The following is a 239304-nucleotide window of genomic DNA, read 5'->3' on the forward strand; positions in this document are numbered from 1 at the left end:
CCCAGGGAACCAGTGCCATGCTAGCTGGAAAGCCAACCGCAATTATACGAACGTTTCTTTAAATCGAAATGGAAATTATTCACCACCAACTGCCCGTCCGCTCGGTCCGTTTCGGGGTTGTTGTTGTTTTTTTTGTGGTTTGTCTATGAAGCTGCACTTGACGTTACGAACGGCGGCAGGTTGATGTGTGCTGGAGTAAAATCACACAGGCTCGGCGCAGCGCTTGAACGACGACCGCCGAAAACTGGATGAAGGTCGCAGAGACGGAGACGCGCCAGCTGCTGCGCTCTTCTTCTTCTTCTTCTGGCTGTTCATACGCCAGCTGCTGCGCGCTTCTTCTTCTTCTGGCTGTTCATACGCCAGCTGCGCTCTTCTTCTTCTGGCTGTTCATGCTCACTCACACGCGTTACTCCGGCGGCCGCGGGCCGAACCTCTCCCGGCCCTAACGGAAAACCCCTCAAGTCACATCCGACGCTCCAGCTGCTGCGCACGGAGAGCCTCCTGTCCCCGCGTCCTCCTCGCCTCCTCCTCCTCTTCTGCGCCAGCTGTTCCCGTCTCCGTCTGCCAGCTATTCATATTTTTCTTTTCTTTTCATCCCTTCATCATTCCTCCGCTTCTCCGTCCCCCCCCCCTCTCCCTCTCTCTCGTCAGAACAGAAAGGCGCGCGGAGGATGCGCAGCGCGCGGTCGACAAGCCGCACGTGGAGCAAGCTCGCGCTGCCGGGCGATGTTCAACCGGTACTGTCCACCCCAGCGCGCGATGTGTCGGCTTCTCCGTCAGACTGAGGACTTACATGGACGACCCGCGACCAATCAGAGAGAGAGAGAGCGGGAGCGGGAGATGGGGGGGGGGGCTGAGAGAGAGTGAGGGAGAGAGGGGGGAGAAAGAAGGGGGAGGGAGGGAAAGAGAGGGAGGGAGAGTTAGGGGACGGGGGGGGGGGAGAGGGCGATAGTAAGAGAGGCAGGGAGAGAGTGGGAAAGAGAGGGAGGGGGGAGAGGCAGCGAGAGAGGGAAGGGAGGGAGAGATGGAGAGGGGGGGCAAGAAATCATGGTGCATACAGCTAAGAAAAAAAACTTAACTCATCAATTCTGAATGTCCTTTATTTTAGTAGCACAACCTACACTATACTTTTAAACACTGGTTTCCATCATTCAGCTCCTTTGTTTAATAATAATAATAATAATAATAAACATACTCTTGTGCTGGTTAGACCTATATTTAACGAACCGACTAAATGGTTATTTTCTTCTCATTCTTTCACATTTACAGACTAGATCTATCAGGTTTTAACATAAACCCGTAGCTGCTAGACAGTAACCGATGAAATTGCCATTCGTGATTTGAATATTTCTGCATTGGTTTTGGTCTTATCGATAGAAAGCATCGAAAAGGAAACGTCTTTGTAAAATCCTCTGGATTGTGGCTTTGAGTGGAGTTTTTGGTAATTTGACAAATATCAGGCAAGGGAAGGCAAGTTTGTTATACTGCACATTTCATACACACTGCTTTATGTAAAGGCATAAAGAGACATAAAATAAGGCAAAATAAAGAAACTAAACAACAAGGAGAATATAAAAAATAAGATTTTAGAATAAATCAAAAGACAAGCAGAATCATATAATATCATTATATAATATCGACATCCTTTTTTTTCATTTTTACTTGTATTCACAGGTCCTCACTGGCCAGTTTGAGTTTCACCCCATTTTGAACTCCTTGGCGGGCAAACAACAGGTGGTTGTGGGTTGAAATGACCGGAAATTGTAATCAAACTGCACGCTGTTGTCATAAAATGACCTTCATAGCCAATGAGACCCACTCCTGGCAACGCGCGAAATCAAGAAGGCACAAGAAATACGGCTGCATACACGTGCAGAGGAACTGGAGGAATCGGCCGTCTCAGTATCAGGCCAATTCGTGTAATAGTCACGAAATTTAATCTATGGATTCGTGTACATTGACGCGATTTTTCCTCTTTTTTGTGACCCTCAGCATGCCTTTTAAACTAATGTGCTTCAGTTGGAAGAATCTTTCGTGCCTGTCGGGACTCGGGAGTGCTCTATTATTTTCTCTCATTTGTTATTCACTTTTTCAAACCATAGCCGCTACATTACGCAACAATTAATCACAAAATTGTATACTTGTTTTATTTCTTTATTTGAATTTTAGAAAATCGTTCTCATTGTTATATTATGGTTTTAGTGATCACATTTGGGGTTTTTTATGTCTTAATTGACATTTATATTTTTACATACAATTGCGTCCCATCTTTCTCTAATTTATACTGTTTTTATCTCTGACTGTATTCTGCTCGACACCACTATTGTAAATGAGGAGTTTTCGTCAGTGGTTCCTTTGAGTCAAAATAAAGCAATTATACTCTCCCGGATGGTTAACGAGACTGCAGAGTTGTGTTATGGCCATCACTTTTTGGATGTGCTGTTTCATACATTACTTAGGCATTGGGGACAGCTTTAAATGTTAAAAAAAAGGGAATAGGGGAGTAATTACTTTGAAGTATTTTCGTCACTAACTAAAAGGACATCTGGATTATAGGGGAGGTCTTGATCCGGAGAGTAGGCTATCATAGTGTCACAAATCTTGGATGTCTTCATCACTGGGGTATTGTATGGCCTACTTCTTTCTCCTAATGCTGACATATTTATAAGCACACAGCGGCAGTTTATTACATCCCTGGGGGAGCTGAACTAACATGCGGAGGCCAGAATTACATAAAAAGATCCTTATTGGCTCTCTGAAAGGTTGCATCACTCCCACCGACGTTGACCACTACTCAAAAACTCTTCTACACCAGCCAAGCCGTCCCAGATGAACTGATACTCTCGTGACATTTTTCACCCTGGTCATCTAGATGCAGTATAATGAGTAGTCTGGCTGAAGTAGATTATTGATATATTTAGCAAAGATACATTTGTTATAATTTGTTAATGTTGTTTGTAATAATTTGTTATACTGTGTGACAGAGGAGGATGCAGAGGACAGGAAGAAATGGAAACGGATGATCCGCTGTGGCGACCCCTAATGGGAGCAGCCGAAAGTAGTAGCAGTAGTAGAAGGAGACATGTGTTATAACCCTAACGCTACTCTGGAAACCGGAAGAACTACAAGTATGCCGGCTGATTTGTACACTGCATAACAAGTTCTATGGTGCATCTCTGAAGGGAATTGTAGTTTTTAAAATGCTACTGTTGGGTGAAGGAGAAGGAAAGTGGGAAGGCATGTCCAGAGGCAATGGCAGAGGAGGAAGGGTAGGAGTGTGGAGGTGAGAGTCAGAACTTTGAATTTTGGCACTATGACTGGTAAAGGGAGAGAGCTGGCTGGTATAGTGGAAAGAAGAAAGGTGTGTGTGTGGAAGGGGAGTAAGGCCAGTAACATGCAGTGGTGGTTAGAGTAAACAAAAACAGTACTCAAGTAAAAGTATTGTTACTTTGCAATTATATTTACTCACGTAAGAGTACTTGTAAAAATAACTACTTGAGTAAGAGTAAAAAAGTACCGCATAAAAAACTACTTGAGTCGTGAGTAACTTCATTAGATGCGATTTATGACTTCAATTACATTCAAACGGGGCCTCAACAAGTAATAACAAATGTAGTTTATTGTAAACGTTATTTGTCATATCCAGACGTAGACAAATGACAAAATAAGTGCTCTGAAGCACTGTTTCTCTTAAACAACAAGAAAAAAAATTGTGTCACTGAATCCTCAAAGAAGAGGCTTGGATGCAATCTGCATCATGTGTGTGTGGGTGTGGGTGTGTGTGTGTGTGTGTGTGTACACATGCATTCAGCATACAAAACATAAAAACTTAACTCTCTTTTCACGTATTTTCCTAAAAGATACATGTTATGAAACTAATAACATTACCTCAACCGGTAATAACAAATGTGAAGTGCACATACGGTATATTCAATTCAACTCAATTTAATTCAATTTAATTTATTGTCATTAAAAACAATGTGCAGGCACATGTTAAAAATGAAATAAGGGCTGAGGCTTCGCCAAACAGTGCAAGACAGACACAGACAAACGCAGTATAAGATATACACACATGAAGACCAAAAGCTAAAAATAAGTTAAAAAAGAGCACGAGTACAAAATATTTTATTTAAAAATATCCACAGACCTTCAGTGGGTGGCCTGGTTCAGGTGGGCAACAGCTTTGGGAAAGAAGCTGTTTTTGAACCTGGTAGTGCGGGCCCTGAGGCTCCTGTAGTGCCTCCCAGAGCACAGGGGGGAGAACAGTCCATGGTTGGGGTGGGTGGGATCTCTGCTGATGCTGAGACCCCTTCGAAGGCAGCGTTTGTGATAAATGTCTTTTATGGCTGGGAGCTGGTTACCGGTGATATGCTGGGCTGCCTTGATGACACGTTGCAGAGCTTTCTGGTCTACTGAGGTGCAGTTGCCGTACCACACTGAGATGCAGCTGGTCAGGATGCTCTCTATGGTGCAGTGGTAGAAGTTGGTGAGAATTCTGGGGGATAGACGGGCGCTCCTCAGCCTCCTCAGGAAATGCAGGTGTTGTTGTGCCTTTTTCACAAGGGCCTGGGTGTTTGATGTCCAGGAAAGTTCCTCACTGATGTGGACTCCAAGGAATTTAAAGCTGGAGACACGCTCCACTTCCACCCCATTGATGTGTATGGGGGAGTGGCTGCAGCTTCTAGACCTCCTGAAGTACACAATCAGCTCCTTCATCTTCTGCACATTGAGAACAAGATTGTTGGTGGTGCACCATAATGTAAGGTGTTGAACCTCGTCCCTGTAGGCCGTCTCGTCATTGTTGGTGATATGGCCAATGACTGTGGTGTCATCCGCAAACTTAACTATTACATTTGAAGGGTGAGTTGGCAGGCAGTCACGGGTAAAGAGGGATAAAAGGAGGGGGCTCAGAACACAGCCTTTAGGGGCACCTGTGCTGAGGGTCAGGGTGGAGGTGTGGTCACCTAACCTAACAGACAGAGGTCTGCTGGTCAGAAAGTCCAGGGACCAGTTACACAGGGAGGGACTGAGGCCAAGGGAGAGGAGTTTGGTGGTTAGTTTGGCGGGGATGATAGTGTTGAAGGCAGAGCTATAATCTATGAACAGCATCCGGATGTATGTGTTGTTAAGTTCAAAGTGGGTCAGAGTAAAGTGCAGGGCAGTGGCAATGGCATCCTCCGTAGACCTTTTGGGATGGTAGGCAACCTGATGTGGGTCGAATGTGGGGGAGGGGGCACAGTGTTTTTGATGTGAGCCAGGTCCAGTCTCTCAAAGCACTTCATGCCAATGGGGGTGAGTGCTACGGGTCAGCAGTCATTCAGACATGTGGGTGTTGATTTCTTGGGGACAGAAATGATAGAGGTGGTCTTAAAGCATGCCGGGACTATGGACTGGGACAGTGAGAGGTTAAATATAGTCGTGAAGACCTCAGCCAGCTGGTCGGAGCATTCCCAGAGAACCCGACCCGGTATGCCATCCGGTCCGGTGGCCTTCCATGTGTTCACTCTGCGCAGTGATTCTCTGACCTCTGCGATCGATAAAGTGAGTATAATGTTGTTTTAAGTGCCATATACAGAAACAGATAAATGAAAATACACATGTAAACTATATCACTCATTCAAGGAGAGGCTTGGATGAAGTCATTCAAAAAAATAAAACATACTCCACTGAGTAAAAGAAATTATATCTTTAAATGCACTTTTGCCACTATGGCATTATATTTGTGCCTCATTCCTGAGCGAGCAATGGGAGATTTTTAAAGAGCAATGGGAAATTTTGAGCACACAAAAATATATCTAGCAAGTAAAAATCTGTTCTGTGCTCAATAAATGTATTTGCAGGGATTTTAGATTTCCAGCCAGTGGACATGACAGAAACAATTAGTGAAAACTAACACCATATGCCACACGAAATCATTCACTAGCTTATCAGTAATAGGCAATTTTCTCCATTTTTTCACTTGTTTTCAAAACATCAATCTTTTGAAAACAATAGCACAGTAACAACACTGTTTAATCTCTTAGCACATAAAACTCAGTGAACCCTCGAACAGCAGGAGAGGCTTGGTCAGTCTGTGTTTTTGTGTATATTTGTCCATTTGGCAATGTCTTGTCTGTGTGGGTCTACACAACATTGAGTGTGTCTTCGTGTTTGAGAAGGTTAATGATCATCCTGTCTTGAACAATCACTCGGTAAGGTGACTGTTGAGCTTCAACAGTAGTTGGCTCTCCAGATTCTTAGACTCAAGTCGTGATCTTTTGGCAGTGAAGAGAACACCCGCATGACTAAAAAGTCTCTCACACGCTGCAGATGCTGGGAGACTTGTGTTGATTTTGAGTGACAACTTCTTTAGTTGAGGAAGGGAATGTAAAAGATCCATACCTCCTGTGACTGGACATGCAAGGTACCTCTCAAGCTCGCCAACCTCTGGGCTTCCTGTCTTCATGGATGCGAAGAAGCCATCCTCATCAGATGGGCTGTTGTTTAAGGGACCATCGTCCTCCATGCTGATGGTGAGGTAACCTTTGATGTACTCAAGCCCTGTGGAAAAATAAACATTTTAAATAGTTTTATTGTTGACATCCTTCTGTAACTCACTACTGACAATACAAGCCATTAAGTCTAACCTATACATAGATTAGTAGTCTAAATGAGATCAAAATGATCCCCTCTTGAATTAATGAAGATACATTGCCGGCTTTTAAGATGCTCTCCTCTGTTGTCCAGCATGTCCTGAACTTTGGCAGGAGAATGGTGGCAGCAATAAGCTCTGGGTCCTTCATGACATCCTCAAAACGCTTCTGGATGCCATGTTGTAGGGCTGCAAGGAGTGGTCCACATACTTTGCAGGTTGGAAGCAGCATCCTCAACTTGTCCTGCATCTGGTAGAGAGTTGGCAGTAGGAAGCCCATGTGGACAGATGATTCCCCTTGGAGAACATTCAGGGCCTTAGTAACTGGCCTCATGTTATGGCCCCAGTGCCGTCTGTTGTGTATATGTGCAATTACCCTCTTGTATACAAACCTAGGGTTTGTTTTTAAGGGAGGGGGTGTTACGGCCCTAGTGCCTGTGTGTAATTTTCCCACTCCAGGTAATGCCCGCCTCCTGTGGAGCTGCTGGTTGAGCCCAGGTGATTCCGATCCCTCATCAGCTGGGTATATAACTTGGAGGGAGACACCCAGCAGTACCAGTAGGCCAATGTTGGCAGCCAGAGAGAGAGAGAGAGAGAGAGAGAGAGAGAGAGAGAGAGAGAGAGAGAGAGAGAGAGAGAGAGAGAGAGAGAGAGAGAGAGAGAGAGAGAGAGAGAGAGAGAGAGAGAGAGAGAGAGAGAGAGAGAGAGAGAGAGAGAGAGAGAGAGAGAGAGAGAGAGAGAGAGAGCTCTTGTGTTTGTAGTCAATACTCCTTGAGGAGGAGGATGAAACCTGTACTAACTCCTTGAGAAGAAGGGTGAAACATGTGCTGTTGTTTTTGTTTCCTTTTTCAGTCTGATCTGAGTTTGCTTGTTACCTAATCCTGGTTATTTAAGAGCCAGCGCCTTCAGTTGCCCTTTTTGTTGTACATATTGGCTTAGTTTTGTTATGAATGTTTGTTTTTACACCTGCTTCCGCCTACTTTTTCTTTGTTACGTCCCCCTCATCCCCTGGACCTTTAACGGGGAACGTAACACCTCATGACTACAGCATATTCCATCAAAAAGCCAGTTTCAGCTGCATTTAACCTTCAAAACACAGTTAATAGGAATACCAGTGATATTAGTAAAATTGTCATACAAATATGTAAATTTTTGAAGTAAACAGGGACAGACTTGAGTTTTTTCACTTGATTACTCTTTTAAAAGCACAGTATGTAAATTCATGTATCTTATATTCATTTAACCACCATCTACAGGCCCAGTCTAGAAAGGATATCGCCCTTCAGTTAAATAGCACTTAGTACAGGCTACCATTAGAGGTGCTAATCGTATTAGGCCATGCTGGAACAACCATAATTCAAGCATATTTTAGACTACATATTGATGATAGCAAGTATAATTTTTCATAGCATAAACAATTATCTACGGTGCGTGCAAAGTTAGTGCCAGTGTCTGTGCCTCTCGCGAGCAGGGACTGATTTGCATCAGAGCACTTGAACTGACGGGGATGGCACACTTACGTTGTTGTGGGACAATGTTCTGTAATTCATTGGGTCGCTCCCACAACACATCAAGTGTGCCACCGTACGCAGGCCTACCAGTGTCTCAGGTTTAAATTATAGCAAAGAGCTCTAGTTTATTTTATTTCACTGAGTGCACTCATTTTTAGGAATTACTGGTTGATATTTTAAAGTAATATAAATAATATTCAAGGGGTCAATGTTTAAAGCATTTAAAAGTTAAGAGCATTAACATGAGTTTTTTTTTTTCCTTTGGAAGTGATTTGAGTTGAACTTACTATAGACCAATTCAGTGTCTTGTATAGGTAAACATCTCTCTAATTTCAAGAGTCATGGGATTATTATTTTACTGTATTACGGTACATTTTGTAAATCACAATACATGTTATTTTTGAGTAACCAAATTCTTTTGTGTTTGAATTCTATGAGTCAGGTGGTTTGTCTAAAACATACACCTTGTTGGGTTTTAGATGATATATTCCTGTCACACTTTTATATCCTGGGAGACAATTAGACACACAGTAGTGTTCCTAGTATTTCCACGTGGAGGCACCACGCTAAGCATCATTGAGCGTAACACTCTGTCCTCTCAGATTGGAAGGGGGTTACATTTAGGAGATGGCATGCACACTTACGATGCCTTGGGAGTTGATACTCAAGGCCAGTGTCGTCATTCAAAATAGCAGAGATACTCCACCTCTTCTGAAGGACCATCATCTTCTGGATCATTCTCATCCTGGTCATCAGTTGCTTCTTCCTTGCTTTCGCCATAAACTCTTGAGTGTTTGGTACTCTGAGTGTATTTCCTCTAATGCTGCAGCAAGGACATCGAATGTGTGGGAGCCTCTCATGCTTCTGCAAGCCAGCATGGCAGAGCACCTTGCTAAAGAGGTCTTGTCTATCCAGTGACATGTGACTCCCAAGTAACTTCATAGTCTGGCAGTCCTACAATTGGTGGTTGTAGCGACATGGCTCACAGAACGCAACTTCTTTAAAATCAAGCTCTGTTTGGCTTTGGCAGCTTGTTTGTGAATGTTCTCATTCATCCAGGTCATAGTTATCCAAAGGAATTGAATCAAGTGAAACTGGACTTGGTTATATATCCGTGAAGACGTTTTGCCTCGATTCTTTGGCAGCTTCTTGTATTTTCGGGAACACCATTTTTCTTGACATTAATGTGCAGTGTGGCTGTAATGTTTGTACCATGCTTTTGAATGAAGGTGATTCGACCACAGAGAACGGCTGGTTGCTTTCAAATATAAAGAAAAAGAACTTTATATATATAAAGAACAAAGAACAAAGGTTGCCTGCCCTACCTGTGGGACAGTGATGGAAAAGGCACTTATTTTTGCATTCTTTGTTTTCTGCTGTTTTCTATGCAGTCTGTATACAACTTTAGCTTGTTGGGGTGAATTTGCTGTTGGAAAAGAAAAAAACAACACATCCATGTATCAATAATATGAAATCATTTCAAATTCTGCATTAAAAGTAGAATCAACACAAAAAAGCCTCACATTAAATAACAGAACCTTCCTACCCTGTGCTTGAATAAACTTCTGAAATAACTATGAAATAACATGCAGTAAATTTCTCCATAACTTTGCATTAAGGTTTAATAGGGTGTGTGTATGTGTTGAGTGAATCACTCAGTTCCTGTAAACGATCCATAACATTACTGTTGCGTTAACTGGGGATTCATTTCAATATAGCTACTGTACCATTTCCTCCCCAGCTAAACATAAACAATTCATCAGAGCACACACATGCACAGACACATACTGTAAGGCCTAATGAATGCCTTACCCCGTGGACGCTCTGGCCGTGACTGGTTACAGCGAGTCTGGGATACGAACCTCCCAGCCACATGACGTGCGGACTGCAAGAACGGCGGTTTATTCCGCTCGGCCACCAGAGCGGCCCAAATTGTATTTTGATACTTTGGCAACATTTTTCTTGAAACTCCCATGCCAATAAAGCCCTTTGAATTGAATGCAGTCAGTGGTACAACATTATTATTTTTTGAGAGTTCAAATATTCAGACGTTGTTAGTAAGTTCCTTATTGGGATTCCCAATAATAGTGTCCGGTGAGGCAACATTTCCTAACCTACTGCAAGTGAATGTCTGCAAATGTTACGCCCCTGTAAGGGGGATATGAAAGGAATGAACACAGAGACGATGTTGCTGCTTCCAGGTCCCAAAGTTGTAACGAAGAAATCCAAACATATACATTTTACATGTTCACCAAAACCCTCAATAAACATTGTATTGCCCCTTTCAGAAACTACACAATTAGAAAAAATATAGTATCGTCCCTGTAAGAAACTGCATGTAATGAATGAAAAATGTTATTATTTTGAAGGTCCTGTCACGTGTTTAACTTGACCTACTCACGGGTGTACGTGCAGTGCGTGTGCCGTATACAGGAAGTTAGACGCTCATGTTATGAAGGTTGTATGTCGAACGAACGCTAGTAAAAGCTACACAGTTAAGAACCTACGAAGTCGGCTCATTCTTGAATTATTCTTATGTCAGTAAGATAAGGCGTCAACGGACATTACATGGTGTCAGAATAGTCTGTGTATCTGAACACGAGCGGTCATGCCGAAGTTTAATCCGCCGAGTGAATTCAAGTTTGACTGCCCCGTTGAATGGCCGGAGTGGAAACAACGGTTTTGGCGCCTCAGGCTCGCGACAAAGCTGGATAAAGACGACGGGGAGATTCAAGTGAGTTCGCTGATTTATGCAATGGGAGGCGAGGTTGAAAAGGTATTCAGCTCGTTTGACTTCGCGGCGGAGGATGATAAAGTGGACTATGATATCGTACTGGAAAAGTTCGACGACTACTTTATTCCCCGCCGTAACATCATACATGAGAGGGCGTGCTTCTATCAACGTAGCCAGCAGCCAGGAGAGACAGCGGAGATGTACATCCGGACATTGTACGAGCTGTCTGAACACTGTGAGTTTGGGGACAAGAGGGATGAACATATCAGAGATCGTCTGGTAGTGGGCATAAAAGATAAGGTGCTCTCCCGTCAGTTCCAGCTCACAGCGGACCTTACTCTGGTGAAAGTCATTGAACAAGTGCGCCAGGCGGAGGCAATAACAAAGCAGCTCAGCCTCCAAGCTAACCAACCAGAGGCCCAGCTGGCTAACGTCAATGTTGTCCGACGGCGGGACGGACGCCAAAAGAAAAAGGGCGGACAGCGTCATGGTGGCAGCAGTCCTGCAACCAACAAAGTAGATGAATGCGGGAGGTGCGGCAAGACGCAGCACACCGATGAGCGGAAGTGTCCTGCAGTGAACAGTAAGTGCAACAAGTGTCATAAAAAGGGACATTGGGAGCGTGTATGTCACTCTAAAGTGGTGAGAGAAGTCACTGAAGAGGTTAAACAGCTGTACTTTCTGGGAGAAGTTGGCAAAGAGAGCAGTCAAGAGGATTGGACTGTTAGTTTAACAATAAGTGATGTACCAATAACCTTTAAAATTGACACGGGGGCTGACGCTACTGTTATCAACCAAGGGACATTTAAAAAGCTGAAGCCAAACATAAAACTGGGACCTCCTGACACATGCTTCATAAGCCCAGGTGGAAACATCAGCTGCATAGGACAGTTTCAAGCCACAACCAAATACAAGGAGAAACAATACTCCTTTCCAGTGTATGTGATCAAGGGGAGAGGCAGCTGTCTGCTGAGTCGTCCAGAGGCAGTGGAGATGGGTCTAGTGAAGCGGATGGATGAAGTCAGTTGTGTTTTCGGTTCAAGTGGACAGCTGAAAACAGACCCAGTGAAAATAGCTCTGGTGGAGGGTGCCCAGCCATACGCGGTGCATACAGCCAGACGGATACCGCTGCCACTTGTACCACTGGTTAAGAGAGAACTGCAGCGCATGGAAAATGAGGGCATTATTGAAAAAGTGACTCAGCCCACAGAATGGTGCGCCGCTATGGTGCCGGTGCTGAAACGAACAAGAAAGAGGTTCGCTGCTGCGCTGACCTCAGGAGGCTGAATCGAGCGGTGAAACGTGAGAAATACATGCTGCCCACTATGGAGGAAATAATGCCAAGGCTCGCAGGGTCAAAGTTCTTCACAACGTTGGATGCAGCAAGTGGGTTTTACCAGATCCCCTTGCATGAAGACAGCAGGGGGCTCACCACTTTCATCACCCCATTTGGGAGGTATGCTTTCTGCCGCCTTCCATTTGGTATAACGAGTGCTCCAGAGATTTTCCAGAGAAAGATGGCGGAAACTCTGACCGGGCTAGAGGGCACAGAGGTGTACATGGATGACATCCTTATACATGGAGAGACTGAGGAAATCCATGACCGGCGCCTAGCAGAGGCGCTGGGGGTCATTGAAACAGCAGGTCTCAAACTGAACCAAGTGAAATGCAAGTTCAAACAGAAACAAGTCCGCTTCCTTGGTCACATCATCGACGAGGCAGGCATCAGACCTGACCCGGACAAAGTGGCCGGAATAGAGAACTTTCCTCAGCCCCAGAACGTGACGGAACTCAAGAGGTTCCTCGGGATGGTGAACTATTTGGCAAAATACGTCCCAGAGCTGTCCACTGTAGGTCAGCCGCTTTATGGACTGCTTAAAGCAACGACAGAGTGGCTGTGGGGACCTGCACAGAACACAGCATTCCAAGACCTTAAAGCAGCACTCGCCACCGCCCCGGTACTCACCTTTTATGACATCACTAAGGCTACGGTGGTGTCAGCAGATGCCAGCAGCTAGGGGCTGGGGGGCGTTCTGCTCCAGCAGCACGGGGAACACTGGAAGCCCGTGGCCTACTGCTCCCGACGGCTGAGTGATGCAGAGACAAGGTACGCACAGATCGAGAAAGAGTGCTTAGCCAGCGTCTGGGCATGTGAAAGGTTCGAGAAGTACTTGTTTGGGCTTGACAATTTCAGACTTGTCACCGATCATAAACCACTAGTGCCTCTCATGAACAGCAAAGACTTGGATAATGTGCCCATTAGGTGCCAGAGACTGTTAATGAGGCTGATGCGTTTTAATGCAGTGGCTGAATACGCACCAGCCAAAACTTTAGCTGTGGCTGACGCACTCTCCAGAGGCCCAGAGCAGCGCTACGGAGATGGTGCTTCTCATGATGATGTTGCGGCACACATTGATGCCATCGTGTGCCAGGTGCCTGCCACACCTCAAAGGATGCAGGAGATAAAACAGAGCACGGATGGGGATCTGCAGCTCCAGACAGTGTTGGGCTTCATCAGACACGGCTGGCCTGAGTATGTCGATAAAGTGCCGGAGACAGTCAGAGACTTTTATCAGGTGAGAGGGGAGTTATCTGCGGTAGATGGTTTAGTCATCAGAGGCAGTCGTATCGTCATTCCCACAGAGATGAGGGAGGTGATCTTAGAGAGAATACAGGACGGGCACCAGGGGATAGTTAAGTGCAGAGAGAGAGCTAGCCAATCAGTGTGGTGGCCCAAAATGATGGAGCACATTACAACAAAGATACAGCAATGTCAATTCTGCAGAGAACACAAGAACACACAGAGAAAAGAGCCTTTAATGTCAAGTGAGCTCCCATCCAGACCATGGCAGAAAGTTGGCATAGACCTGTGTGAGTACAAAAAGCAAAACTACTTTATAGTGTCTGGCTATTATTCCAGGTTTTTGGAGATCCTAAATCTACCAACAACTACTAGCAGTCAGGTTGTAGCTAGGCTGAAGGCTACATTTGCACGTTTTGGTATCCCTGAAATTGTAGTTAGCGATAATGGGCCACAGCTAGTTTCAGAAGAGATGAGGAGGTTCAGTGAGGATTATGATTTCATCCATGTGACTTCAAGCCCACACTACCCCCAGAGTAATGGACAGGCAGAGAGGGCTGTTCAGATAGCCAAAAGCATATTAAGGCAGGAAGACCCTCTCCTCGCCCTGTTGACATACAGAGCTACACCCTCTTCTTCCACTGGAGCCAGTCCAGCGGAATTGCTCATGGGTAGGAGAATCAGAACCACCTTACCCACATTGCAGCATAACCTGAAACTGGCCTGGCCTAAAGAGGAACTGATCAAAACCACTGACGCCGCAGCCAAATCGAGGCAGGCTTTCTACTACAACCGCAGGAACGGCGTGCGGTCACTGCGCCCACTGAACTCGGGTGACGCAGTACTCACCAAACTTGATGGACAGAAAACATGGACAATGCCAGCAGTTGTTCATAGTCAGAGCTCCACTCCCAGATCCTACATAGTGGAGACAGCTCAAGGTGAACATTACAGAAGGAACAGGCGCCACCTGTTGGCCACACCCAAAACACTCACCTTTGTCAGCAGGGATCCTGACCATGTCACTCCAGGGGAGAATGGTAACACGGATGAGTCCCGAGCAGCAGAAATGCCAACTTCCACACCATATGTTACTCGCTCTGGCAGGGTGAGCAAGCCAGCAATCCAGCTGGATTTGTGAGGCGTATGGACTTGTGTACTGTGGGGGATTTTTTATTTTTTTTGTGAAAAGGGGGGTGATATACAGGTTAGAAAATCATCTTAGAGGGGGAGATGTAATGAATGAAAGACGTTATTATTTTGAAGGTCCTGTCATGTGTTTAACTTGACCTACTCACGGGTGTACGTGCAGTGCGTGTGACGTATACAGGAAGTTAGACGCGCATGTTATGAAGGTTACATGTTGGATGAACGCTAGTAAAAGCTACACAGTTAAGAACCTACGAAGTCGGCTCATTCTTGAATTATTCTTATGTCAGTAAGACAAGGCGTCTACGGACATTACATTGTCTCTTTATGAAACTTCAAAATAAGAAAAATCCCAAGATGAATCAATATCAATGCCTTTCGTCACCGTAAACCAAACAAAGAAAACACATTGGAAATACACCAGAAAATATCTGCATTGTACCACCTTTAAACTGAATAACTGTCAGGAAAATACCGGCATTGCACCTTTAAATAGACTAAACAAAATGTCAGGGAAATGCCTGCATTGCACTTTTAAACAAAATTAGCAAAACACTTTTACAGTTCCTTTAAACAGAATTAGAAAATACCTTTACAGCCCCTTTAACCAGACTGCATAATAGGTGCGCGTTACCCTGTAGTGTCTATACGACTGCTATGCATTTAAACCCCAACACAGCTGAGTCACTGGTGTAACCGGTTATTTTCTTACCCGGTGCGGGATTCGATACGGGGTATACTGCACCACAAGGCGACATCACTAACCGCTCGGCTAAAGGGTCAGGCCCGTTAGCTAGGGGCTAACGTGTCTTATTAGTAGTTTACACTGGTAATAAATAAAGTATAACTTTAACGTAAACAGATATAGCAGTTTTACATCTCCAAATTCAACTAACAATGATATACTTCTTAAACTGGAACACACTGGCCTCACTATTTGAACCGTGCAATATAAAATGAAACATGCTGCATCACGAAATGGCGGCCATTACGTTTCCGCCGCGCTCTCGCCTACGTGACGCCAGCTAGCAAGCATGCTATACGGTCCAGCAACATTTCCGTGGCTAGCCAAACTAGAATCACTTGCTAAAATTACTAGACACCGATATTCTACTCTCCGCGTGTTCCCTATAGCATAGAAGACACGTCAAGGAATGAACACAGGGACGACGCTGCTGCTCCAAGTCCCAAAGTTGTGACGAACGAGCCGCAAGCAACACGTACGCGTTTCCCTTGCAGGCCGAGCTAGGCATGAGCAATCGAAAACACATCAGTAGATTAAAGGCTGCTAGCTGAACTTGGGGAAATAAAGAAACACTGCAAAACGGCACTGCTATGTTGTGAAAAAGACAGGACAGGCGAAGCTCTAGTCGGAGTGTACTCCACCTAATCAACAACACAACTGACTAACAACGTTCAATCACCTGACTCGGGTCAAAACGTTTAAACGCATCGGAACACAGTTTCAATCGTAGCACGAACTGTTACGTCTGGCAGTGACGTCTTGAGTTGATGCCGTTGGAGGACAGTAGGGGGAGCTAGAGGACAAGATAGGATGTAAGCGGCTGTAAGAGGGGAGAAGGAGTATGACGTGGGTTGTTCAAGTAAAGAAGCGCACGCTAACAGACGTGTGTCTTCGGGTGGTCCCTTCGCAACACAACACAGACGTAACAGTTACTTCAACCACATTTTCCCAAAACATTTGAGAGAGCAAATTAGACGATGTTTTAACCTTTTACCTGGACAGCAAGAGCAATTGATTACTCTGGTCTACAAAAATATAGTTTTTTTTCTTGCATGGACTTTGGAAACTGTTTTTGGCTAATTTCGGGCTGCTGAATCCAAATCTGAGCTCAGATTTGCTCTATCCCATCAAGTTTTGTGCTATCTGTATGCTCCTTATTCAGGAGTTTACAAAAGTTGACCATCTAGTCTGGCAATCTTGGTGGGGATAAAAATGACCCCTATTCATTTCCTAAGTAATTTCATGCTAGGCTGAGTGTTTATTTATTCATTGTAATCATCTATCGATCTTCTAATACAAGTGTTTTTTTTAACTTCGAGTGTAAATTTGCTGTTTTCTCAAAAATACTGATTTTTCATAGTTCAAAAACCTGATGTGATAAGCAAAAACTAATGCCAGATTTGGATTCAGCACCCAAAAGTTAGCTAGGATCCGTTGAAAAACCCCATGCAAGAGAAATTGTGTTGACCAGTGTTACACACCTCTATACCAAAGCAATGGACCGCAGATAATCCAAGCAGATCAGAGAGCACTTCTAACTTATCTTTTTGTAAAGCAATGAATTAAAACATTTTTAAAGTAACATTTTTAACTTGTCTTTTAGCAACGAATTATAGCAATTTTAACTTATTCTGTGCACATCTGGTGGATGTTTTTAAACACTATCTTTTCCCATGCAGTGCATTTAGTAGAATGCAGTGTGAATGCTGTTGTATACGATGGATTCTCAACCCTGAAGCATGTGCTGCTAATTTAAGAGGGTTTGGATCATTAATTCCAGTAGAACGGCCCTCCCTCATTAGTTAACGTTAACTTAATTAGGCTAATAACTCGTAGTACTATCACGAGTCGCTTCCCTTACCGTCACACGTTTTCTCAGTCTTCTCCGGAAGCAGGCGGAGGTGTTTCACCTTCGGCCATCTTGGAAGGGGTCGTGGAGGGGAGGGGGTGGGGCCACACGCCGGTCACTCTGCGGTGTGTGATTGGCTGGCGGTGTGTGATTGGTTACCGTATCTTATCTCTCAATGTCGAAAATCGCTGGCTGAGGTGTGAGCTCCGCTGAATAGAAGAATTATTTAACTACTAATAAGACACGTTAGCCCCTAGCTAACGGGTCTGACCCTTTAGCCGAGCGGTTAGTGATGTCGCCTTGTGGTGCAGTACACCCCGAATCGAATCCCGCACCGGGCAAGAAAATAACCGGTTACAAATGTATCAGTAAAAGTAGCGAGACGAATGTAGCCCAATGTAACGAAGTAAATGTACACATATTTTATCACAAATGTACTCGAGTAAGAGTAAAAAGTATTCTGCAAAACAACTACTCTTCGAGGTACAATTTATTTTAAAAAGTACTCAAGCACATGTAATGGAGTAAATGTACCGCGCTACTACCCACCACTGCATTGGAGATGGGTTCAAACTCTTCTACCATGGTGCGAATCGGAGGAGAAATGGATTCGGGGTAATTCTGAAGGAAGAGTATATCAAGAGTGTGCTGGAGGTGAAGAGAGTGTCGGACAGAGTGATTTTTTTTTAGATTTATTTATTTAACCAGGAGGATCCCGTTGAGATTACAAACCTCTTTTTCAAGGGAGACCTGGCCAAGATAGGCAGCAGCAATTAGAAAGCACAGTTACAAAATCACACAGCTGCAAAATTACACATTTGAAAACACAAACAAGAGACAAAAACAATTAGAAAAATAGTAAATTACAAGCAAATTATAAAAAACAAGTACATGTTGGGAAATCAGCTTCAAGTACTCTCAATTAAAGGTGCAGAATGAACAAAAGCCTCTTTACCCAATTCAGTGCGGGCATATGGAACAGAAAGCAACACACAGTCAAGAGAACGAAAGGAGTAAGGGCCAGCACTTCTCAGTGCAAATAAGTCACAAATGTAGGAAGGCAGTAGACCGAGGATTGCCTTATATATAAAAGTATACCAATGACTGAGCCTTTGGGTGGCCAGAGCAGGCCGTCCCACCCGAGCACACAACTCACAGTGATGTGGCAATGATTTGCAATTAGTAATAAATCTCAAAGAAGAATGGTGGGCAGTGTCTAACGTGCGGAGACACTGAGCAGAAGCATTCACATACAAAACATCTCCATAATCCAGCACAGGTAAAAAGGTGGCAGCAACAAGTCGCTTTTTTTACATTTAAAGAAAAACACAACTTATTTCGAAAATAAAAACCCAGTTTCAGCCTTAGCTTTGATGAGTATCAAGCTGGAGGTTGAAGGTGTATTGATGAATGTTATCAGCGCATATAGCAAATTAGCAGCTAGGGGGTTGGCTGCCCTTGTTAAACAAATAAAAAGGTTTGTTTTGAGTGTTTTACAGTTGCTGTTGAAGTAGCTGTTCTCAGTTCAGGGATACTATTCCATAGTTTAGGACCATATACACTTAACGCTGCTTCACCGTAAGTCTTCCATTTATGCTCTTGTAATATTTAGAGGAAGAATGGCCATAAATCTGAAGACTTGACCAGGAGCACATTTATGCAACATGTCATTAAAGTAGTCTGGCGCATGTCCATTTAAAGATTTTTGAATAAGTAAAGGAATCATAAAATCTATTCTAGCACTGTTTGGCAGCATGTGAGGTGATTTCAGAATACAAGTAAGGAGACACTTTTTTCTTTGTTCTTGTTCTAATCTAACCACAGTGGTCTGGACAGGCTTCTTGGGCAATCCTGACAGTAACGCATTTCAATACTCGAGCCTACTAGTAAAAAATGCACGCAACGTTTTCTCAATATCAGGCAGGGAGATGAAAGAAAAGAGAAAGAAAAGCGCCACTTTATTTTTTTGTCATTGTACAGTTTTGTATTTGTTTTGTTTTTTGTTATAATGAAATTTGTCTTCTGCATTTAACCCATCCTATTGTGTAGGAGCAGTGGGCAGCTGCAGCAGCCGGGGACCAACTCCCCTTCTTCTTTCCATTGCCTTGCTCAGGGGCTCAGACAGGAGTATTAACCCTAACATGCATGTCTTTCTGATGGTGGGAGGAAACCGGGGGAACCGGAGGAAACCCACGCAGACACGGGGAGAACATGCAAACTCCACACAGAAAGAACCTGGGATGGCCTGGGGTTCGAACCCACGATTTTTTTGCTGTGAGGCAACAGTGCTAACCGCTGGGCCAGTGTGCCACCAGCTTAACCTTTTGGGATATTTTTCAGTCGATGGCCCCTAATGGCAGTGTTTACAAACTGAACAATAAGGGATCTTACTCTTTGAGATGAGAAGCCATCTATAGAAGCAAAATAGTCCCAAATTGTATTATAGGATTAAAACCACTTTAGCACAATACCCGAGAGGCCAGCCTACTTGTCTAGTCGACCGAGCAGTATAATGTGGTCGACAGTGTCAAAAGCAGCACTTGGATTAAAAAGTAGAAAGATGGATAGTTTGCTGGTGTCACGGTTGACTCTGATGTTATTTAACAATTTCAGGCCATTTCAGGGCCGTGCTTGGCCAGGATGAAACGTCTCAAGTATGCGGTTTATGTTTAAAGCCCTTGAAAACTTGTTTTCAGATATCAGAAACGTCTATATGATATCAAAGATGTGCGACTTCAAAAGTATTAATCAAACCTTTTTTTTAAAATAAAAAGAGCATTAACTCCCCCCTTTTCTCCCCAATTATACCGGGCCAATCACCCCGCTCTCCGAGCCGTCCCGGTCGCTGCTCCATGCCCTCTGCCGATATGGGGGGGGGGGCCGCAGACTACCACATGCCTCCTCCGATACACCTGGAGTCACCAGCCGCTTCTTTTCACCTCACAGCGAGGAGTTTCGCCAGGGGGTCGTAGCGCGTGGGATGATCACGCTACCCCCCCCCCTAACAGACGCCCCGACCGACCAGAGGAGGCGCTAGTGCACCGACCAGCACACATACCCACATCCGGCTTCCCACCCGCAGACACGGCCAATTGTGTCTGTAGGGACGCCCGACCAAGCCGGAAGTAACACGGGGATTCGAACCGACGATCCCCGTGTTGGTAGGCAACGGAATAGACCGCTACGCTACCCAGACACCCCTAAAAGCATTAACTTTTAAATTTTCACAAATCTCATGTGATGTAGCTGATAAGGACTGTGTGGGTGTGATCCGATCTCACCATCACTGAGAGTTTTGTCTCCCCTGCAGCTACGCAGTAACAGCTGGTGTTCTGCCAGAAACGGCAGCACCACGCACGATCAGCATGGTTTAGCCATACATCTGCGAACCGTCAGATTTTGATTTTCCTGAGAATGAACCAGAGGTCCCCAGAAAACTGACATTGCTCTGCTAAACCTTCACCCAAACAGTGAGTTGGGCTGCCATCACACTGGACGTCCTTTTAACGTCAGGCATGTTTTAACAGCCTTGTTTTTTTTTCCTACCCGCATTCCGGGAACTTTGCCTCTGATTGGCTAGTACTCGTTGCCTCCGTTGATTAGGTTGGTTAAGGTTAGGGTTAGGGATAGGGTTAGCCAATCAGAGATAGAGTAGGGGCGGGTCTTCCCGGAATCCAGGTGGGAAAAATAACAACGCGTTTTACGGCCAGGCGTGCCGTCAAGTTGGACGTTTTTTCAGCAGCCCGAAGCGTCTCATCACCGCTAGCCAATCAGAGACAGAGTAGGGGCGGGTCTTCCCGGAATCCCGGTGGGGGAAATAACAACGCGTTTTACGGCCAGGCGTGCCGTCAAGTTGGACGTTTTTTCAGCAGCGCGAAGCGTCTCGCCACCGCTAGCCAATCAGAGACAGAGTAGGGGCGGGTCTTCTCGGAATCCGGGTGGGAAAAATAACAACGCGTTTTACGGCCAGGCGTGCCGTCAAGTTGGACGTTTTTTCAGCAGCGCGAAGCGTCTCGCCACTGCTATGCTAGGTTGCCGGAGAATCAGCCGTCAATCACTTGCCTGCCGGCGTTAGCAATAAGTGAATTAGCCATGTAAGTCTGTCTTATCATTACTTCTTAAACAGCTACAACTGCTTTAACCAGATATCTCTTTTAACTGCCAATACCATTTATTCCCCTGAACAAAGACAGGCTGACAGCTCTTGGCTCTCTCTCCTCCATGCAGCCCTGTTGTAAGGAGTTTAACTGAGGGAGCCCCGCTGCTTTGTGCCTCCGATCTGACAGCGGACAAACGGCGGCGGTGGTGTCGGCTGCTTTTCTATTCGCGGCTTTTTTCAACATTTTTCTTCTTCTTTAAACAGGGCTCCTGTAACCAAGGTTACAGTACATAACCTTTGTTGACTGAATGAAGAACGGCCTCTCCGATATCTACTAACTCTGAAACATCAAATCTGAGATTGGTCCGTTTCCATTAAAAATGACAATCCATATTTTGTTGTATTAAAAAATGTCATTTTTGATCTCCCCCCTCCCACTGGCATTTTAGCAGCAACAGCCACTGCATTTATTGGCTCTCTGTCATTGCTCCTCAAAATGTTCTTTGCTTTGGCGGCGGTGGATTCATCGTTCCTGCCAAGTATTCAAATGTAACGGCGCCTGTACAGGACATACAGGACATACAGGACGTACAGGACGTACAGGACATACAGGACGTACAGGACGGACAGGACATACAGCACATACAGGACGTACAGGACATACAGGACGTACAGGACGTACAGGATGTACAGGACATACAGGACGTACAGGACATACAGGACGTACAGGACATACAGGACATACAGGACGTACAGGACATACAGGACATACAGGACGTACAGGACGGACAGGACATACAGCACATACAGGAAGTACAGGATACACAGGACGTACAGGACGTACAGGACATACAGGACGTACAGGACGTACAGGACATACAGGACGTACAGGATACACAGGACGTACAGGACATACAGGACGTACAGGACATACAGAACATACAGGACGTACAGGACGTACAGGACATACGGGACACACAGGACACACAGCAAATACAAGACGTACAGGACGGAGAGGACATACAGGACGTGCAGGACGTAAAGGACGTACAGGACGTGCAGGACGTACAGGACGTACAGGACATACAGGACGTACAGGACATACAGCACATACAGCACATACAGGACGTGCAGGACATACAGGACATACAGGACATGCATGACATACAGGACATACAGGACGTACAGGACGTACAGGATGTACAGGACATGCAGGATGTACAGGACGTACAGGACGGACAGGACATACAGGACATACAGGACGTACAGGACACACAGGACATACAGCACATACAGGACATGCATGACATACAGGACGTACAGGACGTACAGGACGGACACGACATACAGGACATACAGGACGTACAGGACACACAGGACGTACAGGACATACAGGACATGCATGACATACAGGATGTACAGGACATACAGGATGTACAGGACATGCAGGATGTACAGGACGTACAGGACATACAGGACGTACAGGACGTACAGGACATACAGGACACACAGGACGTACAGGACATACAGGACATACAGGACGTATAGGACACACAGGACGTACAGGACGTGCAGGACGTACAGGACATACAGGACACACAGGGCGTACAGGATATACAGGACGTACAGGACATACAGGACGTACAGGACATACAGGACATACAGGACATACAGGACGTATAGGACACACAGGACGTACAGGACGTGCAGGACGTACAGGACACACAGGGCGTACAGGATATACAGGACGTACAGGACATACAGGACGTACAGGACATACAGGACACACAGGACGTACAGGACATACAGGACATACAGGACGTATAGGACACACAGGACGTACAGGACGTGCAGGACGTACAGGACATACAGGACACACAGGGCGTACAGGATATACAGGACGTACAGGACATGCAGGATGTACAGGACATACAGGATATACAGGACATACAGGATATACAGGACGTACAGGACATGCAGGATGTACAGGACATACAGGACATACAGGACATGCAGGACATACAGGACATGCAGGACAGACGAACCCATAAAACACATCTTCAAATCAAATTACCCCGTGTTGCTGAAATGATCAAGTTATCAATGTGAATATAAATCAAATCCATATTGAACCCCGATCTACAGAAACACTGGTTTATGTTAGGCTCACTGAATATTATCTCAAATACACAATATCACACAATTGGCCTTTTGCAAAGTCCCGCCCCCCTTAGTTACTGTTGCTGTGCCCGTCAAGCATTTCAGAACTATCCAGGAAGTAGCCGGAAAACACCAAAACATGAAGGAAGAAATCAGCGCATTGTGTGGGTGAAAGTAACAGTAATAATACGTTAGCTGTATTAGCTAGCAATACTAGCTAGTAGCAAGCTTAGCTTGGAGCAGACAGGTATTTGTGTTGCTTTGGGATGGATTACGCTGGCCATGGGGTCTGCTATACTGCCAAATCTATTGCCGACATTGCGCTTCTTGCGTTCTGGGTTTCGGGAAGGGAAAGAAAATTACTCCCCTCCAAACTTTTCACATATCTAGTATCTGATTTGCAGATCCCATAGGCACACCGCTTCAGCATTTTGCTGTGTGTTGGACCAGCACCGTTCTGGGGCGGTACTTTGCGAAAGGTCAATTATTCTATGTATTGCACAAACTGAAAAAATACAATTAAAAATAATTAAATTCAAATGAATTGAAGGGAAAAGGGATAAAGTGGCTGTCTTTAATGACAGAATTATAGAATTAACATTTTAGCTGTGCAGCAAAGTCATCAGTAACATTAAAGCTGGACTTTCCTCATGTCCATATCATACATAAACACAAAGATGACTACATGCACTTCTGAAGAGTCACAGATAGGAATGTATAGACAGAGAGAGAGGGGGGGGGGGATTTAAGTCGGCCACATCCGAACTGGTTTCAGGACAGCCGTAAGACAAGGTTCCGCTCGAAGACACACGTCCACATCCAACCAGGTGCCTTCAGGCACAGTTTAGGTCAAGAGATGGAAAGCGTCTGTCTCACACATACACATACACAAACTGCAACACAACACAAACTACTAACTGCAGACTGTGTACAACTGAACTTTCATCATGCGACGTCTTGTCTTCGTGTGTGAGTAGAGAAGTGGACAGACACTTCCTCCGTGATGTGAAGGACACCGGACATCGTTGCCTTAGCTTGGTACCAAATCTAATGCTGTGTACAATGTTGACAGATGACAGGACGATGTGTTGTTGTCGTTGTTGTTTGCGTGTGTGTGTGTGTGTCTCAATAAGCATACAGGATGCAGAAACAAAAATTGACTGAGGGAGACCAAGACAGATGGGGTGAGTGAGTGAGAGACAGAGAGAAGAGGGTGGAAGTACGAACGACGCCGGTAGAAGACAATAACATCAGTGTGGGTGTGCGGGAGCCACAGACCAGGTTAGAGAAATGCCGCCGTCTCAGTCATAACCCCCCCTCCCCCCTCCCCCGGGCCCATCTCGGGGGCCATAACCATATATTACACCACGCCACCATTAGCCATGAACTTGGGCCGGGCAGTTACAGACGTGCTATAAATAAGCCGCTGTACCGCTGCAAGGGATGGTCAGGCTGTGAAGTGTCCTCACAAGCAGGGCTGGATAACATGGGGGGGGGGGGGGGGGGCAAACGTGTTTTGGCAGGAGGTGCGTGGTGTGGAGGCAGGCAGAATCAGAAGCGGCCTTAGCGGGCCGACGACATCCATCTGTGTCTAAATACCCTCTTTCGCCCTTTATGTGTGTGGCTGAGCAGGGATAGAAGGGCCGCCTGAGGACACCTGGACCACTCTGGACCGGTCTTGAGTTCTCGCAGAAGAAGGAAGCAAGACCTGTTTAACCGGCGACTATTGTCTCGTTGCCAACTTCCCATCCTGAAAGGGAAAATGCATCCCAGTGCCAAATCTGCACTGTTTGTGTGCTGTGCAATAGAAGACACACCTCACAGACACACACAGACACACACAGACACACACACACACACAGTGTACCAGAGCCCCTTTCTGTGTCCTTCAAACAGGCGGCCTGAAACTTCAGCAACATTTATAGCTATAACTGATAGTTTTAGACGATAGCTTGCAGGGAACCAAGTTAAAGCCATTGGACGCAGTGGTGGTGGTGGTGGCCGCCATTTTGATAAAGGCCGTCCCTGAGCGGCGCAGGATTTCGTTATTTAGAATTTCAAATGTTGGACATTTTTCCATTATTCACATGGGGGAACTGCTGGATATTTGAAACTCCTTGAGTTTTGATCACACACACACACACACACACACACACACACACACACACAGTAGAAAGGAATATCCATGTTACATTGCAGATAAATAAAAGCCATAAATGACACCAAATTATTTCCCAATGGCGAGGTCTTTTTTTTTTATTTTAAGGTAGGGCATATCCTTACTGGTCGCATCACAGCAAGAAGGTCCTGGGTTTGAGCCCCAGGGTAGTCTAACCTTGGGGGGGGGGGGTCGTCCCAGGTCATCCTCTGTGGCGGCCTGGGGGCCTGTCCCGGCCTGCCGCCCTCCCAGCCTGCCGCCCAATGACTGCTGGGATAGGCTCCAGCACCCCACGACCTTGAAAGCAGGATAAGCGGTCTGGATAATGGATGGATGGATGGATAATGGATGGATGGATAATGGATGGATGGAACATAGTGGCAGGGCTAAGCAGGATAAGCGGTCTGGATAATGGATGGATGGATGGATAATGGATGGATGGATGGGTGGAACATAGTGGCAGGGCTAAGCAGGATAAGCGGTCTGGATAATGGATGGATGGATGGATAATGGATGGGTGGAACATAGTGGCAGGGCTAAGCAGGATAAGCGGTCTGGATAATGGATGGATATCCTTACTGACACAGGGACTCAAACCCTGAACATGAGCTAACTTTGCTAGCTTACCCGAGCCTCTTATTCAGCGTGAATTAGAATAGCCGAGAGCTGTAGAATATCTCAACCTATATGTAAGCGAAAAATGCCGATGGGCTCCTTGTGCTGTGGAAAACAGCGCCCCCCAGTGAACACAAGCAGAAGGTAAGAGGTACTGAAAGAAAACACGCCACCAGAGTACAGCTCATACGCCTATCAAACGTACCACCGATGATTATCTTTAAAAAATAATCCTTTAACAAATACCATTACGTGGGCGTCCGGGTAGCGTAGCGGTCTATTCTGTTGCCTACCAACACGGGGATCGCCGGTTCGAATCCCCGCGTTACCCCCGCCTTGGTCGGGCGTCCCTACAGACACAAGTTGGCCGTGTTTGCGGGTGGGGAGCCGGATGTGGGTAAGTGTGCTGGTCGCTGCTCCGCCCCCTCTGCCGATCCGGGGAGGGCTGCAGACTACCACATGCCTCCCCTGATACACGTGGAGCAGCTTCTTTTCACCTGACAGTGAGGAGTTTCGCCAGGGGGACGTGGCGCGTGGGAGGATCACGCTACCCCCCCCCCCCAAAAAAAAACAAGCGCCCCGACCCACCAGAGGAGGCACTAGTGCAGCGACCAGGACACATACCCACAGCCGTCTCCCCACCCGCAGACACGGCCAATTGTGTCTGTAGGGACGCCCGACCAGCCGGAGGTAACACGGGGATTCGGACCGGCGAACCCCGTGGTGGTAGGCAACGGGGCAGACCGCCACACCACCAGGACATCCCGACACCGACCTTCGTAACTAACACAAACTATTGTGACTGTGTCATTTGTGACGTCTTCCGTATCTAGAAGGTCCTGAGTTGAGAGACCTCCCCAGAGGAGGGTCTGACAGGAAACGCTTCAGAGGTTCGTCATGGATCCATACTGAAGGTAAACTCTCACTCGGGCCAAATGAGAATCATTATTCCACATTATTGATTAACCGCAGTCATTGATTATGGGTGCCTATGAGTTATGACGTTTATTGCTGGTGTTCCTTTCTGAATCTAATCTTTATACAGATAATATGAAGTACATTTTTCTTGACATTACATAAAATACATTGTGTTTTATGGTCCCGCTGTCATACCCAAGTGGCCTTACGTTACGTGGGAGATTGATCCCAGGTGTGTGTTTGAGTATTTTAATCTTGCCTATAAATCATGCGCCCTAATATCCAATAAAAGCTCTTCATGACAATGGATCAAATGAATCAAAGTGTGGGGAATTTTTTTCCCCTATGTTTCTTCTACTGCTGATTTCAGCTCCATAATGAATACTCCGCCGGGCGAGCAGACAACCCTTTACACAAAAGTGGACAATCCATTAAATGTCTGCATTGGATAAATTGTAAGGCATTGTTTAGATTCACGAGTCTGATAAGTTCAAAAGCAAAAATCTCAGCAAATTTCAGTCGCGGTGTTTTTTCCGACCAGATCACCTACAAATTAAACGGTGCTGACCTTTCTTATTTAAATTAGCATTTCTCGTACGAAAATATATATTTTGGCACAGATATGGGTCTGAAGCCACGCTCGGTGTGCATTTCTATTGTGAGAATAAAATCAGACGTGTTGATCTATACAATTTAATTGTTTGCTTCGTTAAAGTAAAAACATCATCTCACACTTAATACAGTCACACAGCTTGACATCACATTTGGAATAATGGAAGAATGTGTTGGTAAGTATGCTGCCTCTCTATACCCAGATCTTTCTGTATTTGTCGGTATTTTGGTATTTTTCCAATCCAGAAGCTCCAATGACTCGGTAGCAACAAGTACCCACAATGACTCTGTGTTTGTCTCTATGTGTGTCTTCCTTTGTCTACATCACTGCCAGCCTTGATGCGTTCGTACGGTTTTACTCCTTGGCATACTCGTGGTGACCTTCTGTAAATGTTGGTGTGCATGCGCGTTCAGTCAGTCATCAGACTTGGTGCAGTCAAACGCTTTCCACCACTGGGAGAACTGCAGGACTTTCTTCCTCTGATCGTCGAAGTTCTCCCTGATCGGCTTCCTCCAGCGGCGAGGCTCCAAGTCCATCATGCCACCTATAATCTCCTGAAAAAGGAAGGCATGAAGAGAGATGGAGAGAAAAGGAGAAATCAATTCTACGCTGAGATAACAGATTTCAAAATAACCCTGTGAAATTAGCGGAGGTGATATTTATTTTTTAATTGCAGATGGAAATCTGAAGATCAGGAAGCAGCCTTTATGACCGCTGACTGATCTACCATGAAGTCCATCCATCCACCCATTATCTGAACCGCTTATCCTGCTCTCAGGGTTGCTGGAGCCTATTGCAGCAGTCATTGGGCGGCAGGCGGAGGGACACCCTGGACAGGCCGCCAGATCATCACAGGGCTCACACACACACACACACACACACACACACACACACACACACACACACACACACACACACACACACACACACACACACACACCTAGGGACAATTTAGTACGACCAAGTCACCTGACCTACATGTCTTTGGACTGTGGGAGGAAATCGGAGCCCCGGGAGGAAACCCACGCAGACATGGGGAGAACATGCAAACTCCACACAGAGGACGACCCGGGACGACCCACCAAGGTTGGACTACCCTGGGGCTCGAACTCAGGACCTTCTTCCTGTGAGGCGACCGCGCTAACCACTGCACCACCGTGCCACCCTAGCATGATGTTCTACAAGAATACTTAGAAGTTGCAAATCTACTAGGGTAGCAGTATTTTCATGGTCTGAATTAGGCAAAGCAAAAAATAAACATGTATTCTGCACATATATTGTAGGTATCGATTACTATTTACCAACCTAGTTCAACTCAGCACCTCTGAGACCTTGCTGATGTTGCTGCTGATCATACCACTGCTGTCACAAGGGTACAATTCTTCAGCTTTGAAACTGCCACATATTTAATATGCTGTTTACTGCCTTGACTAACTGCCTTGGCATGTGCGTGCAAGAATTAATCAAATACCTGTTTACCACTTCCACCAGGTGAACTAAAATTCTGATTGCTATTCAAGTTCCTTGGCGCAATTTATGCTGAAATCTTAAAGACCCTTTCCCGCCGCTGTCTTCTATATTAGATGCAAACACAAACCACTAATAACTTTTCTATCCAATACAAAAAACAAATTGCCTTGATCGAGCGGCTATTAAAGAAACTGAATCTAAATGATGCATCAAAAGAGCTGTAGGGTGGGTGAGTGATGGATCTCGCAAAGAGAAATCATCTGGGTGTCCGAGTGGCGTGGAGGTCTATTCTGTTGCCCACCAACACAGGGATCGATGGTTCGAATCCCCGTGTTACCTCCGGTTTGGTCGGGCATCCCTACAGACACAATTGGCTGGGTCTGTGGGTGGGAAGCCGGATGTAGGTATGTGTCCTGCTCACTGCACTAGCGCCTCCTCTAGTCGGTCGGGGCGCCTGTTCGGGGGGGGAGACTGGGGGGAATAGCATGATCCTCCCATGCGCTACGTCCCCCTGGTGAAACCCCTCACTGTCAGGTGAAAAGAAGCGGCTGGTGACTCCGCATGTATCGGAGGAGGCATGTGGTAGTCTGCAGCCCTCCCTGGATCGGCAGAGGGGGTGGAGCAGCAACCGGGACGGCTCGGAAGAGTGGGGTAATTGGCCGGATATAATTGAGGAGAAAAAAATCCCCCCCCAAAAAAAGAGAAATCATATCAGACAGGCTACTGATCACTGTACCATTGATTGTTATGGAGTATATTTACTTTATAAACTGAAGTGAATTATATGGAACTTTTTTCTTTCCCTTTCGCAGTAATATAACCTTTGAAAACTGACCGATGGTGTAGTTGAGATTATTTAAATTTAATGTTTTATTTCCCTGCCTTGCAATTAATTATAAATTTGTTTCTGCTGTAAAAAAAATAAAATAACAAGGGGTAATGTGTATTCTGAATGCACGTATGCTGTGTGGGGTTTGTCATCGACTCAGACTGGTTTAAACCTGGTCAAACGCTACACTAGCTAGCTAGCTATTACTGCCGTGCAAAATCATGTCATGAACAATGGAAAGAGGAAAAACTGATGTGAAGACATGGTCAGTTCACAGTGACAAAATATACTACTCGAATTACCTCAAACATTTCTTTTTTTAACAAAGAATGTAAATTAACAGGTCGCACAGACCTTGCCAAAGTAGTGGGGGAACTTGTGTTCATTCTCGATGACGTGAGCGAAACCCCCCTGAAGGCCGAAGTCCACAGCAAAGTAGGGCAAACCCCTAGGAATCTGAAACAGTGCAAATACAAAAAACCAAAAAAACATTATAACTCAAGATGCAATACATCACTTGGAAGTACGAGAGATTACAAGAAAAAATAAAAAATGGAAAGGAAGGAAAGAAAGAAGAAATAAAATGGATGAGGAAGTGCGGAACAGCAACAAAAGAAGTATAAAGAAATTAAATAAATAGGAGCAAAAGAGGGGAAAAGAGAAACTAACTGACTGACGTACAGCCTTACGGACGTCTTTCGCCGAGAGGTCGACAACCTTCTTGTTATTGGCCCACTCCTCGTCACACTCCATGATGGCTTTCTAAAAGAACACACTAGTGTTACTATACCCAGCAAGATGCACTATCACTGACTCACATACATGTAACACAACTCTGTCCTAACATGGCCGATCAAGAATGCCAGCTTTTGTAAGTATATCGAGCAAAGAACACACACACACACACACACACACACACACACACACACACACACACACACACACACACACACACACCTTAAAGTAAATGGGTGCCATGTCCCCGAGTTCTCTGGGGAGAGGAATGCATTCCAGGACCATGTGCTGTCGTCTGCGTGGGTTAATGTGCGTCTCCATGAATACACAGTCCAGATCCTGGGACTCAAATGTGCGCACCAAAGCCCGCCGAAACAACTGTGGGCAGAAAATCAGAAGTGAACTAAACTGAATGCAATCATTTTCGTTTGAAGCAAAAACTCTGGCCACATAAACAGAACTTCAATGCTGGAGGCAACAGTGATCATCACAAAAACAAAAAGCAAAAACGGGCATCTGGGTGGCGTGGCGATCTATTCCGTTGCCTACCAACATGGAGATCACCGGTTCGAATCCCCGTGTTACCTCCGGCTTGGTGGGGCGTCCCTACAGACACAATTGGCTGTGTCTGTAGGGACGCAGAGGGGGTGGAGCAGTGACCGAGATGGCTCAGAAGAGTGGGGTAATTGGCTGGATACATTGGGGAGAAAATAGGGGGTGGATCCCAAAAAAACCCCCCCCAAAAAAACCTACAACCATGGCCACTGTATAAGCGGTCCCCACTGAATATTCATGCAGTTTCCATGTTCTTACTTACAGTGCATCCGGAAAGTATTCACACCCCTTCACATTCCCCACATTTTGTTATGTTACAGTCTTATTCCAAAATGGATTAAATTCATTTTTTTTCTCATCAATCTACATACAATACCCCATAATGACAAAGCGAAAAAGGTTTTTTAGAAATTTTTGCAAATTTATTAAAAATAAAAAACTGAAATATTGCATGTACATAAGTATTCACACCCTTTACTCAGTACTTGGTTGAGGCACCCTTGGCAGCGATTACAGCCTCAAGTCTTCTTGGGTATGAAGCTACAAGCTTGGCACACCTATATTTGGGGTATTTCTCCCATTCTTCTCTGCAGATCCTCTCGAGCTCTGTAAGGTTAGATGGGGAGCGTCGCTGCACAGCTATTTTCAGGTCTTTCCAGAGATGTTCAATGGGGTTCAAGTCTGGGCTCTGGCTGGGCCACTCAAGAACATTCACAGACTTGTCCCGAAGCCACTCCTTCACTGTCTTGGCTGTGTGCTTAGGGTCATTGTTGTGTTGAAAGGTAAACCTTCGCCCCAGTCTGAGGTCCTGAGCACTCTGGAGCAGGTTTTCATCAAGGATCTCCCTGTACTTTGCTCCATTCATCTTTCCCTCGATCCTGACTAGTCTCCCAGTTCCTGCCGCTGAAGAACATCCCCACAACATGATGCTGCCACCACCATGCTTCACTGTAGGGATGGTATTAGCAAGGTGATGAGAGGTGCCTGGTTTCCTCCAGACGTGACGTTTGGCATTCAGGCCAAAGAGTTCAATCTTGGTTTCATCAGACCAGAGAATCTTGTTTCTCATGGTCTGAGAGTCCTTTAGGTGCTTTCTGGCAAACTCCAAGTGGGCTGTCATGTGCCTTTTACTGAGCAGAAGCTTCCGTCTGGCCACTCTACCATAAAGGCCTGATTGGTGGAGTGCTGCAGAGATGGTTGTCCTTCTGGAAGGTTCTCTCATCTCCACAGAGGAACACTGGAGCTCTGTCAGAGTGACCATCGGGTTCTTGGTCACCTCCCTGACCAAGGCCCTTCTCCCCCGATTGCTCAGTTTGGCTAGGCGGCCAGCTCTAGGAAGAGTCCTGGTGGATCCAAACTTCTTCCATTTATGAATGATGGAGACCACTGTGCTCTTCGGGACCTTCAAAGCTGTAGAAATTTTTTTGTACCCTTCCCCAGATCTGTGCCTCGATACAATCCTGTCTTGGAGGTCCACAGACAATTCCTTTGACTTGGTTTCTGCTCTGACATGCACTGTCAACAGTGGGACCTTATATAGACAGGTGTGTGCCTTTCCAAATCATGTCCAATCCATTGAATTTACTACAGGTGGACTCCAATCAAGATGTAGAAACATCTCAAGGATGATCAGTGGAAACAGGATGAACCTGAGCTCAATTTTGAGTGTCATAGCAAAGGGTGTGAATACTTATGTACATGCAATATTTCAGTTTTTTATTTTTAATAAATTTGCAAAAATTTCTACAAAACCTTTTTCGCTTTGTCATTATGGGGTATTGTGTGTAGATTGATGAGAAAAAAAAAGGAATTTAATCCATTTTGGAATAAGGCTGTAACATAACAAAATGTGGGGAAAGTGAAGGGGTGTGAATACTTTCCGGATGCACTGTATATCAACAGTAGGGATGGTGTGGCAGAGTGGGCACAGCCTCAGCTGTCCTGAACCAGCCTGACACGGGTTAAAACCGTGGCTGCGGGTACATCTGCACCACAGATATATTTAGTTGTTGGACGCCATAAAGCAGAAGTAGATAAAAGCGGCTGAAGGTGAAAGCGTCAGAACAATGAACGACCCGACCTGGATTTCTGACCAGATGTCCTCGTCCAATCCGGTGGCAGAGCAGTGATGCTGCAGCGGAGAGATGAGACAGTGGCCCTCCGTCATGGACACGCCTCCTGGCAGACTTAAGTACACCTGGACACACAAAGGAAGACACGTGCATGCACAAACGTGTACGCACAGATACACAGACAAAACGCAAAAGGCAAGTCACAGCTCTGATGGTGTTCAAGGAGAACTTTACAGCTTAGCAGCTGGAAGCACCTGAAGTGCAGCAGGTGTCCGGATACACAACACGCACGCACACACGCGCACACACACACATCCCTCTTTCTGCATCCTTCCATCAACCACTCCCTGCCGCCCTTTACCTTGCTCCCTATTGCCACTATGAGGTGTTTCTGGAGCTCTTGGCTGCTGAAGCAGTGCTGGCACTTCTCCATGGAGGCAGCCAGCCTCCTGTGTTCCCCCATGGCCCTGCTCCTCATCCTCTCCTCCTCCTTCCCCTCGCCTTCCCGCTGCCCTGCGCTCGACACAAACATGTCATCCAGTGTGTAGTTGTCGCCGTCTGTCTTCCCCATCATCTGGAGAGAGAGAGGGAGAGAGGGAGAGAGAGAGAGTGAGAGATGTGTGGTGAGAAAGAAGGAAGAAAGAAAGAGGAAGTGCACGGTTACATGCGAAACTGTGTTCCCTTGATCCAGTCCACTTAAATTAAAACAGCACTATATGGAACGACAGTCTCAAGTGTTAACATTTTCCACAAAGTACTAAGGCGGCCATTGCTAAAAAAAAAAAAGAGACAGATTTTGAACATTAAGGTATTACTTTATGAACTACTGCCACAAATAGATTAAATGGTTGTGACTCCAAAGTGGCCCGTGGCTTCATCGGTTATGGTTGATTATGTTGGAAATACACGTGGACACAAAAGAACGGTCAGTTGTGTTGCATATTTTGAGTGTCTGAATGTGTGTGATAGAAATGACTGTGTGTGTGTGTGTGTGTGTGTGTGTGTGCCCTGCGTGTGCCTACAGGCAATCGGGCCATCTGGAGTACCATGAGTTTGCCCATGAGGGGCTATCAACCTGTGGACCAGGAGTGGGCCAAGCTAGACTGATACAAAATATGACAAGCGTGCTGGCTCCATGGGAGCCAGTCACAGCCCGCTAGCCCATGACCACAACCACCCTGACATGAAGATGAGAAAAAACCAGAGGACGACATTTTTTTTTATGTGGATACCCCCCCCCTCCTATTTCTCTCAATTGTATCTGGCCAATTACCCCACTCCTGGTCACTGCTCCACCCCCTCTGCCGATCCGGGGAGGGCTGCAGACTACCACATGCCTCCTCCGATACATGTGGAGTCGCCAGCCGCTTCTTTTCACCTGAAAGTGAGGAGTTTCACCAGGGGGACATAGCGCGTGGGAGGATCACGCTATTCCCCCTGCCCCCCCCCAAACAGGCGCCCCGACCGACCAGAGGAGGCGCTAGTGCAGCGACCAGGACACATACCCACATCCGGCTTCCCACCCGCAGTCATGGCCAATTGTGTCTGTAGGGATGCCTGACCAAACCGGATGGTAACGCGGGGATTCGAACCGGCGATCCCCGTGTTGGTAGGCAACGGAATAGACCGCCACACCAACTGGACACCCAAAAGTATACCATTTGAAGCCAATGAGAGGATGAAGTCAGGCAAAAAAACGAGTGTCAGTACCAAAATAGCCAGCCGTTTCATTGGTAACACATTAGCTGAGTTGCTTTGAATTACAAAAACTGAATGCCAGTACCACTTAGCTCATTCTGTTGATCTCTGACCAGCCCCTGTACTGTTCTTGAGATGAGGACACAGAATATTTAATTGACATTTCCTATGAAAATCCCCTACCATTATGCCAAGACAGCAATACAAAATGAACTGTAACGATTCAATGAAAAAGATACATCGCTCTGATATTATGTATCTATTGGCCACACCTCTCATAATCCCTCCCAGTACTTTGATCTTTACATGCCCACATCGTCAGGAATTGGGTGGGGAGTGTTGAATCTTCGGATCAGCTGTGATGGACCTGTCTGGGGCTTAACATGGTCCTCACATGTCACTGCGCTCCCAAGAAGGCCCAGCAGCGGCATCTTCACTTCCTGTGGCGTCTGAAGAAGGCGAGTCTCCCCCCCCTCCCCCACCCATCCTCATCACATTCTACAGAGGCACCACAGAGAGCACTCTGACCAGCTGTATCACTGTCTGGCATGGGAACTGCAAGGCCACCGACCGCAAATCCCTACAGCGGATAGTGAAGACAGCGGGAAAGATCATAGGAACTGCTCTCCCATCCATCCAGGCCAGCTATGATGCACGGTGCACCCGGAATTATCGTGAAGGACCCCACCCATCCTTCCCACGTCCACTTCACCCTCCTACCCTCTGGCAAGAGGTACCGGAGCAAAAATGACTTTCTGACCGTCTTACTCGGTGTCCGTGTCAGGTGTGCTTGCGATGTTTAGGTCTGTGAAGTGATTCTTGTTTTTAATGCACTTGTTGTTTTTAATATTTACTGTGTGCTATTTGTTTTTTTTGTGGCACTGAGGTCCTTGTGAAACCTAATTTTGTTCCCTTGTATGTATGAGACATGCATATAAGGCAATGACAAATAAAAGCAGTCTAAGTGTTAAGTCCAAAAGTGAATAGATCTGTAAGTGTGCATGTGTGTGTGTGTGTGTGTGTGTGTGTGTGTGTGTGTGTGTGTGTAGTGTGATACAGAACACAGTATTAGTTCTGTGATGATTCTGTCTGAATCTTACCACCAAGGTAACCAGGCAACAGGTCTGAATCTGTGTTTGTGCTTGTATGTGTGTGTGTGTGTATGACAGAGTGCGAGTGAGAGACACACACATAGACAGGGAGAGAAAGAAATAGGAGTGTGTGTGTGTGTGTCTGAGTGAGGTGTGTCTCTGTGCATGTTTATGTAGGAGTGTTTGTATGCATGACAAAAAGTAGTGTGATTCAGTATACACTCACTGAGCACTTTATTAGGAACACTATACGACTAGTGGGTAGGGTCTCCCTTTGCTCTCAAAACAGCCTCAACTCTTCGAGGCACGGATTCCACAAGATTTTAGAAACATTCATTTGAGATTCTGGTCCATGTTCGACATGACTGCATCGCGCAATTTCTGCAGATTTGTCAGTGGCACATTCATGCTGTGACTCTCCCGTTCGACAATAGGTACCTGCAAAATGAAGATGTTTAGAGTGACATGGGCATTGCGCTTCTCTCAACATCTCATTCTTGACATAAAAGAGATGGGTTCTAGTGGCAAGGCATAATTCCAAGATGACTGGCATCTCCCCCTGTTGCAGGAGGCTGCCGGTGGTCCAGTCCGTTGGATGCCACCTCAAAGCTTGCTGTCCTAACTTGCTTTTCTCTCAGGGTGTGCTCCCCTAGCCTTTGTCTTCTTGGACTTACCCACAAGGCAGCAGGGCAGGGCAGTGGTTGGCTGATGACAGGGCGGGCCCAGTCTTAATACTTCTGGGGACCACTGCAGCACTGAGATCCCCTACCAGTTTAGCCTGGAGTCGCAAGACTGCCTGCCAGTTACTGTGCGCTGCCACGAGGAGACATGGTGGGAGTCTTGGTGAGGGACAGGCTGTGCCCTGGCCTCAGAAGACTTGTGTGCTCAGCTTCCTTTACCAGGACTGGGTTGGCCAGCGGCAGGGGCAAAGGGTGGAAGGTCACATGCATCTCTACATGCAAAGTCTCACTAGCATGCTGCGCTAGACGCACCACAACACCCTGTGAGTAAAGCTCACAACACACATGCCACATCTCAAAGGAGTTCCACTGGATTCAGATCCAGTGACTGTGAAGATCACTGAGGAACACTGAACTCCTTGTCATGTTCATGAAACCTGTTTGAGACAACTTCTGCTTTGTGACATGGTGCATCATCGTGCTGGAAGCAGCCATTAGGAGATGGGTAAATTATGGCCATGAAGGGATGCACATGGTCAGCAACAGTACTCAAATAGGCTGTGTCTTTCAGGCAATAATTGATTGGCATTAATGGGCCCAAGGTGTGCCAAAGAAACGTTCCCCACACCATTACACCATCACCACCAGCCTGGACTGTTGACATAACGCAGGTTGGGTCCATGGTATCTTGCTGTTGGCACCAAATTCTGACCCTCCCATCTGTGTGCCTCAGCACAAATCAAGATTCATCAGACCAGGTTGCATTTTTCCAGTCTTCAACTGTCCAGTTTTGGTGAGCCTGTGCCTGCTGCAGCCTCAGCTTTCTGTTTTTGGCTGACAGAAGTGGAACCTGACGCGATCTTCTGCTGTTATAGCCCATCCATCTCAAGGTCCGATGTGTTGTGCATTCTAAGATGCTTTACTGCTCACCACAATTGTACAAAGTGGTTATCTGAGTTACTATAGCCTGTCAGCTCAAACCAGTCTGGCCATTTTCTGTTGACCCTTCTCATCAATAAGGCATTTCCGTCCACAGAACTGCCTCTCACTGGATTTGTATTTTTGTTTTTCCAACCATTCTGAGTAAACTCTAGAGACTGTTGTGCTTTAAAATCCCAGGAGATCACCAGTTACAGAAATACTCGAACCAGCCTGTCTGGCACCAACAATCATGCCACAGTTGAAGATCCCACCCCCATTTTTGGGGTTTTTCCTGATGGTTAATGTGAGCATTACGAGAAGCTCCTGGCCCGTATCAGCTGATTTTGTGCATCACACTGCTGCCACACGATTGGCTGATGAAATAATTGCATATGCAAGTAGGTGTACAGGTGTTCCTAATAAAGTGATTAGTGAGTGTATGTGTGTCCACTCAACAAAAAGCTAATGGCCTGCCATGAGGGGTGGGATGATTCACACATCTCACGGTTCGATACATCTCACGATTCAGGGCTCATGATTTTGATTTAGTACAATACAGTGGATGCCTCGGGAAGCAAGAGACAAAACACCATCGCAGTTCTCTATTTTGCATTTATTTTAAGAATTAGGGCCCCAACTTTTTGGCATTATCAAGGCACGTATTCAAACGTAATGCAAGTGCAAAGGTTCTAACTACATTTTGTGCCATCTTCTCTTGTTGTGTAACACAATTGTTTAACTTTAAAACCTACTAGAACGACCAAGGCGGTCATTTTGACTGTTTCGGATTTTCAACGTTAAATAACTTTGTAAAAAAAAGATACAGACCTGCCGCTCTCTGAATGCTCCTAAAATTGCATATATCTGCATTAAAGTTAGTATTAGATCAATTGCACAAAAACATATTATGATAAGATCTACCTAAAATGACGATGGGCGGTCAAAATGACCGTGTGTAATTTGTGTGTCATTGTGCGCATCATGTCACTATTTATAACGTGTGTTGGCCATATCATTTCAGGCATATGAGTTTAAATTCTTGGGGTCAACTGTCTAAAGTAACAGGGAGTGCAGGAGAGAGGTGAAGAAGAGAGTGCAGGCAGGGTGGAGTGGGCGGAGAAGAGTGTCAGGAGTGATTTGTGACAGAAGGAGTTGAGGGGAGGTTTACAAGATGGTTGTGAGACCAGCTATGTTATATGGTTTGGAGACAGTGGCACTGACGAAAAGACAGGAGGCGGAGCTGGAGGTGGCAGAGGTGAAGATGCTAAGATTTTCACTGGGAATGACGAAGAAGGAAAGGATTAGGAATGAGTATATTAGAGGGACAGCTCAAGTTGGACGGTCTGGAGACAAAGCAAGAGAAGCAAGATTGAGATGGCTTGGACGTGTGGAGGAGAGATGCTGGGTATATTGGGAGAAGGATGCTGAATATGGAGCTGCCAGGGAAGAGGAAAAGAGGAAGGCCAAAGAGTTGGTTTATGGATGTGGTGAGGGAGGACATGCAGGTGGCTGGTGTGACAGAGGAAGATGCAGAAGACAGGAAGAAACGGAAACAGATGACCCGCTGTGGTAACCCCTAACAGGAGCAGCCGAAAGTAGTAGTAGTAGTTGGCCACATCATTTCCTTCACAACATTCAGTTCTTTTTTTACATTTCACATTTAATAGGCCTTGTTACGTTTGTTAGATTACTAATATGTGTTTTCCGTTTTGTTTTTGTGGTATTATTTCCAACACGTCTGGGTACAGCCGCCGTTTCAGATGCACCATGAGTACCACCGAGGCGTTGCAGTATTTATAGGGGGTTGACAGTGGCCATTTCAAATTGTTGGAAAAATAGTATTGTAATGATCACAGATGTGTAGACTTGCTAGCCCGCTGGCTAACAGGTTGGACCCTTTAGACGACTGCTTAACATAGTTGCCCATGGTGCAGGAGACCCGGGTTCGCGTCCCAGCTGTGGCGGATTCCTGGCTGCCCCCTGAATTCGCTACAGTATTATAGTTGTTAAAATGTTCATTTTGGCGTCAGTCGTTTCCTAACAGACATACTAACACATGCAATGCATTAACATCTCAACTGGGTATATATATCTCGTCAGAATATAGAGTTTAAAAACCGGCGGTCATTTAGACTGCCCATGGTCGTTGAGTGAAAATTGGTTGGAAAATTGGTTGGGAAGAATTGGTCGTAGGAGTGAAATCCCGCTCGTTTCTAGTGTTAATAACACATGATCTCACAAAATGGGGAGGATCTCGACCTGTGACGACCGTATCGAATGATCTGGAATTCGATCCAGCATCGTCCCACCCTTACCTGCCATGCATGCCAACACAAGCACACACACAAATTTTTGTGTCAGTCTTCATAGTCCATGCTGCTAATTTGACATCACATCCAAACTGAGGATGTAAAGCAGATTAGGGAACAATTCACATTTTGTTGAGAGCAAGAAACATTCATAGCATGGACAAACTGAATACGGTGTAGGCCAGTATTGCTGAGCTGACCCACAGAAACAGGTTACAGACCAAAACTGGTAAAAAGCAAGTGTGTGTGTGTGTGTTTATGTATTTTGTGTGACATGGCCTTTTACAAAAGCTGCTGTTATATCGGGTCTAAAAATCTGCTCTTAATTCCTGTAATACCATCTGTAATGCTCTGCTCCCTCTCTCTCTCCCCCTTCTACTCTCTGCCTACTAATGCAATTCTGTGTGCATGTCTGCACCATAAACCAAATCAGTGAAAACCATGCACACACACACACACACACACACACACACACACACACACACACACACACACACACACACACACACACACACACACCTGGTGAGGTTTTGCTCTTATAGCAATAACGAATGAGTCACACGTTTCTGGACTAAAACGACAAATCCCAGCGATTTACCATTTACACATCAGATGACCAGCTCTCTGTGATGCTCTCCTGTTAATCTGCCAGGCTCAACACCACATGTTATCTGCATGTGCATGTGCTGCACTGTCCGCGTCTGAGCCGACAGAGCGTCTGCTCAGTGTTGACGTGCCCAGCAGATGCAGCAAAAGTTAATTTAGCCGCAACACAACACAACACAACACACACACACACAAACACACACACACACACACACACACACACACACTGATTAGATTAAGACTGGAGCCAAACATTCCCTCATACCGCACAGGGGAAATATCATTACAACCAATGTATCTCGAATCAGTATGGATGATCTTGTCCATGCTGGGGGAAAGGGGGCTGGAAGGCGGGGGAGCCAAAGTGAGTGAGAGAGGAGAAATTGTTAAAAGAGGGATGTCTGTGAATGTTTTCATTCATCCGGGTCACGGTTATCCAAAGGAATTGAATCAAGTGCAACTGGACTTGGTATATATCCGTGAAGACGTTTCGCCTCTCATCCAAGAGGCTTCATCAGTTCGTGCCTTTCTGACTAGACCAAGCTAGTCTGACTGGCTGCTGATGAAACTCAGATATTTATCCTCTTTGGAGTCGTTATCAGAGCTATTGATGTCCATGGCTCTTTGTGTTGCGATGTTTAGCAACGCCTGTCGTTATCACAGGTATTGGTATGCGTGGCTCTTTGTGATCTGATGTTAAGCAGCGCCGGTCGTTGCGGGTGTTAGTTTCGACTTCGTTAGTGCTTCATTCAATGGTCATGAGTCGTTGGAGCCGTTAGTGACCGACTGTTGTTCTTGGAGGCTAGACTTCTCGAGTCTCCTGGGTAGAGATGAAAGGACGGCATTGTAAGTGGGAGATAGGTGGTGTGGCAGACCTCCTCCTCTGTTGAGGGATGGTTTTTCCAGTTTCGCATAGATGGCTTCCTTCACCCCTTCAAACCATCTATCTTCCCTGTCCAAAATGTGCTGTCCTCGAAGGAGTGTGTCTTCTTCTTTAGGTGTAGATAGACTGCTGAGTCTTGTCCTGAGGAGTTTGGCCTTCTGTGTTGGGCCATCCGTTTGTGTAGTGGTTGTTTGGTTTCTCCTATGTATAGGTCAGTGCAATCCTCATTGCATTGTACAGCATACCAGATTGCTTTTTTGGGTGTGTGGTACACGGTCTTTGGGATGAACCAGTCTTTGTCGGAGTGTGTTGCTGGGTTTGAAGTATACCGGGATGCTGTGTTTGTTAAAAATTCTCCTGAGTTTCTCGGAGACCCCAGAAACATACGGGATGACTATGTTATTCCTTCTGTTCCTTTTCTCCTCATCGCTCACCCGGTTGGTCTTTTTGGAACGTGCTGCAGTTTTCACAAAGGTCATCCCAAAGACCGTGTACCACACACCCGAAAAAGCAATCTGGTGTATGCTGAACAATGCAGTGAGGATTGCACTGACCTATACATAGGAGAAACCAAACAACCACTACACAAATGGATGGACCAACACAGAAGGCCAAACTCCTCAAGACAAGACTCAGTCAGACTAGCTTGGTCTAGTCAGAAAGGCACGAACTGATGAAGCCTCTTGGATGAGAGGCGAAATGTCTTCACGGATATATACCAAGTCCAATTGCACTTGATTCCATTCCTTTGGATTAAAAGAGGGATGAGAAACAAGAAGAAGAGGGGAATGGAGAGCAGGATGAAAGAGGAAATGTCTCAAGAAAGTACGAGGAGAGGGAATCATCCAGGTCAAGATACGGCTGAGCTGACCAGACGGGAGTTTGGTTAACGGGGGGTGAAACTGCAAGAAAAATGGAAATGGGGGGGGGGATGAAAAAGAGTCAAAAAGAGGAAGTTTAATGTGGAGAGCAATGGACACAGAGCGAATGGGGGAGAGAGCTGAGTGGGGCAGCTGAAACAGAGGGAAATAGAGAAACTCAAATGAATCCATAGAGTATAATCTGTCCATGATAATCTGTTTAAAGAGGCTATGATTAGGGAAGAGATTAAATCCCTGGTGCAAGTCTTAATATGTTTTTCAGGTTTTCAATTATTTTTCTATAACTTCTAGTTTAATGTAAAGAAGACCCAAAGAAATTTTTTTAAGAGTTACCATTGGATATGTGTGGTTGTTTAAAATGTATGTATTTATTCATTTTTTATTTTGATAAACTCTATTGATCCCTGAAGGGAAATTCTTCTCTGCATTTAACCCATCCTAGCTGTGTAGCTAGAGGCAGTGGGCAGCCACCGTGCAGCACCCGGGGACCGACCCCAGTTCGTCTTGCCATACCTCAGTCAGGGGCACAGACAGGAATTAACCCTAACAAGCACGTCTTTTTGATGGTAGGAGGAAACCGGAGTACTCAGAGAAAACCCACCGCAGACACGGGGAGAACATGCAAACTCCACACAGAGGACGACCTGGGATGACCCCCAAGGTTGGACAACCCCGGGGGTTCGAACCCGGGACCTTCTTCCTGTGAGGAAACAGCGCTAACCACTGCACCACCGTGCCGCCCATTTGCTTCAACACACATCTCTCTGACATGAAAGTCAGTCTCTATTTCAAATATTGTATATTAGCCTAGTGTATATATGCCTCTATGCTCAACAACTTTCGCAAGCTTGCAAAGGCTGCCAAACTGCACTTGCCTGATATACTGTTGTCAAGCTACCTAGCTAGCTTATATGAAAGTGAGCCGGTGGTAGCACATGTAAGTAAGCCAAGGGGATAAACTGTTGAATGCACACACATACGATGGAAATTCTAAAGCTCTGCCACTATGTTCCATCCATCCATCCATCCATCCATCCATCCATTATCTGAACCACTTATCCTGCTCTCAGGGTTGTGGGGATGCTGGAGCCTATCCCAGCTGTCATTGGGCGGCAGGTGGGGAGACCCTGGACAGGCCGCCAGGCCATCACAGGGCTGAGAGAGACAGAGACACACACACACACACTCATTCATACCTAGGGACAATTTAGTACGGCCGATTCACCTGAACTACATGTGTTTGGACTGTGGGAGGAAACTCGAGCTCCCGGAGAAAACCCACACAGACATGGGGAGAATATGCAAACTCCACACAGAGGATGACCCGGGACAGCCCACCAAGTTTTGACTGCCCCGAGACTCGAACCCAGGATGTTCTTGCTGTGAGGCAACCGCGCTAACCACTGCACCACCGTGCTGCCCCTGCCACAATGTTTTCTTATTAAATTGGTGACTCAACTTTTAATAGCCTCGCGAAGCCAGCCTAAATCTCGTTAACTCAGCTCAGTTCGCCACAAGCTTTTATTGGGTTTTTCCATCGACACTCTTTAGCCATGGCATGCCATGCAGTACCATGATGAATCGCACACAGACACACACGAGAGTCCCGTGCCAAAGCTGTTCAGGTCCTGACTGTGAGCAGGGCCAAAGTGTGACACCACCCGTTCTCAACTCCACTGTGTCGACGTCACAATGTGTCGTCATTCAAACAAAAGGAAGAGAGAAGGTGCATACATTTAGGATGCCGCTGTGTTTGGCATGCCGTTGTTTTGCTGTTAAATGCTGCGGATTTCATATTTGCTCATCTGCCTCCATTTTGTCATCCAGCTCTATGTCTCATTTATAGAAAGAAAAATACACAGTTAACAGAAACACAGCAGGCACCAGAAGCTCCATCGTTACAAGTAAATACTGTGGGTTTTACATCACCAGCTCAAACCTCCAATGTGGGCGTCCGGGTAGCGTAGCAGTCTATTCCGTTGCCTACCAACACGGGGATCATCGGTTTCGAATCCCCATGTTACCTCTGGCTTGGTTGGACACAATTGGCCGTGTCTGCGGGTGGGAAACTGGATGTGGGTATCTGTCCTGGTCATTGCACTAGCACCTCCTCTGGTCAGTCGAGGCACCTGTTTGGGGGGAACTGGGGGGGAATAGCGTGATCCTCCCACGCACTACGTCCCCTTGGCGAAACTCCTCACAGGTCAGGTGAAAAGAAGCGGCTGGTGACTCCACATGCATCGGAGGAAGCATGTGGTAGTCTGCAGCCCTCCTGGATCTGCAGAGGAGGTGGAGCAGCAACCGGGATGACTTGGAAGAGTGGGGTAAATGGCCAAGTACAATGGCATACAAAGGAATGGGTGCTGATTACAATTGCTCACAACACGGATAAATCGTGCTAAATGGAAAAACCTATTAGTCTTGGAAGGATCCATTGAGGATCAACTGGGCCTGGCCAAAATATGTCAGACCAATCGGTGAACTTCTCAGAGGGTTTAGATGATGACAACAATGAGCAGTGCTGTATTTTGTAAACAAACAACAACAACAACAGCAGCTGCGCTAGGAGACGTTAGCGCTAATGCTACTATAGAATTAGCTTTATCAAAGACTTGGACAAAGATGGCTAGAATCGTGTACAGATGTAATGACTACTTGCATCAACAGACCAGGTAGTGTTACTGTAGTAGTTTTAGCGGTGTTTACGAGCAGACCAGCGTATTTGGAAATGTTGCGCTGCAGTTCTATGTCATGGGGTTTTTGTGGCTCTGATTGACTAAAGGCCGATCCAATCATTTGCAAAGTAATTTTGGTCTATGCCTACTGATGATGCTCTCAATACAAACAATAGGCTACTGAGCCTTGCTAGACCAGAGTAAACAACACAACATTTGTGGAGTGGCTTTGTATGATTGAATCTTTTAACAGAGTTCATGCCGATTCATTCAGATTTCCATGACTTTTCCAAAAACTTTTTCCGAATGTATACTTTTCCATAAGTTTTCCAGGGCCCTGGAAATTGTATTTTCAAATGTACTGACTTTTCCAGGTTTTTCATAGCTGTATGAACCCTGCCGTGTTTAAAACAACAGGTAGGGAGCAGCCCAGTGGCTCACCTGGAAGAGCGTGTACCACATAAGGCTGAGTCCTTACTGCAGCAGCCTGGGTTCGAGTCTCGCCCGGGCCCTTTGCTGCATGTCATCCCCTCTCTCTCCCCTGCCTTTCCTGTCTCTCTCTCTCGATTATCACTATCAAATAAAGGCGGAAAATGCTAAAAAATAAAAAATCTTAAAACAACAGTAGAGCCTGTTGGATCAACTCACTACAGTACATTCTCTCCTGCACCCTTCAACCCCCATCACTGCCCATCTCAGTCTTCCCATTGGGCTAATGACGATACCCAAGGAGAGAGAGAGAGAGAGAGAGAGAGCGGGAGAGAGAGGGGGAGGGGGAGAGAGAGAGAGGACGGGAGGGGAAAAAGAGAGAAGAGGATGGAAGCAGAGACGGAGGGATGGCAGGTGTGAAGAAGGGAGGGAGAAGAGAAGCACAGATGGAGTGAGATGGGGACCGGAGAACAAGCTGATGGAGGTATTACAGAAATAAGGATGAGAGATGGAGGAGGGATGGAGGAAGAGGCATAGCACAACAAAGAAATGGGAAGGCGCTGCTGAAACAACGGGTTTTTATTTTTCCCCTCTTTCCATTTTGAATCTTAAATGTATAGCAGTGATGAGAGGTGGTATTTATAGACTCACTGCCTTGGTAACTGCGGATGTATTTTTAGTGACAATGGTTGTAGGCACTGTGGTAAATGCAACTTTCTTGCTTGTGTGTGTACATATATGGATATGTAGGGTGTGTAGGAATGAGCGCTGGTGATTATGTGTGTGTCCCTGAGGGAGTGAGAGGGTGAAAGAATGAATGAGCGCGAGCAGTGAAAAGGAACAGGAAGGGGGGGGGGGGGCTTGGACAGTGCTAAGAGGTTTGTCGCCTTCCTTTTAATTGCCATGCTAACTCTGCAGTTTGATAGAGTTTATTAATACTTTCTTCAAACACACATTTACCCTCCGTGCGTGCACGCACGCACACACGCATGCACGCACACACACACTACTAACGAGAGTTATGCCTCTAGGGAATGCTCTACCAGTGATTTCCATGTCTATCTTCATTTACTGAACACATCTACTCGTATCCCTACAGGGTTGCCCGGAGCAATGGATCAAAATTGGCAGTTGAGAATGGGAAGGTCACAGGTGGATTAAAGTGGTTTCCCAAATTTTCCGACAAATTTGTTTCCACAGCAGATGGCAATTTTGAGTTATAAAAGCCTCTCCTAAGAGTTGTCAAAGTGAGACAAGATGAGGAAGATAGAGAAAGCTACGACTACTATTACTAAATCAAAATGAGCTCTTCAATTAGAAGGAAAAGAAACAAGCAACTCAGAAAATTTCATTTTCAGGTGTGAGAAACCAATTTGACACAATCATGGTAGGTTTTCTTCTTGCCAGGTTGTGTTAATTCCTGCCTTTCTTACCCTAGCAGCCATTCTGGAGTATAGGGCGTTCTGGTCTTGTGCTGAGCTCATCTTTTCCCTCCTGACCATTTCCTGCAGACCCACGTTGTCATCATCCTGGAAGTACCGCACACGGTTCCCATCAACGTGAGTCTCAATCTGCAACACAAACAGAACAGAGAAGGTTGCAGTCAGGACCATAAGTCCGAGTAAAGGAAAAGTGATGTTGTGTTTTGAACAAATACCCTGACAAAGTGAATTAAAAAAAAAAAATAAAAAAAACAGCAATGACAGTGAGGGTGAGATGAGGGAAAAGTGGAGTGTTAGTGTGTGTCTGTGGCAGTGGTGGTGGAGAAATACAGACAATCAAATTGACAGCAGCACAGACAAAGTAGGAGAAAGAAAAAGAAAAAAGGAGACTGAGCCTCCTCTTATATTCATTAGAGCTCTAAACAGGATTGGAGAGCTCTGTTTACATTATATACATATACACTATCTGTACGTGTGTGTACGTGTGATGTGGTTGATGTAGCAATATCCGGTCACACTGCGTCTCTTCGGAGGTTGAGACAAAGCAGACATCCTGGTCTCACAAACAGATTACACAGCATCACACACACACACACACACACACACACATACACACACACACCACAATAGTTAGATGGATGCTCTAGTCTCGTACGATTGGTGTAACAAATTGAAAAATATATAAAACAAGGTTTAGGAATCTCAGTCTTCGAATTAACCTGCAGTGCAGAAAGTTTGTCTCCCCCTTCTGGCAGTGAGAGTAATTGCTTCTCTTCTTCCTGCGCTCTCCGACGAGGAAAAGCTACACCAGCGGTTATCCGTGTTTGTCCTCATCATCAATCGTTTTCTTTCTTTCTTTCTTTCTTTCTTTCTTTCTTTCTTTCTTTCTTTCTTTTTTATTACTTTAATCCATCCTCTGAGTTTGTTTTTTATCCGGGGCATCAAACACTTTTCTTGGACACTTCTTAGGTTTTTCCGCAATAGCTTCCAAACCCGGAAGCTTTCTGACAGAAGGCCCTGAAGGAAAGCCAATCAGAACGCTTCTGTCCCACAGAGGTTCAGCTCCGGCAAGGCAGTCCCTGCTGGCTGACGTTAAGCGCATCATTACTGGCGCTCCAGCACAGGAGTGTCGCACCAGACACCAGATTTAAATCTCTGGTGTACTGAGAAATACAGAGAGGTTTACCTGGCGGTGATGGGCTTAATCACCACTGTACGAACTCGTCTGGCAAGGCCTTGAATGTCATGGACATTCATTTATATGTAAATGTACAGCGCTTGAGCTTTAATTTGTCATTTTGTGATACGTAGCTATTCGCCCTCGCCTGCCAGGCTATTATTATGACAAATCTATCAGTGAATGAGTTTGAAAAAAAACACAGGGAAAGAGAGAGACTGCGAGAGGAAGAGCTGTTTGACAGTGTTGGCGTGTACAATGAGGCCAGTGTTTAAAGAGCGGTGGATGCTCTAGGAGGGAGGGTGGCAAGAAAAACTGATCTATGAGAAAAGAATGGGAGTTGTGGTGTAAAAAAAAAAATCCTGGAAATCTTCTGATAATCACACCCCTGCCCCCCCCCCACTCCCACCACTCCACCCATTGTTTCAATCTCCCCCCCCTGTATACCAGTTTCTTCTTCCTCCTTCCTCCACGTGGCTCCTGAGGTCCAGAGGGGGCATTAACAGGCCAGGCGCGGCCCGAATGGTCCGTTCTGAACAGAATAACTTCCTGCTCATCCTGCAAGCACCCCGGCACCTGAATCACCAAAACAAAGACAGGCGGATATCATTTTCAGTGGACAACATGCATTTCAGTTTTGACGACACGGAGATTTCAATGTGCTTTTTTCCTTTTTGGATTTTTTTCCCCAATTTTTCTGCCTAATTGTACTCGGCCAATTACTCCACCCCGAGCCTCGCAGTCGTTGCTCCACCCCCTCTGCCAATCCGGGGAGGGCTGCAGACTACCACATGCCTCCTCCGATACATGTGGAGTCGCCAGCCGCTTCTTTTCACCTGACAGTGAGAAGTTTCACCAGGGGATGTAGCGCGTGAGAGGATCATGCTATTCCCCACAGTTCCCCCTCCCCCCCGAACAGGAGCCCCGACCGACCAGAGGAGGCGCTAGTGGAGCGATCAGGACACTCACCCACATCCGGCTTCCCACCCGCAGACACGGCCGATTGTGTCTGTAGGGACGCCCGACCAAGCCGGAGGTAACACGGGGATTCGAACCGCCGATCCCTGTGTTGGTAGGTAACGGAATAGACCGCCACGCCACTCAGACGCCCCCTTCAGTGTGCTTTTTAATAAGAAGAACATGATGGGCTAAAACTGCAGTAAAATACCAGACGAGTTTAATTTACATTATGCTTGTGTTTGTGTTCGGTTTTCTTGTCCTTGTTTTACTTATATGAATTAAAATGTCTGACCCAGACAAAAGCCTCCTGTCCCTGGACTTGTTTAAGTCACTGGAATGCTGATGAAGAAATCTCTTTTTGGATCCATTTTATATTTGACTTTATTCAGCTCATGGACCATTCTCACAAACAGAATGTCAGTTTGCAAGAATGGATGACACAGACACCATTCATACATCCTGTTTAAAAAAGTCTCCGTCCTAATGAAAACACAAACGCACATTCTACTTAACACAACGAAAGCGCTGTCAAGCGCATGCCAAACCAACACGCGGTGGTGACATAAACCTAACCCTAAAGCCATGTTGGCCAATCAGAAGCCTGAAAAGCGGGCGGCGTGAATTCATGTTTGCAGCGGCCTCACCCAGCACTGGTGTGAGAAGATGACGGCACGAACTTGTGTTTGCATCGGCCTCGCCCAGTGCCGTCCATGCGGTGTCTATTTGTCCACGTCTGTGCCTAGGTTTGTTTTGTCTTCGTTTGATGGCGCTGGATCGGCAGGGAGAGATTAGTCTGCCGTGTCCTGTGGGCCCAGGGACCGCGGCCCTGATCAGAGCTGCGCCCAAGGAAGTAACACCAGGGGCAGTCTGACGGGGGATGCGGAAGCGGGGCAGGCTAAGCTAAGTGCTAGCCCATGCAGACCGGCAGTTCCGATAACACCGAAGGCGGTCTGGCGGCGGCCTCGCCTAGCGTTGACTGTGTTTTTGGTGTCGCCGTGTGGAGTGCGGGGAGGTGTGTCGAAGGTGTCTTGCTGGGAGAGCTGGCGCTGGATGATAACTGAATCAGAATGTCTAGCTTGAGATTTTTTTCCTGATGTAAAACTTGCCTCTACACGTTTTTAACCTTGGGACGAGGCATCAGTTCATTGGGAATGATGGGAATGAACCTCAGGAATCAGGAATCAGGAACAGGAATACCTTATTGGTCATTTAACCTTATGTACTTGTGCACATGAAGTGAAATGAAATGCCGTTTCCCCCAGCTCACAGCAGTGCAACATACAGACAAAAACACATTTAAGAACTACAAGAACACACATATTCAAACTACCACATATATCCAAACCAAACCGAATCCTGCGAACAGGCGCCCCGACCGACCACAGGAGGCGCTAGTGCAGTGACCAGGACAAATACCCACGATCAGGACAAAAACGCCAGCCAAGATGACTGTCGGAACCGCCGGTCTACACGGGCTAGCAGTTAGCTTAGCCTGCCCCAATTACACGTCCTGTCAGACCGCCCTCAGGCAGGGGCCGTGGTCCCTGTGGCAACCAGACAAAGCAGACCAAGCCCTCCCAGCCGATCCAGGCCCAGCTCTCCCAGCCAGACACCCTTGAAACACCTCTCCGCACTCCCCACAATGACATCAAAAACACCAGTCAACGCCAGGTGAGGCCGCCGCTGCCCTGGGAGTTATCGGAACTGCCGGTCTGCATGGGCTAGCAGTTAGCTTAGCCTGCCCCGCTTCTACGTCCTGTCAGACCGCCCTCGGTGTTACCTTCTTGGGTGCAGCTCCGGGCAAGGTCGCGGTCCCTGGGCCCACAGCGCAGCAGACCAAGCTCTCGCAGCCGATCCAGCACCAGCTCTCCCAGCCAACAAACGAAGACAAAAATTTAGACACAGACGTGGACAAAGACACTGCACCGAGGGTACTGGGTGAGGCCGCTGTAAATGTTAATTCGCGCCGCCGTCTTCCCACACCGGAAGTGGAAACTCAGCTGCATAAACCTCCAAATACACACACTGGACACACAAACCAGCTGCCTGCCGACAACAAAATTTGGCCATTTCCAAATCAAGATTTAAGGTGATAAAAGAGGGCACACACTGTGTTTTATAAAATCAACACCCATCTCCAGTGGTTCCCTTTTACTAGTAAATATTGTGTTCTTCTCTTGGAGTATTAATAGATATTTTACAATAAAAATATGTAAGAAAGTGTGAACTAAAAGTCAAAATGTGGCGTTCAATGAACACACGGCATTTTGTCAATGGAAAATACCCTACAGTCGCCTAAGTGTCCTCCAACCCAATGACAAAAGAAAAGAAACTGTCTGATTCAACACGTCTTGATGCATGCTCAATAATCCAGGTAAGAAAATCAAAGAAGGTGGAATCAGTTCATCTGGACACAACGTTTATTGACAGATACATTTCATCACTCAACTAAGTGACACCTTCAGTCTAAACTGACTGCAGATATCCCCAACCTTATAAACAATAGAGTACAATACAGACTTGCCTTCTCTGATGTCCTATCCAGGGAAACCACCTTGCCATTGGTTCAGATTTGTGGACGACACCTGGGTTAAAATTAAATCTCAGGATGTACCACATTTCACCGACCACATTAAGTCTGTGGACAACCACATCAAGTTCACCAGGGAGGATGTGAAAAATGACAGGTCAGCCTTCTTAGACTGTGAAACTGCAATTGGTGATGGGGGACATTTGATTGTTGATCTGTACCGCAAACCAACACATATGATCAGTACTTAAGGTTTGACTCTCATCATCCACTGCAGCACAAACTAGGAGTCATCAGGACGCTGTACCACCGAGCTGACAACATCCCCATTGACACATTGGCCGGGGAAGAGGAGAAATCCCACATTAAACAGGCTCTGGTTAAGTGTGGTTATCCTCACTGGGCGTTCGTCAAAGTCAGGAAGACGCCCAAACAGTGCACCAACCGATCGAAAAGAGGAGAAGGACAACAGCTGCCTGAGTGTAAACCAGTGGTGATTCTGTATGTGGTGGGTGTCGGAAAAGCTGAGACGCATATTTTCAAAACACTGCGTCTCAGCTGGTTTCAAACCCCTAAACACGCTGCGCCAGAAGTTGGTCCACCCCAAGGATCAGGTCCCCCGGCACAACAGAGCAATATAGTGTACGCTGTTAAGTACCAGGAGGATTGCTGTGACTTGTACATCGGGGAAAATAAACAGACGCTGGCCAAGAGAATGGCACAACACAGGAGCACTAAGACATCAGGCCAGGACTCCACAGTCTACACCACCTACAGGCCAGTGACCACTCTTTCAGGGATGAGGATGTGCACATCCTTGATACGGAGGAATGATGGTTTGAACAGGGAGTCAAAGAGGGTATCCATGTTAAGAGGGAACGACCAACCCTGAACTGGGGGGGGGGGGGCTAAGAGTACATCTGTCGCCATGATTGCAACTATTCCCAAATCCTCTGTGAATAGTACACATGGCTATCGAAACTCTAGTTAATATGGGCACACCCATATCAGATCATGAAACTGGTCATTGGTTTTGGTCGTTATATATCTGTCGCCATCTTACAATGCTGTGATTGCAACATTCCCTAATCCTCTGTGAATAGTACACATCACCAATGGTCATACCCATATTTGCATATGAAACTGGTCGTTGGTTTCGGTCGTTAGACACTGTATTGTACTGTGTTGTTTATAAGGGGTGGAGATACGTGCAGTCAGTTTAGGGCCCAGACACACAAAACCGATTAGCTGCGATGAAGACCGACTGTTGCGTCGCCTCACGTCACCTACCGTCTGGGCCAAAAAGTAGCACTTGAACACACCAAAAAGACTACAGCCGACGGCCAACCATCAGATACATTCTGCACTGATTCGCTAAGCCGAACAGCCAATCAGAGTGATCTCTCTCACTGACGGGCTCAACCGATTCAACATGCTGAATCGGCTGAAAAGCTAACGACAGGGGTCGGACTAGTGTTGACAGTAATCCAGGCTAGGCTGGCGTTTTGAGCAGATTTGCCGAAAAGCAAAGATCAAATTGACGCCAATTAGACTGGATTACAACCGGATTCCTTGAGAAGAAGAGGTGGAGAAATGAAAACAGGACGGCGTCGTCAAGACAGCATCTACAACTCTAGACTGGAGATCATTAAGGAGAGAGTACAGAAGATAAACAAGAACAGTGCATGGCCAAAACTATGGAGGTGGGGGGTTTACAAACAGCACGCAGCTTTGAATCAACTTGCCCTCAACTTGCCCAGGGTTCAGCTTTCCAGTTAGGGCACAACACAACAACAGGCGGGACATAATGAGCGACCCCACTGTATTATCAATAGCACTCACTCTCAACTACTCTACACAAGGACTGGAGGACCCTCAACTGGTAAATTAAACGCAGTAATAATAAAGAAATAATAATGACATTCAGGCAGCACAGTGGCCCAGTGGTTAGCGCAGTCGCCTCGCAGCAAGAAGGTCCTGGGTTCAAGCCCCAGGGTTGTCCAAGCTTGGGGGTGGTCCCGGGTCATCCTCTGTGGAGTTTGCATGTTCTCCCCGTGTCTGTGTGGGTTTCCTCTGGGTGCTCCGGTTTCCTCCCACGGGCCAAAGACATGTAGGTCAGGCGAATCGGTCGTACTAAATTGTCCCTAGGTGTGAATGTGTGTGTGTTGGCCCTGTGTTGGTCTGGCGGCCTGTAAAGGGTGTTCGCCCCGCCTGCCGCCCAATGACTGCTGAGATAGGCTCTAGCATCCCCGCGACCCTGAGAGCAGGCTAAGCGGTTTGGATAATGGATGGATGGATGGATGGATAATGAAATTCGCTTTGGAAATTTGTGGGAAGTTTCACCTCAACCCTCGGATTTGATTTGTACAGACCTGACCAGGACCAACTCTGGTCTGAACCATAGTGTGCATCCATCTCACCTGCTGCTTCAATGGTTGTGTTTATGAAGTTCAGTGCACTCTGCCCATGTCGGAAATGGGCCCGTGGCATGTGTGTGTGTGTGTGTTATTTGTGTAGAGCAGTCATAAAAGGCATTAACAGCGCCAGTCATCAGAGGTACACCAGCGTGTAGGTGTAAGTGCACACATAACTCTTTGTTGAGTACTACCAAGGCGGAGCATGGCACAAGTCATTTTCCCTCATCTTTCTCTTCCTCTTTCTGACACTCTTTTTCTCCCCATCACCATGGTCAGAGGTGGAGACCTACGCAAGGAGGTTTTTAGCATGCCACAGGGGGTGCACAGTCCTCAGTCGCACTGTCTTTGCCATGACAGGTTGATCTTGGTGGCAAGGGCTTATCCCCTGGACAACCAGTCACCCATCATGACTGCAGGAGGCTGCCGGAGACTCCAGACTGTCGAAGAACCGCCTAATGTGTGCCGCCAAACACGTTGCTTTTCTCTCGGGGTGTGCTCCCCCCGCCTTTGTCTCAATAGGCTTCCCACAAGGCAGCGGGGCAGTGGTTGGCCATAAACAGCCTCTGGGGACCATCTCCTACCAAGTTTGCCTGAGGCCGCGAGGCGCCCAGTTACCATGTGTGGCCACGAGGAGGCCTGGCAGGGGTCTACGTACTGGCGGGGGAAGTCTGACGCACCGGGCTGCTCCCTTGTTCACCACAAGGGCTAGCCAGCAGCAGCAAGCGGTAAGCGAGAGGTCAGAAAAGCAGGCGGTAAGCAAGCATGCATCTTTCCTCTAACTACTGCACTAGACGCATCACATCACCCTGTGCGAAGCACACACACTCACACACCCCATCGCTTCTCATCTCATCTCTTCTCCCCATCACTTAAACACACAGGCACAGACAAACAAACAGAAAAAGACACACTCTGAGTGACCCTCGGTAGTGCCGTACGACCGTCACACCAAGACATTTGTTTCTCATTATGTTCCTCAGCAAGGCCAGTCTGGAGTGGTACCTACGCAAACAGTCGAGTACAAGGTGGGTGGAAAGGAATTCCAACAAACAAATGCCTTTTTAAAGCAATAACACGACACAACAGGAGCCAAGTCACTCCGTTGTATATTTGGCTTCATTTGAAGATAAGTGTGTACATGTAAGAGCCTAATAAAAATGATGCTAAAAGCTCCGGTAACCTGCTGCCCGTCTGTTTTTGTGTGCAGGAGTTTGTGCGCACGCATGCCTAATACAGTGATTAAACAGGCCTGGCTGCGTCGATCAGGACCCCGACGAGGGGAAGGGAGCGAGGGGGAAGAGCCAGACGATAAATCTGATGCAGAAGGATCCTATGACTCTGTGGATTGGGCTTGGGAGAGTGTGTCCAAGTGTCAAATCAGAGGAATATGTGTATGTCCGCATCAATTAACGAGTGCGTATGTGTGTTTACATGTGTGTGATTTGAGAGGGCATTTAAACGTGTCTTATTTAGGACTGTTTATCTGGGCCCGTCAGTGTGCGGTATCTTAATGGGTGCATATCGATGTGTGTGTGTGTTTGTGTGTTTGATATAAATCTGTGAGAAGAAGAACCGTGTGCAGCTATCAAGACAGGGCAAAATAACTCGTGCAAGACAGGACGTGTTTAGAGAGGGAGGGAAGGAGATGGAAACGGAGGGAGAGATAGACTAAAAAACTACGTGGGAGAACGGGGGTATTGGAACAGAGGAAATATCTTTTTTGGGAGGGAAAAAAAAGGAAAACGTCCATCTATGTATCTAGTTAGCCATCATCCGGAGAGCTCTGCCTCTCTCTATCCTTCCTTCTCATAGTAATATTCATACTAACATCTTATATACTCGTACTGAGACATCTGAACTGGCAGACAATATCAAAAGTCATATTCCGGCAACGCTCCCCACTTTCCGCCTAATTAGTCGGGTCTGTTTTTTTAAATGATTGGGTTATTTTGCTGTTGATTTCGTTACAGAAACATGCACACTCCATAGCCAGTCATTCATTTTACCGCTCCAATCGAGGTCGAGAACAGTCCTACACATTTCCTCTCATCAATAATCTTTAATCAGCCGTGAGACTGTTGATCATGGACAGATTTAGGGGTTTTTTTGGGGGGAGGTTTGTGCCTTTGGTAAATCAGAGGCGATGGCATGTTCGCACAGCTGTTCATGTGGTAGCTGGACCAGCGTGTCTGGCACCGACCTTTACTCGGGGTCATTTGCTTGCCTGTTTTGATGCCCATTATACAATCAGTTATTCCAGCCACTCAGTCCGATTGGTCCAACATATGCTCCGGCCATGCTTGTCCTTCCTATCAAGTGTAGCTAGCCAGGCGTCACTGATGGCTATGCGAACTCTTGTGGTAAGCACAGTTAGCAAGAGTTGCCTTCCTTGTTTTCTTGGCTCATATTTTTTAATTTAAAGAAAACACCTCAGTGAGGCATTGGCAACTGACCTTAGCCCTATCTTGTATCAGCTATATTTACCTCGTACCCAAAGAAATGGTAATAAATAAATGACTTTTTTTTCAAGATTATTATTATTATTATATGATTGCAATATTATTATTATTAATTATTAATAAACCTAATTAATCAATTAAATAAATTAATACATAATAAATTAATAAATTAAGTTTATTAATAATAATAATTATTATTATTATATTAATGCAATATATTATTGCATTATTGCAACAGACTGTTGGGATAGGCTCCAGCATCCCCGCGACCCTGAGAGCAGGATAAGCGGTTTGGATAATGGATGGATGGACGTAACAGTCAGTAACGATATCAACGTCAGTCGTGCATCTGTGGAGGGATTTGTGTACTTTTTTAAACTGGGATGTCATTCCCATGTGGAGCATCCTCCTACCTGCTTTGACTTGGCTGCTTCTCTTTCTTTTTGTCGGGCGCTGTGGTTCTCCTTGGCTTTACGAGCACACTCCATCTGGGATTTCAGTTTCTCTATCAGCGCCTGAAACACACAAACACTCAAAGATTTTAATCCTATAAGCACAAGGAATGTTTACTTCTCACTTGCACACACAAAAGTCAGCAGTGACCGGTTCTGGGAATCTAAGTCAATAATCACGTTCAAGTGTATTTTTGTTATTTTGTTTTTCTTTCTTTTGTGAACATAGTGAGTGTTGGTGAGTACCCATCTTGTATACTTGAGTACGTGTGCATGTGCGTGCATATGCGCGCGTGATATCTACCAGACACTCGTCAGCTAAAAGCCACTAAGGCTGGACACTGTCAAGGGAGACACTATAGAGGACATAGAGAAAAACATCCCCCCTCACACCCTCACACACACAAGGCATGCACGTGTCAGCACACACACACACACACACACACCACTTAAGCCTGTCTGCAATGACAGATGTTGATGGCTTTCCTCTATAGAAGTGGTACCCAAACACCGGATCAGGAACCGGCACCGGGCACCAAAGCATTTATTACCGGGCCGCGAGGAATTGATATGATTCGGAAAAAAAACCAAAAAAAACCTGAATAATAAACATAACATGATAGGCTATTTGTGCGGTAATTACATTGAATATGGCATGGTGTGTCTGTGCTGCACCTTTCTTCATCATACCCTGTCACACCACAACTGCATGAGGATGCTGATGTTGAACTTGAGTGATGCAACACACGCGAGGTCATCAGTCGGTCATCAGTGGGTCATCACCCACTTACCTACTCGATGTGGGTCTTGCAACCAGCTAGCTACCATGAGTAAAACAAACAAACGCTGCTTGGAGGAGGTCGGGGAAGTAAAGGTCTAGCGATGATAACACAGAGACAGCAGAGGCCGACACTGCAAAACAATCAAGCTTCCTCCAAAGGGAAATAAGATGAGTTGTAGCTAAAATATGGCTTTTATTGCGACCAACGACTCGCATGTCATGACCACCTTGTTGCAGCCAAACAAGCACAGGGCTCCTGCTCATTCAGTGATAGTGGTGAGTTGCAATGTTTTTAATATGTTCACGTGAGGAAAATATGCAGTGTTTGATATCCAAATGTTGCTGTTGTAATGCTACTGACATATAAACCTATATTCTGGTTGTGATTAACCCCCCCCCCCCCCAGCCGATCCACAAGAATATTGTCAACATTAAACCGGTCCGTTGTGTAAAAAAGGTTGGGGACCCCTACTCTATAGGATATGACAGCCAAGTGCTTCTCTATTAAAGACCTTTTAACTCAGGAAAACATACTATATATATGTATATATATAAAACGCTGTGTCAATCTGATATTCAGTATTCCCTTTTGTGTGTGTGTGTGTGTGTGTGTGTGTGTGTGTGTGTGTGTGTGTGTGTGTGTGTGTGTGTATCAGTAAACACTATAAAAACAACCACCTCCCTAAACAGAAAACCACAGATACATCCTGATAAAACCAAGCTGGTTCAAATCAGAAGTAGAGAACCTATTTGCTTTAACTTATCATTATGAAGTGAATGTTGACTGCACAGATAAAGGGCTATAGAATAATGACACCAGGGCGCCCAGGTAGCGCAGTGGTCTATTCCGTTGCCTACCAACACGGGGTTTGGCGGTTCAAATCCTCGTGTCACCTCCGGCTTGGTCGGGTGTCTCTACAGACACAACTGGCCATGTCTGCGAGCGGGAAGCAGGATGTGAAGAGAAGGGTAATTGGCCAAGTACAATTGGGGAAGGGGGAAGGGGGTAAATAATGACACCATCGGCATTTAGATTTCTTCCCTATAAACTTCATTTTCACCTTGCGATTCTGTCTGCCACCGGGTACGATTTTCCCTGGCAAATCCATTTAAGGCGCAGGAAGTGTGTCAACACCCAGCGGCGAGCTATGCAATGGCGGATGGTGGAACAACTGCAGTAACTGAAGAAACTCTACCCGGCAAAAGAAAAAGAACCCAGTTGACGAAGGAGGCCAAAAAGGCGAAGAGGGACAGTTCTAGAAGACGAGATAAAACAAGAGCGAACCTGGGACAGGCATTCACTCGACTGAGAGAGCTCCAAGACTTGAGAAGGTTCCAAACCGACTCTCATTGGGCATTCTTTCTACTGGATCAGAAAGTAACACAACCTGCCTACTTATTAACAACACCGGATGTTTCACTCTGCCTTCATCATAGCATTGAGATCGGGGTTTCTAGTTCAAATTGGAATTCTTACAATGGCCAGGCTACTAATAAACAGAAAGCGGTCTGGTTGTCTTTGTGACAGCGGCACAAACAATAACACCACTTGGAAATGCTGGGGGGGGGGGTTGAAAAGTTATCTAATTCCACTTTAAATAACACCTGACTAAGTGATACACAGTTCAGCACATGAATCAACTGGTGACGCCACCGAGAGGGTTGTCTACGTCTAGACCAGAAAAAGGGAGGAGGACCTTGTGGACACCAACCGCACACTGGAGAATTTTGCAGGGATAGTAGTTCATATTTAACTTTCTTCTCACAACAACCCCCGTCCCAGATGTGACCAGTTGTGAGAAGAGGAAAACTTACCGTGTTACCCATGATCTCTGCCTTCACCAGCTTGGCTCCCAGCTTGTTCATCTCCTCATCTGTCAGCAGTGGAACCTCTTCTTCCTCCTCCTCTTCCTCCTCCTCACTTTCACTTTCACTCCTTGGTATAGAAGACAGGGAGAGAAGTGCGAGAGGCAGGAAAGAAGTGAGACGGTGGAGGTTCAAGCACCAAATGTCTCTCAGAAAAGCTCAGAAAATGTATGAACTTTTGGGCCTGAAAAATGTTAACTGAAAAATATTATCCATCCTGTGTTGAAATGTAAGCGTTTTCTCACATACACGAAATTCACACCATGAGAAATACACATTAACCCAGGCTTAAGATCTGTCCAATGCTTCCCAACCCCAACTTAGGGTCACCTGACTCACACACTTGACATCATCCAAAATACTAGGGAAGGGTACTGAAACCCGGTATTAAACAGGGACTGGTGCTAAATTATTAAAGACCATAGTATTGGGGGCATCCGGGTAGCACAGCAGTCTATTCCATTGCCTACCAATACAGGAATCGCCAGTTCGAAACCCCATGTTCAAGGGGTGCAACAAGGGGGGGTGCAGAGGGTACAATGCACACAGGCGCCACATCAGCGGGGGCGCCAAAAGACCATACGCAAAAAAGAAAATATTATAATTAAAAAATATAACATGTAACTATATATATTCTAATCCAAAATTCTCATGTAAGTAATAATATTTATAAATATTAAACTTTTAAGAAAAAAATTGGCCTATAACCAGATATTGTTTACTGTACACTGTAAACTGTAGGTATGTGTCCTGGTTGCTGCACTCAGCGCCTCCTCTGGTCGGTCGGGGCGCCTTTACGGAGGGGGGGGACTGGGGGGAATAGCGTGCTCCTGGTGATCCTTTGCCCATGGTGAAACTCCTCACTGTCAGGTGAAAAGAAGCAGCTGGCGACTCCACATGTATCGGAGGAGGCATGTGGTAGTCTGCAGCCCTCCCCTGGCTCAGCAGAGGGGGTGCGGCAGCGACTGGGACGGCTCAGAAGAGTGGGGTAAGTGGCCGGATACAACTGGGGAGAAACGGGGGGGAATTGAACTGATAAGAGTACCGTTAATGTACCGGATCTATAAGCAGTATCGGTAAGAGCAGTGGTACCGCTAAAACCTAAACGATACCCATCCCTACAAAATACACACTCACATACACACAAGTGAGAATCACCAGGCCAGTGACAGTCCAGAGACCAATTTAATAGTTATATTAAGTGTGGGATTTTTGTGTCCTTAACATGCCTCGGTGTTTGTTCTTTGCTATCCGTGCACTCTGGAGTTCACTGGCTCTCCAGCTGAACAGCAGGCTGGGAAGCACTGTTCTTGGCCATTAGGCCGCTCATAGCCTCATTTCCTTTGCTGCGAGACAGTAGACTCATTTCACGCTGCTGGAGTTGTTGGACGCCGGTTTACTGAAGCAACTTCGCCTAATGAGTCAAATCAGAGAACAACTACGCAGGCCGTACCGAGCCTTTGTACTTTCCCATATGGACTATTGTACTGAGATATGGTCTAACAGAGCACAACAAGGTAAACATTAACTTCAGACACGTGATCGCTTGACTTTCAGTTGAATTTCCCAGTCCCGAACGGATCCCAGGGAGAGGGGGATTAACATTTTCGGGTGTTTGCGGACTAAATTCTCCCTCCTATGAGACAGCGGGCACATTTTGTCATGTTGCTGAGCTTTTAGGCACCAGATGCACCATAACATCCAATTGAGAGAGAGGGAGAGAGAAGAAAGAGAGAGAGAGAAAAAACACAGAAAAGATGGATACACAGAGAGAAACTATTACAAGGCTGTAAAGAATAGTGAGGCAGAGAATTAAGGGGATATGGGTACGCAACTGGATAATGTCAGTGAGTAACATTGCGTGTTTTTTTTTTTTTTGCTTTTTTTTTTTGAAGAGCCGATAACCAGTGCTTTATCAAAACTGAACGAAAAAAAGGCAGAGTTGAAAAAATAAATTATGATTAAAGAACACTATGACGGGAGAATTGCCTTGGGAGTCATTTAAAATTTTGGATGGAGATATGGAAAACTCGGGCAAAGAACCAGGCCAAGGGTAGACCATGTATGTGTGTGTGTATCTCGAGTACTAAATATAGCTAGCTCCTCAGACACGAAGAATAATGAGTATAAATGAGTTAAAGGCACAACGCTGCGCTAATCAGGGGGCTGCGTGGGCTCTCGTATCTCAAACCAGATGAACACATCTGACCCCCTGAAACTAATCAAGTACGATGTGAAAAACACAGCCAAGTTTTACAGAGCAGACTGATGCGAGGGGGAAAATAATCTCTGATGGAGCATGTAGTATGAGCTTTCTACATGAGGTGACACGTGTTTGGTGGACACTTTTATCCACAGTGCCTTACAGAGATGCTCACATTTGCATGTTTTTATAATGGATGTGATGCCAAAGAAATTGAGCCCCCTCACACCGACAGTGCTGTAACGAAACAACCTTGACTACCAATCCCATCCATCCGTCCATTATCCAAGCCGCTTATCCAAACTGCGGTCACGGGGATGCTGGAGCCTATCCCAGCAGTCGACCCCCAAGGTTGGACTACCCCGGGGCTTGAACCCAGGACTTTCTTGCTGTGAGGCTACCATACTAACCACTGCACCACCGTGCCGCCCGCCCTTGACTAATTCTTATAAATTCTTTGGGGATTAGGTGGGGATAGATGAGACTATTGTGATGTGTTTAGACCATAAAATAAGAAAAATGGCACTTTAGAATAAGGCATACTTTATAAAGTGTTCATAAGTGGTTACTAATTACTGTATTAATGTTAATAACTCATTCATTGATCTATTATAAATCAATAATAAGCTGTTGAAATGCCTTGAGAAAATTACTTTTTGGTAGAGCTGCACGATACTGGAAAAAACTCACATTGCGATTTTTTTTTCTGCACTACATATTGCAATCTGAAGAAATACAGGAATTTTTACCAGATGACTTGTAAAGCTTTATTTGGAAAGAATTAATCAGTCTTGAATGATTGGGGTGATTTTGCATAGAATATAAAAATAATTTTTAGAAAAGCTGAATTGTAGAGATTTTGGTTTTTGTTGGAGAGTAGAGTGTAAATATGTGGCCATCCTACCTACCGTGCTAGCTGAAAATTTCTGTGCAGTGTGCACGCATGGCACACAGCAGGCAGAGAAGGATCAAGTGGACAAAAGCGCATCCTGCTATGGGTTGGAAATAAACGCTTCAAAATACGCACGGCCCAAAATTCATAACATGTAGTCTGCACTTCACCAAAAACAATGAATGAGAGAAGAAAAACCCCTCCTGGTCTTCTAACTAAAATGGAAGGACTCTCCGTCTGTCTTTCGATTTTCTCGGCAACCGTTCATCTGATCGCATTCCCACTTGGCAGGTGTACTGCTGAGGACCCAAGGAAGTGCAGTGTCAAGTTGTTGGGATGAGCGGTTGTCGAGAAAATAGAAATGCAGACATACATACAGACCTCCAGACGTTCATCCAGGGCCAACTGTACAAACAGCGCCACGCTGCCACTGCAACCCACCTTGTGGTCGGAGGGGGGATTACACCTGGATGAGCCCTGCACTAGTAAAGATAATTTGAAGTTTTAAAAATCCATACAACTGACATTGCTTTTTTTTTTGCAACTGCATCTTCCTTTTTGGTGGTTTTCTCCTGTTCCTCGCTCATCTTCAGGTTGTGGTCAATAACTAGTGGGGCCTACTTTGGTTATTTGATAAAGTGATAAAGAATGATTGTGGATGGTGGTTCACTGTGCATGCAGGGCCTGCATGTCACTCATTAGCAACAAACTCCATGTATCCATCCATCCATCCATCCTTCCATTATCTAAACCGCTTATCCTGCTTTCAAGGTTGCGGGGATGCTGGAGCCTATCCCAGCAGTCATTGGGCGGCAGGTGGGGAGACACCCTCGACAGGCCGCCAGACCAGCACACAGGGCCGACATACACACACACACACACACACACACACACATTCACACGTAGGGACAATTTAGTATGGCTGATCCACCTGACCTACATGTCTTTGGACTGTGGGAAGAAACCGGAGCCCCCCGGAGGAAACCCATGCAGACACAGGGAGAACATGCAAACTCCACACAGGACGACCCGGGACGATCCCCAAGGTTAGACTACTCCGGGGCTTGAACCCAGGACCTTCTTGCTGTGAGGTGACCGCGCTACCCACTGCGTCACCGTGCCGCCTTCCATGTATCCAATAACCCTTAAATCAGAATAAACTATAGTTAAATTCAGACACACTTGTACAAACCTCAATTCCAATGAAGTTGCGACGTTGTGTAAAACCTGAATTAAAAACAGAATACAGTGATTTGCAAATCCTTTTCCACCTACATTCAATTGAATACACTACAAAGATATTTAATGTTCAAACTGATAAACTTTATTGTTTTTTGTAAATATTCACTTATTTTGAATTTGATGCCCGCAACACGTTCCAAAGAAGCTGGGACAGGGGCAACAAAAGACTGGGAAAGTTGAGGAATGCTCAAAAAATACCTGTTTGGAACATTCCACAGGTGAACAGGTTAATTGGAAACAGGTGAGTGTCATGATTGGGTATAAAAAGAGCATCCCCGAAAGGCTCAGCTGTTCACAAGCAAGGATGGGGCGAGGGTCACCACTTTGTAAACAACTGCATGAGCAAATAGTCCAACAGTTTAAGAACAACGTTTCTCAACGTACAATTGCAAGGAATTTAGAGATTTCATCATCTACAGTCCATAATATCATCAAAAGATTCAGAGAATCCGGAAAAATCTCTGCACGTAAGCGGCAAGGCCGAAAACCAACATTGAATGCCCGTGACCTTCGATCCCTCAGGCGGCACTGCATTAAAAAACGACATCATTCTGTAAAGGATCTTACCACGTGGGCTCAGAACACTTCAGAAAACCATTGTCAGTTAACACAGTTCGTCGCTACATCTACAAGTGCAAGTCAAAACTCTACCATGCAAAGCGAAAGCCATATATCAACAACACCCAGAAACGCCGCCGGCTTCTCTGGGCCTGAGCTCATCTGAGATGGACTGACGCAAAGTGGAAAAGTGTGCTGTGGTCTGACGAGTCCACATTTCACATTGTTTTTGGAAATCATGTACGTCATGTCCTCCGGGCTAAAGAGGAAAGGGACCATCCAGATTGTTATCAGCCCAAAGTTCAAAAGCCAGCATCTGTGATGGTATGGGGGTGTGTTAGTGCCCATGGCATGGGTAACTTGCACATCTGTGAAGGCACCATTAATGCTGAAAGGCACATACAGGTTTTGGAGCAACATATGCTGCCATCCAAGCGACGTCTTTTTCAGGGACGTCCCTGCTTATTTCAGCAAGACAATGCCAAGCCACATTCTGCACGTGTTACACCAGCTCGGCTTTGTAGTAAAAGACTGCGGGTACTAGACTGGCTTGCCTGCAGTCCAGACCGGTCTCCCATTGAAAATGTGTGGCGCATTATGAAGCGCAAAATATGACAACGGAGACCCCGGACTGTTGAGCAACTGAAGTCGTACATCAAGCAAGAATGGGAAAGAATTCCACCTACAAAGCTTCAACAATTAGTGTCCTCAGTTCCCAAATGCTTATTGAGTGTTGTTAAAAGGAAAGGTGATGTAACACAGTGGTGAACATGCCCCTGTCCCAGCTTCTTTGGAACGTGTTGCCGGCATCAAATTCAAAATGAGTGAATATTTGCAAAAAAAACAATAAAGTTTATCAGTTTGCACATTAAATATCTTGTCTTTGTAGTGCATTCAACTGAATATAGGTCAAAAAGGATTTGCAAATCATTGTATTCTGTTTTTATTTACACTTAACACAACGTCCCAACTTCATTGGAATTGGGGTTTGTAGAATAGTGGGAATAATAGAAGAAGAATAATAATAAAGTAACAAGTAACCACTACTCAACCCTTTATAAAGTATGCCTTATTGTAAAGCGGTAACAACAAATATTTTTAAAAAAAAACCCATTTCATTCCAAATAATGATTTTTCTAATCTACTACTACCACTACTTTTGGCTGCTCCTGTTAGGGGTCACCACAGTGGATCATCCGTTTCCATCTCTTCCTGTCCTCTGCATCTTCCTCTGTCAAACCAGCCACCTGCATGTCCTCCCTCACCACATCCATAAACCTCCTCTTTGGCCTTCCTCTTTTCCTCTTCCCTGGCAGCTCCATATTCAGCATACTTCTCCCAATACACCCAGCATCTCTCCTCCACACATGTCCAAGCCATCTCAATCTTGTCTCTCTTGCTTTGTCTCCAAATCCTCCAACCTGAGCTGTCCCTCTAATATACCCGTTCCTAATCCTATCCTCCTCCGTCACTCCCAATGAAAAGCTTAGCATCTTCAACCCTTCCACCTCCAGCTCCACCTCCTGTCTTTTCATCAGTGCCACCGTCTCTAAACTATACAACATAGCTGGTCTCACAACCATCTTGTAAACCTTCCCTTTCACTCTTGCTGGTACCCATCCATCCATCCATCCATCCGTCCATCCGTCCATTATCTGAACCGCTTATCCTGCTCTCAGGGCTGCGGGGATGCTGGAGCCTATTCCAGCAGTCATTGGGCGGCAGGCAGGGAGGCACCCTGGACAGACGCCAGGCCATCACAGGGCTGTTATACACACACACACACACACACACACACACACACACACACACACACACACACACACACACACACACACACACACACACACACACACACACACACACACACACACACATACTCACTCATATCTAGGGACAATTTAGTATGGCCAACTCACCTGACCTACATGTCTTTGGACTGTGGGAGGAAACCGGTGCCCCCGGAGGAAACCCACACAGACACGGGTAGAACATGCAAACTCCACACAGAGGATGACCCTGGATGACCCACCAAGGTTGGACTACGCCGGGGCTCGAACTCATGACCTTCTTGCTGTGAGGCGACTGCGCTAACCACTGCGCCACCGTGCCACCCACCCCTTGCTGGTACCCTTCTTTTGCAAATCACTTCTGACACTCTTCTCCATCCACTCCACCCTGCCTGCACTCTTTTCTTCACCTCTCTTCTGCACTCCCAATTGCTTTGAATAGTTGACCCCAAGTATTTAAATTCATCCACCTTCGTCACCTCCACTCCTTGCATCCTCACCATTCCACTGTTCTCACTCGTTCCCACATATGTATTCTGTCTTGCTCCTACTCGCTTTCATTCTTCTTCTCTCCAGTGCATACCTCCACCTCTCTTCAACCTGCTCCCTAATCTCACTACAGATCACAATGTCATCCGTGAACTTCATAGTCCATGGAGACTAAAGAAATTTAGCATATCCAACACAATGATAGTAATTGCTGGTGTTGCAAGCTCCCCTTTTCTGTCTTTAATACACTCTTCCAGTGATTTTCATGGTCTCTTAATCAATGAATCCAAACCTTATATTGTGAAACAAACCCCTGACCTTGGTTTCTCTGATGCAACTGTAGCTCTGTCACCACTGTGGGCCTCTTGAGGATTTGTTGGAGTATTCCCAGCATCTTTTTCACTCTCCTCTTCCAGTTTTCGTGGAACATGGGATTCCTTAGGAGGAACACTACTCTTCTTCCAGGCTGGAACGCTGATCTTCTGATCGCCCTCATCATCAGAGCTGGGTTTCAGGAATCCTGCAGACAGCTTAGCTGGAGCTGCAGCTTGAGAGGAAAACAGATTGAAGGGGGAAAATTTCAGGGGAACTACCTGAAATTCAAATCCATTGCATCTTTATTGGATTAAATAAGTCTGTTCATTTTATTCGGGGTGATATCTGCTCAAGAGAGCAGCACTCTGCCTGGAATCCTTTTTTAAGTGTTGGTCATGTTCAAACATCAAGGAAACAGAGTAAAGATGACCTACAGCCCGCATGAATGGAACCTGTTACTTCAAATGACTAGTGTGTACTAAAATATTTGCACCATTTAAGCTGCAAAGTCTTGAAATTCTGCATAATGTGACTCAGTTGCCAGATGAAGACAGACCTCGAGGTCAACCCACCTCCACTACTGTCGTCGTCTTCTGAGGGCTTGAGGAAACGGCCTTTTAAGGATCCAGATAAGAGAGACAGACTTTGACCTCGGCCAGGTGGGAAGCTCTCCCTGTGGGGTTCCCATGAAGGTCTGCTTGGAGCTCGAGGCCTATCTCCATCTCGCTCCCTTTCTCCATCCCTATATCTCCCTCTGTCTCTATCCCTCTCTCTGTCACCGTCTCTATCCCTTTCTCTGTCTTTCTCTCTGTTTCTCTCTCTCTCTCTGTCTCTATCCCTTTCTCTGTCACCATCTCTATCCCTTTCTCTGTCTTTCTCTCTGTTTCTCTCTCTCTCTCTGTCTCTATCACCATCTCTATCTCTATCTCTGTCATCATCTCTATCCCTTTCTCTGTCTTTCTCTCTGTTTCGCTCTCTCTCTCTGTCTCTGTCCCTTTCTCTGTGCCATTCTCTATACCGATCTCCATCTCTGCTTCTCTCTTGCTCCCTGTCTTGATTTCTCTTATCTTCCCACTCCTCCTCTCTTCTATCACGGTGTCTCTCTTTGTCTTTAGGTGATGAGTCTCTTTCGCTCTCATTTGTCCTCGACCTTTCTCTCTCTGCCCCTTCTCCGTCCCTTATCCTCCATCTCTCCCTTTCCTCCCCCTTGCCTTTTCTCCACCCCCCACTCCCCTGTGCTTCTGTCCTCTGTCTACATGCCACTTTCTCAGCCTCTGCAAGTCGCTTCTGAAACTGCTCCATGGACTAAAAGAGGAGGAAAAACACATGAACATTTAACACACAATTCATGCACATAAAAACACACCATACAAACACCAAGTCTTAGATATTAAGATATTATTATCTTCTGCTTAAATATACACACATGCACATGCACAATGAAAGGCACACTGATGCACACACACACACACACACACACACACACAGACACACACACCACAGACACAGGTCTGACAGTAACATAGTTTATTACTGTCTAATAAAGACAAATGCTGACACTGCAGCAAGAGACCTAGAGAACACGGTACTGAGAGAAAGTGTGTGTATGTGTGTGTGTCTGTGTGTGTGTGTGTGTGACGACAAGGAGACAGATGAATAATTGAATACTGGAATGCAAACACATGTTCATCCAACACTGACTTAATTTTGGTGCACAACCTCTATTTCTTAGCATAGCAGACATCTGAGTAAGTAAGCATTTGTCTGAATTAAACAAATATAAAGAAATATTTACTGCTTGCAGAAAAACGTGCTTGAGTGCACAAATGTGAACCCATAATTTCTGCAAGCCTATTTGTGCTGACAGGGAAGTGGTCAGACACAGGGAGGAAGAATTAGTGGCTAAAGGGTGTACGGACATTTACCAATACGTAAAAGATGTACGCAGAAAAGTGTATAAATTAGTGTGTGTGCTTGTGTGTGTGTGTGTGTGTGTGTGTGTGTGTGTGTGTGTGTGTGTGTGTGTGTGTGTGTGTGTGTACCGGCATACATGTGTGAGTGCTGCATGTGTGTACCATCAGATCTCACCCCATATCTTTCAGCTACCACGTCACGGAGGTTGCGCTGCTCCTTCTCCGCCTGCTCCCTCATCCTCTGGTAGCTCTTCCGCAGCCAGCCCAGGCCACCGTCTTCTACGACTGTCACTGGATAGAGGGAGGGAAAGACAGGATTTGTTCATTCATTCATTCATTCATCATCAGCCGCTTCTCCGGGGTCGGGTCGCGGTGGCAGCAAGCTAAGCAGGGCACTCCAGACATCCTTCTCCCCAGCAAAGCCCTCTAGCGCCTCCTGGGGGATCCCAAGGCATTCCCAAGCCAGACTGGACATGCAGTCCCTCCAGCGAGTTCTGGGTCTACCCCGGGGTCTCCTCCCAGTTGGCCATGCCCGGAAAACCTCCAAAGGAAGGTGCCCAGGGGGCATCTTAATCAGATGCCCGAACCATCTCAACTGGCTCCTTTCGACATGAAGGAGCAGCAGCTCTACTCTGAGCTCCCTCCGGATGTCCGAGTTCCTCACCCTATCGCTAAGGCTGAGCCGAGACACCCTACGGAGGAAACTCATTTCAGCCACTTGTATCCGCGATCTCACCCTTTCAGTCACTACCCAAAGCTCATGACCATAGGTGAGGGTTGGAACGAAGACTGACTGATAAATTGAGAGCTTTGCCTTCCGGCTCAGCTCCCTCTTCACCACAACGGTCCGGTACAATGTCCACATTACTGCTGATGCTGCACCAATCTGCCTGTCAATCTCCCGCTCCATCATACCCTCACTCGTGAACAGGTCCCCGAGATCCTTGAAGTCCCTCACTTGAGGCAACAACTCCTCCCCAACCCGGAGGGTGCAATCCACCATTTTCCGGTAGAGAACCATAGCCTGAGACTTGGAGATGCTGACTCTCACCCCGGACATTTCACACTCAGCTGCAAACCGCCCCAGTGCGTGCCGGAGGTCGCGTTCTGATGAAGCCAACAAAACCACATAATCTGCGAAGAGCAGAGATGCAGTGCTGAGGTTCCCAAAATGGACACACTCTTCAACTTGGCTGTGCCTTGAGAGTCTGTCCATGAATATCACAAACAGAATCGGAGACAAGGGACAACCTTGGCGGAGTCCGACACTCACCGAAAACGTATTTGACTTTTTGCTGAGAATGTGGACACAGCCCTCACTTTGGTCATTCAAGGACCAGATGGCTTGTAGCAACTGCCCCGGTACCCCATACTCCCACAATACCCCCCACAGAATGCCCCAGGGTACATGGTCATAAACCTTCTCCAAGTCCACAAAACACATGTAGACTGGTTGGTCAAACTCCCATGCCTCCCTCAGCACTTCCACAAGGGTAAAGAGTGTCAGGATTTGTTCATCTGAATTAAAACATATTCGTACTTGACAAAAATTAGGGCACACTCAGATTCCCATTCAAGAAGACCTTTTTTTTTATTACTGAGGAAACAAATCAAATGCTGCCTGTTGAGGCTTTTGAAATGTTGGCCACACGTCAGTCTGCTTTAGTACAGTAAACAAGTATTTGAGATCCACTGAATACCCAAAGGGCGAGCCAGCGATTTCTTCAGGACAGATCAAACAAATAAAAAATAATGTGTATGCAGACGAACTCATGGAGCATTCATTCGATTGACCCCGAGTCGTCCAAGGCAGAAGGAGTGAGGAGAAAGCAGGGATGAATGACTTCAGGGAGACACATTAAGAGAGCAAGAGCCGGGTACCGGGCAGATGTAGAAAAGGACCATGAGTGATGAAACGAGGAGGAGGAATGGGGGGGGGGATGCAAAGGGAGGGTGAGAAAAAAGTAAAATCGTAACTTTTTTTTTTAGTTTTTAAAATCTGTAGGGAAATCAGTGTTCTTTCCCAAAGACAGAAAATGTCACATTTTCCCGGAGGAAGGACACACAATGGGGAAACTGGCCAAAACTAAAGTTCCCGCTGTGTGATCAGGGTCACCATTGTTGTCAGACAGGGCCGGTCTGAAACTCTGAAAACACTTGACAGGACAAGACAGGACACTACAAGACTGGACATGCAGGACACAACACGACACGACACGACATGACACGACATGACACAACACCACACCACACCGGACATGCACGACAGGACACACACAACCAGACACGCATGACCAGACACGCATGACCAGATATGCACGACAAGGCACGACACAACAGGACATGATAAAACAGGACACGACAAGACCGGACACGACACTGCACATGCATGACACGGCACCTGACACACACGACAGCCATACCGCCAGCAGCCATACCAACATGTACCTAGGCTCTGTCAAATGACAGAAGCCAAGTAGGTGTGGGCTTGGCTAGTACTTGGATGGGAGACCTCCTGGGAAAACCGAGTTGCTGTCGGAAGTGGTGTTGTTGGGCCAGTTGGGGGCAGTCTTCCCTCTGGTCCTAATAAAAATACACGTATCAAATCCCAATGCCCCAGTGCAGTGACGGGGACACTGTGCTGTAGGAGATGCTGTCTTTTGGATGAGACGTTAAACCGAGGTCCTGACTCACTGTGGTCATTAAAGATCCCATGGCACTTATCACAAAGAGTAGGGGGTTCCCCGGTGTCCTGGCAAAATTCCCAACCTTGCTCTGTCCATCTGGCCACCTAATTATCCCCCCGTGTAATTGGCTCAATGAGTCCTCCCTCTGCACCTCAAGCTGATGTGTGGTGAGCGTTCTGGCGCAAAATGGCTGCCGTGCACCACCCAGGTGGTGCTACACATTGGTGGTGGTTGAAGTGACTTTCCCCCTTCAATGTGAAGCACTTTGGGTGTCTAGAAAAGCACTATATAAATGTAATGATTTTTATTATTATTATTATTATCATAACACAACACAACACGCATAACCGGACACAACATGACATGACATGACACAACAGGACATGCATGACTGAACATGACACGCATGACCAGACACGTATGAGAGGACATGCATGACCAGACACGTACGACACGATACGACAAGACACCAGACACAACACGACATGCACGACTGGACACGCACAACTGACACGCACGACCAGACACAACACGACATGAGACGACACGACAAGACACCAGACATGACACGACATGCACAACCAGACACAATATGACACACATGACCGGACACGACAATGACACACGCGACCGGACACAACACGACACCGGAAACGCACAATCAGACACGCATGACCAGACAGGCACAACATGACACGCACGACCAGACAGGCACGACACGACACGACATGCATGACCGGGCATGCACGCCACGACACAACCGGACACGCACGACCAGACACGCGCGATACGAGACGAGACAACACCGGACACAACATGACACTGGAAACGCACAATCAGACACGCATGACCAGACAGGCACGACACGACATGACATGCATGACCGGGCATGCACGACCAGATACGTACGACACAAGACGAGACGACACTGGACACAACACGACACTGGACACGACACACACGACCAGATACGACATGACGCGACATGATGCGACAGCCACGACCGGACCGAGCTATTTTGGTACTATGACGTGCTCTAAAACCAGACTGGAAACTGTTAAAAGCAGTATCAGTGTTCATCAAAGAAATCAACTGAGAAGAAATGACTCTCTCCAGAGGCTTAGATAGAAAAGACAATTTGGAGATTGGTCTGAAGTTACTTAAGGACGGGATCTCAATTGGGTTTTTTCAGCAATGGGTGAACAATGGCATGCTTAAAACTGTCTTGAAAAGAACCAGAGGCCAGAGAATTATTAAGAATTTGCAGAATAACGGGGTCGATAGTTGACATTAAGACAATTATAAAGTCAGCTTACTATCACCTGAAGAACATATCAAGAATTAAAGAATTTATGTCTCAGCAGGATTTGGAAAAACTTTTCCACATATTACGTGTACATCTCCAGTCGACTCGACTACTGTAACCATGTCTTTACAGGTCTTTCTAAAAAAAAATCGATCAAACAGTTGCAGCTGATTCAGAACGCCGCCGCCTAAATTCTTACTAAGACCAAAAAAGTAGATCACATCACTCCAGTTCTCAGGTCACTACACTGGCTCCCTGTCTGTCAAAGAACTGATTTCAAAACTCTACTCTTGGTTTATAATGGTTTAGGGCCAAAATACATTTCTGATCTACTGTTATACTATGAACCATCAAGACTGCTCAGATCATCTGGGACGGGTCTGCTTTCTGTCCCCAGAGTCAAAACTAAACATGAAGAGGCAGCTTCCAGTTTTTATGCACCACATATCTGGAACAAACTCCCGGAAAACTGCAGGTCTGCTGCAACTCTCAGTTCTTTTAAATCAAGGCTGAGGACTTTTGCGTTTGCTGCTGCCTTTTATCAGATAAAACTTGAAGCTTTTGATTTTCATCTTACACTGCACTTTAACTTTTACTCTCTCTTTTTAATTTCTTTTAATTGCCTTATGTTTTATGTAAAGCACTTTGAATTGCCTTGATGCTGAAATGTGCTATACAAGTGAATTTACCTTGCCTTATATGTCTGAGCATGCAGCACAACTCTTGGTACAGGCTCTTGTAATATCACACACTGACTACTGCAACTCCTCACTGGCAGGCCTACCAGCATGTACATGCAAACCTCTGCAGATGATCCAGACTGCAGCAGCACTTCTGGTCTTCAACCAGCCCAAAAGAGCACATGTCACCCCACTGTTCACATCCCTCCACTGGCTCCCAGTCTCTCCCAGTCAAATTTAAAACCCTGACACTCGCTTAGAAACATCAACTAAAACAGCTCTCGCCTACTTGAACTCCTTCATTCGCCCCCTCCTGCTCACTACGCTCTGCCAATGAAAGGCACCTGGTGCTACCACCTAACAGGGCCCTAAGTCGCTAGCCAGACTCTTCTCTTCTGTAGTTCTGCGGTAGTGGAACGAGTTATCAAATTATGTTCAATTGGCAGAGTCCCTCTCAATCTTTAAGAAAATACTAAAGACCCAACTCTCTCATGAACACCTCTACACTTGATGAACTGAGAAAAAAATCTGCTTCTATGTATTCTATGCACTCTACGCATTGCCTCTGTGCATTGCCTGTTGGCACCTACGTCCTATCCAACTCAAACTTAGCTTTATGGCACTTACTCATGTTGTTCTCTCCTGCCTAGACCCTTGCTTGTGTTGTATCAGCTCTCAGATGTACGTCGTTTTGGATGAAAGTGTCTGCTAAATGACATTGTAAATTGTAAGTTGTACCATGCCCCCATCTTAACAACTGGGCAAAGGTTTGGTAATTAAGACAGCTATTGAATTCGTAAGGGCTACTTCGAAGCCACGATCCTAAAGCTAAAGAGAGAAAGTATCCAAAATGACGTTTGATTATGTGTAAATTTTCAAGATTATAGCTTAAAGGACAGAAAAAAAAACAGGAGAAAGGAATATAGGAATAATTAAGGTTGGGGTTGGGTTGTTGGTCGCCTCAAGCAAGTTCTGGCAAACCCTCCGACAACTCAGGAAGGGAAAGCAGGGCTTGACTCAGGCTGTGTTCAGCCGGTGAGGGGAACTGTTGACCCGGACTGGGGATGTTGTCAGGCGGTGGAAAGAAAACTTTGAGGAGCTCCTGAACCTGGGCTAACACGTCCTCAGTGGAGGAGGTAGAGTCTGAAGACTCAGGGGAAGCCCCACCCATATCCCTGGCAGAGGTCTCTGAGGTAGTAAAGAAGCTCCTTGGTGGCAAGGCGCCAGGTGTGGATGAGATTCGCCCTGAGTTGCTGAAGGCTCTGGACATTGTTGGGCTGTCTTGGCTGACAAGCCTCTTCAGTATCATGTGGAGGTCGGGGACAGTAACTGTAGAGTGGCAGACCGGGGTGGTGGTTCCCATATTTAAAAAAGGGGACCAGAGGGTGTGCTCCAATTATCAGGGCATCAAACTGCTGAGCCTCCCTGGGAAAGTCTACTCTAGGGTACTGGAAAGGAGGCTCCGACCGATTGCTGAACTTCGGATCCAGGAGGAACAATGCGGATTCCGTCCTGGCCACGGAACAACGGACCAACTCTTTACCCTTGTGGAACTGCTGAGGGAGGCATGGGAGTTTGACCAACTAGTCTACATGTGTTTTGTGGACTTGGAGAAGGCTTATGACCATGTACCCTGGGGCATTCTGTGGGGGTTATTGCGGGAGTATGGGTACCGGGGCAGTTGCTACAAGCCATCCGGTCCTTGAATGACTAAAGTGAGAGCTGTGTCCGCATTCTCGGCACAAAGTCACACTTTTTCGGTGGGCGTCAGACTCCGTCAAGGTTGTCCCTTGTCTCCGATTCCGTTTGCAATATTCATGGACAGGATCTCAAGGCGCAGCCAAGGTGAGGAGGGTGTCCATTTTGGGAAACTCAGAATTGCATCTCTGCTCTTTGCAGATGATGTGGTTTTGTTGGTTTCATCAGAACTCGACCTCCAGCACGCACTGGGGCGGTTTGCGGCTGAGTGTGAAATGGCCGGGATGAGAGTCAGCACCTTCAAGTCTGAGGCCATGGTTCTCTACCAGAAAATGGTGGATTGCTCCCTCCGCGTTGGGGATGAGTTGTTGCCTCAAGTTAAGAAATTCAAGTATCTCGGGGTCTTGTTCACGAGTGAGGGTAGGATGGAGTGTGAGATTGACAGGCAGATTGGTGCAGCATCAGCAGTAATGTAGACATTGTACCGGACTGTTGTGGTGAAGAAGGAGCTGAGCCGGAAGGCAAAGCTATCAATTTACCAGTCAATCTTCGTTCCAACCCTCACCTATGGTCATGAGCTTTGGGTAGTGACCGAAAGGGTGAGATCATGGATACAAGTGGCTGAAATGAATTTCCTCTGTTGGGTGTCTGGGCTCAGCTTTAGAGATAGGGTGAGGAGCTCGGACATCCGGAGGGAGCTCAGAGTACAGCCACTGCTCCTTCGCATCGAAAGGAGCCAGTTGAGGTGGTTTGGGCATCTGATTAGCATGCCTCCTGGGCGCCTTCCTTTGGAGGTTTTCCGGGCACAGCCAACTGGGAGGAGACCCCGGGGTAGACCTAGAACTCGTTGGAGGGACTACATGTCCGATCTGGCCTGGGAATGCATTGGGATCCCACAGGAGGAGCTGGAGGGCGTTGCGGGGGAGAGGGACGTTTGGAGTGCCCTACTTAGCTTGCTGCCACCGCGACCTGACCCCAGGGAAGCGGCTGATGATGAGATGAGATGAGATGAGGTAGAAATTAAAACTTTAAAGCAAGAGTGACTTGCTGGTTATGGTTAGGGGAAGGCTTTAAAGTTGGAACCGCAACCATTTCAAACAAAATGTTATTTTTAGCACTCCAGCTGTGTGCCATCATATGCATATTTTTTTTTATGACCAATCATTTTCATGGTTTGTTTTCTGCAGTGACCAGCACAAAGAAGCTGATGTAACTTTTGCTTAGTCATTCTAGGTTTTGTGCTTACTTCAGACACTGATGAGTTGGGGAAAAAAACTGTGAGTGCATGTACAGGGGTCATGGGACACAGTAAACATCCCCTGCTGAGACAGGATCGCCTTGCTCTCATCTTGGAGCCTCTTTCTCACACTAAACTCTCCAGAACCTTCTTCCATTAGTGAAGGCTAGAATTGAAGGTGGAAGGTCAAAATGCAACCAATATTTCAAACCTACCAATGTGAGAACACCCTCGCACAAATATATCACCTGACCCCGTAATACTAACGCAAGATGAGGTAAACCGCATTATTTTCAGCCACAGGGTTCGAAGCCGCAAAGCAGCAAAATGTGTGTCTCTGTGTGTGTTACTCTGATACGCTTTCATCAGCTTATCCTGCCATGCTGTTAAAAGGAGGCTTACAAGAGAAATGCAATACAAACTCCAGAGGGAGGGAAGTGTGCTTAACGTGTAGAGATAAGGGACAGATGGACACATATACCACACAAACACACACACACCTGCATTTGCTCGTCAGCTTAACAGAGCTTAGTCCCTCCATTTTGCTGTCTATCTCTCCGCCACTATCGTCTCAAATTCTGCTTTGCTAAACCTGGAACATCTAGCATACACTCTTTTCTGTCCTCTCTCCTATTTCAATCCTTCATCTCCAATCTACTGCTTGCTTCATTTTGCATGTCATGCACTTTTCCTCAGTCCCAAATTGTATTCTCTTTTTCCATTTCACCTGCACTGAGTGCATCTTCGAAGAATCACATGTGAAGTTGTGCACGGGCGCAACTGCACATTACATACAGGAATCCTTCGTCGACAAGTAAAACAACGCTCAACAACCTGGGTTGATCAATCTATTCTTACATACATTTTATGAGTTATGGTTTTGTAAAGCTTTGTGACACAACACGTATCCAATAAATGCTTAACTTTCACATGGGCAATTAGTCTGTAAGAGCAGCCGCTGGCTGCTATCCATATTGTTCATACGTTGATGTGTGGAACTGAAACTCATCCGATTCTCACTTTGACCTCAGCTTGACGGGTTTGCGACTGGTTAAGATAACAACCTACCAATTTGTGGAATGGGCCATTTATCAGTAAAACTCAAAACAGTCGGTATGTGGATGAGGTCACGAAAGGGGGTCTCCGATACTATGAATCTTCCGGTGGTGTCTCAAAACTTCAGAAAAACAACAAAGGAAAGAAGGATTACACTTGTCTTTTTTTCCTTTTTAAGGAAATGATAACTTTTATTGGTGTAAACCGATAAGCCACTCTGCCCGCTCAGAGTGCCTCTGAATGTCGGGGAGGGGGGGGATAAGAGTTCACCATGTGAGTAGCACACATGCACCCAGACAAACGAGACAGTACATGTATGCAGACATCTGGAGCCAGACTATCTCTCGCTCTCTCGCTCACTCTCTCTCTATCTCTCTCTCACACACACAGACACATACACGGGAGAGGGAAGATGGGGTAGAAAGGGAGGAATAATGAGAGGTTGAGGAGGCGTGGGGTGGGTTGGGTCCATGGGTTTTACCTCGGTAATGTCAGAAAGTGCTGCTGTTGCTGCTTTTCTTTTACAACATAATCCAAATGATTGATGAATGAAAGAGAAAGCGGTGTACTGTTACAGATATTATGCAATAGTTGTGTGATACATGTCATACACAATGTTATATTCAGGGCATCCGGGTAGCCTAACGGTCTGTTCCGTTGCCTACCAGCACGGGGATCGCCAGTTCAAATCCCCGAGTTGCCTCCGGCTTGGTCGGGCATCCCTACAGACACAATTGGCCGTGTCTGCGGGTGGGAAGCCAGGTGTAGGTATGTGTCCTGGTCGCTGCACTGGCGCCTCCTCTGGTCGGTCGGGGCGCCAGTTCGGGGGGGAGGGGGAACTGGGGGGAATAGCGTGATCCTCCCACGCGCTACATCCCCCTGGTGAAACTCCTCACTGTCAGGTGAAAAGAAGCGGCTGGCGACTCCACATGTATCGGAGGAGGCATGTGGTAGTCTGCAGCCATCCCTGGATCGGCAGAGGGGGTGGAGCAGCGACCGGGATGGCTCGGAAAATAGGGTAATTGGCTGGATACAATTGGGGGAGAAAAAAGGGGGGGAAATCCACAAAAAAAAAAAGTTATATTCCAGGATATTAGTGAATCAGGTGGGCTGATTATATATATATATATACTGCTCAAAAAAATAAAGGGAACACATAAGCAATGCAATGTAGCTCCAAGTCAATCACACTTTTGAGATATCAACCTGTCCAGTTAGGAAGCAACACTGATTTGTGAATCAATTTCACCTGTTGGTAAATTGTCTAATTTCCACCTGGTGGAAATTAGACAATTTATCAACAGGTGAAAGACAACCCCTATAAAAGGAATGGATTTGCAGGTGGTGGCCACAGACCATTTGCCTGTCCTCATCTTTTCTGGCCGATCTTTGGTTAGTTTTTCATTTTGCTAGTGCCCTCACCACTAGAGGTGGCATGAGGCGGTATCTGCAACCTACAGAAGTTGCTCAGGTAGTGCAGCTCATCCAGGATGGCACATCAATGCGTGCTGTGGCAAGAAGATTTGATGTGTCTCCCAGCACAGTGTCCAGAGCATGGAGGAGGTACCAGGAGACAGGCCAGTACACCAGGAGACGTGGAGGGGGCCGCAGGAGGCCAACAACCCCACAGCAGGACCGCTATCTGGTCCTTTGTGCAAGGAGGAACAGGAGGAGCACTGCCGGAGCCCTACAAAACGACCTTCAACAGGCCACTAATGTGCAGGTTTCTGCTCAAACAGTGAGAAACAGAATGCATGAGGATGGTATGAGGGCCCAACGTCCACAATTGGGGCCTGTGCTCACAGCCCAACACCGTGCAGCCCGATTGACCTTTGCCAGAGAACATCTTGGTTGGCAGATTCGCCATTGGCGCCCTGTGCTCTTCACAGATGAGAGCAGGTTCACACTGAACACATGTGACAGACGTGAGAGAGTCTGGAGACGCTGTGGAGAACGTTCTGCTAGCTGCAACATCCTCCAGCATGACCGGTTTGGTGGTGGGTCAGTGATGGTCTGGGGAGGCATATCCTTGGAGGGCCGCACAGACCTCTACGTGCTAGCCAGAGGTACCATGACTGCCATTAGGTACCGGGATGAGATCCTCAGACCCATTGTCAGACCATATGCTGGTGCAGTGGGCCCTGGGTTCCTGCTCATGCATGACAATGCTCGTCCTCATGTGGCCAGAGTGTGTCAGCAGTTCCTGCATGTCGAGGGCATTGATGCTATGGACTGGCCTGCACGTTCCCCAGACCTGAATCCAATCGAGCACTTCTGGGACATCATGTCTCGTACCATCCGCCAACGCGATGTCGCACCACAGACTGTCCAGGAGTTGACCGATGCCCTGATCCAGGTCTGGGAGGAGATCCCTCAGGAGACCATCCGTCGTCTCATCAGGAGCATGCCCAGACGTTGTAGGGAGTGCATACAGGCACGTGGAGGCCACACACACTACTGAGCCTCATTTTGAATCGTCTTGAAGAATTTCCACAGAAGTTGGATCAGCCTATGTTCTCATTTTCCACTTTGATTTTGAGTATGATTCTGAATCCAGACCTTAATGGGCTAATGATTTTGATTTCCATTGATCATTCTTAGGTTATTTTGCTCTAAACACGTTCCTCTGTCTAATAAATGAAGATTTTCAGCTGAAATATTTCATTCATCGAGGTCTATATTGTGTTTTCAGGTGTTCCCTTTATTTTTTTGAGCAGTGTATATATATATATATAATATTGGGAATATATTATATATATTGGGCAATATTGCAAAGGTTTTTACCGATATGGTACCAAGATATTACATGCAAGAAAATAAAGGGGCAATCCTCCTGGGTTGTAGTGAAGATCATCTCAATCAAGACCAAGACCAGTCTGAGAATAAAAGTGGTTGAGACCTGACGCAAGACCATTTTTACATCTACTAGTGCTGTCAAAATTAACACGTTAATTTTTGCGATTAATTTTAAATATCGTGTTTTAAAAAAAAATTAACACGGCTGCGTTTCGTTTACTTCCTGTGGCGGCTGTGCGAGGCTGCTTCACGGGCGTACCAGGGGATTCAGCTGTGTATGGTGCCAATACAATCTCATATCAATTCCTAACTCGTATAAGTGATCTGTGTCTGTGCCTGTAATTCGTAACTTGTGATGCAGAGTGAGAGCCGTCTTTTTCCTCTACTCTGCTCCTTGCTGGACTGTCACGGAGCGTAACCTTAGTCTCGGCTTTCTCACAGCAGGAGGCTTTATCTGTTCCCAGCCCTCTTCCCCCTCATGGAGATACCAGATATTCCACTATGCTGAACCACTGGGGCACATATGGGGTTCTGTGATGAACACCTGATGAACATCGTGAATTCGCGACACCTTGAATTCAGCTGTCACGTGAACATGCAACATGCTTTTTGTTGTTAATTATCATTTATATTAGGGCATACAAGAAATAACTGCCTTCTAAGCAGGTATCTACTTTTAAAGGCCTTGGTGGTTTTGAAATTCATCCGGCACTTGAACATACAGGCCTGGGTTGTGTTATCATTTCCGTTAGTGCATATCAGAAATATGCCTTTCAAGCTGACAGCTGATTTCGATGGCCTTGATGGTTTTATTAGAAATCCGCGGGGGGCGTACAGGTAGCGTAGCGGTCTATTCCGTTGCACCCCAACACGGGGATCGCCAGTTTGAATCCCTGTGTTACCTCCGGCTTGGTCGAGCGTCCCTACAGACACAATCGGCCGTGTCTGCGGGTGGGAAGCCGGATGTGGGTATGTGTCCTGGTTGCTGCACTAGCGCCTCCTCTGGTCGGTCTATTCGGAAGGGGGGAGAACTGGGGAGAATAGTGTGGTACTTCCATGTGCTACGTCCCCCTGGTGAAACTCCTCACTGTCAGGTGAAAAGAAGTGGCGGGCAACTCCACATGTATCGGAGGAGGCATGTGGTAGTCTGCAGCCCTCCCCGGATCGGTAGAGGGGGTGGAGCAGCGACTGGGACGGCTAGAAAATAGGGTAATTGGCCAAAGTATAATTAGGGAGAAAAAGGGGGGAGGGGGGTTCCAAAATAAATAAATCTGTAGTTCACAGGAAAGAATCCGTGTTCAAAGTTAAACGGATGCTGTTAAACAATAGTATTTGATTTTAAATACACTTCCTTTGTGCTGATTCTACATTAATTCCACGACCTTACTTTGAAATATGCATTATTACAAGCTTCTGTCTTAAGAAAAAAAGCAATTCATCGTGATTATCACAGCAAATTGTGCAATTAATTTTTTCAGTCGATTGCCAGCCCTAATTTCTACACATCTGACCTTCATAAGATGATAATTTCTTCTTTTTTTAAAAAATCAGTTTTATTGAATTACTGTGTATGTGGTGAACATAACTGACATCTTTTATCAAACACGCACAACCAAGAAAAGCTGGATGCAAGATCAGGGGATGCTGACCTTGAGACCTACAACACCTCTTCTACCTGTACTAGTCCCCCAAACATCTGCTGCAGAAGTTCAGTTCTCCGTTGGCCATGATTTACCCAGAACCTGGTTTAGGTTAGTCTGTGTAATCTGTGCACACTACCGCAGGTCAAAGGAGATTTAATGCTGGTGGGAGACGGAGGAGGAGGAGACTAGAGGAAGACTAAAAAAAGTAAGTGAAGCAAGATGAAGGCAAGATGGAGAGACAGACGTGTACAATGTTGGGAAAGAACAGGGGGGGTGTAGCCAGAGTGTGGGAATGTCGGGGAGAGGGTTGACCCTATGGTTTCCCGGTAGCAGATTAGTGTGGCTATATTTAAAGAATGGGATTAGCCAATTCTTGTCATTTGTATCCTGAGATTAACACATGATAAACTAAAGTGCACACACATGCACACATGTCTGAACTGAATACAACAGGATGAATTCGCAATTTAACAACTTGAGAATGTTTCCACTTTTTTTGGGGGGGGGGTCCCCCCCCTTTTTTCTCCCCAGCTGAAACCTGATCAATTACCCCACTCTTCCGAGCCGTTCCAGTCACTGCTGCAGACTACCACATGCCTCCTCCGATACACGTGGAGTCGCCAGCTGCTTCTTTTCAACTGACAGTGAGGAGTTTCACCAGGGGAGACATAGCGCATCCGGTTCCCCCTCCCCTCTGAACAGGCGCCCCGACCGACCAGAGGAGGCGCTAGTGCAGCGACCAGGACACATACTCACATCCGGCTTCCCACTCGCAGGCACAGCCAATTGTGTCTGTAGGGACGGCTGACCAAACCAGAGGCAACACGGGGATTCGAACCGGCCATCCCCCGTGTTGGTAGGCAACAGTAGACCGCCACGCCATCCACATGTTTCCACTTTGACATGCGATTTACAGTCCCATAGGTTCCATTAGTTTGTTCATATTCGTCTTTTGTCCATGAGACTACATGACCCCTGTTTGTTAAAAAGGACATTATAGTTTGACGGCACGAAAGATTAGTTTTTGTTATTTGTCACTGTCCACTGAGGGGACAAGGTCTTCCAACTCAACGCTCAAAACACCAATACCATTTCACTGATCTCTTAAGAAAATGCCCTTGTCATATGGTTATGCTAATTCTTGTGGGGACATTTTCTTTTCACTGACCTGGCGGATCGGTTTCAGTCTCAATGAATTTACTGTTCACTGTTCTGCCAACGAGATTATAGCGTATAGATTACTGCAAACTGTTGTCTTCTCTCACATGTCTTTTCTCTCTTGCTGAATGTCTTCTCCTTTCTCTTCTTCTGTGTGTGAATGGTGTGATGCGAGTCTCCCTTGTGTGCAGGTGCAGTCTGTTCTCCTCCCAGGTCTCCATGGTGATGTGATGCCACCTAGACACTGCTTGGCATCCCCCTCATCACATTTTCTTTTCATACAATTTTTGTTATCCTATTTTAATGTTATATCCTTCTCTCACTAAGCTATCCCCCCCCACCCCCCACATGCTGATGGTGGTCGCATGACTCGGGTCCTGGGCTGTTCAGGCGGCGTCTGGACACTGCTTGGCATCCTCCTCATCATATTCTTCATATATTTTATAATTCCATTATAATTCTGTTATCCTCTTTCAGTGTTGTATTGTGTAAATTGTGTACACACAACATCCATTGCACGTTGTCCGTCTTGGGAGAGAGAGATCCCCTCCTCTGTTGCTCTGCCTGAGGTTTCTTCCTATTTTTTCTCCCTGTTAAAGGTTTTCTTTTTAGGGAGTTGTTCTTTATCCGATGCGAGGGTCTAAGGACAAGATGTTGTGTTGCTGTAAAGCCCCCTGAGGCAAATTTGTAATTCATGATATCGGGCTACACAAATAAAATTGACTCGACTTGACAACCTCCATTTACATGGAGAGCAGAGTGCCAAGTCTGCTGCAGAACAGCGTCCCCGGAGCTATGGGGGGGGTTTAGTGTTTTGCTCAAGGACACCTGAACAGGGTGGATCCTGACTTCATGGGATCCATTTATCAAATTAATGCTCAATTTCAGTTTTGACATTTTAAAAAACCCTCCTGCAGTCATCTTGTGTTTAATCCTCACATCACATTTCAGAAATGTTAAGTGTCGAGGGAATGTTGTGTTCTTTAGGGTCTGTTATCTCTACCTCTTTTTACTGTAGTATCAGCTTTCTCCTCTGGGGGAAGACCACTCCCTCCATCCTTCCAGTATGGGTTCAGCTCCAGCTTATGCAGTCCAGCCTTAAGGGATCACATCACACACACACACACACACACACACACACACACACACACACACACACACACACACACACACACACACATACGTAGGTTTATATCAGCAAAACAGGGCTACAAATAATAATGATGAAGAACCCCCCCCCACACACACACACACACACACACAAATTATTGCCTGTCTCTGTTTCATCTACATTCCAATGGGACATTTTCAGCTGCCTAAACAAACAGATATGAGACACGAGACTTTCATGGCCTGTCCATGAAGCACAGAGTATATCCACACGTATACACATGAATTCACTCTCTCATACATATATTCACCCATTTATAAATACAAACCAAACACACACTTTTCCTATATTTGTTACACTATCCTTAACCTAATCCAAATTCCAGCTTTAGCCCTAAACCCAAGTCCTCACCCTAAAATAGACCTTGAACAAAGTAGAGGACGGGCCACAATGTCTTCACTTTGCAAAAATGTCCTTTACTCTTGTGATGAACTCAAATCGGTCCTCAAAGACACACACACACACACTACTGGTTCTGATCTATTACACCTGCCAGTGACAAAACGTGCACACATACTTATATCTCAAACAAACACACAAACATACACACATACACACACACACACACACACACACACACACACACACACACACACACACACACACACACACCTCTTCAATAGCCTGAGCCTTGGCTCTCTCCTCCTCTTTCAGTCGTTCTTTCTCTGCCCGTTTCTCTGTTGTGGATGTTGTTTTCATCGTCAGGAAGTCAAAGGTCATCCACTCATCTCTCTGGAGGACGGAAGGACAGAGAGACCGAGGGAGGGGTGCATGAATAAGTTGCAGACAGGTGGAGAGACTGAGGCAAAAAAAGGGCAAACATTTGGAAAGAAACATGGAATCTTCTCTATATGTATATCGTTACGAAGTGCTTCACAAAGAACACAGCAAAACTTCAATGACGGTATAATAAACTATACAAGAGCATATACAGAGAAAACATGATTAGTGCAACACCAAAAACGAGAAAGTAAAAGAGGAAACAGGAGAAACACAGCCCATGAAAAGCCGAGGTGAAAAGAGCAAAAGGTTTTTAAGACACTGTGTTCTAACAGCAGAGGGAAGACTTTTTAGAGGGAAGACTATTTCAGAGTTTGGGAGCCACAACAGCAAATTCTCAGTCCCCTGTAGGTTTCATTTTGCTCCAAGGTACAGTCTTAAATCCTTGATCAGAAGACCAGATTGACCCTGTAGAATCTGGAGGGAAAAGCATGCCACAGATGCGGTTAGGTGCATGACTGAGTAAAATACCTTGTAGGTGACAAAAAGAATCTTAAAATCAATTCTAAATTTAACTGGAAACAACCCCAAACCAAAATAATCCATAGATTAATACTGGTCAACAACCATAACACATTAAGTCATGACAAAAATGCTGGGTCTTTTCAGTCTACAGCTGGCATAGAAAGAAGAACGGCACAGGTCGATGTGAATTTGATGGCTTCACATATTAAGTGTCTCAGCTCTGAAAAATCTTGGCTTTGGGATGAACATAAGCAGGGATGTAAAAGGTGGCAAAGATTTCTGAACAGTTAGAACGTAATACTGGAAGGATGCATCTTTGCTCAGGAATCTCTTGCTGACAGCTGACCTAGTTGAACTCAGCCACATATCCACCATATCACCAATCACCATAGCTTAACACAAACACCCATTTATGTATACAGAAGGCCATCTGCTGCAAGTTCATAAAAGGTACACAAAGCTATTGCTTATGCGACTATAATCACAGCTCGGAGCCGGCTTAACATTCTGACTGGGGGTGGGACAGTCAGCCAGCAAGTTCAACAAATTGTTGACAGCCAATCATCTCACAACTATAACCTGTCCCTCAAAAATAAAGAGAGTCTTTTCTTGCAATCACATATTAACAAAAAGGGGTTAATAAGAGCCTGTCTGGTATACCAGCAATAAGGGATGTGCTGATATCGATATCGGATATTGGGTTGATACCAGACAAAAACTGATTATTGGTATCAAAGATTTTACCCAATGAAATCTGATACCACAAGCCACCATGTCTCCTAACATGCCAGAAATTAAAGGAATGGTGCAAAAAATGGATTCAATCTCAATTATTTTGGCCACTGACCCCAAACTTACAGTCTAAGTCTGCACCGTTCAACCAAAGTAATGAAACCGAACTCGGTATCGGCCCACACTTAAAGATTCATACTCGGAATAGTCATCGACAGTGAAAGAGGGATCTCAGTGCATCCCTACTGGCAATGTTTTGAACCCCTTCAACTCTGGACAACTAGGTAAGTAAGCCAAACACAACCAATGATCTTCCAAGACTGCTGTTATTAACAGATGATGCATTTGTTAACACCTTGTGGTACTAAACTTTTGACAACCCTTCCAATCAATTGTCAGTACGGATAAAAGCATGCTGATCCTTCTTGAAGAAAAACCCCACTACCGATTAGCAAAGTCTCCCACGGAATAGAGAAGCAACCTTTAGTGGCCTTGAGAGTAGATATCTGCATGTATATGTATTCTGCACACTTATAAACCTGTGTCACTCAAACCTGAGGACTGATCCAAAATTGTAGACAACCAACTGATCTTTTTTCCCCCCCCTTTTTCTCCCCAATTGTACTTGGCCAATTACCCCACTCTTCCAAGCCAGCCCGGTCGCTGCTCCACCCCCTCTACCAATCCGGGGAGGGCTGCAGACTACCACATGCCTCCCCCGATACATGTGGAGTCGCCAGCCGCTTCTTTTCACCTGACAGTGAGGAGTTTCTCCAGGGGGACGTAGCGCATGGGCGGATCACGTTATTCCCCCCAGTTCCCCCTCCCCCCCTGAGTAGGCGCCCCGACTGACCAACTGATTAAATGAAGTTTTATCATCTGCTTACCCACTGAATTAGTAGCCATAATGTGCATGCACATGGGCACGTGCACACACACACACACACACACACACACACACACACACACACACACACACACACACACACACACACACACACACACACACACACATTCTTGTATTACCTTCAGTGAAAATACAAAAGGACATTTTTTTTGCATTCACAAACTTTGTAATATGTTGTTAGTCAATACTAATTTTTTAAACTAATGAGGCTTGAAACTCGACAAAAAAAAACCTAATAGAAAACGTGTAAAGTAAGAAATATAAGAATATCTATTTTGTAAAATTAACACATCCTATAACATACCTGGACTTTCTGGTCTGGGTTAACGCTGCTCTCTGTGGGCTTGGCCTCATTAGAAATCTGCCATGGTTTAGGAGCTTCCATCTTGGGCCGAGACTCAACCCACTCCTCATCTGAGTCCTGAGGAAAAGAAAGAAAGCAAGAAAAGGGCTGAATGGTAATATGAAAAAGGAAGGGGAATCTGACAGTAAGACGATATCCAGCACCTCTGCTCTTGTTTCTGATATCCTGGGTTCTACCTTTGGATAACAAAGGAACTGTATTTTCCTCTGGTTTAAGTGCTACATCATTTCACACATACACATTTCTCCAAACATAAAAAAGCTACAATTAATTTTAACACTTTTGCTCATTTGACTTTATGACAACAGTTGAGAATACAAAATAATGCATTTTGGTATTGCTGTGTTTTTGAATGGCATCCCTGTACAATCCATGTTTCAATAAGACAACTTTTTGACCTCTGAGCTGTCACTGGGCCCATCTTCTGTCTCAGCTTTCTTCTTGTGCTTCTTTGCCTTCTTCTTCTCCTTCTTATGTTTTTTAGACTTCTTATCTTTCTTCTTTTTGCTCTTGACAGAGGCCTCCTGTGTGGTAGTAAGATAAACAAGCTTCATGCACAGAGTTGTTCATTATTATACAGTTTAATAAGTAAAGAATATCATGGCTCACAGCTAGCCAGTGCTTCAGCTATTTGTCTGTAGTTATTCTTCAACTAAGGAGGATGGTGCAATGATATGTTGATTTTTCTGTGCTTGATCTCAACAACCTCCTTACAACATGTGCATATGCATTGAAAACTATTTAAAATCAGACCTGTTCAATCTGCTGCAGACGTTGGTTGACCTCAGGGAGCATCCAAGTGTCCTCTCCCCTCTGTCTTTTCAGCTCCTTCCTCTTCTCCTCTTTCTCATACTGCTGCTTGGCCTGAGTGAGCAGAGGAAGAAGAGAAATAGGAAGAATAAGAAGAGTGACACATTGTGTGGGGAGTCAAAAAGAACAGTAGAAAAGGCTGAAAAATTATGCAACATGATAACACTCATGAAAATGTACACAAAGCTCGAATGTTTCATAGGTCCAGATAGGCAAGACAATACTTAAAAGTGTTTTTCTGATTTCAAATTACCACTGGCATTTATGAATCCATGAACTGATTACTGAGATAATTCTAAATTGTACCCAGACGTACCACATTTGCTTGGGATAACATTACCAACATCACAATCACTGGCAAGTTGACAGAAAACATGTTTATATGCCTTCCTGTTTGGTTTCTTTGTCTCACGGATTTACTGGTCTTCTCATCAACCAAAACACAGAACACTGGAAGCATCATCTTTACACATACACAAGTGTGCCGGTGTCTGCCTATGTCACCAGTATAAACACAGCTGCACAGCAAAGAGATAACACACAATTGAGGCAGTGTCTGTCTGTTTGTGGCCCACACCGAGACTTGCCTGACCTTTTTACTGGACACCAAGCACACACACAATTAGATGCGACTGTTGATGTGACCATTAAATGAGAACCGGGGACAAATTCAGGACTCTTATCGCCTTTAGCAGTGTTTGTCCTGCAGTTTCCTGCCTACTGTCTGACTAATGGTAAGTCGCCACAACCACATTATCTGACATTATCAGCTCAAGACCATGAGCCACAGAAAAACCAACAATGTTCATTACTGAGACAGCGTGAGACAAATTCTACCTAACTGCAGACATACAACTTCTCCATTTACATATTGACAAAGACGTCTGAATATCGCACTTGACGTCTTTCGATAAGATTAAAAAAAATCCTTGCTGCAAGAAAGGGGCGCCGCTAACTTGCCTCTACCTGATAGCTAGGTTAGCTTGATAGCTCATGGTCTTGTTCAAGCGTGACATTTTGAAATATACTTTTTTAAATCGTGGCCATCTGGTTAAATGACTGAGTGGTCCTATGACACACGTCCGTACCTTTTCCAAAACCTCCTGACGCGCTTTCCGCCTAAACGCCTTGTTTTCTTCGATGCTGTTGACACTTTCAAAACTGCCTCCGTACGCAGCCATGACACTGCCGTAAATGAGTTTCCCCTAAATGTCGTAATGCACTTACCGCGAACAATGCCTTTTGGTTATTGTAGTTCAACGTCTGCAAACGTTGGCGTTCGGATTTCAGTCGGTGGGCAGTCTTAACAGTCGAGACAGGAAAAAAAACATTACATGTTTTGAATCTCTTAATAATGTAATGTAATGTAATCCAATGTTAAAGCTTAAATACGAAGTTCCACTGTTCTAGATGCAGGTCTCTCCCAAGGGTGACCATATCAAGGACCACGAATACCACCACCCCCCCCCCCCCATTATACTGAGTTTAAATCCATGTTATCTATGGAAACACCTAAAATCCTGAAGTGTGAAAAAGTAAAGTCTGCTGTAATTGGTGACCCATCACAGTAAGGTTCTTATCAAAGGTCTCAAGCATGGGTGAAATTCTGATATGAATAACCTGGTTTAGCTTATCATCGGCCTGATATCTACTGCCATTATCTGTATCAGTATATCCATATATGGCTGCACTGTGGCCCAGTGGTTAGCACTGTTGCCTAACAGCAAGAAGGTCCTGAGTTCGGTTTAACCCCAGGCAGGCCGTCCCAGGTCCTTTCTGTATGGCGTTTGCATGTTCCAGTTTCCTCCCACCATCAAAAAGACAGGCATGTTAGGGTTAATACTCCTGTCTGTGCCCCTGAGCAAGGCAGTAATGGAAAGAAGAACTGGAGTTGGGCCCCGGGCGCTGCAGCTGCCCACTGCTCCTAAAGGCAGAGAACGAATTCATTGTAACAATACAATAACGAAATAAAGTGGCTTTCTTCTTTTTCATGAGGCTTATGTGAATGTGACAATCCACTGAGAATGGGCATTGATGTGTTTTGAGCTATATCTTTAGCATGCAAAGGGAAAAATATATATAATACAGTGTATGTAATAGAATGTACAAGCTAATCAGTGCTTTTGATTTTTGCTGCAAACATGCATGGTTCTGACATGCTGTGGAGAAGTAAACTGGCATAAACTTGTGAAATTACAAATTCCTTTCACGTCACATAAACTCTCTCTTTGTGTCTCTGATGGGATTGCCGTTTGTCTAGTCAAATACTGCATTAGTATCCAAATATGGGCATTGGATCAATATTAGCAGCGCAATCCATCAGGGGAAGTACCCATAAATATCAATGTTAGTGTAATAAAAAGGTCTCTTGACTATTGTGGGTTGGAGATTTTAAAATGCGTTAGCAGCCATCAGATCAATAGGCCCTGCTTGGGAAGGAGGCACCTCTTGAAATCTTTAATTATCTTTCTAAATGTCAAGTGGTTATATGCTTCCAGACAAAACAATAACAATAACGCACAACTGCACACACACCAGTAGTGGTGTATATATATATATATATATATATATATATATATATACACACACACAAACACACACACACACACACACACACACACACACACACACACACACACACACACACACACACACACACACAGACAAAGACTGCATCGCCACAATCAATAGCCACCTCTGATAAACCACCAAACAACCGCTGAATTCCTGCGTCAGTCCCAATGCTCTTGTCACACTTTGCTGGACCACCCAACTAAAGGGTGATTTACGGGGAGACACTGGCCAATTACCTGCCTGCCTCAGCAGAGTCATACCAAATAAAGATGCTCTGCTTCACTGCCAACAATAACCCATTATCCTAGGATTCATTCCCTCTTTACAACCGTCTGGGAAAACTTATGGATCTTGCTCGGTGTGTGTGTGTGTGTGTGTGTGAGTGAGTGAGTGAGTGAGTCAGGATGCAGTCTTCCTGGCAAGCCAAACTCTCATGCTGCAGAGCCATTGTGGCCAGGAATGCTAATACTTTGGCCAGTTGAAAGTAAATTCCAGTGATGTTGTTGACGCTCTACCTCCTTAATCACACTTTTATTCAGCATCAACTATGGATCTGCTAATGTACGTTTAGGATTGGCTGAAACATTCCCGTTGAGTTCAAGGGCAGTGACAGCTGTGAGCAATGGCGGGTTACCAAACATAAGTGACTTCACAACTACTGGTTCAAAAAATAACTGTCGTTGATTTAATAGACGGCGTTATGTGTTGTTCTATAGAAGAGCACAGCCACAGGACCTCTGATGGTGCATCCATCCATTATCCAAGCCGCCTATCCTGCTCTCAGGGTCGTGAGGATGCTGGAGCCTATCCCAGCAGTCATTGGGTGGCAGGCAGGGAGACACCCTGGACAGGCCGCAAGGCCATCACAGGGCTGACACACACACACACACACACACACACACACACACACACACACACACACACACACACACACACAGTCATACCTAGGGACAATTTAGTATGGCTAATACACCTGACCTACATGTCTTTGGACTGTGGGAGGAAACCCACACAGACACGGGGAGAACATGCAAACTCCACATAGAGGACGACCCGGGACGACCCCCCCCAGGTTGGACGACCTTCTTGCTGTTAATGAGAACTAAAGTTCACAAATTGTCCCCTCATATCCATCAATTCAGGGGCAGTGTCAGTGATAGATGGTTCAGCAGGTCCTGTGATGGCTTTTAGATGAGCCAACAAAAATCTTAAAACAGAGGTAAGAGCGATGGGTTCATGATCTTTTAGGTTATAGTCCTGCTGTTTTTTGCACCGCTGCAATAGTTGGAGCCTTTGAAGCAGGCAAGAACAGTACAGAAGTCCAGTTATTAGTTAAAAATTGTGTGGAAAAGGTGTCCAGGTAATGTAGCGGTGTATTCCGTTGCCTACCAACACGGGGATCGCCGGTTCGAATCCCTGCGTTACCTCTGGCTTGGTCAGGCATCTCTACAGACACAATTGGCCGTGTCTGTGGGAGGGAAGCCGGATGTGGATGTTTCCTGGTCACTGCACTAGCGCCTCCTCTGGTTGGTCGGGGCACCTGTTCAGGAGGGAGGTGGAACTGGGTGGAATAGCGTGATCCTCCCACACGCTACGTCCCCCTGGTGAAACTCCTCACTGTCAGGTGAAAAGAAGCGGCTGGCGACTCCACATGTATCGGAGGAGGCATGTGGTAGTCTGCAGCCCTCCCCGGATCGGCAGGGGGGGGGGGCAGCGACTGGGACGGCTCGGAAGAGTGGGGTGATTGGCCAAGTGAAAAAATTAGGCCAATTGATCACCAATTGATCAGCGCCGTGCTTCAGGGGTTGATACAGAAGTTTGGTACCGTTGACTTCCTGGTTTTCTGTCATTTGGAAAGTTCATTGCGTCCAACTTGCTGATCATTTCAAGGGGAACAGGGTAATGCAGCAGGGAAGGTAAATTCCATTAAAGAGCCTGTACTTGGCCTCATGGATCCAATCACTATTCCTGTCATGAGCCAGTGGGACCTGGAAGAGTGAGCTGACTCATCTCGCGGATGTTGGTGTAATATGAAGTTATAATAACAAACAGCTTTGCAAGAAGTAGCCCGAGTATAATAGGCCCATATCCTTTGTACCACTAGATTATCCACCCGATATTGTTGAGGAAAAATAGTGTTGGAAGTACAGATGAAAAAGTGTTGCTAATATAACATTGTTACTACAAGTTTCAATTGATAACAGGTTTGTACCTTTTCCCTTCATTTTTATGCTATTTTGCACTTTGAGCTATTCTGTTGTCTTCATGTGAGTGTGTGCTGAAACTGGTGTACTGGCCAGGTCTCTCTTGGAAAAGAGATTTTACTCTCAATGGGACTAACCTGGTTAAATAAAGGTAAATGAAATAACAACACTTTACATATTGTTAAGAGGAAATAGTAACTGGGTAGAGGGCTTGCTTATGTTTTACCCACATCGACATACAAACTACTAGATGTATTCAATGAAATCACAAAGAGGCTGGGCCTTGAGGGAAACACATTGATCTGTACTGATTCTGTTTTGGTGACATATATAAATAAATATATAAATATATATATATATATATATATATATATATATATATATATATAGGACAATGATACAAGACGATCCCGTTAAACTTTAACCACTATAGGTCTGTGATGCAAGACCTTTGGATTATTCCATAATTTTTACATTTTTCAGTAAAAACAAAAAAGAAAAGTAATCCATTTCACTGGATTCAACCCTCTTAACATAAATGCTTATGTGAAAATGCTGTTTAACGCATGTCTGCCTTAACCCGTTAAGCTCTAACTTGACCCGAGGAAGTAAAAGATCACAACATCATCAGGCAAAATCTTTTATTTGAAGAGCACTTGTTCACTTTTCTTCATAAACACTTTTCAGATGGCAGATGTTTTATTAAGTCTTGTCACTGAATACATATATCATATGTATAAATACATATATATTTAATATATTTTAATATGTTCTATATATTTTGATATGTTATACATTATATATATACATTATACATTATACATTATATATATATATATATAATACATTGTATATATATAATATATATTATATCAAAATATATTTTATTTTATATGTATATGTGTGGGGGCGTTACGGTGGCGCAGTGGTTAACGCGGTCGCCTCACAGCAAGAAGCTCCTGGGTTCGAGCCCCGGGGTAGTCCAACCTTGGGGATCGTGTGTGTGTGTGTGTGTGTGTGTATGTCGGCCCTGTGTGATGGCCTGGCAGCCTGTCCAGGGTGTCTCCCCACCTGCCAATGACTGCTGGGATAGGCTCCAGCATCCCCGCAACCCTGAGGGCAGGATAAACAGTTCGGATAACAGATGGATGGATGGATGGCTGGATCTATATGTGTAAATACATATATTTACACACACACACGCGCGCGCATGCACTTTCTCAACAGTCTGCTCTCCATATTTGGAGAAGAGTTAGTCTTCACTATATTTCATCACTTTATAAAATGCATTTGATGTAACATTGTGAGACAGTAAATGTATCCATAATTATTTCAACAATGCACAGCTAGAAGTCAAGTTCATTTGTATAACCCAAAAATCACATGTAGTCCATCCTGAAGGGCTTTTTTTTGTAATTGTCCAATATTATATACCAGTTTCATAGTATGTGTGTGCGTATTCATTACATGTCTCTCTGTCCTTCACCAGTATAACACACCAGTTGCCCTGGTCGTGGTAGCTGCTCTGCACTTTAACTCCAGGCACCTGATCACAAAGTTGCTCTAGCTCTCCCTGCTGGAAAACATGGTAATAGCGGTGGAACACCGACGCTGGGTTGGAGCCACCATCAGCGCCAGATTTGGGCTTAGATTCTTGAGGGCTGGAGGCTTGAACAGCATCACTACCTGAACTGGATTTAGATTTGTAAAGAGGGCCGGAAATGGGTGTAAGACTGGTGTCAGGAATTGAATCCAGACTTGTGCATGAACAAGAGACTTGGTTGGAGTCAAAATCAGTGAAAGAATTTGAACATGGTGTTGGTATGGAGTCTGGACGAGGACTTGTGTCTTGGTTAGAACCCAAACCAGGACTGAATTTTGTCTTGGAATCAGGACTGAGGCTATGAGTGGCAGAAACCTGGGCACTAGAAGAGGAATTGTCTGAAGTCATTTGAGATTCCCCTTTCATTTTCTCCTTCCCACTGTTTGCTGCTTTCCCAACTCCTGCTGCTTTCCCCTCTTTTAGATGCCAGGGAACTAAAAGATCTTGGGAGTTGAAGGGCGTGCGATTGGTGTGGACGCTTACTGTCCCACCCGGCACCCCGCTCCTTTCTAATGTGCTGTCCGTGAGCTGCTGGCTCCCAGAATGCTCTTTGCTGCAGTCTTTGAGGTACTTGGACTTCTTCTGCTTGTATTCTTGCTCAAGGGCCCATACATAGATGAGAGCCTGGCCTCCTGGCTTTAGAAGTCTCACCAGCTCCCTCACCGCAGCCAGGCGACGCTCCTATATAACGCATGCACAAGTACACACACGTGTACACACGGCATCTTAGAGTCATTACTAGCAAAATGAAGTGACACATTCTAACCATGATGTGAAATGACCCATGTCAGTGACTCTGTCTGAGTGTCTTTCAGCCCACTTGTGCCTCCCTATGGTTGTCAGTTTGTGTGACTGCCTCTGTGTACTCCCATCTGCCATCTGTGCATGAGTAAGTGGTACATGACTGTCACAGAAATGTAGGCACCCCAGTTTCTTTGTGCACTTGTGTGTGTGTGTGTGTGTGTGTGTGTGTGTGTGTGTGTGTGTGTGTGTGTGTGTGTGCAGTATACCTGTGTAGAAAAGTGGTGTATGACAGCTATAGATATGCAGGCGTCGCAGGTGGCTGTTCGCAGCGGGACATTGAGCGCGTCCGACACAAAGGCCTGGTAACCCCTCTCTGTGCAGATCTGGACTAAGGCACTGCTACGATCACAACCCACCTGTGAGACACAAGACAGACACACGGGCACACACACGTGCATAAATGTACATTTAAAGGCTAAGTTTACAGGCGTCTGGGTAGCGTGGCAGTCGATTCCGTTGCCTACCAACACGGGGCTCGCCGGTTCGAATCCCCGTGTTACCTCCGTCTTGGTCGGGCATCCCTACAGACACGATTGGCTGTGTCTGCGGGTGGGAAGCCAGATGTGGGTACGTGTCCCGGTCGCTGCACTAGCACCTCCTCTGGCCAACCACGGCACCTGTTCAGGGGGGGAGGGGGAACTGGGGGGAATAGCGTGATCCCCCCACGCGCTACGTCCCCCTGGTGAAACTCCTCACTGTCAGGTGAAAAGAAGCAGCTGGCAACTCCACGTGTATTGGAGGAGGCATGTGGTAGTCTGCAGCCCTCCCCGGATCGGCAGAAGGGGTGGAGCAGCGACGAGGTCGGCTCAGAAGAGTGGGGTAATTGGCCAGTTACAATTGGGGAGAAAAAGGGAAAAAAAATTTTTTTAAAAAGGCTAATTTTACGCAGACACTTGTTCTCATTCAATTGTTTCTCGTAACTTTTTCTAAAATGACTACAAAGCTGTCTCGCTTACTTATGTAACTCTCATGTAGCACAATGTAACACTGTCGAGTGACCTAACACACACTCTGGCTTTTTGGTGACTTCAGCCCATTAACTATGCAAGAACTGCATAAACAGAAGCCAGCAGTTTGATGTGGGCTGAGCGAAGGAGGCTGAAAAGGGGGGGGGATAATGCTATAGAGCGAATAGGAGGGAGATATAGACTGACGGATAATGCTATAGAGAGAATAGGAGGGAGATATAGACTGACAAATAATGCTATAGAGAGAATAGGAGGGAGATACAGACTGAAGGATAATGCTATAGAGGATAGGAGGGAGACACAGACTGAAGGCTAATGCTATAGAGGATAGGAGGGAGACACAGACTGAAGGCTAATGCTATAGAGGATAGGAGGGAGACACAGACTGAAGGATAGGGGGAAGGAAAACAGGGAGAGAGGGAGTGTGCACGGATAGAGGGAGATGAGACCGCTTGAAAGGGAGAGGGAGAGACAAAGAAAGATAATGGTGAGGGAGGGGAAGGGGTAGGGAGATGCGGGGAGGATGGAGAGAGAAAGAGGGAGCAGCGTCCGGAGGCTGGAAAGGGAGAACAGAGCACAGGGAGAACGGGGAGCAGTTGTAGTGACTTCAATACACTTTGTTCGCAGGGAGAAAATTTAATTAAGCTTCATGAGTCATGTGATCTCTTCTTCAAAGGGACTGGGGCTAGGGTGGGTGAAGTAAAGCATGCATGCACGCGCACACACATGCAAACACACACACACACACACACACACATGCACGCACACGCCTTCTCACTCGTGCTTCCAGGTACACACAAAAGGTCAAGAATTTGGATTTCAATCAAAAGCTGTGAAGGTTAACGGCATTATTCTGTGATGAGGAGGAGAGAGGAAGGCGAGGCAGGGTGAGCAGAGAAAAGGAGAGAAAAAGAGGAGGGAGAGTGAGAGAGAGAGAGAGAGAGAGAGAGAGAGAGAGAGAGAGAGAGAGAGAGAGAGAGAGAGAGGGCTGGCCTACTTTGAAACCGGAAAGACACAGAGTGCTTTACATCTCACAGCACGCGGGACAGTAATTCATCACTGCCGCTCAGGTGCAAGTCAAGATAAGCTGCTTAAGGGCATCCTCGTCAATTACCCCGCATGCACGAGTAAACAGGGTATTAGCAGTGTAACTGCACCAACGCAAACCATGAACACCAACAGTAATTGGTAGAGGCCGTGCACGCGCCTGCTCGATACCCAGGACGCCGTGGCTAAACTACAGCCGAAACATTTAAGCTTGTCACAGCTCTAATCAAAGCTTAGAGGTTACTGTGAACTTGAGTCAACTCAAAACGGGGTGGCGGATTACGAATAACAACCAGATATTTGTGCACATGTAATGACATCAAGTATGACTGGCGCAGGACTGAGTCCCGAGTCTTACAATATGGAGGCAGAAGCTCTTTGCTTATAGTCACGCTCAAGGCTGGCATAGAAAAGCAAAGTCTTGAGTACTTATACACTGTATTGGCTAACCTGTGACGGCACTCACCGCGATCACTTCCCGGTTGATGCCCAGGTATTTCCCGTTGCCACAGCCCACGTCGGCCAGCACACTTCCTGGTGTGAGTGAGGACAGGAAGTGGCATACCCGGGGCCAGGGAGAGTGGCGCGTGCTGCTGAAGTGAGAGGCAATGGTGTTGTAAACACGGTGCACGTAGAGCTCCTCCAGACGGGCTGCGTCGGCATGGCAACGGGGGAGCGAAGGTGGAGGTGGAGTGGGAGCTGACGGAGCTCCCTGACTATCGCAGGCAGAGGGGAAGGCTATGGGAGAGAAGAAAGCAGTGCTCAGTGGCAAAAGTGAAGCAAACGTTGGCTCATACACTCATATAGGCTGGCTGACATATCAGATATGCATGTTAATAGATTCAGCCACTAACACCTCCATGGTTTGCTCGATCTATCCGTCCCTCCCACTGCAAGAACTACAAACATGGTGGATCACCCATTGTCACTTGTGTGCTGTCAACTCAGCAGTAAACGGTTCCTACTCTTGTAAAAATGGCACCCTCAGACCAAAGCAAACATTAAAAACTACCTCAAATAATATGGGAACACTGGAGCATCCGGGTAGCATAGCGGTCTAGTCCGTTGCCTACCAACACAGGGATCGCCGGTTTGACTCCTTGTATTATCTCCGGCTTGGCCGGGCATCCCTACAGACACAATTGGCTGTGTCTGCGAATGGGAAGCTGGATGTGGGTATGTGTCCTGGTCACTGCACTAGCACCTCCTCTGGTCGGACAGGGCGCCTATTCAGGGGGAGGGAGAAACTGGGGGGAATAGCGTGATCCTCCCACGCGCTACGTCCCCCTGGCAAAACACCTCACTGTCAGGTGAAAGGAAGCGGCTGGCGACTCCACATGTATCGGAGGAGGCATGCGGTAGTCTGCAACCCTCCCCGGATCGGCAGAGGGGGTGGAGCAGCGACCGAGATGCCTCGGAAGAGTCGGGTAATTGGCCAGATACAATTGGGAGGAAAAGGGGGGGGGTATGGGAACATTGTCGCACTATAATATTGATTGTGAAATTGGCAGATCACCTAACAAACAGAAGCATCGTTGCATCATCATCATCACGTTTCAATGCTTTTTCCTGCTTGAGTAGGAATGCGTTTACTGCTGCACAAGTGTTCATCCTACCCAGTCAAAAATTTACACAGTGACCTATGGAGAGAGTCTCAGACCATAGTAAAAATGCCAGTTAGTATTATGTAATCTGACTCCATAGTCCAGATGGGTAAAATATCTATTTATTAATGGAGAATAATCCTAGATTTCAGTTTTAATACACACTTGTACTGGGTAGAAGCTTTAATACACACTCGTACTTGGTAGCAAAATCCTCCATTGAACATGCACTCCTGAGTACTGTGGGCCGCTGGATGGAGCAGGGCACAAAGGCATCAGAGGTAGAGGTTTAAATTCAATTAGGGCAACACAGTCTAAAAATATTTGCCCTCAAGGTAATAAGTGCATTTATATAAAAGTGGCATCAGGTAATAAATATCATGTCTCCTCCTTGTATTAACAATGCACAGAGACAGTCACACACGTAAAAAACACCAACACAAAAACCCGCAGTTTATAAACCTGCAGCATTCTTGCAGGAACCTCCATTAACTAAAAAAGCACAGCTCACCACAGCGGCAGGGCGAGCGCCTGATCTTGCGAAAGGTGAACGAGGTCCTGGTGCCCCTCTTGCTCAGGGTGAGGTTGCTATGGTTACTGATGTCAGAGGATGTGAGAGTCGGGGTTTGCGAGTTGCAGGCTGGCACCGTGTCAAACTTCCTCGGGGTAATACTGAGGAGAGAAAAGCAAATACACCGTGGAACCTCAAATGCAAACAAATGCGGGGGAAACGGAGAGGGGCTTTTAATCAATGGGCAGGGCAGATGTGACAACGCTGTGAGGAGACACTGAGAAAGATATGGATATACTCACACCCTAGATTCACCCAGAGAAAAAGATGCTTAGGGCCTATATGCCCGTAAAAAGAGAATGTTGGTTCTCTACTCTACTCAGCAAGAGAAACAACTTGCTAAACCCTAAAAGCTCTTAGATATGTTCTCTATAATATACACACAGGGTTGCTGTTCTTCCAAAGAAATCATTTTCCAGGGCTTTTCAAGGATATTTTCCATGACTTTTGCTTGGCTATACATGACAGCTGTTGCTCACAGAAGGTCATATTATTCAGTGTTGAGTGTCAGTGGAAGCCTCAACAATCTCTAAAAGCACCGTGTAACTTTTAACTGGTCACAGAACAAACCGCTTGAACCTCGGGCACTGATGTGCAACCTCAGCATCCAAACACATGGGTAGAAACATGCAATCTCAACAAAAGAAATGTGCTAAAAATATGCAAACTCAGCGGGCAAAAACTGGATTTTATAACCTAACTTGCCATTTTTCATGACCGATATTATTTCCAAGACATTTGGTCGATTTTATAATTTTTCCAGATGGTTTCCATGACTGGGAAAACTAGTCTATAAATTTCCAGGATTTTTGAGACACACAGGAACCCTGGCAGAGAAAAAACACATAGGGTAGTTGTATTTTACAAACGCTGTCCAACAAGAAAAAAAGTCGATAACAGAAATGCCTTTAGGTAGAATAAAGTATCAAGAAACGATGTTTCCATGCCTCTGATGTCTCTGAGGGCAGAGAAAATAATCATATTCTTGTTCCCTTTCAAGTGGCTGCATGCAACATACTCAATTTCTGACTCAGAGAAGGAAAAATATAGCCTAGACCAGTCCTCAGGGACCCCCAGTGAATCTGTATTCCGCAGGCGATGATGTTTGCGTATGACATCGTGATCTACATCGAGAGTAGGGTGCAGGTTGAGGAGAGCCTGGAGAGGTGGAGGTATGCAATGGAGAGAGGAAGAATGAAAGTCAGTAGGAGCAAGATGGAATACCTATGCGTGAATGAGAGGGAGGACAGCGGAATGGTGAGGATGCAAGGAGTAGAGGTGACAAAGGCATATGAGTTTAAATACTTGGGGTCAACTGTTCAAAGTAATGGGGAGTGTGGAAGAGAGGTGAAGAAGAGAGTGCAGGCAGGGTGGAGTGGGTGGAGAAGAGTGTCAGGAGTGATTTGCGACAGAAGGGTACCAGCAAGAGTTAAAGATGATTGTGAGACCAGCTATGTTATATGGTTTGGAGACAGTGGCGCTGACTAAAAGACAGGAGGTGGAGCTGGAGGTGGCAGAGTTGAAGATGCTAAGATTTCCATTGGGAGTGATGAAGAAGGACAGGATTAGGAATGATTATATTAGAGGGACCACTCAAGTTGGACGGTTTGAAGACAAAGCAAGAGAGGCAAGATTGAGACGGTTTGGACATGTGTGGAGGAGAGATGCTGGGTATATTGGGAGAAGGATGCTGAATATGGAGCTGCCAGGGAAGAGGAAAAGAGGAAGGCCAAAGAGGAGGTTTATGGATGTGGTGAGGGAAGACATGCAGGTGGCTGGTGTAACAAAGGAAGATGCAGACGACAGGAAGAGATGGAAACAGATGATCTGCTGTGGTGACCCCTAACGGGAGCGGCCGAAAGTAGTAGTAGATTTAAGCCATCTAATCAAGGAGTTTTTTTTTATTTAGTTTTTATTTCAATTTCAACAACTTATACAACTAAATTCACAATTTTTCCTGCTGTTTTTTTTTTCTTCAAATTTTTCAGCTGTACCTATATGGTTTACAGATAATTTAACAAAAGGGAATTAAAAAAAACAAAAGGAAAATAAAAAAATAAATAAATAAAAAACCTTTACTTCAGCTTGAAGTGTTAGTTATAATGGCAGTATAAATTAAAGACATTAATAATTTAAAAAAAAAAGGAAAGGAGGGGTCGGGGTCGGGTCAGGGAGAGGAGTTGTGTATGAATGTGTGTAGTGGTATGGGTGTGTGTATATGCATAAACAGATAAGGTGAATTGAGAAGATAGAGATGCATGTAAGATACAGAATGTACACAAGGGTCTAGAACACCTCACTGTCTCAATATAGTCGTGGCTGGGCTTCACCTTTTAATAAATATCTCTTTCTGAAGTCTCAAAGAGTACGTTATTTGTTCCATCTGATATATTTCCCATACTTTCTCAATCCCTAAATTGTATGTTGGGGGGTATCAAGGAGTTTTTAGACCTGTAACAACAGCTGAATGTATTTAAAGCTGCATTAAGGAATATTTTTGATATTAACGGTGACTCAAATGACTCCCTGTAATGTGAAAGGCTCGCTTGTGCTACTGGTTGCACTGAGAATTAACCCTCCGCTCTACAGTCTGGAAAACGACACCTCCCTCTCAGTCCTCTAAAACCATGGTTAGGCCGCTCACCACTCAGAATCTGACAACGCGGTCTAGGGTGCAAATCTTGGAGAGCAGAGGAAGCAAACAAGTTCTTAGCATGTTAGCACAAGACTCGTATTTACACATCCAAAAATAATACAGCAACACTGATAGTCACTTTTTTTGAGGGGGGCCCCCCCCCTTTTTCTCCCCAATTGTATCCTGCCAATTACCCCACTCTTCCGAGCTGTCCCGGTCACTGCTCCACCCCTTCTGCCAATCCGGGGAGGGTTGCAGACTATCACATGCCTCCGTCGACACATGTGGAGTCGCCAGCTGTTTCTTTTCACCTGACAGTGAGGAGTTTCGCCAGGGGGACGTGACGTGTGGGAGGATCATGCTATTTCCCCCAGTCCCCCCCCCCCGAACAGGCACCCCGGCTGTCCAGAGGAGGCGCTAGTGCAGCGACCAGGACACATACCCACATCCGGCTTCCCACCCGCAGACACGGCCAACTGTATCTGTAGGGGATGCCCGACCGAACCGGAGGTAACATAGGGATTTGAACCAGCGATCCCTGTGTTGGTAGGCAATGGAATAGACTGTTACGCTACCCATAGTGGTAGTCACTTTTGACTCCTTGTGAGCATTATCCCACTGAAAAAAATGGATTGCGAGCATGCTGTATGGTACACTTCGCCTCATCCAGCTTGAACCACCAGACAGAATGGTAAAGTGCAGTACTAGGGGTACCGGAGAACCCGAGTTGGGAAACACTGTCCGACAGCATCTCTCTTACCCATGCGTCCAGAGGAATCTGCTCTCTCCAGCCATCACCAGGAGGCTTCGCCCCGGTAACACCACGGCAGCCACACGACCGTCTGGGTGACGAAATTCCATCACCGTCTGTTGCAACGCATGCACACACACAAACATACACACACATACACACTTAATATAAGTGAAATGCATGCACATGAGCAAAGAAATCATTAAAATCTAGGATTTCCCTCACTGGTGTAGTAAGACCAGCAAACTGAACACCTGAAAGCACTATCCCACAAGCACAAGACACACAACACACAAGTCAAGTCAATTTTATTTGTATAGCCCAATATCACAAATTACAAATTTGCCTCAAGGGGCTTTACAGCAACACAGCATTCTGTCCTTAGACCCTCTCATCGGATAAGGAACAACTCCCTAAAAAAAAAAAACCTTTAACAGGGAGAAAAATTAAGAAGAAACCTCAGGGACAGCAACAGAGGAGGGATCTCTCTCCCAAGATGGACAACATGCAATGGATGTTGTGTTTGCACAATTTACACAATACAACATTGAAAAATGATAACAGAATTATAGTGGAATTATAAAATATAAGAAGAGTATGATGAGGAGGATGCCAAGCATTGTCCAGACCCCACCGGACCCCCACATGACCACCATCACCTTGCTAAGCCAGCTCCCTAATACACTAACACAGACTAAGATCTGTGTAAAAGACGCTTGCCCTGAACTGAGCTATGATGAAGGAAGCTGTGAGTGCCAGAGACGGACAGACGGGCAGACAGGCAGACAGACAGACATTGAAAGAATGTGTGTGTGAATGATGGTGGTTATTGAGGAGGCCGTGCCTCAGGCAAGTCGTCTGAAAATCTAAGCCCGGTGCTGACAGCTCTTTGCTCATGACTGCAGTTGAACAGTATTTATCTTTATTTATTTTTCAAATAGTAGATAATATCCTCTATAGTAGATATCCTCCATATCATCTATAGCAGTAGATACCCTCTATAGCTGGGGGTGATGTTATAAAGACTCTGGTGTTTTCCAATATTAATGAGTCACGTGTGCCTTATGGGCACTTTAAGCCAAAATTCATTTTAATTATTAAATTCAGTTAGCACAATTGAGCATCAGAATTTCAGCTCATTTACCTTTTCAATAAATGAACAGGCGTTTGTTTGGCTGACATAGTTGCTGAGGCATACATAATCATTGCAATAATTTAAGCTCACTGCAACACACAGTAAGAGGAGAACCTCAGCAGCACATGGGAGACGCGCAGCAGAGTCGACTACATCACCACACTACAACACAGATTAGGGATTCCTTTTGTTCACATGAAAAGAAAATTCAAGCAGGGAATGAGTAAAACCAAAGGTTTAACATCTAGTGGCCAAGTATGTAACATATTATGCAATAACTGTGAAATCGTTTTTAAAAAAAAAAATGGAAAAAAGTAATTTGCTCAACAGTTGAACGTAACATCAGCCAGAGGGGAAACCTTGCTGCGTCTGTCATCTCTCTGATAACCGGTGGAAGCGGCCGCCTCTCAACCTTGCTTGGGGCCCGACGCTCCCTTACAGAGCATAACAACATGAGCCCTATTGGGAAATTATGTCTAGCCATCTTAAAAAAATGCATCTCCCTGACTCCTGACAGCTGCAAAATTGGATTTTGTGAACTGGAACAGTATGTGAGGTTCGTGAGAGAGAGAGAGAGAGAGAGAGAGAGAGAGAGAGAGAGAGAGAGAGAGAGAGAGAGAGAGAGAGAGAGAGAGAATGTGTATACATAGCATGAAAAAATTATGAAGTCTTTCTCCCGAATCACAAGATAAATTGTACACACAGTGTAAAGGCTATTTTCCGGAGTGCCTGTCTGGAAAGTAGTAGCCAATCAATATAGCTGGCGGAATGTTGCCAAATCAATGATGGTGCTGCTACGTTACAATACCAGACACCCCCCCCCCCATCTCTCTCTCTCTCTCTTGCTCTCTCGTTGAAAGTTGAACATATTTTGGCCCGAGGAATTTTATTCTGCATTAAATTTCCACATTTTACCATCTTACTCGTATACTTTTGTTCAAAGGGATTTAAAAAGAGTCAGCAACTATATCACCATCAATCATATCATAGCCAAGAGTGTAGCCAAGAGTGTATTGTACCTAACATGTCATGTAACTGTGCAGTGAGTAGGTCACCGATAGTGATATGAGTAATAGAAAATCCAAAATTAACTGCACAACGAATAGAAAAATATTATCACAGTAGTGCTTAGACCATCTGTGGATTAAAGAAGACCTAGAAAAGTCAAAGTTTTAAGGCTTTTTGTGAATGAAATAAGCAAGTTTGGAGCCCAGATGGAAGATGGCAGTTCATTCCACCATTTTGGGGCGAGATGACATAGAAGTCCAGACCCACAGCAAAAAGCAGCATAGACAGGAGCCTTCCAGCAGTAGAACCAAGAGCTGCATACATGTTAATATGGGTGTGCAGGTAAGTTGATGCAGTTTCTTGGCCTGCCTGGAAAGCCAGCAGCAAGGTTTCGAACTTTATGAAGACAGCAACTAGAACTCAGTGAAAGGATGGATCGAGAGGCGAGACGTTTGCACATCTTGGCAAGCTGTTTGTTCTGGATTCTTTGCAGCTCTTGGACTACACACAGGCTGGTAAACCAGTAGGAAGCGCATTGCAATAGTCTAAACCAAGAGATGAGCAGAACCTGGACCGGTAGCTGTGTAGCATGCTCCGATATGTAAAGTTTGATCTTGTGGATGTTATGCAGGGCAAAGCAGAAGGGTCAACCACAAAGTGGTGAGAAAACGAGAGCCGGCTCTCGATCAACCCGGAGGATCCATTCCTTGCCGATCAAAAGTGTATGATTGTCCATGTGATACACCTGATCAATATGTCAATATGTCCCTGTGGATGGAGAATTTGGAAGAGATGACCATCTGCTCTGTTTTGGACGTCCTACTTCAGGACCTGCACTGCTGTCATACATGCAAATTCTGAATAACCCAAACAAGCTAAAATGGCAGACATATAAGGTAAACGCAGTGCCAAGGAAGAATTGGGACATCTTCTGCATCCAGGAGTGTGGTAAAGGTCGGTGAACCAGAATGCTGAAGCATAAAAGAACGGCCCTAACCCTAACAAATTCTGCTGAAATTCTTTAATTGAGCAAGCCAATAGTTTCACTGGCAGTCAAGGTTGCTGGTGTCATGGTCCTTTTCTCATGGTGAAGGACCCAGATGTAGCGGTCCTCAGTGTCAGTGGTACATACCATGGCTTACTGGGTATACTGTCAAATTCTGAAATGGTGTCGGAGAGAGCTTATGATAGATGAGTTAACATCATCTTCTCTGGCAACAGCTTTTTTTTTTTTGGACATTCCAGCTCTCTCAACAAGACAACATTGCACTGTGTCAAGACTTGAGACATCAGGCATTTTGTTGTGCTGAAAAACAACTGCACATTTTAGAGTGGCTTCTTATTGCCTCTCAACACACAAGCACACCTGTGAAACAATCATACTGCTGTTTAATCAGTATCTTAGTATGCGTCAGCCATCGGAAGGATGGATTATATTGGCAAAGGAGAAATGCCCTATGAATGGATGTAACAACTATGTGGTAGCATTGAGAGAAATAAGAATTTTATGCACATACAAAACTAGGATGATTTATTTTAGTACATAAATAGTGGGGCGTCCGGGTGGTGTAGCGGTCTAGTCCGCTGCCTACCAACACAGGGATCTTCGGTTTGAATCCCTGTGTTACCTCCGGCTTGGTCGGCGTCCCTACAGACACAATTGGCCATGTCTGTGGGTAGGAAGCCGGATGTGGGTATGTGTCCTGGTCGCTGCACTAATGCCTCCCCTGGTTGGTCAGGGGGGCCTGTTCGGGGGGGGAGGGGGAACTGGGGTGAATAGCGTGATCATCCCACACGCTACGTCCCCCTGGCGAAACTCCTCACTGTCAGGTGAAAAGAAGCGGCTGGCGACTCCACATGCATCAGAGGAGGTATGTGGTAGTCTGCAGCCCTCCCCGGATCGGCAGAGGGGGTGCAGCAGCGACTGGGGTGGCTCGGAAGAGCGGAGTAATTGGCCGGGTACAATTAGGGAGAAAAAGGGGGGGGGAAAAAACACCCCCTAAAAAAAAAAACATAGTGATCAACAACATGTGTCAAAAGGCATATTTTTGCTTTTTTGTTTCTCTGTTGTCAATGGTTATGACCATGGAGATCAGGGGCGTGTGTGTGTGTGTGTGTGTGTGTGTGTGTGTGTGTGCACGCACATGCTTGTCTGTGTGTGTTGGTGTGACAGTGTGTATCGCACATGAACACACATGCTCTGATCTTTCCTCTCCGTCATGCCATGGGATGGAGGAATCACCCTGGTTGCGTACGAGTAGGGGAAACGGCATTAATTTCACTGATCCAATGCCAACACACACACACACAGGAACAAAAACGTGTCAGTAACCTTTTACTATTTACACCCATTCACAACCATTGCCTTATGTCAATTAGGAGTGATGAGAAATAACAGCCTTCCTATTCCCACTTATTACATCGCTTCACCTTTCAGTATTTTATCTTCATCTTTTCTCATTAACAGAATACAATGAGTTTCATTGACTGTAGCTCTTCGGCACTGTAATTCTAATGGGGATTGATAAAGATGGAGGAGAGGAGACCCGAGATCGTATCGTCAAACATCTTCATACGTTCATGACTAACTGATTTGCGGCTTACCTTGGCTCCTAAGCTGAGGGAGAGTATAGTGTCCTCAAAGGCAGAGTGAGTGTCCACATGAGGAGGGATACCTGCAGACGATGGAAATGCACACATAGCCGATAAGACAACATTCAAAATCAGAACAAAATATCAGCCTGCCTTCAAATAAATATGGATGAAAGTACAGGAGAGTAAGCTTGCTTCCCTTTTTAGGTTTTGCTGGCTAACATGAACTGTATCGTCCAAACAAAAAGGTCCCTTGAGATATGTGAGAATGTGTATCGTTAAGAATCAAATTCTGAAAATGACCAATCTTCTACTGTCTGGTTTTTAAAATGATCAGTTAGGACCCCAGAGGAAGTGAGGAAATTATCGCTGCTTTGGACTGATCCAAACTCGACAGTTACGCGTGAGTAGACCTTGGCCATAAAGTGTGACTACAAATTCATAATTTTTCAAGGTGGTTTGAGAAAACCAACCCTAAGAATTCTTAAAGGCACAAATGAATCAGAAACTGCTCATCAGGGAAACACGAGAAGCCACTGCCACCTTGTGGAGAATTTAAGCACATCCTACTGGCTTACATTTAAGCCGCCAAATCCACCAAGTCACCTTTAAGAGAGGGTCCATTATCAAAACTGTATTGTTCCACGGGTTAATCCTGGACTAAGCGAAAATAAACGAGTAATCAGGCCCTTGTGGAAAATGCACGCGATTAGGTAATTGGGGATACTTGGTGTATATTTAATCAATACAGTTATTTTGGAAATAAACATGAACAAACTCACCCTGCCCTGACTGGTACTGGTTGACAGTCAGCTGGTCAGGCATGGTGCCCATGTGCCCGTCCCTCATGCAGCGCTGCAGTATAGGCACACACTCCTCAGGAATACCTGGACGGAATAACGCGGCACACAAGCATGCACAAATAACAGGTGCACATCAAAAAGCATGTACGTACACACACGCACACACACACGCACGCACACACACACACACGCATGCACGCACATGTCTGAAATCATTAGGAATGAAACTGAGTAAAGCAATACAACAAAACACAGCAGTTATCGTTTCCAGCCCATTTAGGAATTCCTCAGTGTAAAATTGTTTTCAAAATTATGTGCAACCTGAAGTTTATCCAAAATGAACAAATGAAGGCCAAAGGAAGCATTATGAGCACAACAGACACAGGAACTGCAAATGCTATCAAGCTCAGGTTCAAAATCTGAACGTACTCACATTTATAAATTCCCTTTTAAACACTATCACTGTGCTATGCATCACGTACAGGTGAAAACAGAATAGTAAGGAGAGGGCTCCCTTGATTTCAGTGAAAAATCAAATAAATCAATATTCTGCTATAGCAGTGAAAATCTTAGCATGCGATACGAGGGTGGGGGGGGGCTTTCTGTTGGGGATTTTCCTAAACAAGTGCAAGAATTTTACAATACACAAATAACTGAATCTTTTGTTTATAAATTATCTTCATTTCCAGATCCTTGTGTTTACATCTGAATCTTTGTTAGAAAATCCCAAGTATGGGGCATCTGGGTAGCGTAGCGGTCTATTCCGTTGCCTACCAACACGGGATTGGCGGTTCGAATCCCTGTGTTGCCTCTGGCTTGGTCGGGCATCTCTACAGACACAATTGGCCGTGTCTGTGGGTGGGAAGTCGGATGTGGGTATGTGTCCTGGTCGCTACACTAGCGCCTCCTCTGGTTGGTTCTGTTCAGGATGGAGGGGGAACTGGGGGTAACAGCGTGATCCTCCCACGTGCTACGTCCCCCTGGCGAAACTCCTCACTGTCAGGTGAAAAGAAGCAGCTGGCGACTGACTCCACACGTATTGGAGGAGGCATGTGGTAGTCTGCAGCCTTCCCCGGATCAGTAGAGGGGGTGGAGCAGCGACCGGGACGGCTCGGAAGAGTGGGATAATTGGCTGGATACAATTGGGGAGAAAAAGGGGGACCCCCCCCCCAAAAAAAAGAGAAAAAAGAAAACCCCAAGTAGCAGTTTGAGTGGGTGGGGAGGGAGAGGGAGAGAGAGAGAGAGAGAGAGAGAGAGAGAGAGAGAGAGAGAGAGAGAGAGAGAGAGAGAGAGAGAGAGAGAGAGAGAGAGAGAGAGAGAGAGAGAGAGAGACTTGACAAGCTGTAAAATACTCACCGGCAGATAATGGTTTGTCTTTGTCGACATTGTTGTTATCATAGCGAAATTCATAGCCGTAATGCTTCACTCTTCTGTGTTTCAAAGCTTTCTGAGCTAAAAGACAAACCAAGAAGAAAATGAAATGACTGACCAAAAACACAACAACTGATTGTTCCCATTTCTGAATCTCTGTTTCTCATCTCCTAATCCCAGTGTACACTAGAAGGTTGCAGAGAGAGCTATAATGACTCAGATTTCTAAGATGGGTTATTTCAGCTGGGTTTTTTTTAATTTAATATATATATACATTTAAATTAGCTAAATCTGCAAAAATAATATTTTTTTCATGTAGTTTGCCCATGTTTATATTTAAAAAGGTTTGAGGGTTCAATTAATGTTAAGACACAGACTTGGCTGACTCGGAAGCCACACTGACAATATTTTTTTTGGAATAAGCCAAATTACAAAAATATGCCTCCTCACCCAAACCTTTAGGGTCATGGGTTGCTCTTATTGGGAAATTAGATTATTAATGTTACTGCTGGAATCTGTGAATCATGCTTTGATGGGCTGCACCGACTAACACACAGAAAGAAGCCTCATGCAGGCAGAGCTCTCTGAAGCTGGAGTTACAGATAATTCATGAAGTCAATACTTTGTGAAACTAGAACTGTTGTTTATTTTCTACTGCATCACACTGGACTCTACATAAGGATTTATCTCATTCAATGGAATTCTACAAATGATCTGTGGAGGGTGGCAGTATGCCTTTGCAGAAGAGGAATCAGGAATCAGGAACACTTGTTTGTCATTTCAAGACAGACAAAACACATATCCAAACTACAGAAGAAGAACTAACTAAACTGAACTAAGAAGAGGAAGAAGAAGAAGACAAAGAATATAAGATGAAGAAGAAGAAGAAGACGGCTGCAACTGTCTCAGAAATATGTGGTTAAAAAGCGTTAGAAAATGCAAAATTGGAAACTTAAAAGAGCTGCAATACAGTCATCAGAGAGCTGCATGAGGCTCATGAGCCGCGGTCTGAGAGTACCACTGTGTTAAGATTAGGCTACAAAAGAGCTACTAAGAGTTGTGTTGAGATTTAAAATAAGTGTGGATATGAAAGGGAGTGCAGGCATGGTAAAGACGCAAAGAACATTGCATAATTAAAAAAAAAACATTTTGTACTGCCTCACCAGTGACGTCAACATTCATGGAGGACCAGTCAACAGCAGCCAGTAGCACAGCCTCTTCCTCCGGAGACACAAAGTCCTCCACCAACACTAAGCCCGCTGGCAGGGAAGCACCGACCTCTGATTCACAGGATACTGCAAGGACACACACACAAATAAGGTCTATTAGCTGCTACTGCATGGAGATGTACATGTACGCACAGACTTCACTGGTTACTACATTGTGATATTTCTTGTATGAATGCATAAACATGAATAAAAGAATACAATCTATTTTGCAGAGGAATAGACATCCTCTGTAAAGGAATATGCATAATCACACCTAATTAGACAAGTTACTCGAGACAAACTCGCCTCACTGGCACAAATTTATGGAGATGTATGCAAATGTGTGCCTGGGTGTCTCATAAATGTGTGGCAATACCACATACACATACAAACAAACATATTTATTTAAATTTAAATAAATTTAAATTTAAACGTATTAAATTTGTTATATTTAAATACAAATTTAAAACAATTATTAAGGGAGATACATATTTAGATACATATGCATACAAACCAAAACAGAAACTAGTATTGTAAAAAAATGAACATTGTGATTTGGCCCCGATACCAGCATCATGATTCTGACTCTAAAACAATAGGCCTCTTGCAAATACATGCTCTTGAGTTTTTTTATTTTTTTTTTATTTCTCATTTGTTCTTGCAAGAAATGGGAAATAGAAATAAATGTCAGATTCACAAAATGTTAACCAGCCAATTTTGTTATTACATATACTGAAAATGGCATGTTAAATGCCACTTCATCATCATCAGCAGTCACTCGGGGTCAAGTATGACTGTCCTCCTTCTAGGTCCTTGAGGGTCTTCAGGTGGGCATAGAGGCCGATCATGGAGCCGCATATTTTGGGGCACTGTGGGCAAGGGTGAGAAGAAGTGGTCGAGGATGTGGCTTGGGCCTTTCCGGTAGCATGCTCCTTTTTGAGTCTGCGTTTGTTTTCAGCAGCGCAGTGGAGGTCATGGTTGTAGCACCCAGCACCCTCATGGACAGCCAGCCTCAAGGCCTCCCTGTTTTCTGTTGCTTGTTCAGGTCTTGTTTGTGTTAAGGTCGATGCCAAACCTTTTGATGTGGACCTTGATGTTATCTTTATATATTGCTCTTTTTGTCCTCCTGGGGCACGGGGTCCTGTCACGAGCTGAGAGTAAAGGACTTGTTTTAGGAGGTGAGAGTCAGACATGCGGAGGACATGGCCGGTGCATCTCAGCTGATGTTGTGCGATGGTGGCAGTAATAATAGGCTATTGGCCTCCTCAAGGATGCTGAAGTTGGTGCGCTTATCCTTCCAGCTGATCTTAAAGATCTTCCTGAGGCATCGCCGTTGGCATGCCTCGAGTGCCTTCAGGTGCCTGCTATATGTGGTCCAAGTTTCTGACCCATACAGTAGGGTGGGCAGCACTACTGCTTTGTACACCAGAATTTTTGTTCTGGCAGGAAGGTCACGATTTTCAAAAACCCTTTCACTCAATCTTGACAAGGCCTGGCTGACACAACTGAGACGATGGTGTATTTCAATACAAATGTTGGCTTTGGAGGACAGAAGGCTGCCAAGATATGGGAACTGTTCCACGTTTTCAAGTCTGGTGTTGTGTACAAATATGGATGGGGGGCAGAGCAGGCATATTTCTGCGGGTTGGGGTTTGGAAGAGGATCTTGGTCTTTTTTATGTTAATGACCAGACAAGCTGCTTGTATGCCTTTGCAAGGGCATAACTCTCCCAACACTGGCGATTGTACAGAAAACGGCTTGTAACAGGTGTCTGAAATTCAGATTTGACCAGAAATGTAAAGCGCTTTGAGTGGCTGTTGCAGCTAGAAAGGCGCTATATAAAATGCAACTTGATTGATTGATTCAGTATACTCTGTAGTTCCTCAAAGGAATTGAATCAAGTGCCACTGGACTTGGTATATATCCGTGAAGACGTTTCGCCTCTCATCCAAGAGGCTTCATCAGTTCGTGCCTTTCTGACTAGACCAAGCTAGTCTGGCTGGCTGGTGATGACATCGTCAGCTGCAACACAAGCTGACAATGTGCCCAGCAGCACTCAGGCCCAACGGGAAGAACACAAACACCTGAGGGGAGCTTTAAAAACCTGCGGCTACCCCAGTTGGACCTTCGTGAAAACTGCAACACGTTCCAAAAAGACCAACCGGGTGAGCGATGAGGAGAAAAGGAACAGAAGGAATAGCACAGTCATCCCGTATGTTTCTGGGGTCTCCGAGAAACTCAGGAGAATTTTCAACAAACACAGCATCCCGGCATACTTCAAACCCAGCAACACACTCCGACAAAGACTGGTTCATCCCAAAGACCGTGTACCACACACCCAGAAAAGCAATCTGGTGTATGCCGTACAATGCAATGAGGATTGCACTGACCTATACATAGGAGAAACCAAACAACCACTACACAAACGGATGGCCCAACACAGAAGGCCAAACTCCTCAGGACAAGACTCAGCAGTTTATCTACACCTAAAGGAGAAGACACACTCCTTCGAGGACAGCAACATACACATTTTGGACAGGAAAGATAGATGGTTTGAAAGAGGGGTGAAGGAAGCCATCTATGCGAAACTGGAAAAACTATCCCTCAACAGAGGAGGAGGTCTGCCACACCACCTATCTCCCACTTACAATGCCATCCTTTCATCTCTACCCAGGAGACTCAAGAAGCTTAGCCTCCAAGAACAACAGTCGGTCACTAACGGCTCCAACGACTCATGACCACTGAATGGAGCACTAACGAAATCGAAACTAACACCCCCAAAGACCCATCGCTGCTTAACATCGGATCACAAAGAGCCACGCATATCAATACCTCTGATAACGACGGGCGTTGCTAAACGTCAGAACACAAAGAGCCATGGACATCGTTAGCTCTGATAACGACTCCAAAGAGGATAAATATCTGAGTTTCATCACCAGCCATTCAGACTAGCTTGGTCTAGTCAGAAAGGCACGAACTGATGAAGCCTCTTGGATGAGAGGCGAAACGTCTTCACGGACATATACCAAGTCCAGTTGCACTCAATTCAATTCCTTTGGATAACCATGACCTGGATGAATGAGAACATTCACAGACATCTGTAGTTCCTCTTTTACGAGGGACACTAAGGCACTGTCAACAGCTTACTGCAGCTCTATGATGGATATGGTGGTGGTTTTATCTTTAACCCTGAATCTGTTTATATTCAGGAGATTCCCATCAGTCCTGTACATGATTTTGACTCCCTGAGGCAGATTGGGACCCATGAGGTGGAGGATGGTGGCAGTGAAGACTGAGAACAGGGTTGGGGCAATGACACAGCCTTGTTTAACTCCTGTGTGGACCTTGAAGGACTGTCTTGTCTCCATAACTGCTGAGTACTCTAGCTGACATATCATCATGTAGTAGTTGTAGTACTCTGATATATTTGTCAGAGCAGCCTATGTTTGACAGAACTAGCCAGTAGGCCTGGTGGTTTATGGAATCAAAAGCTTTGGTTAAGTCTATGAAGGCCATGCACAATGGTCGATTCTGTTCCTGGGTTTTTTCTTGGAGTTGATAAGCAGTAAAAGTCATGTCCACGGTGTATCTGTTAGGACAAAAACCACTCTTGGATTCTGGCAGAATTTCCTCTCATATAGCTTGTTTGCAGTCACATGATTCTGATGACGTGCGAGATTCAGATGGAGGGCAGGAAGTGAAAAGCAGAATGGACGAGATGAAGCTAGTTTAGCCCGAACTGTGCTAGTTTAGACGATCTTATGAGAGAAAAGTATAAACAGAAAGTAAGATATGTTGGACGTGATCCTTATCTATGAAGAGTGATTTTTTTGACGAAGTTGTCACTGCACACACACACATTGTCTGACTCCGCTCCTCCCAGCCACAGATGACGGTTTGCAAGCCATTTTTGCGGTGTTTTCAGTTAATTTCTTGCATGAGAGCCAGGTTGGGAATTTTTGCCAGGACACCGGGGAACCCTCTACTCTTTGCGATAAGTGCCGTAGGATCTTTAATGACCACAGTAGGTCAGAACCTCGGTTTAACATCTCATCCGAGGGAGAGCATCTCCTACAGCACAATGTCCCCATCACCGCACTGGGATTTTTTTTTAAAATTAGGACCAGAGGGAAGACTGCCCCCTACTGGTCCACCAACACCACTTATGGCAGCAACTCAAGTTTTCCCAGGAGGTCTCTAAGTACTAGCCAAGCCCATACCTGCTTAGCTTCCGTCATTTGGCAGAGCCAGGGTACATGTTGGTATGGCTGCCAGCTGTAGCAATGAAGCCTCTGGTATCCCCAGCATCTGCAAGGTGCTTGATCTCATGGGCCTTCTTCGGCAGTACACCGTTCAGGTCAATTGCTGGATTGATTGTCCATGAGGGTTTGTATGTTCCAGGCTCCAAAATATATGAGTTTCTGTTTCTGGCCACATGGTGGTGATCCCTCTGGATGCGGTGGTCCAGACAGGAGGTATGAGGCAGACTATGTTTAGGGTACCTTTTCTAGCCCCCTCCCCAACTGGGGTGAGCAGAGCGGATCCTAAATAGGGCTGCTCAGTTGTAGATGCAGCAGCCGAGAAGCCCCTCTGCCTCAGTCCCAGGGCTTAGTGACTGATCCTACACCCACTACCTGTGTCCCAGGCTGTGGCTAGGGGCTACCAGATTTCACTGTCCTGTCCCCATCACCTCTTCCTGATCACCACAGGGCTTTGTCCCAGGATGTTTATGGGTTAATCCTTGCGTGAGGATGCCTGCAGATGACAGCTTTTTACATGGAGAGGCTGACGCACCTGCAGCCACCACACGGTCCTTGGCAGAGGGTGGCCAGAGTCCAATGGCATGGAAAACCAAGATGACAGGGGACCAATCATGTTGCAGCCTTCATCTGCCTTCACTGGCATTGTGACCTGAAGACATCTTCCGCCAGTTCTGCTGGTGAGGTCTTTGTTGGATCGCGCTTTGTGTGGAACCTCCCCCTTGACCTATCCACCTTGGATGCCCCTACCAGGAGCCAAGCTACGGACAGCATAACTTGTGGGATCATTAGTACACGGAAGCTTCTCCGTCATCACAAGGTGGCAATCCAGGAGAAGAAAATGCCACTTAAATGCCACTTATTCGTACATTAAACTTGTATGCCAGCACATATATCAGATTCATAAAATGTTCTTAACTGCCCAATTATGTTCTTGAATATATCGGAAATGTTAAATGCCCCTTATTCATACATTAAACATGTATGCCAGAACACCTTCACTGAGCATGGTAAATGCCTAAAAAAGACCATACAAAACAGCTGATTTTTAATGTTATGTGTGGAAAAAAAGAGGAATTTGAACAGTTGATAAGCTGCTACCTATACATTTAGACATGCTGCCGACATAAAGCTCTAACAGAGCACTACAACCTTCAAAACAGAGCATGCTATTAACCTAAGTCACGATTTTCTCGTGAAAAGTGAGATATCAAATTTGGAGGAATACAGAAATTATAAAGATTTTACAACTGGTGAATTTTATGAAAGTTCCAATGTCAATAAAAGCTTCATCCCTGTTAGGAGCCACTGTGATTTTATGTGTGTGTGTGTATATATACACACACACACACACACACACAAAACTCAGGCACTGACACAAACACAAAGACATAGACCCAACCTGTATTTGCTGGACAACCATAATAAATAAACAGAGACAGTAAGTGTCCGTTTACTCAATGCTTATGACAGGTACCTGAGTTGACATAGGTGAGGTATAGTGTGACACTGTTCTCACCACACTGCAGCTGAAGACCGTTCAGGCGAGCATGGGCTTTTTGTGCGACGTCCTCTGACCTGAAAGTAGATAACCATTGTATCTCATACGGGAAGTGTAGCAAGTGTGAAAATAACATCATAAAGAAGATCTACGTTTACACTCACAAAGAAAAGGAGAAAGCCTTACATTTTAACGAACACAATGACTTAAAAAAAAGAAGTCTGAGGTGGTGGCAAACCAAGTTAGATCATAATACCGCTCATCTGCACCTGTAGGTCACAAACGCATAGGGTTTGTGAGGGGGCATGGCGAGATTCTCCAACTCTCCCATTTCCTTCAGTGCTGCAAACAACCGCTCTCGACTGACCCCATTCCCCAACCCACCGTTGGCCACCACCAGACTCTAGAGAGGAGACAAGACGTTACAGGAAAGTCACTCAAAAGTATGGCAAACAGACAATAACACACAAACACTGAGACAGCTGTTATATCAAAATGCAATGACGGTAAAGACATGAATGCATTTTCCTCTTGATAAAGCTTAATTAATCGCTTGAGCTGTAGAGTGGCAACGGATTAGTTGAACTGGTTTTAACTCAAAAGTAAGCAGATGTCAGTCATTTCAAGCTAGCTTGCCATCGCGCCCAGCAGCTGCCGGCTCCTCTATACGGACGTCTTTTTTTATTGATTTATTTATTTTACCTTGGTAGGCTGCGATGCTGTGGGGATACCCTCGTGTTTTAGTAAGGTGTGGCTGACTTTTATTTGTTTTCGAAGACGTTTTTTAGCCTCTTTACTCATTTTGACAGCCTTCACGTCGTCAACGCAGGTATCCATGGTACGACAGTTTATCTAGTCCGGGTGAAACAAGACGTAAAGCGTCGCTCGTTCCGCAATGGCCCAGTCGAGTCAAGTCAAGCCAATTTTATTTGCATAGCCCCAGTATCACAAATTACAGAGTTGCCTCAGTGGGCTTTACAGCAACACAACACCATGTCCTTAGACCCTCGCATCGGATAAGGAACAAATCCCTAAAAAAAAAACTTTAACGGGGAGAAAAATGGGGAGAAACCTCAGGAAGAGCAACAGAGGAGGGAGGGAGGGATCTGGGATCTAAGTTTTGGCTTTTTTGTTTTAATTACATTGCCGCCAGTGGAGATGTCTGTCTCTCACTGTAAGACAAGAAATGTACCCTATTGTAAAAGCACACTAATATTTTAATAGCGTTAGATTTGACTCTCACAACTGCAACTTCGTCACCATTGGCGACCATAATAAAGTAAAGCTATAATAGTACAGTAGTCATATACCTGCCAGCTTCACCGCAGCCCCGCCATTTAAATTAGCAGCCTACGTTATTTTACAATCCAACCTCCAGTGTCACAAGTCTCTCCGATGTAGGCGTTTGCTTTTCGCCTGCCTCTCTGGTTTCCTTTCCTCACTTCTATCCTCGCTTTTCCCTCAGAGGGTTTTCCTGCTCACTCTCACATTCACTTTCTTTGTTTTAACCTTACTTCCTCGTCTCCCTTCCCCCCCTTTACACTTGCTTCCTTGCCCCCCCTCCCTCCCTCCCCTCTTAGAATCTGTTTCTTTCATTCCCACTGATTTCTTTCCTTCCTTCTTTCTTTCATTTTTTTCCTAGGATCCTTCCTTCCTTCCTTCTGACAGTTGCCCAATTGCAGGTTGTATTTATATTCTTTTCATTTGTTTTCCTACCCCTAGAAAAGCATGTACCAGTCACTGGGGACAATAACATGTTTATGGTTCACTTGTTCCATTATGGACTTCGCTATGGACAGACTGACACTATGGACAGTGTCAGTCTACTGACACTGTAAGGTCATGATAGTGGTTTAAGCCAGTTGATATAATTCCAAAGACTGTGCATATGTCTGAGTTTTGTAGCGTTTATGATCTACTTAAAGAAACTAGTAAACACAAGCCTTTAACAACCTAAACGTTTTTCAAGTATATATTCATGCAACAGGCTTCCCAGTTAATATGTGAGCTGAATTTTGTAGACATAATGAGGACAGAGATGAGGCACTGTGGGGTTTTGTCCTTGTGCTCTGCCAGCCTCTTTGCGCCACCTTCATATATGATATACAGACTATATTCAGAGTGCCTACTGCTTCATGTGGTAGTGCCTGGGTGGACACTTACCTTCTCTGCTGTGATTTGACCATTATCTGGAAACTGCCGTTCGATCCACCGACTTCATCAAATTCACCCTTTGCGACTTTGTTCAATACTTTAGCACTCCTGGTCACACGCATCAAAGGTCACCAAGCTGAGGAGAACTTCTGAACAGAAATCTGAATTTGAATTTACTTTTAGATTTACACGAATCACACCATTTGATTTGAAAGACCTTATTTAAATAGATGCACCATTTCATTATACACAATGTATTAAAGTTCTGTCGTAGCACAAATCTCACATTGTTTCTAAAAATACCAACGAGAAGAAGGACATCTTGCAAAAGTTACAATTTACTGTTTCTGACAGTTCTGTTGATTTCATATTAAAAAACCTAACGTTTGAATTATGTGTGTGTGTGTGTGTTCGTGTGTGTGTTCGTGTGTGTGTTGTAGTTGTCTTCTCTTCAAGGATGCTGCAACTGGTTGCCAACCAAAAGGTGGAGAAAGAAGAAATATTTGGGAGAAAGATGAATAGGCTACATTATATCACACATACACACACACACACACACACACACACAAAATAATAATAATAATAATGATAATAATAATGGCCGTTCATAAAGATGAGGGCAGTTGTAGACTCTCATGTAGCTACCCTTGTCTTTATTAACAAGCTTATTTATTCAATTAACTTTCATACTATTTAAATCTTTTTAAGATGTGCTCCTCTCATACAAGCCAAATATTGATCACTTATTGATCAGCTTTCAGACGTCATAACTGGCACTGCTCAGCAGGAAATGCTATTGAAAAATGTCCAACTTGCACCTTTTCCCACAGTCGTTCAACAGGAAGTAGTTGTCAACTTCACCTGATCTCTCTTGATGGAGACCCCATCATCGCCTCGGTGTGCTCTCTGTGGTTTAATCGGTGTAAACACAGCCTGCAGAAATTTAGAGCGAAGCTAAAGCTAATTTAAATCTCAATTTATGAGGAAAAATGAATATAATAGACCGCCCAATAGCCAACATTTGTGAATACATATCTTGTTCATCATGTGTGGCACCTAGCGACAACTTGTAAATCAGAGAGAAAATTCAGAATCTTTCAGTCATGGGCGTCCGGGTGGCATGGTGGGCTATTCCGTTGCCTACCAACACGGGGATCGCTGGTTCGAATCCCCGTGTTACCTCCGGCTTGGTCGGGCGTCCCCACAGACACAACTGGCCGTGTCTGCGGGTGGGAAGCCGGATGTGGGTTTGTGTCCTGGTTGCCGCACTAGCGCCTCCTCTGGTCGGTCGGGGCGCCTGTTCGGGGGGGGGGGGATAGCGTGATCCTCCACACACGCTACGTCCCCCTGGCGAAACTCCTCACTGTCAGGTGAAAAGAAGCAGCTGGCGACCCCACATGTATCGGAGGATACATGGTGGTCTGCAGCCCTCCCCGGCTCGGCAGAGGGGGTGGAGCAGCGACCGGGATGGTTCGGAAGAGCGGGGTAATTTGCCAACCCACCCCAAAAAAAAAAGAAAAAGAATCTTTCAGTCATAATTTTATAACTACAGTAGTTGGCTGTGCTTGACTTCGCTGCTCGCTCTCACATTGAAATCGGTTTCATTTGTCTGTCACAAGCTTAACTTTCAAAAGCAACTCACCAATGTTGAAACACACACCAAGGCCTTAAATGGCCTAAATTGGTTCTGTGTAGCAACTAAAACCATGTAGAAAGGTCAGCAACATAATCTGGGGGCACCATCATAGGTTGATCATCAGCTAATACCATCTTAAATTAGTCACCAGCAAATACCAGCCCGATGCACCACCTGCAGCTGTTCCGCCGGTTTTAAAACGCCAAAACAATGACCAGCAAGAACCAGCTAGAAGCAAGCTGGTCAGCTACGCTCAACGGTTAAAACCGAAACGAAACCATGCCCTAAGCCTGTCACCGCGGGATCGTTAAAGCAATGACCTTGTTTCTTCATTCATTTGTTCCCAAAGGCATCTAGTCCCAGTCCCAGTGTGAGAAAGGTAAAGAGCCCACAATTTAAGATATGCTATTTAACACCCGACATCTCCCTTACAGTGACATGTAGGGACACCATTCTGGTGGGAGCCTGCATGCAACCATAAGTTAATTTGAATTAGACACATCAACAGGCTGAAAGTGAAGGTGGTGGAAGGAATCTGGTCAATGGGAAGAGAGGAAATAGGAACGCAAAGAAGGCCTGCCTATTGGGTGGGAGCGGAAAAGGTAGACTGCCACTTCTCACACACACACACACACACACGCACCAACACACAGGTCCACGTACTCACACATACAAAGTTTTCTCCATGTGTGCTATTAATCTGGTCGGGAGAAAACCTTAATGTCTATAGGTCTTGTTGTAATGAATTCCGCCTGCTGTTTCGGTGATGTTGTGAACACACATCCCTTGAAGGAACCAATTATTTCTGCCCTAATGCTTGCATTCCTCCGCGTCTAAATTAATATCTCCAACCCCGTGGGTCTGAGTGCATGTTTGTGTGCATATGTGCACATGTAGGCTTGCATGTGCATGTTGAGTTTGTATGCACCTATCCAATAATTATGCACACGTGTGCATGCAATGCAAACGTATTCCCATGTGCATGCGTGCTGTTCATTTGTGAATAAGCGTGTATCTGTGCATGTCTGTGTTGTGCACGAGTACGTGCGTGTGTTGTATAATGAAATCCTCACCTGTCCTTAGCCATCTCAGTAATTACAAAGCCCAAGCTGGGTTGGCCAGTGGGGAACCCTGCGTTTTAGCAGCAGGCTTAGTTTGGCCCTCAAAACAACAGCTGCTCGGAAAGGAGGGTAAATGGCTGCCCTCTGTTCCCCAATAACAACAAGTACTTTTCCATTCGACTTTAATACATAGTCTTAAAACAATTCAATTCCTCTGTTATTGCTAAATTTCCCGTGACAGCAATCTGATTTGGATTTAGTATGAATTAGGGACATAACCACAAATGGTTAACGCTCCAATCCATTGAACTCATGAAAAAAAATATCTTCATCATCATATTCAGCTCCATCTTTCCCCTCTCTACCATTCCCCTACTGACGACATCATCACCACACTAAATTTTCAAATCTTTATTACCATTTTAAGGTTACTTGACATGCTAAGTCAAGTCAGACCATCCACTGAAGTCGTTTGACTGAGTTAGCTGGAATCAGCTGGTATCACTTAGTAGCTATTATTTTGCTAATTTTCACTGTCTAATTTTGCTAATCTCTTGGTCGTAAGCAAATGATTTGGGACTTGTCAGTACATTTTTGCTTTAAACTACCAAAATAGGCTTTATTTTACTTTGTTGGAAAGTGTTCATCTTGTTTGTATATCTCCTTAGATATTCGGGAGCAGTCAAATTTCCCCTAAAAAAAAAACACCCTGAGAATCAGGCATCACCACCAATATTCAGATTTTAATATCACTAATGGCAAACAGGCAAAATCACCACTTAAACAGTGTGATTCAGGACATGGTATTCACTGATATGAATTGAGCCTGATGTGCTGTAATTTTGTTGGAAGTCCAACAACCGGACAAGTTTGCCATTCACATCTTCAGAGTAAACATAACAGTGGTACCTGCTGTGACCATTGATGTTTAAATTTTGCTGGTTGGCCATTTATGACCTCCTGTAATGCGAGAGGGTATGTGCCCTAATGCATGTAAATGTTGTATCAAAGTAAAACATCCCAAAAAGCTTATGAATGAGGGATTGGGGGAGGCACTTCCCTTGTCATCGCTGAAGGGCAGCCTCTCCCCACACAACAGCCAAGCTTTGAAAAAGCAGAGTAATGGTGAGAACTTCAGTGGAACCACTTGTGTACCCTGAGGCATGCCATCACCGTTTGAAATGCAGGGCCAACGGCCAGGGTCCAAACTCTTTCTGCTGGCATCTTTGTTTTGTAATTAGCAGGAGACAGGGGGATTGAGGCAGGGGGATCAAGCGAGAGAGCCCTCATCAGAAACCAGATAGTACTTTTCAAAATAGCGGTTCTGATCTCTACCGCTCTCAGGGGACTTGGTGTGCAAGCTGATATCTGTCTGTTCTTGGAGAAAGATGAGAGTGGTGTGAAGCTGAGGCGACGAAACAGCCAGGTGAGTGAAGAAAGGTGTTGCGCAATATTGTATGGGATTTGTCCTTGTGGAGAGAGAGACCGACAGACAGACAGACGGACAAGGTGAGAAAATGGACAGCCAATGAAATGACCTGAATTTTAAATGGAATAATTTCTGACATTCATTGGTTGTGATAGAGAAGGAAGATTAATAGAAAGATATCCATCTCTTTCTCTGTCCACCTCTCTTTCTATAGATATTGTAAACTATTGTTTACATGCCCCCCTCCCCCCCACCATAAACACACAGTGCCCCAGAATGTGTGGAATGGCGTTTAGGGGTTTGTTTCTCTGCCAACACACACACACACACACACACACACACACACACACACACACACACACACACACAGCGCCACAGCTGTCAGCTTAGGCTCTCATCCATCTTGCACCGAGATGCCTGTACATCCAGTCATGCTATATTCAAACAACCCCACCGCCGGTCTCCACAGCAATAGGAATCCCTATGTCAAATATCTGAGAGCAATAGAAAATTCAGACCCGGCGGCAGGAGAGTCATAGTTATGATCCGTCCAATCCTCATGCAGTGACCTTGGAATTTTGCGATTCAACTATTCATTTTAGTGTCTGACATATACACACTGTCCTGCCGTGACCCCTGTATGTGTTGGTGTGTGTGTGTGTGTGTGTGTGTGGCAGGGGGGTTTAACACCAGATCAGGGATAACACTGTCCTAAGCAGCTGTCAAGTGTGAGGTGAGCTGAGAGGTTAGCTGGCTGTGAGCTGTCAAAATCCGTTTTGTTAACACCGCCACAACATATGGAAAAAGTGGAAAAGGAAACCTGTGAAGGCACACACCAAAGAGAGTCAACCACCCAAGATAACGAGTAGGGTTGGCAAGGGACAATCGCTACCGCCAATCCGTTGCACTGACCGACAGAAAGCAAAAGCAGCAAAGTCAATGTGCACAAAATATTTGTGGTTGGCTTGTTGACATGTCCTGGTTTATCAGTCATTGAGAACAAGTCGAGGTTTATTGTTTCTGTGTCCCCAGTAGCACAGGGACGCTGTTATGCTGTAGACAAAGAGACCTGGCAGTGTGTTCTGCACCCCACGGCAGCCTGCAGACCCTGTTTTAGCCTGGAGATCTGCCCTTTATGTGCTATATTCCACTGCAAGCTGCAAACTGCTTTTTCCATGTCAACATCAGGTGGCTAGGATGAACGCTTAACAACTATACTGTTGAACCACAGTGGGAAAATGACCGGTGCTGTGCCAGGGGGATTTTATCACACATTTTGTTTGCTTTGTTTGTTTTTGGTTTTTTTTTCATATCACTCCAAATTATAAGAAAGCCCATTACGAAAATAGTTAGGGAGGATGGTGTGAGAAAGAAGAAAGGAATGGGCGAACATGCCAAAAGTCTTGCCATGTGCTGGATTCAGACCCATGACACAGATATATGGTATTCTCCTCAGCCTGCTTGGCAAACAATACGTCCTAAAAATGGCACGGCAGGAAGCGGCTATGCTGTTATTCTCTTATGTCCCTGTACATAGTTGCAGCCCACATAGGTGATACTGTTACACGTTCCTATATCCATCAGATGATGTGGCTATTGTCTTTGCAGCAAAAGTAATCCGCCTTCAGAATCTCAAACAATGTTTTATAAATAGTGCCCGGAGTATGTGCGCCCCTGTGTGTCTTTGGACAAGATACACAGAAACAGAGTTGGTTGTTCAGTTGGCGTGTGACATCAGGCGCTTTGAATGTGAGAAATGGGCGTTCCACTGAGCCTTGGTACTTTAGGAGTGGGCCCTGCCCCTCTGGTCCACAGAAAGTTCCAGAAAGGCGCTGGAATAAGTTGCCAATCGTCACCACAGAGAGACCCCCAGAGACAAAAGAGAAGACTTGTTTCCACGACTCTTTCTGAAGAACGATTGCTCCCGCAGGTCAAGATAAAGACGAGCTTTCTGTAGCTTCCACCAAAGAAGAAGAAGCCCAGAAGAACATTCTTGTTCTCTTCTCATCCCTCCTTTCCTTCCTCGACACCCCATCTCTCCTCTTCCAGCTCATAGTAGGAGCCCACAACCAGAAGAGGCAAGGTAATAACCCGCTCATCATATACTTCTTTTTTTTTTTTTTTTTTTTTTGGAAAGAATATATCCGAAAGATCGACATTTCAAGACTGAGCAAAACTGAGTAAAACAATCAAGTATTCCCTAAAAATGTGTATCTGAAAGTGGTTCCACGGGTTTGAGGGTCACAGGTCTTAGCCGCTAAGTATTTGTTTTATCCCTCCTAATATTATTTGTGTGACGACGTAGATGTTTGTGCGTATATGGTTGCTCCTTTCTGGTGACTATGGCAGCTGTGGTGCCAACAGATGAGTCGGTTGGTTTTCATGTGGGTAACCTCTGATAACAGAAGCTACGCACATCTGATACCAATACACACACAGTTCAGATCTTGAGTTCAGATGCTCACACTGTCATTGCATCCGGCACAGCATTTCATCAAGGTATACATTGAATATATGAATACGCGTCATTCTATCTATCGCAGACACAGCCAATTGGTGGTCAACTAACATAAAACATGACTTGTCACCCTTTCTCTCCACCACTCTCCCCCAGTGCCTAGGAGAAGCCGCGACGTTTTACGAACGCCCAGCAAAGCCAGAGTCCCCTCCTCCGCTCCTCTCCTCCCTTCATCAGCAGTTCCTCCTCTCGAGACACCCCCCACCCCTCTCACATACACCTCCCACCCCCCCACCCCCATCTACGACACCAGGATGGACCGCTCGGTGCAGGAGCTCTTCCTCAACTTCATGATCGTCTTAATCACCGTCCTGCTGATGTGGCTGCTGGTGAAAACCTACCAGGACTGAACCATGGAGCAAAATAAATAAATAAAATCCGTGGCAGGAGGTTGAGACGGGAAATGGCAGGAGGAGGAGGAGGAGGAGGGGTGGAAAGATGGAGATGGGGTAGAGGGAAGGCAGGTTGATTCAGCGTGCCTTATCTAGCCTGGTTAGTGCCAGACTTTGCCATTGAACAATATCACAGACACTGCGTTGACATCTTTTCATTCGCACCGGAGGCTGTGTTCGTAAAACTGATGAGAATAGGAAGCAAGCATCCACATTAACTAGCATGGTCAAGGGCTGCAGTAGTATCTAATCAAACTAGGGTAGAAAAAAAAAGTCAAAACATGGCAGAAAGCTAATCCAGATTTGCCATAATGTTCCAGCCCCGCTTAAATCACCGGCAGACCGGATTTCGTATCCTGCAATACTTCATGGATACAGTGAAGGAATGTGGTGAACCTGGAGTGGGAAAATGAGAGTGGGTTTTTTTTTTTTTTAGCTGTGTCACCCTCTCCTGGGTCATGTTATGTTATGTAATCCAGTACAGCTCACCTCATTTCCTCATTCAACGAGGTTTGAATGAAACATGCCGTTTTAGTCTCGGTCTCCCTTCATTATGGAGCGTGTTGAATGCTCCCGCATACCAAGAGTGGATGCATCAACCACACTTGTTTTACTGACAGAGAAGAAAGTCAACATCAACCACTTAGCATTGCATTATGTTTACTTTTTGTTGCCATAAAACAGGTTTTCTTGCGTATCGTCTCTGGGTTTGTTTTGTTTTTTGTTTTTTTGTTTTTTTCTCAACAGTATCTTATCATACAGTCAGCTGTGGAACTATGGAGTTCATTGTTCCTCCCTCGAGTGTCTTAATCCTCACATGCAATTCAGCTGTGGTAACTAACACGAACCTGTCATTGATACTGCTGTGATCCATCCCAGCACTGAAGCCACCTTGCATACGTTTCTGAACATGCTAAATGATCTAACTACGCCGCCGTTCAAGATTACACACATTTCTGCATACGGACAGAAAGCTGTTGACAAACATTTTGGAAAACTTTTCACCCGGAAAACAGGAAAACTGCCAAACATTGACACGTGCTGTGGCGTCGTCATGTACAACATTAAGAGGAAGGGTGAGCGTGGGCGCACAACAGTCTCGAAGGGAGCGAAGGCAGGTCGTCTAAAATTAAAATCTACTCAGAGAATTGAAATGTAATACCCATGATATAAATCCAGTTGAGGTTTATGTGCATAAGGAGGTTTTCCTCGCGTCAGAAAACAGAAACACGCTAATCTGTGATGTCATCAAGTGACAGATTACAGAACTGTCCCGCAGACAAGAAGTCCTGAGACCAGCTTTTGTGAAACTGTGACAGTACATCGGGGCATAATTCTGGAGATGTGCTTGGATAATGTAGCTGAGATTTGATAATAACACTGAAATTAAACACCTACTTTGTGTGAAGTGTAGAAAACCTCCATTAAGAAGCAGATTCCTTCGTTCATTCAAAATAAGTGCAGCCTGAAGCATCTCTTGATGACATCATAGATTTGAATCTCAGCTGTTGGCTTCACAAATATGATCCACTTGCTGGATTTCCCATATGCACATACATACATACATACATACATATACATAAATATCATTTGGTAACTAAAATAGGATTTCTAAAAAAGTAAAGTCTTTTCACCCGACCCGGTTCCTCCATGGGAGGTTGATTGACAGGGCGAAAGATCCTGGAGCAGCGTCAGCTGCCTCAAATATAACAACAAAACAGTCATGTATTAAAATCGAAAATACAAAAAAGAAAAAGGAGAAAAAAAAGCAATGACTAGGCCAAGGTTGTTGCATGTTATGGCGTGTCGTGTGTGGAGAGGTGGTGTGTTTTTATGTATGTGTGACAGAAACTGCAGAAACTGTTTGAGCTCACTCCTCCGCCGGAAATACTCCCTCCTCTCAGCGTCGAGAACTCCCTTCGGAATAAGCCTGATCAGTTGATTAAGTTGCACAGCCATCTATCCTGCACAAAAGTATGAAACTCGGAGGGGGGGGGTTACTGGGGTTAAGAGAGAGATTTACTGAAAAAACTCTGGGCCTCATTCATCAGTCGTTCGTACGTACAAACAGATTTGTTCTTATGCTCCCATGGAATATTTTAGCCCTGACCTTTGTCTCAGAGGCAGTGTAGAACCTGGGTGACCCCTGAATTTAGACACCAATTGGCTAACACTGATGTCTTATCAAGCCTGGGTGATTGCTCGTTGCAAGAGGTAGACAATAGATGTTAGGGGGAAGGAATTACAAATACCCATCAGGCTTTGCTTATGACTGTCAGACAATCTTGAGAGCTAAAAACATCCCATGGGTTTTTAATAACATCATTTCTGTCCATTCATCCATTATCCAAGCTGCTTATCCCAGCAGGGGTCATGAGATGCTGGCGCCTATCGCAGCAGTCATTGGGCGGCAGGCGCTGAGACACCCTGGACAGGCCGCCAGTCCGTCACAGGGCCGACACATACACACATTCGCACCCAGGGACAATTTAGTATGGCCGATTCACCTGACCTACACGTCTTCGGACTGCGGGAGGAACCAGGAGGAACCCAGGACCTTCTTGCTGTGAGGCGACCACACTAACCACTACGCCACTGTGCCGCCAATAATATCATTTATACCTAATAATATAATCGCTTTTAAGAACGAATTTGTAGGTACGAACGATCGTTGAATGAGGCCCAATGTGTTTTGTAATGTGAGTGACACGTATTGTTGACATGTATTGTTAAACACATGTTCTTCCACTTGCATGCATGTGTGTTTGTGATAATCTTACATAGTCAAATTCACTCCCCTGACAGGGCAGTGTATAGATCTGAGTGCAGTGTGTGTGCGTGTGCGTGTGCGTGTCTGTGTGTAAAGATTTATCATGCCACATCCCCGCTCTCCCCCCATGGGTCTCTATATCTGTTGAAGCTGATGAGCTGACAGTGGAACTCGGTGAGGGCTTTGGGCATGGGCGCCACTTCCTCCCACTGACACCTCCCATTGTGGTACACCTACACAGACGACAAGGGGCAGAATGAGAGAATAAATAATAATAATAACAATAATAATAATAATAATGGATTACATTTATATAGCACTTTATTGTGATACCCAAAGCGCTTAATAAACATTAATAATAATAAAATAAATATAAACAAACAAATAAATACAAATGAAAATAACAAATGAAATAATAATAATAAACATTAATTAATAAACAAGCACTTAATAAACATCACATGTAAAAAAAAACATTAAAAGGTAAGAATTATAAATGATTAAAAAAATCCCTCGACAATTCCAGGTATAACTCCAAAAAAGAGGATGCCATAATGCAAGTTCCTAACTGATAATAACTGCATAAACACCATGAACTAGTATACTGCTGATGTGTAAGGTGCTGGCCTACAGCAGAGGAAAATAAAGCAGTATTCCATGAAGAAATTAAAATGTTACATATGGTCAAATTGGTTGGATGGCCTTTGAGTTTACATGACTGCAGGTATGATCATTTCATTTTGTCTGCAATGGAATAAATTTAATGCCCTGCGTAAATGGGGCTCATCGTAGCTTGGGGAGGTACTGATTGTTCGGATCAGGCGTCCTTAAACTGTTTGGGCCTGTTCCCATGAGTGTCTCAGAATAACTTGTATGAATCATACTGAGAGTTTGATTAGAACTGCAAATACTCCTACCCCAGAGTGGGGAGTTAGCTGTGAAACATACACTCTCAGCTAGGACTATGACCCTTCCTGAGAGAGACTGTGACAGCGATATCTTACAACACACCGAGCCGCGAAATCTTGATTGGAGTTTTGTCTGCACTGCACAACATATTTCATGGACTTTTAGGGATAATCATTGTTATCAAGCAAGGGACTTCCTGGGCTTGCGTGGGGTCTGTGTTCAAACATGAAACGTCTGTCGCTGAGCATCCTTGAGGCATGCGTAGACCGGGTCATTCGGAAGCTAACTGTATGGATAGTCAAATAGTTTGCATCCATTACAGTTTGAGAATTTATGCTGCAGCATCATTTGCAATTCACAAGCTGGAGGTAACATGGGGATTCGAACCGGTGAGCCCCATGTTGGTAGGCAACAGAGTAGACTGCTATGCTATACCCGGATACCCCTGTGTTTCATTTATAAGACCAACAGCATCCAAAAACCACACAATTTGTGTGAAAGTGGGTTGATTCTGTGTTATTTGAGTGGTGGGTAAATAGATGAACCTGCGCACTAGTGAAGACGATGTTAAGGCAATCGAAGTTTGAGTTATCATTCTGCTGATGGATGTTTAGGAAGTTTGAGCTAACATTCTGCTGATGGATGTTTAGGAAGTTTGAGTTATCATTCTGCTGATGGATGTTTAGGAAGTTTGAGTTATCATTCTGCTGATGGATGTTTAGGAAGTTTGAGTTATCATTCTGCTGATGGACGTTTAGGAAGTTTGAGTTATCATTCTGCTGATGGACGTTTAGGAAGTTTGAGTTATCATTCTGCTGATGGACGTTTAGAAAGTTTGAGTTATCATTCTGCTGATGGATGTTTAGGAAGTTTGAGTTATCATTCTGCTGATGGACGTTTAGGAAGTTTGAGTTATCATTCTGCTGATGGACGTTTAGGAAGTTTGAGTTATCATTCTGCTGATGGACGTTTAGGAAGTTTGAGTTATCATTCTGCTGATGGACGTTTAGAAAGTTTGAGTTATCATTCTGCTGATGGATGTTTAGGAAGTTTGAGTTATCATTCTGCTGATGGATGTTTAGGAAGTTTGAGTTATCATTCTGCTGATGGATGTTTAGGAAGGGCCTAAACCACAACTTTTGCATTGTTGTATTTTCTGGTTGTGGAGACGTGCAGAGTTGCAGCAACTTTTGTTTCTGCAGACATGGCACAAAATCTGTTTGCTGATGGAGAATTTGTGACCCAGATTAAGTCACCCACAAAAAGTGTGCTGTTAGAATCAAGTCACTGTCAGGCGTTCCCAATACACTGCTCTTGCCATGGCAAGTCTTTATCTCCACGCCATCTGCTGGGGACATTTTACAAGTTAGGACACATACGTATTGAGCTCTTCTAAATACTTGTGGCCTTTGGAAATCTTTCTAAGGAAAGCAATGCTGATATTATGCTTTTACTCTTATTTGTAAAAGTAGGACTGACTTTTCATCCTTTCAGGCAGTAAGGAGTGATTTTCTAATCTGAGATGCTTGATAGCCACTGTTCTCAAACCTTCTCAAACCTTAATCCATGCTCATGAGCAGGGCCGCCGCCCCCATAACGCGCATCACGCACTGTGCGTAGGGCACCAACTGCCGGAGGGGGCACCAGGATTATTTATTTATTTATAATTTTCATAACGATTAATTATTTAAATTTAAGACGAAGCACAATTATAATCGGTATCATAAGACCATTATAGGTAATACAAAGATATACATATTTCCCCAGAATAATAAAATGAATTATGGTGCCCCCCTCCTCCTTCTTCCTATGGTCTGTGCGATTGCACCTAACAAACTCAAGCCTGGCGCTAACTTAAATGTTAGCTCCACACTATGGCTTCAATAAGGCAACATGAGTCGGGAGCAGAGAGGTGAAAAAAGAAGAAGCAGCGGGACGACACTCGTGCATCACTTGCAGGTATGTTTTAGACATGTTAATTCTTAAAATACTGTAAAGTGCTTAAAAGTTAGCCTTGGAGTGCATAACATACATAGCCTAACGGTAGGAAACATCTTGCTGGTAGTTTGTGCACCACCACACGGCCGGGGGGGGCACCACAAAGCAATTACGCCTAGGGCACCCAAATGGCTAGCAGCGGCCCTGCTCATGAATACATCGGCCTTTGTGGCCATGTAAGGACCCATCAAAGTTGCATCTTGTACCCATGTGAGTGGCCTGTAAATGCAGAAATACCCCGGATTGTGGCTGAACACCCTGTCTATGAATCTGCCAAGTACATTTTCTTTTCTCACCTGAACCTCGTCTGTGATCTCGTCTGGGGAGAAGTCTCCCCCCAGGAGGTAGATTCTGTCTCTGATGCCCACGGCCCCAGCATTGAACCCTGCACACTCAAACGAGCCCTCGCCCTTCCACACATTTGTCTCTGGACAAAAACTGTATACCTAGGAGAGAAATGGGAGCCAAAGAACAGTATGAGCCCCCAGCACTGTTTAACAGCCACTGAACTAACTTGTGTTTGGAAACCATTTACTGTAATCCAGTTTTGAGGGGGTTGAATTAACTGATCCAAACTACCAAGTATCCATCCTTTTCTTCCCTCTTTCATCCCCTTCCCCTTCCCTACATCACATCTTAATCTCACAACTCTGCTATCCCTCTATTCCTCTTTTTATCAACCACAAAATCACATTTCATATATATAACATGTGATATTTTTAATCACTATTTTACTGATAGGCACTTTTAAACTTGGTTTTAAAAAGTGTTATATGAATTAAAAAAACATATCATTCATTCATCATCTCACTTTATGAGATGACAGGTCACAAAGGTGTAGCGTGTCGTTCATGGACACAGCCTTGACCAGCGTCGCATGAAAGAACTGGCCGAACTCTGCCACCAGACGGCTCCACTGGTCCTGTTTGGCGTCATAGCAGAAGAAGCAGTCAAGAGACGGGTTAAAGGAGTCTGTGATCTCCACCTCTGAACCCAGCGTGTAGATAACGCTGCCACAAGCACTGGCCTCAGGATAGTAGATGGCTGTAGGCAGGTGGCTGACTGAGCACCAGCTCTGAGACAGGGGATCATAATACTCCACCTACATTATATTGTATAGGATAGAATAGAATAGAAAAGAACAGAATACTCTTTATTAGCCATCTTGTACATACATACAAATGAAATTTACTCTCTGCATTTAACCCATCCTAGCTGTGTAGCCAGGAGCAGTGGGCAGCCACCGTGCAGCACCCGGGGACCAGCTCCAGTTATGTCTTCCCATTGCCTTGGTCAGGGGCACAAGCTGGAGTATTAACCCTAACATGCATGTCTTGTTTTTTTTTTATTCCCCCCCTTTCTCTCCCCAATTGTACCCATCCAATTACCCACCCTTCTAAGCCGTCCTGGTCACTGCTCCACCCCCTCTGCTGATCCAGGGAGGGACAGCAGACTACCACATGCCTCCTCGGACACATGTGGACTCGCCAGCTGCTTCGTTTCACCTGACAGTGGGGAGCTTCGCCAGGAGGACGAAGCGCATGGGAGGCTCACGCTATTCCTCCCCAGTTCCCCCTCCCCCCTGAACAGGCACCCCGACTGACCACATCCGGCTTCCCACCTGCAGACGCGGCCAATTGTGTCTGTAGGGATGCCCGACCAAGCCAGAGTTAACACGGGGATTCGAACCAGCGATCTCCGTGTTGGTAGGCAATGGAATAGACCGCTACGCTACCTGGACGCCCCACATGCATGTCTTTTTTGATGGTGGGAGGAAACCGGAGTGCTCGGAGGAAACCCACGCAGACATGGGGAGAACATGCAAACTCCAAACAGAAAGGACCTGGGACAGCCTGGGGTTTGAACCCAGGACCTTCTTGCCTTGAGGCAACAGTGCTAACCAATGGGCCACCGTGCTGCCTTAACTAAAGCTGAATTTGGCCAATTCTTGTACGATGTGTTCACATTTCAGTGTCGATATATACTGTATATTTGGCAGTCAGACAGATAGGCAGGCAAAAAGAAAAAAAAAGCAACAACCAGGATAATAGATGTCACCTCCAGCAGACTGAGAGCCTTCCCTATGGATCCCCTGGTCCTTCCACCAATGACATACACTCTGTCCAGGCAGGTCACAGCGGTGTGCATGGTACGGGGTTTCAACATGGCAGGTGCAGGGGTGCAGCTTTCTGTCACAGGACAGTAGCACCACACTTCATCTGTAGCATCGTGGAATGGCTCAGCCACATGGAGGCGGACTGCCCGGCAACAATTACCCCGGCAACCACCCGTCACAAATATCTTGGAACCATAAGACAGGGAAAAAGAGGACGCACATAAGGTGACTCAAGGGTCCCAGCAGCTTTGAAAACCAGGAACAAAAAGAAAAAGGTTTGTCTCTTGTCCAACAATCATGGTTTATGAAATCTACTCATTCGCTGTATAGTGACACCAAATATTGACGTGAAATGATGGGTCAAAAGGGGTTTGCTCTGATCCCCATCAGTACCAACAAATGGTTGAACATTTACAGACAAATACCTTTTCTGCTTTACTATACTATAATAATCTCTCTCTCTCTCTTGCTCTCTCGCTCTCTCAACCTACCTTCTCAGTGTAGCTAGTAAGGTGGGAGCCTGGTGGGTCTGGCATCATGGATAATCCTTGTCCCTGTCGCAGTTCTTTCCACTGGTCTGTTTCTAGACAGTAGCAGAATGAATGGCTGATCTCACTGTTCTCCTCTGTCTTATGGACGTAAATGTAGCTGTGGGTGGTGGCGGGCCTGGCATCACTAAGGAGGCCACAGAACTTAATCTGTCTGCTTCGGGCTTCGGACAGGAGGCTGACACAGGACTCGTCCTCACGGAGGAGAGTACTGGTATCCGACAGGGCCTAAAAGGGGTATTGTCAAACGCACACATGCAAGCACACACTGTTTTTCCTTGCTCCCCTACTCGGGTATTTGTTTTTCCCAGCAAAGCCACCCGCTGTAGTGTTTTACAATGTTACAATTTCATTTAGCAGATACTTTTATCCAAAGTGATATACATCTGAGAGTTAATACAAGGCAAGGCAAGTGTATTTGTATAGCACCTTATCATCACAGGAGACAACAATGCAAGTAAGTGCCAAAAAACTAGGTTCAAGTCCAATAGGACATATAGGTTTTAACAGGCAGTGTACAAAGGCAATGCATAGGGTACATAGAAGCGTTTTTTTGTGTGTGTTTTTTAATACCATCAGGTTTAATAAACATCCAGGTTTAGGAGGGCCTGGAGAGGCGGCGGTATGCACTGGAGAGAAGAGGAATGAAAGTCAGTAGGAGCGAGACAGAATACATATGTGTGAATGAGAGAGAGGACAGCAGAATGGTGAGGATGCAAGAAGTAGAGGTGACGAAGACATATGAGTTTAAATACTTGGGGTCAACTGAACAAAGTAACGGGGAGTGCAGAAGAGAGGTGAAGAAGAGAGTGCAGGCAGGGTGGAGTGGGTGGAGAAGAGTGTCAGGAGTAATTTGCAACAGAAGGGTACCAGCAAGAGTTAAAGGGAAGGTTTACAAGATGGTTGTGAGACCAGCTATGTTATATGGTTTGGAGACAGTGGCACTGACGAAAAGACAGGAGGCAGAACTGGAGGTGGCAGAGTTGAAGATGCTAAGATTTTTATTGGAAGTGATGAAGAAGGACAGGATTAGGAACTATCATATTAGAGGGACCACTCAAGTTGGACGGTTTGGAGACAAAGCAAGAGAGACAAGATTGAGATGGCTTGGACATGTGTGGAGGAGAGATGCTGGGTATATTGGGAGAAGGATGCTGAATATGGAGCTGCCAGGGAAGAGGAAAAGAGGAAGGCCAAAGAGGAGGTTTATGGATGTGGTGAGAGAGGACATGCAGGTGGCAGGTGTGACAGAGGAAGATGCAAAAGATAGGAAGAAATGGAAACGGATGATCTGCTGTGGCGACCCCTAACAGGAGCAGCCGGAAGTAGTAGTAGTAGATTAATCCCATCAGGTGTGGAAGTGTTCATGAAAGAGCTGGGTCTTTAGCTTCTTCTTAAAGATGGAGAGGGACTCAGCGGATCGAATGGAGTTTGGTAACTACAGAAGAGAAGAGTCTGGCTAGTGACTTAGGGCCCCGTTGTGGCGGAAGTGCCAGGCGCCTTTGACTGGCAGAGCATAGTGAGCGTAACTGAGTGGACCTGAATGAGGGAGTTCAGGTAGGCGGGAGCCGTTTTAGTTGTTGTTTTGTAAGCAAGCATCAAGGTTTTGAATTTGATGCTGGAAGCAACTGGGAGCCAGTGTACTGGTATAAACAGTGGAGTGACATGTGCTGTTTTGGGTTGGTTGAAGACCAGATGTGCCGCTGCATTCTGGATCATTTGCAGAGTAAGGAGTTGCAGTAGTCAATGTGTGATATTACAAGAGCCTGTACCAGGAGTTGTGCTGTATGGTCAGACAGATAGGGTCTAATTTTCCTGATGTTGTACAGGGCAAATATGCATGACCGGGCAGGGCAAATATGCACAATCGGGCAATCGCGGTCACCTGAACCTTAAAGGTTAGTTGGTCATCCTTCATAACACCCAGGTTTTTGAGCAGACTTTGTTGGCATGAGTTGGGTTGATCTGAGCTGGATATTGATCTGTTGTTGTATGGATGGCCTGGCTGGGATGACAAGGAGCTCAGTCTTCAATAGGTTAAGCTGAAGGTGGCATTCTTTTATCTATGCAGAGATATCAGCAAGGCATGACAATATCCATGCTGAGACTGTGAGGTCATCTGGCGAGAATGATAGGAAGAGCTGGGTATCATCAGCATAGTAATGGTATGAGAAACCATGGGAGTGGATGATTGCACCAAGTGAGGTGGTGTATATTGAGAAGAGAAGGGGACCGAGTACTGAACCTTGAGGTACCCCTGTGGATAAGCCATGTAGCTTAGACACTTCTCCCCTCCAAGATACTCTAACAGATCTCCCTGAGGGGTAGGACATGAACCAGTGGAGGGTAGATCTTCAGATACCAAGCTCAGTGACTGTGGAGAGGAGGATTCGGTGGTTAACCATGTCAAAGGCAGCCATCAGATCTAGCAACAATAAAGCTGAAGACTGACCAGCAGCTCTAGCTAAATGCAGTGATTCCATTACCGACAGGAGTGCAGTCTCAGTAGAGCAACCCTCTCAGAAAGGAATTTAGAGACTTCGTTAAAGACCTTGCACTCAAGTATTTTTGATAGAAATTTCTAACGTGTATTGTAACGTGTATGTAATGTGTGTTGTCTCATATCACATGTGCAGTCCAATAAACATGATGGGAGAGATCATGTTGCTGACTGGAGCCTCTGTTTCTACTGTTGATATAACTGTTATCATTATTGTTATTAGCTTATGTTCCCTGGATCCACTGATGCACCAGCATGTTGTATTAAATCTAACAAATCAGTAAATCAAACTGGTAACTTTGCACAGTGGTGTGCAAGTCTCTGTGTGTGTCTTCAAGTGCACTTGCACATGCACGTTTGTTCACCTGAAGTCCAGGTACTGGTACATGGTGCAGTCTGGTCAGAGAAAATAGTCCTGGCAACAGCTTCCGTCTCCCTGGGAGATCATGACATATCCATTTCAACAGAGACCTCACTACCACCTCCTCACTGGGCATGCTCAGAGCATCGGACCTTAAGCAGGCCTCCAACACCTCCACCTGTAGGAAGAAGATGTAGTGGTTCAAAAGGTTTTTTAGCATTTTTACTTTCAAATTTGACCTTGCACGGGGCAGCAACAAGATTACTTGTTCAATCAAAAGCAATAGTTTTGAACAAAATAAGCTTCGCAAAATGAGTCTTGACAAAGAGATTGAGGCTATGATTGCTGTTGTGCTGTCAGTGTCAGCCATTAAAAATGTAGTAAACCTTTAATTACAGTTTTGGAGCTGAAAAAATGTTGGTCTTTCTCTAGGATGGTAAAACAGATAGCATTGTTGATAAATCAAATCAAAATTTTGACCCAAATCACAAGGCTACTTTGAGGGGGAACGCCGATGATGTGCCTTTCTACTGGGGTGAACTGAAAATGATGATCACTTCCCTGATTTGCTGACACCATATGGGGGTATTAAAGGCACCGTTACCCAAAATTGCATAGCCAACATATTTGGGTTGTAGCTCATTAGGCTAATGAAACATGAGGTGAGAAGACACGCCAGTGTTATCCAACTAAACTCTCTGGGTAGACTTGTAAGAAACTGGGGTGAGGTCTTTACTACAACACTGACACACTTCAGTCTAACCCACACCTCCATCACTGTCCTCTACATCTACACCCCCTTTTTTAATCGTTTTTCTTAATGTTAGTGGTTGGACAAGTGTTTACTTCCTCTTTTAAAACCATAAACACTGCCATGGGCATGAGATGCTTCACATGATAAAAATGGCTTGGTCTAAAATTGTTGTAAATAAACATTGCTTTTCTTAATCATTCTGTATATCCATCCATCCATCCATTATCCAAGCTGCTTATCCGAATTGGGGTCGCAGGATGCTGGAGCCTATCCCAGCAGTCATTTGGCGACAGGCGGGGGTATATGTCCCAGAAGAACATCGTCTTTTCCATGTCTGTGAATGTTCTCATTCATCCAGGTCATGGTTATCCAAAGGAGTTGAATCAACTGCATCTGGACTGGGTATATATCCGTGAAGACGTTTCGCCTCTCATCCAAGAGGCTTCCTCAGTTCGTGCCTTTCTGACTAGACCAGGCGAAACGTCTTCACGGATATATACCAAGTCCAGTTGCACTTGATTCAACTCCTTTGGATTGTTTTTCCCATGATCCCATTCTGAACACATACCTTCATATCCAGGAAGTCCTTGGTCAAGGAGAGGTCATGGAAGTTCTGAACCACAAACTCATTGGCTTTTCGAAGCAGGGAAGCAGAGCCGTACCCTTCAGCAAGGGCCAAAAGAGTCAAACAGTTAGAAAGGTCAAGGGTTCCAATCAGGAAGTCACTGCAAGCTCTTGAGAGAACTGAGACCTGAGTGTAGAAACAGAGTAGACAGAAAACATCCACGTGAAGACAGCTTTTTCAGATTAGTGATGCATCAGAGTGATAGACGTGAACATCAGTCGAGAAAGTCATATTTGAGCCTCTCTTTCTGCAAATCCACAACAACCGTGTTTGCCCTGCATGTATAACTCTGGACTCAGTTCTAACCCAAGGACAACACTTCCACCAGATCAGTAATACCTCTTCAAGCCCACTAAGGCAAATTTGAAATTTGTGATAATGGGCTGTACAAATAAAAATGACCTGACTTGAAATGACTTGACTTCATACTAGTATGTAAAGTACGTAAATAAATTTTCACCCTTTACAGGACAAAAACAAGACAATAGCATCATGTTGACCCCCATCCATGATGCACTGATCAGCTCCCACCAGTAGATTAGTGGAGCACTATAAACCTTTTGCCCACTGCAATATGAGAAATGTGATGGCTGAGATAACTGATTTGTTTTGATATTTTATCCTCTATATTTGCCTATACGTGTTGTTAGTCATCCACCTTGTGGCGGATACACAGTACTACAGTGTGACAAACGGAGCGAGATGGATCACAAATTCATCAGGGTGGGGGACAGTTATTCTCACATGACATTCTCGTTGCTGCTGGTTGCAGTGGTTGTATTTGTACCTGCAGGAAGGATGCAAGTTGGAACAGCATGTCTATGTTGCTATCAGTGATGACTGCTTCACCAGAATAGGCAAAGTCAAGGAAGGAACCCACAGCCACTGAAGACTGGTTGCCCAAAGTTACTGAACCATCATCGCGCTCACGCATGTCCACCTCAAACATGACCCTAAACAAGGAACAATTACAGGTGATGTTAACAGTATAGAAGATGCATGAGGAAATTAATGTAAAGTAAGGGACAGAGACAGATGGACAGACAGAAAGACAGACAGACAGACAGGATTGATAGTGACAGATAAACAGGATATATATATATATATATAGATAGATAGATAGATAGATAGATAGATAGATAGATAGATAGATAGATAGATAGATAGATAGATAGATAGATAGATAGATAGATAGATAGATAGATAGATAGATAGATAGATAGATAGATAGATAGATAGATAGATAGATAGATAGATAGATAGATAGATAGATAGATAGATAGATAAAAAACAAGAAAGTCAAGCTAACATACAATACTTAGCTCGCATGAACACTGCCAACATCACTTATCATTAACATTAATGATAAATCACTCTGGAGGCAGTTTTAAGCACACTGGAATAAAATGCAAAGAACCTCAATCAATATGGTTGAATTATTTTCTCTGTGTATCTTTTCTTTCTTTCTTTCTTTATCTTGTTGTTGATGTATACATTTCTCCCCCTACTTTTCCTAGGTGTTTGGCACTTCCCCATCAGTTGCTGTGAGATATGCTCTGCTGCATTTATCTGATATTCTTAAAGTACACCACACAAGCACAGATATATTCTTATTCATTCTCTCTCTCTCTCTCTCTCTCTCTCTCTCTCTCTCTCTCTCTCTCTCTCTCTCTCTCTCTCTCTCTCTCTCTCTCTCACACACACACACACACACACACACACACACACACACACACACACACACACACACACACACACACACCCACGCACCATACAGACCTAAAGAAATCACTACATGCTGCTAGGACACAGCGGTGGCAGGGGAAGCTGTGCTGTTGGGTCTTAATGGTGAAGTCAAACAGCAGGCCTCGCTCCCTGAATGACCTGAGCACGCTCAGAATCTGCAAGCCATGGGATTCAGACACCCGCAGTAGAGTTTTGCGCTCCAGAACACTGTTGCATTGTGGAACAGTGCCAGGTTCTCCATTGGGAGGGCTGCTACAGTCATTGTGAGGGATATTGGGAAGGAAGGACAACTCGAGACGTTCATCCATCCTGTCAATGTCTGGCAGAGAGAGGGTGATCAGCAGGTTATGGGCAACAAATAACAAAAACCATTTCCTGTTGCATTCTCACACAATAATATCATTTGACCGTAATTATTTGGCTGTTACTGTGTAGCGTGTCCAAGATAAAGCAAGGGGGAGAGACAGACAGAAAGAGAGAGAGATGGGAAAGAGCTAAGAGACAAAAAATAGGAGTGCAGAAATGATTATTAATACCAGCTTCTGAATACCAATACGAGGCAAATACTCACTCATAGCAGTTCAATTCCTGGTTTAGGTCTAGTTAGGCAACTAATACAGTTGGGGCGGTAGCTTCGTTTCGCTCTTATCGCATAACCTCCAAGGACTTTGTGTCAAATCAAGCTGCTGCAATATATTTCACACGCAGCGTCCTCGCATTCTGAGCTGCAACGCAAACACAGATCGTCTGGAAAAAAGGGGGTAACGTTACTTACATTGTCAGCACCTTGGATAGCTCTCTCTTACTCATGCCGTTCTTACTTCCGGAAGAGAGGACTCGCACAAGGAAATGATTAAGACAAACTTGGTGTTTTTATATAAAAAAATTTTTTCTAAATAATGGATATTCTTATGCGATAACATTATTGTGCTGCATATATCGGTGTCGCTGCAAATTCAAATCGCTTTATTTAGCATTTAATTTGCGTTTGGGTGTTTATTTGCGCTAAACGGAGGCGCAATGCTTGCTGGGAATTGTAGTTTTTATGCCCCCAGACGCGACCGGAACGTCGCAGCTGGCGCCGGAGCCCGTTGTCGTTGCAAGTTGTTCCTGCAGATGTCGCTGTCGACCAGTTCCACAGTCGAGGAACTTGTAACTGGTTCGCAGTGTTTCTCAACCGGGGGTCCGCGGACCCCTAGTGGTCCGTGGTGTAATTGCAAGGGGTCCGTGAAAATAAAATACCTTTAAAAAAAAGATCCTATGACATTTGTAGAAATAGGATTATTTTACTCAAGAGATCTCGCTCCCGTTTGCATTGTTAAAAGTTACTGCATAAAAATTCTGTTGTTACATATATCTGAAAGTTACTGAATACATATTCTGTTTTGTTACATATATCTGAAAGTTACTGCATAAGAATTCTGTTTTGTTAACTATATCTAAGTTACAACTGAAAGCTCTTATTTTTGCCCCAAAGAGTGAATAAATGCTATAACGCAATTTAAAATGCAGTTTCTACTGTTTCTATCAAATTGCAACCCCCCTCCCCCAAGATCAGGTGGAGGGGTCCTCAGGGTAGATCAAAAATACGCAGGGGGTCCAGGACCCCAAAAAGGTTGAGAACCACTGCGTTACAGTAATGTGATTACAAAAAAATCGGGATCCGTTACAGCCGCTAAAATAAATAAGCCACAGTAATTATTGTTGTTGTTTTAGTTTATTGACGTTGTTGCACATATAATGCAACTTAATAAGGCATCAAATATGGAAAAACCGACTACCGTTTGAAATGTGGCTGTTTTAAGGATGCATTCTGGATACAGTGCTCATGCATGTAACTGCTTTGTGGGGATAGCTGGAACATGTCTGTGCTATACTTTCATTACTGCGCCCAGATTTAATGACGCGTCTGTTTGCGTATCTGCGAATTATCTATAGCGATTTTCACCAGGCAGTCTCTTCTAAAGTGGTTACATTTGTGAAACAGTGCTAATTGGCTAACGGAGTATAGCGTCTGCAGCGCTGTCTAAGTGTGCAGCATGTGCGCCCGAGTCATGGATTTCCGGATCTCAACCTGAGACGGTATAACACCGTTTTTCTCCCAGAGACGCCAGCCAAAAGCAGAGTTCTGGACGTGAGCCTGGTACCGCGTAACGATGCTTTGTCACTAGAGCGGACCAATGGCATCCACAGCATCCAGGGTGTATACACTGCAATAAGCACACGTCTTGAAAAATCCCTTTCCACCGGTCTGCTTTTGGCTTCAAAATTTAACAACAGAAATGTTATTTAAAAAAAAAGGTCAGCAATAAAAGCTAAATAATTGTTGTATGCAAACCGGTCTATTTTCATCTAACGTAAGGCTAGCTGCACTTACGAGCTAGATGAATTGGGCTGAAATGGTGCCTGCGATGCCAGTGTAAACTACTAATAAGACGCGTTAGCCCCTTGCTAACGGATCTGACCCTTTAGCCGAGCGGATAGTGATGTCGCCTTGGGGTGCAGTACACCCCGTATCGAATCCCGCACCGGGCAACAAAGTAACCGGTTACACCTGAGTAACACCAACCCACTTTGTGGTATCTTGTCGTGTGGAATCCGCACTGGTACATTTCTACCCATGTTGGACACAACGCGGGCTACTTGCAATGGCATTTGAACGTTCTGTGGTTTGCCAGAGCTTGGCTTCACCTCCATTGATAACAGCATCGGGGTGGTGGTGGAATTATTGATTGAGTGCCCCTTAGAAACTGTTAGTCCACCACACCACCGTTTAATAAAGAAGCAGGTTCGCATAAAACGTCGGCGAGTTGGCTCAGATCACCAGCACTTTTCTCGTGGCTCATCTTCACCATCGCGCCACCTCGGATCGGGCGTTAATGGAGTCGTCGGGCATTTCTATTTTTAAGGGCACACACTGGCCCCACACCGCCTCCGCTGCCATGCGAAATAGATGTCAGCCGCCCGTGTCGGCAGCCCCCTCCCCTCGTCTTTTCCTAGCATCCCCTGCATCCCTCCCCTCCCCTGCCCTCCCCTCCCGGCATTGCATCCCCATCCCCCACACGGCGGTTCGTCTGTGTGAAGTCTGTGTTCAGCGCCGCTGGCCCGGAGAAACGCCGTGCAGTCCGAAGAGAGAGAGAGAGCGAGAGAGAGAGGGGGGTTTGCGACGTTGCGCGACAGAAGGGACAACGGAGAGCGAGAGAGGACGCGTAGATTCGGCTATCTCTTCCTTCCACCGAGTGTCTTCGGTAAGTCTTGTTTCAAAACTGCATACGTATCGGTTCGCTGGTTGATCTTGTTTTCGCTCTCTCTCCCCCCTCCCCTGTCTTTTTTCTCTCCGTATCCTTTCAATTGTCCTCCGCGGTGGCTACGGCGGCTAGCTACCTCGTTAGCTAACCCGAGCTAGCTTCGATAGGGGGAGAATCGCACCGGAGCTTGTCGTCGCTCGGATTCGGGGGGAAAAAGAATAAAAAAAAGTATGTGTGCCGGCGCCCCCCGCTAGTTAGCAAGATAAGCTGCCATTATCCGTTTTAGCCCGGTCGTACCTACCGGGAGAGGGGAGGGAGGGAGGAGGGGGGAGGTTGTTTTATTGTCACCCGAAAATGTCTCCAGCTAGCTTGCTAATTAACCGTTTTGGGTAGCGTGTGCCGATGGATGCGGGGATGCTACAAGCGGGTTAGCGTCTCTCTCTCTCCCCCTCTCTCCCCCTCTCTCTCTCGCTGGCTAAACACAACGAGCTAAGCTACTGTCAGAATTACGTGACCCGCCGAGACCCCCCGATTCGGGGGGGGGGGGTGCTTTGGAAAACTCGATAGCTATCGGTGGCTAATGTGCAGCTATCTCGCCCGCTGGCATCCGCGGAGTTGCTGCTCGCAAATCGGTGGATTTTCAAAATGGTGTCGGGAAGCCTGCGTTTTGAGCGTGACCATTTTTTTTGTCCGACCGTGCGGGGCTGTTTCGGCGTTACTCGCCATCTCTGGAATGCGGCGCGGTGCCTGGCGAACGTCACCCGCCGACGGGTGCGTGCGGGTTATAAACGCAGCCTCGCGGACTTTTTTTACACGTCCAATTTTGGCTTGTCCGCGCGAGTCGTCACGGTAGCCGCGATCATGTCGCAGTAGCCGAGTTCGGTACGCGGGTGAGGACGCGCGCGTGGGGGGACTGGTCGCCGCGGAGACACGGCTCGAGAAAAGGTGTCACGCTGACGCGCACGTTGTCGAAGCGCCACGTTTAGTGCCAAAAAAATGGGTCGAGAGTATGATTGGCTTTTTTTTTTTTTGACCTCACTTTTCACCATTGTCTCCTCAGGGATTAATCACCTGCTTTAGTCGCTGGTCGCTAATCCTCGATTAATTCCGGACGCTGTTACGGTAAACGGGATTTCGGAGGCAGCGCATCGCTACAGCGCCTCATAACGCCATTATCCCATTGCAACACCGAGGCTGACACGCATACTCTGTGCAACGCATTTCATATCAGCCCAGGGCATTTGATTGTTTCCGGGTTTGCTGGTCGACTGTTGCTGTACATTTGCAAGTATTTCCCATATGAATCGGTAACTGTCTGTGTTTTCCTCCTTTTCTATCAGGTAATTTACTAATCACTTTGGGTAAAAATCTGGCCTGTAAATGGGGTCTGTTGACTTCATGGGTTAAGTCCTTAACCAGTGGGATCTGTTCTCTTAAAATATGATAGGAGTGAACTCTATATGATCCATGTTGATACAAGCCTAATAAAGAGAGCGGTAACATCAATATTAAGGCCACATTTTAGATGTATAATGATTGAAACAAATGGTTTATGCATGCTCAACAATCCAGGTAAGGAAAGCACCGAAAGTTGAATCGGTTCATCTGGACACAGTGTTAAGTGAGAGAAACGTTTCATCGCTCGTCTAAGTGACTTCTTCAGTCTCAATTGACAGCAGGTATCCCCACCCTTATAAACAATACTGGCATAACAACGGAAAACAACAATTGGTATCATGTGCACATTACCGTGACCATTAACTAGCGTTACAACGGCCATGTGTACTATTCACAGAGGGTTAGGGAATAGTTGCAATCGCAGCATTTTAAAATGATGTTCGAAAGGGGAAATGCTATTGACAGAATTTTGTACCATAGATTATACCCAAGGGAAGTTACGCCTAGTTTGTGTGGTTTACCTAAAATACATAAACAGGATGTGCCATTAACGGTAGTTGTTAGCAAGATTAACTTAGTGACCTATAACATCTCTTAAGTTTCTGGCATCTACTCTTAACCTGTTGGTAGGCAGTAATGAACGTCACATTCAGAACACTGGGTTTTGTGGATAAGGTGAGGGACATCATTATGGAGGGGGGTGAAACAATGGTCTCTTATGATGTTACATCTCTTCATGTGCATTGCTGTTGATGAAGCAGTGAGGTAGTTCGTATTAAATTACAAAACAACCCCACCCTTAACAATAGGACACCCTTAACACTGACTAAGTGTGTCTGCTCCGAAGCGGTGTCTTCAGTCCACGTACTTCACATAGAGGGGTCAGTACTACAGGCAGAAGCATGGCTGTGCTATGGGTTCCCCAGTTTCACCTATAGTGGCCAACTTGTATATGGAGGAAGTGAAAAAGAGGGCTCTGATGTCCTATCCAGGGAAAGCACCACTTTGCCATTGGTTCAGATTTGTGGACGATACCTGGGTTAAAATTACATTTCAGGATGTACCACCGACCACGTTAACTCTGTGGACAACCACATCAATTCACCAGGGAGGATATGAAAACTGACAGATTAGTTTCAGACTGTGAAATTGCAATGCGTGATGGGGGACATTGGATTGTTGATGTTTATCGTAAACCAACGCATACTGATCAGTACTGAAGGTTTGACTCTCATCATCCAATGGAGAACAAAGTAAGAGTCATCAGGACGCTGTACCACCAAGCTGAAAACATCCACACCAACACAGTGGCCGGGGAAGGGGAGCAATCCCATATTAAACAGGCCCTGGTTAAGTGTGGTTATCCTAACTGGGCGGTTATCAAAGCCAGGAAGATGCCCAAACAGTGCAAGGACAACAGCTGTATAAGCGTAAACCAGTGGTGATTCCGTATGTGGAGGGAGTGTCAGAACAGATGAGATGCATATTTTCGTCTCGGTTGCTTTCAAACCCCAAAACATGCTGTGGCAGAAATTGGTTTACCCCAAGGATCGGGTCCCCCGGCACAGTCTGAGCAATATGGGGTACACTGTTAAGTGCGCGGAGGATTGCCATGACTTGTACATTGGGGAAACTAAACAGACGCTGGCCAAGAGGATGGCACAACACAGGAGAGCTAACACGTCAGGCCAGGACTCTGTAGTCTACACCCATCTACAGGTCAGTGGCCACTCTTTCAAGGATGAGGATGTGCACATCCTTGATAGGGAGGAACGCTGGTTTGAATGGTGAGTCAAAGAGGGTATCTATGTTAAGAGGGAACGACCATCCCTGAATGCAAACGTTCCCCAATCCTCTGTGAATAGTACACATGGTTGTTTTAACCCTAGTTAACGGACACGGTAATTTTCATTAATTGTCAGGTCAATTTGCCTATGAAACCCATCGCTGGTTTCGGTCGATATGCCACTGTATTGTTTATAAGGGTGGGGATACCTGCAGTCAGATGAGACCGAAGAGGTCACTTGAATGAGTGATGAAACGTTTCTCTCTCAATAAGCGTTGTGTCCAAATGAACTGACTCAACTTTCTGTAATTGAAACAAATCGTTTGCTTAAAAGTTTAGAGGCCATCTTTAGTAAGGCTACTAAAATCATTTTTGGAGCACAAAATAAGACGCATATTTAACTGGTGTATTCTTGTTAGAATACCGGTCAGAATATTTTCATTGTTATCTTTAATTATTATCATGCGTCCCCCCTGCTTACACAGAGACCTTGCTGGGATGCCAGAGAACACGGTTGAATGGGGCTTTTAGTTTGGGTCAAGATCAGTCTCTTGTTGTTGAATGGTGGGCTGGACAATGCAGCCATAAAACTGTCAGGGGAGGAGAAAGCCAGAGTCAATTAATGTTACGAGAGCCCACAGTTTACGGACCGCTGTCTGTCCAGCACGTTCTTTTCCATATGGCTTATTTGCTTAATGAGTTACTCATCACAGATCGATGAGTCAAATGCTTACTTACGGCTGACAGCCTCCAGATTCAGCGTCCTCCGGCCCCCAGTATGCGCAGTGCATGCCCAGCATTTTTTAAAGACAAAAGCAAATGTGACTGTTTGGATGATTTGATCTCTAGGACAGCAAGTAATGTCAAACAAGATGGGTGTAGTAGTTTAAAGAGAGCGCCGCTAAATTTTATCATCACCATCTGCGTTCACTATGCCTCGTTTATTCAGCATCAGTCATTATCAGGATAGCTAATAGATGTACGGAATGAATACCGAAGTAAGAATTAAGAATTAAACTGCTTGTTGCATCCACAGTATACTAGACTGAAAATGGTCACACGGACCTAATGGTGGTTTTGGTGTATTACTTTCAACACTGTCCCCCATTGGCAGAGATATAGAAAAAAGTTACGCCGAACCGGTGATGCCACTCTGATGTAAAACAATAAATTAGGGAATAATTTTCAGCTGATTATTCTTCTCACAGCATTACACTGTTGAAAATTAAAGTCAGTTTGACACTATGTTGCAAATGAAGCATGCTTTGAAATAATGGACGGAGCAGCTCAAAGAAAAGCTGCAAACATTTTTTTTTATCTTTGTTTGCAGGAAGAACGCGCTGTTGTGGAACCATCATTCCATCTGTAGAGTCGCTGTAGTGTCTAGCTTTAGTCGAGGGGATCGCTTGTTTTCTTTGTCTCAGCTAGATTGATCTGTTCATATCTGAATGTTATTAGGAAGGCTCTTCCCTTTCACTATCAAGTCAAAGCTGGGCTGCAACATACGGTGGGTTGTCATGTGCTTTTAAGAGCACTTCTTGGTGAAATGTCAAGGTTTTTCTTTCGATTTGCATTGTTGGATTAATGTTGCATTTAGCTATGCAGTGTAATTTCAGCTTTATCAGATAGCATGGTGTTGATATTTCCCATCTCACCGCTGCAAATAAATTCAACGTGCTTTAGATTGTCAAGCCGAACATACACCAGTGTAGAAGCAATGCGTTTAGTCGAATGATGCTACCGGGATGGCTCGAAAGAGTTGGGTAATTGGCTGGATATAATTGGGGAGAAAAAGGGGGGAAAATCCAAAAAAAAGAAAAGAAATGGAGCATCCTTGTTGATGGTCGTCAACTGGCACCGGTTTGTTCTGGCCTTCAGTTTAAAAAAGGTCTGCACTTTATCCAGTGAAGTGAGTCATCAGCTCAGTCAAAGAGGATGCTAGACTCTTAACATGTACATGAAGAAACCCCTCGTTAGTTTTTTCTGCATATGTCATTGTTTGGTGTTTGGTCTTTGATCTAAAAGTATTTGAATCTGTGATGTGCGTTTGTGAAAATGTGAGTGTATGTCTGCATTAAGTTTGTGTGTCATTTTGTGTTTGTGCGTGGTTTTGTGTGCATGCAGACAATGGCAGGTGAGGGTGTTGCAGAGCAAGGTGTCAGGGAGAATAGAGAACTAAGATAAAAGGTAGTGCATTAAAGTGATCCCTCGAGATCAAGTCTTGACACACACACACACACACACACCCAACTGTCAGTCATATGTGGTGTATGTGTTGTGTTTGTGTGCAAGTGTTTATGCACATTCATTTGTGTCTGCACTGCATGTTGTTTTTACACAACGAAACCCTGGTAACACGTTGAAGCAGGTTGGCAATATGAACACAATTTTAATGCAACAGAACTGTTAGGCTACATGCTGTTATGTGTGGTCAGAGTATATAGGCCTTTTTTCTTTTTTGTTTTTACAGCCTGCAAACATACACATTGATTTTTGTTCTTTTCAGAAGACCCTGCTTCTATTGCAGACCATATTCCTTCAAAATATTGATTGTGTGTCGTGGGCTTAACAGCCAAGTCTCTAATGCCTTCAGCCGGCGGTCTATGAGTGTGTGTCTTTTATCACTGAACAAGTTATTACAGAAGATGAATTTGTTGATACTGGCTGTCTAGATAGGGCTTTCTAGCTTCTTTTTTTTGTATTATTGTTATTGCACTATTTGTATTAGGCAATCAGAACACAAAAGCATTAGCAAAAAGCAAAAGAAGGATTTTCTACTTCTGGACTTTTTCATGGGAAAAATCAATTAAGATTGTCTTATTTGATGTAGAAACCATTAGTTTATTTTTTTTATGCAACGCACCCCCCCCCCACCCAAAAAAAATTAAGGTTTAGCAAAAGTATCGTAGAGATATTATTAAAATTCAGTTTAACAATCTTATTTTGTCTCAAACTAATGTAATTTGGGCTTTGTCAAGCAGTATAGCTGGGAATCAGCAGGTATATCCCAATTTAATATTACAAACATTTTATTTCCAATTCAATGCGTTTTGTTTTTTGTTTTTTTTCAAATATCTCTATATGTAAACATTTTTAAGACTATCCCCTCTTCTCTTTAGTAAAATGTGAAAATGGCAATAATCCAGAGAAAATGTATCGTAAAATGCACGTGTTGTGTTCCAAAAGCTAAAGACTAGAGTATTCTTCCCTGCATAAACATACCAATTTGGATTCAGGCATTCAGAGAAATAGAGATTATTACATCAAGCCTTCCCACAGCATGTAGGCCTTTTTAACTTTGCTGTGATATTGCGATTCCAGGGAAGTGTTGCAATATTAAAATCATCATGGCTTAGTATCACGGTTTTGCCATTAATTGACCCCATCCCCCCACCCCACCGCTATCCGGCAGCCTATTACCTTTTGCTCTTCCATCCCCTTGGGTTAGCGTGACATTTCAAAACATTCAGTAGTATTAGTGAATGCACCTTGCTTTAAGCAGTCACTCATTTGGTGTATCTTGGAGTCTTCTGCTTTGTAGAAATACGTCTCTCAATCAAATATATACAGCAGACTAGTGGGCCAGTGATGCACCAGGACCATGTTTTCTTTGCCAGTACAGAGTGCACGACCTTGTTGATACCACGCACTGATCCGACTCTGCTCATTTAATAACTGTACAGCCTACTAACCACTTCCTATGGAGGCACTTGACTTGAGAGTCTCTGGGCTACTTTCAATTAAATTTGGATTTGATTTTGAAGTCTTCAGTTGCATTATAATTGATTCCTGATGCATCTCAATATCTGATTTCAATACATAGGCCTGATTATATTTTCTTTTGCACTGTTTAACTGCATGATACATGGGAAAATATAGTTTAACTTGTGATTCATGATCAAAAGAATTTAGCCAAGATGTAAACATTCATCACTGTGGAAATCGATGCGTCACATGCAAGTGGCCATTCTTTGATATGGAGTGTGTGCATCACCATACTGGTAAAATGACATTAATAATAATAATAATCACTACATTTATATAGCACTTTTCTAGACACCCACAGCGCTGGATAAGGAATGTTGTATGTTGGTTCAATAGTATGGACATACACCCTGAGCCTTGGTTCTCCGCAACAGAGTACAGGTGCAAGTCTTTAGCCTCAAAAATAGTAATGGACCGCAATTTGCCTTTTAAGAGTTGTTTAAGTGTTTGGCAGCTAAAGAACGGTCTTATTTTCCTTCAGCTCCAGGTGAAAGCATAAATTACACTTGAGCTGCAGCAAACCCCTGCGCCAAAATATGAAACCGTTATTCTTCTGTAACCATCCATCCCTCCATTATCCAAACCGCTTATCCTTACTGAAGGTCGTCGCGGGGATGCTGGAGCCTATCCCAGCAGTCATTGGGTGGCAGGCGGGGAGACACTCTGGACAGGCCACCAGACCATCACAGGGCCGACACATACACACACACACACACACACACACACCAAGGGACATTTTATTACGGCCGATTCACCTGACATACATGTCTTTGGACTGTGGGAGGAAACCGGAGCACCCGGAGGAAACCCCACGCAGACATGGGGAGAACATGCGAACTCCACACAGAGGACGACCCTCAAGGTTGGACTACTCCGGGGCTCGAACCTAGGACCTTCTTCTCTGTGAGGCGACCGTGCTAACCACTGTGCCACCGTGCCCGCCCCTCATTTGTAACCATGTGTAAATGTACGTTTGTCACTTGTCCCCAGGTTAACAGTAAAGACTCTTGTCACTCAGAATGGAATTGTAGGACTAATTGCCTATCACAAGAAACAGATCCTGAACAACTGAGGTCATTGGACTTATTTTAAAAAACGATTTATAATTGACAGACTTGCCGCTTGTTTATTTATCTAATCGCTATTAAGATCTGTTGAAGCTTTGTTTTAAAGTCTGCCAATACTTTAAAACAGCAATGCCCTTCAAGTTGTCCGCCGCACTGTCTGCATGGTCTGTACTGAAACACAAACGAGTCTTCCTTGAATCTGGATTAGTAGCCATTGACCACAGCAGGGAATAAATATTTTATAACTGGATAAGGATATTTATCTCACAGAATGGGCTCTTTGTGGAAGTTGATAATACCCTCAGCACAATATTGTCGCATAATCCAGGGATTGAGACCCATGAGGTGTGTGACTGATGAGATGACTTAGGAAGGAGATAAGAGAGCGGAGGCAGGCAGCCCAGAGAAGAGGGGAGATGCTTTCCCTCGGTGCCTGGTGCTGTCCTAGATCTAAAATAAGCCAGGAGCAGCGTGGAGCCAGTCGCTGCAGGGCAGGCCTGATAGGAGTGTAAGGCAAGAGGGCCCCCTGATTCCTTCAGGCTTTCCTAGAGTATCCTTTGTACTTTTCTGAATTTGATTTTTGCATTTAGATGTAGGCTTGGCTTATTTTTGGGATTGCATAACCTGGTGTTAGTACCTAGCAATCCCAGAGTTCTTCTGTATGATCGACGTTGATCTTTTCCTTTGTTAGAATTAGCGGGGCTCAAATGCACTGAAAATGATTGTGTTTTCAATATGCACGTGCTGTAGATAGCGATAATTAAACATTTACTCTACAGTTTGATAATCCTAAAATTGAATTTATTGTTATAATTTGACAAGGCAGCCTTCATGAAAAAATCAGTTCACCACAGCTTGATATGAAATATGTTGACAGAAAATAGATAAAAGCAGACCTCTTTATAGTAGTGCCAGCACTGGGTTGGTTGTTGAGAATCGGTTCTGATTTGGCACCATTTCCAAATTTCAAAAAGTCGGGTATTTGTTAAGAAATGTGGGTTTTGCAGCCCACTATGCCATTAGGGATTCATATTGATCTCTGAAAACATAGTTTCAGACATGTTTGCAAAGCTAGTGAAATGCATTGAGGATTAAAATAGTCAATGGATGCTTTCAGTCAACTGCCAAGGCCTGCTGCTCTAATCTCATCATTACCAGTTACGCTGTTTGTCAATGCAGCATGTAAACCATTTAGAATCCAGGTAAGGAAATCACAGAAAATTAAATCAATTCATCTGGACACAACGTTTATTGAGAGAAATGTTTCAACACTCGTTTAAGTGATCTCGTCAGTCTCAATGGACTGCAGGCGTCCTCACCCTTATAAACAATACAGTGACATAAGGACTGAAAACAACAATTGGTTTCGTATGCAAATTGCCGTGACCATTAACTAGAGTTACAACGGCCATGTGTTCTATTCACAAAGGATTTGGGAATAGTTACATCACAGTCTACACCCATCTACAGGCCAGTGGCCACTCTTTCAAGGATGAAGGTGTGCACATCCTTGATAGGGAGGAACACTGGTTTGAACAGGGAGTCAAAGAAGCCGTCTAGTATGTGAAGAGGGAACGACCATCCCTGAACCAAGGGGAGGGGAGGCTAAGAGTACAACCTTCGCCATCTTACAATGCTGTGATTGCAACTATTCCCCAATCCTCTGTGAATAGTACACATGGCCATTGAAACTCTAGTTAATTGTCACGGCAATTTACTTATGAAACCGATCATTGTTTTTGGTCGTTATGCAGCTTTGTTGTTTATAAGGGTGGGGATGCCTGCAGTCAGTTCAGACTGAAGAGGTCACCTAGTCGAGTGATGAAACGCTTCTCTCAACAAATGTTGTGTCCGGATGAACTGATTCAACTTCCTGTGAAATGTTTTTGTTGTTTCTCCAAGTCGTCGTAAAGCCTCAGATTCAGCTAGCGCCAGCCCCGTTAGTGCCTCGCACTGATGACAACATGGCAAGATAAGACATTATAGTCATGACTATATTTCTCGTGGATATTAGTTCACACCTAAGGGCAATTTAGTATGGTGGATTCACCTGACCTGCATGTCTTTGGACTGTGGGAGGAAACCAGAGCACCCAGAGGAAACCCTAGGTGTGAAAATGTCAGCCCTGTGATGGACTGTTGGCATGTATAGGGTGTCTCCCCGCCTGCTGCCCAGTGACTCCTGGGATAGGCTCCATCATCCCCGCGACCCTTAGTAAGGATAAGCGGTTTGGATAATGAATGAATGAATATTAGTTCACATGGGAACGTCGGTGCATCTTCAGAGAGCTCCCGGTGGGGAAATCCACTTGCCATTGCGGTGATGGGCAGATGAGCGCTGAGATTGAATGAACGTCAGCAAACGATTACAAAAAAATTTTTTTTGGTGAAAGGAATATAGTCCTTTTCAATTGTTAGGTCTCCAAAAAACACAATTAATATCTTAATATTAGCAGGATATTTATTTATGTCCTGTTGTCATTTATGTGAAAATTGGCTGTGTATGAGCTATGGTTGGCATATTCTTTGACGGCAAGATTAGAATTGTAGAACACAAGCAGAGCAGTCATAATAAGGTATTTATATTCAAACATGATCCGAACAGGTAAGGGATAATGTACAGCAAACTGCTCATTGGGAAATAAACCCCGAGTGTGATGCAGGACCCCGACACGGAGACATGATTTGATTTGTACACTATCCTGCTTATTACACAGCTACTTAATAAAGAAATCGATAATTTGACAAAATATGTCCCTGTTAAGGCCTGGCAGCCTGTCCAGGGTGTCTCCCCGCCTGCTGCCCAGTGACTGCTGGGATAGGCTCCAGCATCCCCGCGACCCTGAGAGCAGGATAAGTGGTTTGGATAATGGATGGATGGATGGATTGATTTAAAAATGATTTTATTGCTTCTGCTAAAAAAAAAAAGGCTTGTTACAATGTATGGGTGGAACTAGGTCCATAGTAACGTAAACTCTGTAGCCTTCTTAAGATTAGCCTACTTAGCATTATAATTCACGTTAAACTGAACATTGCCATTGATGGTGAAGTGAGACAAGGTGAATAGGACTTCTTTAGGGATTTTGATGTTGATATTTCTGCCCTCATTCATTCTACGGTCTGTTATTCAAAAATAACAGACCGTAAAATGCCATAACTGACCAATCAGAATTGAGTATTCAACAAAGCAGTGTAATAATGAAAAAATATTTTATCAGTGTTTGTTTGTAATCAGCTTTTAAAAGACCATTGTCTGCATTTTCTGGGTATATTTTTTATCCAGGGTGCCGCCCCTAACAATGAAATGTCCCTTGCTATGAGGATTTAAAAAAAAAAACACCTTTTCGGTTCCATTCAATGCAAAAGTGGGATAACACCCACTGGTTCTGATGCATTGGCTAAAGAGCAGATGCCTGATGAGGTATTACGTGGGAGGAGAAGGTTGAGAGGGAGGTTGAAGCTCCCACTGGACATATTTCTTTCTGGAATGGTAGCTAGTTGTGTGTGTGTGTGTGTGTGTGTGTGTGTGTGTAATTTTTTTACAATTCGCCCCTCCTCCATCATTATCACCTCAGCTGATCTCCCGAGGCTGCCAGAGTCTCCCTTTATGGAGTGGAACCAACATTATTAGTGGTATCTAAAACGCACAAATACACGTATGTGTTTGTGTGTTTCGTACTTGCATCAGAAATGATATCGGACTGGACGTCAATCATGTCTGTCTGAGCGAAGTCGCACACAGAGCAGCTATATTAGCAGGAAAGCCAGCTAGCTCGTTACAGCTTGTGTTTTTGTGTCTTGGTCAAGGGCTACTGTTAAGGCCCAGACACGCAAAACCGACTAGTGGCGACAAAGGCCGACCCTTGCATCTCACGTCGCCTGCCTTCTGGGCCAAGAAGTAGTACTTGAACACACCGCAAAGACTACAGCCGACGGCCAACTAGCATGTAAGTTCTGCACTGATTTGCGAAGCTGGACAGCCAGTCAGAGTGATCTCTCCCACCGACGTGCTCTGCTGATTCAACATGCTGAATTGGCCGAAAAGCTGCCGACAGGGGTCCGACTAATGCCGATGGTGCGGGATACACCGCAAAAACTAGGGTCACAGACGCTCACCGACGGCCTGACATTGGCAAACGGCCGACCGTCAGCCTGGTGTGTCAGGGCTGTTAGTGTGGTGCGCCTTTAGGAAGCATCCCTGCCTGTGTGTTCAATTTAACAAAGCCCCTCTAACTAGTCATCTGAAGTCAGAGAACTGCAAGGTTCAGCTTCATTATGAGTTCTTGCATGAATTTTGTTGTTTCAAACACAAAAAGCTTGTTGGAAATGGCAATTATCAAATACACCCCCCCCCCAAAAAAAAATTGCACGACAGCCACTTTCCTCCCTAGGACATCATTATTGTAAGTTCAGTTCATTGCCCAAATTTGTCCATTGTTATGTCACAAATGCATCACAAAAGATGGGGTAAAACATGGTTTCTGGTGTCAGGTTTGCCTAGAGGTTTAGAGGATAACCTGTAACCACAAAATCTTCAATTGTCAACACTAATTGTCAGCTGACAACGCTAATGTCTTTATGCATGTTCGATGTCGACACTAATATGAGCAGTGATTCCCACCGTTATGAAATATACTTTGTGTATTAGTGATACTAAACAGTGCTTTCAAGAAAATCAAAGCAACGGCAAGACCTAGAGATTGCAAAAAGAATTTGACACTGGGTCTGTAACCAACTGTTTGATTAGATGGCCATCTGAAATCATCATTCCAGGAGATTTGCCCTGAGAAGCTCATTATGGAGGATTCTGTCTAAAATGTCTGTGGGGGAGAAATGGGTTCGTGTCTGACTAGCACATGTATTTATTACCAATATTTAAGATTGAATATAAATGATACAAATTTTATTATATAGCAGACCATCTTTGTGCGTGTGTGTGTGTTTGTTTGTTTGAGGCTGTTTACACCTGGCATTAACCTGCATCTTGGGTGATCCAGTCACAAGTTGACAGCTCCAAGTACGTCAATTAGAATGTGGCTCCACATACGGCTCGAGTGACCACTTGTGATCAGATCTCACTTCCCCGCTCTATCTATATATATATAAAGCAAGAGTGTACGTTTGTATGTTCGCTTAAAACTTTGTAGGACAAAAAGAAAGTTATCTTTAGAATCAGCACTTTCTCAGCATTGCACAGTTCGAAAAACCAAGTAAAAAATGTGATTTATTTGCGAAAGAGGCATTCCAACGATGCTGTGGAGCCTTTCGGCAAATCCTTCCAGTGGTCAAGGGAGGCACTACACCTAAAATTGTCAATGCTAGCCTGAAGGCACGCAACATGGTTTACCCTGAGGCGCTTGAGCACTGAGTGAGGAATACACACATTTGCAAAGAAGCTTGATGAATGGATTGAAAATTATGACATTTGATAATTTTCGTTAATAAGATTAGTTTATTCGACATTCGTTTATCACATGTATCAAATCATAAATTATCCTGCATTTTATCATCGATTGTATCGTAACGATCAGATTGTGTTCGTTGTTTTCTCCGGGTAACGCCAGGTACTTCGGCTAGTATGCATATAAACAGGTACATCATTGTGGTAGGGGTGTGTGGTTTAGCCTCGGGTGCAAGCGAAGAGAGGGGACGTGGCTCATGGTAGAGAAGTGCACCGGTCCGTGCGAGTGAATGAATGAAAGATGTTATTAAATAAAGCCTGTGTTAATCACCTAAAACCGTGTCCGCCTTCATCTCGAACCCTCCTCATGGCACGTGTCAATATCACGTAGATAAATAAGTAAACGTACAGAAATGCGAGGAGAGAGGAGTTGAAGTAACAGGCATCTTAACATAATGATCCTTGCTCACTCGAGCCTCATTTTAATGTGCCGTCAATTAGGATGACGTATTTCAAATCTGGAAGTAATTACTGTCAAATTATGTTGTCGTACAAAATTTGAAGTGCTCTTAAAGAAGTACAATAAATCATCCCATATCCCAAATGCACTTTCATTTATTTCCATTCCAGTTTGTTGTGAAGCACAACTGGTTTTTAAAGAGTGCTGTGTAAATAAACGTTATTATTCTGATGATGATGATGATGATATAGATCTGTCTGAAAGCCTTCAGACTCCTCACTAGATAGTTTGCATTTACAAAATAGTCTGTTGTGGATAAATAATTTCACATTATTAAAATAGCATGGATGCAGCAAATGCATGTCATGCCAGATAGAGACAAATAATCTGAGGAGGAAAATTAACTGAGTGAACAAGGATCATCAGGCTCTGATTGTTTGCCTTCTTTAATTTTGTGCTCAAAATACACCGCAAAAGTTGAAACTCATTCTTAAAACTCGTTATGTGCGAAAATGTAAATGTCTGAACACTAGAGTTTGGCAGTCCTTCGGTGTGGCATGGACACATGTGCGTGTGCCCTTCGAATGTGATGTAAACAAATGTGTCCCAGGCCACTTCCGAATGTGGCCTGAGCGGTCGGATCTCAAAACTCATCAAGGACGCATTGGGTGGATCCACACTTATATTTGGAGCTGTCAGATCACCCAAAACACGTTAATGCCAGGTATGAACAACCTCTTTGATATTGTGCTTTTTTGGGGGTGGGGGGTTCCCTGTTTTTTCCCCTAATTGCACTTGGCCAGTTACCCCACCCTTATGAGCCGTCCTGGTCGCTGCTCCACCCCCTCTGTCGGAAAGGGCTGCAGACTACCACATGCCTCCTCCGATACATGTGGAGTCGCCAGCTGCTTCTTTTCACCTGACATTGAGCAGTTTCACCAGGGGGACGTAGCACGTGGGAGGATCACGCTATTCCACCCAGTCCCCCCCGAACAGGTGCCCCCAGCCAATCAGAAGAAGCGACCAGAACACATACCCACATCCGGCTTCCCACCTGCAGACACGGCCAATTGTGTCTGTAGGGACACCCGACCAAGCCGGAGGTAACACGGGGATTCGAACCGGCAAGCCCCGTGTTGTTAGGCAACGGAATAGACCACTACGCTACCTGGGCGCCCCATATTGTGCCTTTTGAAGAAGTATAGTTCAGATTATTTTACTGATAGTCAACAAAAGGGTAGATGTTATTTGTAATGTGATCAGGGTTAGTATCACTGAACTTGAACCAAATCCAGCATACAAAAACCTTTCCAGGTTTTCCATGATTGGGAAAACTCTAAGTGGCCTTGGCGTGAATGAATTCTAGTAATCAGAAGGCCTAGGGAAAAAGACAGTTCAGTCAAATCAATTAATAGTACTCTAGCCATACAGTTAAAACCATTTATTTCAACTTCCTCTGAGATAGTTAAAGTGATACTGACATCAAAATCTGAAAATTCCTATTGATAGGCTATGTTCCCAGTTGGAATGGGACCACGGAGAAGTTCAGTGGCCAAAACAGCGCATCTGCGGCCACTCGAGAGAGCTCTGTGATTGACTGTAGATGGTGTCCAATGACAAATTGTGCCGGTGGGTACGTGGACACCAGTCAATTTGCATATAGGGTGTGTCCGTAGCGAGATGCTATAAAACCACGGAGAAGCCGTTCTTTCACCCCCTACTGCTACTAGCTACTTAGGTCTTGCTATCTATCTGTCTATCTATTCAATCTTTATCTAAATATCTATCATCTATTTATCTAACAGTTATTTGTATCACTGAATCCTCCTCATCGAAACTGTAATTACACAGAGGATCTCCCTCTCGCTATCCGACATTTTTTTGTAAATAACAAGTGATGAGCGGTACCGAGCCCCACCCACCCAGGAAGACAGGAGTCAATAGCTTTGAATTCAAAAAACCACACCTATTTTCGGTCATGATTCAAACTCCCAATGTTAAAAAAGGGCATGTCAGTCTCTCTTAAAAAAACAAAACAAAAACAAGATTTCATTGTGGGGATTGTGGCTGCTTCTCTACTGGGTACTGTGTTGTGCGTAGTCTTGGATGTCGGTGATGGGTGGATGCACAGTTCAAGCCTAATAATGTTGTTTTGCTGTTAGGTACGGGTCGTACATATGGCGTGTGAATACTCTTTGTGGGTAACACGTCATGGTAGAAGTAGCCTGGAATAAGTCTTAATAAGGGTAGTGAGCAGTCTTAAGTAGAATGTATATAATAATGTTAATTTTACATCTTGATCCTGACAAGTTGGCTTTTAAGCTTAAAGTGGTTGCTGGTTAGAGTTGTATGACATTTGCAAACAAGCTTAGGTTCACGACTTGAACGTGTAATTATCATTTGAATTGTGAACCCCGCCCGCCTCTTAAAGCCAACAGTTTTTTGGCAGGACTACGCACTATGCAGAAAATCAGAGAGGCAGTCACATCCAAGCAATTTAGACTTGTGTAATGACCATTTCGGACCAACTCTCGCAGAACGACGTTCCCAGGCGGCCATCTAATCATCTTGGTTGTAGACCGCTTGCCGCTGAAAGTGTCAGTACTGCAAACGGCCGACCCCTCCCCTTTTTTGAGCAGAATACTGGGACGAGTGCCTGGAGGTTTTTCACAAATTTAAAATTTTGCTGGAAATCTTGCCACGACCCCCCCCCCCCCCCATGCCAACGCTAGACACAATAATGAGATGTGAATGCCTGCTCACTTGTCAACTCTTCTGCGCTTGTACACACGCACACACACACACACACACACACACACACACACACACACACACACACACACACACACACACACACACACAGTTCCAGGGTGATTGTCCTCTTGGGAATAGTCTTTATATTCCGAGCTAGTGGTCGGCTGAATGGCAGAGCTTATGGTTAAAATGGGTCTTTTTACTCATAGTAGTGGGCTTAAAGCACGTCATCATCACAACGGCCTGGAAACAAAGAGAGTTGGAGTTAGACACTCCTACACACACATACACACACAAACACACACTCCATTAGACACACACATCTATGGTCCCCTTTTTACTCACCCACTCACGCTTCATCCTTGCCTACACACATGCACCGACTCTGTGTCTCACACCAAGAGATTAACACACCCGTCTTCCTCTACTCTATTCAGGCCCAGCTGTGGGCTGCTATATGAGGTCCTGTTTGCAGGATAGGACCCCCCCCCCCCCCGGGCTTGTTGAGCCACCTGTCCATGTGATAATGATGGGTATTGTTGCCCCTCGCTGACTGCTGGAAAAGAAAGTGAAAGCAGAGTCAGTGAAAAGTAACGTCATGGTGAGAGAGAGAGCGAGGGTGTGAGAGAAGGTAGAGGCTTAATGAATGTAATTGGGTAGTGACCTTTACCCCTGGGACATCCCCTTTTTCAACATGGCCCAAGGGAAGAATTTTGGGAACTGCAGAATAAGCCACAAATGAGACATCACAGGTGTCGTGGTCATTACAGACATACTGCGGGGGGTTAATCATTTGTGTAAGGCACGCGTAATGTGCTTACACTTGTGTGATGGATGTGTGTAGAGACTTGTACATGAATCAAGTAGGAAACAGGAACCAATAACAAACCCAGGCCCGACAGTGGTACTGTTAATGTAGTTGTGGCCTAATAGTTGATACCAATTCCAGAAAGGACATTTGCAACAGCCGACGTACATACTTACATACTGTGTATCACTTAAGGCCACAATTACCCAGAACTGAGTGGGTGGATGTGTTCAGTTTCCCGGGGTATTTTTTGACGCAAGTGTTCTTGGATGGGATATCTAAACGCCACTTCGCTTAATCAGAAGTGTCATTTGTCACAGGTCTGTTTTACCACACTGCATGATGATGACAGATCTTAGCAATGTTTGTTGGTGTTGTTGATTTTTTTCTTCTTCTTCTGTTCTATCTATTGCTGGGCGATATGGAAAATGTAATTATGTTAATCATAGGGAATGTGCTACATGTAGAAGGTGGTGGTGGTGATGATGTACTTCGGTAAAATCTCCGCCAGCTAAATCACTTCCGCTGTCCATATTGTACTGTTGCTATGATGGTGCCAAATGTCTCAGAAAAAGAAGCTTAAGTTTCAGCGAGCCCGTAGCACTACAGCTGAACATTGCTGGGTGTCTTTGTGTCAAGCCTCCAGTAAGTACAACAAAGTACTTACTGTTTCATACGTTTCCCTCCGATGTGGAAACCAGGCAAAAATGGACTTGTCGCTATCCAGAGGGAGAACTTCGTCTCCTGACAAACTGTAAAAACAGGCCTCTTGTAAAAGCTTGGGCAAAGAAGCCGGAGTAGCACTTCTATATTGCATTTACATTTAGTCAGCTGGCAAATGGTGTTACCCTCTCACCTCCGCCCTCAAACAAGACTAGCAGACAGTGGCTTGAGAACAAAGATGTTAATTGTTTATAACCTTAGGCATAATGTTTTTGGTTTTTTTAATGTTTTAACCTTTTAAGCATATCGTTCAGGGAACCTCATGAAGAAGGACTTGTGATAATTAACTAAATCAGCTGCTATTGTCTTGAGGACAAAATGTAAATCTTGTAAATGGCAGTTATCTTTATATACTTACATTAAATCTGTTTTTTATTTGTTATTTAATATTGGTTAATTGAAATAAATTCACTTAGTTCAGTTTAACTAGTCCTAAGATTTTTTTCATCCCCAACCTGTCAGTTCTGCTCACCTCCCATAATGATAAGAAATCATATTTAAATTGTATATCTATACCAAAATTTAAATTTATAAGATTAGTATAAAATTAGTCTTAGTTGGTGCCCTTCAACATAGGAACTCTGCTCTTCTGTATTTTTTCCAATTCTGTGTGTTATCTCTAAGGATGTTTCCAGGGACATCATGGAGAGCTGCTGATGTTTGCTGCAGACAAGGGAGCAGGTAGAGGGTCCCAGCCTGTAATGAAGTGGGATCTGTGGGGGGAGAGAAGGGGCATCTGTTTGTGGACAGGTTTTCGGCACTCTCTTTTGGCATGTGATATGATAACACACTTCCTTGTTGAACACAGAGGCAACCAGAGGTACATTTTTGGCTATAGCCATGGTTATCAATGAAGCCACATCAGTGGGAAGGTCGTGGTAGACCTCATCCACCCTGAGTGTGGAAAGTTCAGGTAGAGGTGAACCGACTCCCTAATACAAGTTGCTCATATGAAAAAGACAAATTAAAAAAAAAGAAAAAACAAACAAAAAATTAGCTTTTTGTTTGCATAAATTAAGCTAAAGCACAAGTTCAAATGAAACGCCTATGAATGAAGAAAGACCTTTTTGTATTCAAGGAGCGGTAGAAAGGCCTTATTCGTGTGAAAAGCCTGAAGTGATAGGGTTTGAACTTCCTTGCTTGATCGACTGGCAGTATAACAATAAAAGCTAAAATAAAATTCAACCTATAATGTAGCATAATTACTTTATCTGATATCTTACTGATATGATTACTACAGAAAGGTTCTTTGATAGTAATAATAATAATAATAGTAATGATAATAATAATAACCTTCTTGGTCTGGCTGAAAGAAACACCATGTCATTTACCAGACCCTGCATTTAAACAAAAGTTTTTCAATAAACATAAACAAATATCCATAAATGAAGTCCAAGCACCATGTTAAAAAAGTTTGTTACCGTAGTTTATGCCCCTTCTGTTCAGTCTGTGTGCAGCTGTGTGTTGGGGGAACAGAGGGGATCTTCAGTTATGTGCAGTCTGGTACAAACATGCTACCACATGGTTGCACAAAGCTGTACCTGTGTCTGCACAGGATGGGAATCCTTGAGCACAATCTGGGTAAATGAACAAATCTGTGACAATACATACTGTCATTGCAGCAAGTGCAGTGAAACATTAAAACGTTCTTTTACACGGGAACGACCAAGATGGTAATTATGACTTTCGGATTTCCAAAATTTAATAATGTTGTGAGAAAAAAAAGATACAGACCTGCTGCTCCCTGAATGCGCCTAAAATTGCCTATATTTGCATTAAAATGAGTTTTAGATAATTGCACACAAAAAAAAGTTGCAATAAGCTCTACCTAAAACGACCATGAGAGGTCAATATGACCGCATGTAATTTGTGCATGATCATGCAGGTCATGTCACGAGTGTTGTTCGTGTCATTTCCTTTGCAACATTCAGTTCTTTTTTTTTTTACGTTTTATAGGCCATTTATTCTTGTCGGCAAAAGGCCAACATACGATGTTTTGGTCTTCTTCAGGGGTGTGTGCTGAATGTTAAACATGCACACGTACACTTTCACCATAATGTGAAGCAAAGCATTTAAAATGTGAGTAATGAGCAAGTAGAGCTGAGGAGTCTCGTTCAGCTGTACAGATGTTCTCTCTACCATGAGGCAATGACATCACCAGGAAGGTTCAGGAAGTTTGGCTCGTTACACAAAGCTCAAACTGAGGCGTTTGGCTTTTCCTCATTGGTCTCTAGCACTCAGCTCTAATGGTTACCTATCCTGTCCTTGAATCCTGATTCGAAACTGAGATTGACAGTGACGTTAGGAAAATTGTAACAGTGATTGACACACACACAACGTTAGCAGTGTCAGTACGCTAGCGTTAGCTAGTACGCAAACATGTTAAGGGCTGACACTGCAAGTCCAGATCTGACCTTCGTAATTGTGGATGTAGTTTGAAATGTGTAGTTTGAAGCCCTACGACTTTTTGGTTGCTGATGTTAAGTTTAGATGCGACTAAGTGAAAAACCAGTGTGTATACAGCCCATTATATATATATTCAGTGGGTCAAATAAATTCTTGTAATAGTTCAAATGTTTTCTCTTCTCATTGGATGCTGTCCACCGAAATTAGGGGCATGACGCGGGGCAACGTATACTGTGTGTTTTTCTTTGTTGAATCACATTAGCAGCTGATGAGTGCGCAGTGCGTGAAACAAGCTTGTACTGATATGTATTAAAAGTTTTTTTTCCTACATCTATATTGATATTCCGCTCCTCATTTCTTGAGCACCTTTATCAACACCATTGACGGTTTCCGGAAGAAAAAACCCCCCACTATAATATATATATAAAATGTGTGTGTATTAGGGGTTGACCGATATTTTTTTTTTCCCATGGCCGATACCGATAACTGATATTTGGGCCGATATTCAGTTGCAGTAAAGCTGCTGTGAGCTGTGCGTCAGCCCGCCAGCCTCGCACGCACGCCATCCATGAGTGGACTATGACCTCAGATCAGACGAGACAACCGCTGAATTTAAGCCCATTACTAAGCGGAGGTCCATGAATACTGGGATGGCATCCAGCGTTTTACCTGTGCCCCCATCCATAGGGTTAGTGGTTGTGTCAGGAAGGGCATCCGACGTAAAATTTTGCCAGATCATTATGCGGATTGACAAGACCGCCATCGGGGTTGTGCCCTCACAGGGTACCGATGGAAACTGTCGATTCCGCTGTGGCGACCCCTGGGAAACGGGGAACAAGCCGAAAGAAGAAGAAGATTCAGTTGCAGTAAATGTAAAAAAAATTGTGCCAAAATTTACAGCAACACAAACCCCAACACAAGGCTGCCTTTAAATGAACATATGTTTGATTAAATTTTGTGTAAAACAGAAAATATTTGAAAAAATGGTACATGATGTTCAAGGCCCTAGATAACAATCTGAGTGGAATTCTTTTTTAATTAAAAATAAATAACTTCCAAAACATGAAACTGGAATGACTTAAACAGCATGGACAGCAGGAAGTAAACTTTGATCAAACTGAATAATGACAATATTAGAATAATTCCACATTAATTGGTTAAAGTGTTCCCAGCAGGCTTTGACTGAACTGAATGGAAAATGTACATAAGGGTCATTATGTTCCCTTTCTCTTATCTTGAAAGTGATAGTTCGGGTTTTTTGAATAGGGGTTGCATGAGGTACTTATCAATAGTCAGACTCCCATCTTCCTGCAGTAGATGGGAGTCTGCACTCCCAGTTTGGAGATTCAGCAGGAGTAGCCGGTATGGAAGTTGAGGAATGGGACACGTACAAAACCCTCCCATATGGAACTACATTCTCTCAGCCGCAGAATGTCCGTATTCCTTCGCATAAGTGCACCTATGCAGGGCACGTTATTACGCCGCACATCAGCAGAACCAGATGGCTGTTCTGCGGTTTAGAGAATGTAGTTATGGAGTTAATGTTATGGAGGCCGATAGCCGATATTTGGGGCCAATATTCAGTTGCAGTAAATGTAAAAAATGTGTCAAAATTTACAGCAACACAAACCCCAACACAATGCTGCCTTTAAATGAACATATGATTAATAGAAAATATTTGAAAAAGATAAGAATGAAGTGCATAATGTTCAAGGCACTATCTGACAGCAATCTAACAATCTAATGTTCAGCGAAATCTGATTGCTGCATTTATTGGAGTGTCTAATAGATTTTAGTCCTGTAGTTGTGCTTTTGAACACACACCCTGACCATTCGTACTTGTTTTTCTGCAAGTTTCCCCTCTCTCCTCTTATCATATCGCTCCTCTTCATGTGATTGTTTCCAAACCTTTTTTCTGTATGTAAGGAAATAATAAACATTTTCAATATGTGATTATTAAAAAAAAAATGGCTGGCCGATAATAATATGAAAAATGACATATGTAAGCCGATAATCGGCCAGAACAATAATCGATTGATCCCTAGTGTGTGTGTGTGTGTGTCTGTGTGTGTGTATATGTATATGTATGTATATATATATATAAACAGGTTTTCAAATGATACTCTCTTAAATATATTAAGACCTCATTTTGTGTGAAATTTTAGGTAGTAGAGTCTTGGTATTATTAATTTAGACAATAGGATTATGTATCAAGATATGACAATGTTTGAATTTTGTTGCGATTCAATACCATTGAAAGACAGTAAATGATAATACTGAATTATCCCCCAGGCCTAATTGCATCGGCTCACCTCAGCAAAAATGAAATGTCATATTTGTACAGGAGGCATGCATGATTTGACTGTATGAACTGTTTTTTCAGAGGCCTTCAGTAGCTCAGGATGAATGTGAGGGAACGAGCGATTGCGACAACGCACACAGCATGTTGACCCGCACACGTCAAGAGTTGCGCTTAAAACCGGAATGTCGATTTAACCCCAGCTTTAGACGCGTTTCCTTCTCTTTCACTGGCTCGACATATTGAAATCCTTTTCAACTTGAATTCAGATGTGATCATCCGCGGTGCTAAATCATAGCTTTACATGACAGCACGCTCTCACACACGCACACTTGTACGTTTTTATGAGTGTAATCATTCCTCTGCTGTTCCACTCTGTTCTGCGCAGCTCTTTTGTGGTTCTGGCTCATCTGTGTATTCGATCATGCTCACACACGGCTTGGTGCGGGACCTGGGCTGTTGCTGCTTTATTTCCCTCTCTGTTCCAGCTCTGCCGTTTCTGTGTCTTTCTTTGTCCTTTTTTTTTTTTCCCTTTCCTATTTTCTTGCTTCCTCGACCTAGTCTTTCTCTCTTTGTCTTCCTTGTTCTTTTCCTCCCCCCTCTGCCCGGGTGCTCTGTGCTCCCCCATTGGTGGTTTTGATGTTTGCTCCACTGCTTTTATTTGATATTCTTACAGCACATCACACAAACATGCATTCGATCTTCCTCATTCTCCCTCTCTTTCTCTTTTGTTTTCTCTCTCTCTCACTCGCTAACACACACTCACTCACGCACATGCAAATATAATGAGCTATATTAGTTTCTGGACAGTTTTAGTTATTGTCTTAATACAATCTTGAAGACATCTTTCTGTTTTGCTCTGCCTTTTTCTCAAACACACACATATACACACACACAAAGGATGTAGAATATGGGATGTTTCAGAGGAATGAATTAGCTACAAGCTGTATGCACCATACACACGTTAATTAGTTATGTAGTAATTAGTTATGTAGTACACTGTTAAATGCCATTATTTATGTATCCGTTGACAATTCGTAGAAAAAGACTTATTTCTCAGTCACACAAATGCACACTCTCTTTCACTGCCCCCCCCCCCCCCCCCGTGGCTGTCACTAATCATTTGCTGTGGCCGTGGTGCTTGGCTTTTTTTATTTTTCCTTTTGCTGTGTTCGTTGTAATCATGACTTCTCGCTGTTTTAATTTCAGATTTGCATATCCACTTCCACCCCTTCCTCATTTGCATACAGCAAGAATGGCGAGCGGGCATCCCACAGACAAATTCAGTTTCATGTATCAACCAGACACGCACAAGAGGTACGGGGCACTCAAGCACACACACACACACACACACACACACACACACACACACACACACACACACACACACACACACACACACACACACACACGGTAAGTTCATTAAAGCCAAGGGAGTACCAATTCACATCTTTATGTCCACACAGTGAAAGCAGTGATGATACTTTATGGAAGATCTGGTATAAATGAACCTGTTTTGGTTCTAGTTAGGGTATCTTTCCAAGAGGGTTTCCTGACACCTTGTGTTCTCCTGCATGGTCAAATGGGCCAGCAAGGAAGGGGTTTCCATAAGGAATTGTTGCCTCCAGCCAGCATAACGACAACATCTTAATTTTTACCAGACATTTGAGAAATTAGCCAGCTGTGCATATTGCATTGGATGTCTAACCCATTAAAAGTAACATTTAGATTATGGTAATTCATCTACATAGAATAGTAATTACCCCGCAAAGTTGGAATAAAATGGAGTCAAATGTGGTTCCTAATACGACGTTATATTGAAAAATAAAACATTGCAGCCTATGTTGCTGTCATAGGCATGCATAAAATGAGTAAATCAGCCGAATTTGAAAAGGACAAAAACAGAAAAGTCACTAATGCTGAACATGATACATTTCAAATAGCAATTTTTTTCAAGTGATAGGTCTATGATCATTTAAACAAATAACTGATAACAAATCAGTTAATGAACGAACAGCTAATGAATGAACACATTATAAACCAGAACTTTGTAATTGAGCGCGCTTTGTTTCACATAGGACTGGCCTGCTCAAAGTAATCTGCAGCAGCGAAGAAGTCCAAACTGTCCAACTCCTTGGAGCAGCGTGCAATAGGAATTAGCGATCTTGGCGCTGTCTTTCTCTGTTTTATAGAGAGAAAATCCTCTCAGCTGATATGCTGGAAACAAGGATCGCAGCAGTCTTGGCTGATTTTGCCGAGGTCGTGTATGAAAACCCTGCAAATCATACTGAAATATAACCCGCTGAATCCCCGGTGTGCCAACATCACAGGCACCAAATCATAAAGTACTAGGTCTGTGTTTGATTTCAGCATCACAGCACATTAATATGAACATAGAATAAAGGGAAAAAGGCATTATTTTATAAAATACAAGAACAAAAGGTGTTATTTTTCAGTAAGATGGCAACAGTAATTTGCTTCATCAGTTGTGCACATGCACAGACAAGTGGCAGTACCATACTGTTCCACTAGGGTATATGAAGGTCAACTAAAGAATAATGACAAGATCAAAGCTTTTCAGCCCGTTAAGCATCAATATCACAATTTGTTTGTATGAATATACTAGTACCATTAATTATGATCATACCAAACTCATATTGAAAGCAGTTAAAATATGCTTAGCACTCACTCCATTACAGCACACACAAACAAACAATGCACAATGCAGCGGAAATGGCGTCACTTACCGTTAGATTGGATTATTTGACATTAAAATAAACAATTGGTGTGTCCTTCCTATTTTAAACATGTCCTCTCTCAACCTGTGGAGATGTATGCGGTTGACTATGTAATGAATGGGTGTCAGACTTTTGACAAGACTTATGAGTTAACTTAATTCATCGCTGTAGCCAGTCGATGTTAGCGCTGGCAGACAAACACAGGTTAAGTTTTATTCATTTATCTATCTATATTTATTTATTTATTCGTTCATTAATTTTTCAAGAAAACTACATTTTTCTTTGTCTATCAAATATAATGTAACATTCCAGGTGGCGTAGCGGTCTATTCCGTTGCCTACCAACACGGGGCTTGCCGGATCGAATCCCTGTGTTACCTCCGGCTTGGTTGGGTGTCCCTACAGGGACAATTGGCCGTGTCAGTGGGTGGGAAGCCGGATGTGGGTGTGTGTCCTAGTCGTTGCTCTAGCGCCGCCTCTGGTCACTCCGGGGGGAGGCGAACTGGGGGGAATAGCGTGATTCTCCCATGCGCTACGTCCCCCTGGCGAAACTCCTCACTATCAGGTGAAAAGAAGCGGCTGGCGACTCCACATGTATCGCAGGAGGCATGTGGTAGTCTGCGGACCTCCCCGGATCAGCAGAGGGAGTGGAGCAGCGATAGCTCGGAAGAGTAGGGTAATTGGCCGGATACCATTGGGGAGGGAAAAAAAAAATATAATGTAACATGTTGATTCTCATACAACCTTTTGTTTAGATATGGGATGCACGTGAGTTTAATGGCCATGGTTGTATTCTCACCTTAAATGCAGGGAAGACGTCCATCTGCAGAGGGTACTCTGCTGTCGATGACACTAGCGTACTATCTATCACCTGTAAAGTGCTGAATCCCATAAATGAGACTCCAGAGACATAAGCTGTAGCGTCGCTGAGTGCAGCACTGTGCACGTGCAGCTGAGAAACAAACACACTTTAAAAATATCAACGATAAGACATCTGTTGGACAACAGTCGGTATATGTGATAGGTCGCATACTGTGAGTGACTCCCCATTTTAAAAGATAAAACTTGTTAGTTCAGTAAATTCCTGGGGGCCAAAGCTTTACAAGAGGAGAGGGAGAGGGAGCAGACTTTGGTATTACTCACTGTACCGAAGCGAGACATGGGAGTTGGTTTTTAGGATTTGTTTACAAATTTGTGACATTCACTGATTATAGTGATAACCTCCACTGAAGATGAGTTGTAGTAAAGATGAGTTGTAGTGACAGGTTTCAGGCAATTGCAGCCCTGCTGCAAACTCCACCCATGCTTACTGTGGTTCATAATTCAAAACTTGTGGCTCATCACCATCATCATCTACAACCCCCCACCCCCCCGTTAGGGGTCACCATAGTGGATCATCCATTTCCATCTCTTCCTGTCCTCTGCATCTTCCTCTGTCACACCAGCCAACCTGCATATTCTCCCTCACCACATCCATAAACCTCCTCTTTGGTCTTCCTGTTTTTTGCTTGCCTGGTAGCTCCATCATCTTTTCCCCAATGTACCTATCATCTCTCTCTCCTCCGCACATATCCAAACCATCTCAAGCTCACCTCTCTTGCTTTGTCTCCAAACCATCCAACGTGAGCTGGCCCTCTAACATACTTGTTCCTAATTCTGTCCATCTTTGTCACTCCCAACGAAAATCTTAGCATCTTCAGCTCTTCCAGTTCCAGTGCATCACGGAAAAGGTGTTTGTTGTACACTGTTGTTTTGGTAGTGAAGTTTATTTGTATAGTGGCGAATCATATTTTCAGTCTAATAGGGCTTTACAGTCACACAGTGAGAAGTAGTTAGATACAGTAGATGACAATAGAAAACACCATCTATCTTTAGACCCTCAATTTTGATGAGGGAAAATTGCCAGGTAAAAAAAGTTTTTCAAAAAAACAAACAAACAGAAAAGACCTCAGAAAATACATCAGGGGACTGCTCTTTCACCACACATAGGCTTGGGAGAGGTAGACAGTGCGATCACAGATTTTGAAATTAAAACATAATGGAAACACTGCGCTTAGTGATAATAAAACCGTGCATAAAAAGAAAAATGGATGCTGGGACTGCAATACTTGCAAAAGAAGCATGTGACGTAGCCTCCCCATACATTGCCACAGAACAGCACTGTCCCATGCATTATCACCAACATAGTGCAACAGAGCCCTGGTAACAAAATACAGCTTTTATACACACAGCAGCTAGATCAGACCCATCATTTGCACAGACGGAGGGAATGTTCACAGTCAAAATAATGCATCGCTGGAGCTGTCATAAATTGTGGAGAAGCAGCCATGAACAAGAGACAATAGAAAAAGAAGGCCAAAGTCTCCAGAGAGACCGAGGACCAGATGAAAGGGAAGAAGAAGATGCAGCACTTACAGAATCCTCATCCCCCCCAATCTCCACATTGCCTCTGAGCAGAACAAGCTCTAGTCCTGAAAAGAGAAGATAGAGAGAGAGCCCAGACACACGACAGGCAAAATCATACACTTATAGAAGTCATGCAGACAAATATATAGCTTGTCATAAGTGTGCAAGCGCTTTCATGAACAGCAGGGAGTTTGCTATCAGCTGGACCATGAGTTTAGTACTAACTGATGAGGGTGCACAGGGTGGAGGTATTTAAGGTAAAGCATTAAGGAAACTGACCAACTCTGAGGTAACCAATAGTCAAACGATTGAATGCTTAAGTAGGTTTTTTATATAAGAATCAAACTACAAAACCAGCCTATCTGATGTCAACAGGCATGGTAAGGAAACCCTCTGCAACTTGCTGAATTCATTCTGATGCTGGGTAGACATTAACAGAGACTGGTAATGAATGATCTCTGACTCCCTGAATTGTTATGAAGGGTAATATGTCCTAGCAAGCATAGTTAAGCACTGTATGGAAAACAGGCTGGTTAGTGAGACTTGGCTAACCCTGATTGGCCCTGTAATGAACATAAGAAGTGAGTTCTGGCCAGCTCTGTTTACTCCTGTAGTGTCGCTAAAGCTTATAAGTAAGCCCTGACTGGTTATTTATAACACAGTATGAGAAGCCAGGCCATATTTTTCTATGGATCCATGAAGCCTCATTCTTTTCTATCAGCGCTTGTGTCGGGCATGGCCTTGCTCCCTGTGGAGAGTATATCGATCAGCCAAAACAATAAAACCACTGACAGGTGAGTAACTATCTTGTCACAATGGTACCTGCCAAGGGGTGGAATATATTAGGCAGCAAGTGAGCAGTCAGTTCTTGAAGTTGATGTTTTGGAAGCAGGAAAAATTTGCATGGGTAAGGATCTGAGGAACTTTGACAAGGGCCAAATTGTGATGGCTTGACAATTGGGTCAGAGCATCTCCAAAATAGCAGGTCTTGTGGGGAATTCCCGGTATGCAGTGGTCAGCACCTACCAAAAGTGGTCCAAGGAAGGACAACCACTGAACCGGCGACAGGGTCATGGGTGCCCAAGGCTCATTGATGTGTGTGGGAAGTGAAGGCTAGCCCATCTGGTACGATCCCACAGAAGCTCAAATTGCTGAAGACGTTAATGCTGGCTACGATAGACAGGTGTCAGAACACACGGTGCATCACAGCTTGCTGCGTATGGAGCCGTGTAGCCGCAGACCAGTCAGAGTGCCCATGATGACCCCTGTCTGCCATCGAAAGCACCTATAATGGTTATGTGAGCGCCAGAACTGGACCATGGAGCAGTGGAAGAAGGTGGGCTGGTCTGATGAATCACATTTTCTTTTACATAATGTGGATGGCCGGATGCGAGTGTGTTGTTTTCCTGGGGAAGACATGGCACCAGGATGCACTATGGGAAGAAGACAAGCCAGCAGTGGCAGTGTGATGCTCTGGGAAATGCTCTGCAGGGAAACCTTGGGTCCATGTGGCTGTTACTTTGACATGTGCCATCTACCTACCATTGTTGCAGACCAGCTACACACCTCTTTCTGCAGGATAATGTGCCTGGCCACACTGCACACATCATTCAGGAATGGTTTGAGGAAAAGAGATAAAGAGCTCAAGGTGTTGCCTTGGCTTCCAAATTCCCCAGATCTCAAGCCAGCATCTGTGGGACGTGCTGGAAAAACAAGCCTGATCGATGGAGGCCTCACCTTGAAACTTGCAGGACTTATCTGCTGCTAATGTCTTGGTGCCAGATACCAGAGGACATCTTCAGAGGTCTTGTGGAGTCCATGCCTCGACAGGTCAGCGCTTTTTTTGGTGGCACGAGGTGGACCTACACAATAATAGGCATGTGGTTTTAATATTTTGGCTGATTGGTGTCTGTAGGTGTCCTTTGAAAGCGAGCATTCACTCGCCCCGCAGTGATGCATGCAAACAAAGTCCTTTTTTTGTGGGAATTGATATTTATGTTGAATGTATATATGTATGCTTTATCATTTTATAATTTCTAGTTTACATGGGTAAAGCTTACATCTCTCTCCTTTTTCTCTCCTTTCTGCTTGTTGGTCTGTCTCTGTATGTTTCTCCCCCTCAAATTTGTCCTTGCCCCCCCCCTCTCTAACCCCCCGTCTCTTTCAATCTCAGTAAGAACAGATTATCTTCAGGAATGAATCCAGTCTACAGCCCCGTTCAGCCTGGCACCCCCTATGGAAACCCTAAGAACATGGCCTTCACAGGTATATAAATATATATATGCACACATACACAAACACAATTATGCACACACAACAACAACTTCAATTTATATAGCGCCTTTCAAGGGACCCAAGGACCATTTACACTGTGGCGCAGACAAAACAATTAAATACAAGAACAGAAAATAACAGTACAGATGGAGAACACACTCACAAAAATACACACAGATACAGAAGAGTGGTTTTCAATTCCCGGATGTCAAACATCACAAGCGATCAGTAGACTTGTGTACTGGTTAAAGCTAAAAAGCCTGTAACATGTTTAGTGCGAGTAGCGAAAGTAGATAAGGGAGAAGGTATTTGTGGTATTTATCACAAGTTTTCAAGTTACAATGGAAAATAGGGAGGAACTCAGGCGCTCTGACATACGTGGAAAGGTCATTCCACCAGTGAAGAGCCAGGAAACGGGAGAGTCAAGACAGGATAGATCTATCGTCAAGTCACCTCAGTAGAAGAAGGATAACAACTTGATAGTCGTCAAAGTATAGGGTTCGATCATGACCTGGAGGGATGCGGGTGTATGTTGGCGCCAGGGAATTTGAGTGTGACGTGATGATGGGCAGCTGGCAGCAGTTTGTGGAGGGAGTACAGCCAGAGGGTTTCACAAGAGATGATCAAGATGGGATAAAGGCTTGAAATAGTGCTGGGCAATATGGCTGAAAATGTTCTTACCAATAAAAATCTTATATGAGATGATGAGTTGTTTTTTTTTTTTTCCCATTATGATAAAAACAAAATTATATCAAATTGAAAAGGGTAATTTGCCCCTGAATGAAAGAGAAACAGACAAGTCGGTTAACCATCTTTAAAACACTTTTTCGTTGCCTGATTATGTTATTTCCGAGCCTGTGCTTGATTACTGTAACTAATGCAAAAGTATCAAGCATGAGGGCATCCGGGTGGTGTGGCGGTCTCTTCCGTTGCCTTCCAACAGGGGGGTCGCCGGTTCGAATCCCTGTGTTGCCTCTGGCTTAGTCGGGCGTTCCTACAGACACAATTGGCCATGTCTGTGGGTGGGAAGCCGGATGTAGGTATGTGTCCTGGTCACTGCACTAGCAGGTCGGTCGGAGCACCTGTTCGAGGGGGAACTGGGGGGGATAGCGTGATCCTCCCACGCACTACATCCTCCTGGCGAAACTCCTCACTGTCAGGTGGAAAGAAGCGGCTGGCGACTCCACATGTATCGGGGGTGGAACAGCGACCGGGACGGCTTAGAAGAGTGGGGTAATTGGCCGGATACAAATGGGGAGAACCCCCCCCCCCCCAAAAAAAAGTAACAAGCATGAATTAGATTTTTTTTCTGTCTTTTTAGCATGAATAGACTAATGAGCATTTTATTCAAACTCAGATTGAGCCGCATTCTCTTTCGGTAAACACAATATATCTGTTGTGTTTGTAATATAACTATAATATATTAAAGTGACATTTTTTTAACTGTTAAAATATTTTCAGGTCCTTGTTGTAAAATGGCCAATAAAAAACGATAAGAAAAATTAATCGCTTTTGATATTTGAGTATAAATATGTCCAATTGCTTGGACTGTAAAGACTGCACAAGATGCTAGATATGCATGTAGATAGTAACTGTCCAACCATATGAGCAATGAGAAAGACAAGCCTGTTTTTGTTTTGTGGAGTCGCCAGCCGCGTCTTTTCACCTGACAGTAAGGAGTTTCGCCAGGGGGACGTAGCGTGTGGGATGATCACGCTTATTCCCCCCAGTTCCCCCTCCCCCCCGAACAGGCGCCCCGACCGACTGGAGGAGGCGCTAGTGCAGTGACCAGGACACATACCCACATCCGGCTTCCCACCCGCAGACAACGGCCCATTGTGTCTGTAGGGACGCCCGACCAAGCCGGAGGTAACACGGGGATTCGAGCTGTCGATCCCTGTGTTGGTAGGCAATGGGATAAACTGCTATGCCACCCAGACGCCCCCAATTTTTTTTTTTTTCTAAATAAGCATTTGTTAGGTTAACTGTAGTGGACTAAATTGCATACTTTGGGAAGGAAGTTCGTGCAGTTTTCATGAAAAATGTTCTATTTGTGAAAGAAAATGTAAAGATTTAACTAATATGACGTTCGTCTGTAATAAAAATGTAGAGCACTAAAAAGCAGCAGGTCTTCCTGTGCTGTGAGGTCGTAAAACTGCTCCGGCTTCCAGATGGTCTTACAAAATGAAGACATTTACAAGATGTACAGTTTTATCTGACTTGTAGCTCAACCCACAGCAGCAGATAACATCCAGAGGCAGGTACAGAAAAGCCTCAAGGCAGCTGAACAGAGCAAAAAAGGAGAAGTCTTTAAGTCTGGCTGCCAATAATAGCAGATTGCGAGATAATGGCGGGTACTTCACTCACTCTCACCTTCACACCGTCGCACAGTGTCTCACACACGATCTCTCGCTCTCACTTTGTCCCTGCTGTCTCTACTCGCTGTGACACACCTATAATGGGAGCTTTGTCTCAGGTTCAATCTGCTTTTGGTGGCTTGTGTGTGTGTGTGTGTGTGTGTGTACGTGTACGTTAGATTCATTCAACTGGCTCTGTTATTGGTGTAGACATTTTCTAAATGAGCACCATCTGTGCACATCCTTTTCAAAACCAAACTTTGTGTGTGTGTGTGTGTTAAGCTGATGACTTACATTTTTTCTTATCTGTGTGCTCTTTAGGCTATCCAGGAGGGTATCCTGCCACGGCTCCCACCTATACACCCAACCTCTATCAAACAGGCAGTCCTGGGTATCCACCAGGTAAACCACACACAGGATGCTGATTGCTTTGTTCATCTGTAACAAGGGATGGGCAAGGAATATAAGTTATTGTCCGTTTTACCGAATTCTTCAAGTTAAGTCAGTGGCTTTGTTAATGTCTTTTTCTGTTAATTGAGATCAGGGACCTGCCCGGGTTTATTAAAGGTGTTTGACGTGGGGGCGTCCGGGTGGCGTGGCGGTCTATTCCGTTGCCTACCAACACGAGGACCTCTGGTTCGAATCCCCGTGTTACCTCCGGCTTGGTCCGGCGTCCCTACAGACACAATTGGCCGTGTCTGCGGGTGGGAAGCTGGATGTGGGTATGTGTCCTGGTCGCTGTACTAGTGCCTCCTCTGGTCGGTCGGGACACCTGTTCGGGGGGCAGGGTTCTCGGTTCTCCAAACAAAATGCACAATGGCTAAAAATCCAGGGCCTGAATTCTCTGGAATAACATTAGGCTGTATTTTCCCGATTGAGCGACCGTTTTGTCCAAACCCTCACTTTTCGGTACAAAATGATTTGGCCTTCTGCTTCAGAGTCGAGGACTCTTCCTGCTTTTGGTATTCACACCATGGCTGGAGTCACACTTAATGCGTTAAATATTTAACGCGCTGGTGGAAATTCTCTCATCTCATATGGGAGCCTCGGTTATTGCTACATCATGGCGTTGTGATTCTGAATGGTAATTTTTGGGGTGGGCAGCCAAACGGCACTGACATTAGTAATGTCCGCCTCTTGCTGAAGAACGCGACCTCTTTTAATTTGGCGTCGACTGATAAAAGAATTCAAGATGTTCTTTTGAGCCATTTTCTACTCTTACCTACCGCTACTGGCATGTATGACGAGGACACAGTAGCCCAAGCAGCTTCTGATCACATTACCATAGAAAGCATTACATTAACACCTAATTTCAGTTATTTCATGATTGTTTCTAAATAACAAGACCCACTTATTATAATCCATAACTGATCGATTTGGCTATTTATTGTGATAATTATTTCACCTCGCCAAAAAAAAAGTAACGTTCAAACCCTGACCGATTCCCCTGCCTCCAGCAGTTTTGTAGCTGTCTGTGAAGTTATTGCGGTGACCACATTTTATCCCAATACATTCGAGCCTTAAGGTCCGTGTTGAGTACTCTGTACATTGTTGGAAGCGACACAAGTCACAGACCAGCGTGTGAGCCCATGCTAAGGGGCGCCGATGCCGACGGAATGGGAGGCTGGCCAGCGAACAGCTGCTGCCGACTCCATAGACACAGATACACACTCTGTCGGGGTTCACTGTCTGGCCGCCACAGCAGATGGGGGTGCCAGTTGTCTCCACGCTTCTCAAACATGGTGTGCATGTATATCTGTTGGTTTAGTGCAAGGTGTTTCCTAACTTTTTACTGTCCACAAAACCCAAACGGGCAGGTTTATTCTGCACCTGGGCTCTCATTTATGGGTTTTGTCCTTTGGGGAGACATCATTTTGCAACCTCTTGTTTGGTAGATTTTTCCAGAGGCCAGTTGTCTACGCTTAAAAGAATACGAAAACTCAAATAAATGCGTCATTGCTGCAGTGCATCAGCTTTTTTGTTCAGGCTTCATCATTCTCTCTCTCTCTCTCTCTGATCCGCAAAAAAGAGGGGGGAAAAACACTGACATGGGAAATTTTATTTGAGAATAACCAGATTAGATAATGGGGATTGTTGTTTGTGCTTGCAAAAATCGTCTTGTTTTTACAGCCTGGCCTTTAAATGGCTCATTTGTTGATGGTTTCGATCCCAGATGTAGGAAGTGATTTTGAGGAATTAAAAGGCATTTTTAAGGGCAGGAACCTTTAAAACGTGCTTTCTGATTAGAAAGCATGGTCAATGTTAGCTGGTCAATGTCACGACTTGTGAAAACTGACAGAGAAAGCGTTTTCAGGCCCTCGGGGTTCTCGTGTGATTTTTGCACACCATTGTCCTCTAATGCCGTGCGTACCTGTCATGTGTCCGAGAGGATGCAAACACGCACACAGACATGCAGAGCAGCTCCGGTGCTTCTTTGTTCCCTTGTCCTTGTGTGAGAGAGAGCTTTCATAAGCTCACAGAGCGGCATTAGCCAGATGCATGTTTGACCTTCAAGCGCCTCCTAGTGGTTGATAAACGGTACTAGCAAGGCCACAGCGCGGCAGTCTAAAATGGATGCAGTGTTAGTGGTGCAGCCCAGCGACCTTTATATGCCTTGCGATCGTTATGCCTGATGGTGTCGACGGGGAGTTACGCTGTAACTTCAGCAGTCCCCTGGTTCCAGGATCACTTATGGTTGCTGCTACATATTTGATCAGAGAAACTGGTAAATGTACTCCTTAGGATTATTTAGCCACAGAATGCCCAGTGATAGGCCTGTGGCTAAGTCCCCCTGATCATGGGCTGCACTGGTCAGGGATCAGGTCCAACCAAAGCTAGGTCCACGTTACCGAATTATCATGGCATAATCCAGTCCAAGCTTTTTAACTTCAGGCTGGGTTATAGAGGCGTCTATAAAGGATTGAAGCTACATGAATATTGGCCACATTGTTCTGGAGCTTCACAAAATGACATTGAAATACTGCTGCACACCGCCATCTGGTGGATTTTGTAGGAAGTGTAGAAAATTTAATGAGGCCAAAAGGTAATAAAATGCTGAGTTGGTACTCACTATTGGTGTAGTCCCAGTCAGCCAGCCAACCTGTAGCTGAGGTACCAGTTAACTTTTTTTATGCTTTCCAGTATTTACATTAAAAACCCTCTTAAAGATCAAGGAAATGATCCATCCATCTATTATCCAAACCACTTATCCTGCTCTCAGGGTCGCGGGGATGCTGGAGCCTATCCCAGCAGTCATTGGGTGGCAGGCGAGGAGACACCCTGGACAGGCCGCCAGGCCACCACAGGGCCGACACACACTGAGATTATGTTTATTATGAAATTACCGCCTCAATTAAAACATTCCAGGTTGTTTGGAAAAATGGCACGCCGGATTGGCTGCCATGTCATGCTGGTCTTGGCTCTCTTACTATTTATGTACCACTTTGGTAATTTCATTGTACCGGTCTATGTAATCTGTGAATCACATATCCTGTATGTCCAGATTTACATGCCCAGTGAAACTAATGGTTTTTAGAAAGATCCAGGAATACATAAATATGATTGATGCCTTTTCTTTCTTTCTCTTTCTCTCCACGCTTTCATTTGGCTCACTCTTTTTTTTAGGATACACTGCTGCAGGCACCCCCTACAAAGTGCCCCCAACTCAGACAAACGGAGCACCCCCACCCTACACCCCAACCCCCACCCCCTATCCGACAGCTATGTACCCCATCCGCAGTGCCTACCCTCAGCAGAACCTATACGCACAGGTAAGACCGCTCGAAAGACACCGCATGCTGTCTGCTTTCACATTTTTGTCAGCTGGTTTGTTAGTCGGAATGTGATCTTTGCACCAGATGAACCAAAACTCATATTCTTGGGGGTTTTTTTGTTTTGGATAATTTAGTCACAGAATGCCCAGTGACAGTCCTATGGGTAAGTCCCTTTTATCTGGGACTGCACTGGCCCAGGATCAGGTCCAACCAGAACTTAGGTTTTCCCAAACTTGGAGTGTTCCTTGCTACTTTACCATTTGCTTCAATTAAAATACTTGGTGCAGCCGATTGCCTATTCTTTCAACAACAAAAAAAGGCCACTGATACTTATGTTAATGGAACAGGAATTATTAGGAGAACTAACCTTCCTTTTTAAGCACTTAGTGATGATGAACTTTAGCATGCTATTACCAGTTTTATATTAGACACATCTTCCATTAGGTGGAAAACACATTAAAAGAGGTATTTAGGATCGGGAAATGAAAAAGGCATTCCTCTGCTCCATGAACTGAACTGTCTTTTTAGTGCTTCTGTAAAAAGTTGCAACCTCAACCACAGCAGGGTGGAGTAGTGAGTAGAAAGACTGTCTTTATACCTCAGGGCACAGATTTCCGCCACTGTCTTCCTTGTTTAAATCATAGAGGAAGACAACTCCACGGTCGCTGTCCCACAGCTGACATCCGTGTAGACGCGGTCAAGTGAAAGTATCATTTCCTCATTGCAGGATCAAAATAGTTTGCGTAACTGGCTGCAGTCAGTCCTAAATCGCAGATATTGCCTGGTTTTCACTTTGACTTAATCATTAATTATGAGAATTAGTCATATATCATATTTTGTGTAACACACTGAATTAACCAAATCATGCTCTTTAGTTTCACCTGGTTCTTCCCCCCGCTGGTCTTTAGCAGAAGCAACTTTTTCTTGTCTGTCTTATGCAACCGATTTGCTCAGTTTTTCATAAGTGTCAAAAGTTTTCACCAGGTCCTATCAGACAAGCCACTCAGCTGTTACATGTGCCCTACTCTGAGCTACTCTGTTTTTCAGTCTGTTTCCATAACCTATGCTAAAGATGCATTTTTTTGGAATGTGTGCAGAAATCAATATAATTGGAAACCACTGATATAGCAGTAGCCTATTAATTACTACAGAAAAAGATCTATTCGGGTGCAAAGTGGAGTTAAATCGATATATATTATGCAATGACTACAGTGATACTGTAATGACCTACTTTAAGCAGGTTAGCCATTCACCATGTGACTGTCCCTTTAAGATGGTGGGTTCAGGGGTTGGCAGAAGGGGATTGTGGGTAGACGCAAGGTTGAGGATTATTGGTGTGTGTGTGTGTGTGTGTGTGTGTGTGTGTGTGCGCTAGCAAGTCAAGCGGCCCGAGTTTATAATACTGAAATGTGTACTTTGTAAGTTGGTGGAGAAAATAACGCCGTCTCGCTCAAACTGCCCAACTTCTGGGAGATGGCTGCAGCAGCATGGTTCGCTCACTTCAAGGCCCAGTTTGCTATTAAGAACATCACCATGGATGAGACCAGGTACTACTACATCGCGGCGGCACTCGGAACCTCTACAGCATCATGGATATTGGGGACACTATCTCCGGCTGGCGGCTGCTAGTTGATTCCGGCGTGCAGTGGAGCATCCTGCCTGTGACAGCAGTGGATGCGATGGCCAGTGGATTCGGCTCCCCCATTGATGCTGCCAATGGCACCCCCGTCCACACCTGTGGCACGAGTAGGGTTGGGCATCGTTTGGATTTTAACGATTCTCACTCCGATTCCGATTCTGCTTTTTCGATTCCGTTTCTTAACGATTCTCGATTCTGGTTATTTGAGAGGTGGTGTCAAAACAGGTCACATGCTTCTTTCACAGAAGAAAATTGTATTTAAAAAAAACTTTTTACAAGCCATTGTGTTTTAAGAACAGATCATTCGAATGTCTCATTCTTATATTTACATCTACAACAACTGTCTTCATACATGAAGATGAAGAAATAAAGAGACAGTCACACCCTGTTCTGGACTACCAGGTATTAAACTCCTTAAATTAGAAACAGTTCTTGTTGTTTAGAAAAATGAGCATATCTGCCTTCTCAGGCTGTATACATGAGCGTTCAGCACAGAAAAAACACATTTCAGTATTTGCATACAGTTTATAGCGATTGGCTCATGTATAAGTTGTTGCTGTCTCGCTGTTGCGAATAAGACAAACATTATTAATTTTCACCTACCCAATTGCGACGAGGTGCTGCTTGCTGTTTGTTCAGGGTTGATTGAAGAGGATGCCAAGACGGGAGATGGGAGACCGGCACAACGTGTCAAACACGGTACACTGGTTAATTTGTACACCGTGTAGGCGAAGGTGTTTGGCCATATTTGTCGTGCATCCTCCCTTGCACGAAATAATTTTGCCACAGATGTTGGTTGCACTGTGCCAACCCTTCATTTTTCAAGGCAAAATGAAGCCATACTTTCGACCGCCGCTTGCTCTGGTCCATGATGGCGCACATTTAATTTGCGGAGGCGGAAACTTCGGAAGCTGCATGCCGCCACCACGGAAACTGAAACTAACATTAGCGCGAGTGAAGTTTATTTAGGGACCGATAGGCAGAATCGAAATTTGACTTTATTAACGAATCCTTTGGGATCAGAATTTTTGAACGGGTTCCAAATCCCGTTCTCAGTGCCCAACCCTAGGCACGAGGTATGTGGAGGTGGGTTTTGGCGGTCGGCAGTTCGGCTGGGACTTTTGGAGGGCGAAGTTGTCCATTCCCCTCTTGGACTCAGATTTGCTGCATGCTTATGGACTGTTGGTGGATGTTAAAAACCACCACTTGACTGATGCCATCTCCTTCTGCTGCTATCTATGTATGCTGGGGGAGGTGAGTCCCATCATACTGTCCAATATGCTCGCCACCGGGGATGAGTTCCAGCGTCTGTTCTCTGAGTTTCCAAACCTCACAATGCCCATCTTCTCGTAGGCAGTGACCAAGCATGGAGTTGAATACTACATCACCACTACTGGCCCGCTAGTCTATGCCTGCGCACGACACCTCGACCCAGCTAAGCTCGCCACCGCCAAGGAGGAGTTTGCCAATACGGAGCGCCTCGGCATTGTGCGCTGCTCTGACAGCCAATGGGCCCTCATGCGGCACGACACCCACTGTACCCGCCTGTGGCCCCCCCCTACAATGGCCCCTTCCGTGTCCTGGCGACGGGGGCTAAGAACTTTGTGGTGAACGTGGGTGGTAAGCCGGTGCAGGTTTCGGTGGACTTCCTCCAGCCAGCTCACCTGGACTTGGACAGGCCGGTTCACCTCGTCCAGCCCCCTTGGCGTGGACTCCCCCCTGCTCCTACACGCTTCAAGAGGAGCCGTTTTGGCCGCATTATTCGTCCCCCGCCACGTTGATTTTTTTTCTTTTTGTCATGGTGAATTCTGTGGGGGGGGGTGTAGTGACCTACTTTAAGCAGGTTAGACATTCACCATGTGACTGTCCCTTTAAGACGGTGGGTTCAGGGGTTAGCAGAAGGGGATTGTGGGTAGACGCGAGTTTGAGGATTATTGGTGTGTGTCTGACCTAGCATGTCGAGCAGCCCGAATTTATAAGTGAACTGTGTACTTCGTAAGTTGGCGGAGAAAATAAACGACCCCATGGCTGTGTGGTCAAAAGGAGAAGTGGTCTCGTCTCCTTTCTGCCATCCTCCACAATACATTAAATTATCAATGTTAAGGTACACCTATGAGAGGAGTGACTTTGTAAACCTGCCTTCTGGTTCATGTATAAGTGCGATAGTCAGTGACTGTAACGCGTTGATGATTTCTACCAATATGTTATCAGAATGTGTGAAATATGGGCATAATGGAGAAAAACTGTTGTATTGCACTGGATTTCATGTTTTTGGATGTGCCGCTAAATAAATCTAAGCCACTGTTGATACAAACAACCCAAAGTTATTTGTCACCGATGAGCCATTTCAGCAAAGTTACTACATGGTCTAAACCAAGGGTTAGACAATGTACAACCGATGGAACCATCTGAAAATTACAAATGGCCCTCATTGCACTTGCTAACCTTTTTTTTTTGTGCTTCTTCCAACAGGGGGCGTACTACACTCAGCCTGTGTACGCAGCCCAGCCTCATGTGATCCACCATACTACAGTGGTGCAGCCCAATAGCATCCCCTCTACGGCCCTGTACCCTGCCCCCGTCCCTGTCCCTGCCCCCCGCAACAACGGCATGGCTGCTATGGGGATGGTAGCTGGGACCACCATGGCTATGAGCGCAGGTATCGAGCACCGTCGTTAACAACAGTCTTTGGTCATTTCACTTTTTCAGCTGCAGATGTTTTGACTATACATTATATGGCTGTTGTTAAAACAAGTAATTCCACACCATCCAATTGTACAATTTTGGGCATCACACCATCGCAAAGGCCATACCCTTCATGTTGACCGCCATTTCTTCAGGCCAGGGTTATTTTATAGTTAGTCAGTGTGATACTCTGTTGTTTTTTAATAAACAGAACATTTTCCTCGTCAAAGCAAAGCTCCTCTCATTGATTTAATGTGTTGCACTTTTGCACTTTCTCCATGAGATTCCTTGATTTTAGTGTCATGTGTTGTGCAGTACGTCCTACAAGAATAGACAGAAACAGAGGTAACAATTGCAGGCAGCCAGACACTAGGTTATCCTTTCTTTAGGGGGGGAAATCGAATGGGACGCAGTTGCCCTACCCATCAACCAAATATCTATCAATGCTCTTTAAATATTTGGGTTTATAGAGTGGCTTACTTTCTGTGCCGTTGCTGGCGCTAACTTTCTTTAAGGGACCCTGCTGACAACGCCCCAGCACCCTCCCATTGGAGCACACCCTGTTACTGTGCCAACCTACAGGCCCCAAGGGACACCTGGGTACAGCTATGTCCCACCCCACTGGTAGAACCACCATCATCATGTGAGTCTCTACATCTCTTTAAGATATCCCTCCAAATCCCAATTTTCCTTTTTTTTTTGTGTGTGTATGTGTCTGTGGGGGGTTATGGCTTTGCCGCCCTCCACGTTAGTGTCATGCATGTCCTTCTTATTTTTCTGCCTGCACTGTTGTTAATCTTTAATGCAGCCTCTCCGTAGTCCACTGTTTTGGGTCCCTTGGTGTGTTCTGGTTTGACTTCTCAAAGATTGAAATAATTCTACTTCCCTGTCCTTTCCAGCCTCACGCTCCCCTTTATCCGTGCTTTCTCCGAAGCAGCAGCAGGGGCGATTCTAATAGCCACTACTTATGTATCTCTCTCTCTCTCTCTCTCTCTCTCTCTCTCTCTCTCTCTCTCTCTCTCTCTCTCTCTCTCTCTCTCTCTCTCTCTCTCTCTCTCTCTGTGTCTTTCTCTCTCTCTCTCTGTCTTCTCTCTCTCTCTCTCTCTCTCTCTCTCTCTCTCTCCCTCTCCCTCTCCCTCTCCCTCTCCCTCTCCTCCTCCTCCTTCTCCTTCTCCTCCTCTTCCCATCTCCCCCAACCAGATCTGGAGTCCACCATCGTATGCAACTGCTCAAATCTTACATGGGCTCCCAATGGCTACCATGGGATCTCGGCACCTGTCTGCAAGAACAAACATAAAGTGCAACAGCCACTTTACTATCATTATTATTATGCGACATTCTTTAATGTTTTTAATGTTTATACAAAAGCTGCTTTTTTATTTCTTTTTTTTAATTTGCCAACCAGTCATTAATTTTATTTTATTTTATTTTTTACGGATTTTTTTTTCTTCCATTTTATTCCTTTGCTGTGTCTGTCATTGAAGCTCCAAAATGAGTCTTTATCAATCACGGGTGTCGGTTGCTCTGTTTGTGTTGCGCTGGTGTATATGTGGTCCTGCCTGCTACTCAGTAGGCTGGAATCTATTGGGCACTTCTTCTTCATCATTATCATCATCATCATCAGTATCTTCTTCATCAGTGAATACAATAGCAATCATACTCTTCGTCGACTTATGCTGCCAAATTTTCAATTAGATATCAGCACAGGGTTTTAACTTAATTGGGATATTATTATTTTGTTATTATTAGTCGTTATTTTTAATTTACAGGTCTTCTCAGTTTCTTTCTTCTAGGCTTAGCCAAATGGCCTTGGGTTTTTTCCCCTTGACTTTCCTCCCTCCTCATACGTTCTCCACTTGATCCTATCAGTCTGTTTTTATCCATCTGGTTTCGGTTCATATTTCACTTTTTCTTCTTCGTTTTTTCTTTTCTTTTCTTTTTTTTACGGCCAGGGTTGTCTTCCAGCTTGTAGCCATCTGTCAGTCAGTAATACCAGTCTGTCTGTGTTTTCAAAACAAGGTGTGCTGCATTGTTATGGCCAGAGCACTTATAAACCATTACAGATTCCTATCCTGATAATTCCCAATTTGTCCACACTAGCGTAGCACCTAGTATGCACTAAGAACACACGGAGAATCTCATGCTACATACTATGCAGGCTAGTTTGTTTTTTGACGCCGTCATCATCTTAACCTAGCTAGGCATCATTTCTGGGTCCTTCTGGTCATGTCAGCTTTTTTATGTGGTTAACGTAGGCCGATTAGTTAGAAGATAGAATATTTATAGTAAATCCTGTCTCAGCTGTATAGGTGGTCATGCACACATTCATACACATTCACACACAGGCATGCACACTAAAACAAACACACACAGACTCTCGTGTGGTATTGATCATTTAGTGGCATTTACCCCTAATCCTGATGTTACTAATTAGCACATTCACACACAGACACACACACACTCAGTCTCACTACATGGTGTTCAAGAGGTGGGGTGTGCATGGCAGAGACACTCAGCAGCGACTGGGTCTTATTTACAATAAGAAGGAGTTAAAAGGGATTGTTTTGGCAGATCAGACAGGGCCGGTAGCTAAGAGGAACAACAAGGAGACTGGAGAAGACAACATGGTCACGAGGAGTCACAATAGGGGGCACAACACATACAAGCCGTTGTCACCTATGAGAGACTGCACAATTGCCCTTTTGTAAGGTCTGTATGTATCTTACCCCCAGTTCTTGCTCAAAGAGACAATGTTGTGGATCCGCTCCTCTCCTAGGCAAGGACTAATAATCAAGCTCTTGACAATGACAGACTCAAACCCAGAACGTGCAGCAGATAATGGATAAGTTGTATAAATTGGCTTGGTGGGCTCATACTATTTTGTCTACCCAGTCTATCTCTCAGTGCAGTGGAGGGCCCAGCGGTCGGTTTGCCTTTTCTCTCTATCAAGGTTGGCAAGACAATGGTAGCAGCAGTGGCATCATGTTTTCCTGTGTTACGGGTGCGAAAAACAAACCAGTCCACCCGGGAAGCTGCCACTGAAATGCACTTTGTCGATATGACTGAGATCGATTAGTTACTCTCCGGCTCTGAGTAAAACGGATACATGGGGTACTGCAGGATCCCGGCATTGGTTGCAACAAGTCCTTGTGAATCTCTAGAGTGCACAGGAGTCCTCATTTCCTCTTCTTACATTTGAATCTGTTCCACTATGAGTCAGAATTCTGTTGACTTGGTGGTTGGTTGATTTACAGTGCCTTGCAAAAGTATTCAACCCCCTTGACAGTCATCACTCATTTCTGGAGTATAAAAGGTACTCGCGCATCGGTTCCTGAACAATATTATTTTTGTGAACCCATAAACTCTAACAGCATGTTCCCAAAGCCGAAATAAGTTATGTTTCACTGACTTTTTATTAATAAATTAAAATCTAAAATATAGCGCTCGCATAAATATTCAACCCCTTGTGCTCTGAAAGCTGCCAAGTTTACACAAATGACAAATCATTCCTAAAACAAACTCAGGTTAACGCAATTGGACGTAATTAGTGTGCACCTGTAGGATATTAAAGTAACGGTCTCGTTTATGAGTATAAAAAGCACTCTGTGTAAAGATCATTAGCCGGGCGTGCGCTCCATCAGAAAAAGGAGCAGAATACTGACGAGACAACGTGATTAAAATGCAGAAGGCAGGAAAGGGATACACAACAATATCCAAGTGTTTGGATGGCCCATGGAACACCGTTGGATCTGTTGTCAGAAAGTGGAAGCTGCATCACACCACCCAGACGCTTTGTAGGACAGACCGTCCCTCAAAGCTCAGTGTCCGGGCAAAGACGTGGGCTGGGGAGGAAAACCACAGTTGATCCTGCAATCACTTAGAAGGAGCTCCAGAGGTCAGTGGCTGAAACTGGAGTAAATGTGCATGAGTCAACCGTATCACGGGCTCTCCATAAATCTGGCCTGTATGGGAGGGTGGCAAGAAAGAAGCCGTAGCTCAAAACTATGCATGTAAAAGCACGCTTGGGTTTTGCTACTAGTTAGGATGTGGGTAAAGGTTTTGTGGTCGGATGAGATGAAATTTGAGCTTCTTGGCCAAAACTCAAAGCGTTATGTGTGGTGCAAACCTAACACTGCTCATGCCCTAAAAACCACCCTTCCTGCAGTGAAGCATGGCAGTGGCAGCATAATGCTATGGGGTTGTTTTTCATCTGCAGGCACTGGGGATGTTGTTCAAATTGAGGGGAGAATGGATGGAGCCCAATACAGGGAAATACTGGAAGAAAACCTGTTGCAGTCTGCCATAAAACTGAAGCTTGGGAGAAGGTTCACCTTCCAGCAGGACAATGATCCTAAGCACAAGGCTAAAGCAACGATGGCACGGCTCAGCGACAAAAAGGTGAACGTTTTGGAGTGGCCAAGTCAAAGTCCCGACCTCAAACCAGTTGAAAATTTGTGGCACAGACTGAAAATCGCAGTCCAGAGGCGCCATGCCACCGACCTGCAGGACCTGAACAAATTCTGCCCAGAAGAATGGGCAAAAATTACTCCAGAAGAATGTGCAAAGCTTGTACATACTTACCCCAAGAGAATCATGGCTGTTAATGCAGCAAAAGGGTACTCTACAAAGTATTGATATGTGGGGGTTGAATACTTACACAAGCACTATACGTATTTTAGTTTTTAATTTATTTTAAAAAATGTCAGTGAAACATAACTTATTTTGGCTCTGGCGACATGCTGTTGGAGCTTATGGGTTCATGAAAATGATATTGTTCAGGAACAGATGTATGGGCATCTCTTATAATCCAGAAATTGGTGATGACTGTCAGGGGGGTTGAATACTTGTGCAAGGCACTGTATTTGCTATGCACGTTGGGATGGCAGCACTGACTTTTTCCTCAACACGCCAAACATGTTAGTGTACATGCACACCAACGTTTGACCGGGTGGGATGATCATAAATTCAGTGACATCTTCACCACACAAGGAAGAGTCAAGATCACCCCTGAGAAGATGGATGTAATATCAACATACGGCTTATATCTGAGACTCGGAGGCATCAGCGTTATCATGGTTGCTGTTGCCCCCCCCCCCCCAAATTCTTTTGTACCGTTCCATTCTCCTTATTTGTGCATATCCAAGATGGGATGTTGCATACAAACCACGTATCTGAGGAGGAAGGTCTTAAACATCAGTGTGAGCCATTATCCATTATCAGTTTGTACGCAAACTTTGTCGGTGTGTGCAGCTTTGGGTTATTAGCTCTTGCGGGGGGGGGGGGGGGGTTGTGTGAGATGGAAAGCTCAGATACTTCAGATGAGGTCTGTGGCATTTTTCAGGATTTTTTTTTTTGTTAAAGGAAAAAAAAAGACTGTAAATTTGGACCATGTGATCTGTAGATGATATGGATTGGTGTAACTAAAGCATTTACCATGCTGGTATGTAGATGAAGTGGTTTGATATTGCAATAATAATAATAGTAATAAGAGGGAATGCCTCCAACTGTTACCGCACAGTCATTATTTTACGGGCGTTTGAATTGATTTTTGGAAATGCTTATCGTGATCTACAGATTGTGGGCTCTGTATGCAGCCTGGATTGAATAATCGTTGCAGTTGCTGTTAAGAAAAATAGAACATATCAAAAAAAAAAAAATTTGGTTATCGAATAACTTTGTGAGGAAACATTGCACACATTAAGACAGAAAAAAAATACAACTTGATGACTATGATTTTAATGCTAAGTAACAGGTACGTAGGCTTTTTAGTCAAAGAAGAAGAGAGGCAATTTATATGGTAATTTAATGAAAAACAACAGTAAGGTGGAGTGTTTGAGGTATTCTTAGTCCAGATGTTTGTAAACAAGTAGGATGACTCAACAGAGAGTGTCGCATAACGCTGTTGTTGGAAGAAAACTTTTCATCCCCCAAAATGTCGACTTTATAAAAGACTTCTCCAATTAGCTCGTGCGTTTCGGAAACAAACGAATCTGAAAAGGCTTTCGTCGGCCTGCCCGGCCGACCAAATCTCCCCCGATGAAAGTCCGTGTACATTTCATTCCCAAACTGTGTAAAACAGGAGAAAAAAATACAAAAATCAGATGTTTTTTTTTCCTCTCTCTCAACAGCAGTGATATGTTGCTTTTCATAAGAATTTATTTAATCAACCACTACTTCTGTCAGTATTTCTTCTCACTTGAGTCTTTTTGTTTCTTTTCCTAAGTGGTCATTTTGAACATAATGGGTATGCATAATATTCAGGTGTAGTTCACTATAGCATTGGATCTCTAAGTAAAGAAAAAAAATGCAGTATATTTATACAGCGAGTGGTACAGTAATGTGTTTTTAGCTAAGCATGGTTGCATCAGTGTGGCAGCTACTGTTTGTGCTTTTAATTTTTTTTCTCCCCTGCCCCCCTCCCAGCCCCCCCCCCCCACCTCCTCCGCTGCATCTCTGTTCTCTACATATCTTGTCAGGGAGGGGCGAGGTCTGTAAACTCCAGCATTCAATCGGCTTTGGGGAAGCCCACACAGCTCGCGGGCCTGCGTGGGACCTGCGGTCTGTAAACAGGCCAGCGGGTGTCTGCTGGGTTCAGCAGCGGGTTCTTGTTAAGGGGGCTTTTTGTTAACTTAACACAGACCGAGTGTTAAGGTGGAAGTAGAGGGTGGATCACAGAAGTCGTGTGAGCAGAAGGAGCATTTCTTTGTCGGTTAACCTCCCAAACGGTCGTTTTAAACCCGTCTTAGGGGTCCCGGCGGATGTGACGCGGGTGACGCAGGAAGTGCCTCTTCTGTCCACCTGTAGTTCTGTGGTGCGGCCGGCCTTCTGGGAGCATTTCGTCTCGCAGGCCCGAGCCCCAGTGTCCTCCACTCTGTGCCATATTTCACATTACACCGCTTCCATGTTTCTGAGTCAGTAAGTGGTGAATTCTGAGTCCTAGTTGTTTGTAGCGTCCTGTGAACCCCGTCGCTCTCCTGTCCCCCCCCCCCACACACACACACATTGTGTCGATGTTACCTGTCGTCTCTATCTGTCTCTCATCCACCAGGTATGGATCTTTTGTTTTCATTTTGTGCCATGGTTTACATTTGATGCCACTTTGTGTCCCTTCTACTAAAGCATTTAGTCTAGTCACGTTTGGGATACAAAATGGTATCAACTAAATGCTACTACCTCCCGTTGTCCATTTTTTCCCCCCTTTCCTTTTTTTTTTTTTTTTGACCTCTGCTCAGCTCTTCTATCTTCGTTTGACTTTCTTTGGGCCTTCATGCCTTATTTTATTTTATTTTATTTTTTTGCATTTGTGGAGGGCAATCATCACCACCCCATCAGAGTGGCAGTCGTATAGATAAATATTGATTATGATCAAATTGGTGATGGATTAATGTCTATTTGATGGGAAAAAAAGTTTCACCAAGTTCATTTTGAACACTAGGTGGTGTCTTTTTCATAAAAAAAACAAACTAGATTTTGGGGTTTGCAACTCTTTTTATTCTGTGGTCCAAAAGCTGATTTGTAATATGTTTGCTTTGAGACGACTTAAGAAAAATATTTCAGAATGGCGTCTCGGATCATAGATTCAATTGAAAATAACCATGTACCAAAGGTATCACATTTTGGGACCTTTTCCAGAAACGGACAAAAGTGACTTTGGTTCATGTTGATCTAAATTATTAATGCTATTTACTTGGAAGTGGAGGAACAATCTTAAAGTCCCCTGACTCCTGGCCCACGAGTTTTGTCAGGTGTTTCAAGTCCTCCGAAAGCAAAGGGGCAAACATCTGAAGCCAGGTTCCCACATGAGAAACCTATCGTCTGTGGGCCTCATGACTTCATTCTGAGCAGGTTCGGGCTCTGACCTGCAGTTTAAGGAAGCCGATCTTAAAGGTAGAAATGAGTAGGATTTTTCAGTTGTGGTTTTGTAAACCCAACATTCAAAGTTGGCCCCCGGCTCAACGACACCAGAAGCGTGCACCCCCGATCGCAGTAGCCAGGACACGTCCCAGTGTACAGGCCAACTCCGCGTCGCTCTTCATCCCCATCCTCTCCTTCAGTGCTCGCCGGCGGGTGAAAGCCAACCCCAGATTCACTCTCGTTTTGGAACGAGCTTCGTCTGCTTGGCGTTTTGCCTCGCTGTGTCTTCATGGCGTCTTTATGGTGCCGTGTCAGCCATTGTCGTAGCTTCCTCTTGGGTGCGTGCTCACGATCTCAGTCTGGCACCTGGTCGCTACGTTTGTCTAGGGTCCCGCTGCCCAAAGGTTAACTCCCAGAAACGTCCTGTACACAGCAAAATGAGAATAAACAGGGTCTGTTCAGAAACAGACACCGCCACGTGTCTAGTGGGTCATAAGTGATGATTGAAAGGGATTATTTTTGTATGGGTCTGTACAATGATTTTTTTTTTAGGAAAATCCTACTCGTTCTACCTTTAAGTAGTAGTGAACTCTACAGATGATCTGGGGGTGGTGAAACCGCGTCCCCCTTGTTTGTTCCATTCCTCTCCCATCCCTTATTCCAAATTTGCACTTGTTTGAAAAAGGCTGTGTTACGGGTGGGGGTGGGGGGGTAAATGCAAAGTTGTCTTAATCATGTCAGTTCATTTCTTTGCTTCACCCTACGCGTATCATTCCATCTTCAGCGACATTTCCAGATGTTGAAAGGTGGTGACATTAGTAACTTTTTGTTTTTATTTTGCATATAATTTGAAGTGAAGATGCATCCCAGATATTTTCATAATAAAACCCTCTCTCTCGCTCTCCTTCCATCACTTCTCTCTTAGCAGTCGTTTTTTTTTCTTCTCTCAACCAATATCAATTAAAATGCCACTATTAAAATAAATAGTAGGCTCTTAAATGTCTGTGATGTTCTGCTGCAGCTTTTTGATTTCAACCTGTCAGAGATTTCTCTCTCCTTTAGTCTAATTTGACACTAAATGTGATGCAAAAAGTGGAAATTCCTTGTCTTCCAATAAATAAAAAAAAAGAAGAAAAAAAAGTACTTGTATCCGTCTGGATCAAGTATAAGGAACAACCCCATCCTTGGAAGTTTTTGTTTGGTACCCAGTTTGCACATGCTATGGTATATCTGTTACCGTGCTGTTGTGTTTCAAACTGAAGCCCAAAGTCTTTTCATCATCGAGAGAAGTGAATTGTTTGTTAGCTTTTTGGTCCAGAGTGAAGGACCTGCGTCAGGCTTGTGATATGAAGTGTAAATCTGTTTTTAATTTTCTTTTTCTTTTTTTTTTTTTACGTTTTTGTTGTTGAGTTTTTTTTCTTTTTTTTTTCTTTTGGGTTTTGTTTTCTTTTGGGTTTTTTTTTTGAAGATCAGTTAGTGATCTTAGTACTATAACTAAGCCAAGTTTGTAATTGTATAATATTTACTGTAAAATGTAGAACATTGAATAACTATTAAAATTTTCCTATAAAAGGAAGGTTGTCTGGTGTGATTCTTGGTTGCAGGTTTCATCCAGTGGTTGGCGCTGTTTGCTTAGTGTGACCGGTGTACTTTTTCATTGCGTTGTGTAGGAAAGACAGGACAACTTCTCTCATGCATGGGATGTGTATTCGGTCGCATATAAACAAAACAGGACAGGTTTCAGAAAACGTCAGATCAGCTCCTGCTGTAGCCTCTTTCTACATGTCCAAAGCGGGAAAGAGGCAGAAGTCAGGGGGAACATACCTTTTATAGCCACTAACAGGAAATGGCGTCACAACAGGGAGGGGCTACTAACAGGAAATGGAGTCACAACAAGGAAGGGCTACTATAAGCGGTTTCCTGATGATATAATGAAATAAAATAATGTTGGCAATGAAAATAATAATAATCATGTGGTGATACTTTGTGTAATTATATAACATTTTTTTGTTATGACGTTTATAACCATGCTACATTAACACGTTTGCGTGGAACGAGCAGTAACGAGATTTAGCTCGTGCCGGGATCAGACAACAGGAAGTCGGCCCGACGTCGACACGATTTTTACCCGTCGCCAACAAGTTTCCTGCACTGGGCCCGATTATGAATGTCAGGACCCAGGAGCGACGAACAGGCATCTTTACCCCGTGCAGTGTCACATGATCCAAGAACAGCGACGTGGAAGCACCACGACACCCCGACGCAAAAATCCAGCATGGGGGGAGGGGGGTCCCCCTTTACTCCCCAATTGCATCTGGCCAATTACCCCACTCTTCCGAGCCGTCCTGGTCGCTGCTCCACCCCCTCTGCCAATCCGGTAGGGTTGCAGACTACCACATGTCTCCTCTGATGCACGTGGAGTCGCCAGCCGCTTCGTTTCACCTGACAGTGAGGAGTTTCACTGGGGGGGGGGGGGCGTAGCGCGTGGGAGGATCACGCTATTGAACTATTGTAACATGATAGGGGGTTACACATTCACACACAGAAAAAGAGAAAGGAGAAGACATCATTCAGAGAGAGAGAAAAGACATGTGAGAAGAGAACACGTTACAATAGTCATTAGCCATAATCAATTAAGTCATCAATTAGTCATAATCTATACACTATAATCTCGTCGGCAGAACAGTGGATGGTAAATTCATTGAGACAGAAACCGACCCGCCATGCAGTGCAGGTTGTGAAGCACCCAATTTAAGGGCAAAGTTGTAGGCTAAGGCAAAAAGATGAGTTTTAAGTTTGGATTTAAAGGACTCGACAGGCTCTGTCTGACGGCAGTAGGCTTAACTTTTGGTGCACACGGGAGCCCTGTATTTTGAGAGTGAAGAGCTTGAGATGGCATTTACGGTTTAAGGGGATCAGACAGGTAGGATGGGGCAAGCCCCTTTAGGATTTTATAAATCAGCAGAAGCACCTTGTCTTCTGATCTAACATGGATAGGAAGCCAATGAAGGGAGGCAAGAATTGGTGTAAAATGGTCAAATCTCCTAGATCTAGTGAGGATTCTAGCTGCAGCATTCTGAACCATCTGAAGACTTTCAGTACTAGACTGTGGCAGACCGGAAAACAACATTAGAGTGATCAAGTCTGGCTGAAACAAATGCATGTATTAGTCTGCGTCAGCCATGGACATCTTAGGATATTCGTTTTGTTAACCTTCACTAGGCGTTACTCAAGCACTACATTCACGCATCACAGTCGTCGTTCCGCCCACGTCCAACCCCCTTTACGGCCACCCCGCTCTGCTTTACGTCACTCGCACTGTCGCAATCAAGCGCTTATGCCGTAGTTTAGACAACAATAATAATAATCAGGATAATCGTTCCAAGCAAAGATGACAAGCCTGACCCAGACTCAAAAGATGAACAATTTGACAATGACGTTCAGATTAGTGGGGTCCGTCTTCTCCTTTGAAGCCACCAGCACCGCTGCCGTAGCTCAGCTTCACTAGAACCGAAAGTGGAGTTAGAATCAGTGGGTGGCGATGTCCTGATCCGTCTACTTACTGGAGTTCAATCTTCAAAACACTACCGGAGGTTTTCAAAATGATAATTCAGCCAGAATTATCATTTTGATTAGACAGCTATTTTGGTGTAACAGGAGAAAAGTATGTAACAACTATGTAACAATGGCGGCACAGTGGCGCAGTGGTTGGCGCGGTCGCCTCACAGCAAGAAGATCCTGGGTTCGAGCCCCGGGGCCAACCTTGAGAGTCGTCCCGGGTTGTCCTCTGTGTGGAGTTTGCATGTTCTCCCCGTGTCTGTGTGGGTTTCCTCCGGGTGCTCCGGTTTCCTCCCGCAGTCCAAAGACATGTAGGTCAGGTGAATCAGCCATACTAAATTGTGGACGACCAACTGTCGTTTGCTGCAAACATTGCATCGGTTGCTTGCTCCTGCAGATTTCTCCTCTATATCATCAGGAGGACTCGCCCATTCCTCACCGACGAGACGGCACAGGTGCTCATCCAGGCTCTGCTCATCTCCCGGCTGGACTACGGCAACTCCCTCCTTGCTGGTGCCCCGGCGTCGGCCATCAGACCTCTGGAGCTTGTTCAGAAAGCTGCAGCTCGTCTGGTGTTCAACCGCCCTAGGTTCTCCCACACAGCTCCCCTTCTCATGTCCCTACACTGGCTCCCAGTAGCTGCTCGCATCCAGTTTAAGACTCTAGTGCTAGCCTACAGGGCAGTGAAAGGAACAGACCCTTCCTATCTCCAGGCCATGGTCAAGCCCTACACCCCCGGCGGCCACTTCGCTCTGCTGCCTTGGGACACCTGGTTGCCCCATCGCTCAGAGGCCCCTGCTGCCGGTCGACCCGGTCCTGGCTCTGTTCTGTCCTGGCCCCACGGTGGTGGAATGAACCCCCCACTGATGTCAGGACAGCGGAGTCGCTGCCCATCTTTCGGCGCAGGTTGAAAACGCACCTCTTCAAGAACTACAACCCTGTTACTTGTTCTTAGCACTTATTGTATTCACTCATTAAAAAAATCTTTTCTTGCACTTTTACTTTAGCACTGGTTTTGCTCTTAGACGCTTGTTTAGATGCACTTATGACCTCTGATGACTAGTAGTTCTCCTGATTTCCTATGTTAAATGCACTTATTGTAAGTCACTTTGGATAGAAGCATCGGCTAAATGACTGTAATGTAATGTAAATTGTCCCTAGGTATGAATGTGTGTGTGTGTGTGTGTGTGTGTGTGTGTGTGTGTGTGTGTGTGTGTGTGTGTGTGTGTGTGTGTTGGCCCTGTGCGATGGTATGGCGGCCTGTCCAGGGTGTCTCCCCACCTGCCGCCCAATGACTGCTGGGATAGGCTCCAGCATCCCCGGCGACCCTGAGAGCAGGATAAACGGTTCAGGTAATGGAATGGATGCTTATCTGAGCGGGTTTAAGTCAGGCCCGGCTCCAGGGAGCGCTGTAGTGGGGCTTAGCCCCCCCCCCACCCAAATTATTTCAAGATGTTTAAATCCTCTAAGTAAATCCATCCATTATCTGAACCGCTTATCCCGCTCTCAGGGTCACGGAGGATGTTAGAGCCTATCCCAGCAGTCACTGGGTGGCAGGCGGGGAGACACCCTGGACACCACACCACACCTCACCACACCACACCACACCACACCACACCACACACCCACGGGCAATTTAGTACGGCCAATTCACCTGACCTACGTGTCTTTGGACTGTGGGAGGAAACCGGAGCCCCCGGAGGAAACCCACGCAGACACGGGGAGAACATGCAAACTCCACACAGAGGACGACCTGGGACGACCCACCAAGGTTGGAGTGCCCGGGGGCTCGAACCCAGGACCTTCTTGCTGTGAGGCGACCGCGCTAACCACTGCGCCACCGTGCCGCCTCCTCTAAGTAAAGCAACATCGTTATTGCGTTAGTTCATGTAGGTGCGCTATTTACCAAATTATAATTTTTAATTCAATTTAGGAAAGATTTATTTTTTTATGTTATGCGGCTATCCGATCCAAATCCTATCTGTTTTGCCCGTTTCCTTCACCTGTTGCGTCAGCAGGTGTCTCGCAGGTTTCAGTGGGGCAAGGTATGTATGCTCAGTCCGTACAATGCTTTTGCTGCACGCCAACTGACCAAGTCGAAATGGATATAAGAAGATTCTCCAAAGAAGACAAAAGCAAATTACCAACTCAAAATGATTGGAGCGAAGAAGGAGGAGAGGGAACTGCACCTGGAGTTACTGAGGCTAGTCCACTGAGCGAGGAGCAACAGGATCTAGCGTCAACCACTAGATCCAACGGGGTGTAGGCACGGAAGTAGACGTCATTGGTTGCTGCGTCGGCCAATAGACAGCGCGGAACCTCGAAGCGTACTGACTGCCAAGACCGACAGACAGAGCAATAGTTGGGGCGAATTAAATTAACGTTAGTTAGCTAGCGATAGCAATAGCGGTAGGGTTACAGTACGATCTGGCAATGTTAAGGTCAGTTGTAAGCTAGCTAGCTAAATGTTTCAGTGCGCATCGTTTGTTTCAAGTCAGTGCGCTTCGAGGTTCCGCGCTGTCTATTGGCCGACGAGACAGCCACTCACGGCTACTTCCGTGCCTACACCCCGTTGGCTCTAGCGTCAACCTTTCAGAAACTTCACTTCCTGCCTCAGTGTCTGCGTCCTCCTGCATGATTCCTTTCGGTAGAAGCTAGTTCCCATCGATGCAGCGAACGGAAATGGAATAGAGAACGGTCAATTGAGCATGCGCGAAATGCCTCTACCATGCCTCTGTTGCATGTGTAGGTGCATATAAATAACAGACAGAGTCGGGCTGTGTCGCTTAGTAACATGCATTCACCGGCTGTGCCCATAACGCAACTGAGGCATGTTACACTGGGCAAGTATACGTCAATCAGTGCCCCCAGGGGGAGCTGTTGGCTGCATAACATTACCCTACAACATCTCCCTTCCTTACGTAGAATACAATACAAATAATGTAATGGATAGTATTAGCCATTAGAACATTAGTGCTCATATCCCAATATTAAATAGTGCAATGGAAATAGTGCATCAAGAAGGAACAGCAAGTCAATATCAACCAAAACCTCTGCAGAACAATAACGACAAAATGGTAGCATCAGAACATCCACAAGACCACTGAATAAGAACATAAGAAGTGAACATCACAGTTTTTGTTTCGTTTTTTTTTTATGACCACAGTCCAGTGTGTGTGTGTGTGTGTGTGTGTGTGTGTGTGTGTGTGTGTGTGTGCGTGTGAGCGTCAATCTCAGTACAGTGTATGACCTAGAGGTCAAGTCTTTCTGGAGGCTTAATCTGCCTCCCGCTCCGGGAGAAGGCCTGGCCCTGTAACTCACAGCCTGTGGGGGAGATGGCGGCGACCTCGGGGCTGACGACCTTGGAGACATTACAGGGCTGCTGACGACTTCCTCCATGCTGCCCCCGCTCACATGGCCCCCTTCAGCTGCACACGCGCCCACAGGCTGCTCCGGTGGCCGTTCTGTGTGGGCTGACGGCTGTGGAGGGGCAACCTCTGCTGGTCGGAGATCAACCCTGTTGCGACGGTACGTGGTTCCCTCCACGTTGACGAGATAGGACCGCGGTCCCACCTGCTGCAGGCATACTCCTCTCCTCCATCGGCCTGTCCTGTCACCCGGGATTGGTTTCATCCTGACAGGCTGGCCGACGTTTAGCTCTGGCAGATCCCTCGCAGTTCTGTCATATGTCAACTTCGCTGCCTGATGCTTCACCCTCAGCTTGTCTGTGACCCCAGTGATGACCTGAGGTGCTAGTAGCTGGTCGGCCACAGGGAGAAGAGTTCTCAGCCTCCGTGACATCAGCCGTTGTGCTGGGCTGCAGCGCATGTCCTCAGTGGGCGTGTTTCTCCAGTGTAGAAAAGCCTTCCAGGGGTCTTCGTCGGCCCGGTCTGCTTTTCTGCATAGGCCTTTCACAATCTTCACTGCAGACTCTGCTTTGCCGTTAGCTTTTGGGTGTCTCGGGGAGGACATGACATGTTCGAAGCCCCACTCCCTCGCAAACGCCCGAAACTCTCCACAATCAAACTGACCTCCGCAGTCGGAAATGACCCGGTCAGGGATACCGTACCGTGCAAACTGCGCCTTGCACCTTCGGATGGTCGTTTCTGCCGACAGGTCTGGGAGTAGATCAATCTCCCAGAAGTCTGAATAGTGATCTACCATGAGCAGGAAGTCCTGCCTTGCATAGCTGAACAAGTCCATGCTCACCAGCTGCCAGGGACGTGTGGGGAGCGGGTGTGACATCATAGTCTCTTTTTGTTGCTCGTGTGCATACTCGTTACACACTGAGCACTGCTGCACATAGTCTTTGATTTCCCCCTGCATATTTGGCCAGTAGAGAGTATCCCGGGCCTGTCTATAACAAGCCTCACCCCCCACGTGGTTGTAGTGGATCCGTTTCAGCATCTCAGGACGCATAGCTTTCGGAATGATGACACGCTGGCTCCTAAAAAGCACACCGTCCTGTGCGCTTATTTCATCTCTGATGGCCCAGTATTCTGATGGCTATGGGGCTCTCCTCTTTGTGTTCCGGCCATCCCTCCAGCACGACCGACTTGAGTGTTTGAAGACACACATCCTCCTCTGTGTGTTTTTGAATCTGTGCGAGGCGTTGGCTGGTGACGTTTAGATAGTCTGCCTGCTGAATGGCTGCCGTGTCGTACTGCACCTGTTGCATGCTGCAGACCATTTCACGTCTGTACTGAATGTCCGTTCTCTGTGGCGGGGTGGTGGCTCTGCTGAGCGTGTCACTGATGTACATTTCAGGGCCTGGCTTGTACATCACCGTGAGGCAGTAGTTCTGAAGTGTGAGGAGCATGCTTTGAAGGCGCTTTGGTGCACTGAGAAGGGGCTTAGTGAAGATTGACACCAGCGGGTGGTGGTCGGTCTCTGCAGTCACATCACCCCTCCCATATAGGTAGTAGTGGAAGCGTTGACAAGCGAATACGATGCTCAGGCACTCCTTCTCAATCTGTGCATAGTTTTGCTCCGTCTGGTTCAGCGCGTGGGAGGCGAACGCGACCGGCTGTCCCCCCTGAAGCAGGCAGCAGCCCAAACCGGTCTGACTGGAGTCGCTCTGTATGGTGACTGGCTTGCTGACATCATAGTAACGTAGTACTGGCACCGCCGTGACCAGCGTTTTGATTTCTTTCATAGCAGCATCATGTTTGGGCAACCAGTGCCACAGCACACCTTTGTCCAGCAACCTTCTCAGCGGTTCACACACCTCTGACAAGCGGGGCATGAACCTCGATAAATAGTTAAGAAGCCGACACACCGCTGAACGCCTTTTGCATCCGTGGGTTTTGGCATGTCCAGGACTGCCCTGACCTTCTCGGGAACAGCTTTGAGGCCCTCCACCGACAGTATGTGGCTATGGAAGCGGACCTCCCTCACACGAAACTGTAGCTTTTTTATGCTCAGCCTCAGCTTCACTTCCCTGCATCTGTCCATCAGAGCAATGAGGTTTGCGTCGTGGTTGCGAACGGCCTCCTCCTCCGTGTCCCCACAGCCGACTATGAGGATGTCATCGGCTATGGGCTCAATTCCTTTCAAACCGGCCAGCAGCTCATGTTGTTTCCTCTGGTACAGCTCTGGTGCGACTGACACGCCAAAAGGGAGCTTCAGCCATCGCTTTCTACCCCACGGCGTCCAGAACGTTGTCATCAGGCTGCTCTCCTCATCCAGGCGACACTGCAAGAATGCGTCACGCGCATCCACCAGGGTGAAGATACGTGCCTTAGGCAGCTTGTACAGCACGTCATCTAAAGTGGGCATGAGGTAATGGGACCTTTTCAGGGCTCGGTTAAGTGGCTTGGGGTCGATGCAAAGCCTCAATTTGTCCGGCTTCTTCACTATGACCAGATTGCTAATCCAGTCTGTGGGCTGAGTGACTGTGGTTAAGTGTCCATCCTTTTGATATTGGTCCAGCTGCGCCTTAACAGCTGCCTTGAGGGCCACCGGGACATTTCTTGGTGCGCACTGGACAGGGGCCACAGTGCTATCCACCTCGAAGTGAACATCACCCGGCAGTGACTCGACTGGGCTGGTGAACACGTCATTGTAAGTGTTAATGAGACAGCCTTTGGTTAGCTCACCTGTCTTGCAGTGCTCTACTTTATTCAGCTCTTCGGGAATGGTGAAGCGTATCAAGCCAGGTCTCTCGCATGTCTCCCCTAAAAGCAAGGGCTTCTGGCTGGTGCGCACGACCTCAAAGTCCAGTCTGTGCGTCTTGCCCCTGATGACACACTGTGTGCTGTACACGCCCATTGAGCTCATCCACTCACTGTTGTAGAGTCTCAGCCTGGTGAGACTTTTCTGAAGAGGCACTCTAGGCGCCAGTCTCATCTTGTCTTTCAAGCTCATCACGTTGCAGGTGGCTCCAGAGTCAAGCTGGCACCTCTGGACCCCTCTGTGCAGTGGCAGGTTTACAAACCACTTTTTCCTTTGAGTGTTCACAGCCCCCACGCTCTCAGCCGTGTACACATCCCTCTCATCGCGGTCGCTGTCCTCCGGGTCCCCTAGCGGCGGGTCATCCACAGCGTTCAACTGACGTGCTTGCTGGCCTCTTTTCATGCATACTTTGGCAAAGTGATTAGCAGTGCCACACAAGCGACATGACTTTCCAAATGCGGGGCACAGGTCTCGCCCCCGTCTGTGCGGTGTGCCACAGAACTTGCATTCACCTGTGCCTCTCTGTGGCTGTGCAGATGTGTTGGTGGGCTCGGATGGCCTGCTGGTAGGTCTCCGTCCTGGTCGCTGTCCATGTGCTACATTGATGCTCTCCCCAGGCACAGAGCTGCTAAGTGACATGGATTTTAACTTATTGTCCAACACCTCCGCTGCACGGCAAATGTCAATAGCGCCCTCCAACTTAAGCTCCTTTTCTCTTAGCATGCGTCGTCTGGTGCCCTCATCAGTTGTTCCAAGAACAAGCCTGTCCCTTATAAGCTCGTCTCTTATAGCTCCATATTCACACGTGGCAGCCTTTTCTCTCAGTCTCGTGACAAAAGCATCCACAGGTTCTCCTTCCTCTTGTTTAAGGTTGCCAAAAACATACCTCTCAAAGATGACGTTTTTGGTAGGTGTGAAGTATCCCCCCAGTTTGTCGAGTATCGCTCCGGCGTCTTTCTGCTCTTCCGCTGTGAGTCCCAGGTTGTGCACGTAAACATGGAGGCAGTCCTTCCCAATTAACCTCCGGAGCGTCGCTGCCTGCACCGGCTTCTCTGCCTTGTCGATCCCGGTCGCAAGCACATAATCCTCAAACTCTGATGGAAAGCTAGCCCAGTTGCTGTGAAGATCCCCAGTCATCTTCATGGGCTCCGGCGGCGGAATATTGGAAGCCATCGTCTTGGCTCTATGCTAATGCTAGCAGGCTAACTGAAACTTCTAGCTACGCTTAGTAAAACAATAAACGCACACTGTTCAAGAAACAGGCAACGTAAGACTCACGTTGGGTTCCAATACAGCTTCTGACACCATGTTGCAGGTGTAGGTGCATATAAATAACAGACAGAGTCGGGCTGTGTCGCTTAGTAACATGCATTCACCGGCTGTGCCCATAACGCAACTGAGGCATGTTACACAGGGCAAGTATACATCAATCAGTGCCCCCAGGGGGAGCTGTTGGCTGCATAACATTACCCTACAACAGCCTCCACAAGCCCCGCGTAGCATCCAGGCGCTAGGATTCTAGGAAGACCCACCCCTACTCTGCGTCTGATTAGCTAACTTTAACCCTAACCTTAACCTACCTAAACAACGGAGGCAACCGGTACTTGCGCATGCTCAGTTGACCGTTCTCCGCATCGATGGGAACTAGCCTCTACCGATTACTTTCCCCGCCCTGGTTTGATTCATCTGTGCCTTGTTTCCGCCAGTGTATTTAGTCTCTGCTCCTCTCTCTGTGCCAGTTCTTTTTGTGCCTAGTGTCAACTCTTTTCAGCTTTTCTCTAGTGTTTGGATTACTTGTGTTTCTCTTTGCTCTTCCCCCGGACCTCGCTTTTGCTTAACCCTTTTGGATCGTCTGTTTGGACTATTGGATTTGATTACCTTGCTTTGTCCCTGGACCTCGCCTTCGCCTACTCCTTTGGTATTGTTTGCTTGGATTACTGGACTGCCTTTTCTGTGTACCGAACCCTGCTTTTCAGTAAAGACTACTTTTGAACTCTGACCTCGTCTCTTGTGTCGTGCTATTGAGTCCTCTGCCTAGAGTGTGTTACGCCATTCTGGAACAGTGCCACGCGCGCGATGCTAGGAGGCCACAAAAACGGAGAAGGATGCAGAACAAAAATCTGCAGGGCTTCGTGGTTGAGGCAGGAGTCGGACAGAGAAATTGATGAAGAGCGTCAAGATGATGAACTGAGGAGGTTGTTTCAGTGCGAGGAACGGTGAACTGATCAAAGCTATATCAGCACTTGACCCATGTAGTGAACATTTTCTGGATGCCACGCAGGTACAGCCAATCCTGGCTTTATCTGGAACTGGTGCTCTAGAATCCGAGTTTGAAGTTGCTCGCCAGTTTCTAAGAGGGAACGTCAGCAATTATGATAACTGGACCATCTCCCGGATTCTCCGCACCTACCACGCTGCTTTGGAGGCAATGCCAAGTGTTGTTATGGCATTCAGACATGCACTCACTTCTGGCGCATCAACCACCATGTGTGAAAACTCGTTCTCGGTGTTGAAAAACGTCTTTACAGACAAAAGGCTAACCATGTTGCATGAACGGAAGGTGCACTTGGTACAGTTGTCTTTTGAAACGGACTTGACAGCAATATTTTGCAACGAGTGGAAAGATGATGTCATGCAGAGATTCAACTAGCAGCGGAACTCTACTAATCGGTGAGTTCAATACTCTATTCTATTTAACAAAATTATTGTGGAAGGTATCTGCCAGATACCTTTGTAAAGTTGTGTGGCTGGCTGCCACGCCACTCTATTTGTGAGCGAGTTAAGCGAGAATGCGCGTGAGAGATTATTGCCACTCGCCGCAGTGGATGTGGACTGAGGGCTATAGGGCCTATATCTGTATGGGAAGTGGTTGTACTAAGATGCATAAGCTTGGAAAGAGTTGCTATGTTTTGTGCCAATTAGATTGCAAGCCTTTATTTGTCTATAATATGTTGTAGCGAATTTGGGGGGCAGTCCGAGAGACCGTCACCACAGCCGGGACGCGAACTCCTGTCTCCGCTCCGCAAGCGACAACGTTAACCAGTCGACTAAAGAGTCCGACCCGTTAGTCAAGGATCAACGTGTCTACTTATCCGTGCACGTTACACTACCCCCTCCTTCGGGAAGCGCGCATATCAGCTCCCTCGCGCCCACGCGCTTCCGATGACCTCACGATCCCACTTCTGACACCAATGCAGCGAATTCGGGGGACAACGCAACCACAGGAACTGCCGCGGCCGGGAAGCGAACCCGTATCGCCCGCACCGCAGGAGGCATCGCAAACCGCTCGACTAAAGGGTCAGACCCGCGAGCCAGCGGCCAGCGTGTCTTCTTATCCATGCACGTTACAATATATATAGTTTGGGTGCCTTTGACGGTGGTCAGAGTGGTAATTTTCCGTGTTAATATCTCTCGCCCCCCCCCCATTCACAATGCCCCTCCAACAATTTTGCCCTGGAGCCGGGGCTGGTTTAAGTCATCCTGTATGGACATTGCTTCATGTACAAGGCTCAGCGTTTTCGGTTTTTATTTTTCAAAGCCATCCAGCACGCCGAATTCCACCACAAGAGGGCACTGTTACATAACCTCACACGAACAGGAACAACTTTTGGATCCGTGGAAGCATAAAATCCGGGTGAAAATCAGTTTAAACCGATCTGCTCCTTTACAAAAAAAATCTGGGTATTTTTCGGTGAAAATCGGTAGACATGTAGACAACACGAGTGCGCACGAGATGCATATCTTCACGAGACTTCTCGTATTGACATTGGACCCAGTAGCTGTCCACGTTACAGTAGCTTTAAAAAAAACATGGTCGTGTGTTTGAGCCTTGGGCAAGAAACGGTGACAGCATCTGCGTCAAACTTTTCACATTGGCAACTTCTTCTAAATTGGGAGAAAAAAGGGAAAAATCAGAATTTTTTTTCTTTTAAAAGAGAAGAAATTGGCAACTTCCTCCAGGTTTTTGGAGAGGATGAAAGAAATAAAAACTTGTTCTTTCACTTCCCTCCTGAGCCACGGCCAGACATCCGACTGAGTTGTGCAACACAAACCACCACTACTCTACACGTTCACATTTACCCATTTAGCAGACACTTCTGTCCAAAGCAACTTCACATGTGAGTCAGTAAATAGCATATCAATTGACGTTACCAGCTGGCATCATGGAGCGGTACATAGTAGTCACGTCATAGCCATACATGTCAAGTTGCATTCAGCGGGAGTGTGCCTTATAGATCGGTGAGAGGAAGTAACTGAAGAATTACGTTACAAAGTAGACGGATATTGTCTCACATTGCCATATCATAGCCATGAGCACCTATCATGTCAAGCACAGGTAGTAGAAGGGGCACGATAGTAGACAATATTATAGATACTAGGGGTCTACGTATGTAAGGCCGCAGTGCACCTTGTTTCCTCAATGCATGCAGCAACAGAAATCCAGTGCATGGACACCAAAGTGCAAATGCCCACATGCATTCTGCAGAAATAAGTGTATGCAGTATAAACATAATTTACATATATACATACACAATAGCTCATAAAAGACAAGAACACAAAGGTATCAATTGTTTTATATCTACCCTTGATAATGGCGTCAAAGAAACAACTGGTTGTGGGCTGCAGGTGCAACAAATCATTTGACTGGTGAGCCATATGAAGTGAAATCTATGCCTGAATGAAGGACCGCAACCCTTCGGATAGTCAGTTGATATGAATGGCAGATCAGTGGTGCATTATAAAAAAAAATGTCAGATTTAATTTGCATGCATGTCTTCATCAGCCAACTCCACTGGTTACCGATGAGGTCTTAGAGCAATTCAAGGTGATTAGTCTCTTCTTACGAGCAAGACTCGAGTTGTTCCTTCATTTTTAAAGATGTTTGGCTGTGTAGTCTGGTCCACCCAATTCCCATGACCTTTGTTTAACACTCTTCCGCCATTTAAACAGAAAAAAAGATGTTTCTTTTCTTTTATTCCCCTCAGCCTTAGCAGACATATCAGATTGTTAGCATGGGGAGTTGAAGTCAAGGCCTTTTGTGCCTGTGGTTTGTCGAGTCGGTCTTGTTTTAAACCCCGACTGCTTGCTATATTCTTTGCATAAACAAACGTGAGTCGCACTGACTTCCATGGCCGTAAAAGGAAGATCCATAAAAATTCTGCCTTTTCTGCTCTCTGGGATGTAACAAATTGTCACACAAACTCACGCTTATCGTCTCTGATCTGGACTCGGGTAGGCCTCGGCGGCAGCAGGTTAGGGGGGGGGGGATGCTGCCAGCTCCTCACCGCATCCAGGACTGTGTTGCATTTGCAGCCTTTTCCACAAGAGCTGCAGCAGAACCTGGCCAGACAGCAAAACACAGGCTGTTTATCGACAGGGCGCATGCACACACACACACACACACACACACACACACACACACACACACACACACACACACACACACACACAGAGGCTGAGCGAGAGACATGCAAAGAAGGGTTGCAACATCGATAGTTACCTCTATCAATGTTGCAGAGATACAGAAGGATGATGTGAATGAGAGGGCGTGAGTGTTACACAAAAGAACAGAAAAAGATAGCTACATAGAGCGAGAGAGAGAGAAAGATGGATGACCTACTGTCACCCGATTATGATTGCTGGAAGCTGTAAAGGAATGGCCGTAGAACAATCTGGGGCCTTTTGAGATTAGCATTGATTTTTTTTTTTTTTTTTTAGATTTTTCACCCCAATTATATCCGGCCACTGTTCCGAGCTGTCCCGGTCGCTGCTCCACCCCCTCTGCCGATCCGGGGAGGGCTGCAGAATACCACATGCTTCCTCCGATACATGTGGAGTCGCCGGGAGAACGTGGGAGAATTCACCTCCAGTCCCCCCCCCCCCCCAGATAGCAAAATTGCTGTGGCCCGGACCCGTCCCACCCGACATTTCATCCAGACCACATACCGCGTGGAATGATGGGACTTGGGCGGGCTGCTCCTGTTTGCCAGACCTGGGCCAGAACCAAGCCATTGCAATGCCGCATGTGCCACATATTTGCCACAGGTGGCCCATACTTGTTCTGTGATATTTGGGTCAAATTCACCATTTACCACACGGGTCACTTCAGGGTCACATCCACATTACATGTTGCCGAGAGCACCGCATCTTTGCCAAAAAAAGGCTCACATTTGAGTTGGCATATTTGGGCCATATTTGCTATTATATATGTGGGCCACGTCGGGCTCACATCCATTTTGTCAGGGCCAGAAGAAAGCCGTCAGTGCTGCATCATTGCACGACGTGGCCCACTGTACAGACCTACGCCCCATGTTACTGAAGTCTTAATATGAGAACTATGCTGCAGAAAACATGTATAGCTGATATGCTAGGGATTGAACAACTAATACCCATTGCACAATTTATTAATACAGACTTGTACACTCTTGATCAAATATTTCTTCTTTACTGGCTCTAATTATATTTTCTTGATCAAATATTTCTCTTTACTGGCTCTAATTATACTTTCTTGATCAAATATTTCTTCTTTACTGGCTCTAATTATACTTTCTTGATCAAATATTTCTTCTTCACTGGCTCTAATTATACTTTCTTGATCAAATATTTCTTCTTCACTGGCTCTAATTATACTTTCTTGATCAAATATTTCTTCTTTACTGGCTCTAATTATACTTTCTTGATCAAATATTTCTTCTTTACTGGCTCTAATTATACATTCTTGATCAAATATTTCTTCTTTCCTGGTTCTAATTATACTTTCTTGATCAAATATTTATTCTTTCCTGGTTCTAATTATACTTTCTTGATCAAATACTTCTTCTTTATTGGCTCTAATTATACTTTCTTGATCAAATATTTCTTCTTTACTGGCTCTAATTATACTTTCTTGATCAAATATTTCTTCTTTACTGGCTCTAATTATACTTTCTTGATCAAATATTTCTTCTTTACTGGCTCTAATTATACTTTCTTGATCAAATATTTCTTCTTTCCTGGTTCTAATTATACTTTCTTGATCAAATATTTATTCTTTCCTGGTTCTAATTATACTTTCTTGATCAAATACTTCTTCTTTATTGGCTCTAATTATACTTTCTTGATCAAATATTTCTTCTTTACTGGCTCTAATTATACTTTCTTGATCAAATATTTCTTCTTTACTGGCTCTAATTATACTTTTTTGATCAAATATTTCTTCTTTACAGGCTCTAATTATACTTTCTTGATCAAATATTTCTTCTTTACTGGTTCTAATTATACTTTCTTGATCAAATATTTCTTCTTTACAGGCTCTAATTATACTTTCTTGATCAAATATTTCTTCTTTACTGGCTCTAATTATACTTTCTTGATCAAATATTTCTTCTTTACTGGCTCTAATTATACTCTCTTGATCAAATATTTCTTCTTTACTGGCTCTAATTATACTCTCTTGATCAAATATTTCTTCTTTACAGGCTCTAATTATACTTTCTTGATCAAATATTTCTTCTTTACTGGCTCTAATTATACTTTCTTGATCAAATATTTCTTCTTTACTGGCTCTAATTATACTTTCTTGATCAAATATTTCTTCTTTACTGGCTCTAATTATACTCTCTTGATCAAATATTTCTTCTTTACTGGCTCTAATTATACTCTCTTGATCAAATATTTCTTCTTTACAGGCTCTAATTATACTTTCTTGATCAAATATTTCTTCTTTACTGGCTCTAATTATACTTTCTTGATCAAATATTTCTTCTTTACAGGCTCTAATTATACTTTCTTGATCAAATATTTCTTCTTTACTGGCTCTAATTATACTTTCTTGATCAAATATTTCTTCTTTACTGGTTCTAATTATACTTTTTTGATCAAATATTTCTTCTTTACAGGCTCTAATTATACTTTCTTGATCAAATATTTCTTCTTTACTGGCTCTAATTATACTTTCTTGATCAAATATTTCTTCTTTACTGGCTCTAATTATACTCTCTTGATCAAATATTTCTTCTTTACTGGCTCTAATTATACTTTCTTGATCAAATATTTCTTCTTTACTGGCTCTAATTATACTCTCTTGATCAAATATTTCTTCTTTACTGGCTCTAATTATACTTTCTTGATCAAATAGTTCTTCTTTACTGGCTCTAATTATACTTAACGAGGACACAGTCCACATTCAGTAACGGCAAACGTACACAAAAAACTCTTAATACATGTGAGCCTCAGTATTTAACAGATTTTTTCCCCTCTTCCATTTAACTCACGCCACACCCATACAAAGTAAATCACGGTTGGGATCGCTCGCATTTTTCTTAATCTTTTTGTGTTCTTCACCAGCAAAGTGCCATTGATATGGCTCGTCTGTTATCAGCGGGTGTGCATGTCTGTCTACACTGGGTTTGGCTCAGTTTGCATACCTGAGCTGTTCTAGCGTAATAAATCTTCATGACTGGGTAACCCATGTGTGGTGGTACTTATACCATGTCAGTCATGTGATGACAACAAAGTACACACACCTGTTTGACCGGATAGGTTATTATCAACGGTCTGTTGCAGCTAACTGCGTCTCTCTGTACCCAATCCTCTGCGTCAAAGAGAAGGCACTCACATTTCGTAACAGGTACACACACGGAAAGACACATACATGGTTTTATTAGGGGTCCAAGCAGCGACAGCTGCGGAACGCTATTGTTATTCTAAGGATTATTATTGTAGCGAATTAGGGGGGGCAGCCCGGGAACCGCCACAGCCGGGACGCGAACCCGTAGCTTCTGCACCGCGGGCGACAACGTTAACCAGTCGACTAAAGGGTCCGACCCGTTAGCCAAGGGCTACCTAGCCTATTCAGCCGTGATCGTTACATTATTATTATATTGGTTGTTGTTGTTGGTTGTTGTTGTTGTTGTTGTATCTGCATCGGCTCCAGTCCCGGCGCTTCTACGTTTTGGGTCATATCTCGGGCTCTGTAGGGAATTTTCGAGAAATTATTTCTTCCTCTAATTCCTTGGAAACTCCCGAATCTAACGCACCCAATTCCCGCCAATTTTCGCCAAATTTCCCGCGATTAAAAAAAAAACCGACAGTGAAAGTAAAATAAACTAGTCTGAGGCTGTTCATCCAATTCGCATGAAATTTATTCCTCATCTCCAGACAATGCTGGTAAAAAGTTGTTGAAAGAATTTTGATATGCCTTTCCATTTCGAAGTTACATGTAAATCAAAATTTAAGGTGTGGTCCATAGTGACTCTATTGCCTATATCTAGTGATGCGATTGTCCAATCTTAACGAAACTTGTTAGGCACACTCATTCCAACATTCTTTGGAAGCACGCCAAATTTGGTGAAATTCCGTCCATAGGGGGCGCTACAACTGACACATGTCAATGTCTCAGAAACGGCTTGAGCTAAAAATCTGAAATTTGGTATACTTATACTTGGACCCATTTGGCTACGTTGCATTAAGTGCCGATTGGCTGGATTACCAAAATGGCCGCCAAACAGCCAATCAAATTTCAGTAGCTAATATTTGCTAGTGTGAATGGCCAAGCTTCATGAAACTCGACAGGCTTATTCTTTGCGGCACATAGAAGCCATGTACCAAACATGAAACAGATTGGACACATGGGGGCGCTACGAGGTTGGTAGGCAACTGCAATACTGCTTGCGTCAATCCGCAAGCGTCAATCGCCGCTTGCGGCTATATTTTATTTATTTTCTCCTTTTTCTCCCCAATTGTATCCGGCAATTTACCCCACTCTTCCGAGTTGTCCCGGTCGCTGCTCCACCGCCTCTGCTGATCCGGGAAGGGCTGCAGACTACCACATGCCTCCTCCGATATACGTGGAGTCGCCAGCCGCTTCTTTTCACCTGACAATGAGGAGTTTCGCCAGGGGGACGTAGCACGTGGGAGGATCACACTATTCCTCCCAGTCCCGTCCCCCCCCCCGAACAGGTGCCCCGACCGACCAGAGGGGGCGCTAGTGCAGCGACCAGGACACATACCCACATCCGGCTTCCCACCCGCAGACACAGCCAATTGTGTCTGTAGGGACGCCCTATCAAGCCAGAGGTAACGCGGGTATTCGAACCAACGACCCCCGTGTTGGTAGACAATGGAATAGACCGCCACGGCACCTGTTGGGCTTGCAGAATGAATGGATGACACGTAGCACTCTGTAGGCAATGTGAAGTAAAGCACATGGGCCTTGATCATCCATCCATCCATTATCCAAGCCTTATCCTAATTAGGGTCACGGGGATGCTGGAGCCTATCCCAGCAGTCATTGGGCGGCAGGTGGGGCAACACATTCTCACTCCCTAGGCATCAGTTTCTGTAGATTAGTCAAGTTCCTTATGCGTCAGCATATGATGCTTATCACCCACCCTGGGCTTCCATTTCTGAAGCCCTGAGCAGCGGTCTCATTTAGACGGAAACGCGCATGCGCACTGCTCCGAGGGTCGCTAGATAGCGACTCCTTGCATGCACTAGGCTTGTGCACTGATTTGATCGGAAATGTAGGCTATTGCTATTAAAAGTATTCCTTGCTATTTCACCATAACACTGGCCTTTTTTGTTTGGCTACATACATGTGCGCAAAATCAATCAGTCAGTCAATCAATCAATCAATCCCGCCCCTCGTATTTACTGTTGCTATGTCCAAGCTTCCCAAGAGTAAAATTCATAAAAAATGATAAATTGCGGCGCATAATATGTGGTTTGGTGACATTGTGGAGATGCCAACGAGAAGGGAAAGGGCTGCAGCTTCATTTCGTTGCTCACGTTTTCGCATTTGTTTAACGTTACACAACAAGTTAGCCTATCGGGTGTTTCGCGCACAAGATACATTTGGATGCCAGGGCGGTCCAAAGGTTGGGGTTGGGGTATAGTTAAGAGCCGCCTTTGCCGCGGACCGCCCCGGCATACAACTCGAGTAACTCTTGCGTGCGAAACACCGTCCGAACAGGCAGTCCCATGACCGTCTTCAGTCCACTAGTTATCATTGTACTTTAGCCTACCAGTGTGTCGCTAGAGGGCGCAGTATCAACTATTTTAGATATTCATATCTCCAGTTACACTGCCAAATAAAATCATGAGGTAAATGGGATTATGTAGGCTACATTATAACCGTGTTCATGCACCCCTCCCAGCCAATCAGAATCAAGCATTTCCAAATAAAGTTGAATAAATCTGTAGGCCTATACATTGTCTTTGTAATTCTGCTTTTCTTGCATAATAAAATGACACGTCTCCTCCGGTCCTTATATAATAATTCGATATCTGGTGTCTATATTTACCTTCATCTTTATAATAACTAACGTTATACGATATTTACCCCCCAAAAAAAAAAAACCACACACATATAAAAAGACTTCCTGTTCCTGTTTCCGTTTCGTTGGCAAGATGGATTCTGAAGGTGAGGCGATACTCAAGAGTTTAGATAGCGGTGGAGGAGGAATCCATCTTACAAGATTTGGAAGAGATCCCTGGACCTTCCCAACCCCTACCACCACCACCACCACCACCACCATCCTCCCGGGTGAGATGGGTGCAGCGAGATGATGTTTACAGGGTGGTCGGTCAGAGAGTCGGACCACGTTCGCAAGGTAACGTTAACCTTACCAAGCTAGCTAGCTAACGTTAGCTTCCCTGTGCAGCATTCGGTCAGTTTGGTACTTTCTGCAAGATACATGGCCGTCACTTGCTAGCTTACGTGTCACATTATTAGGTTTGAAGTCTAAGTAGTGATAGAGAGTGGTTGTAAATTCCAGTCATGCGGTTTATTTAACGTTAATCAAAATAAGGTTTGTTTACCGGGAGGTAGCTACAGGTAGCGCATCAGGGGGAGTAAACTCCAAGTCCCAGCGTGCCATTGCATTGCATTGGCTAAAAAGGGGGCGCAACACCCGTTAAAGGAGAATTCCAGAGTAAAATCAGTTTACGGTGTACTGTGGTATAATCCCTATTAGAAACCTATGCCGGGAGATCACGTATTCCAGACCAACGCGTCACCCGATAGCCACCGCTAGCTAAATTGCTAACATGGCTAATCACTAGCCTTTTTGGGGGCATGTCACAGGAACACAACAGTCGTTGAAAACCGACTAACAGTGTCCAAAATTCCTCAACACTTCGTTGCTTTAGTGAATCAGGTCTTAACATATAAACAAAAGCCATGAAACCGGAGTTAAACAGCTCGTCAATGCCTTCGGGGAAGAGACCAAAATAGTCGATCGCCGAACGAAAACAGGAAATATGATGGGTTCGTGAATTATCGCTGCGTTGAACGATGCTACAGTCTACTGACATTATTAATTGGAATAACGATTGAATGACAACAAAATAGACTAGGTTAGCTTTGGAAAAGTAACAGTGGGGTGGTAATTCACGAACCCATCATATTTCCTGTTTTCGTTCGTCGATCGACTATTTCGGTCTTTTCCTCAGAAGGCGTTGGAGTATGGATGCATGGCTTTGAAAACACTGGTAAAAATAAACTATCTGTGCTCCTCGGATAATCTCGGTGCTTTTGTTTATATGTTAAGACCTGATTCACTAAAGCAACGAAGTGTTGAGGAATTTTGGACACCGTTAGTCGGTTTTCAATGACTGTTTGTTGTGTTCCTGTGACATGCACGAGTACAATAGCATGAGTATGCGTGAGCAACCGCAGCAGGGCGCATGCGCGTTTCCGTCTAAATTAGACCACTGCTCCGGGCTTCAGAAATGGAAGCCCAGGGTGGGTGAAAAGCATCATATGCTGACGCATAAGGAATTTGACTAATCTACAGAAAATGACGCCTAGGGAGTGAGACTGTGTTGGGTGGGGAAACACCCCTGGACGGGCCACCAGTCCATCACAGGGCTGGCACACACACACACACACACACACACACACACACACACACACACACATTCACCCCTAGGGACAATTTAGTATGGCCGATTCACCTGACCTATATGTCTTTTGACTGTGGGGGGAAACCGGAGCACCCGGAGGAAACCCACACAGACATAGGGAGGACATGCAAACTCCACACAGAGGATGACCTGGTATGACCCCCAAGGTTGGACTACCCCGGGGCTCGAACCCAGAACCTTCCGTCTTTCTTTGAGGCGACTGCGCTAACCACTGCACCACCGTGCTGCCCCCATCATTCATTCATTCACTCATTCATTCATCCATCCATCTATCTATCCAGACTGTTATTTATTCAAACACGCACACAAACAAACATCTTTTTTCTGTTTCATTTGTCCAGAACAGTCCAAAAAAAACAGTGCAAAAAACCCCTTTCAACACCAAAATGAATGAAAATGAGTTGTTACATCCGTACTACACAGCCGCACAAACAGTCAGCATAATTGCAATTTAGCAATACACAGGATGTGATGTCACGCTTCCTGTGCCGTATTTCGAAATACCGTTCACACTGAAGACCAGCTCTGGCGTGGGACGTGTTAAACCACATTGTGACCCAGTGTACGCCCCTGCGGTTATAGAGACACCAGGCTACACTGTCACAAATCGAGCAGGCCGAGTCATGGGCAGCATCAAAACCCGGAGAGGGTTCAGCCTTTTCCCCAAGTCGTTGGGGATAAACCGTGGCAGCACCCTCTTTCACTGATGTGTTGTTAAGGCAGCCAGTCCGTTCCATTCGATTACAAGGTTGCCATGCAGGATGTCATTCAACTGAATCAAAGCAGAGTACTACACACTTCTCTCTGCAAGAATGAAAGATCAACAGCCAGAGCTTCCTCATTTGATAACACTGCATAATCGGAGTTAACTTTGGGATATGCCATGCTGTTACACAACTTGTACTTCCGACAGCGTTTTATCAGCGTCTGCTTTATCAGTTCGCCGGTGTGTTTCGAGAAGACGAGAGTTGTCAAATGGAATAACCGAGTGATGAAACTTAAGCGACTTGTAACCAGAAGAGATTATACGAATCCGCTAATTTCCCCTGTGGTGGACGAAACCCTTCTGGGTGAGTCCTGTTTTGCCTTGCTCACTGCCCTGCCGCCGCTGCCCCCCATTACAGGACTCGTTAGTGCAATCTGATAATGCAAACCTTATCGCTGCAGAGTAGATGCAGCGCAGAGGGAGGGCACGCCGTTTCATTTTTCATTTTTAATATGACAGACGGGCCCTTTCAGGAAAATAGACTGGTTGGATGTTGGTCAGGTCTGTCAATTTGATTTTGCTGAGTATTTCGAAATCTAATTGCCTAATGGACTCTGTTTTCTTTTTCTTCTCACTTCCCCTTGTCTTTATGGATGTGCGTCAGAGGGTGAGAGAGTGGGAGTGAAAGCTCCCCTTCCCCCCCAATGATGTCCTTTTCCCTTTGTTTTGAATAATTCAGCACCGGTGAATGAGAATTTGAGATATTTGCACAGATTGGCAAAACTCTGTGTGTGCACGCGCGTGCACAGGAGGGGGCGGGGCTGACATCACACCCACATTTTAATTATCTCTCAAGCGCTCTCATGCTGGTGCACGTGCTCATACAAGAAACTTGTCAGCTCAATCACCTCTCGAGATCTGTTTGAACGTGCACCCTCTAAACCTGTAAAGCTCCCAAAGAGCACTGACACACGCACACACACACTTAATGAGTCGCAAATAATGTACTGACAGCAGCTACAGTTCAGCACACTGACAGTTAGTTCTGCAGGGACGCTACCATGCAGTGGTTGTGGGGATAACTGGAGAAGTTCTCTTGCTGGCGGGCGAAACGGACACTGGACAATATTCACATAAAGACTTAGCAGTGTGCCAGTCATCCGTCAATGAGGAGGCTCCATAATGACACACACGCACACACACACACACACACACAAAATGTCCTGAATGATAAATAAGTTAGGGACAGGGCATCCGGGTGGCGTGGCGGTCTATTCCGTTGCCTACCAACACGGGGATCGCCGGTTCGAATCCCCGTGTTACCTCCGGCTTGGTCGGGCGTCCCTACAGACACAATTGGCCTTGTCTGTGGGTAGGAAGCTGGATGTGGGTAGGTGTCCTGGTCGGTCAGGGCGCCTGTGCAAGGGGGGACTGGGGGGAATAGCGTGATCCTCCCACGTGCTACGTCCCCCTGGTGAAACTCCTCACTGTCAGGTGAAAAGAAGCAGCTGGTGACGCCACATGTACGGGAGGAGGCATGTGGTAGTCTGAAGCCCTTCCCGGATCGGCAGAGGGGGTGGAGCAGCGACCGGGACGGTTTTGAAGAGTGGGGTAATTGGCCGGATACAATTGGGGAGAAAAAGGGTGAAAAATAAGTTGGGGAGTAATGGAAGAACTGAAAGCGATCCATTTTTTTTCTATTTTAAATAATAAAATCTGACCGCGGTGAGTCTGTCACTAAAAATATGGGAATATATTAATATACTATATATACATACATACATACACACATACACATATACATACATATACACACATATAAACCAATTATAAACAATACAGAACAATACACCAGGGGACATAAAAAAAACACAAAAAAATTAAATACATATGTTCAAGACATCGTATAATTTCAAAGTTTGAAGGTCACAACGAACTTTTTTTTTTAGCTAAGTGAAACATACATTCTTATATAATTCAAATTTCTACAAGTGAAAATGGAAAAAGGCAGATAATCAATTAAACATGCAAAGTAAACAACATGAGCACAACCATGCCTTACACCATTTTATGTCATCCAATTGTGAATTCCAGAAAGGCTTCCTTCTGGGTGAAATCTTATAGCCATAAAGCACTTTTCTTATATGTTTGTTGGTACATTTTATGTCTGTTAATTTTATTCCGTTAGTTTTTAAACAAGGTATTTGGATATTAACATTTTCATATCCTAAGTGACATTTCATTAATTCAGTTACACCTGTGGGAATAGCCCTTACCACAGAAGTAAATTCTTTATATTTGACTGGAAAAGATTTGGCTTTTAGGAAATTTTCATAACTATAAAGATTGCCTTTATCATCAAACAAATCTGTAACAAGGATTATACCCCTTTCAGTCCAGCTCCCTTTATATATGCATTTCTTGTTAACAGTGATGTTACCATTGTTCCAAATTATATCCTTATGTGGTGAAAAGTTATGAACATAACATCATTTCCAAGACAGTAAAGCCTGCTGATAGAACTTGGTTTCATTCGGCAATTTAGAGACAGTGTAATTACAGCCCATTAGAAACTTTAAGCCACCTAAATTCTTAAATATATTGTGTGGTATAAAATCCATAATGATTCTGGCAGCTCCAAACATTTTTTTAAGCCATTTGATCTTGAAGGTGCAATTTAAATGGACAAAATCTAAGATTTCCAATCCTCCTTCAGCTCTCTCCAATCTGAGTATTTCCTTTTTAAGGTAATGGTGTCTGTTTTTCCATACAAATTTGATAAATAAATGATTAAGTTCTTTACAGAGCACATCATTAACATAGAGTGACAAGGTAGGATAAACCAGTCTTGATGCTCCTTCAGCCTTTGTCAATAACACTCTTCCAAAAATGGAGAGATCTCCCTGAAGCCACATATTAAGAATTGACTTGACTTTCTTAATTATAGGGAGAAAATGTAGCTGTTGTCTGAGAGCCAAATCCTCTGGAACTCACTTCCAGAGGATTAGGCTCTGGAACTCACTTCCCCAAATCATTAGAGACTCAGAATCCCTCCCACTCTTCCAATCCTGTCTCAAAACACACATTTTCTCCATGGCCTTCTCATGCCCCCCCGTCCGCTCATCCACCCCTGGTCTGAGGCAGGCTGGGGACTGAGCGCTCGACCTGCCCCCTCCCTCAACTCCCTCCCCAAGTGCATCGGACACAGCTGCGGGCTGCCCACATTCAGGTCATTGGTGGGGACTCACCTCTTCAGACTTCATCTGTGATTTATGTGATTTATGATGTTTGTTTTTCTTTCCCTTTTGTATCTGTCCAAGTGGGAGAGGACTACTGGCGTCATGTGTGGCTGCCGCTTCCCCCTCTCACAGCCCCCCTTCCCATCCACCCCTGTATGTCTGTGTTATGTTTATCTGTCGTCTTGTTTCATCCCGTTTACTGTAAAGCGACTTTGAGTATTAGAAAAGCGCTATGTAAGATTGATTTATTATTATTATCATTATTATTATCCTTTGAAATGTGAATACCAAGGTATTTTACACATTAACAGGGACATTAAACATAAGTTTCTCTTCAGTCTCATATAAACATAACATTTCACTTTTGTTTATATTGAGCTTAAGACCTGAAGCTTCTGAAAATTAACCAGTTACATGTAATGCACTCTGTATTTGCCATTTATCCTTAAGAAATAATACAGGGTCATCAGCTAGCTGTGTAATTTTTATCTCTCTGTCAAAAATAGTTAAGCCTTGTATATCTGGGCTATGTGAAATATTTAAAGACAAATGTTCAGTAACAATTAAAAACAAAAAACAAGAAATAGGACATCCCTGACGTACACCTCTTGAAATGGGAACCTTTTTGAAACGTTGGGATACAGAATGACAGAGCTGTTTATGTCCTTATAGAACATGGCAATATTACTGATAAAGTTACTTCCAAAACCAAACATTTGCAGGGCTTGTATAATGAAAGAATGCTCAATTGAATCAAATGCCTTATAAAAATCAAGGAATAGAAATAATGCATTTGAATTTATGTAGTTCGAATAGTCAGTTAAGTCTAACACTAATCTAATGTTAGAGCTAATGTGACGCTTGGCCATAAAAAACATTTTGGTTTTCACTTATCTCTGCTAGATTCTTTTTTAAACTTTTAGCGTGAACTTGCGATAACATTTTATAGTCTGTGTTTAAAAGTGAAATGGGCCTCCAATTTTCAATTACTAAATGATCTTTATCTGGTTTAGGAATTAGGGTTATCAGACCTTGTTTCATGGTTGTTGTCATCTCCTTTCTAGCTATGCATTCTTTGAACATGAGTAATACATTTTCCTTAATTAAATCCCAAAAACAAAGATAAAATTCTACTGAAAGACCATCATTTCCGAGTGATTTCCTTAATTTCATTGGGTGTACAGCTTCAGTGATTTCTGAACTTAAAAGCTCACCTTCACAGCTCTCTTTGAATTTTTCAGAAATCAGGGGGGTAAATTCTTTAGCATGTTCCATAAATGTGTCACATTTTGATTGATTAAATTTGGATGTATATAATTTGCTATAAAAGGAGGTAATATAATTTGCAATATTAGGGTCAGAGCTAATGATGCCATGTACATTAAGAGATGCAATATTATTTATTTTCCTATTTCTTTTTTCTAAACCAAAAAAGTAACCGGAATCCCCCCCTTCTAACCACTTAGCCCTTGACCTGATGAAGGCACCATTGGTGAGTCTCCTATACATTCTATCAAGTTCTTCACTGAGACTTTTAAGTGTTTTTAATTCTTCTTCAGATAAATTGTGCCTAGAAGTTAACAAATGTAGCTGGTTCATTAAGAGATCTTCTTTGCTAGAGTTTTTTTTTATTTCTTTGCTACGTTTTATTGCAACTTCTCTAAATTTAAAAATTCCCATGTTTGAATTGGACTCATTTCTTTTTCATTAAAAATATCTTTTGCAAGTAGTTTCACACTTTCCTTAACATTTTTTTATCATCCAATAAATTGTTATTTAACTTCCGATATCCTCTGATGTTTTAGTTTTCTTTAGAGCCCTTTAATCTAAGACTTATTAGTTTATGATCCGACAGCAGAGTATGAGAATGAGAAACCTCTGAAATGAACTGTAATCCTTGTGATGATAATAACCATTAGTCAATTCTCAACTGAGAGCATCCGCTAGAGTTGGTCCATGTATAATCTTTGACGCTGGGGTTCATAAACCTCCAAGCATCTGAAAGCAAGAGGTGATCACTTATAAATGACGTAGGCTTAAAACCCAATGACAACGAAGATCTGGGAGGCCATCGATCCATTTCATCATCTGGAGAATCTTTGAAGTCCCCTGCAATGATAAAAATAGGATGTTTGTACTTTCCCTTAAGGTCTGTCAGTTTTAAAGGGAGCTTAGAGAACGTGTCCTTTGCTTGAACTGTCATATTTGGTCCATAAACATTGCAAGTAATAAACAAAAGATTGTCCACTTTTCAGACCAAAATAATCCACCATCCTTCCTCCGAAATAACAGGCTCCAGTACATCACCATTAAACCTATTTAGTGGCACTGCAACTCAAGCGGAATGATTTGAGCTATGAGAAAAACACACTGTATCCCCCCACTGGGATTTCCAAAAAATTTCATCATCACTACATGAGTGAGTTTCCTGTAAGAAAACTATATCTGCATTTTACACCTACTAAAGAGAAAAACTGCCTTCTTTTTTGTGCTATGACGTAATCCACTTACATTGATAGAACATAAATTTAATGCATCAAACTTAAAATTCGTCATGCTTTAAGAAAATAAACTAACAAAAGATTAGCTGTCTGGAAAAAAAAAACTTCTTACTATGGTAGAACAGTAAACCTCAACTATAACTTTAAGTACCAACCCACTCAATTGTGCATTTTAAACCATTTAGTATTATTAAAAGTCACTCCAACTCTGGCCTGTTTGCTGGAACACTGTGAGTGTTAAACTCAGTGTTAACTTAAAGGGTCACAATTTTTCCTTCAATATAAGCTTGTGTACCACAAAAACCGGCACTTTTTCCTTGCTTTCTGGCTGCTTCCACAAGTGGCCAGAGTTTGTTTCTTTTCATTTTGTTGGCCTGTGTCAAATCTTCCTTGAGGAGTAGTTCCGCTCTTTCAGGATCCCACTGTCATGGGAAATCTTCCAGAGTTTGTCTCTGAAGGATCACATTGTGAAATGCACAAGGACGGGCCCAGTTGCATTTTCACGTTGCGCTCCAACTCTATGCACCATGTCGGCAAGAAAGCCCATCTTGTCCTTAACTCCAGGAGCGAGCAATGCGAGAAGCTTGATGATTTCTGTTCAGTTAGTGTGTCTTATGACACTAAACATTAACTTATATAGAAGAACTCACAACACCGGTGACTTTACTGGTCGGGTCCAACCTTTATTGCCATCCCCCGGGGATCCTTCCCATACATTAAGGTTCCTAGCCCTATAAGACCTGATACTACATTTCCCTTTCTGAAATATGTAGCTTTCCCTGTGTGTTAACTAAACAGTATAACTAAACAGTATTAATGATGTAAATAACTCAATCTGTTCTTTCTAATAAAATCTTACTTGTTCTGAAATCAACCAAATAACGGTAATCTAAAGTGTAGTATGAACTAACAGTTCTTTCTAATAACAGTGTGGTAATATGAACAATACCAGTAGTCTGAAGTAACAGTTCTTTTCAACCCATGAACAAACAGTTATTTTCAACCCACGCCAACATCTCTCTCTCTCTTTTTTTTTTCTCACTTACCCACAAAGTCCTTGAGGTACTCGGGAGGTCTCCTCACTCTAGGTGGGTATCGGTTCTCAGACATTAAGCTCTGCTACTGTTGATTTGGGTTGTGTCCTACTTCTGTGACCTGTGTTTTCCCTGCATCTGTTGCGTGGTTGCCCTCTGGCAATGACTCAGGTAAGTTGGTTGTATTATCTGGAGCCACAGGAGTTGGAGAGAGATGAAGCCTGTTTCTCCGCAGCGTACCTCCTGGTGTCTCAACCAGGTAAGACCTTGGTGTGCCTGCCATAGACACCACTGTCCCTCGCTGGTCAGTGTCTCTGATGCACACAATGTTGCACTGGTCCATTTTTACTTCGGTCATCCATGGACACTCATCTGCATCCACAGTCATAGTTCCCAGATAGGCATTCTCCTCATCCCCCAGATAGTCCTCATTATAGTCCTCCACATCATTTGTCAGTGTGGCTACGTGTGCACCTTCTGCCGTTTTAGCTCTGCACACCCTGGCATAATGTCCCTGTTTCATACAGTGGTTGCACCATACTTCCCTGGCTTGACATTGCTGCATGCTGTGACTTCGCATGTCACCACACCATTTACACTGTGTCTGCCTGGAGGTCACTTTCTGGGCTGTTTTCTTACCCGCCTGAGATGACTGTGGCTTGTCCTGTCCGTACCTCCCTCTGCTCCACTGTTGGCCTTGCATGCTGTCTAGCTGTGTGTTCGTCATGTCCTCTTCGAAGTTTCTCTTTAGCATGTTTTGTTGTTTCTCTACCTGTTCACTCTGTCATACTCTTGTGACAGCTTTTTCCAGGGTTAGATCCGGGTCCATCTGTAGCTGTTCTGACAGCTTTGAGTTTCTCAGTCCAACCACCAGCCTGTCTCTCACCATTTCATCGTGTAGTGCTCCATATCCGCAATGTTCAGCCAAACATTGCAGTGCAGTGATAAAACAGTCTGCCGACTCACACGGCTCCTGCTGGCGCTGGTTAAACTTAGCCCTCTCAAAGATGATATTTCTTCGTGCTATGAAGTGGGCATCCAGCCTGTCTTTGACTGTGGCGTAGTCACTCGCTTGTTCTGCCGTCAAATGCAGAGAGGTCAGGATATCCTCTGCTTCTTCTCCCATCGTGTAGATCAATGTATTTACTTGATTCTCATCTGCTTGTGTCTCCAATCCTGATGCAATCCGAAATCTTTCGAACCGTTTGATCCATTTTGCCCAGTCTTCAGCTTTGAATGAGAACTTCTCTGGCGGGGGAACTTGAAACTGACTCATTTTCGCGCTCTCCGTCAGCTAGCTAGTTTAACGGCTAACTCTAGCGTAGCTAGCTTCCAATTACGTTTGCTCTGTGGGCTATTTTTCCTCCTCTATGTACTGCACTGGTAAATATACTTAAACTAAGTTGGCTATTCATCCCGATTCTGACACCATGTTCAGTTAGTGTGTCTTATGACACTAAATATTAACCTATAAAGAAGAACTCACAACACCGGTGACTTTACTGGTCGGGTCCGACCTTTATTGCCACCCCCCGGGGACCCTTCCCATACATTAAGGTTCCTAGCTCAATAAGACCTGATACTACAATTTCTCCTTTGGTGTTTTCTGCAGGTGTCTCTCTCATTCCATGCAGGCGTAAATTCCATCGCCTGCTGTAACGTTCAGCCTCTTCACTTTTCTTTTGCAGTTTGCGAGACTTGTGTTCTTTGTTTTCTTTTACTTGAATTTCCATCCGTTTCAGCGGCTCGCACACTGTGGTAATGGTGTCAGTGTTCTTGGCTATGTTTTGCTCAAGAGTAGTAAAGCGTTTTGTCAAATCAATCACCGCTTTTAGGATATCAGCATTTGAAATGCCCTCCGATTCTTCACCATCTTTGGAGCGCCGTTTTTTCTGTTCCAGGCTCTTAGTTGGTGTAACAGGTAACGGTGAGCACAAACCATCAAAGCCCTCGACTTCTTGTTCAAGCAATGATGTACCGTTTTTTTTTCTAGAATCTCTTTTCGGCACGTTGATCTCGACGTTAAGCTAGCACTAGGCTAATGCAAAGCTAGGAAGTTAGCGTGTTACTTTTTCACGTTTATTTCGCAAGAAATACGTGTTAGGTGCTGTATCATTGAGCACGCACACACTTGGTCGCCACTTCTATAACTGGACTTTATTTGCAGGTCTCTGCACATACATACAGGCAGTAGCTGTATAGCGCCCCTACAGGCCACTATCGGTACATCTCCCTTTTTCTAAAGATTAAGATAAAGTTGATCTTAAGGAATAACAGATGATTATCTTCAATATGGTTCTCTTGCAATAACAAGTCTGTATCTATAGCTTAGCATACTGACTAGAATTCTCAAAATGCACTTTCAAGCTTGTACAAATACACAATGTAACGGTACTCTGTAACAATACAATTATTACACTTCTCTTTACCTCCCCCTTTTTTCCCCCCACGAAATTAAACACTGCTTTGGAACCATACAACATAAATTTACAAATAACATGAGTCCAGAACCCAACATGACCCCAAGAACAGAACTCCAAGGCTGCAATAAAAACTCACTCTGTGTGTGTTATTAGCACTCCTCTACAAGTCGCCTAGGTCTGACAATGGTTCTACTTGGCCTTTGAACCCGCTCCACCTCCGGGGATGGTGGCTGAACCCGCTCCCCCCCAGGTGAGGGTGACTCGACGACAGGAGGGCTGTCTGTGTCTGATTGAGTATGCCCCCCTTCTATTTGCTCTCCCGGAGCCTCCCTGTCATTGCCATTCTCTACAGGCTGTGGTTCAGAGCGTGGAATCTTCAGCAGGTGTCTCCGGTTCCTGCGGATCGTGTTGCCACTCTTGGTAAGTACCTCATATGATCTTGGAGCAGTCTCTTTGAGGACTTGTGCGACTGGTCCCCATCTTCCATCGCATTTGACCCTCACTAGGTCCTCTCGTTCCAGAGGTCCCAAGGGCCGTGCTCTTTTGTCATAGGCATGTTTGGACATGTGCTCTCTCTGTGTGCGGGGGTCAGCGCGCTGGAGCCGGTGCTCCGCTGACGGCAGCTTTGTGTTGAGCTGAGCAGCCACATTCCAGCAGTGAAGCTCTGTAGTTGAGGACGGCCAGGTACGGGTCCTCACCCGCTTCCGCTGCTTTCTTTAGCAGCCGTCTGACGATTTGCACTCCCTTTTCCACTAGACCATTTGACTGCAGGTACAGTGGGCTTGAGGTTACATGCTTGAATCCATACTGTTTAGCGAAGTCTGCGAACTCCTGACAACTAAATTGCGGCCCGTTATCACTTACTAAGGTTTCTGGAATACCATGCCTTGCGAAAATGGACTTAGAATGAGTGATCACTTGCTTTGCTGTAGTATCAGACAACAGCGCATATTCCGGATAGTTTGAATGGTAGTCAACTATGATTAAATAGTCTCTCCCTTTCAGCTGAAATAGGTCTGCACCTACTTTTCTCCATGGCTCGGTCGGTTTGCTATGAGGCAGAAGCGGCTCTCTAGGCTGCATATACCTATGCTGTTGGCATATCTCACATCGCTGTACTAGAGTCTCAATATCTCTGTTCATGTATGGCCAAAACAGTACATCACGAGCCTGCCTCTTGCTTTTCTCGATTCCCAAATGGCCCTCATGTGCTAGCTTAGCCATCTCTGATCTCATGGAGCTGGGAACTACTATTTTTTTTCCTTTTAGGAGTACCCCGTCGATCACTGACAGTTCATCTCTGGTGTGGTGATACGGACTTGGCAGTATCCTGGCCTCATCTCCTGGTGAGAGGATGGCTGCTATGACATCCTGCAACTCTCTGTCGCTTGCCGTTTCCTGCGCGAGCTGGGCCCATTTCTCGTTTGATGCAGGCAGCTGGCCTTTCACGCAGTCCACATGGATTTGCACCTCCTGCTCGGTGCTGCTCGGGGCCATGTCCCTCAAACTCGCTCTGCTGAGAGCGTCTGCCACTACTAAGTACTTTCCCGCAGTAAACTCGAATGTCATGTGGTACTTCTGTAGACGTAACATAAGATGCTGGATGTGTGGCGGTGCATCCCCAAGTGGCTTTCTGGAAATGGCAATAAGCGGCTTGTGATCAGTCTCTGATATTATTTCCCTGCCATAGATATATTCGTGGAACTTTTCACATCCGAAAACTGCACCTAATGTCTCTTTCTCAATTTGCGCATAGTTGCGCTCTGCAGGTGACATTGTTCGGGATGCGTAAGCAACAGGAGACCACTGTGTGCCGTGTAGTTGGAGTAGCACCGCTCCGAGACCCTCTTTGGATGCATCAGTTGAGACCTTGACCGGTTTGTCAACATCATAGTATTTTAACACCGGCTCTTTGATCAGGTTGGCCTTTAACACCTCCCACTCGTTTGCATGTTCGTGCTCCCACTGCCATTCATTTTGCTTTTCCAGTACACTACGGAGGGCCTTTGTGTTAGCAGACATATTTGGTATAAACTTCCCCATGTAGTTGACTAGCCATAACGCTCTTTGCAGGTCTGTTTTGTCTTTTGGCGCTGGCATCTCTACTATCGCCCTTGTCTTTTCTGGATCAGGCTGTATCCCTTCTGCGGACACCTTTTCACCTAGGTAAGTAACCTCTGTCATCCCAAACTCACATTTCGATTTGTTTAGTTTAAGCCCTGATCTACGTGCTTGTTCTAGCACCCCGCGTAATCTCTCGTCATGTTCTTCTTTTGTTTTGCCCCAGACCACTATGTCATCAATAAACACACCCACACCCTCCATACCATCAAACAGCTGCTGCACTGTTTTGTGGAACACCTCTGGAGCTGAGCATATCCCAAACGGTAAGCGAAGAAAGCAGTGCCTTCCAAAAGGCATGTTAAAGGTACCCAGTTTGGAGCTGTCTTCATCTAGATCGATCTGGTAGAACCCTGATGATGCGTCTAACTTGGAGAAGAAACGTGTGCCTGCCATAGCACTAGTGATGTCTGAATTAGTTGGTAGTTTGTAGTGTTCTCTTTTGATCCACTTGTTCAGGTCTTTTGGGTCTATACAGAGCCTTAAGTCACCATTCTTTTTTCAACTATTACCAGAGAACTGACCCACTCAGTCGGTTCCTATGCCCTTCTCTATAAGGGATTGCAATTCTGCTTTCAGCCTAGCTTTAAGGGTCACCGGCACCTTCCTTGCCGCGTGGACGACCGGTTCTGCATTTGCTTTTAACTGGATTCTGTACTGCCCAGGTAGGCATCCTATACCACTGAATACGTCCCTGTATTGCTTTCTTATCTCCTCTGTCAGCTACAGTCTCATGCTGTTTGTCAGCTGCACCACTAGATATCACTACAGACCTGTCAATTACATGCACTCTTTTGATAAGACCCAATCTCTCACAGGATTTCAGACCTAGTATGGGCTGTCTATCGCATTCAACCAACACAAACATAGCATTAACAGAGCGCCCATCCCTTGACAGTGTGACTCTACATACCCCTTTTGTCGGAATCGGTTCATCATTGTACGTTCTCAGATTTACCTTTTTCACATGCACTTTTGGCTTCTTGTACAGTTTCTTAAAGTCTTTCATCGTCAGTATGTTCACCTGAGCCCCTGTGTCCAATTTCAGAGGAATTGTCGTTCCGTTGATTTCCAGATTGGCTATCCACTCATCCTTTTTGTCCTCCTCGCTCTCCACAGTTCCCACAAACAACGTTTCGTCGTCCTCTTCTGTGTCGGTCGTGTCGGTGTCGCTGCCTTGTACCACCTGTACCGTCTTCTTTGACAGGCAGCACCGGGCGTAGTGATTCTTCTTTCCGCATTTACGACAGTCCACACCGTAAGCGGGGCAGTTATTCGGAGCGTGTTTGCCCCCGCATGTGTCAGAGTCCGTGTCCTTTGTGGACTTGGGCGCGCGGGACTTTCCTCTTGCTTGCGGCCCTCTCGTGTACCGCATCCACCGCTGCTGCTGCTGCAGCTTCGGGCTCGAATGATTTGAGCTGCATCTTGGTGCTCTCTGACGCCTGGCAGAACTGTACTGTCTTCTCCAGGCTCAGATCGGACTCTTTGAGTAGTTGCATTCTCGCTTTCTTGTCGAAAATGCCGATAATTACCTGATCCCTTATTAGCGAGTCACACAATGTGCCAAAGTTGCACGACTGGCTTTTCAAACGCAAGTCCGTGACAAACTGTTCAATGGGTTCTGACTCGGCTTGTACTCTGTTGCGAAAAAAAATACCGTTCATATGTCTCGTTCTTTTTTGGCGTGCAATATTCTTCAAACTTTGCTAGCACTGCATCGTACTTTTGGTCGTCGCCCTCCTCAGGAAACTGAAACGTGTTGAAAACGTCCCTCGCGGCTCTGCCTGCCACTGTGAGAAGCAATGCTAGCTTCCGACGTTCGTGTCTCGCATCTTCCAGACCGATTGCACACACGTACAACTCAAAACTTTGCTTAAAAGCTTTCGAATTCTCGTGGACATTTCCACTTAACTTCAACTCCTCTGGCGATCGAATGTTGTTCATCTTTGTAGGCTAGTTTGACCTCACTCTGGTACCATGTATCATTGAGCACGCACACACTTGGTCGCCATTTCTATAACTGGACTTTATTTGCAGGTCTCTGCACATACATACAGGCAGTAGCTGTATAGCGCCCCTACAGGCCACTATCGGTACATGTGCTATTCCATTTACTCACAGTGTTCCTCTTTTTCAAAACGTGGGCACAGAAGCCATAATGCTTGGTTTATCGGTCTCTTTGTGATGCGGTACAAATTATAGCTTTGGAGCTCACCACCCACTATCCGCACGGGTCGCCATCTTGACTCGACTAAAGTTAATGGCTTTACGTTAAGGATAAACATCTCTATGAAGCACATAAATGCTATAACCATGCTTAGATTGCTATTTGAGTTTATTATTACATCATTGAGGTTTATTTGCTTTGGTTAGATATTTAGGTGTTCTGCCTGAAAGAGGGAGATATGATGTGTAGTAAATGGGCTTAGCCTGTGGGGGCGCTGCTGCTGTAACGTACCTGTTGAATGACATGTAACACCATAGAAGAAGGCATTCAGTTAAAAAAAACATGCGGTCTAACACACTCTCGCGGTAGACCGCATGATTCCGTTAGATTAACCACTTCCGCTACATCCGGTTAGTGCATTATGGGTAATGTAGCAGTCGCCCCTTCACCCGGTAGTACTGAACATTACATTTTCGTGGAGATCTGAGGCAGAGTGTTTTCGCAGCGTTTAAGTAAGTTTCTTTATTGTACTTGTTTTTCGATTACTGAGCTGTGTGTAAGTCCCCAAATCCAACCTTATATTATCTTAATAACCATTTTGTCGCCTAAAGACCCAAGGGAATGGGCCACAGTATAGCGCTTTGTTCTGCTCAAAGGATTATTGGAGTGGGAATTGTTGCGATTTATGTTGTATTTTTACTTGCTCAAATGTTCTGTCATGTTGGGATGTGTTGTTTGTTTGGGGGTTGATTTGGACTAAGTAGTGGACTGTGTACGGACTGTAGGACTAACGTTACCCGTTTTGACGTCAGAGAGGAAATCATCGCGGTGTTGATTCTCTGTATATGGTAATTGTTAAAAGCCACTCCTGTTGGTCATGCGGTGTATGGGATGCAGGTTTGGCATTTAAAATGAAGCTCGCCTCTGGTGATTAATTCGTTCATGGCATAGCTTGCCACATTGGTTTCAGAAGTGGGATGGAGCTTCATGAGATAGAAAAAGCCATACGGGACATGATGTTCTAGCCAACAGTGCGGCCAGTCCAGCTTGATGGTGCCAGTGCCCACCGCCTGATGGAGAGGGAGTTTTCGGCACAAAATAGGCACCAACCTGAGACCAGTCGCCTCCCAGTGGTCAGGGGGGACACTGCAATGCCGTCAGCTGCCGCTGATCATCCAACTATCAAGAGCCTTAAAAAACTCTTGACGTGTGTAAACTAGGTAATTGCCTGAACTGCTGAACCTCTCTTTATTTTATTTATTTTTTTGTTCATTTTTTTAAATTCCTTTTTCTTTCATTTTATATTTTATTTACCTCATAACCCCTGGCATGTATGTCTGTATACATTGGTGTTGATTGATTGATGTGGAGTAATCTTGCAATTTAGAAATAAAACTTGTTAAAGAAAAAATATCGTCACCTTCTTAAAATAATGGCCTAAGTCATATTTTCAAGTTTTTCAAAAAACAGAACAAACTGACTAATTGTGTTTCAATTTCAGTTTATTCTGTTTTTTGAAAAACTTGAAAATGTGACTTAGGCCATTATTTCAAGAAGGTAACAATATCCAGAGCAGCATCCAGATGGGCCTGTCATTACCCAAAGTCACCGAACAACTTCCGCTGATCGGACCAACCGCGGTTGACATGACCCCCTGTCCTGGCGATACCACTAAAGACCCCTCTACCTGATCCTCCGTCAACCATGGCTGCATATCGAACACCTGCTAAGTTTCCAAGGTATGGTGGTGAGACGCCACGGAAGCCCTACCTCACCCAGGTGTGGCTTGCTGTACGGTACAACCATGGATGTATTATAGTAGAACTGGATACCGGATCTAAAAATGGCGCCTGTTCATTCCTATGGGAATTGCTTGCCTGGCGCATACGCCGAAAAAGTTTCTGGCTTCCGGGTTACCTCCGGGTACATGGGGCCCACGGAATATAGGAGGGCTTCCATGCAATGTCATCACAGAGATGCGTGCGCAACTAGGGGGCAGAAAACAGCTACAGCGCAGAGATTTTAACCAAGATAGAGCTCAGATACAGCAGAGATGACGCGCGGAAAAGGATGGGTGGAAAATGTTGAACAGTTTTATTGTTGAACCACTTTGGTAGCTCTCAAAAGATTATGCATCCCATAATCTTTTGAGAGCTACCAAAGCGGTTTTGCCCCCTGGCTGCGCATGCACCCAGTAATGTTTGTAAACAGGAAACCCATCTATGCGCAGTAGTGTTATTCCCATCATGCCTCTAGGCTATGAGAACGGCTCGTACACAGTCGTGCCGTCATGCAGAAAATAGCCAGCCATAGCCAGCCCGCTCCACCGCCTCACCAACAATGGCCACCCATTCTTCTGGGATGATGCCTGCAGCACCGCCTTTGCCTGACTCCGGAGCTCCCTGATCGAGGCCCATGTGTTGGCCTACCCTGATGCCACGGAGCCCTTCATTGTAGACACTGACACCAGGAAAGTGAGTGTTGGTGCTGTATTGTCCCAGAGGAAAGTGGAGGGGGAGCAGGCAGTGGCCTACTATAGCTGGGCACTGAGCCGGGTGGAAAGGAACTATTGTGTCACTCGGCAGTAGCTGCTACCAGTTGTCTTTGCATTGCGATATTTCTGACCCCACTTACATGAGAGTCAGATCCTGCTGTGTACCGACCATACCTCCCTGTCCTGGCTGCTGAACTTTGGCGACCCTGAGGGCCAGGTGGCCCGGTGGCAGGAGGCCTTGCAAGGATACGACTTCAAGGTGCAGCATCGACTGGGACACCAGCATGGTAATGCTGACGCCCTCTCATGGCGCCGCTGCATGGCAATGGAGGGCCACTATTGTCGGCGACAGGAGGAGCAGCACCAGGCGATGCTGGCAGGGGCAGCCATCCAGACCTGCAGTAATGATGGCTGGCTGCTGTTGTCAAAGCAGGAGCTGCTGCAACATAAGGAAGTGGATGCAGTGCTGGCATGAGTGTGGGGCTGGCTGGAAGAAAGCCGACGACCAAAGTGGGCGAGGTTGGACCTGAGGAGAAGGTCTACCATTCCCAGTGGGGTACTCTTGGGCTCCACAATGGGGTGGTGTATTGTTGATGGCAGGTACCCAGATGGGGGAATAACCTGCTCCAGCTGCTGGTGCCTCATGTGCTCTGACCCCAGGTCCTCCAACTGGTCTATGGTGCTGCAGGAACAGGGCACTACGGGAACTCCAAGACCCTTTACCATCTCTGAGGACGATTCTACTGGCCGGGGTGTTGAGAGGGCATCGAGCTACATGTGCGCTACTGCGACCTCTGTACGGCTAAGGAGGGGCCTACTCAGTGGTCTCATGCCCCCCTGCAGCAGTACTTGGTGGGGGCCCTGATGGAGCGGGTTGGGATGGACATCCTTTTCCCATCACCGACTCTAGCAACTGCTATGTAAAATGTTTGTTTCTGCTATTGTGTGACTGTATTGTTTGTGATAATATGTGCTATTGTCCATGGATGTATTGTGCTGCAGAGTTTAACATGCTGTACCAAAAACAAATTCCACCGGCCTTGGTCATGTGACTACTAAACTGTCTGTTTGTCTCTCTGTCTGTCTCCCCTCATCATCATGGATTATCCCACCACGTGACCACACAGCGAAAGAGGAAGGAATTGGAATGAGCAGCCCAACTCATTTCAGGGAACTCCCTCTATTCTGGGAACATATACGATTCTGAGCTTTCACTGTTATTTGTTCATTCATTTTTGCCTCGTACTACTGTGTTAACCTGCTTGTTATAGGATTTGTTGGCAAATATAATCGTCAGATTAAACCCTTTTTTTATTACATACTGTATGTTGACATGAACTTTGAAATCGTTTAAAGTTTTCAGATTAACAATGCGTGTGTTGTTGCTGATTTATGCTGCTTTGAATTGCTGCCTACCTTGTGGACATAAAGTGGCCAGTGTTTGGCACATTCTCTTGTCAATATTCATATACATTTTGACGTGTGGATCTAGAATCTATAGATATCCAGACATGTCTATCTATCCATCTATCCATCCATCTATCTATCATGGACGGAAAAAGCTGCATCGATAGATAAGTATATATACATAAGTATAGTCAGGTGGGGAAGCTTAATTTAAGGGAAGGAAAACATTTGGTTTCAGCCATGTTTCACATAACCCAATCATATAGAAACTGTTCCAAGAATCATCATTTATTAGAAAGGCTTTGGTAGACCGTGATCTGATAATTATGAAACCGAATTTAATAATCTTGTGGAAGTGATCATTAGTAGACAGAAATTTAGAGCTGCCAATAGGTGAAATATTAATTTGAATAAGACACTCTGTTGACGATTTTGACGACCAACGCTTTGGACGATATGTGGTCACCTATTTGATAACAGATTTTTGGTTGTGTAGATTATTAGGCACGTTGTTTCAAATTTCCCCACCGCCAGTGGTAGGAATAATTATTAAGATTATTGCGATTCACTCATTTAGGAGAGGAGAGCCTGGGAGCAATACAGCAGGTTAGGGAGACGGTCTCAATGTTACAGACCAAGCTGTCAGTCTGATAATATGATGAGAAATTCCCTGACTAAACATATTAAACTAGTTGACTCCACACCCGCACTAGATTGAGCAGGCTCTCTAATCACCTGCAACCTGCTGAATGATAAAGTCCCTAGTCTATATTGCTAGACAAAAGAGCGGCGCCGGCCCCAGTAGGGTGAATGCCGTCCGCTTTCAGCAGGTAAGGGCGGCCCCAGAAAGGAGGCCAGTTATCAACAAAGCCAAATCCCTGCTCATTACAGTAACGAGCCAGCCAGCGGTTCATTGGGGTTAGCCTACAGTACATCTCATCATTACCCCTCACAGGTTTAAAAAAAAACAAAAAAACAAAAAAAACAAAACGACTATCCGAATCCCAAAATCGAAACCGAATACCTACCTACGAACGAATATCCGAATAGTCGGATATTCGGGTCCAGCCTTGGTAAATAGAAATGATTACAAATAGTTGAGTTTTGGGCGGCACGATGGCGCAGTGGTTAGCGCGGTCGCCTCACAGCAAGAAGGTCCTGGGTTTGAGCCCTGGGGTAGTCCAACCTTGGGGGTCGTCCTGGGTCGTCCTCTGTGTAGAGTTTGCATGTTCTCCCCGTGTCTGCGTGGGTTTCCTCCGGGTGCTCCGGTTTCCTCCCACAGTCCAAAGACATGTAGGTCAGGTGAATCGGCCATACTAAATTGTCCCTAGGTGTGTGTGTGTGTGTGTGTGTGTGTGTGTGTCGGTCCTGTGATGGCCTGGCGGTGTCTCCCCGCCTGCCGTCCAATGACTGCTGGGATAGGCCCCAGCATCCCCGCAACCCTGAGAGCAGAATAGGCGGTTTGGATAATGGATGGCTGGATAGTTCAGTTGTACATGGTGCTCTGTACTTCATATTCCTGAACTTGGTACACTTGAGATGATTGAATGCATCAGTATGTACTGACAGACGGAGACTGAGAGTGGCAGAGCGCAAATGGAGAAAAGGCAAACTCCCAGAAGACCTTCTCAACTTCCAATCTCTTCTTTCCACTTTCTCCTTCTCCCTTTCTGCTGCTAAAGCTGCCTTCTATCGCTCTAAAATCCTATCCTCTGCCTCTAATCCTAAGAAACTCTTTGAAACCTTCTCTACACCTCTTCAATCCTCACCTCCTCCTCCTACTTCCTCCCTTCTCCCTGATGACTTCGCTAACTTCTTTGACAAGAAGGTAAACGACATCAGATCCTCCTTTTCTCACCACCCGGTTAGTGCTGCTTGCACTATCCCACCCTCTGCACCGTCCCTCACCTCTCCATGTCCCACCTCGCTCCCCTCTCCCCCGATGAGGTTCTAAACCTCATCACATCCAGTCGCCCCACCACATGCTCCCTTGACCCGGTCACCTCCCCTCTTCTTCAGTCTATAGCACCTGAACTCCTTCCCTATCTAACCCACCTCATCAACACCTCCCTCCAGGTGGGATGCTTTCCATCAGCCTTCAAGACTGCTAGAGTCACCCCCCTTCTCAAGAAACCACCACTTAACCCCTCTGACGTCAAAAACTGCAGACCAGTTTCCCTTCTACCCTTTCTATCCAAAACTTTCGAACGTGCTGTGTTTACCCACTTTCTTTGTACCTCCACCAGAACAACCGTCTGGACCCCAACCAGTCTGGGTTCAGGGTGGGTCACTCGACAGAGACGGCCCTCCTTGCAGTGACAGAATCGCTGCACTCTGCGAGAGCAAACTCTCTCCTCTGTCCTGATACTCCTGGACCTGTCAGCTGCGTTCGACACAGTGAACCACCAGATCCTCCTCTCTACCCTCGAGGGGCTGGGTGTCACAGGCTCTGAACTCTCAATGTTTGCAACCTACCTGATGGGTCGCTCCTACCAGGTGACATGGAGGGGATCTGTGTCGGAACCTCGCAGACTGACTACAGGCGTTCCACAGGGTTCTGTTCTGGGTCCTCTCCTTTTCTCCCTGTACACGACATCCCTGGGTTCTGTTATTCGCTCGCATGACTTCTCTTACCATTGTTATGCCGATGACACCCAGCTGATCTTGTCCTTTCCTCCCTCTGACACACAAGTAGAGACACACATTGCTGCGTGCTTGACTGACATCTCGGAGTGGATGGCGACACACCACCTGAAGCTCAATCTGGACAAGACACAGCTGATGTTCCTCCCTGGGAAAGGTTGCACCGAGACCTGGCCATCACCATTGACAACACCGTGGTGACGCCATCTCGGACTGCGAGGAACCTGGGTGTGATCCTGGACGACCAACCGTCGTTTGCTGAAAACGTTGCATCGGTTGCTCGCTCCTGCAGATATCTCCTCCCTAACATCAGGAGGATTCGCCCATTTCTCACCGATGAGACGGCACAGGTGCTCATCCAGGCTCTTGTCATCTCCCGGCTGGACTACGGCAATTCCCTCCTTGCTGGTGCCCCAGCATCGGCCATCAGACCTCTGGAGCTTGTTCAGAAAGCTGCAGCTCGTCTGGTGTTCAACCGCCCTAAGTTCTCCCACACAACTCCCCTTCTCATGTCCCTACACTGGCTCCCAGTAGCTGCTCGCATCCAGTTTAAGACTGGTGCTAGCCTACAGGGCAGTGAAAGGAACAGCTCCTTCCTATCGCCAGGCCATGGTCAAGTCCTACACCCCCGCTCGACCACTTCACTCTGCAGCCTCGGGACGCCTGGTTGCCCCGTCGCAGAGGCCCTTGCTGTCAATCGACCCGGTCACGGCTCTTTTCTGTCCTGGCCCCACAGTGGTGGAATGAACTCCCCACTGATGTCAGGACAGCGGAGTCGCTGCCCATCTTTCGGCGCAGGTTGAAAACTCACCTCTTTAAGAACTACTACCCTGTTACTTGTTCTTAGCACTTATTGTATTCACTCATTTAAAAAAAAAAAGAAGTCTTTCTTGCACTTTTGCTTTAGCACTGGTTTTGCTCTCAGATGCTTGTTTAGATGCACTTATGACCTCTGATGACTAGTAGTTCTCCTGATTTCCTACGTTAAATGCACTTATTGTAAGTCGCTTTGGAGAAAAGCGTCGGCTAAATGACTGTAATGTAATGTAATGCATCGTGTTGATGTAAACCTCTCTAACCTTTTTTTATTTGTATATTGTAGTTTTTGATTTATGTTATAGCTGTTATTACTGTAATTAATGTTTATTCTTATTTTTAACCTTTTTTGCATCGGCAGTGGGTGAAGGTTGGATGAGATGGGGCTGGGGGGGGATTCCCAAAATATGGAGGGAAAATCATTTCCATATCCATTGTATTTGTATTTGTATTTTTTTTTGTACACTCAATGTTCCTTCCAATGAAATATTATTGGAAAAAAAAGACATGCATGTTAGGGTTAATGCTCCTACCTGTACCCCTGAGCAAGGCAACAGGAAAAAGAACCGGAGTTGGTCCCGGAGCGCTGCGGCTGCGCGCTGCTCCTATCATGGGATGGGTTAAATGCTGGGAACACGTTGTAACTAAAACAACTGTACCAACTGTACAGTGGCAAACATAATGTGGCTTTCTGCTTCTACAGTCATAACTGCACACACACAAAAGGGCTAATAGGTGCAGTCGTTTACGAGATTAGACACACACACACACACACACACACACACACGTAAAACCAGAGGCATAATAGCCCGAAGGGAATACTAAAATTCCCATGTAAAGACCGGGAGGGGGGGGGGGAGTCTACCTCAGCCAATCCTCTAACTCAGAAAAACGAGATTACAGAGAAGACGGGGAAAAAGACCTTCCTATACGTAAGACCCACCCCTCCTCCTCCTCCTGGTTTTATTAAAGCGCGTCGCCGGTCGGAGGAAACGGCCGTGGTTGACTGGAGGCGCTGGAGCGTGTTCGGCGGGCGGGGAAAGTGAAGAACGAGACGAAAAGAAGAAGGTCCAATCCTGGTTCTGTACACGGCGCTGGCATGAAACGACTCGGAGCGTGTTGAGAGCGAACTTTTTCCTCCCGGGTTTTTTTTTTTAAATTTTTTAACCCGTCTGATTTGCTCTCGGTACTTCTTGTTGTTGTTGTTGACACTCTTTGTTGTCGGACGCTTCCGCGGACACCTGCGTGCCGAGGCAGCGCCGCAGCCGAGGGGGGGGCTTGTTAGCATACTGGAGCGGCGTGTATTTGAGGTAAGTCGGTTCACACCCACCCCCACCCCCCAAAAAAATCATTTATTTGTAAAAAAAAAAAAACCGCTTCAGTCGAAATATGTGTATGGATGTGAGTCTGTTGTCTGTGTTCGCTGGCAGTGATGGTCTTTCGTTAAGCAGGCGTGTAAATGACTTGGTTAGCTTGGTGCTGCCCCTCTAACAGAGGGAGATTGGTAGGCAGAGAGACAGACAGAGAGAGAGATAGATAGGTAGAGAGAGATAGGTAGGCAGATAGATAGATGGATATATATATATATGTAGGCAGACAGACAGATAGAGAGAGAGAGATGGGTAGGCAGACAGACATAGAGATAGGTAGGCAAACACAGATAGAGAGAGATAGGTTGGCAGACAGATATATATATATATATATATATATATATATATATATATATATATATATATATATATGTAGGCAGACAGACAGACGGATAGAGAGATAGGTAGGCAGAGAGAGAGAGATAGGTAGGCAGACAGACAGACAGATAGATAGGTAGGCAGACAGACAGATAGATGGAGAGAGAGAGATAGGTAGGCAGACAGACATACATAGAGAGAGAGAGAGATAGGTAGGCAGACAGACAGATGGAGAGAGAGAGATAGGTAGGCAGACAGACATACATACAGAGAGAGAGATAGGTAGGCAGACAGACAGATACATAGAGAGAGAGAGAGATAGGTAGGCAGACAGACAGATACATAGAGAGAGAGAGATAGGTAGGCAGACAGACAGATACATAGAGAGAGAGAGATAGGTAGGCAGAGAGATAGGTAGGCAGACAGACAGATACATAGAGAGAGAGAGATAGGTAGGCAGACAGACAGATACATAGAGAGAGAGAGATAGGTAGGCAGACAGACAGACATAGAGAGATAGGTAGGCAGACAGATAGATGGAGAGAGAGAGATAGGTAGGCAGACAGACAGACAGATAGAGAGATAGGTAGGCAGACAGACAGACATAGATGGAGAGATAGGTAGGCAGACAGATAGATGGAGAGAGAGAGATAGGTAAGCAGACAGACAGACATAGATAGAGAGATAGGTAGGCAGACAGACAGATAGATGGAGAGAGAGAGAGAGAGAGAGAAAGAGAGAGAGATAGGTAGGCAGACAGACAGATAGAGAGATAGGTAGGCAGACAGACAGATAGATGGAGAGAGAGAGAGAGATAGGCAGGCAGACAGACAGATAGATGGAGAGAGAGAGAAAGAGAG

The 239304-nt window shown here is 45.1% G+C and overlaps 7 protein-coding genes across 9 annotated transcripts in view; 3 read left to right on the forward strand and 4 right to left on the reverse strand.

Moving 5' to 3' along the window:
* Nucleotides 1–21842: 21842 nt before the first annotated feature.
* LOC130115271 (NADH-ubiquinone oxidoreductase chain 5-like) lies at nt 21843–23357 on the reverse strand. Its single transcript, XM_056282884.1, has one exon. The coding sequence runs from the start codon at nt 23355–23357 to the stop codon at nt 21843–21845; it is 1515 nt and encodes a 504-aa protein (XP_056138859.1).
* A 4483-nt stretch (nt 23358–27840) lies between these two features.
* Nucleotides 27841–89754, reverse strand: cwf19l2 (CWF19 like cell cycle control factor 2). The gene is made up of 19 exons (XM_056283594.1): nt 89662–89754; nt 88517–88627; nt 88162–88287; nt 87704–87820; nt 85128–85247; nt 84348–84441; nt 69259–69374; nt 67743–68475; nt 67174–67402; nt 59631–59751; nt 56996–57097; nt 48664–48792; nt 47031–47168; nt 33786–33998; nt 33433–33549; nt 31020–31175; nt 30744–30824; nt 30417–30518; nt 27841–28317 (listed from the first exon to the last, which is right to left on the reverse strand). Exons 1-19 carry the CDS (start codon nt 89752–89754, stop codon nt 28177–28179), a joined length of 3039 nt encoding a protein of 1012 aa, XP_056139569.1. The 3' UTR covers nt 27841–28176.
* Nucleotides 89755–94747: 4993 nt separating this feature from the next.
* Nucleotides 94748–118048, reverse strand: alkbh8 (alkB homolog 8, tRNA methyltransferase). 3 transcript variants are annotated; one of them, XM_056284037.1, is made up of 14 exons: nt 117914–118048; nt 117481–117614; nt 117188–117288; nt 111407–111538; nt 110229–110324; nt 108852–108956; nt 108082–108152; nt 103344–103450; nt 99889–100049; nt 98240–98511; nt 95965–96114; nt 95372–95635; nt 95218–95245; nt 94748–95004 (listed from the first exon to the last, which is right to left on the reverse strand). In XM_056284037.1, the coding sequence occupies exons 1-14, from the start codon at nt 118046–118048 to the stop codon at nt 94778–94780; spliced, it is 1983 nt and encodes a 660-aa protein (XP_056140012.1). In that variant the 3' UTR covers nt 94748–94777. The 3 variants fall into 3 exon arrangements, with proteins under 3 accessions (XP_056140012.1, XP_056140011.1, XP_056140010.1); XM_056284036.1 differs by having other exon boundaries at nt 94748–95037; nt 95188–95635; XM_056284035.1 differs by having other exon boundaries at nt 94748–95635.
* Nucleotides 118049–125405: 7357 nt separating this feature from the next.
* Nucleotides 125406–127079, forward strand: LOC130116132 (sarcolipin). Its single transcript, XM_056284081.1, has 2 exons — nt 125406–125574; nt 126106–127079. Exon 2 carries the CDS (start codon nt 126264–126266, stop codon nt 126357–126359), a length of 96 nt encoding a protein of 31 aa, XP_056140056.1. The 5' UTR covers nt 125406–125574; nt 126106–126263; the 3' UTR covers nt 126360–127079.
* Nucleotides 127080–129272: 2193 nt separating this feature from the next.
* On the reverse strand, nt 129273–140976 carry kbtbd3 (kelch repeat and BTB (POZ) domain containing 3). The gene is made up of 9 exons (XM_056282885.1): nt 140762–140976; nt 139770–139935; nt 138926–139108; nt 137608–137781; nt 134686–134970; nt 134137–134379; nt 132890–133180; nt 132375–132524; nt 129273–129404 (listed from the first exon to the last, which is right to left on the reverse strand). The coding sequence occupies exons 2-9, from the start codon at nt 139929–139931 to the stop codon at nt 129273–129275; spliced, it is 1620 nt and encodes a 539-aa protein (XP_056138860.1). The 5' UTR covers nt 139932–139935; nt 140762–140976.
* A 2867-nt stretch (nt 140977–143843) lies between these two features.
* Nucleotides 143844–186958, forward strand: fam168a (family with sequence similarity 168 member A). Its single transcript, XM_056283968.1, has 8 exons — nt 143844–143976; nt 168052–168159; nt 174159–174250; nt 176938–177018; nt 180241–180386; nt 184501–184687; nt 185229–185356; nt 185914–186958. The coding sequence occupies exons 2-7, from the start codon at nt 168098–168100 to the stop codon at nt 185339–185341; spliced, it is 681 nt and encodes a 226-aa protein (XP_056139943.1). The 5' UTR covers nt 143844–143976; nt 168052–168097; the 3' UTR covers nt 185342–185356; nt 185914–186958.
* A 51030-nt stretch (nt 186959–237988) lies between these two features.
* The window catches only part of LOC130116070 (P2Y purinoceptor 3), a 33852-nt gene continuing 32536 nt past the window's right edge, over nt 237989–239304 (forward strand). Inside the window, exon 1 of the mRNA XM_056283999.1 lies at nt 237989–238066. The gene's annotated coding sequence lies outside the window, so the exon portion shown is untranslated. The remainder of the gene's footprint in view (nt 238067–239304) is intronic.

The sequence above is a fragment of the Lampris incognitus genome, chromosome 7 (genome assembly GCF_029633865.1).
Source record: "Lampris incognitus isolate fLamInc1 chromosome 7, fLamInc1.hap2, whole genome shotgun sequence".
Lineage (NCBI taxonomy): Eukaryota > Metazoa > Chordata > Actinopteri > Lampriformes > Lampridae > Lampris > Lampris incognitus.

Coding starts and splice junctions, on each gene's coding strand:
- LOC130115271 (XM_056282884.1), bottom strand. CDS start 23,357: ATGTGTTTTATGGGTTCGTCTGTCCTGCATGTCCTGTATGTCCTGCAT.
- cwf19l2 (XM_056283594.1), bottom strand. CDS start 89,754: ATGGCTGCGTACGGAGGCAGTTTTGAAAGTGTCAACAGCATCGAAGAA. Junction 67,403..67,742: donor AGACGACGACAGTAGTGGAG/GTGGGTTGACCT, acceptor TTTCCTCTCAAG/CTGCAGCTCCAGCTAAGCTG. Junction 28,318..30,416: donor TCCCCCACTACTTTGGCAAG/GTCTGTGCGACC, acceptor TTCCTTTTTCAG/GAGATTATAGGTGGCATGAT.
- alkbh8 (XM_056284035.1), bottom strand. CDS start 118,048: ATGGATACCTGCGTTGACGACGTGAAGGCTGTCAAAATGAGTAAAGAG. Junction 111,539..117,187: donor CCTCACCTATGTCAACTCAG/GTACCTGTCATA, acceptor GTGTCCTTGCAG/TATCCTGTGAATCAGAGGTC. Junction 100,050..103,343: donor AGATTCCTCTGGACGCATGG/GTAAGAGAGATG, acceptor TTCTCTCCTCAG/TATTACCCCGAGGAAGTTTG.
- LOC130116132 (XM_056284081.1), top strand. CDS start 126,264: ATGGACCGCTCGGTGCAGGAGCTCTTCCTCAACTTCATGATCGTCTTA.
- kbtbd3 (XM_056282885.1), bottom strand. CDS start 139,931: ATGTTTGAGGTGGACATGCGTGAGCGCGATGATGGTTCAGTAACTTTG. Junction 134,971..137,607: donor TACCAGTACCTGGACTTCAG/GTGAACAAACGT, acceptor TACCCCTTTTAG/GCCCTGTCGGATACCAGTAC. Junction 133,181..134,136: donor AGGCTCTCAGTCTGCTGGAG/GTGACATCTATT, acceptor AATATAATGTAG/GTGGAGTATTATGATCCCCT.
- fam168a (XM_056283968.1), top strand. CDS start 168,098: ATGGCGAGCGGGCATCCCACAGACAAATTCAGTTTCATGTATCAACCA. Junction 177,019..180,240: donor CAGTCCTGGGTATCCACCAG/GTAAACCACACA, acceptor TCTTTTTTTTAG/GATACACTGCTGCAGGCACC. Junction 184,688..185,228: donor CACCATGGCTATGAGCGCAG/GTATCGAGCACC, acceptor ACTTTCTTTAAG/GGACCCTGCTGACAACGCCC.